Source organism: Rhopilema esculentum, chromosome 21 (genome assembly GCF_057945365.1).
Source record: "Rhopilema esculentum isolate cy_ngs chromosome 21, ASM5794536v1, whole genome shotgun sequence".
NCBI lineage: Eukaryota > Metazoa > Cnidaria > Scyphozoa > Rhizostomeae > Rhizostomatidae > Rhopilema > Rhopilema esculentum.
Window position 1 is genome coordinate 4,900,328 of NC_142835.1, and position 284,644 is coordinate 5,184,971.

At 36.2% G+C, this 284,644-nt stretch overlaps 23 protein-coding genes across 29 annotated transcripts in view; 14 read left to right on the plus strand and 9 right to left on the minus strand.

Moving 5' to 3' along the window:
- Positions 1-3,652: 3,652 nt before the first annotated feature.
- Positions 3,653-18,565, plus strand: LOC148957600 (solute carrier family 9 member D1-like). Its single transcript, XM_089114913.1, has 11 exons — positions 3,653-4,737; positions 5,154-5,246; positions 5,852-6,035; positions 6,757-6,963; positions 7,670-7,787; positions 8,727-8,799; positions 9,864-9,953; positions 11,163-11,223; positions 12,030-12,109; positions 13,872-14,018; positions 14,973-18,565. Exons 1-11 carry the CDS (start codon positions 3,796-3,798, stop codon positions 15,117-15,119), a joined length of 2,142 nt encoding a protein of 713 aa, XP_088971039.1. The 5' UTR covers positions 3,653-3,795; the 3' UTR covers positions 15,120-18,565.
- A 130-nt stretch (positions 18,566-18,695) lies between these two features.
- On the plus strand, positions 18,696-31,504 carry LOC135684379 (uncharacterized). The gene is made up of 3 exons (XM_065199922.2): positions 18,696-19,777; positions 27,718-27,772; positions 29,622-31,504. The coding sequence occupies exons 1-3, from the start codon at positions 18,843-18,845 to the stop codon at positions 29,802-29,804; spliced, it is 1,173 nt and encodes a 390-aa protein (XP_065055994.1). The 5' UTR covers positions 18,696-18,842; the 3' UTR covers positions 29,805-31,504.
- A 1,900-nt stretch (positions 31,505-33,404) lies between these two features.
- LOC148957601 (ketohexokinase-like) lies at positions 33,405-34,343 on the minus strand. The gene has a single exon (XM_089115040.1). The coding sequence runs from the start codon at positions 34,341-34,343 to the stop codon at positions 33,405-33,407; it is 939 nt and encodes a 312-aa protein (XP_088971166.1).
- Positions 34,344-45,104: 10,761 nt separating this feature from the next.
- Positions 45,105-56,781, minus strand: LOC135684414 (uncharacterized). The gene is made up of 2 exons (XM_065199971.2): positions 55,739-56,781; positions 45,105-47,119 (listed from the first exon to the last, which is right to left on the minus strand). The coding sequence occupies exon 2, from the start codon at positions 47,068-47,070 to the stop codon at positions 46,063-46,065; it is 1,008 nt and encodes a 335-aa protein (XP_065056043.2). The 5' UTR covers positions 47,071-47,119; positions 55,739-56,781; the 3' UTR covers positions 45,105-46,062.
- Positions 48,613-62,528, plus strand: LOC135684413 (centrosomal AT-AC splicing factor). The gene is made up of 15 exons (XM_065199970.2): positions 48,613-48,818; positions 49,595-49,758; positions 50,761-50,859; positions 51,142-51,208; positions 52,093-52,149; positions 54,219-54,298; positions 55,433-55,477; positions 56,495-56,548; positions 58,209-58,278; positions 58,839-58,869; positions 60,062-60,102; positions 60,645-60,696; positions 61,111-61,192; positions 61,870-61,920; positions 62,289-62,528. The coding sequence occupies exons 1-15, from the start codon at positions 48,702-48,704 to the stop codon at positions 62,335-62,337; spliced, it is 1,059 nt and encodes a 352-aa protein (XP_065056042.2). The 5' UTR covers positions 48,613-48,701; the 3' UTR covers positions 62,338-62,528.
- Positions 62,529-63,014: 486 nt separating this feature from the next.
- Positions 63,015-76,372, minus strand: LOC135684412 (ankyrin repeat and SAM domain-containing protein 3). 2 transcript variants are annotated; one of them, XM_089114937.1, is made up of 14 exons: positions 75,804-76,367; positions 73,965-74,086; positions 73,600-73,681; positions 72,057-72,195; positions 70,576-70,645; positions 69,847-69,956; positions 69,521-69,555; positions 68,551-68,602; positions 68,164-68,188; positions 67,580-67,810; positions 66,964-67,045; positions 66,203-66,250; positions 65,155-65,327; positions 63,015-64,448 (listed from the first exon to the last, which is right to left on the minus strand). In XM_089114937.1, the coding sequence occupies exons 1-14, from the start codon at positions 76,143-76,145 to the stop codon at positions 64,232-64,234; spliced, it is 1,728 nt and encodes a 575-aa protein (XP_088971063.1). In that variant the 5' UTR covers positions 76,146-76,367; the 3' UTR covers positions 63,015-64,231. The 2 variants fall into 2 exon arrangements, with proteins under 2 accessions (XP_088971063.1, XP_088971064.1); XM_089114938.1 differs by lacking the exons at positions 63,015-64,448; positions 65,155-65,327; positions 66,203-66,250 and adding an exon at positions 66,283-66,655 and having other exon boundaries at positions 75,804-76,372.
- A 5,628-nt stretch (positions 76,373-82,000) lies between these two features.
- On the minus strand, positions 82,001-123,819 carry LOC135684321 (dedicator of cytokinesis protein 9). Its single transcript, XM_065199845.2, has 55 exons — positions 123,610-123,819; positions 121,043-121,159; positions 118,998-119,087; positions 116,998-117,080; positions 116,538-116,616; positions 116,207-116,308; positions 115,984-116,055; positions 115,667-115,729; positions 114,427-115,059; positions 113,849-114,054; positions 112,833-112,899; positions 112,290-112,345; positions 111,806-111,879; positions 111,064-111,251; positions 109,994-110,152; positions 109,119-109,245; positions 108,395-108,431; positions 108,114-108,183; positions 107,828-107,917; positions 107,330-107,416; positions 106,837-106,952; positions 106,126-106,195; positions 105,545-105,661; positions 105,211-105,300; positions 104,585-104,704; positions 104,217-104,249; positions 103,607-103,690; positions 103,342-103,426; positions 102,595-102,674; positions 102,207-102,311; positions 100,941-101,259; positions 100,559-100,697; positions 99,912-99,965; positions 99,390-99,520; positions 99,041-99,162; positions 98,462-98,506; positions 98,176-98,268; positions 97,646-97,702; positions 97,031-97,075; positions 96,615-96,692; positions 95,844-95,951; positions 95,229-95,306; positions 94,811-94,948; positions 94,351-94,408; positions 93,914-94,029; positions 91,439-91,561; positions 89,750-89,863; positions 89,327-89,464; positions 88,723-88,764; positions 87,334-87,502; positions 86,829-86,905; positions 86,082-86,195; positions 84,839-84,939; positions 83,942-84,077; positions 82,001-83,609 (listed from the first exon to the last, which is right to left on the minus strand). The coding sequence occupies exons 1-55, from the start codon at positions 123,712-123,714 to the stop codon at positions 83,547-83,549; spliced, it is 6,063 nt and encodes a 2,020-aa protein (XP_065055917.2). The 5' UTR covers positions 123,715-123,819; the 3' UTR covers positions 82,001-83,546.
- An 885-nt stretch (positions 123,820-124,704) lies between these two features.
- LOC135684329 (peroxisomal membrane protein PEX16) lies at positions 124,705-126,719 on the minus strand. The gene has a single exon (XM_065199855.2). The coding sequence runs from the start codon at positions 126,712-126,714 to the stop codon at positions 125,461-125,463; it is 1,254 nt and encodes a 417-aa protein (XP_065055927.2). The 5' UTR covers positions 126,715-126,719; the 3' UTR covers positions 124,705-125,460.
- Positions 126,720-128,375: 1,656 nt separating this feature from the next.
- LOC148957602 (dynein regulatory complex protein 9-like) lies at positions 128,376-139,339 on the plus strand. The gene is made up of 14 exons (XM_089115146.1): positions 128,376-128,500; positions 129,170-129,307; positions 129,700-129,765; positions 129,905-129,977; positions 130,142-130,208; positions 130,610-130,738; positions 131,051-131,132; positions 131,947-132,042; positions 132,479-132,544; positions 132,884-132,958; positions 134,047-134,130; positions 134,347-134,394; positions 135,236-135,337; positions 135,734-139,339. Exons 2-14 carry the CDS (start codon positions 129,185-129,187, stop codon positions 135,857-135,859), a joined length of 1,137 nt encoding a protein of 378 aa, XP_088971272.1. The 5' UTR covers positions 128,376-128,500; positions 129,170-129,184; the 3' UTR covers positions 135,860-139,339.
- LOC148957603 (uncharacterized) lies at positions 136,820-147,962 on the minus strand. Its single transcript, XM_089115145.1, has 7 exons — positions 147,756-147,962; positions 145,026-145,119; positions 144,222-144,455; positions 142,795-142,927; positions 140,596-140,823; positions 138,743-139,950; positions 136,820-138,032 (listed from the first exon to the last, which is right to left on the minus strand). Exons 1-7 carry the CDS (start codon positions 147,950-147,952, stop codon positions 137,991-137,993), a joined length of 2,136 nt encoding a protein of 711 aa, XP_088971271.1. The 5' UTR covers positions 147,953-147,962; the 3' UTR covers positions 136,820-137,990.
- A 40-nt stretch (positions 147,963-148,002) lies between these two features.
- LOC135684332 (BOS complex subunit TMEM147) lies at positions 148,003-154,881 on the plus strand. Its single transcript, XM_065199858.2, has 7 exons — positions 148,003-148,183; positions 149,832-149,901; positions 150,171-150,236; positions 151,750-151,855; positions 152,038-152,153; positions 152,856-152,977; positions 154,498-154,881. The coding sequence occupies exons 1-7, from the start codon at positions 148,107-148,109 to the stop codon at positions 154,625-154,627; spliced, it is 687 nt and encodes a 228-aa protein (XP_065055930.1). The 5' UTR covers positions 148,003-148,106; the 3' UTR covers positions 154,628-154,881.
- A 147-nt stretch (positions 154,882-155,028) lies between these two features.
- Positions 155,029-172,231, minus strand: LOC135684335 (neo-calmodulin-like). 3 transcript variants are annotated; one of them, XM_065199861.2, is made up of 5 exons: positions 172,013-172,231; positions 158,052-158,079; positions 157,074-157,217; positions 155,941-156,189; positions 155,029-155,292 (listed from the first exon to the last, which is right to left on the minus strand). In XM_065199861.2, the coding sequence occupies exons 1-5, from the start codon at positions 172,109-172,111 to the stop codon at positions 155,201-155,203; spliced, it is 612 nt and encodes a 203-aa protein (XP_065055933.1). In that variant the 5' UTR covers positions 172,112-172,231; the 3' UTR covers positions 155,029-155,200. The 3 variants fall into 3 exon arrangements, with proteins under 3 accessions (XP_065055933.1, XP_065055932.1, XP_065055934.1); XM_065199860.2 differs by having other exon boundaries at positions 155,029-156,189; XM_065199862.2 differs by lacking the exon at positions 172,013-172,231 and adding an exon at positions 158,428-158,935 and having other exon boundaries at positions 155,029-156,189.
- Positions 168,410-172,013, plus strand: LOC135684331 (uncharacterized). Its single transcript, XM_065199857.2, has 2 exons — positions 168,410-168,588; positions 171,121-172,013. The coding sequence occupies exons 1-2, from the start codon at positions 168,562-168,564 to the stop codon at positions 171,964-171,966; spliced, it is 873 nt and encodes a 290-aa protein (XP_065055929.2). The 5' UTR covers positions 168,410-168,561; the 3' UTR covers positions 171,967-172,013.
- Positions 172,232-174,273: 2,042 nt separating the features above from the next.
- On the plus strand, positions 174,274-189,733 carry LOC148957604 (ras-related protein Rab-6A-like). The gene is made up of 7 exons (XM_089115147.1): positions 174,274-174,436; positions 179,162-179,220; positions 180,102-180,155; positions 182,272-182,377; positions 186,410-186,521; positions 188,028-188,121; positions 189,309-189,733. Exons 1-7 carry the CDS (start codon positions 174,373-174,375, stop codon positions 189,444-189,446), a joined length of 627 nt encoding a protein of 208 aa, XP_088971273.1. The 5' UTR covers positions 174,274-174,372; the 3' UTR covers positions 189,447-189,733.
- A 6,507-nt stretch (positions 189,734-196,240) lies between these two features.
- On the plus strand, positions 196,241-208,834 carry LOC148957605 (glypican-6-like). The gene is made up of 6 exons (XM_089114956.1): positions 196,241-196,575; positions 200,035-200,193; positions 204,334-205,028; positions 205,531-205,679; positions 206,487-206,624; positions 207,122-208,834. Exons 1-6 carry the CDS (start codon positions 196,416-196,418, stop codon positions 207,654-207,656), a joined length of 1,836 nt encoding a protein of 611 aa, XP_088971082.1. The 5' UTR covers positions 196,241-196,415; the 3' UTR covers positions 207,657-208,834.
- A 2,311-nt stretch (positions 208,835-211,145) lies between these two features.
- LOC135684337 (soma ferritin) lies at positions 211,146-212,239 on the plus strand. Its single transcript, XM_065199865.2, has 3 exons — positions 211,146-211,375; positions 211,494-211,586; positions 211,793-212,239. Exons 1-3 carry the CDS (start codon positions 211,271-211,273, stop codon positions 212,111-212,113), a joined length of 519 nt encoding a protein of 172 aa, XP_065055937.2. The 5' UTR covers positions 211,146-211,270; the 3' UTR covers positions 212,114-212,239.
- LOC148957606 (signal recognition particle 9 kDa protein-like) lies at positions 211,852-215,697 on the minus strand. Its single transcript, XM_089114775.1, has 3 exons — positions 215,556-215,697; positions 213,631-213,699; positions 211,852-213,295 (listed from the first exon to the last, which is right to left on the minus strand). Exons 1-3 carry the CDS (start codon positions 215,637-215,639, stop codon positions 213,206-213,208), a joined length of 243 nt encoding a protein of 80 aa, XP_088970901.1. The 5' UTR covers positions 215,640-215,697; the 3' UTR covers positions 211,852-213,205.
- An 8-nt stretch (positions 215,698-215,705) lies between these two features.
- LOC148957607 (conserved oligomeric Golgi complex subunit 3-like) lies at positions 215,706-231,618 on the plus strand. 2 transcript variants are annotated; one of them, XM_089114772.1, is made up of 24 exons: positions 215,706-215,972; positions 216,821-216,931; positions 217,301-217,362; positions 217,664-217,829; positions 218,425-218,499; positions 219,088-219,177; positions 221,035-221,169; positions 221,376-221,450; positions 222,056-222,099; positions 222,778-222,904; positions 223,984-224,075; positions 224,550-224,655; positions 224,822-224,855; positions 225,452-225,531; positions 226,288-226,365; positions 226,687-226,735; positions 227,323-227,417; positions 228,001-228,090; positions 228,432-228,635; positions 228,817-228,858; positions 229,198-229,372; positions 230,452-230,579; positions 230,854-230,952; positions 231,199-231,618. In XM_089114772.1, exons 1-24 carry the CDS (start codon positions 215,829-215,831, stop codon positions 231,223-231,225), a joined length of 2,328 nt encoding a protein of 775 aa, XP_088970898.1. In that variant the 5' UTR covers positions 215,706-215,828; the 3' UTR covers positions 231,226-231,618. The 2 variants fall into 2 exon arrangements, with proteins under 2 accessions (XP_088970898.1, XP_088970899.1); XM_089114773.1 differs by lacking the exons at positions 230,452-230,579; positions 230,854-230,952; positions 231,199-231,618 and having other exon boundaries at positions 228,817-228,857; positions 229,196-229,366.
- Positions 231,619-231,791: 173 nt separating this feature from the next.
- On the plus strand, positions 231,792-245,147 carry LOC148957608 (protein O-mannosyl-transferase TMTC4-like). Its single transcript, XM_089114774.1, has 18 exons — positions 231,792-232,718; positions 234,943-235,030; positions 235,431-235,546; positions 236,242-236,340; positions 236,867-237,019; positions 237,634-237,836; positions 238,771-238,945; positions 240,189-240,245; positions 240,521-240,592; positions 240,826-240,905; positions 241,491-241,542; positions 241,649-241,704; positions 242,025-242,088; positions 242,651-242,728; positions 243,328-243,442; positions 243,816-243,928; positions 244,134-244,203; positions 244,796-245,147. Exons 1-18 carry the CDS (start codon positions 232,164-232,166, stop codon positions 244,930-244,932), a joined length of 2,283 nt encoding a protein of 760 aa, XP_088970900.1. The 5' UTR covers positions 231,792-232,163; the 3' UTR covers positions 244,933-245,147.
- On the minus strand, positions 245,019-260,190 carry LOC135684322 (ribosome biogenesis protein BMS1 homolog). Of its 3 annotated transcripts, none has more exons than XM_089114771.1 (25): positions 259,806-260,190; positions 258,715-258,794; positions 258,255-258,443; positions 257,689-257,831; positions 257,016-257,137; positions 256,431-256,576; positions 256,219-256,284; positions 255,771-255,869; positions 255,040-255,074; positions 254,143-254,376; positions 254,040-254,094; positions 253,594-253,681; positions 252,613-252,714; positions 252,078-252,341; positions 250,778-250,964; positions 250,362-250,446; positions 249,929-250,117; positions 249,208-249,388; positions 249,007-249,065; positions 248,669-248,791; positions 247,813-247,908; positions 247,661-247,712; positions 246,526-246,701; positions 246,152-246,310; positions 245,019-245,763 (listed from the first exon to the last, which is right to left on the minus strand). In XM_089114771.1, the coding sequence occupies exons 1-25, from the start codon at positions 260,143-260,145 to the stop codon at positions 245,548-245,550; spliced, it is 3,486 nt and encodes a 1,161-aa protein (XP_088970897.1). In that variant the 5' UTR covers positions 260,146-260,190; the 3' UTR covers positions 245,019-245,547. The 3 variants fall into 3 exon arrangements, with proteins under 3 accessions (XP_088970897.1, XP_088970895.1, XP_065055918.2); XM_089114769.1 differs by having other exon boundaries at positions 254,131-254,376; XM_065199846.2 differs by having other exon boundaries at positions 254,040-254,376.
- Positions 260,191-260,223: 33 nt separating this feature from the next.
- Positions 260,224-262,121, plus strand: LOC135684338 (DNA-directed RNA polymerases I, II, and III subunit RPABC3). The gene is made up of 3 exons (XM_065199866.2): positions 260,224-260,359; positions 260,893-261,154; positions 261,704-262,121. Exons 1-3 carry the CDS (start codon positions 260,287-260,289, stop codon positions 261,819-261,821), a joined length of 453 nt encoding a protein of 150 aa, XP_065055938.1. The 5' UTR covers positions 260,224-260,286; the 3' UTR covers positions 261,822-262,121.
- Positions 262,122-262,426: 305 nt separating this feature from the next.
- Positions 262,427-278,342, plus strand: LOC135684323 (ankyrin repeat and MYND domain-containing protein 1). Its single transcript, XM_065199847.2, has 14 exons — positions 262,427-264,409; positions 265,354-265,500; positions 268,248-268,718; positions 269,260-269,575; positions 270,147-270,555; positions 270,842-271,013; positions 272,071-272,250; positions 273,186-273,293; positions 273,976-274,107; positions 274,406-274,513; positions 274,921-275,089; positions 275,945-276,217; positions 276,840-276,950; positions 277,954-278,342. Exons 1-14 carry the CDS (start codon positions 264,188-264,190, stop codon positions 278,262-278,264), a joined length of 3,129 nt encoding a protein of 1,042 aa, XP_065055919.2. The 5' UTR covers positions 262,427-264,187; the 3' UTR covers positions 278,265-278,342.
- Positions 278,343-284,030: 5,688 nt separating this feature from the next.
- The window catches only part of LOC148957609 (uncharacterized), a 12,941-nt gene continuing 12,327 nt past the window's right edge, over positions 284,031-284,644 (plus strand). The window contains exon 1 of the mRNA XM_089114945.1: positions 284,031-284,644. This exon is cut by the window's right edge and continues 758 nt beyond it. Within this exon, the coding sequence (XP_088971071.1) occupies positions 284,083-284,644 (562 nt within the window). The 5' untranslated portion in view covers positions 284,031-284,082.

Here is a 284,644-nt window from a genome sequence, read left to right on the forward strand (position 1 = left end):
TTTTCTTTATTAAGTTTTATAATTCTACTCTTGACAAGAGCAACCACACCAATGGGGATGTGAGAACCGCTGGTTTTAAAAATAGTAAGTCTTGACTAAGTAAAACTCCTTTTTTCAACCACTGTGCGGTGTCACATTGGTCTGCCGTGAGATATTATCTGGTGTGCCGTGAGAAATCTCCAATTTCACGTCGTTTGATTTAAAATGCTTTTCCCTTGTGTTAATTGGGATAGCTATTCAAACCCTTCGAAGAGATTGAATTTAAATTGTGCAAAGGCCATGAAGTTTCAAGAGACACGGTAGACGTAATGTTTAAGAGACATATTTCAACACGCAAGGTGTACCGCGAGGTGTACCGCGAGGTGTACCGCGAGGTGTACCGCGAGGTGTACCGCGAAGTGTACCGCGAGGTGTACCGCGAGGTGTACGTACAAACGTAAGAGCAAAGAAAAGTTGCGAAAGATCAAAAGCCAGCAATCAAGAGATACCCACAATTCTTTCAAGTGAGCTTCACAGAGTATTTTATGAGCTTGTTGGTTCGCATTTTACATCTTGAAACGTAAAAGACGTTTATTTCACAACCAATTCGCAGTGACGTCGGAACGAAATTTATATTAGGGGGGGGGGGGCTGCCCATTGTTTTCCTTCTCATTCACTGCACTGTTATAAAGGAAACACACTACAGTTTGACAATTATTGGGGGCTCCAGCCCCCAGCCCCCCAGCCCTCCAGCCCCCCAGCCCAACAGAGGGTAGTAAAGGGTTTACTTGTTGGTCTACTCAGCAACCATTGACAATACGAAACCCCCTGACTTAGCCTGCGTCACATAGCATCCCCACTCTCCTCCTTGGTGGGGTGGTGATGGTCTGTGACGCAGGCTATCCTGACTCTGACTGAATTTTTTTTATTTTTACCATGCCTTTATACCGCTATTCTGTGCCGCTATGGTGGCATGGTGGATCTGAATGCAGAGAAATCAGTGCGCTAATAAAATGGGGGCGGAGACGTGAAAGAATGCCAAAGAACACACGAAATGCAGAAGATTTTGGTACCAGTTCTGACCAACGTACTCTTCTGTCCTGAATGGTGGTCCCCCCACTTATTTTTTTCCGAAAATATGCCCAACTCTCCCGCTCTTCTTATGACCATCCCCCGCTTATCTTTTTTTACTGTTCTCCAAGGAAAACCAGGGGAAGAAATCATTGATAATACTTTAACATTTGTGTTTGACACATTCAGTTATAACTGCGTTGTCTCGCTGTCTGTAGGTTTGAGGTTGTTTTTTCTGCACTTTGCATATCTATTGTGAAGTCAGTACATTTTGCAGCCCACGCCATTTTGGGGGATTCTTACTTGGCCCAGTTTTCTTACGTGTTATATTCACGAACTTTATTGTAAGGTAAAGCTTTTGAAGTAGTGATGTTACGATAAAGTCATGCTATAAGATTATGATGGGCTAACAAGTTACGGCTACGTTATAGTTGTATATAGTCACGTTTTGTATATATTTAAAGATAAGATCAACCAGTGGCGGCTCCAGGGACCACGCCCTTTTGGACCACGCCCTTTCCCCCTGTTTGAAACTTTTTCTTCGAGAGGAAACACCTGTTGTCTCCCAAGAAATGTCATTTACATGTGACGATCTAGATAACGTACATACCCCCCCCCCTGAAGTTTTCTCATCGGGTTTGCAAAAATCTCAAGGATCAACTTTCTGAAAAAGTGGGGGGACTAGTCCCCCCATTCCCCCCCCCCCCGTGGCTCCGCCACTGAGATCAACGATGTGGAGTTTCATTTACGTCTACGCAGGCACGTAAATAATAGGGGGGCGTGGGGGGCGTAACGCCCCCCCAAAGTTTGGAAAATCCAGTTACAGTTGGAAAACGTAACGGTTGACTTGGAATTTTTTTCTTAAGACCAAACTTGTGAATTTTATATTTTAAGAAGTTTTTTTATTTTAATTTATAAAAATTCTAAACATTAAAATTCACAGGCTGAAGCTGACCCATCCAATCGTTTTCTATTGTGAATCCCGTCTCCGCTGGGTCCAAATTGCACACTTGCCCCGTTTTCTTTTTCTTTCTTTCTGACGGGAGTTGAATCAAATTACGAACAGGCAAGGTGAACTTACGGATAAGAAACCTGAAACTTACAGTTTTGAATAATAATACCCGCATTGATCAGAAAATATTAGAGTGGGAATTTTTTTAGAAACTACGAGTAGTTAATTCAATAAAAGATTAAGAATCTTTCAGTACTAAAAATTCTCAACGCTTCTTATAAAAAACGAGTTTATGCTAAACTCCCCCTGTTATTTGTTAATGTCCTTGAGTCCTTATCATAAATTCCTATGACAAAACTGCTGTGGAGCAAGAACACATTGCAAAAACTGCAGTAGAAGTATTTGATCAAAGAAGAGTATTTCATCTTTCGAATCAGGCATATGCACAAGTTTGTTCTCAAATAATCATTTCAGTTGTAAAGAATGAAAAGGCATTTGGCCCTCTGAAAAGTTTAAAGGTAGTTTTCTTCGATCAAGAACGAAAATAAAAGGCCCAAATTCTTGGTGCTTCTATATCGTGAAAAAATGTATTTTAGATAAAATTGATCAATTGATCTGAAAGAATACTACTAATCATTAAGTATATCTAATACTGGTTTTGCTTAAATGTTGCTTTACTTCTTACAGTATGTTTAATGTTTGTTTCATGTTAATCAAAATTTAGAGATTTAGGCTTTTATGCTTTAGGCTAATTATTGAGTAAAGATTTGGTAATTATAAAGAAAATAGAACTATGGTGCTCGGGCTATTTACAAATATCAATTTGGTAGGTACAACAGATCTACTGGTCGAATGAAAAATTTATCACTTGAAGTTGGAATTTTCATACTTCCACGCCCCCCCAAAATTAGCAACTTGTTTTCGTCCCTGCGTCTACGCTCCACCGAAGCTATGTTCAAAATAATATGATTTGGTTTATGAATAGACAAAAATGCCCCTCCCCATTAATTCCTACCCCTCCCCCTGTTGCACGTTCTTTATAAAAAGCTTGGATCATCACTAAGTACTAAACGTTTCTTAACTTGGGATTCAGCTTACTAAATGTTTCTTAGTTTGTTTCTTATATCGGGACCTAAAATTGCATATTATGCATAATTGCATGTTTAAAAGCTGATTATTTTTTGAAGAATATAAACGCAAATCATCACGAAAAAACCCAAGAAGATAAAAATTTATCTCTCAAAATATGTGTTGTCTTCTAAATTCTAAATCATCAGATGCGTTAGGTGATCATCTTGGAAAGCCTACAGTCGATGGACTCTTTCTTTAAAAATGAATATTTCTTAATTTATCTTAAGCCTAGTACCAAAGTTTCTAAATTCTTGGCCATTCTAGTATTAGGTTGTTGATAATTCAATTTCTTATAAAAAATATAGTTCATTTGGGTTAATTTTCAAACCATCTTACAAACGAAGAGAATCTTCTCTTTTTCTTGCATTTTTACATTTATGCTCTTCTTATCTCTTTGTGTTTCGTTCGTTTTTCCACGTTTTTTTAATTGTCGATTCTCAAAAAAGAGGAACCCCTTTGACACGTGGTTGCTCAGCGACGATAAAATGTAGCGCGAAAATGTAAGGGAGGCTGCGATGTGGCCTAGACATAAAATGCCACTGTGGTGCCGGAATCTTTGAACGTGGAAACTCGAGGTGTAGTCGGAATGTCCTGTAAACGGGAGCTCGCACTTCATATGCATCTTTGCATTTAACTTAGGGGATCATTAATACCTACCAAGCATGGGTATACTTATACTGATAATTCTTGCCGCTATTTTCAATGCAACAAGCGGGGAGAAGATTGGCATCAGGAAATCAGGTGATCAACATGTTAAGAATTCAGTGGTTATAAAGAACAGAAACCCACAAAAAGTGCCTTTAGAGGATCCTTGTACAGTTCTTGGTTTGAATCAACTCTTTATTCTCAAACATCGCATAGAACTGAAGCTAAAAAATGCTCTGAAAGGAGTACAGGAAGACAAGGGTATCCACAAAGCAACAAGGGAGCGTCAAATCAGAGCCATTAATTTGTTTAGAAAAGAAATAAATGAAACAGAGACTCTTTTATATGAGTCAATACATAGTTTGCAGCGGGTATTGAAAGGTGATTATAAGTCTTTGCGGAACTTAGAGAGGACTAGCAAACAAAGATTAGAGGAACTGAAAAAAGCAACATTAGAAGAAGAGCAGGAACTCAATGATATCCTGCAAGCTGAAAAAGACGAAATTTCTGAACTGAAGAAAAAGGGTTTTGACAATGTATCAAAGCAGAATACACCCATAAGAAAATTTATTGATACTTTATTGGCTGATATTGCTAGTGCTGCTGATAAATTGGAACTTCAATTAGATGATGGTTCATTTCACAAGAAATACAGATCAAAAACCAAGAAATATGGAATTGAGACAGTTTTACGTCTTGATGAGGACGATTCACAAACTTCCACTGACAGCAACAGTGTTACAATGCTGATTGACTCCCAGAATAATCAGTATGTCCTTTCCAAACCAAAGGATGGTACAGTCACCCATGTTGATAGTAACTTGATGAAAGATATTATTTATATAATAATATTCTCTTTAGCTTTCAGTATTCCGTGTAGCTGGCTAAAGCTGCCAAACCTTGTTGCATTCATATTAACGGGAATTGTGCTTGGTCCCTCTGGAATAAACTTTTTACGAGTAAGTAAAACTTGTCATTGTTTGTCCAGCCAATCTGCTAAGCACTTTAGATACAACTTTCAATATAACTAATAACTTACAATTCAATTCAGAGTAACACTTGCCCTCAATAGTGACTAGCTTTTCTTGATCAGAAGGAAATAACCCTGAAAGCAAACATACTGAAAATTAAAAAAGTATTTTAATAACTGCAGTTATCTTTTGCTTGTTATTGGCAATTTCTCTGGTTGTTAATGCCCTTTTCTTAATTCAATTCTTTTAATTTGCAGGCATATTTTACAAGGAGTTCATTAATAAAGACTTTTTCCCAAGACCTTTGTCTTGTAAACATGTAAAATTCATCTTAAAAATTTTGCCTTATCAGTGGTTTTTTTCTGGAATTATGTCAAAATATGATTTCAGTTTCTACTTTTCAGTGCATTGTACAGATTGAAACACTTGGAGAGTTTGGTGTTTTCTTCATACTGTTTGTGCTTGGATTGGAATTTTCTTTTGAGAAAATTAAGCAGGTACCCCCTTGCATTACTTAGTTGTTGTGATTGGATGAAAATATTGTTTCTAGACAGCAATTTTGATTCCTATTGTCCAGCAGCAAGAGATAATGCGTTTTCTGAACATTCCTGTGAGGGGAAATCTGGAAACACAAGGCTGTAAAAAGTAAAAACTTGTCAGTAACCCAGTTTTAGAAAATGGTATGACATGATAATCTTAAATTTTGATATTTTGGAAAGACATGATAGTCATGTAATGAAATCTATGTAATGCAATAAAAATCAACCAGTCATTTCTGGTTAGTTTCAGAAAATTATGTTCCAATAATTAACTTCTATTAGTAGGCTTTTGGTCATATTGTTTTTGAAGCTGTTTATGGGCCAATGCGGGCAAGAGCCTGTAGCTGTAGCCCCCCTCCCCAACTTTTTGGCTAAAGTATGATATCATGGTTTTGGCATCAAAGATAATTGTGACAAACTACCATATAGTAAATTCTGCCACTCATTTAGAGCCCCCTCCCTACCCTCCAGATGGTGCTAAGTGTCCCTTGGACCACTTAAACTTCTCCAAGAAGTTTCGTTTTGTGCAACATATTTTCAGATTAAGCTCTATTGTATTTTAGGTGTGGAGAACTTCCTTCACTGCAGCTATTATTATTGCACTTTTGCTCAATACCATTGGATTGGTGATTGGAACAATGTTTGGCATCAATCCTCGTCAAAGCCTGTTTGTTGCAACTTGCCTTTCAATGTCCAGTACACCAATAATGAGTAAGATAATGGCAGTCAACAGTAACCAAAACAGAGGTATTTAATTCATTTTAATGATAAACAGTTCCTTTTATGCTCTAAAGAGTGTTTGTTGTTAGAAAGGAAAATGCCAAAAACCTCATATAATTGATCCAAAATGATGCTGTCTGTAGTCATAAATTACAAGACTGTGGAATTTTTAATACTGTATTTGCCGAATAAAGTTGTGTGGACTCATTTTTGCATAGTTTCAACCAAAGTTTTTTCATTTCATTTTGTTTTTCAGCCAGTAAATATGTTTAAAGTCATAATCCACTGATAATATCTTCTGCAAGATTCAAGGAGTATAATTGCAGAGCTGGTAATCTTGCAAAGAAATTTCAACATCTGTAAGCTACAGTCCAACATAGATATATTTAAGTCATAAAACTGGAAATCTGTATCAGACTTGTCTGAGTTTTCAATCTTATTTGAAATAAGTATTTTGATTTCTATAAACTTTCTTTTTTCATGCTAAATTAATATTTCTTTATGAAATCCTGTAAATTTCTCAGCTGTTGAAAAGAAGACACATTTTTCCATTCATATTCTGTAAGCTGCAGCTCTGGCATTTTGTTGTTGCTTTTCTAGATTGTCTATTTTGCAATTTTATCAAACTTTTGTCTTGGAATGTTGATTTTTGCAATTGCATCTAGTTAACTCATCCATTTCAAATGTATTCTAATTTTGATTAATGATGAGAATATGCAAACTTAAATGTTATATTGCCATTTCATAGACCATCTAACCCTTGAAAGTGGCGAAGATTACTTGAATATTCTGGCTGGCATATTTCTCATGCAAGATGTGCAGATTGGTTTAGTCATGGGGATATTGCCCATTCTGGCAGGGCATTTTGAGCAAAGTAAAACCTCATTTGTTATACTACCAAATCAGGGTGTGATTCATTACTGGCTACATGGTGCAAGTCATGCTGGATCAAAAGGTTTATTTATCTTATTGATTAGAAATTATATTTTGTTTTACCTATTGCTCTGTCAATTTGTTCAGAATACAGAGAAGCTAAGCTCATATTTCATTTTATCTCTAAATCTTTTATCTGGTGCAAATTTAAGGTAAATGTTGTCAATTCAACTGGAAATACCTATGACTTTGGGCTCCCCCAAATTAGCAGTGCCGTTTTTGCAGTTAAAAGGGCATTCTTGTTAGTCTTAACATTCCAATTTAAATTTGCAGATCCTTAGCTTACTTAACAGATACTTGATTTTCAAACTTATTTTTCAAAATTACACAAAAAATATTTGCTTTTGTAATGTATAGTGTTTATATAATGATATTTTAGTTTTATTATTAAAAACCCATGTCATATTATGGTGTTGTTAAAACGTCAGACATTTACTGTAAAATGAATGATATAATGTACATTAATTGCATACAAAATTATCCCTATTGTGCAGCCTTTCTGAAACTACCATATATGTTTGATTATAGTGGGGTTTATAATTATTATTTGTGTGTTTTTGCTAAGGCTTATAATTAAAGGTGGCTTGTACATAAATGAAGCTTATAATTTAATAAATATTGCTCTTAACTAACATGTAAGAATTCAATATCAATTTCAATAATATCACATAAATCTACACAAGATTTTCTGAATTTGTGATAATCAATCATCTTCATTTTATCCATAGACATTGTCGACAGCATCTTAACAACATTTTGGTCATCGTTAGAACTCATACTGGCAATTTTGCTCATAACATTTATTAGTGGATTTTTAGCAACACATTTCATCTCAAGATATTTTAGGTTAGTCTGCAATGCTCTAAAGACATCAGTCAATTATGTAGTAACTAAATAACTTAAATACATATATGCTTTTGTGTAAAACTACAGTTTAAACAAAGCCTAAGTGCTAATAATTCTGCAGCTCCATTTGTAGGGTTGGTTGTGTTTTCATTTGAGCCAATTTTTTGTACATTCTAGCTCTATCTAGATTCAATCAAATGTCAAACTGAGCACCTCCCTCCTACAATGCCTGCCAAAAGTCTTGGAACACTGACATCAATTTCCAAGGTCAAAACCAATCATCCCCCTCTCCCCCTCGGAACAATGTTGGTTTACTATCAAACAGGTTAGGATTTTAGGAAGCACTTTCTTTTGTGCTTCTTTTATTATATTTCTCTAAATCATCAACATTGTTTAAGGGGGAAGGGGGCGGAAGTAGCAATTTCTTTTCATGAAAGGAATGAAAGATATCAAATGCAGCGTGAATTGGTGGGTGTTCCAAGTACTTTTGGCAGGCATTGTAAATGATGAAATCCTCTCACATCAGAAGCTTTTATTGACAGATCAGGCCTTTATTTACAGTTATTTCAATCATTGCTTTGAATCAATATTGTTCATTCTGTCACTCATCATTGTTTACCTTTTGTTGGCTTATCCAGTCAATAACCTGCAAAGAGCTGCAATCAACACTGCAATTAAATTTCTAATTGTCCTAATTTTCATTAAAATCATCTTTCTGTGGAAAGACGTAGACTTAGAGAGTGAGTTTACCAGTTTTGTAGCTTTCAATAATTCGATAGATCAAGCAAGCAGAAATAATCAACTCTTTTAGTAGTCTTTGGCTACAGTAAAATGATCTTCAGCTACAGTTTTGAATAATTTCTTCAAACTAACCCTTTTATATAGTTTGCTACATACTTTTCATCAGCTGAACTTTCGTTTTTATTTCTTCAATTCTAGATTATTAAATTATATTGGAAAAAACGAGGTTGGTGTGGTTGGAACGATAACAATTGTGTTTTCAATGTTATTGGTAAGTTTTGCCAGGGTTTACCTCGGAACTGTGAAAAATCTGTAAAATCTTGGGCAGCAGTGATGGAAAATTTTAGTTACCTATAGTTGTGTGTTCAAAAGATTCGGTGACTGGAAGCTTAAAAGTTTCTTACCCATAATTTATGGTCAGTGTGACGTTACAATTAGGGTCTACATTACATTTTATCTTTGCGTTGATGCCTTATAACGACTGTCAATTTGCAACAGAATAAGCAAAAAGATTACCTTTTGTCTTATACAAAGGTTATTTGAAGCTAAAATGCCTAAAAACTTCTATTCATTTTTTTCTTTTTTTTAGCTTATTAGTAACATTTTCAAACAAGATGTTTTGTTTTCTTTTTTTTCTGCTTAGCATCCGAAGGTACAATCTTTGCCTTGATTTTAAGAACACCTGCACAAACTTAAAACAATTGTCCCCCATGAATAAAATTTTTGCTTGATTTCAATATTCAATTATTTTCGTGAAAAATCTCATCTAGATAGGTTATGTAAATGCATCGTTTAAGTGATCAACATTGTATGGGCTGCATACTTAAGTAGCAACGCTGATTATAGGCGTAGATAGTTAAAGCGTTTCAACTTTTGAATTCTAATGTTGCATTGCTTCAGCTTATTTGGTTGAGGATTTTAAGTTTTAAGACACTGAGGAGCTATTCTTATCGAGCAGTGTTTGATGCAACTCAGTCTTTCATTTTGATGCAGCTTCTTTCCGATTTCGACCAATCCCCCAATATACTTCCTTATAATCAACCCGCGGCCGTTTGTGTGTATTAAGTCTAATGAGTTAAAATTTCTTTTCTCTTAATATCACAAAGTTGTTTTCGTTACTAAACTCCTGTTATTTTTTAAGTAATAGGGCTGAAAAGTAACCCCTTTTTGCGCAAAGACCGAGCAAAGACCAATCAAGGCTCTTGTTCCCCGTAAAGTACTTTCTTGCTTGATTAAAGTTATAAATGGGGATGACAAGTTTTAGCTGTTGTTGTCAGCTCTTTTGCCGATTGCACTCGATTATATAAACAGCTGCCTTGAAATTATTTTTCGTAGGTAACAGATCACCTTGGCATTTCTATGGAACTTGGCTGTTTTATATGTGGTGCAGTAATTAGTAGTCAAGGAGATCAAATTTGTAAACAGGTAAAATTGAGGGAGTATTGGAAATTCGTTGCTTTGAGTCTTAAAACAATGGAGTTTTCAAAACAAAGCTTTCGTCGGTTGTTTTTTATTAAGCCAAGAAAACAGACTGCACACAGGATATTTTGCCTGCCCTAGTCTAAAACAAATACAACAAGGACCAAGGCACACATCAAATCTTTTTGTTTTTTGTCTGTTATTTGATTTCCTAGATCAATTTTGAATACTTTAAACTTCCAGCTATTGAGCTGCACTATTTGTTTGGACTAAAGGAAAAAATCTAAACTAGGCAAGTGCTCAACTTCGATGCCTTTTCGTTATTGTTTAAACTTACCTCATACGTATAAACAATAACTTTAACCATTGAAAATGACAAGGATCCCTTTGTGGGAGGTTACTTAACATTAAAGCATAATGGATTCCATCAGACATTTTGGAACCCATAGCATTTATAGGTAAAAAATAAATGGATTTATGAGAAAAAATTGTAGGTATTGTAATGGAATTTTACATAATGTGTGATTTATTTTATTCAACTGAATTTAATATATTATAGTAACATATTATTGAAACGTACTGAGGGACACGTTTCTTTTCATTTTTTGAAGTTCAAGTTCTCAGATTTGTAGCCGATGGAAAGCAAATTTTTTAGGATTAATTTAAATATAATCTGAATGATTGCGGTTTTGTAAATTGCACTGACCTCCCTTCCTGTTAGTATATTGAGTACCAGCCTTTGGGACCCTTGATTGGTCTCTGTATTAGAAATAATTTCCCGTTGTAAAGCCAGAAATGAACTTAACACTCTCAATAACCTCTTGGTGTATCGTTCCCGAAAACTACTATTTCACGCTCCTCTTAACCCAATAAATAATATTGATAGTTTTGTTAACTATGAAGAACAAATCACACGAAGAACATTATAATGGTATAAATGCCCCACATCATACAATTCTTCTTATTTGAAGTATAATTTAAGCGTACTGTTTCCCATCAAATACTTTGTTGCGAGGAAGATGGCACATAGTTGGGCAATTATAGGGGTATTGCAGTCCCCGCTTCCGATTGCCCTGAAATCGTCGTTAATAAGAGGGAGAGAGAGGGGTGATCGGTTGAGCAAAGGCGATTGTTTAGAGAAAAGGAGAAGGGTGATTGTGTGAAGGAATAGTTATTGGAAAGGCTCCAAATTTCCAGACTGCCATTCTTTTGCAGGCATCTTCGTATATTGAGGCAATCCGAGACTTTTTTTCGTGCATCTTCTTTGCATCGATTGGTCAGTATTATTAAATATCTACGTGCTGCTTTTAATTAGTTTGAAGTTATTTTTTAAAGTAAAAGTCAAGCAAGATGCAGATTTGTTTTCTGACGTAAAAAAATCAAGTGGGAATGTTCTTTTATGTGGGACGCTGAGATTTGAGGGAAAAGGTCCATCTTTTTCCAGTTATGATAAATAATTTTTAGTTTATCTACTATGGTCTAATAAATTTTTGGGAGCTTAAGTTGTATACATCTCCAAGTGCTATTTCAGCTATAGGAACTGAGTATTTCTCCTTGATTTTCTCTTCGTGCATCATCTTCTCCAACATAGTAAAAAACCCGCATAATTTAAACCTTAGGACTTAACAAAATTCATTCTTCCACTGTTTGATATTAGTGCATAATGCCAGTTAGCCTGTGCTTTTGGCGGGGAGTTCAAATTCCTTTTTTTCCAGCCACTGGCAGAAATCAAGCGGCAAGTCTCATTGTTCCTCAACTCGCTGTTTGATTGGTCTTTTACCTGATTGACAGCCGTGTTCTGACCAATCTGACCCAATTCACAGAACAATAAACCTGCCAAATGTTTAAGGTGATAAATGTGATCTTCTGCCAGACAAATCCATTATCTTGAACAAACAGCTGGAAAATTCTTCTTATTCTTCCAATTATTCAATTTGCTGTGTTTTTAGCATCTGTGATTCGTCAATTTTTGATAGAAATAAGTCACAGGAGTAGAGGAAATACACTAAGCTTTCAAAAATTCCATCAATGACCAGTGTTCCATCAAGTAAATATTTTTCTGATACATTCCTTTTATTTCAGGTCTTCACGTTTTTCCAGCTTTTGTGTTGTCAGAAATCGCAATTATGATTCCAATAACAGCAATGGTTGTTCTCTTCAAGGTAGTACATATACATATACATTTATCTTTTTTCCGAAGTTGCCTGATGATCGCGGTGAGCGTGAAACTCGGAGTAGCTACTTAGAACCTTCCTTTTCTATATACCAAATTGCGTGTACAGCTCTTTCTATATACGGCATCGAGCACTCACTGACAGACCGAGAAACACTGATTTTCATTATGCCTTTTTTTCTACGCACGAAATCACAATTATCTTCACTAATTTGACTTGAAGCTTTTTTTGAAAAAAATATTAAGAAGCCTTTCTTTTTGGTCCTTGCATCGAATATTATGTCTTTAATTGTTTAGGTCGTTTCAAGAATTATTTTTAAGGGCCACCCCAGCTAGAAAATCTTTGGTCTTTAGAGCATGTTTTTGCTGCGTGTAGTATGATAAAATTGCTATCTCCTTAATTTATCAAGTTTTAAGGCTGAAAAATTGCCCCTTTCTGAGAAGAAACGGAACAAAGGCTGATGAATTTGGTGACACTGTGACATCACAATCTTCGGCTCTTGCGCGTAAATTCCTTGTTTACTCTGAAATTATGCATTCATAGAGCTCTTGCGCAATCATCATGCTTTGCGACTATATTTTTAAAAACGGCCTAATATTGTACTACAGGAAAATACAAAACACAATCAATTTCTCAAGACAGCTGCCGCCAAGGATGCCGGTTGCACGAGAGCCTTTAAAGTAACTTTAGAAGACCATCACTGCGTCTTAATCAAATCTACAGAATAAACTAATAAGTTTAAATTATACCTTATTGATAACCCTATAGATACTAAAATTCGATGTTTGTCAGTTTCGGTTGATCGCTCTGATCGACATTGTGACCTACTGACTATGGCCGAGGCCTTTCGATTTTTCCCTCCTGTATTTCTGCTTGAACTAATATGAGTATTTTGTTTACTTTTTCCTGTATTGCAAAACAACCGCGAGTTTGACATTTACATTTGGAAACTATAAAACATATCCTCGAATGCAACAAAACTGTAACTTCTTATCATTACACGTATTTATGTTCGCTTTACATAAGAAAACGATGCCATGCGGATATCAGTTTACGTCACAGTGTTTACAAATCCGAAAATTCCTTTCCTCTTAATTCCGCTCCATTTTCGAAATACAACCGGCTGTAACTGACAAACTATGAAAAATATTTTACGATATATTACAATTTCATGATCAGACGACTTAATTCCTTTAGCGTAACGAAAAAAGACAAATGCAAGTTTGGCTGGAGATGCCCTTACAGTCCGTCAGTGGCGTACCCAGGTCTGTAGTAGTAGGGGGGCCTGGGGCGGAGCCCCCAGAATTTTTTTGAACCACGCCCTTCAGACAATCGCAAATGCGGGAAAACGCCCTTTTTGCAAAATTTCCCCCTATTATTTGATTAATGTTAGCTACGGTAAATAGCAAAGTATTTAACAATTGTTATTGACACAAGCATACAGTATACTACACCCCCCCCCAACGAGTTTTACATCATCATTTTTGGACAAATCTCGAGGATCATATTTTAGAAAAGTGGGGGGGTCCGGACCCCCCTATTCCCCCCTTGGGTACGCCACTGCAGTCCGTTGAGCAATCTTGAAATCGTGGAATGATGTTTCTTTATTGTTTGAAATGCCATAGATTTTTCAACAAGACTCTATCGATGGCTATACTGAAGGAAAAGATTAAAGTAGATGCGACTTCAGCGATTTTCTAAAGAGGAAAGTAAACCAATCGATGTTATACCATGTTTTAATCTTTTTCAGTTTTCTGTAGCATCTGTCGTTTTGGGATATCTGTTGCCTGAGGGGAGTCAGTCAAAATGGTTTGTTGCTTCTGGTCTTCTACAAATAAGTGAATTCTCGTTTGTGCTCAGCAGCAGAGCTCGAAGATTTGCGCTGATATCCAGAGAAGTAAGATTTTGTTGATTTTTAGATTTGCTGTTTTATTCATGCTGCCTGGTACCAACTTTATTTTATTAAACGAATGGCTTGTTTTACAAAGCCTATTTAAAGAATGTACAGACTCTCAAAAACGGCAAGTTTATTTGAGATCTGCTGAATTTCTTGAACAAGGATGGATGTAGAAAAAAAATATGAAATCTGTAAAAGTGAAACTGCCTAAAGCAATCCTAAAATTTCTCAAAAAGCTCCTGGTTTTGTGTAAAGCTTTCGGTAAAATTTAGAACTTCCCTGCTTGATTAGATTAGTTGTTATACATTGGAAAAACTTCATTTATGACGAGTTAATTATTATGGAGGGGTGCCCTGCTAACAAAATGAAATAGAAATAACACAGAAACTAAACTGTGAATTAAAGAAGTTGAATACAAAGAAAGTAGAATAGCTTCCCTCAAGCTGGAGTTCAACTGTTGTGACAAGTTTCCAAGCTTGTCTCAAAATGAGGCTGAGGGTGTAGTAACAACTTGCCAAGCTAGTCTCAAGCGGGAATCGAGGCTGTTATGACAGGTTGTGGTTTGTTTTTCGGTGTTATTACTCACAGCCTGTACAATATTCCATGTAGATGTAAAAAGTTAATCCGAATTTATAACATAAACAGATTTCTATTTATCTTGAAATTTTTTATAGCCTCAAAAAGCCACAGGCTATTTCATCTTAAAAAAGAATTCGGTTAAGCTTATTTTTACATATTTCTTTAGTTATTGTGGTAACTGTTGGCAAACTTCTCCCATTGCTTTGCCACTATTTTTTGAGTAATCGGAGCCATTTTGCTGCATCAAGATACGCAACATTCCCATAAATCTTGCTCTTTTAACATATTTAAGTAATTCCTGATTTTCAAGCTTAGCATTTGAATGTACTTTTAATAGATTAATCTCGTCTTCAACCCGATCATCCCTTCTTGCAGGTGTACCTCGTGATTTTGTCAGTAACGATGCTTAGCCTAGTAGTCGGACCATTTTTCTGGAAGATTATGACTTCGAAAGCTTCCTGGCAGACCCCTTTTCTGAGCCGGATTTTACAATTCATTCCATTTCTCCGCAAGTCATTTTGAAAATATATTTTCATAATTTATCAATCGGGTCTCTTATCAATGGTACAATATATTTACGTTATCATAAACTTGTAAATTTTGCATTAATTTATTCTATGAAGCATTTATTTTAAATCTATTGGCAGAACCGTTGTAGGATATCGTGATTTTTACGCTTTTGTCGAAATATCGTACTTACTTACTAAATTTATTACTAAACTTACTAAATTTTTAAGAAAATATTTTTTTCTTAAAATGAAAATAGCAGTTGGGTTTTATTCGTTATGACACTATGGCCATTAGTTTACTTAAGCCATTAGTTTGTTTTATGTTTTTACTGCCTGGTTTTACTAACGGGCGAAAGGCTGCTTTTTCAGAAGATGAAATACATTTTTGCTCATATTTACGAACCTTGAACCTTTTACCATTTTTTATTACGATCTGGGTTCAGAAGAAAAATTCGAAGACATCACAGAATTATTACGTAAAAAAGCCCAGAATTAATTATCGCATGAACGAGGTTTCTTTTCGTAGCTCCGAGGTTCTGTCAAGGGAGTTTGAATTTAACTACTAAAATCCAATTTTAGTCAGAGAGCCAGGACAAGTTGCCTGGGCTTTTTATGATGCAAAAATATGTGGGTATAAAGATTCATACAAGCCTATCAATTGGAGTCACCGTAACAGAACGACTCCAACCCGGCCTAAGGGAACTGTTGCAGACACCAATGCGCCATCAGTAATTATAGTACTGCACAAAGTTGCAAGATAGCGTAGGAACCAGTTGCATTAACCAGAATTCAATTTATATGCTGTCTTCAGTTTAACAGAATGTATAGAAATTTTGCACCATTATCAAGTTTTTCAAATTGGAGCAAGGCACTATTAAATTTTTATCAAGAGCTAAGTGGCAGAGCTAAGAAGAGTAAATAGCAGCTTGGTTCTAAAATACATTACCATCCCTGGAAATCTATTTGCCTTTCTGCCGAGAAAATTGCAACACGTCTTATTTTTCCTTGAAAGAACGATGCGTGGGTCGTGATTGCCTAAAGCCACTTATTACACACAGGCTGTAATTTGCTACAAAAACATAGTCTAACAGCAAACTCGAGTTATATTTAAAACTAGTAATATTATGTTATGAACTAACTGTAAATGATTGATTAACGTTCAAATTTGTCCAACTAGAAAAGCAATAAAGTTGTATATTTGATAGGAAACATGTTATGAAAAAATTCGAACGGTACGGGATCAACTAGTTTATCTTAATAGTTTTTAACGTTTTTCCTTTGTATTGAAGGCTTGTTTCAAAACTTGCCTGTTCTTTCAAGACAATTAAAATCTTCATGGTAAGAAAGTTTTTTATGTGATTTTTTAAAACCGCATCTTCCCTTCTTTCGCGCTTTGTTAAGCAAGTAAAACTCGACAGAAATATGAGATGGGGCTTAAATTTGGACGATGTGTTTTAAAATGGGTAGGTCCTGAGTTTCTTTATGTGGAGTAAAATATTTTGAGTTACAAGCTGTAAATGTTGAATATTTTTAACGCTAACATTATCTGAAATACTTATTTTATCAAGGGGGGCATTGCCCTGGGTACCGGACTCATTTTATATATGAGATAGGCAAGGGCTGCAGCTGACCAGACCAGTGAATACCATATGCTTCCTGACTTTGTTGACAATATAGTGAGTCTGGCGCCCAGGGTAGGGGCGCATGAGATCGGATTGTTGACACCCAGTTAGGGGACGATTATATGTACTCGCTAAACCGGGGACTGACCCGCTTAGAATATCCTTCATCAACATCGGCTATGAGCATCTTAGATGCCTTTTGTTGTCTAGATTGATAGCCGGAACAAAAAGAATTTAGCATGTCGATATGACTTACAGAATATTCAGAATTTTCAGAATTTCTGGCTTATGATTGAACTTATTCATCGTCAACGTGACTTTCTCTATATGTTGGTTCTTAGTATACCAATGTTTAGAGGTGTTGTTGTTCAACAATTGAAAGATTTGATTTGAACCTAGAAAATAAAAATTCAAAGTTTTTGAATTTCGAATCGAATCTTCAACAATTACAGACAGTGTTGAAATTTTGCACATCCCCCCTCAGTCCTATTTTGATATCACTGCTATTGAAGTACACATACAGAAGCTTTGAATGCGGGGGAGGGGGGGAGGTAGATGTTGGACTACATGTGAATGTTACTACAGCTGTGTCCAAGATTGTAGAAACTGTTCATTGTTACTTTCCTCAAGCCTTCGATGTAAAAACCATAATTTGCGAAACTTTTTGTTGATTTTACTCTGAAAAATGCCAAGATAGATTTAATCCTGCTTGATACGTACTGTTAATTGAAAAAAATGTAATTGCATTCCTATTGATGTCGCTGAACGATTGTTTCTATCTGTTTTGAACAGGTTTCACAAAGACTGAAACTGTGAAACTCAATACACATTATATTTATAAGAACCTGTTTACCAACAATGAAAAGTTAGCTTGTTAGAAAACCGTCAAATTGATTATTTAAACAAATTTTATTATTATTTTTTTGAAATCTTTTCATTTGAAATTATGGTGAGGGGTAATTACCCTCACGCTGGAATAACGAAAAAATAATTGCCCATTCTTCGTTTTTGAATTCTTAACAAGGCTCAAAAACGTTTTTGATATTTGAAGAAAATTTCTCAACTTCTAATTTGTTGATATCATGTCAATTGTAACATGTTTATTAATCAACTGCTCAAAATAACTAAATTTCTTTGTGACGACGTGGCATTGTCTCTGTCTGAAATATTTCCGTTGTAATACCATGATGAGGTTACCCTTGACCATGACTCGCGGGATGCGTGCGCATTAGGATCTGGGCTTAGCCCAGTGAATAACGGGGGGTATGCAGACGCAACTAACACCAACCCTAGCTGCCTGTGAACTTTTATGGACGAATAATGAGAGCATATAGTTTCAAAAAAGCCCAATTTTCGAATACATTGAGTTGATCGAGCATTGATGAATAATTTTTCTTAATTTTGTTACTGTTTAATTCTTACATTCAAAAGAAATTGAAGAAAACGAGATACCGAATTTACCATCCAATAATGCTAATGCATATTCGACTGACGTCATTACTCCATGGTATCCACAATACAAACTTCCTAACGGATACAATTTTCTAGCAAGAAGTCTTGTTTTCGAAGTTTTATCCGAATTTTCAAAGAAAATGATAGTCAATTGTTTGGTGGTGCCTTTTTTGAAAAATTCAAAACGAAGTTAGTGGGTAGGGGGCTGAAGCAATATATCCCAGAATTTTTTGCTTTTAAATAACTAAGAAAATTTTTTCCCCAAAATCAAGTTTCTGACTTAAAAAATGGAAACTCAAAGATATTAACACTTCAAAACCATAAAGAAAAATGTTGGTGCGGTAGCACTTTTTTCCTTTAATTTCAGCTTATTAATCTGCAAACTTCAATTTAAATATACATTTTCACCTTTGTTGTCTTTCTACCACCTCATATGTTTTCTGCAAATACTGTGTTACTTTTTCATGCCTGAACTCTGAAGTACATCAGTGTGCAAAAGGGTTTTTACCCCCCGGAATCCTGTACGTAGAAGTGCATGCTCGCCGTGAGCCTAACCTACCCAATGTGGCGGACGAAATACTTGAAAGGAAAGGGAGGCGTGTGAATAATATCCAGCTTCAGTTCAGGTGAAATAGTTATGGATACGATTTGGAGAAAGCCTTATGGATAATACAGGTTTATTCGCATCAAAGTACTTCGTGAAATGCCTACTCTTTCTTGAAAGGCAGCTTCGAAAAAGGAGGCACAAGTTGTCAATGGCGAACCCGGTCGACAAACTGCACCTGAGAGAATCTGCTTTTCAAACATCTTCAAGTAATGAACCACTTTTATTTGGGTCAGTTGGAAGTGGGCAAAGTAATGCGCAAGTATTACAGGATAGAGGGGATATGTATACCGAAGCGAAGGTTGCTAATGGTCCTGAGGGAAGTAGGCCTAAGAAGAGCCTTTTCGAAATTACCAATGTTGAGAATACGGACAACAGAGGGGACAGTGTCGGTAATGAAATTGAAGATTTAGAATTGGACGAAACTTTGTCAGAGATCCATGAAGTGTCGAGTCCAACGGAGTTGACAGACACAAGTCGTCTTTCCTTGACTCCCGAAGAATCGGTTGGGGACATTGGGGAAAGGATCCCTGCCGCTAATGCAAACGGAAGTGAAGCAACACAAATTCAATCTAGCAGTGTAAGCCAAACATCTAGATTTAAAATTGTAAAAGTTGCCAGGGCTGAACCTTATAAAAGAGGTAGATGGGCATGTCAGGAATTTATGTCGGAAAGTAAATTAGATCGAAATGTATCTGAACCCAGAATATCTTTAGGAGGAAACAACTCTATAAACCCTCAGGTATCTGAAAGTAGAGAGCATTTTAGTCAAAGTCTTGTCTTCAGTAAGCAAGAAAACATAAAACAAGGAACGGACCAATATGTACCTGTAGAACTTAGTCAAAATGGAAGTCATAACAAAGTATCGAAAAATCCGAATCCTGAAAGTGTGCTGGATAACAGAGAAGAACTAAGTGGCCTAGCTACTGGCCCAGGAGCTGTTCTAGCTGAGTTGGAGACACGTGCTGACACTCTCAGGGAATTTGCCCAAAGGTAAGTTTCCTCTACCATTTTTCAAATCGTATATATCTGTATTTGTGAACCATGCTATTCATGGTTACATTATCTGTTTAATTTCAATTCCAGCAAGTTTAATTCCAGCAAGTAATCTGGTCTAAAAAAGAAAATTATTACTCTCTCCAACACCCTGACAAATTCTTCTTAAAAGCAACAAAAACATGCTCATCAAACATTGTTTATATGTTGTTCACAGAAGGTATGCAACACACTAGTTGGTAAACAGGTTCAAGCAATTTTTAACTCAGTACCTTTCAATGGTGAAAAGACCTGTTTTGATATGTGTTTCAGAAGAGAGGGAACTTAAACATTTTCAAGGGCAATATCTTTACATCCCCTCTGCAACCCTGGAAATGAACTACAGATATTTTTTATAAGAAATTAAGGTCCGGTGCTGGTAGGCAGTTTCTTATATTTTCTGGCCATTTTGCTATCAAAAGTTTCTTATATGTTTTTTAAGTTTCTTAGGTAATGAATTTTTTAAACATGCTTCCAAGGTAAAGTAAATAGTTCACTCACATTCATCAGAGATAAACTAACAAAGTGATCAAGGAATTTTGTTTTCCTAGAATGACTAACTCTGTTGAGATCTGTAACAGTCAAGTTCATTGAACTTCATCAATGTCAAGTTGAAGTCAAAACAAATTTTTAAATGGAAACTCCTAGAGTGTGAAATTTACTGAGAATGAATGCAAACTGCATATGGAGTGTAGTGTTGCAATATACAGCAATGTTCAATGTCAAGACTGTTTCAATTGTCAACTCGGAAAATTAAAACTGCAAATTATAAAGATTTCTTAGCTTTTTTCAGTTTGGGTTGGGTTGTTTCTTAATTTTGTAAAAAATTGAGCCTACCATTTCTAATAACCTGTTTCTTATAAAAAATGAGCGTATTTATATGTAATTACAATTGATGAAGTATCATTGTTTATTGCTTGATGCCATATAGACAGACCTGTCTTCTGAGTATGGCAGATGCACAAATAAGGTCAGTGTAGTGCTGCACACCAAAAAATTACATTGCACAGTGTACATCAAATTTACCATATCTGTTATGTAAAATATCTGTTTGAATTCCATTTGAATGTCACAAAGATATTTTCATGTAGAAATTGTGCAAAAATTGGTTGTGCTTACCTGATATCTTTCAGAGAACTGACATACACTGCATACAAGTCACTTTATGTTGTAAGACAATCTAACTCAGAACTCTGAGTTTCAGATTTGATGCAACCATCATACCTCTTTTGAGCATTTGTAAAATGCATTGTTTAGAAACTCTTGTTGTAACCCTCATGCTTAATTTTCAGTTGGGTTAATGCACAAGTTTCAGTAGGTCTTAAATTTTTCAGGAAATCTATTTGACCAATGTTGCATGCCTAGTTTTAGTTTGCCATTAAAATCAACACCATTGACTTACAAATATTTATCATGGTTATGTCTGTTTCATTGATGGATGACACATTGTGATGCAATGAAAATCTTCACTTGAAATTCATTCCATGCAAATTCCATGTTTTTTATTGAATATGGAAGGTTGTATGAATCACATTTTACATATTAACTCAAGAAAACCCATAATTTTCCAGTATACATTTTCTGGCCTGATTTCTACCTCAACAAGGTAGGAATTGAGATTATAATTCCTTGGGAAGCTTGGTGTCAAATTTATGCAAAATACTATTGATTTCTAAGTAGAAACAGCACCCTTCATGCCAAAATTGTCCATAAAAAATAAGAATAGGACATGTTTAGGGCTCAAAAGTAGCTACTGTGATAAATAATCAGAAGTAATTTTGACCCTGTCAGTATATATGTCAGTCCTTTATAAAAGAATGGAAAAAATAGCTCCTATATGAAACTAGCCTGTGCTACTTTTTTGAGTAACCTTGAGCTTCAGTGATCAACTCTCACTTCAAAACACCATTCCTGCAAGGGTCGATAGCTTCATTTTAATGTGAAGTGGCTTGATCACCCATGCAGCTTAACTACTTGAAGTTTATTTGAAGATAGTATTCATCAATGAACATATAATTTTTGCCAATTTAAGCTTAAAATGATAAAAACAGTTAGGCTGGTGAAGAATGCTCTTTAGACCAGACTAATTTTGAGGTAGTTACCACCTGAAAACAGGTACTTCAGAACTTCATCTTGTGTAAACTCACATCAAATGGGGTTCAAATACTCTTCTTTCTGAACTTTGGCGATGTTCCTATCCATTTTTTCAACATCTGTGAAGGATGAAGTGACTTGTGCATAGCTGATGCATTGGTCAAATTGGCCAACAATCTGTGCTTTTGGCCTGTTCTGCTCGATTTAATGTCCATGTCGATACTGTAGACCTATCTGATGCAAAACCCTATTTACGAATGGCCTTGACTGCATTATAAGTTGAGGACGTCCATCAACACATCTCACGCATAGTTATGTTACATTGAAATATACATAAAACCATTTTGATAGCCAGCATAAGAAATTCTATAATTTAAAAGGAACCAACCATTGAAGTTGTTGAAACACGCATAACAGCATTTTTGGGATTTATTGCAACAAAGAGTCAATGCCTCCTTATAATGTCAGGGTAAATGGTGATCAGGTGACCGGTTTGAATTACAAAAAGGGAACGTTTTCAACTGAATGTACTCAAAAATGGTCTTACTTGCTGTTTTGAACTGTAACTTATGTTGTATCCAAAATGGAAATTTCCCATTTTCTCCTCGGCAGAGGCATTACCTCTGAGTGCTAACTTTTCACCCCAGTTTTCCCCCCTTAGGTCCCAGCAGATCGCCGTTCACCATCTCTTTTCTGAACCCCTACATTGGTGGGTACTTTAAAAGAACCACAGCAATTTATCCGCTTTCAGGTGGTACCTACCTCAAAATTAACCTCGTCTACTTCCTGTATTCCATGATGAAAAACTTCTAAGGAAATTTTTACAGGAAAGTCTTTAGCTCAGAATCAAGACCAGTTTGTCAAAGAAAAGTTCTTAAAGAGGCAGCCTGTCTTATCTTACAGATATATTGAAATACAAGAGGGTGTCAAAAGGCTTGCAAGGATGAAGAAAATGTTTTTTCCTTATGCATTTACCTATATTTGTTATTGTGCTGTATTGGACAAGGAATATTTCCATCAGAAAAAAATTGATTATGGCTGTTATTGTTGTACTTTTCTTTACTTCACTAAAATTCTTTCATCGATTTTTCCATCTTTTTCAACTTTGCTTTTAGAAAGCTCCAACCAAACATTTCAAAGAGCCAGTTGTTCCTTTTTATGTATATTTTAGTCAGAGGTGTATTTTGTTTGCGTCCCTTGACTTGCTAGCCAAGAAATGAAAATTAATGGATATGCAGAACCACAGTTTATAATTGCTTAATGCAGCAACATTTTAACATGTTCTCTTCAAGTTGCTCTTTGCTTTAAGAAGTCTAGGAAGCCCTAGACCTCTGACGTTTCATTGTTACCCATATTCTCTTTTGAGAAGCCCATATCTCTGTTTGATTTTCTTTATCTTTGTCAGATATATAAGGGTGTTCATAAAATTTGAGGTTGAAACTAGTGGTTAGTATTTGGTATGTATACAAATGATAATATTTTACTTAAAAAAAGATCACTTTGTTTAGCTGCAGAATTGTTAGTATAGACCTTCTGCATCAACTTATCTTTACAAGCTTTAATCGAAAAAGTTGCTGGTGGCATTAGTGTTGTTTATTCTTTGATTCTAACAACTTTCTGTGAGACCATTTTAGAGATAACTGCTTTTTACACCCTGTTTTCCAATATTTTTTCTCTGGAATCTTACCTGGAAAATTATTTCTGAAGTACAGCCTATCAATTTCTGCCCATATTCTGCATTCGTTCTCTTCCTTTGCAATAAAGTAATTAAATTTCTGCATTGAAATGCTATGGCATGTGTGTTATTTTTTAATTATATTTTATAACATTTGCACTCATTGTAGCCTGATCTTAGAGGCAAGGGCTGCAGCTGACCAGACCAGTGAAAAACCAGATGCTTCCGGACTTTGTTGACAACTTATTGATCTTGCGAATTGTCTGCAACGATGTAAACATGGCCTTCAACTGTCTCTTGTTGTAGAATGAATCATATTTTATAAGGATCTTCTGTTCAGTCCAGTTTTATTGATTCATCTTATCTATTGCATTGTCACTAGAACTTTACAAAGTCATGTTTTTTCAGGCCCACATCATGTTTTGGCATTCCTGTACCTTTTTTAAAGGCAATCTGTCACGACGTTGATTATCTAAGGACAAAGGGAATTTTTTATTGTTTCCAGTCCCCCTTTAATTTACCGCATTGTAAAAAATATGACGGAGCGCTGGAATCGTGTTTAGACTATTGTTCCAGCTATTGTTCTCGTTAACCAATCCACAACGAGACAGATTGCCTTTAAGCACAGATTTTCTCCATGATATGAGATGTTATGTTGTTTAAGCAATGATAAGTTGCATATGGTATTATCTGGATACCTGTGACGAAGATAAAATAATATCTATTATCTCGCTGAAATTAATTTGATTTTATTCAGTGAATGATATCCTTGAAATACAAGCCCTTGGATGCAAGATAAGATGCTTTTTATCGCGGAGATTTTACATTCGATACGAATTCCTTTTTGTGAATCTGAATTCCGATTTGTAAAGCTGGAACTCTGTTTAAAGGCTAAGATTTATAATCTAAGATTCTCAATTCCAATTGGTTATTCAACCTTTGACGGGTCATTCCACTCGTTTTCCCTGCGAATCCTTGTTGTAAATCGCCCCTCATATTGGTTAAGTATATGTGAAGACAGCCTCCAACACGGGCTTTCAAGATTATTTGCTAGAGCAGATTTGTTGATGACTACGTTGCATTTAGTTCTTGAAATTGCCTTTTCCATGTCATATTGCATGCACATCGAAAAGGTTGGGTAGTTCAAACTGTCAGAAATGAAACTTTATCAAACAACGACTTCTCTTCTAAAAGGTTGGCGATCCTTCTTGCTTTCCCTATTATCATATACATAGCCATCATATACATATCATATATATTATCATAATAGTTTTGCGATCATTATTTAATCTTTAGTCTTCCTCTGATAATGGATATGATGAAATCTTTTCATAAACGCTGACAACTTTTATCTACAAACTTTTCTTGCTTTCTGTCTTTGTACAGCACTTATCTTATTGAAGATAACGTGACGCCCCACGTTTCTTTTGGTGGGTTCTTTCAAAAGACCAGTCTAATTCTAGTAAAAAGTCTTTCATTTTTCTTGGTTGCTTGGAGTGTTCCCGCAGTGGGTCTCATTTTTTTCGATAGCCAAACTTCATTCTGGAGACTGATCTCCACGCTACCACCCGAAGAACCCACTGACCAGCCAGCAGATGGCTCGGATATAGCCCGGCAGTTTTCGACAAATACAAAGCCTTTGGGCAGCTCAGGCTCTACGGGCCCACTGTTGTTGAACATATTCGTATGCAAGCTCATTCAACTTGTTGCACAAACATGATGGGTCCAAAAGGAAGCATGTTGAAACCGGCATGCGACCTGTTCCAATTTTCATTTTGCAACCTACAATAACCTGCGACTGATTTAGGGTCAAGATGCCATTTTCAGGTGAAGTTGGATTAGGTTGCACTTCACTGGCCGATGAGAATACCATTTGATTCATGTGCTGTTTCTTACTGCATCTTGAAAGAAAAGTTAAAATGGCGAAGTCGGTTTAGTCTAAATAGTCATCCGAGGCAGAACACAAGCTGGTTGAAAAAGAGGCAAAGCACACCTTGAGAGATTCATATGCCTCATAATGCAAAATCAGATGATTATAAAAACAGGAACCATGTGCACAGAATTTTTGTAGCATGTTGTATCCTTCAATACTAACTTTCTGAGAAGGGATTAAAAGCTCCTAATTGATTACGTCATGCGATCCAATGCTTCACCAACAATCCCCAGTTTTCCACTGCGTTCGTCTATCTATACCGTCCCTTAAAAAGCAAAATCAAAAACATTGAAGCTGCTGCTAAATAGCCAGCGCATGCCTACATTTTGTTTGACTTTCCACTGGATCCCAAGGCTAGTAATTTGAAGCAACCTATTCACGTCAGTCCTCCGAATTTCGCCTTGCAAACGAAGTAAAGAATGCAGGGACCGCGAAATATATTACATATTGTGGGAGGGGGGTGGTAAGCGTTTTTTGGGGGTATAAGAATGCTAAAAATTAAGTGTTAGCTCCTATGTTTTGATCCCACCTGTGGTCTAGGCACGTAGTCCATGTTACAATAGCTTTTCCACGTTTTATTGATTTTAAGGCTCTCATCTGTGATAAACCTCTTTTGGTATGTAACTCTGATACAAAGATCTAAGTGTGTATAAAATTCAGTTACATTAAAAGACTATTTGACCTTCACCAGCATGTACTTAAGTTAAATCAAGCAAAATTCTGCATCCTTGTTTTGTCAAAAGAATTTACTTCTTATTAGACACACCCAGATTAATTGTATTAACATAAGTAATCAACTTGAGCCATATTCTAATACCTTCCCAGCTGAAGATAAGGATTTTTTTCTCAAATAGCCGTAACTTATCTTGCAGAAGAATTGGTCTTTGCCTGCTATAAGTAAAGTAGTGAGCGAAACTTGGATTTATACTGCATTATGAAGAGATCCCGCCCGATAGACTGTTTAAGTACGATCGGGCCAAAGGTACTGACACTTGCATGCGTAACCACTGTTCTCTGTAGTGATTGAACTGCGAACGGCTAGATTGGAGCGAGCCAGAGAGGTGATCGCATTTGTCTCGAGAAGTCGTATGTTGCGATCTTTTTGTCTTTTATTTTTGTTTCCTTTTATTTTGCAAAAGTTATAGAACTAACGATGTGTCAAGCTTCTCCTAACAATTAAGTTTGAGTTTGATTATTTTAAAACGAGCACGCAGAAACAGTAATTTGCAACATGAATGGATTTGTTTACTCTTCTGGAGAAAAGAATTTACCTTCGTAGGTCAATTTTATTTTTGCGCATTATTTTGTGTTGTTTCTTGTCGTTCTATAACCCGTAGACTGATTTACATGCTTAACATATATTCACATATGAAAGTATCATAGCACGCACTTTGGCCAATCAATTGTTAGGTCAACTTTGATCCTAGTAGTTCCTCCTGATGGAATCGGTTTAGTTGGTCCTGAAGTTATCACATGCTCTTTGTCGTTTAGAACGCCTAGTAAGCGTTTCTTAATGACCTTGAAAGCGAATTGCTATATCATTTATTGATGTTTTTGCCAATTTTTATTTATTTATTTATTTATTTATTTATTTATTTATTTATTTATTCATTTATTTATTTATTTATTTGCATTCCAATTATTTTCAAATCCTATCCTCAACCGCACGATTTCACATCCAGTAGAATCATCCGTTTCTAAAACACCCGTCCAGGGCGACACTCCAAGATGTTTTGGATAGCTTCGTATCAAAGTGCTGAGCAGCCCCAGCCGTATTCCTTTGGCTGCCAGGCATTTTGAACTGCGTCACTCTAGTATCAAGGTCTTCAGGGGGGGATTATCAACGAGGTGTTTGATTTTGCATACAATTTTGCATCAACGAGATGTTTGTTTTTTTCCAACTCTTAAGTGCTACATCTTCCTCTATAAAAGATTTTTCTTGTTTGCTATGAATCTGCAGTTTTTTACATTTGAACTGCAAAAAGAGTTTTCTTCAATTTATGTTAACAAACAATGGAATACCATTACACAACGTAGTGATGAACGATATATGAAAAAGCTTTTGCCGGTTGACACACACTCTAGTTGCAAGTTTGAATTTCACGCTTAACTTGAACATCAGATAACAATGATAAACGACATATGTATATTTTTTCTGATTAAAGGTTTCTTTCAAAGTCTCTCATTTTGTTTCAGCAATCAAAAAAGAGGAGCGTCTGCAACCGCACCATTGTCTATCCAAGAAGCATTGGTAAGAAACACTCTTGAGCTTCCTTTTAATTAACGTGAACAACACTGTGACGTGGAACTGTCGCATCATAAGTTGCATTTCGTTTCAAGGGTGTCCCTGTCCTTTGCAGCGAGTTAGCCTATCTCGTGTCCAGGGGGAGAGACAAAAAAAGGCAATAATTGCTTTAAGAACAGGCCTCTCGTATGATTCGGGTCAGCTGATACTGCAACATGTTCATTTAGCCTTCTCCCTTTCAAGCACTTCCCCTCTGTATTAAGCCCCCCTCTCTATCAAGCCCTATCACCGATCTTTTACAAGAACTACTATCAAGGAGAATGAAACAACTTGAAGGCCGCTATAATATTTGCTGCGTTTTTTGACAAACCTTCAATGTGTTATAAAACCGAAGCTTTCTTCTTTATGTCGACCTCTAACGTCTCAATCAGCTTTCGATTTTAGCAAAGTGCCGTTTATATTCCTGGACTAGTTCATTTTCAAGCCTCCCTGAAAGATGTGGCTGTCTCTCTTTTACCTATTGCTCGTCTTACCCTCTAGAACCTCAAGTTAATACACGTGACAAAAGTATTAGGACGATTGCCTCTAAGCTAATGTGGTTAACCCTTTGCTCAAAAAACAACATAGAAATTCGGTGGGACATAATGAGATTGCTGGTTAAGATTCTCGATCGCTATTTTTCCCAATTGTAAAAATAAACATAAATTTGATAATTTGTAGAAAATATAAACTTTTTAGACAAATACAATTTGTTTTAATATACATTTTGTCGGATGACCACCAGGAATCTAGGCAGCCGCCATTTGCACTGGAACTCACTGAAATAATTTTGAAACAAAATATCTTCGGATACAGGAGCAAATCTCAAGAAAATTTTAAAAGAGCTTATTTTTGGTCTCAAAAGATTCTATTTCTTGGATACTTTTTATGAAAACCAGTTGTTTTCAATTACATCAAGGCTTTGACTTTAACGGGGTTATTGAAAGACCATGATGTTATTGTTTTGGAAATTTTTGTCATAATTGCAGCATAACTAGGTTCATTGTCCTACTTAAAAATAAATGGTCTTTGAAAATAATCATTACTTGTTTCTGTACTTGCCTGGGGGCTTTCCACAAATAATTGGACAAAATACTCAGCATTGATTGACTTCGCTCATAACGCCAGCTTGCCGACGCCATTAGGCCCAAGCAGTTGTGGCCTACCATTCTTTGACTTTTAGTCGGCTTTGTTAACTTATTGTACTTGTAAATAATATGCGTTGTAGACTTGCTGGAACCAAACTTTATTGCAGTTTCAGCAAACAAATGACACGCTAAAACCAATTTTTTTTATTGCTGCGCGTTCTCTTTCTGGTCGTTTTTGTATTTTCGGCATTGAAAATAAAACATTGATATTTTCCATTTCTCTTTGACATTTTATGATCTTTCTTTCATAGAAAGGAAGGAAATAAATTGAATTTGTTAGGAATTGCATTTTTGCTGACGCCACTTCTAGAATCCCGCCAAAACGTAGGATTTGTTCAATCAGTGTTAGAATGCTAGTTTTGGAGTCGCCATTTTGTTATACATCGTTCTAATACTTTTGTCACGTAAGTGTATATCCTGCCGGATGCCAAAAAGCCGGAGTATAGCATGTCATTTGCAGCATGACAATGCATGAGTACTACTGCTATTTCTGGAAGCTACTTGATTGCCTAACGAATTAAAAACTCTTCCGAAATCTAAGCGTTTTTTGTTCCTTGCAGCCTATCTACTATTCTCCTTGTGCTAATAAATGTTCTACCCGACTCTACGTCCTGAAGCTTTTTTAACAGTTTTTGCATTGAAGAGACTGACTTTGTTCTCAATTTCAGACGCAAATCACAACCATCCAATCGACTCTTGAAAGTGTTGTGGAGACATTGAAGGATGTAGAGACACTAAAAGAGACTGTATCAACATGGACTGACGAAAATCAACGGCTGAAAGAAGAAAACGAGCGTCTAAAGCGGTTGTTACAGCAAGATAAGGATAGTGAAACCAAAGATTCATCATAGCATAGGTGAATGTCAAGCGCAACAAAATTGTAAACAAATATCAGCATTGTATTATTGTGGGTGGCGATGTATTTAACTCAGTTATGTAAACGCTGAAATTGAAACTAGAGTCAGTGTACCGTTTCATATAGCCCACATATTGTAATATGGTACCTAAGCATTCCTGACTGGTTTGCTCCAATGCGGCATAGGAACTTGTCGCAATGCCAATTACACACGAAGACCTGTGTCTCAATGGTTAATCTAGTATTTTGTCCGTTCATGATTCATTGGTCAGGTCTATAATATTTCAAAAAGGCCTTGGGAAATTTTATTGCTATTATCAAGCATTTCTGTTGGTTTTACAACTTTTTAACCTTTTTTGAAATGCTTGATGATCCAAATTAAGACAAAAACTATTTCAGTCCACGTTATTATTTCTGCCATGAGACATGAAACCAAATCTTTCTTGGGGTCATTTGTTTCATTCAGACATTTTATCTGATGTCAGTTTTAGGCATCATTTCTATTTTAGACATCGCCGCATTTCTATTCAAGAATCAGCACGAGATTGTTTTGCCAAGCAAACCAGTCAGTGAACTGTCAGCCTCGTACGCAGGTCTGTTCGTTGATTGCCGTGCTTTCGTGTTTATCGCTGTCTCTGTAAATTTTCTTGCCTGAATGCATTCATTCTCGAGTTTGGATGATAGATTTTCAACAGAGATTTAAGATGTAGAATCATAGTGGAATTACATTTTGAATTTAACTGCTAGTTGTAGCCAAGTATTTTGAAGCACAATTTTTGAAATTTAATTTAATTCTGTCTTTCTCTGTTTGCCTACAAATAACCGTTTGTTTTTCGAAAAGTATTCGTTAATTACCCTTAAAAGTGATATTTTGTTGCACCATGTTCAGTTTATGTGAATTTGATTTAAAACGCTTATAATCCGAAACACGCAGTTTAAAATCTCTAATTTGACCAGAATTCCAATTTTATTTTCTCTGAAATGCTGTAAAGATACGCCTTACCATAAGATCATCAACGAGTGCTCATCCACTTGCTAACTGTGTTTCATTCACAAAGAAACATGAACTTCATAAAATGGCATAACTACCAGTCTCCAAACCACTACATTTAACCTCATTTCCAAACTGCCTTAATTGGCTTTACTTCTACGTTTTCTTCGCAAAATTTCATTTTATAACGTGACGTCCGCCCCCCTCACCGTCTATATGTCAATCATTCTTTATTCCCCGCTCATACTAGCGCGTAAAACGCTTAAATGGGAGGAGTGACTCTCAGACCCCATAACAGGGTTTCGTTTTGAATTATATTCCCTGGAGGCCTTTGTTTTAGTGGTCTGATGTCTCGAGGTATTTGCTGGCGTTTCCTTACCGTATAATGGTTAACTGCATAATTATTGTTCATTTCTCGGTCGTATGAATTATATATATAAATATATATAAATTTGTTGTTAATCCTGTTTATAAGCCGTCACTGGTTTGTTTTCCAAGCAAGAATTGATGAAACTGATTGTTTTATCAATAAACTATCCATTCATTCGTCGGCATATATGTCTGTGAAAATAGTGTTTTTATACCCACACCTGTAGGCCATGTTCATTAGGCATGATTTAGGTAAGCCATTTCCAGTCTGCCAACGCAGTGCATGCGATAATTCCAACGCTTCTCTATGATAATTTTTTGACATCTTGAATTTATTTTTCTTCATCTTGTTTGCTGTTTTCTTAAAGTGTTGGGTCTGGGACTTTCAAGTGCATTGAGATGTTCAGGGGCCGGCCTGCTGAGGGGGTGCAGGGGGATTACCCCATGACCTGAGCTGTAAGGTACTCCAAATCACTGTTCTGATGACCTTATCTCAGAATCAATCGTTTTTTTTGCCCCAGGCTCCAGAAAAGCCACCAGCAAGACTGTTTAGGGGTACAACAACGGGACTGGAGGGTTCCTTGACCACCTATCATGTTCATGCTTGCTGTCATGCAAGTCTTCAAAGAGAATTGATGAACTTGAGTTCACTATCTGTTATTTTGCTAATGATAATTTCAATTCCATTTAATTTACATTGAAGTTTGGCTGTATCAATGGACATAGTTGTATGGAATGTCTGGTAACAAAGATCAGTTTCAGAATGATTGGTTGTTTATTTGTAGATGTATATTTGTTTATTCCCTTTTTTAGACACTTTGGATGTTTTCCAAATAAAGGGAAGTATGTAAACCTGTTGCCCGTGGCAGAAAAAAAATTAAGCCCTTCCCTGGTCAATGCGCAAAAACTTTAAACCCCCAAAAAGCAATTAAAAGATGTGGCCTGGATTCAATAATATCAATACTTTCAAATGCATTGAGACACTTTTCTGGTATCTGCAGGGTTGGAGTTCACCTACACACATTGCAGATAGTGGCGGTTCTAGGGACTGTGGGGCCTCTTTTGGCTACCATAAGCACAAGCCCTGGGGCCCTGGACCCCCCCCCCCCTTAAAACTGCCACTGATTGCAGATGATGTATAATAGATAATTGGCAATCAACCTTTTTCTCAAAGCCCTTCCAAAGGGCACCACCATGAAAATCCTAATTTTTGATAAAAGAAGGTAAAAGAACACTATGAAATACCGCTAAAACAAATTAGTTACATATGTTGCAAATAGAAAAAACCAAAAGACCTATATTCCACAGTTGTATATATACCTTACTTTATTCAGCACTAGCTAACACCTTAATTCTGGTTTTTTGAATTTCAAGGTTTATCTGTTTGACCGGTTTCATATTCATATTTCATTTTGCTTTTAAAATCTAAATTTGTTTTGTCAACCTGATTTCAGTTTACTTCCCTGGTAGCATCAATTTCTGCAGAGATGAGCAGCAAGAAGTCCCTCAAAAATGAACTCTTTGTGATATCCTTGTTGCATAAATGTCAGTCTTAACATGTTAAATCAAATGTATTTTGCAAATATTTTTCTACTTTCCCTTTCCAAATGTTACTATGACAGAAGAACAAAAACAAAAAGGTGTCTACCCTACCCGAAAGGAAACTCTGTTCTGGTCTATTATTACCTTGTAGGACACATTATGGCACCATCAGTTCAAATAACAAATAAATCAAACTCCATGGTATTTAACTAGACGGTTTTATAAAGGTCAAAATGTCTATGTATTTCAATAAAGCATAAAAACCCCTATCATTCCTTTCTCTTTCAAATACCACCTTTTACAGTGCTAGGCATTAATTCAAATTGCATAATTAGTGGCCTTTTTTTCAAAATATCAAGGGAGGCTGACACTAAAGACATAATTTCACCACCAATGATGGTTACTCTAAGGTTTTGCAGCATACAAACAAATGCCCTTTTGGTGTTTGATGTTTTTAGCAATCTACTTGATCGCTAATTCACAGTACCACAATTAATCAAATTGCAAACTAATTGCTCCCTCGACAAAATATAATACATTGATTACAATAATCAAAGTCAAATTTGACGTTCATCAGTTTTGATAGAATTTTGATAGAAAATTTTTGAAATTCGTAATTTGAAATTCATAATTGTCTTTATGGTTTTCTCAATCTAGCAGCCTGCAACAAACTTGTAGAGAGAGTGCACCAGATCAGATCAGGTCTTTAAATCCATATTGTCCACATTTCTTGCCAGCAAGTTGACAGCCAAAGACTAAAGCTTCACCTACTGAGCTGCCTGTAGACATGGAAAAGATAATTCCAGCTATGAATGTATCCCCTGCACCAAGTGTATCAATGACATTCACAGGAGGAAAAGAGTCAGAGTGAAAGGTGTTCCCAAACTCATCAATTGCAGATGCCCCACTTTCACCCCACTGGCAAATCACAGTCAAATCATGATTCAATGAAAGTTTATTTTTAGCATTCAGAATGGCATCCTTTGCGTCGCTGAAACCTAATCGTTTTGCAAAATCTTTGCTTATAAATAAAACATCTGCAGCTTCTGCAATACCAGATGAAATAAGAAAATCATGTCTTTGCGGCTTTTCAAACTCGATTGATATCTTAAAACTCAACCCTCGATCCTTTCTAATTCTTACTGCCTCGTGAACCATGTCTTTTAAATGGGGGAAACCCCTCCCCTCAAAATGCACCCAACTGTACCCAGATGCGAAGTCAATCATTTTAAAGTGTTCGAGGGTCAACTCAGGCATGTCATTCCTTCCATGGAGAATAGTTCTCGAACCTGTAGATTTTGAAACTATACAACAAGATGTTGGGAATCCACTACTTTTAAGAGCGACACAGTGCTTGGTAACCACATTGCTATTATCTAGGGAGTTTTTTGCGAAATCGGACATTGCATTGTCCACAGCGAAAGCACTGAACAGATGGGCCTCGAGGCCTAACTGAGCCAGCACCTCAGATGTATTGGCTGCATTTCCACCTTTCTGCCAATATTGGTTCAGCACTCGAACATCCTCGTCCTCTTCTGGGAAAGTCTGACAAATGTTTACTATATCTAATGTCGTTAGCCCAAAAACCAAAGCAGCCTTCATGCTCCCTCCTGTTCTTGTAGCTGCTGCCATGATTGTCACACTAACGGACACGAGGCTGCCACTCCCCCAAAACAAAAACCATAGAACAGGGTGGGCGAAGCCACGAGGCAAGGACCATTCTCCTTCTTTTCTGAAGTGTCAAATTTTCTGGGCAAAGTTAGAAAGAAAAGTTGTCTGACTTGCATTTCAATATTCTTTTATAATCTTTCCTTATCATTGTCGTTACCGTTCAAATTTTCATTTCTGTCAAGTCTTACAACTTTTCATTTCAGTACCAGTGGTTACTACGACTGCTTACCCACTCACTGAGGCTCTGGCACCCAGGCTAACGATTTTTGTGTAAGTCTTGCGTAGTTTCCGTGATTTTCATGTCTTGCTATGCGTTTTTATCATTTGTTTGTTTAAATTAAGCAATATAAAGTATTTCGACCTCGTCATAATGAAATTCACCAGAGCGAACTTTCTGGCGCGCTTATCGTTTTTCTATGACCTCAACCTGCTTCAATTTTCAGTTATTAACCGACAAACTGTCAATTGGTTACAAATGAAGAAAACATCAGCTGACGAAGGAAAGTAAACTGCTAGAAATAAAATTTTGAATGTTTTGAAATACCAAGAATCGGCAGATTTGTTCTCTGAAAGTATTGTCGGGAAAGCTTCGAAGCCTGAGTTTATTGACGACCCTGTACGGCCAAGAAAGAGAAGAACTATGAGACATAGTGATAAGAAAAAGCTCGAAAACATTGCCCCGGATTTTCCTTCGATCAGAATCAGGGGCGGTCTGGCCCGGGTGGTAAAGTGGCGATCGCCACCCGGGCCCTGTGTACAAAAAATTTACGGGCCTTTCCGCGTTGGAGAAAATTTTTAACTTAATGTCAAATACTTAATGCCCTAGACTGATTATATTGCGATTTAAGTCCAGTACATGCGCTTCAAACCACCCAAACCCTGGTTTCCGTTATTTCAGCCATGTGTTCAATCTTACGTGTACCCTGGGTCCCAGAGCCACAAAATTTCGAGCGCGTAAACAGAATGCCAAGCAGAGAAGCGAATGAGCGCACTCTTATCTTCTATTTCCGCTCTCTAATTTATGTGGCTCTGAGGCCCAGGGTATCTGACTGTCAGAGACAGTGCTGTGGGAACGAAATCCATATTGAAGGGGGGGGGGCGGCTGCTCATTGTTTTTATTTCCACTTAGTACACTGTTATACAAGACATAAGGCTTAGGCTGCAATTATTGGGAGGGGGCTTCAGTAAATGAAAATAACGTAAAATTCAAAACAGGAAATTCAGAAGAGAGATGACATCACTATCATCTGGTTACAGAGATCTGTATCAGGAAGAGCCTTTTTTCAAGATTTCAAGTTCATAGAATGTCAGAATTGCTGGCATTTGCAAATTGCTACCAGCAGATCCTGAAAACAGATTATCTCAAGGAACAAGCTCCTAGAGAAGAAACATATGGAGAGAAAAACTGTGACTTTCAAGGTGGGGAATCACAAAGAGAGAAAGGACCCCAAAGTCGAAATCGACACCCTTTATCAAAAGGGTAAAAGCTTGCCAACTGTGCATACCCTGCGCATTCATTGGCCAATTTGCTGATTCATTTGCACTTCTTTGAAAAGAGTTGAAACTCTGAGACTTTAAATAAGTTTTGATCTTGATTCTTAACTCTACATGGGATTTTAAAGCCTGTTTACACGAGATGAAAAGGTATGGATCCAATTGGGTCCGAATTTACGAATTAAAGTCGATATACTGTTGCTGTTTAGCGTATTGCTTTATTATCAATTTTTATTGAATCAATCGTATTCTAAGCCACATTTTTAGTGGGTGTGGCTCAATTTTTCCCGCCACGCCCTAAACCGGGCACTTGAGTTTTCTAGCCACCCTGCAATTTTGACGCCAGACCGCCCCTGGTTTTGAAGCTGCTTATATCTTGGCCAAAGAGCTGGATCTCTCTCAGCCCGTCTCTTAATACGGTCTCTCTCGCACATCAAATTCTTGAAGCTTGAGGAAATCCATGGTACATGTGCATGCCCCGTCTTAGCGGTCTTTTTTTCAACAGGGCATGCACATCCAAGACAACGAAAAAGAGATCGTAGAAATTGCTAGCCATCCTATTAGGGTCATCCGATCTACATGACATAGCCATCTCCCAGTCAATATTTCGCAAGTCGTTAAGGAAAGAGTCACGGTCATAATTTTTCAAACTGCGTGACTCTGTCTTAAATTTCACGTCATTGACATGAACTCTAACGTTTAATTTTCTGATACCGTATGTCATATAGTGGTCTGTAATACCGATTTTTACGACCGATACATTACAGAGGTTGTTGGGTCTGTTTGAAGAAAGGTGATATATTAACTAAAAAGTTTTATTAGGCTCTTTATCTTTCTTTAAGTGAGCTTCTGCTAGATGCCCAGAGCATCATAGGGCAACTGATAAATTATTACTGAATGTTTTATCTTCGACAAGATCAAATTACGAAATTTACAGCAATGCTGACATTTACAGGAGATGTTTTGTTTTTGGTTCTGGGAATTTCGATTTGTTTTAAGTTTTGATAAGAGAGTCTTTCCGATGGTTATACAAAAATCACAATACATGAACTCTATATCAAAGTGACGAGGAAAATTCACATTTTGTGATCAAAGCATGAATCTGGGATAGCCGCAAAAAGACATTTTCACAAATCCAAAGATTCAATACTGCACATTTTGGAAATCAATACTGTACGTTTTTAAATTAATACTGAACAAAGTTTGTAATACTGCACACTGAAATAGGCCCTGGAAAGAGCATTATCATTCAAGAAAAGAACATGCACAAATTACATAACAAAATATAGGCAATATTGGAAAAATCCTCTTCCCCCTAAATTATCATCTAATTTACATCATTTATTGATCATTATGACCGTAAAAATTTGTGTGAACCCCCTCCCTCCATCTTTGATTAGGTAATATGTGAACGTTTCCATACCCAAGTGCCAACGCATCGATAATCTTATCCAGATACAACCATTCTGAATGGAAAGAACATAGGATTGTACTCAGTTAATGCTTCAAAAGTGGGACCCTCTCAGCTATTCGATATCAGGCATTTGAAATAATTCGCATTAGTCATAAGTGAAGAAACTAATTTGCGTTAGTCATAAGTCTTGGTTAATCATAGGCGTTTTTGAAGATATCGGAAAACTGTTCAATAAATTGTACAATTATGAGGAATTGGCAAAAAACTGGTGGAAATTTGATAAATCATTGCAACAGTTTTTCTCAATTTAATGGTAAAGCTAACTAAGCTATAAAATCTATGACGCCGAAACAATAACCACGGCGAACTTTATATGTAAACGTTCTTTCGAGTGGTCAATTGATGGTTGTAATCAATTTTAGTTCTGTAACGTTCATAACGTTCGGCAGCAAAACTTTCAAAATTATTCAAGAAAGAGTCAGAGTTGGCAGTTGACTCAATCCGGGCTGACTTACAATTGCGTTTGGAAACCAAGTTTAGACTCACTTTCCATTTAGAATACAAATTGAAGAGAGTTTACCCTGGGTGAACTCAACACAGGTTGAACCCGGGTAGCTTTTTGTAGTGTAAACCGGGCTTTCGATTGGAAATAATTTCACTTGCTTTCATTATTAAGCGTCGGACGAAGAGTTCAAGTGAATTTTGCTCCACTTTTCCGAGCTATTTTGAACATTATTTCTTCCTTCTACTCATATTGTAGTTTTCTAAATGTATTATCAGTCATTCTATCAGTTCAATTTTGCGTAGAGAGAAAATGCTCAATGCATTCTAAACAACAGGTTACAGCATTCAATCTTTTCCTCTCTTGGGTACAGTGAAATTTTAGCTGTAGGTCAGCGCTGTGAGTTTCTACGATCGCAGTAGCTGCCAAAAAAATTCACCATATCTTTAAAACGCGTTCAGATTTGTAAGAGTTATTAGTTTCTATAGACTAAACACCGAAGCAACGAATATCGTAAAGAAATCAGTTTTGTTGATTTTCTTGATTACTTAAATAAAACGTGAATTGAAACTATGGACAAAAATTTGCATAAAAAGAAGCATAAATAAAGGGTATTCCTGGGAATTCGGAGCCTGGAGAAATCCTGAACTAGGCAGACATAAGAAGGTACCTTTCAGAGTTGTTTAATGTTCGCAACTTTTTAAAAATATAATTTCCGCAACTTTAGATCTACAAAATTTTTTTGTAAAAAAAAGTTATGCTCTTTTCCTTTGCTCTACATTTCAAATGAATGTATAATGAAGGTCGGGGGGGGGGGGGGGGAGTGTGAGAAGTGTCTTCATTGGCAATATAATAGAGGGGTTCAGAGAGATGGTGACACAGGGGGACAGGGGGCCTAAAAATCTTTAAATTATAGGTGACATCATTTATGTATGACCCCTGTCATGAATGTCAAATGTCTTGTCTACACTATACTATCGAACTTTGTTTCAGCCTGGGTAGGGGGTAGAGTGAGCCCAAGTAATATTTTCTGTAGTGCGAATACAAAGACTCGGCCCGGGCTGACTCGGCCCGGGCTGACTCGGCCCGGGCTGACTCGGCCCGGGCTGACTCGGCCCGGGCTGACTCGGCCCGGGCTGACTCGGCCCGGGCTGACTCGGCCCGGGCTGACTCGGCCCGGGCTGACTCGGCCCGGGCTGACTCGGCCCGGGCTGACTCGGCCCGGGCTGACTCAGCCCGGGCCGAGTCATTGGTTTTAAACAATGTATTGTAAACGTGAAAGAGGGTTGAGCCCGGTTAGTTTTTCTACTGCGCATGCGTAATAAGGTTGCGAATTGAAAAAGGTGTCAATTTTTTCTTCATCTTTTCGCACAGCTTGTGCTTTCTGTTAGACTCTAAGGTTACGGTAGACGTTTTCTGGATGAAACCATTTTTCGATTTCTTCAACCCTAGAGCCGAACTTTTAAAGCACACAATTATAACTATGTTTGAAACTAGCAGAAGTTTTGAAAATGCAAAGAATTACATGTAAAGGGAAGTTTCCATAACTTCTTTATCAAAACTAGTAGTTGAGGTCTGAAAATCTCTTGACCTGTTAAGCTGATGATCGTTGCTTTGCGGTTGTGGTCGCATGTCTCATTTACAATACCGCATGGCGCATGCATGTTTCCAATGTATGACTGTGTTTATTCAAACAGGCTTATTCATCTTAAAGCTTCAAGTGACTTCACTGCGTTTTACGAGTGTACCTTGCAAGTGCGATCAGTAAAATTTCGTTTCTACGGACTTACAACTCCTCTACATACAGGACGAAAAAGCTATTTTGTACCCAAGGAACTAATCGAATGGCTCAAAAATTTGCACACGGCCAGGACAGATATCAGGTAAGCAAATTGTGTCTCCAATCTGTCTAGCTGGGAATCAGTTTACTGCAAACTATGTCATAATTCAATTAAACTAGGAATAATACTTGAAAAAATTAACGAATTAATAAACGACGTTTTGAGCATAGCCCGTTATCAAATTAGTATATTTATGTCATAATTCATTTTTAAAACCTCATGCAATGTATGACGGAACGAGGAATTATATTGCAAGCAAAACGGGGGCTCGTCCCCGGAAAAAGATTTTAAATCACGCTATTTGGAAATTCAGAAAATGCCGAAATTTAATGTCTTTTTTCACAATTTGCTTTGGGAAGAAGATTCTCAGTCAAATTGACTGTATTTGAAACTCTGAAAGGGTGTCAAAATATTTAGGTGTCAAATGATGTAAAGTGGTTTGCAGATTTTGGCAGTTAGACTAAAGCCCAAAGCCTAAAGCCATTTTTCAGTTAGTGCGCCACTATTTTCTAAAATTTTACAAAGAAAGCAACTTCTCTTTCCAGCGTAGGAGACGAGATTATTTTCGATTAAACATGCAATCTTCTGAAATTTAGCAAAATAATGACTTCATTCTCATCAAACGGTAATTTATGAATTTTTTAAAATATTAGAGCGTTTCTTTGAAAAAATAAAGAGGGACTTTAGCTCCTACTAGCCTAGTATGATGCCCGTACAATTATGCGTAATTATGGACAGGCATTGAACATGTGCTTATAAAACTATTGACTTTTCAGAAAGATATCTGACAACATCATTTGGAAAAATGGGTTCTAAGGGATCCTCATACTACCCGTTTGTGCAAATTGATAATTTTGCAGATTGATGGGCTCCTTCTGTATGAGAAAGACATGGTAAAAAGGACAATGAATCTCTTAAAAAAAACAGATATTATTCAGTAACGAAAATTATTTAAGTTTGTGGAAAGATTGGAATACTTGAATAAGTTATTTTCAAAACATACGGCTTAATCTTCCATTAATATTGTAGGAGTTTCATATTTTCCAGGCTCTTTCTGTAGAATTCCAGGTTTGAGGTGTTTCTGCCAAGTTCCAAACAAGGAGAAGGGGGAGGGGGGGTACAGCTGGTCATTAGTTTGTCACTAGACACGACTTTTGAATAAAGTTGGACAAAATTTCTTTTTAGTACAAAACGCAGAGGTTTTAGCGCTTCAAATACAAAATCAAGATGCCTTTGAGTTCTTAGTTGAAATGCAAAATTAAATAGGCTGTCACAGGACGTTTAAAAAATTGTATCCTTTATCATTCCTAGCGCAGACTTAACTATTAAGGGATATTTGATGGTCCAATGAAAGAGCCAGGGCCTATTTTAAGAAATTTTCAATACGGCACATTTTGAAGAAATTTTCAATATATACTGCACATTTATAATCATATTTTTTTATAGGAAATTTTGTTGTTGCAATCAGTGCAAACCCCTGCAAACCCCAGGTATCTTAGCCATGCAAGTGTAGCGAGGAAATTGCCCGAATTTTGAACATGTGTATAGGCCATGACGGAGAAATCACAAACAGATAAACGATAATATACACAATCAATAATAACATTTCAAAACAGCAACAAAACAAAAAGAAGCTACAAAACCTGAATAGAAACATAGTCATTTATCTCTTGTAAACGGAGTCACTATCTCATGTTTTGTCTGGACAGTACAACAAAAAAGTTTCATTAGGCTCTTTATCTTTCTTTTAGTTAAGTTAAGTGAGCTTCTGCTAGATGCCCATGGCATCATAGGGCAACTGATAAATTATTACTGAATGTTTTATCTTCGACAAGATCAAATTACGAAATTTACAGCAATGCTGACATTTACAGGAGATGTTTTGTTTTTGGTTCTGGGAATTTCGATTTGTTTTAAGTTTTGATAAGAGAGTCTTTCCGATGGTTATACGAGAACTACAATACATGAACTCTATATCAAAGTGACGAGGAAAATTCACATTTTGTGAACAAAGCAGGAATCTGGGATAGCCGCAAAAAGACATTTTCACAAATCCCGAAATTCAATACTGCACATTTTGGAAATCAATACTGTACTCTAAGGTCCTTAATAAAAGGGGGGGACGCTTATTAATTTTTCGACTTCTTTCCGACCCAACCGGAGCTTATTTGGACCCCCCCCCCCGCTTATTAATTTTTATATTCAATCATTCATATCCCTTATTTCATTTGTCCTTTGTTCTTTCAGGTGTAAAATTTTTGTAAAGTTTCTCTTAAATGAAGAGGTTGCATTGTACAAACGTTTTGACACAGAAATGGAAGTAAAACAGCAGAAATGGAAAAAGCTGAAGAAATGAGAAGGAAATCAGTAGAAACAATGGGAGAAAGCAGGAAAAGAAAGGAAGGGGAGGTAAAAAATGTAAGTGAAAAGAAAGGTAACGTTCGGCAGCAAACCTTTCAAAATTATTCAAGAAAGAATCAGAGTTGGCAGTTGACTCAATCTGGGCTGACTCACAATTGCGTTTGGAAACCAATTTTAGACCCACTTTCCGTTTAGAATACAAATTAAAGAGAGTTTACCCTGGGTGAACTCAACACAGGTTGAACCCGGGTAGCTTTTTGTAGTGTAAACCGGGCCTTCGATTTTGTAGCGTAAATCGGGCCGGGTTTTGTTGATTTTCTCGATTACTTAAATAAAACGTGAATCAAAATTATGGACGAAAATTTGCATAAAAAGAAGCATAAATAAAGGATTTTCCTGGGAATTCGGAGCTGGAGAAATCCCAAGCGAGGCAGGCTTAAGAAGGTACCTTTCAGAGTTGTTTTAATGTTCGCAACTTATCAAAAATATAATTTTCGCAACATTAGATCTGCAAATTTTTTTGATAAAAAAGAAATTGTGCTTTTTTGCTTTGCTCTCCTTAAATGAATGTATAGCGAAGGGCTGGGGGGGTAGTATGAGGAGTGACGTCATTGGCAATATAATAGAGGGGTTCCGAGAGATGGTGACACAGGGGGGCAGGGGCCTGAAAATCTTTAAATTATAGGTGATATCATTTATGTATGACCCTGTCATGAATGTCAAATGTCTTGTCCACACTTTACTATCGAACATTGTTTCAGCCTGGGTAGGGGGTAGAGTGAACCCAGGTAATATTTTTTGTAGTGCGAACACAAAGTTACCTAGCCAAGGTTGATCTGGGCTGACTCGGCCCGGGCTGACCTGGCCCGAGTACTGGTTTCTATAAAAAAATTAGTGAATATAACATGCACCTAGCAGCATACCCTTCCCTCTACAACGCGTATAAATGCTTGATGACACTTAGCTGCACTCAAGTTTCCTTTGAAAGATCATTCAGCGCTACTGATAATTTCAAAAAAAGAGAAAACTTTCCACTTGATTACGAGCAAGTCGTTGGCCAACTTGCTGATTCATTTGCACTTCTTCGAAAAGAGTTGAAACTCTGAGAATTTAAATAAGTTTTGATCTTTATTCTTAACTCTACATGGAATTTTAAAGCCTGTTTACACGAGATGAAAAGGTATGGATCCAATTGGGTCCAAATTTACGAATTAAAGTCGATGTACTGCTGCTGTTTAGCCTATTGCTTTATTATCAATTTTTATTGAATCAATCGTATTCTAAGCCACATTTTTAGTGGGTGTGGCTCAATTTTTCCCGCCCTTGAGTTTTCTAGCCACCCTGTGATTTTGACGCCAGACTGCCCCTGATCAGAATGTATCTTAGATGCAGTTTCTGGCCATCCCCAGAATACCAAATCGAAATTCTTCTTGGCGCCAGTCATGGTAGCGGGCTTTTCGAAACCATTCTACAATCTCAACACTTGCACTTTTTGCCTCTTCATCTTCAAATAAATTTCATTGGCCTTGTAGAAACCTGACTGATATTAATCTCATTACATGCCCTTATAAGTGAAAAAAAAACTCCAAAATACTACGCAACAACAATTTTCTCTTAAGATGGTCTAACGAATAATCGAGAAGCAGGGTCCGGGAAGATTTTTGGACCGCGCCCTGTCATATTATGCTAAATGTAACGACACAGGGTTCCCTTACGGACAGTATCACGTGACAATTGCACCATTGCGCTGTGATTGCACCAGCGTCTCTGTAAATATGTTTTTTGTATTACGTAATTATTATTTTAAGGTTTGCTTAGGTTATGTAAAGGGTTGTTTCATAAGTTAGGAGTAGTCTTGTCGAAAGTTTTGCCGTACTGCTGTACTGAGATCGTTGCAAAGGCAATGGTGCATGCTCCTTGCTCCCGTTAAAGGCATTTCCAGATTTTATTATAACAAATACAGACCGAGTTATAACAAATAGTCTTCGGAGAAAGTTGTTGAACAGCCTTTCAGTTGAGACTAAACAGACACCATCTCGTCTCTTAATAGTTTTAAACCATCTATGCCGACTATTTTCTGCAAGCCAAGAGAAAGACTGCTGAATTTAATGGTTTGCTCGAGCTACGACCACACTATTGCAAGGTATGAGTTCAAATGGGCAGAAACACATAAAAAATAACGGCAATGACCAAACCTCCATATTATTTTTTTACAGCACTTTTTTGACTAATGACTAAAAACACCCAGTTGGCTAACTAACGGCATAACTCTAAATAGCAAGGCAAAAATTACTACAATATTTAATCCAGCAAATAACACCACCCCTTTTATACTTATACCTATTACACTACCCGTTACACAAACAAAAAACAATAACTACGAAATGCATCACCATGGGGTGACGTAAATGTTCCGAGATGTTGTCCATTGTATCGTATGGAAACATCATGTCCTAGCACTATGCATACAGTAGATAACAAAAAAGGGGTCGTGACTCCTGAGGGGTGGTGCTAGAGAAGGGCGAGAGGGCCGATTGCTCTCTTGGTAGGTCTTCCCGACCATTGAAAAAAACAGTCCACCCACAGGCTTGTTGGATTATACTGGGCGCCTGTTGGAGGGTCCAAATTGAAACCTTAAAATGATAAAGATATCTAAAACTATTTTTAAGGCTAGACGAGGCATCTAGAGCAGCAAGACCAATTTTAAACAGCGTTCGGTAATTTCATTTCCCTTTATCGAGGGCATAAGATCATAGATCATTCACTACCTGGAACAGATCGTTTATGTCAACAAGCAGGTTGGCGATACATAAGTGATATACAAAAATGTTTAAGCCTCGGTGTAGAGAAGAGAATAGGAAATAACCAGTGGCAGACTGGACCACCGGGCTACCAGGAAAATTTCCGGTGGGCCCCTGCCAAAAGATGACTGTATTGTGGTCTTTACAATGGATGTGGCCCTTCATGAAAAGTAATGTTTCAACGGGCCAAAGCCCGAAGAATCAATCAAAGAAGTTTAAAGACCCATATGGTCAAACTAAGAAGTATAAGATCTTGTATCCTTGGTACCCTAAGCCTCTAAAGAATCGAATCGAACAGTTGTATAAAGGCGTAAAAGGAAAGAAAGGAAATAACAACAACTTAAAGATGTTGAATAAAAGATAAAACTACTAGCTGGTAACAGCCTCAATCCCAGTTTGGGAATGATAGCAGGGGTGATAGTGGGTGCAAGTCATCAGCCAGAAACCCCTGAGGGACATTTAAGGATTTTATTTGGTATGGCCGTTTCTCATGTGCACCCTACGTAATCCTTCATCAAGGACCATGGTTGCTAACAAAAAAAGACAAATATGAAATATATATTGTTTTACAAAATGTAGCTATTGACATAGGGTACTCGTTGCAGCACTGTTAAACTGTGTTCATTACTAGTACTTTAATTTTTGTTCTACAACTTTGCAAGACCTTTCAAATGTCATGTTGAATTTAAGCAAAAAATCATGGAGTATAATAATAATAACAAGTTCATGAACATTGCCTGGGAATGTTCTTGGTTCTAAATCGGCCAAGGTTCGAGATAAAATGTTTTAATACACTAGATCCATTTTGCGCTCATACCTAAAATGCCAAATTTCAAATTTTTTTGTCGCCAACAAAACCTATGAACATGAACAAAGCTACTTCTTGCAACTTCCAACCCACTCTAAACTTTCACCCTCCCAATTGTGACCTCCCTTATGATCGTTGTTATGCTTTTAAGTGACAAGGGATGCTAAAATATGGGAACCTTTCCACTAAGGTAATCCACATCTTGAACGAAAAAATGCCTGTAAATTTCCATTGTTGCATAGTGAAGTCTAGATGCATTCCTTTAATTAATGTCTCACTATACTACAGCACACAATTGTAAATTAAACCAAATGTGCGAAATTCAAGCTTCTTTGGACCCATAGAGGTTGATTTCCCGGTAAGGAATGTTATTCTAGTTCTCCCCTGGAAGCCATCCATTAACGGGCTTACCCACGAATAAATAAGCAGAACAGGAGTGAGATTGTGGCACACGAACAGTTACTGGGTCTCTTCTTTGATTTCTATTGAATTTTCGTCTTCCACCCTCTGGATACTTTCAACAACTGTTGAAGAGCTTGACCAGCCAATCATCTTCAAAACTTCAGCTTTGATAGCTTTGACTCGAAGAATGTAGAATATCGGGTTAATGGCTGCATTTGTTGCAAACAGGAGTCCAGTCCATCGATGGCAGTGATACGCAACTAACAAACCATCGTCTGTTTTCGCCCTCGCTATGGTGCAGCAAATTTTCCCCAGCAATGGAATAGTATGGATAGATACCAGCATGAGCAAATTCTTAACACGTCTTCTATCTTCTTCTTCTGTTTTCTCACGTTGTCTGTCTCCAAGGGCTGCTACGATGCTTGCACCAACACGCTTAAGTTTGCGAAGCCTGATAAATGTTTCTATGTAAAAGAAGATCAAAAGCAGAAACCATATCCCTGTTGTTCCGCCGATAAAACTTGTGAGATATGGGAGGTCACCCTGTTTTGTAAACAGTTTAAGGATAAATGAAAACCATACGATATTCAAGATACCAACAGCAATAGAATAAATTATCGCCAAAGGTAACTTTTCCCGTCTTCTAGGAAGCTTAACAGAAATGTATTTGTCGACGAAAGAAGCGATTACGCCGATATAGCACAATCCTCGTAAAAAATAAGCAGAAAAGGATGCAGCCAGTTTGAGAGAGCAGTTATGAACCTGTAGCAAGTCTTGAATACGAACGACAGTAAGCAAGACAGTAGTGGACAAGCTGTTAAGTAGCCAAAGAAAGGAGACATAGCCAACCAAGACGAACGAGACTTTTTGCAAAGCTTTTGTGAAGATGATGGTGTAAACGACAATGCCATTCCCTATCACCGACAGAAAGATTAAAATGATGTTGAGCACCACTGACGAGATGGCAGTGAATCTTACTGACGCTGTGAGTTTGAATGCAATGGTCGTCAAACCGTGGCATACCATCTGTGGTCCCGGGCTGCTCATGTTACTTGTACCATTCATTGTGGAAAATCGTCTGAGTGTCGACCCTTTAGGTTGATAGCAGATTAATCTAAAAAGACAAAATATTTGATCAAGCTGGACAGTTCAAGTGAGAAGAGAACACCTAAATTTATAAAACTATCTTAATCACTTTAGTTAAAGTCTTAATCACTTTAGTTTAGAGAGGGTTGAGAACAGGGAAGGCTTAATACCGTTACATTCAAATGATTATCACTGAACACAATAAAATCTACATAAGACTTCAATACTGGTGTGATGTGATGATACGCAAAAGAAAAGTTCTGTAAAGTTTCTTCGAGCTCTGGAAGTTCAGAGCCTCTGCTAGTAAGATTCTTGTAAACGGGTTATAAACAGTGATGGATCTTTGCAGAATCGATTTTGTATTTCGTGTAAATTCAATGAAACAATGTAGAACAGGGAATTTTGGAAAGTTGGTCGGTAAATTTTATGGATGGTTGGTAAATGTTATGGATTGCCGGTAGATGCATATCTTGATAGCACGTGGAAGGATCTCATTTGCTCGTTATTGACAAGATCATATTGATAAAACAGTTAAAATTCACAATATATAACTGAAGAATAAGTTATACATTGACTAGCAAGAGTTGAATTTTTGGCGGTAAATATACCCGTTTACACCCCCCTCTCCAATCCAAATCGTCAAGGTACGCCCCTGCTTAGGAGAAGGGGATTCAATGATTTGAAACTGCCTTTAGGTAGCCAACAGTTTGTCAAAGGAAACGCCAATTGGCAAATAAGGCGTTCCCTGTTAGTAAAAGGACGTTTTCTGACAGTACCAAAGGCGTAGACTATACATTTTTAGCCCCACTGTCAATGCCCAATGGATATGATCCCAGTGAAATACCAAGAAGAATGTGTCATGGAAATATCGATAATGTCCTATGATTCAACTCTTTGTACTATTCTGAATTTTAGCATATTTCTATATTTATCGAACCACTAAGATTATGTCACAATATTTCAATCGTTGTTATAATTGTTACTTCTAAGTAAATAGATAGTGGATTGTTACATTATTTTAAATGATGCTTTAATCATGTTTATCATTTCAAAGATATATTGACTAACAATATTCAATGCTTGGATCTTTTCTGGTTAGTTACATTCAGGAAAACTGGAAGAATAAGAAAGTTGGAGGGGCACAAGTGAGAAGGGGCACCATGTGTAGCAGAAAAAGGGGGCACATTCTCAAAGAGGTTTCCTTTTGGAAAAGGGAACTTTTTCAAAAGTTTCAGGATGTGCCCTTATTGCACTCTTTGTTCCTACATCTCTGATTACATTGATAAAAGGTGTCGGTGTGCTGATCCACCTATGCCCTTTTAATAAGCCAATAAAATTTATCAGACAAAGGGCAAACTAAAGTCCTTATCACAAGGATAATGGTGAGGTGGCCCTCTCTTTTTTAAAGAGATTCAGTACTGCAACATGTTATTTTATTTGAAATAAAATTAGAACAAAACATTTTGTTTCCTTTTGTTCCAATTTCATTTGATTGCAGTACCCGACAAAGGTATTGCAACAACAACGACAAAAGGAACTGCAACAGCAACGACAACAGCAGCGATTAGGCCTAAATTAAAGAGCAGTAAAATCATTTGTTCGACCGGCTTATGGAACTGAACTATTGCAAAGTGTGCAAACTGCATTGCGAACATGGAAAAAAACACAAATACAGCGCAAAGCATGTTGCATTATTCAACAGCCTGGTAAAGAAATTTGGATCGAAAGTGAGTTGCTTTTCTTTGCGCATGTTGTATTGTTGATATGCTTGCTCGCCATTAGAGCAGTGCCAGGCTCATATAACACAGCAGTTTGGATGGAATGTTAACTTTTCATGCGCCAGACGAAGACTTTATGCTTTGTTGTGAGTGCCAAGTGCAAAAGGGAAATCCCTTATTAAGAGCAACATGCCAAAAAACTACAGTGCCACCATTCTTAGCGCAAATGTAAGCTGCTTTTAGAAAAACCTTAACAATGTCTGGGTAACCAGATTAGAATCTTTTAACGATTGGCGGGGGAGCTGTTTAATGTCCTTGAAAATTGTGCAGTTGCAAATAGCGCAGATAACAATTTTATGTGGCTGACCATAAAAAATAAAGTATGTAAACTGTTTGCTTGAGTAGGTTGTATAACACTGTGCCAAAGCATTTTAGGAAGCATAACATCTTAATGCTGCATTACTCCTCTGCCAATGACCCCAGTGTGGAATCCATGTAGCTTATGCTGGATATATCCGGCGTAGACTAATGCTTTCCCATTGTCTTTCTATTGTTTATTGGCATATGTCCGGCGTGAGTGTCACATGGATTCCACCCTGGCAATGACCTGCTCTTGATACTGATCCTTAATACTTTTCTAGCATCCTCACAAGAATCCTGATTACCTTCCTGAAACAATTTAAAAAAAAGTCCAGAAAATAGTCTAATTATTGTAAATTAACATTGTTTTTTGGTGCACTGTGACTTTTTGATCGTTTCTCCTATATTTTGTATTACTTTTGCAGGTAAAAGAATGCAAAAAATATTTGGATTTTCCTGAGGTTATCAGTGGGGAATTTGAACCAAGTGCATCTTTTTGGTGTCATTTTTGTGAAATGAAAATTCCTAAACATGTCACAAACAGAACATTTTCAATAAAGTTTGGAGGTGTCTTTGAACATTTTGCAAGGTAATGGTTTTAATTTCATATGAATTGTGACAAGGTGCTTTCAAGCCATTGACTGTTTCATATATGTATATTTTATGGTCAAACTGGACTTAACTCCCTCTATATAGAGAAAAAAGAGTGCAATGTAGAACTTTTCAAAAGCTTATATTAAGCATCAAAAACCCATTTTGTGGAATTAAAACATGGTTGATATATTTGTAACCTGTTAGTCTCCGTAAGAAATTACACAGGAAAGCACAGTGAGCAATTTTAGATATTTTTGGACACAACTTGGCAAAAAAAAGTATTTAGGGAAGATGGCATAGACAAGAGTTTTAACTGTTTGTCAGTCTTAACAGAATTGTTTCCATATGGTACTGGGTTATTGTTACTGTTAATGTGGTTCTTGGAAATGAAAAGTTTGTATAACCATTTTGGTACATGTCAACTTTGAATAGCTTTCCCCCCTACAATTATCTGTTATGCATTGCAACAAAAAAGACTCTGTTGCAAAATGGTATTGAAACATGTTTTCTCTAGTTGAAACACTTTTAATATCAGAGGAAACATGCAAAAACCAACAATTTCAGTAAATGTTAAACAGTAGAACCAGGTAAACTTGCTGCAGAACAACTGCAAAGACATCTAAAAAAAATGCTGAAAGTTGAACTTTATGAGGCTCATTAAACAATTAAACAATTAAAAAACAGATTTGTCTGCAATCCATTTAGCTGAAAGAAGGATTGTGAAAATGTGTCATTCACTAAGATTTAATTGTGTTTTCTCAAGCAGTTTACCATTCTATGAGGCACTGGTATATTTTAGTTTGTTACTGTGCTTTAACAACTAGGTAGACCCAGCACTGTATCGTGGATTTCCTGCCAAATACTTTTATCAGGTCCAACTAGTTCTCTTTTGGGGCTCTCTGTCAAAAATACTGAGCTTATTTGAACAAAGTTGTGCACAGCTTTTGTCATTATTTGCTCAAAACATTCTATGATATCATTTCTCTTGCAATTCTAGTTCTGCACATACAAAAAAGACACACAATTTCTGGAAATTGAATGGAGGAGATACCAATCTGAAAAAAGATTTTCTTATCTCAGAAGAAGATTATGTGACGTATTGTATTATTTTACATTGTGTTATGTACAAGTGTATTCAAAAACTAAAATTACATTACCATTTGGAAATTGCAGACACAAAAGTTGAGCAAAATTCCCACTGTATCTTTTTTTGGTAGCTTGCGTGTATAGTCTGGCATTTGTAGATTCATGTATGTGAGTAAATTATTGTATGTGAGAAAGGTAAGACATATCAACTTATGAAGAAGGGCTGCAAAACCCAAGCACTTTTTTGTCACTTGTACTGCAATTTACCAAAGTAATCTAATATTTTCTTTAGTTACAAAGGAAGATGCAAAAAAGCACTGGACAATTTTGCACAAGGAGAAGATCTATCTCACATGCAGGTTTGCAATTAATTGTTCTTTCTAAGAAAGTTTTTTGTTTCCTTCATTTTCCCCTTCCATTTTGTCTACACCTTTGTGTATTTCTAAAGTAAAGTTTTTTCTCTTCTGTTTTGGCAGAAGTTCTGCAGTTTCAGTTTTTGGTCACGGAATAACTCAATGATTCCAATCAATTTAAGTTTTGGAAATATTAGTGTAAGCTGTATTAATAGTGTAAGAAATATTAGAGTAAAAGGAGTATGACATTGTATGTTGACATACATGAGAATTTGTACTATGTTTTACAATCCTCCTATATTAGACCTGTTAGAAAGGACATCAGTTTTCTGTCTGAGTTATCTTTCTGCAAGATGATAAGCAGTTGGAACTTTTAATATAAAAGCAGATAGGCAGCTTCTGTCTTTGAATTTTATGCATCATTTGATGAAAAGAAAGCATAGCTGACATATTTAGCAGCTGATAGAAGTGCCTGCTTGCAGATACTTGTGAATTTCCTACACATCTTTGTTGACACTTTTTATTCTTTAAGAGATTTAGAGCTTATTTTTTATGGTCTATTTGATTGAACTTTTTGCAATGAAGCTTGTAATATTTTGGTTGATAAGCAGCATATTTTCAAACTATGAAAGGAGTTCATAAAAATTAGAAGCAGTCTTAACTGTCTTCCACCCTTTAATGTTCTTGAGATGGCACATCCAGCGCAGCGACAGTAGCTGTTTGTCCGAACGTTAGAAAACCAAACTGCTTATTGTCCTGCCAATCTATTTAAAATGGTTTTATCAAAAGCTAACATTCCATGTTTTGCCTTGCAAGCAAAGACTCAAGAAGAACTTCAGAAAAGTTTGCCTTGTTGAGATGTTCTTTGTATCTTTTGTTTCTATGTTTAGGCTGCTGAGGAAATCAGATCAAGGGAAGCTGAAAGATTGAAAATAGTTTCAGATCAGGTGTGATGAATAAACTGTATCCATTCGTGAAAATAGCTACCTACTACTTTTCATTATTTGGCTTGTTATTTCATTACTGATTCTTTCTTGTCACAATGATGGGTGAGTAAGGGACATTTCCTTCCAAATGATTTCCTTACATGACCATTCATTACCGCCATTTATTCTTTCAAGTAACCTCAACCCAACGCCGACAAAAACTTAATTCCTTTTACAAAGGTACCGATTAGAAAGGTACCGATAAAGGTATCTTTGTGTCTACAGTTTTGACAACCATCGTGACTTGCGTGAATCACAAAATTTGCTTTTTTGTGAAGTTGCTAATTCTTGTCCAACTTTATATTCGATCACAGCTTTATAACGCCTGTTACAAATTGGTTTAGAGGCGTCACCATTAAGAATACCCCGATGCAAGCATGATAGCTGCAATGTGGTTTTTTTTGTTTATGAGACATCTTACCTTTCTCTAATTGCTTGTCGTTTTCTGGTAACTATGACAAAAACCTCTAGAAATTTCGTTTGTCTTGCAGACAAGAAAGTCTAACACATTCTCATCGAATTTCGCCCGTTTTTCCACTCATTGTTAAAAGGGGAGTTGTTATTTTAATTCAGTCAACAGCCACTATTTGCTACACATGACTATCAGCTTAACTCATTTCACATATTTCCAGGACAGCTTGGATTCATCAAAACCGTTCCTATTTCTTTATAAATGATGCCTTTAAACGATTCTTTATAAATGTCTTTTACAGTTCAAAATTATAGAGCATCATAAATACTTTTGGAGAAGTTGGCCTTGTGCATCTTTAAGTCTAATTTATTTTAGCATATTTAGACTGATATGTCTCATCAGCAGTCATTGTGAAATCTTAAAATATGTTTAGGGCGAGGAAGCTTGAATTGACAAATCCAGCTATTTTTCAATCCGTTACACTGCAGCTGGCTCTTTTGAATACATCAAGTTTAATTAACGGTCAGCAAAATCCAAAGATCCTATTGAGTTAGAATGTTTAAATACTCGTAAAATTGTGATATGTAGAATTAAGAATCATAGGTATGGCTGCTATTTATTTGATTGTATCTGGCTTTGTCTCAGCTTACGTAGGCTATGATTGACTTTTTTGTAATTCAAGCTGGCCTGAGCACCTGCTAAAAATGCTATGCAAATCACAGGCTATCATGTATAAAATCTAAACTGCAAGACTGGCAGAGAAACACCTCTAGTCTTTATATTATTGAATAAGATTGCGATCAAAAAAAATCTTTTAACACAAATAAATTTTAGACACCTAAGCCCATTCGGTAACAGCAGCGAAAGAAGCATTTTAAATAAGATTTTGGACGCTTCTTTATTGAAATTGCATCGAAGATGAAAATTGAGTGTGCTCGATCGTCAGTTTGCTTCCAAGTTTGAACCAGGGCAGAGACAGCGAAGTATAAACGGATTAGAGGGCTAAAGCTTTCTAGGGGACTCAAATTTCAACATGTCAAAAGCGAGGGGCAAGGTGATTTGTTTTATGGTTTGAAGTGCATTTTGGGGGTTATTGCCAGGGCTAACCACCCTCAGCCCCAAGCTTCTGCGATCTCTAAACTAGGGTGCAACCTGGTTCGGAACCGTTAGAGTTATTCAATTTGATATCTAGAGCAGGATGGCCCTGAGTTGTTGTTTTGAAATCCTCGCGTAGTCCTGGGCGTGAAGTTCGGACTTTCAATTCCGAATTGCCCTGTTCTACGCCCCCCCCCCCATCCACAAATAACAGGTTGAAACTAGTTGCCATTAAAGGCTAGTTAGGGTGGAGAAGTACAAGTTGAATTTTTTTCATCGTCAGAGAAGTGTCTCCTTATTAACATCGAGCTGAAAATGTAATACGAGCATCTTTAAAAAACGCTATTCCTGCCAGTCTGCGAGACCTGACAAAATTGTTTTCTTAGTTACAGCCTTTCACCCTTTCGTTTCATTACTAAGGGTTAGAAGCTTCATAAATCAATCAACAGTCTTGTATGTGTATTTGCTAAGCGTCAATAAACCGTAGAGTCAGTCATTGTAGAGTTTCTTTATCAAATGGTAGAAACAGCCAAGCAGCTCAAGTTCCTGTGAAGGAAGAACAGTCTTAAATTCGCATGGGGTCATGCAAAACCACACTGGCTGGTTTGTATTGAGTATTATTCCAAATTTTTCTTTTGATTCTATCTTCTGTTTACCATGTGATCCGTGTGTTCCAGCATGTTTTCCATGTGATCAGGGGCGTAGCTAGCAGGGGTGTAGGGGGTGAAGGGGGTATGAATCCCCAAATTCATTACAAGCTGGTCGGTTAAGCCTTCAGTTTTCCCACAAAATCGTTAGTTTGTCGGTAAAATCGCCTATTGGTAGGTGAAATTACACCTAAATTTTTCTTCATTTGGTTAATGTCATAATCGTGTAGATTTTTCTTTTGATGACCCTCTACCCATACAACCCCCCCCCCCCTTAGTATGGGAGATGGTTGCTTTACAAAGAGCCAAAAGCCAAAATTTCATTTGAATGTAACGTTAGTTATGCCAGCTTCTAATCTTAATCCAAGGGTACCTGTTGATTAGCCGGACCAGTTTAGAACTCACATTAAGGTCTGAAACTGTTGTCTGATATTGTAGCTGACTGAAAGCTAGCTTTGTGCGAAAAGTGTTTCGTTCGAAAGTTTTGAATTCTTAGAAAGTAGAAAATTAAAAATGTTTGTGTTCACAATCGTAGCTTTCCTTATAAACGTGGTTATAATGATATGAACAAACGATAAGGGTAGGTGCGCCGATCATTTTAGGAGACAGAGCAGGTTCAGTTCAGGCAAAATATCGAATTGACATTAGATAATTCAATAGACGTTCCAATATTTTAAAACAAGGTATCGATTTTAACTCTTGTTTGATAAGAAGAACGTTTCGATAGGATCTTATATCATCCTCAGCTAAAAAGTATGTCTGGAAATTTGGCTTTAAACCCTTGATTATAATTCAGCATGCAAAATTAGGTATGATACGATGCCAAGGAAGTGACTGTTCAAGTAGCTAAGATAGCTTAAAGGAAGACAAGATAACGAATAAGAAAAAAATCTTAAATTTGAATGACCCGTGTCATATGCCGTTTGCTTGTGTATATGATTTTGTGGATATTGACATCAAGATACTGTGATAGTCTATTAAGTAGCAATGTCCTTTTGTATTTTTCGTGGTTATTGTAAACGCGCCTGATTTCTTTTAAAGTGCTCGACTGCAGATGAAACCATCTAACAAAATTATTTTTTTCCCGCAGGCATGATGGAAAACGAGTGTGGAGAGGTGGAATTGTCAAGCAAGGGTTGGTATTGAATTCCACTTTTTCTTGATATTTTGTCACTATCTGGGTTTTCTTGCAACCGGCTTCACATTTTACTGACCGCTTTTTACTCTTTAAGTGCTTTCGTCCAGTTACTCAAATTAGAAGTTACCTATTTTACACTTGTTGTAATAGTCGCGACAGTCCGTTGTTTGGAGAGAGGGGTTGCATTAGAAAATGTTTAAAATTTATATGTAGTGTACCAAGTCTTAAGAATGTATTTGTCTAAAGAAATTTCCTTACCAGTTTATTGACTTTCTTGCTTTGCTGAGGGTCTTTCTCTTTCTTCCTTGCTTTGCTGATGATCTTCCCTTTCTTGCTTTGCTAAGGATCTTCCCTTTCTTGCTTTGCTGAGGATCTTCCCTTTCTTGTTTTGCTGTAGATCTTCTCTTTCTTGCTTGTTTTGCTGAAGATCTTCTCTTTCTTGCTTGCTTTGCTGATGATCTTCCCTTTCTTGCTTTGCTTAGGATATTCCCTTTCTTGCTTTGCTGAAGATCTTCCCTTTCTTGCTTTGCTGAAGGTCTTCCCTTTCTTGTTTTGCTGAAGATCTTTCCTTTCTTGCTTTGCTGATGATCTTCCCTTTCTTGCTTTGCTGAGGGTCTTCTCTTTCTTGTTTTGCTGAAGATCTTCCCTTTCTTGCTTTGCTGAGGGTCTTCCCTTTCTTGCTTTGCTAAGGATCTTCCCTTTCCTGATTTGCCGGTGTTCTTTATACCTCCGTTTGTTGTTGTGAGCGACTGTCTAGTGGAGCCAAAGAACCTCTTAAATGCTCAGTAGATCGAGACAACCATCTTTTGAAAATTGAATCATCACTAGGCTTTTTTTACTTGCTGAAGTTTGATGATTGGCAGGTGTCACAGTTCCGCTATTCTGCAATCCTGGCCAAACCTCTTGAGACTGCTTCACAAATTCAATTCATTTCTTATTCAACATGACCCCTCCCCCTATATCAATGTCGAGCATTTAACAGAAGTCGCTTCTTAATTGCAATTTGCTTTTAAGATTTAGGAGGAGAGATCTCACCAAGGTGTCAAAAGGAAGAAAATTTCGCGAAGAAGTTAAGTATATTCAATTGATATACTGTGAAAGATTAACTTTTAGTGCATTGACTCTCTAAATTTGCGACGTTGCGACCGCCCTTGCCATGTGTTGCTCTGTCATAGCTATTAGAACTCCATTCCAAGATTTTGAATCTAATTACAATGAGCTACGTATTGAAAATAGATCTATCGGTGACCCATTCATTAAAGCAATCTGCAACTGTTGGTGATCGAAATATTCAAAACTATGATGACCTACATTCCTACTTTCATGGAAAATATATTTGAAGAAATAGATAAAAAAACATCTGCCATTGATCGAAACAAGAAGGTTTGGCGCTAATAAGATCAGATTTGCAGTCAAAGGAGTTTTGGAAACACACTCCACCTGCCTTAAATAAAGCGAGCTTTTCGCAGCCATGCAAAATAGATGTCAAAGAATACAAAATGTTCGAATTGCAACTGCAGGTTACACACAACATTTTAATCAGCTAGCTTCAAGTTTATTTAATATTTATATCTGTTATTTATTGTAATTGAATGTTTACACCGATATTTGCCACAAATAGTAAATAGCTTTAATTAGCAATTTTTTGTAAATACTATTAGGCAGCCAACTCTTAATTAACGAATTTGTTGTAAGGAACTAAATTAATCAATATGCGCGAACCCTCATATCAACCAAATAAAATCAACAGACACATTTAAGAATGGCCTTTACAAATGTTGCAAGCAATCACTTCATATTAATACAATTAAATTTTTGTTTAATTAAATTTTTTTCTTCATTGAAATAAAAGTTTAGCAGTAAACCCTAGCAGATGCCATACCATGTCAAAAAGATAGTTCCTCCGTTTTTGTCAACAAGGAGATAACTGATTGTCAGTGTTTAAGCAAGGTACTACTAAAAAGGGTTCACAATTAACCGCTGCTTTAAAACCTGATCGACTACTCAATAAACAAGGATGAACAAATCTCCTTGCCCCTCTTTAACACACTCTAAAACATGTTTGTATGGTTTTTTAATGTGCAAACTACATATCATTCGTGCAAACCAAACTTAATATGCATCGATGGGGTCGAAATAATGTTGCTAGGTTGAATTGACTTTAGTGTTCATATTTTTTTGTAGAACTTTATGTTGTTGTTTGAAACTTTATGATTGTTAAGAAAATTTTTTTTGTTAAAGTTGCTTAAATTTTGTTTTTCGTTCGACCAATTCCTCGCAGTGACATGAAATTGCTTTAGCTATTTTCCTCAGAAACCATATTGGATTTGAAAAAACAAGAATATTTTAAAAATATGTTCAGGCTCAAAAGTTCTTGGAAATATTGAGACTGGACAAAATTTATAATATTCTTATAAAAAATAGTGCTCATCCTAAAAATTTCACATAAAATAAATGTATTTAGGGCGTATGACATCACTTAGTAGTAATAATATGATGCAAATTTACTTTATTAACGTTTCCATCATTTTCCAGTCGCCTTCAAGTTAGGGGTCTGGAACACAGGCTACCTTAGGGGTGTGGCACCAAAATCCAATGATTATCTAACACCCCCCCCCCCCAAATTTTTGCCGCCTGAATCCGTTTCTGAGTGTAGGCCACCTTAGCTTCCTATAATTGCATTAAATGTAAGATAGTTAACAAGTGTCTAATAATTTTTTTCTAAAACAGATTCGGAACATATTCATCGGACCAGCTCTTTTCTGCCAACGTTGTCGTCGGTAACTCCCTCCAAAAATGTAAGTATTTGCTCCAAGAATTTGTTGAAATTTATTTGCTTCAAGTATATTATTTTATCTATAATTAAGGAAAAATTTCCTATTAGAAAATCCCTATCTTAAAGTATTAGTACACTTCATTAGTGCACTTAACTAAATTTTTAATAGCATCCGTCTCTCTCCTCCAAATAATTTTTATGGCTTTTAGCGCTCCAATGTTGCCCGTTTGATTTCTGTTTCAACAAACCGTTCATGTTTGGGGCGGGGAAAGGGGGCTACTTTACCAAACAAAGATGAAGATGTTCTTTTCGTAAAAGTAATTTAGCAATGCTTCATTTTAAAAAGCTCCTTTTCGCAGAAGATCCAGCAGATTACTGGGAATTATCTTAATTCTAAAACTATATTTCTTCTTACAGATAAAGTTAATATATTTCATCTGGTTTAGCACGAGTGTTTTCGCCATGACATATTTTTGCTTCCCTGTTGTAACAACACGCACCTTGTTTTGGTATTTATATTTTCATTCATGTTTTCATTTTTGTTTTCATTTTCATATCTAGTGCATTTTCTTTTTATTAAAGGCTGGTAAATTAGTTGGAAACATTTATACTGGTAAGGGACAAAGAAATGAATTTTTTATTTTCCTATTGAATTTTAGTTTTGAATTTCTAGCTTTGAATATTAGTTTTTTAAGGTGACAAATTTTTTTGTAAACGCATGGGATAGTTATTTTTCTTTCAATTACGCTTTTTGTAAGAGCCATTTTATTAGAACAGAAGCCTAAAAAATTGGTCAAAAATTAAGATCATGTTAAGAACAAACTGAGGCTAAGGTACTGGAAAATGTAATTTGAACAACGTTTGTCTACGTTATGTCTACTTCTACGCTTTTAAATTTTTGACATGGCCTATCGAAACATTGGAACTAAAATATTGTAGACTATTATTAAGATATTTATCTGTAAGCAAATTTTTGTTTAAGATATATGTTTCATGGCAAGGTATATCTTTTGTTATTAAAAAATTATACCTGCACTCATGGGGGAAGTTAGGATTTTTACGTCGGGGGACCCAAAATTTCCTTTTCAAAACATATAGAATATAGTTCAAGAACAAATTAAGAAAAATCAAGCTTCAAAGTTTTAGAATAATTAGCGGGCCTGGCAAAATGGTGGAAACGCTCGTTTCTTTATCTTGGCGTCTCTGCAAACACAAAATGGCGGTAACGGTTGATCGTTTCCATGAAATCAATTATAATAAATACACTTTCAGCATTTTTAATGTTTTATTTGTATTATGCGATCTTTTTATAGACATTGGATTTTAATAGGTATTATTTACTTTGTTTAATTGTAAGGTAATGTTTTTATTTGTTCCGGTTTCTTCGCAATTAAAATACAAACCTGTACGTAACAGTCGACCAATCGAATAAATGAAATGAAATTTGCGTTGTAAAAACGTGCTTGAAACCAATGATCAGCAAACTATTTTTACATTTAATTGTATTGTGACAAAAAGTACATTTAAAACGTGTTTGATCTTATTTGAGAACTTCCTCTAAAATGAAAAAGAAAATGTTTTTACAGCTCAATGCCTAATAATCGATGGGCAATGATTGGACGTGTAGAAAAACACTTTATCAAGGAAACTTTTTTAAGGTGGCACCCTGTGACGATTTTGAATATTAAACCCAAGTTGTCTGTGTCAAGTTGTGTAATATTTATTTTTTTATTTCTCCCACTTACCCTCGTATAGTTTCAATTTGCGAGCTCATTTTCTTGGCTACACCTTATCTTGTTATTCAGGGGCTGTTCCACCTTGGCTGCAAGATGATGACTCAAACCAGGTTCTCCTCTTTGTTTGTATGTGTTTGTCAAACATTAAGACCTTCAAACGGCTACCCCGTAATAGGGGACATCCCCAAATAACAGAAACTTTAAAACCGCGAACGCCTTCAAATTTTTGTTACAAATGGTTTTTTTGTAAAATATCTTCTCTGCGATAAAAATTTTTTCGATGAAATCTCAAAGCAACAGACATTTCTTTAAAACAGACAGTGTTTCTAGTCGCACGAGTGTCTATAAAATGCAGGTTTTACTGTTAATCTGTTTGATTTGCTAGTCGTTATTAAATTTCATGCGATTCCCCATTGCAAGCGATTCTCCATTGCAATGCTTATCAATAAATTGTTCACTTGACATACACCTCAACACATTACTCAATTTGCCCTTGGAAAAATACGCTCAAAGCATCAAAAAGTTTGTTGTTTACTGGCATTCCAGGTATGGAAAGACCATCCTCACCACTAGCGATCGAAATTATATGAAACAAAATTATATGAAAATGACATCTTGCAAGATCATTTATCCCTGCCTCTTTTCCTTGCAGCCTTCATCTGAACCTGCCATTGGACCATCTTACCAAGAATTTTTACGTCATGGTGAATCAGCCTTTGTGTTTTATTTCACGGCTATCTTCTTTTTATTTGAGTTCTCAGTTGTAAAGATCTTACCGATACTGTCCTTTTCTGAAGATTGGTGAAATACTTTCAATCAATCAACGTGTCCATCAGTTTTCATTTAATGTTTGAAATCTGTGGTACCTAACCTTGGACCTTCGGACTTTTCTTTATTTCGTACAACAAGGTATCATATAATCACGCTTGGTGTTGAGGACAGGACGGTTCTCAGCTTCAACTCCAAGCTTTACCTGGGGTAATGATATAATGACTCTCCCTCGTGTCACTCCAAGTAATAATGTAATAATTTTATACTGTTATTTTAACCATTTCTTGCTTGGTCCGTTTGAGGCAGAAAGTAAAATATAATTAGTTAAGGTTAATGATTGTTTTTAGCCGAGAAAAAACAAAAGAAGAAATCGAATTTTAAAAGCGTCGGTGCAAATTTTGATCACTCTGCAGAGACGTCAGATGACTGGTGAGTCGAGCATTTTTATCATCTTTTTCTCTCTGTTATCTTCATTTTTTCTTCTTCTTCTTTCTTTGATCTTCTTCTTCTATCTCTTTGTTTTCGCTTTATTGTATCTGAAAATGGCTTTGTAAAAGCAAGCATTTTATAATATATTGGCTTTAAGCGTTTTCGTCTGACACTCCCCAGGGCATAAAACGTGAGCATGTTTATTTCATCTCTTTCTTAATTTTATTTCTTCTATTTTCCTTTCTTGCGTTTTTGTCATCTCTTTCTCTTTTTTTCTTCTTTTTTCCTCCTTTTCCCTCCTTTTATTAGTCTTCTACATGTGACCAAAGATTCGGAATGATAGACTTATTTCAACAAAATATATTATATTACATGACATACCTATGGCAATTACAATAACACATAGCAACATTGAGTATTAGGGTGATGGTCTACCAACCATCCTACAAGGAGATCCTCTGAGGTGATCACTGATCGCCAGAAAGATCCGCCTGCTGTGGAGGGGTGCTCCCTCACAAGATGCTGTTTGGAATCGATGTACTTAAGATATCCCAATGTTTTTGGGATCAAATCTGTCTCGGGAATCAATACTTTTGGAGCTTGCGAGTGTCAGTAAGATGTATTAATGATAGGTAAATTAAATGATTTAAAACTAATGCTCCTTATTTTCATTGAAGGTTGCCGTCTTTCGGAAGAGTTTGGAATTCAGGCCCGAGATGGCAGTCAAGGTATTTTACAGCATTTCTGTCGAAATAGGCGTTTTTAATGCATGAATTATGAGCTTTAATGTGAGAATTTGAATATTTTAAATCAGTATTAATGTCAGTTGTAAAATTTTCATCTAAACAAAGTCGTGTGAATCGTGAAAACATTGTTTACATCAGCGGGGGGGAACCAGAGAACTTGCTTTGCTAGAACTTGTTATTCAGACCGAATGTACGGGATAGTCGAATGGCGACGAGCTGACGGCCTCATGCTTGCTCTTGGTGTTTTTTGTAACGTTTTTAAAACAAAAGCTTCTTTCATGCACGAATTTTTAAAGATATGAATTATTGAAGCTTGAACATCTTTTGTCATGTAAATTTGATCGTTTCAGGAGAGAGTATCGGAAAGAAAAACAGAAGACTAAGAAAGATATGCTTTAGAGGACAGGGTCAACGTTAATTGCTTTGAACGAAGACAGATATTTTATTTAAATATTTGATTGTTAGTTGCATGATACTTGCTATATAATTTTTTAAATGTAAATAAATTCTTGGTGTTTCTTGTTAAAGTTAATGTGAAATTTACTTCGAACATTCTTTATTATTTGTTTGTGAAATAATATAAGGAAACAGCCGAAGTACCTCGCTTTGACTATTCTTTGTTCACATCGTTTCATGATCAGCTTCAACCTATAAACCAAATTTGAAACTTTTTGGGCCATTAAGTCTACTTTTCTATCGAAAATGTTTTTTGAAAATATTGAAGGGTATTCCGTTTTAAAACCAAGCAAATTTTACTAAAAACTTTCTCATATCAAAAAAGTATGTGATTTCTCCAATTCATAGAAAATTTCATTTGGGCGGATAGCATCGTTTTTATATATATTGTTTATGGCATTTTTTATATAGGTTCTCTGCATAGTAACAAGCATAGAGCCTTTGGAAACTGGTAAAAGTTAAGCAATCTTAGAAGAATGTAAGTAATGCTATAGCTTTATGAAAAAGGCAAAAGGCATTTTCCACCTTTGCTGAATCAGTTTATATGAAATTGTCTTTGTTACCATGTAAGGCTATCACATCCGACAACAGAAAATATTCAAGAAGGCTTTCCCCTTAAATTAGGCACTATATAGAAATTTATTTTGACAAATTAAATATACTGTCTAGGAATAAAGAACTAACTTCATTTAAAACGTTTTCTTATTAATCCCAAATAAATATTGTTGCCTTAGGGATGTAGAAAAATTCATTTACTGCTGGAGAATAAAAGCTAATACTGTCAGAATGCAAGCTAAAAGCAAATTTTTACTGTTTCACTGAATTTAATTAATCATTCTCTTAATAAATGTGTACAACAATGATCTGGCTAAAAGAGTACATTAAATATGCCCATCAAATTGGTGATTTTAAGGGAGGTCTCATTTTCATAAAATGCTACTAATTGCTCGAAGCAAGGAAACAGGTTTGAAAAAGTTGTAAAGTCAATCAAAAATGCTTCATACAAGAACTGGGCAAAAAAATAGAAATAGTGAAAAGAAATTAGAAGAAAAACCGACTTATTTAGTACTGAATGTGGATTGCAGACGATTTCGAAATTTCCCTGGTTTCCAAGCGTGGTAATTTACAAAAGGAATAACTTAGGTCTGAAGTAAGAGTTATCATACGTGGTAAAAAAAACTTGAACAAAAATCAACACATATTCACTACTTTTCGAAATCAGCTTGGGGAGAGGGTGTGGTGGCAAGCCTTTTCTTATAAAAAGAGAAGAACAATAGTCTTATAAAAAGAGAAGGATATTGTTTTTAAACAATAGCAGGGCAAGAGGGGCAATTGTCCCCAAACCCTGCGCATATTTAATCTCGTGACTGGATTTTGGTCATTCGAAGGCTTTCAGGGTTTAGCAGCAGAATTGTATAAAAAATTCTTTTACGAGATGTTAATTCAAAGGAGAATGACAAAGAAGAGGTTACTATAATATTATTAAAGACTTTTTTACGAAAAATTATTTTATCTTCCTGAAATCTATCGTCGTTATCTTTATACAATTGAATCCCGTTGAGTTGTATCCCAGATACCTCGGATTTTGATATTTCTACCTTATACAAATCAAACTTCGTTCTCCAGATAAGTCGGACATCGGCTAAGTTTGACTATTCTGTTTATCCTCCCCCCTTGAAGTTCCGACTTAACAGGAATCAACTGTATCAAAACACATTTCTGGAATAAATAGTTTCTTGTCTAGGTGAGTTCACAGTCGTAAACACCCAGGTATACCTAAAATTTAGATAAAATTTATGTGATGACTACAAATATAAATTTAAAATCGAGGAATAGATCAGCTCTCAACAGAATGGTCTTTCGTACAAAGGCCAATAACAAACTGGTTAGTGCGGAAACTGAACGAGATATGCGATGTTATTTTACTCGAAATATTAAGCGATTGTCCTTGCATTTCCAACAACTCCTCTACCAATTTTCTAGCAGCTTTTTGATCCGATGATAAATCTTTGTAAAGTGAATTTAGATGTTCGGAGGTGGTCTTGCTATTCGTTCTACAAAAGACAGATTACATTGAATTGTGGGAAGCTAAGGGTAATATTTTTATTTAAACAGCCAGGCAGGGCCGTATTTGTCATGGGTGATAGTAGATGAACAAAACTCTCAAAGGAGGAACTTTAGGCTAACTGGGGGCAAAAAGTCTCAACTTACACTTGCAGGAGGCGTGGGGAAATGAAAAATGCCCGGATCATTCAATTTTTCGAAACAGGACCCCCGACCAAAGGTCCCTGAAATTTTGAAATATACATCCTTTTCGGGGCTATCATAGTATAAGTTGAATTAACGACAGACCACCCTTAATTTCGTGGTACGCATCCAGTTACCGATAGTGCGGCTTGAAAAGTCGCTTCTCGTGAAATATTGAAGTTTGAATCATTCTAAAACAAGCTTCCATTTCCATGGCATCTAACCTGCAGTAAGCTAAGTAGAACAAAACAAATTAACAAGGGTAGACAAAATCTGGGCGATAAAAGTTAAATGTCGGAATGGGGATCTGCACAGATCTGTTGGGACATGCGCAGAACTGTGTTCAGGCATGTGAATGAAATCTGGCTTCAACTCGACACATTCGTCAACAAAGAACCAATCGAAAAGCCAGATGCGATCAGGCCAGTCAGAATCACTTCCAGATGCCTGGTATTTGTCACGTGCCAGGAAATCAACTCTTTTATGTGCCTACAGATGCTAACTGATACAAACCTTAAGCTCTCCACCAACGATAAAATTTCGTTTAAAGTATTCTTAATTTGTTTTGAGCTTTTATGAATCTGATCGAGACGACCCCTCTCTGCAACGAAATATGACTCAAGTTCGTGTCTTCCTTGCTTCTCTGTGTAGACTTGTGCTTGCAAATACTCCACGTACGCATGCGCCTGGGAGAAAGGATATGTATTCACTGAAACGTATTCATTTGTTCGCATTTTCAATAAAAGTTTGTGCTAAAGCAACTTGTAAGGTGAAACTTTTGTAGCTGGCTAAGCAAGAAGCTGTTTTAAGCTAGAAATTAAAAACTCCCCGTATGAAAGACATCTAGGGACATCTAATTCAATAATTAATTATCAAAATCATTACGTGAAAAAAATGTAAATTAGTTAAAGCTAGCACTGAATTGTGAGCTTGGGATAATAATTGATAAAAGTAATAATTCATGACGATCATTCATTCATTCAGCTGGCCTGAAATTATCAAAGAGAGAGGATGGACTCCCTGGGTCGACCAAACAAAAAAAATATTAATACCTGATCAAAGTTAAACTTTTTGCATTTATTTGGGCTATCCATAAGTTGCATTCAACTTTAGGCAGCTTTTGAAAGTATTTGTAGATAGTAAAGTAAATAGTGGAATGCTGAAAGAATTTGGAACCCTTAAAATTCATCGAGGAAAATCCCCCAAAGTTTCTTTTGCTTCAAATAGATACCTGGAATGCTACTGATAAGAATTTGGTGAGAAAAATTTGATGAAGCTGGAAAACATGTACGACAACCAGACCGCATTGCTTTTAAACTGGTCTGAGGTACATTCTGGGACCGCGTAACACATCAAGGATTGAAAGAGAAAGGATGGACTAAATTTGTTTCAGTATGCTAATATCAAGGACAAAATATAATTAAAAGAAGGGTCAAAGTTTTTATCGAAATCTTTAAGAGGGCGCTAAATTCGATGCACACCCTCGATCTGAAGTCCCTGGGTATAATATGAATTAGCCAGCCTCAGCGGTCAACTGAATCGCTATTCAAACTTAAAATACCTGCTGAATCGCAGTTTCAGCGTCTGCATTTGTGGCCTGCTCTCCGTCCTAAAACGACAGATGTTCAAGATAGAAATTAAGAGAACCGAAATCCATAGTGAAACTTTATGATGACTTCGAATATAACTTCGATCCTTTGGATTTTAAAAACTACAGGAAAATAAAAAAAATTGATTCATAAACAGTAAAACCTAGATTGACATTCTCGCAACGAGGGACATTGCAAAACAGAACAAATAATTTTGTCCCAAAACACTTATTCTATCATTGTACAAGTTATCTCTAGTCAACAGACACTCCCTACATCGGACATCTCCCTACATCAGACAGCTCCCTACATCGGACATCTCCCTACATCGGACATCTCCCTAAATCGGACATCTCCCTACATCAGACAGCTCCCTACATCGGACATCTCCCTACATCGGACAGCTCCCTACATCGGACAGCTCCCTACAACGGACAATCCTGGTAAAAAAAATTTCCGTCAAATCGAGGTTTTACAGTGTCTCTGTTTAATCTTCTATCTAGAATATTGGCGAAATCCCATATGGTTTTTGACATTGTTCTTAACATCCTCGAAACTGACCATGTTTAATGGACAAATGGGGGTATTGATAACAAATAACAGTGTTCTTTGCATTTCGAATGAATTGCCGACTTGAAACCCAATTGATCGATGATGTTTCGATTCGGGTTTAAAGTGGAAAGCATCATGTAGCTCGAGCAAGTTATGCCTGTTATTATTTCGCAATTCTTACCGTATTGCCTGCATCATCGTTGTTCCTTTGTCTCGAATTTTTTGATATAAAGGTTAGTAATTTCTTTCTTGGCCCCAGTTTACTATGAAAAAATATTTAACTCAGTTAGCAACAAAGAAGGGACAATGGTTCGGAATCAGAGGCAGATTCATTGCAAAAGTATTTTGACTACTGAAATTTTGATAATCTACTGAATTACTGTTGATATTTAGAAGATGATACTAGATGACGACACTAGGCATATAACACAGTACTCAGTCAGATGACATCTTGTGGCGGGAATATGTGGATGGCGCAAGAGAGCAGCTGCAATCCAGAAGTTTGAAAATAAGAATAGATAAAACAATAAACTCGGGAGGGAAATATACCCATGCACCTTTCGACTCCTTTTTGTGTCCTCTAACAGTATATGAAAATAATTTAGGAAGACTCTGTTGTTAGGTTCCTGGGCTACAGATCCAGGGGTCTGGGTTCGAGTACCTGCTATAACAGGTCAATTAGAGTGAGGGAAGGAATAACGAAATGTAGTTGCATCAAGAGGAATGACCAGGACACAGTTCGATAAGCACAGTTTCTCAGTTTCCTAAAAGCTACCTTCTTAGTAAAAATGCCTTACTCGATGCCAATGTGCTTTAATTCTTCATCTGTTAGAGTGAGAAAAGTATCCATATCGATGTCCTCCTTCTCAAAACATGGGTAATATTTTGAGAGCTTTAAGTTCTCGAGAACATCAGCTAACGATTCCGTGTTTGTTTTCCCCTGATCCTGACTAGGTGACCAAACTTGGTGTTTGGGAGGCTCGTAGCAAATCCTGCTAACCCGTTTCTTTCTCGAGGGTATCACGATGCTGCAATGGAACAAGAGACTGTTTCAACAGAACGGACTTGGTCTAAAAATTGATTCAATTTCTATTCTATTTCTTTTTAAATTCTTAAGTTAAATAAAACAAATAGTGGTAATTTTACAATTGAGTTTTCCCTTATAGCACAGAAACAGAAGATAAAATTTTGTAAAATTTGAAGGGCAAAAAACAATTTTAAAGGCTAAATGGTGGATTTGAAATATCAAATTCATTAACAACAACATATTGAAATCGTTGTTATCTATCTATAATTTTTATTCTATGGCTAGGCGGCTTAAATATTTAAAATTAATCAGTTTCACTAGGGTCAAGTATCATCAAAATATTTGTATACTTACGTCTGAGAAATATCGCCTTTTATTCCTGTAAAAAAAAGGATAATCATGTTTACCACGGCTAGTGACTAAAAAGCTCTCATGAGTTTTTTCGCATGTAGTGCAGCTTTCTTATAAACTTTCTTTTAAATTTAACATAAACTTTTTGCACAGTGTCTATGTATTTAGTAATCTATACTGCTAAATCGATTTTTCAATATTTAATGTTAGAAACTGCTGCATCATAGTTTCTTAAAACCTAAAACCTTTTGCGGCTGTTTTGGAACTACATCGGTGCATTTTGTAAACTCAGTCTTCCATTATTGCCAGAGCTTTTTCTGGTTTTTCAAATTAGGCCTTTCATATCGATTTTCATTCTTCACAGGAAAGCATTCACAAAAATATCCTCACCATTGTCACTTGATGTCGGCTTCTCTGTCCCCGAATTTTTGTCAGCTAACGCCTAAAAGGCAGGAAAAGTATTGGTTGATTACGTGCACTTCAGTCACCGTTAGTCTGCCAACTACGAACGATCTTAGGCCATATGAAACATTCAACTCAGAATCATAAAAGAAAACAAGACATTAGTCCTCGCAGATTTATTGTTTGAAAAAGTATATGGACATACGATTCTCAGACTTTGGTAACAAGGGGGGGTGCCAGCCACTGGACTGTAGAGTGAGGGGGGGGGGTGAATAAAAAAGTTAGGGGTCACCCTTTTTACAGTACAAAAACGCCATTTCACCTATAGAGGACGCCAATTTTACCAATAGGGAACGCTAATGACTTACTTTTGGATACGTAAAGGCGTTTTCAAAATCACATAATCACACAACAATGAGTACCCCTCTCCCAACAATCTTATCTGCCAGGCACCTCCAACCAAATTAATCATCAAAATACGCCTTTAAGGTAAGAGCTTTTGACCCTGTAACACCTAGTTCAAAAGTCTGAAGACATTACATTGATTTACTGTGTTTCTGTAGGAATGTGCCTGTTCTGCAAATATCACTCAAAAGAGCTCTTACACAGTTGGAAGGATACGATATCCAATTTGCTTAATTCTCATTAACTTTAAAATTGCAATTCTGAATTAAAAGAGCTAAGGATATTATTATCGATGGCTCTATGGTTAGAATTCCTTGATAAAACGCTATTACTTACTTCATGTTTAGCTAACAAGATGGCATAAAGGTGTTAGATTAATGTATCTAGCTAAGTTTTAAAATCAGTGAGAGAATAAAGTACACAGGAGGAAGTACTAAATATATAGAAAAGTAAAATACATAAAAGGGAAAAATAAAGAAATATGAAAAAATAATTAAAATAGCGGTTTAATACGAACAATGAGATTTAGAACACAGAAAAAATTTTTGATTACCATTTCAGCCATTTCTTTTTCTAGAGCCGAAAATTCTAAAAAAATCAGTAATGCATTAGAAAACATGCACGAGGGTTTACATAAAGACTAATAGATGCAGCGAAAACAAATATTGGTTCAATTAATGATTTATATTGTTGGAAAAAGTTGTAAAGCAACAAAAGGTCAATACCCAAGGCTTTTCGTATCTGATAAATATCGAAGGAAATGTTTTACATGTGAACGGCCTGTTTCGCTTATAATTTCGGCGTCCACAATCAATTGAAGTGGATAGCAGCAGTGAATGACGTCACATCAACCAGGCAATTGAGACTCCTCTATCTTACCTGAATGAGACCAGGACGCTTCTACAGGCTCGTAGTCCCTGGCATCGATGGGGGCAACCATGTCACGGCCTCTGACGTTTTGATTTTTGTTCTCAAGGCTTGCTGCGGCTCTGTAATAAAACTTTTATGAGGATTTCCAATCTAGTTTCCAATCCAGAGTTTCTAAGGTAAAAGAAAATTCAAGGGCCCGCCTCTACAAAGCAATGGAGACCAGCTTAGTTAGTTAATTCTCCGAAGGCGAACGTACATCATTGACATTGCTTCCTTCCCCATATTCATAGCCGCATGTTTCTGTTGATCGAAAGCATTTAGCGACGAAGATGCTAATTTGAAACTCTAGAAAACTACAGAATGATCTAGGTGTAATCAGAAAGAGGTTTGAAATGAAAATCGATGAAACGTCTTAAATGAATGATTGGTCTTTGCAATAAAACTAAAAACAAGCTATTTTGCGAGTGGTAATATCAATTGATTTAGAATAAGACTGTTGCAAAAAAAACAAACGAACGATAGGACAAGTTAATACTTCAATAAAAAGACATTAAGACTTGAATGAAATTTGACTGACGGTCAATTAATATAACAAAACATCAAGCTCTAATATGAAAAAGATACAGATAACATATTAATGCCGCGAAAAGCAATGACAATATGTTGATGTATTCCTTAAAAATTCAAAATCCTCGAGAGGGCTGTTACAGCACGAAACTTAAAAGAGCTTAACCATACCTCGCCTCTCTAGTAAGCCTTGCAATTTTTTCTGGGCCGTCTCTAATGCCACTGTCACTTGCAAATAGCCCTAAAGCAAAATTTAAAAAAAGATCATGTAACATTCTACTCCTGAAAGATGATACTTGTTTTACAATTTGCATCGTAAGTTAATGAAGATTGCAGATTAACGGTTTGTGGTTTAGCACTCTATGCCGTACTGGCAGAGCTGAACTCGCTTTAGACAGTAGAGTGACAAATTTAGATAAAAAGACACATTTGAGGGAAATGAAAAGGACAAGATCCATGTTGAAGCATGTTTTCAATTCTTTCAAAAGTCCACTAGTCATGGAAGCAGAGGATGAACACAAAAACATAATTAAATTTATTATTTTATCGCTCTTCGATTCTTTTGAAACATTTTTCTACACAAGCACCCAGTGGCCGTTGCCAACACAAATATTTAACCACTGGTCACAAGAAAGAAGTTTAGAATGTGTCCAAGCTCATGACTTTCAAAGGCTAGAAAACATCTTTTCGCAGTTGACAATCAAAAACATTATCGTTTTTAACAAAACATTTTGTAATTTTTAATGTGCGTACCAAATCCTTAGTGTATTGCCAAATTACCAAGTCAATTACTTTTTCTAATTAGTTTGAGCATGAGTGTAGTACCAAGGTAAAACAAGATAAATAAAAAAAGAATAAGAATACTGTCAACAGCAATCAACAGATGCCAGCTGTCAATCAAAATTAGCCAATCAATAAGCTTATGAGTGGTATCACGCTTACTGATTGGCCAGGCTAATTGTAGCTCATCGGGTGTCTTTCTAATCTTTATTACAATTAAAAGGCTCTACATCACCCTTTTCAACTCTCTACGGCAAAAGATTTTCTTTCTTACACTAACGGCCTGATTACATGAGGAGGGCTGGCCCTATCAAGAGGGCTGGCCCTAGTACCCGAGACGGATTTCTGTTTGCGATTACATGAGAAAAACTCATCTCGCGGTCGAGCTCTCGTCCCTGCGCAGTAAGTTGCGCAATGATTTGGCGGAAAAGTTTTAATTTTCTGTGCTGATGAAAATGGCGGCAACAAAAAGCAACAGAGCATCATATTTTTCTTCCCACTCGGTTTATTCACTTTGCTTGCGTCTGCCATTTTGAATGATGAAAATGAAAATGCAAGCGGGCGCAAGCATGCGCAGTTATGTCTTTAGAAAGCCAGCCCTCTTTCTAGCCCTACCCAATCGATTACATGATGAAAACAACACATTTTCAGCCCTGTAAACAGGGCCAGCCCTCTCATGAGTAGGCAAGATCTCAGCTATCAGGGCTGGCCCTGTCTGCATGTAATCGCGATCTCAAATCATAATACATTTCATATTGATACCGAGATCTCGGCCAAAATCATCTATCCCGGGTAGGAGGGCCAGCCCTCCTCATGTAATCAGGCCCTAAAGCCCTTACACCCAACACTAAATTTGCAGTATCCTCGCATACCTGGTTCTCCTCTCAAGTTGGCTGTGTCTGTTTTCTGGCACATGTTTTCAACAATGTTGATGATGGTTATGTTACCAAAGCTGTGAGCCAGGCTGACGGCAGTCTCACCAAACTGGGATTTCGCGTTTAGATCTGCTCCCTGCAGAAATTAGAACCAGTATAACATGACCATTTAAAGAAAAGGAACGATAAAAAGCTATGGAAAACTCAAACAACAGCCTAAGTATAAAGATAACCATCAGACTGAGCAACATAATACAAATGCATGAGATTGGCCCTAAATCTTTCCTTTAGCTATAGGAATTGCAGTATTCATTGACCGGTCCAAAGAAGAAATCGAAAAAGACTAGCTGGAAATCCTTCTTCGTAACTAGCGGGAGGCAAGCAAAAAGGCCCAACAGGAGAAAGGGACAGAACAGCGTATACATAAGCCATATACATTAATTTTTCTTGTTTTGCGGCTCCTGGCTACATGAAGGCGGCATTTTCGGTAGCCGTAAGCGTTCCATCTTCTTTTGCGGATCCCTTACGCTATTGCAGAGGGAAGCGTATAGGACAGTGTCCCCAATATTCTAAGATCTTATCTTGCCAGTCACTTTGCAAAAATCCTGAGCTTCTCATCAAGCTAAAAAATTTCATATGCACCCTCACCCTCCCCAGTCAAAATGTACTTACGTTGCCTCTACACTTCACCTCTATTCTGTGACGGCCATGTTAAAAATGGGATCTATAGGGTTTAGGGCTTGAACCCCGCTTAAAAAATAAATTCGGCCAAGATCTCTGGCATGTCCTCGGGTTCCCTTATTGTTTAAGTCGTTCATTTATATTTTATTGTAGGCACAAGTCAAGGTACACATGCGTCCACTATATGGGGTTTTGGTGATCACAGTACTACTAGTTTCACATGATTTCGCCAACTGTTCTTTACAGCTTTTTGTCGAGGGGCGATTCACTCTTGCAAACAGCGTACGAGATTTTCCCTAAAACAAAACGATTTCTAGGGATTTTTAGATAAAACAATAGGATTTTCGCAAAAGGTGTACGAGATTTTCATAGAGTGATTTGCCCCTCGCTTTTTGTTGACAGAATCTTTTACAAAATCAGTCTGAGGCAAGCTCATGTTATCAATCCATCTCTATAGCAAGGAAGGGTACGCACCACAAAAATAACGACTCAGCGTATTCGGGTATAATTTTCCATAATTTACAGGAATTTCCGATTAACTACGTCGCATATTTTTGCTTGGCTTTTATCTGCAACTTCAGCCAATATCTCTCTATTCTTTAACATAGTATCGTAATAACCAAGTATCCATGGAAACCAACTATGCATAGTGGATTGAAGTATCTTCCACAGAAGACCATTGTTGCCCTTTGTGCAGTGGTTCCCGGATCACGGCACCAACATAAAACAATTACGACTTATTGTCTAAGCACATTAGTTCGTTTCTAAAACAAATCAATGGATGCTCTTTAAAATTGAATGCATATTCAAATCGCATTGAAACAAGACTCTGTTATGAATAACCAGCAATGATACTTACATACTCAATGAGCATGCTAAATATGACTGCATGACCCTCGATGGCTGCAACCATAAGTGGTGTCAAATGCGTCTGAGACTGTCTGAAAGTAAAAATGTTTATTTTCAAGTTTTGACAAACAACCCTAAATGACAGCAAAAAAGGCATGGGTTTGTTTCTATCTGATTGCTTTGGCAAATTTTGATTTGTTTTGAAACAATTTCTTCTGATGATGTTGATAAGAATTCAGGACAACTGTGGAAATTGTCATGCTGCTAACTAAATTGAGAGTAAAACCAACAAAACACTTCATAAAAGCTAAACCTTGAATCTGAATTCTTCACAAAGTTGAAAACTTGATAACTTCTTTGCCTTGAAGGCCCTACCTTGATTCAATATCTGCTTCACAGTCCAGCAAAAGCTTGACAACATTAATATGCCCACCTTCAACAGCATGAAAAAGGGCAGTCTGGCCTTTTCTGTCTCTTTTATTGACACATGCCCCTTGCTGAAAAAGAAACTCAAGTCTACAGAAAATCCTTGAAATTTTAATTAATTTATTTCATTATAGATGCAAATTATAGGCTCGGAAACACTATCACTTGAAACATGACAAATCGTGGCAAACATAATTCCATATAGACTTCTAACAATAGGTGCTAATCTGCTAGCATTTCTAGTGCGCCCAATTTGTCAACTTTCGCCTAATCCCTCAAAGGTTCTATTGTCCTGTCTTGAAGCAGAACCAACTCATGACTACAGAAATGCAGATTCAACTGTGCCTGGGCCTCATGACAATTTCTGCTTGCAAAACATACAAATAAATACAAAATGAAGATTCAGTTGTTTTTGTTTGCATGCCTCCTCAATATTAATTTCTTTTTACCTTTCCATTTTTCCTAGGGTTTTCTAGGGCAAAAAATCTTAAAAATAAAGAATTTAAAGTAGCAAAATTTTGTCAGCATTTATTGAGTTTTCAGCTATCAGGAGGACTATTGAGGTCACACATGCATGCAAATGTCAAAAAGTAATATTGGTTTAATCAAAAATTTGATCCATAAAGAAATTAGCTATGATATTTTAGAATTACCTAGAAAAAGAGGAAGGGACACAGCCCCTTTTTGAAAAGCTGCTTGTAATTGATATTTCAGAATTCAGAAGGGCACAGAAATACATCTGATTGCTGATATTAACTAAGTTTAATACCAGCCCCTTGCCTGAGGCCTGTGAAAACAAATTGTGTCAAAAAGAAAAAAGATGAGAACAAAAGGAAATTGACCACCCTCTTCCAGAAACTGATTCTTAAACAATAAACCCCTTAGATATTTGTATGTATGATCTTATTTTGTTAAAAAAATAAATCCTTATAGTTTCGAATAGCAAAATGAAAAACAATACCATTCAAAAAACAAATGTGTTCAAAGCTGGCTGTTCCAAAAATGGAAGCATTTAGGGCAGCTTTGACATAACTGTTTCTCATAAACCATGTCTTGTCACGTTTAGATGTAAATTAAGTTTGAGCCAACATTAAAGGGGTGAAATCTATCTCCATTAAAAAAGTGCACCCTAGCTCCAATTGATGTCATATCCACCTTTTTATTTTGTTGTTTTTGCTCTAGCATCCCAAGGTAGTTTTTAGGACACTGAGAGGCTGTGCTTATCAAGTAGTGTGTTGGTCCTTCCTCTAGAAGTAACTACATCTTGTGTTTTCTATGCCTGGAATTACAGAGAGCTTGTGACTCACCTGACTCTAGGTGAAAGTTTGATCATACAGTATAATCCGGTTATAACGTACTTTAAGGGACCAGCGTATTAAGTATGTCTTATCCGAAGTACGTTGTAACGAGGGTAAGTAAAAATCGGTTAAAACCAAGCACACCTTTGGCCGGGACCAAGCACACCAGTATGTTACATCCGAAAGTACGTAATAACCGAGTATGTTATAACGGGATTCTACTGTATCAGGGACTCAAACAATGGGCCCTTGGATCTGTAGTCAGCACTTCTAGCCACAACTACATCTACATCTATTACAATAATCAGTAAAGCCCATAAGGGGCATCACACTGAACTATTTTCACCCCTAGTTACGTGCTCTAAAATTTTTCATTTATTTACTTAGCAGGGATATGATGCTATGAAAGAGGGGGCAATGCACCCCTTGATAGAATGCAGCAATAATACATGGGTTGAAAACACCAAATAAATGATAAATGATATCTAACCTGTAAAAGAAAATATGCTATGGATTCATTACCACAAGCCGATGCTAACATGAGGGCAGTTGTGCCAGTTTTTGGTGTACCTATTTTCACATCTGCACCTGCTTCAAGTAGCAAATTAACTATGGTATCCCTCCCAACATATGCGGCGTACATCAGGGGTGTCCAGCCACCATTTTTATTCTTCCTGTCCAGTTCGGCTCCAGATTGTATTAGCTGGCGCACTGTAATGAAATCACCAATTAGACATGCTGTGTACAAATCGAGAGGGACTTCTTCGTCTTTTTCGAGGCTTTCAATCAGGGCCCGTTCCAGTGGGTCATGGTCCTCTTCACCTGTTGTCATGTTGAAGTAGCTAGCTATCTAGATATCAACAATCTAAACTGTTCAGTGTCCTTCCAGTGACTTTAATTGACCTATTTGTGGGTTCAAATCTCAGCAAAAGACTTCAGTTCCCTTGATATTGTTTGGACAAAAATTTCTTAAACCAAGCTTCTTACCAATCTTTATTTCTGAGAGGATCTTATGAAATGAAGAGAATTTTAATCATTTAGCAACAACAACGATTACTGTTTGAACAACGACAACAACAATTGTGTCTGAGACCACCAGTGATGACCACAGACCACTGATCAGTGCCACAGATTCATAAGACACAATAATATTTCAGCACTCAATTAATTGCAAGGTAATTTTCTGCTTACAACATAAAAATAAATCACAAAAGTTGTAAATAACAATAAAATCAAGAAACTCAGTACTGATGGACACAAATCCCAAGAGTTCTCATACTGTATGGATTCTCTGCAATTGCACTGCCGAGAAATTTTTCAAAAGTGTGTACTCTTGCACGCACATGTGATGGCATAGTTTTGGGCGTGGTTTTGGGCGTGGTTCTATTTCAGCTCGGGAAAATCCACCAGGCGCGAGTCCAGATAAAAATTTGAATGGAGTAGTAGCAGGAGCAAGTGGGCTTACACCCTGAGGATAAGCATTTAAGACCACTTCCATAGGAACCCTGATTGACGATGTTCCTATATATTTAATTATTTTAATTAATAATATTTAATTTTGCTTTTGTTGTTGCGAATGCTGTCTTTTTCAGGTCTGATTTAACGTGCAGAAAACACGGAGCCAGCAAGAGACGATTTTGCGTGGCCGTTGCGTCTTGATGAATTTACCGACTGACTATAATTTAGGGCGTATACACATAAAACGAGGGACAATACAAATGTGTTGTTTATTACGTTACGTGGATACGAAGACAATGGAAAGTGTTAATGACAGTGACACAATGGAGGACATGATTACGTTTAGACAATGGTCACTACACGTCTGCTTAGGCACAAATTTCCATCAGCGGTTGCCCAGAGCCGCAGAAAATAGACAAATGGTGAAATAGGACAATCCGGTACCAGGCAAGTCCCAAAAATATCAATTTTTCTGAAATAATTGTTTATTAAGTTGTTTTAGAGAGCTAACTGGCATTAGATAGCGATTTTTAACCATGCAAGACAAAATTTTAGGCCTTTTTAGGAATTTAAAAATTTCGAATTTGAGATTCTCTAATGTCTTGATTTCAATACTAGGTTTCACGGAGGAAAAGCCTGTAAAATATCCCTTCACAAAACGATAGTTGCAATCTTCACAAAAAAGCTGTCCCTGGTGGCATTCATGGCTCTGAAAATGGGATGGAAGATAGAAATAAGTGTTTGCTCTAGTTTGCAAAAAGGATGTGCAACAAGTAAGAGGTGATGTCAAGTTCAGTGTAATTATACTAGGTAAAAATAAAATTTATAGAGGGTAAAAGTTCATGAACTTGGTAGAGAAGAAAGAAATGCGTAATTGCAAAAATAAAACTGATACATGAAATACGCTCTTCAGTTTGGTATTACGCGAGAGAAATCCGGCTTTTCTGCATTTATCTTTTCCCATGCGTCTTTTAGATAAAATCGTGTTCTATTTTGGAAATTGTGCGTAGACGTTAAACTATAATTCATTTGAGAACAAGAGAAATTATAAAATAGATTCATATTGAACATGCAATTTGTTTATTTGGGTACTTATTTCCTATCCAAATGAAAGCGAAAAATCAGCTCAATATGTAAAAATTGTGTAAGGTATGGCCAATGGATTACTGTTTTTTTGCTCGGTTCATAAACTTTAGGAAAAGACCAGAAGCAACACGTACTGCCGCTAAGGTAGCTTGTTTTTTATTTCCGGGGTTTATTTCTTACAAAATTTTCCTCCGAAGTTTTTACCGCGGAAAAGTAAAAAAATTAAATTAAGGTTATGTGTTATACAACTTGTTTTGTCTGTCGTGCATCGTGTTTGTGGTTCGTTATTGTTAATGAGAATGTCTTTCGATGTTTGCGTCAGTCATTTTGTTTGTCATCGTGCCATCTCTATTTTAGTTGTTATTAGTCCATTTTTATTAGTCCATTTGCCGTTAATTTGTGTCATTAGGGTTTTGTGTGCGTCACTCATGTTGTTAAAAGCGTATGTTCTTTGAGTGCAAGTCCAGTCGAGTCGAAGTTGTCGTTGAATGAAGTCGTTATGTTGTAATCGTTGGTTGTTACTAATTTATACATTCATTATTGAAGAATCTTGGTTTTAAAAAAATATACTTTATTTTACATATGTGATCCAAAATTCAGTTGCGGGCACTCAATTTTGCGGCCGCTGCGCAGCATGCCCTCTGCAGAGGCTGCTGATTTGAAATACGTCATGGGCCCGCCCAAACGCGTCTCAACGGTTATCAACGACGAACGGTTTTCACAACAGCCTCCATTTGTGAACAGCTGATGTGAATGGCGGGAGCTTCGTTTACTATGTTACTACATCGTTACAAATACTCGGATGCTGGTCTGGTTTGCGCACAATTTTGCAAAGTCTCTTCCTTATTTTGTTATTGACAATCCAAGGAGGCATTATAACAATGGTTACTACAGAAGAGAATGAAAATCAAGATATTCTCGAACTTCGATCGAGGAAAGTGAACAAGAACGTTTGTAGGGCTCTTTGGCAAGTAAATCATGAGCAAATCCAGCGAGATCTCGACAATGAGCAAAGTTCAATGGCAGAACATTACACTTCGAAGTACAACTTCAATTTCCAAGATGGATTTCCACTCAGAGGGAACTACAAATGGAAAAAAGTAGGCAGCAGCAGAGTTGCCCAACTTCAAACTAGGCCCACAGGACGTCACGAAGGCAAAAAGCAGGGGAGGGCAACAGTCGAGCAAAAAAGGAAAAGCAAAACAGCCAAAAAAGATCATACGTTAGTGGGTAATCCAATAAAGGTAAATAAAAGAAAGACTGGTGGAACAAAACCGACTCAAAGACGATCAACAAGGTCGAAAAGTGGTAGTGCGAGTACTTTAGGGCAACAGGTATGACACCGAAGCAACAAATAAATGGAATTGTGAATTCGATAGAGAAAGCTTAGCGTAAAACGAAGTATATAGAATTTTGTACCAAAGGTTTTGCAATAAATTAGAAATGAGTAATATTTTGTAGTATATAAACTTTAATAGAATTTTAACTTCATTTTAGTACTTATAATTTTGTTAATTTCGATTGAGAATTTCTAGGGCCTGTATCAGGCTTCTACTTTAGTAAAAGCAAGTTTCCGTTTTTGGTTGTTCTGTTGTTGATTATTAACATTTATTGTGTAGTAATGTGATGCTAACCTTGAAATACTGTTAATTTGGAAGGCACTAGGTAGTAGCATGTCTGAAAACACAGTTTCAAAGGTCTTTTTGTCTGCAATTTTGCAGAGTACTTTTGCAGAGCTAAAAATCGCTAGAATTGCCCAATATCCAGTATACTTATTGGCTCCAGAGTTCTAATACGATTTTCCAGCGAAGTTGCAAATTTCTTACATAATTTTTGACATCAATATCTGACATATGATTTCAAACGACCTATATTTTTTGTATTATAATCTTAGTTAATCTTATTTTAATGAACCCAACCTAACAATTTTAGAAATTTATACCCTTTAAAATCATCTTGGCACTATGCTATGTCCAATCAGCTGTATATCTAATAAAATATACTATTCTGAATGCATAATTTGGAGTAAAAGTTTGTATAAAAGAGAACTTTATACAAATTTCCCATTGTGATGTCTACCATCATTATGAATCTTATCGAGTTGCATTGTATTTTTGAAGAAGTGAAAAGTTTTGCTATAAGAATCCTGTTGACATTTAGTTTTTTGATGAATTTTTTTGCAGACTGGTTTTTTATTTAGAAAATGTACAGCCAAGGACTTTAAAGTACCCATAAAACTGCAACGAAAATCCCCCAAACAGCATATCTTTATGTTTGTGTATATAAGTATTTTGTATTGCATCATATACCCTGGACTGGTTTGACTTAGCTCCTGCTATACCAACCATTATTGCTGTTCATACAGAAATGATTTTTTATAGGAAACCTGCCAAAACTCCGTTTTTAAGATCAACAAAATTTGATTGTACCATGCATAGCAAATTTTTTACAGAGCTCTATATTTTGTTACATGTGTATATTAGTCATTTTGTAGATGGTGTAATTATTTTCCTAACAATTGATATAGTTTTGGCAAGAGTAACATTTGTAGCAAAACTGACAACTCAACTTTGTCTTTATATCATTTCTCTTTTCTGATAAGGTAGTTACATTATGCCTTGCAGTTGCTTCGACAAGAGTTTTTGCAATGTTGTCTCGATATTGATGTATTGAAATATTTTGAATCCTATATTTCAGGTTTCCAACTCAAAGACAATCTTGAAAGTGGGCTTGCATCACAAAACACAAAGGGGGCTCACATTAAGTTTGGCCAAACATTGGGGGGCATGTGCCCCTGGACCCCTGGTTTCTTTATCAACGCTTCCATGAAAATTTCTGGCTCTCAATCGTCATGAGAAAAAATTAATTGGCAAGCCAAAATGTAAAGAAATAGTTAGGTCAGTGTTCTCTAAAGTGATTCAAAAATAATTGTGGAACTTTGAGAGGCCCATAAAGTCTGGAGTGCAGAAAATTCCTTCTTGCCAAATTTAGATAGTTGTACAAAACCCAATTAGATAGCCATCACCTACTGCATTAGCTTGCCTTGCAAAAGTTCCAAAGTAATGATGTCATAGAAATATTATTGTCAAATTTTGGATCACATAACCTTTATTACAAATTGGCTGAGATATGGCAACATGAGCAGAGAATCTTTCCCCATCCAATCACTGAAATTTGGTCTTTTTTCAAAACTTTATGAATCAGGTTAGAATGAAAGTAAAATGTTTTGATAGATAACAATTTCTTGAAATTATAACAGTAAGTCTTTTTTAACTGACCATATCTTGCCCAATCTTGAAAGTATTAAACTAATTTTGGACGTTAAGAGGTAATTTTTGTTGTTTTCATAGCATTGGTCGAAATTAAGGAATTTTAAAAATATATGTTTTATAACGTCACACTTTTATTCCATTTACTCTACCCCTCCTTGAATTTGCTGCCTGATAAAGTTTTAGCGAATCCATTGACAGCAATCTCAAGCGGGTGGAAATGCCATTAGAGATTCTTTTATAAAAACAATGACTATAATTATGATCATGGTGATGATAACAAACATAATAATACTAATGAAGACGGTAATTATCCTAATTCTCTGGAAAGAATTTCTGTTATCATAATCGATGACTGAGATCGTAGTATGCTGAGATGAATGAACGGATTGAAGGCCTCAATAGTGTTTTGCCATGAGTAATTAAAAATCTTCGTATTCAACTGTTGTCACGAAGACCCATGGGAAAATAGGAAGAAATGTTTTCGGCATGTGTACCTATTGTAAAATTCAAACGCAGCTTCAAATTATAAAAAAATATGACTGGTTGTATTAATGATGGTACAGTTTGCAGCTAATAAACATTCAGTTTGCACCAAAGAATTGTCCGAAATTTTTCCGTCAGAAATTCTTGTGGAAAGATCTGTAAATGATGAATTCTACAAGAGGGTATCCAAGACACCTGTTAACTTACCCTGGGTACCAGGGCATCATAAAGCGAGAGGCGAGGGGGTTCATTCCTTTTTTTATACTGGTATATTTTCTTCACATGTTCCTTTGCACTTCTTAGAGGCTCTGGCACCCAGAATACAATCAGCTTTTTTTCTTCATGTTTGATTCTCTGCTCTAAGAAATGACAAAAGAAAACAAAAATGCCAGTTCTCTCAACACTAATTTTAATTACTCACCACGCGTAAAAGAAATGTCCTGAGCCTAAATCATAAGACTGATCTTGGCAAATTGCCAAATTACCTTCGTAAATATATGATGGATTTCACCAAAAATGCCGAAACATTAGAAACCACGACGTGAGAAATCAAGATCTAGGTAATTTAACGTGACGTCACATAAATGTCTTATGCTCCTCAAAAAACTTGCTAGAAATAATTATATTCTCTGCTTGATATTTTTAAATACCAATAAAACATATCGAATAAGACGATTGGAGAGAAATGCCTTTTCTCTTTATACAAACAATAAAATGGTTAGATAAAAAAAAGAAATACATCAACTTGTTAAATCACGAGTCCATATGCTTTAATGTTAAAAAATGTTTCCACTCGAAATGCCCCTTCTTTCTTTCTAATATCCTATGTATGCTAAAGAAATATACCCTTTACAATACTATAAGAAATACTCCTTTTAAAAAGTAAACGTTTTCCCATATTAATAATTAATTATCCTAAAAGATAATCTCAAATGGCAAGGGCTTGAAGAAGCAAGTAACGATTGTCCCTGACAGGGGGGTGATGGCTCTCTAGTTTTTCATGAGCGATCTGCTAAAGACCTGACAGTAAAATCACCTTAGAGAATGTAAAAAAGTTCATTTATATCGTTTACTTTTAATAACCCTCGACCCATTATCCCGATCTGGAAGGTCAAAGTACACTGGAAACAAGGACTTGATTCTAAAATATTAGCCCTCTCTTGTTCTAAGAGATTAGTCAGTGAGATACTGAAAATGCGAAATAGATGCATCTGTTCTTACAGCTCAAGAATACCAATAAATGATCATTGAGAAAAGCAATGTAGCTAAAAACAAACTGCATACACCAACTCAACTTACGGAATCGTTTTGGAAATTTCTCCAAATCTAAATACATAAATTTTTTAAGCTCAGATTAGGTTTCATCACCATAATTTTAGGCCGGATACAGTTTTTTATATTGTTTGTGCTTGTATATTAGATTTTAAGGAGAAATGAAGCTTGAAAACTTGTAAGGGATTTGACCGCAAAAATCTTTCCTGGTGAAACTTCTTTACCCCCACCCCCCACTAGTCGCCAATCACGGTCAAATCTCTTTTAAATTTTTTATCTTCTTGTCGTCATAAAATGAAAACTTCCAAGTACACTAAAATCATTGCTCTAAATCCGAATCTAAGGTCAGACATTTTTTACAAACAATTTTAAAGAATTTTTCAAAATGAGGTCGTAAGTCGAATTGGTGTATTCTTTCATTCTTTTGGCCATGATGAAACAAGCATCCACGATTTTAGGAAACTTAAGGGCTTAGCTTTGCCATCGCCTGTTCAACTCTGGTGGAAATCTATGGTTTACTTAAAACACAAAATTTAGCTGTTAAAATCGAAGGAAATTCACATCAATCTAATAAATTATTGATTAGATTTATTTCTGCATTGACACCGTTGTTTAATGGTACTGGAAATGCCCCGGCACTTTCTCTTGACAATGCTGGTTACTTATACGTCTGAATCCGCATAGCTTTGTCTGAAACCGGACATCAGCGAATCCATAGAGCCAGTCTGTTGGAACAAAAAACCCGGATTAGCTGAAAGACTTTGACACAAGCTTTGAAGACAAAACAAAGAAACCAAATCCAATTTCTTTGAAATCAATCAGTTATGTTATCTTTAAAAACAAATGTTATATTACTTGGCCCAAAAGCCAAAAACTTTCTTGAAATTTCATTATCAGTCGATGCAATGTTTGTGTAGTCATTTTATAAATACCGGTAATTTTGGGAATGTAGGAATAAATTTATTTTTCTGAAGGAATCTACAATAGACTCGCATAATTTTTTCGCTAAAATTTCCTATTCTGCCAAAAGAGTACAAGAAGTAAACCGTTAACGAACCATGCCAACAAACAGGGCCAGTTTCTCCTGTAGCATCTCGTATTTGCTTCTAAGGTCGTCTTGGTACATTGTTTGATCCGGTTTAATTAGTGCTGCATTCAGTTCCAGCGCTCGTCCACAAAATGTAACAAAGTCTCTGTGAATAAATGAATCGTTCGTGAAAAGTTGGCAGTCAAAAAGATCGCAACACAACAAACAACAAAACTGGAAGAGACCAAAGCAAGTGACAGCGAATGTAGAAAATACTGGGAAAAGAAAATATGGCCACAAATTATGAAAAGAGTTGATGTCTAGTAGTTCATCCATAATTCCCAAACAAGGTAATTTGGCGGATTCTGAAAGTGTAGTGCTCTCTTTGAGTCTATTTAGTATATTCTAATTTTGATTATAATGTCAGAGTGGGCAAATTGGGAGAAGGAAAGTGAAAATTCCAAAAAGGGTTAAGAAAGACAGCTGCCATTATCTGACTCCTACGAAAATTCTTTTATCTTGCTCGGCCTGTAGAAATAATGATGGAGCAATAAATGATGGGGATTTTTGCATTGCTGTGGCGAAATAGTTGTCACAAACATTTTTGAACTTTGTTTGACAATATCCGTAGAGCATTCCGGTTAAATTCTTCGCGCTAAACCATCGAAAGCTCGGTTCTGTACCTACCAGATTTACTGACGGCCAATTCTCTCTTGCAAAAAGTGCACGAGATTTCCACGAAAACAAAAGGATTTCCAAAAATTTTCAGATAAAACAATAGGATTTCCACGAAATGTATACGATATTTTCAAAGAGTGATTTCTCCTCGCAAATAACACGCCGTAACGAGTTTTGGTAAAAATAGACGGGTAAGATTCAGAATATAACGAAAACTCAAAGGATGATCAAACTGAAGTCGATAGTTACCGATAAACTGATTTGAGCGTCTCAATATGTTTCGCGGGGTACTCTTTCACGACTGAGCTTGACAAAAATGTTGTAGCGTAGGCCAGAGGACCAGCGTTGACCTTTGCAAAAAATGTAATAATTAGAATACATTATAATCAAACGTTAAATGTACGAGCAAAAGGAATATGATTTCCGTTTCTAGAAACGGAGAATGTAATAACATAAACTTCAGACCAGAAACCCGCTTTTCAGTTCAAAGGATTGCCAAAAACATGGACCATGACTTTGTTTAGCTTTTTCCAGAGTAAAGCTATAAATATTGGAACATTCGTATGTGTATTAATGAGCAAGACCAAACTTAATATGTAAGCAACAAGGGACGCCAAGATCAAACGTATAACATAGAAATGATCAAGGATTCCAATTGGTGAGAACCGCTAAGGAGGGCTTAGAATACTTCAAAATAAACGCCTTTGTAGAGAAGTACGCAAGCAGCCTTTCCACTAGCCCGGGTTAAAACAAAAACGGGTGAAAAGTTATCCGTTTCTTCGTCGCGTTCCCACTAACCCACTTGAAAAACGGATAGGTTCGGAAACGGGTCTCAGAGTGGGTCAGTTTTAAGCCAGGTATCTTTTGATCCACCTGCGAGTTAATGGAAACGCCGAAACTCGGATAACTTCTGACCCACTTGAAACAACAGCAATGTTTAAGAATTGAGATGGCGCCAAAAATCACGTGCTTCCATTGGCCTACAGGGATGGAAATTGAAGGACTGTTGATGCACATACTGATTTCTCTTACAACTCTGCGTACGTATGGGGGTCGAAGAAAATTACCGTTTTCTTTGACTCACTTTAAAAACGGATAACTTTAACCCGGTTTTGTTTTGACCCGGACTAGTGGAAAGGCTGCCTTAATTTGGGAAAAATATCATTTCAGAATAGAGAAAAAACAGCACAGGGAAATTGGTTCAGGTCAACGTCCCTTCAGTGTATAAACTGTTTATATATGAAGCAAAATACAGGACCTGGCATTTCCCTTGCGAAAACATGCTCACTCGATCTCTGCCTAAATAAAATATGGCTTAAATTGAACAAGTCACCTAGTTGAAGGCAACCCGCTTATCTCGACCTCGTCAACTGAGCCCAACTTCGCTTTATTTTGGCAACCCAAGGCTTTGCTTCAAATAAAATTCGCAAAGCTAAAAGGAGACATCAAACGAAGCTTTCTAGAACTTGGGAGGCAAACAAAACCTTAATACCTGCACGCTGACACTTCCTTGAAGCTTAAGCTGTAGCTTCTTCATGTCGGGTGGGTTCAAGTTGATCACGTGATCAAGCTCCTTCAAACGAGTCTGCATTTCCTCAATAGCTACCTATTACGGGAATTATGAGAACAGATTGAAAATGCGAAAGAGCAAGCTACAATCCTTGCCAAAGTCTTGGTACACTAACGTCAGTTTACCATGGTAAATTCAGCTATTCTCTTCCTCCCTTTGAACAATGTTAGTTCACTATAGAATGACGATGGAGATTAGGAAGTACGCTTTTTCTGTGACATCTTTGCTATTTTTCTAAATTATCAACATTGTTTAGGGGGGAAGGGGGTGCAGAAATAGGAGTATCCGGGAAACGAATTGAAAAACATAAAAACACAACGCAAATTGCTAGATGTTCCAAGTACTTTTGGCAATGATTGTGCAAAAACTAAAGAAGATCGTTGTCTACCTGTCTTTAAATACAGTACTCGATGTCCAACAAGTCGAGCTGGGCACGCTTTGATGTGTACTTTGAACAGGAATTGTCTTTTTGCAAATCAAATCAAAGCAAATCAAAGTTTTAGACTTAATGCGACCATATCGTAACTGTTTAAGACCATACCAAAAAATATTAGCACACTAAAAAATTACTTAACACATGGGACTTTCTTTTATTGTCTTCGCGATGTTTTACTTAAAAACATGAGATTTGACGTAAATACAATGGAAAAAGATAGAAATTCATCTCACCTCTAAAGGAGACAACTCGTACATTTCTTGTTGAACAACCAAAATTCGTTTCTTGACATAAGGAAAACAGTGAGATGCTAAAAAGACAAAAACTTTTATTGGAAAAAGACCTTAATTATTCATGCAGCAGAAGTTCCGTTTATACGAAGAATTGCAAATAATTTTGCAGTTAAATAAACTACTTTTTATTGAGCCTCAGCTAAGCAAAAGATACAATGGAGCAGAAAAATAAAAGATATCATAAGATATCATTCGTATCAAAGAGGTTATGCTAAATCAATATCAGATGTTAGTATCGTTGGGCAAGGGATGATCTGATCAAAAATAATTTTAAAAGTTGGAACCAAGGGAAAATGGTGCTACTTTGCTTGTCCATGGAGAAATAATCAATTCTATGGAGTTTTTGCAATGGATATTTTCAAACTCAAAATATATTCTTTTGACAGTATAGCAAGGACCGAAAACAGCATTCAAAAATATGGAAATCAAGATGAAAACGCCATACTTGTCAGAATTGTCTTGCGCTTATGTTGCTCAGACAGCGCGCCATGGGCTTTTCCTGATAACGTGAATGGGGTTTCGAAAACAAACCGCCGAATATTGTTTTCCCGCTCAAAATCAGTTGGTCGCCTTTGAAGCTCATCCTCGTCAAAATACGGTCTGACAAATGTTAGCTATAAAAGATTCGAAACAAGATCAATAGAAAGAGACATTACAATAAACTACAAAATTCAAATTAAGAAGAAGTACACTAAAGATGTAAAATATTTAAATTAAAATGGATTTTGCATCCCTATCAATCAGTTTTCGTTTACACCAATTTTAAAAAATGTGAGCAGAAGTTGAGCGTTTTCGAGGATTGAACGACGAAGGATCCAGTTGATAAAAAAAGAATTGGATCAAACAAGGAAATCAAGTTAAAAGTGAAACAACCACCAAAATTACGACGTGCTCAGACCAACGGTGAAATTCTTTGCCGAGCTTAGAAGCTGATTCATTTTTATTACAGGTGAAAATGTTCTCTATTACAGCAAATAAACTTGTCATAAATATACAGAAAGGGCAAAGATCACTATTTAATCTAAAGAGTTGCTGGAAGTAGATTCGTGTCAAGAAATATTTCAATTTTTCACTTGTTTTATATGTATACCGTCAGAAAATTTTGGCAAACGAATTGAACGTCACGTAAAAGCGCTTCAAATATACCCTACAAAGGGGTTCTAAAATAATGTTGATAAACTTGTAGTGACATGCATTGTAACAATGACGTCAACGGATTCGCCATGTCAATCAAATGCAAATCATGTGTGTGACTCAACACAGCCTTCTCTCTGAAATTTCAATAATGACAAAATTCAAGGATGAAACTAAATGCAGCAGCAAATTGTGAATACATATTTTCTCATCTTTCAAAACAGTATCTGGCATTTTATTTACCCTTATTCTTCAGTTCTTTTCACTGTATTAAAAGTTTTCACTGTATCACTGTATTGAAGTTCAGGCTGCCTGTTCTTAATTTTTTCGAAAATCTGAGGCTGGATTGTTCCTATTTTGGTTTCAAAATTGTTAAGGTGTAAGCAGTGGAGTTGCTAGCCATTGCGCTCTAGGGGGGGTATTCAGGCCTCACTTGCCAACTAAGTGAATGGAACATCTTTTATTTGCCGACAAGTTTGAAAGTCCACCGAAAAAAACACACATGGCTAAAAATCCTCGTTTTTTAAATGTTTTTCAAAAGTGAATTTCACAGTAGTTCAGCCTTAGCTTGTTCTTAAATTGTTCTTAACTTTTGACAAATTTTTAAGCGCGTGCTCTTATAAAATTGCTCTTATAAAAATGAGTGTAACCACACATAACCAAGTGAGACCGCCAGGAGATAATCTAGCATATAACTTACTTGAATGTAGTTAACTGCTGGATTGAGCTCCTCTGCTTTCACCTGTCGGGAGGAAGAATGTGGATGTGCTGGTAATATGTAGGGTAGAGGGGAGTTCAAAAAAGGAGAGGGGAGGGGAGGGGGTTCTCAAAGGCTCACTTATCCAATTTTCATTTATTTATCTTTTACTTATCTATATTTATTTATTTATCTATATTTTGATGTACAATAATGACGTTTGTATGTCTTTGCTACTGTTTCACGGTGCAGGTGGAGTTAAAGAACTAGGGGGGGGGGGGGGATTTTATTCTTGATTCTTTTCAAAACCAAAAATTTGAAGCTCTTAAGAAAGGGATGAGAAAAGTGTCCAAATATATTGTCTCCTACATATACGGCAATAACTGCACAATTCTTCTGTCGCACAAAACCAATTTGTATGTGCTGTAAAGAGCTTGAATATTTTACAAATGCACATAAGATTGATAAGAAGAGAGTCCAGTTGAAAATCTAAGTGTTGTGAAACGTCTTGACAAGAAGTGGCCTTGGTCAACTGCGATTCTCCGTTGCTAGGACAAAGATAAAACGGAACAGGCATTTCAAATAACAATAATTGAAGCCACCTCACCTTCGAAGAATCTTGTAATATTCTAACATTTCCGTATTTATTTTGATATTTGGTTTCCAAACGCTCGCTTATTTCCGGAAGTGAAGTGAGTTTTGGCTCTTTGTAAATGTATTCTTTGCCGTCATCATCCTTGAATGCCTTCAAAGAACGATAAGACGTCATTTTCCCTAGAATAGCCATTTGCATGCTTTTTCTAAAAGCAGTACTAAAATACCAATAATTTTGCACAAATCCAGTATGAATTGCATTTAAAAATATTTCTTGCACTTTTACAAAGGACCTAATGAACTATTCTACAGCTAGACAAGGAATCATAGAAAACGAGCAATTCAATAACCAACGCCTCAGGGCGAAGCTAGCACGCCTGTGTTAGATTTGGCTCGTCTGAGTTTTGCAAATGTAAACAAGGTGATAGAAACAGACCCTTCCAAAAAAGGCCACGCGATAAAATCTTCCTAATAGTCGCTTTCCAGATGCCATTACTTCGACGATTTTCTCGTAAGCACACTTTAGAGAGTCGTAAGCCAAAGCAAGGCGCTGCAAAGTATAACATACAATTTTTTCAAGAAAAACACATGGAAAATAAAATCATAAGCAAATACAATCGCTAATATTCTTAACTGAAAAATAACTTAAACAATGACGTAACATAGTTTATAAACATATTATTTCATATACAATGTAGTTCAATCATTGAGTTGCTGGGTAACGTGAACGAACGATTTGTTCCATAAACGAACCATCTATTCCATAAACGAAATGTTTGTTCCATAAACGAAACATTTATTCCATAAACGAATCATTTATTCCATAAACGAATCATCTGTTCCATAAACGAAATGTTTGTTCCATAAACGAACATTTATTCCATAAACGAACCATTTATTCCATAACCGAACCATCTATTCCATAAACGAAATGTTTGTTCCATAAACGAAACATTTATTCCATAAACGAATCATTTATTCCATAAACGAACCATTTATTCCATAAACGAACCATCTATTTCATAAACAAACCATTTGTTCCATAAACGAACCATTTATTCCATAAACGAATCATTTATTCCATAAACGAACCATCTGTTCCATAAACGAAATGTTTGTTCCATAAACGAACATTTATTCCATAAACGAACCATTTATTCCATAACCGAACCATCTATTCCATAAACGAAATGTTTGTTCCATAAACGAAACATTTATTCCATAAACGAATCATTTATTCCATAAACGAACCATTTATTCCATAAACGAACCATCTATTTCATAAACAAACCATTTGTTCCATAAACGAACCATTTATTCCATAAACGAATCCTTTATTCCATAAACGAATCATCTGTTCCATAAACGAAATGTTTGTTCCATAAACGAACATTTATTCCATAAACGAACCATTTATTCCATAACCGAACCATCTATTCCATAAACGAAATGTTTGTTCCATAAACGAACATTTATTCCATAAACGAAACATTTATTCCATAACCGAACCATCTATTCCATAAACGAAATGTTTGTTCCATAAACGAAACATTTATTCCATAAACGAATCATTTATTCCATAAACGAACCATTTATTCCATAAACGAACCATCTATTTCATAAACAAACCATTTGTTCCATAAACGAACCATTTATTCCATAAACGAATCATTTATTCCATAAACGAACCATTTATTCCATAAAAGAACCATCTATTCCATAAATGAAATGTTTGTTCCATAAACGAACCATTTGTTCCACAAACGAATCATTTGTTCCATAAACGAACCATTTATTCCATAAACGAACCATTTATTCCACAAATGAACCATTTATTCCATAAACGAACCATCTATTTCATAAACAAACCATTTGTTCCATAAACGAACCATTTATTCTATAAACGAACCTTTTATCCCATAAACGAACCATCTATTCCATAAACGAAATGTTTGTTCCATAAACAAAATATTTATTCCATAAACGAACCATTTATTCCATAAACGAACCACTCACTTCTAAGACACAATATTTACTCCATACACGAATCATTTATCCTTTAAACAATTATTTACACTTTTAATTAACTAGTCACTTCTAATTACGAGACAGGATCTCTACTAACCGTAAAATCTCTCTCCTCCTCGTAAAGTGGGATGGCGATTTTATAAACAATGCCCATCACTTCATAGCGCTCGGCCCTTTTCAAACGCTCGATTCCATTCTCCAATAAGCTGATCAAATTTTCCTGAAAAATTCAAAATTGATACTTATTCAAATATATTTTTTTCATATCTTGAAAATAAAATCCTGAGCTTCCACGTAAACGTAGATGGATATCTGTTCCTTATTGTGCCTGGGATTCTGTAAAAGTTCGTTTTTGAAATTTTCCTGTCACAGCAAACTGAGGTGAAATTCTGGCTAATTCTCAAAGAAAAAGAATAATGATTAAAATTTTAATTTCAGTTTCAAAACACTTCACAGGAATGTTTTTAAACAGCATAACCATTGATTAATTTTTGAGTTTTAGGATTTATGATGTAAGACGGCTGCTGCGAAAATTTTCCCTTTAAAATATCGTCATTCAGCTTTTTTCAAGAACGCAATGTGCTTGACTTTTAATTGAAAAAACCCTCAAGTTACGTCTCTATCCTTACGTGACAAAATAATTAGGTCTATGAATAACAAAATGGCGGCTCCAATATTAGCATTCTAACATTGATTGAACAAATCTTACTGTTTTGGGGGGATTCTAGAAATGGTTTCAGCAAAAACGCGATTCTTAACAAATTCAATTTATTTCCTTCCTTTCTATGATAGAAAAGTAACAAAATGTCAGGGAGAAATGGAAAATATCAATGTTTCAATTTCAATGTCGAAAACACAAAAACGACCAGAAAGAGAACGAGAAGCAATAAAATATTTGGGTCTAGCGAGTCATTTGTTTGCTAAAACTGCAAGAAAGTTTGGTTGCAGCACGTCTACAATGTTATTTACAAAAACAATAAGTTAACAATGCCAATTAAAATTAAAAGAATGGTAGGCCAGGGCGGGCCGACTATTGGTTAGGCCTAATGGCGTCGGCAAGCTGGCGTTATGAGCGAAGTCAATCAATGCTGAATATTTTGTCCAGTTATTTGTGGAAAATCCCCAGGCAAGTACAGAAACAAGTAATGATTATTTGCAAAGACCATTTATTTTTAAGTAGGACAATAAACATAGTTGTGCTGCAATTGTGACAAAAAAAATTTCAAAAATAATAACATCATGGTCTTTCAATAACCCCGTCAAAGTCAAAGCCTTGATGTAATTGAAAACAACTACACTACCAGGACAAAAGTATTGCAACACCTGCGAAGGCGATTAATGGCGGATCACGCCGAGGAAGGACATAGAGTTCGCAGATTTTCAGGTAAATTTGAGTAAAAATGGCCTTGTAACAGGGATGTATTGCTTTTTATGATAAAAACTGCCTTCCTCATTTTCCTAGCATTAATTTGATTCCACCAAAGAAACTGTTATGCATTATTTTGACATGTTTCACTGCATTAACTCGCACGTCGCTAGTTCATGATTTACTAATTTATATAGGCCTAAATGTACCAAAAAAATTATCCAAGTTTTATTGGAGAATTTCGAGGCTAAAAGAGTCAGAGCTAATAACTTCATTTATTGTTTCCTAAACTTTCACTATTTTGCTATCATTTTCTATAAAAAGTTGCAAAATCTTAAGAGTCGAGAGACCAGTTAAACGAAGTTTTATCACAACTACTCGCTCCTTATCTTGTCAATATCTTGAATTTACCACTGCAGATATTTTTTCTTATAACTGTAAAATTTCTTACGTTAATATTGTAACTCTAAGTTTTTCGAAATTCTCAATAAATTTCGAAGAATTTGATTCCTGGTTTAGAATGATTATGCTTATTTTTGAGGGGAATATTTCAGCGTAAAGTTAAAAGTTTACAAAACTTCAAATTTTTTTGATGCCATTTTGATTAGGGTGTTGCAATACTTTTGTCCTGGTAGTGTAGTTTTAAAAAAAAATCCAAGAAATGAAATCCTCTAAGACCAAAAATAAACTCTTCTAGAATTTTTATAAGATTTCCTACTATATCGGAAGATATTTCTTTGCAAAATTAATTCATTGAGTTCCAGTGCAAATGGCGGCTGCCAGATTCCTGGAGGAAATCCGATAAAATATAAGATAAAGCAAATTGTACTTGTCTAAAAAAAGTTTTCTTTTACAATTTATTAAATATATCTTTATTTTTACAATTGGGTAAAATTGCAATTGAAAATCTCAAACAGCAATCTCGTTATGTTCCACCGATTTTCTATGTTGTTTTTTGAGCAAAGGGTTAACCACATTTGCTTTGAGGCGATCGTCCTAATACTTTTGTCACGTAAGTGAACATATCTACTAATGTATGTATATCCCTCTTATTCCTTTATTGCTCTTCTGAGATTGCGGTAGCTTTTCAACTCTACGTGATACACAGGTAGGGAAAAATACAAAGTCATCGAGCCAGAATCAAGTCTAGTTTTGCGTTCTTATTTGCTCGTTTACAGTTTCGAAAGAAACTCCGATTATCCCTACCTTGCTGTACCTGACTTCATCAGAATTGCCTTCATCGTCATTTTTCATCGCACATTCATCAGGAACGAGGTTAGGGGAGATTGCCCTGAAGGCAGAGCACCCATCAACATATGAGCCTTGAAAATTTTTAAAGACGGCCATTAAAATCAGAGACATTCCATTCATAAAATGTTCCTTATACTAATTGAACTTGACTGTTTTTGTATCTTCTATTTATTTATGAATAAAATGTTGACTTTCTAAAAAGATTTGATATAAAAATGTAGCTAATGCAAGATTCAAATATTCTTTGCATTGTAATAGGGTAACTTATAAGGCATTGTTAAATCTGCAAAAAAATATGATGAAATCAAAAATGAAGATTCGTTTAAGGATAACATAGAGTATCAAAGAAATGTTTTTAAACGTTGCAAAACATTCTTAATGATTATAATTACCTTTTCTTTTCAGGTACTCTGCAACTAAGGCAGCAGCGTGTACAAAGCACATTGCAGCCTATCAATGCAACAAATTAAATATTCATTTATAAAAGAAAATGAAAGAGGATTTATCTGATTACAGGGGTCGAAGATTGAAGCAAGTTGCGAGGAAAAGAAATAGTACTTGTAAAGCAAAGTTTTGATAAATACATTTTCTATCATTTGAGAAAACATACGTTTAGATCAAACATTGGGAAAGAGACTCGAGAAACTACATTAGCATCAAGTACTTAAAAGAAATGCAGGTGAAGTTAATGATGCTTTCATGGGAAAATATAGAGTGTTGGTTCAAACTTAAAGTTGAACCAAAGACTGAAGACAGAAAAGGCACAAAAAGACATAAAACGCATAAAGGTTTAAGACCATTTAGAACTATGTTTGTACAAGATGTTAATTAATTTTGTAAATGCTGAGGTACCTCTGAATAATCTCCATTCTTCTCGTGTAATTCTGCCATGCTTTGAAGCCATGTTTGTCGCAGCTCAGGAGTGCTTGAATACGATTTTGCCAAACTGTATTCCAAGTCAACAAGCACTTCCATATCATCTTCATGTTCCTAAGATAAATTTTTTATCAAATTAAAAATAATTCCAAAACGTCAAAGACGCTTGCGCTCACGCTAGAAAATGTGAAGAAACTAAAAAACTGCTAAAGATTATAAAGCAACCTTGAAATCTGAAGATATCCTCAGCATGTATTAGCATCAGTATGAGGTATGAGCATGCATGGGTGACTTCAAAAAGAGGCTGATCATATCATATTTGTACAGTAAATAAAAAAATGTTTAAAGCAGCCTTAGGTTAAATGAATTGAAAATGAAAATAAATGATACGTACCTTCATTTTTTCTGTAGCTTGAAGAACTGTGTGCACTTTCTTTATCAAATCTCTGACTTCAGCAGGAAATTCTGTGCTCTGATTTGAACAACAAGAGATTAAGAGAGCTTTTAAAAAGACATTGTTACTACATTCATTATGAGGAATATATTAAGTCATTAGCAGTTGTCACTTTAAGCAGGTCTGCATGAAGTCTTAATAAAATAAAACTAAAAGTCACAAGTATATGCATAATGCTTGCAATTTTTTTATTTATTAAACAGCCGAATCAAAGAAGTTCATCTATATAAATAGGCCTTATCGAAATCTAATATATCTTAGAAACAAGGTTCGTGAAATTCACGAGACACCTTTTCGACCAAAGTTGAAAGGTGTTAACAAAGCAGGTTTGACTAACCCACACAGAGAATTATTTCCTGCTTTAGAGAAAGCATAAATAAAAGCTTTTTGAGTACAATGCAAAAATGAAGTTCATTTATCAGGATTATTTGCAGAGGAGCTGGGGGACTGACTGACGCAACTAGACTACACTTCACAACTATGGGACATCATCTTGTTAAACAAATACTTAATACTTGCTTAGAACTGATCAAAACATTCGAAATTTTGTCATACCTTCATGCCTTTGTCATCAACGGCGTAATTCTTGACGATATTGAGTGAGCTATTCATTGCCGAGCGGTTCATCCCAGATGCGATGAGCTTGGATACAGCGACAATCACCTGTGAAAGCACACATGTTGATTCAATCATTAATGACATATTCAAATTGTTATTGATGGTGCCTGATTGAGACAACGGACATAGACACAGAAACGATCTGCATGGAAAGGAGTATTAGTATATTATACCGAAATGATAATTGAAATCTAACGCAAATGATATCGTCGCGCCAATACGCCAACAATAACTGTATATTGACATCAATATTAACTGTATAAATAGCTAGCTTAAAATCACTCATACATGTTCCGCTTTACTAACCTAGAGAAACTGCGGTTCTAAAAGTTTTTTTTAAAAAATTTGGTTCAGCTCATAGATACGTTTCTAACAATTCTTGCTTACTCGATTCAATGTTTTTATTTTTTTAACAAACTTCCAACAAAAGGCATATTTATTAAAAAATCAAATTCACATTAAAAAAATTGTTTAAACAATCTCAGTTTGTTCCTTCTTTAGTGGTTTTCTTTCGAGATAAAAGAGAGTTTGTGAGCACCAACTTTAGGGTAGAATCGATCAACTGATCTTACGTAGGATAGATTCAACTGTTTTGACGAATTTGGCTTTTCTTATTAGCTACAACTCACATTTACTCAAAGATTCAGTTACAGATTTATTATCTTCATTGAAAAAGAAAGGTAAAGTCTTGCAAACTCGGTGACATACCTGCAAATGCACTCGAACACAGCCAGTGCCACTGAATTCATAATTATACCTCATCAACAAATACATGAAGCAACAGGCCTAAGGGGAAAATTGTCGTTAGCAAGCTGGAAGAGACAAAAGTTTTTACGAACGTGTAATATCAAACTAAACCTAAAATTTGTTATACAGAGGAAGTTAATAGAATTAAGTGTATTAGGAACTACGTCGAGTTTGGATTTGAGCATCGTAATTTTTTCTGGAAGTCAAAAACTTTTGTAAATCTGTATGTTGTAGCTGCCAAAACATCCTATGGGTTCTGCGTGAAGCTACTGTTGCATTAAAAAGCCTTAAATCGCACAACACACAAGAAAGAAACAAAGGGGGGGGGGTATATTCGTGATTTATCGAAGAGAGACTCCCGACAAAGTGATACCTACCTGGGTGCGAACTGTCTCGATCTTTGAGTTGCACATCTTGAGAATCTGCAAAATCGAATATAGGGTTAAAACTGCTTATAGATGGCATTGCGATAATAGCTTAAAATGACACCAAATCTTGATTATATGGCAGGCCTGCATGTATCTTTATTCTAAACATTGACTTCTATTGCTTCTTAACGTATTCAGGCGCAAATACAACTCTGTTTTTCCTTGCCATCTTGACTATTGATTGTCTAATGAATACACATATCAATTTTATTTAAAACTGCACTGCCATACGCAATTCAAGAGCTTCATTTATATGCTGACAACGGCTAATCAGTTATCCGAGACACAACATTGGAGGCAAAAACCTAAACACATAGGGCGTAGCACGCACACGTACGACAACGTGCAACCCCCACTTTGCTTCCATTAAATATGGAGCGAATGTATTGACACAATAGAGATATCAACGCTAAATTGGGAAGGGGAGGGGAGACAAAACCACAACACCGTCTATTGAGTACTGTGTAATGTATTGAGGTTGTTGTAAAATGCAGTTGAGTGATATCTCTTTCTAAGCAGTCGAAAAAAAACTGATAATGTTTTGGAAGGATGATGAGCACATACTTCGTAGCAAAGTACTCCACACAGGTTGGCACTTCCTTTAAACAATGCGCTGGGGAACTATTGGAAGAGAAAAATTTCAAACGATGAAAACTCAAAAGTACTAAACGATGAAAATAACTGCTTATCTACAAAATCATCTAACTTGAATTCGCAGTCGAGTTGAAACTGAATATAAATAAAGATTTACGAAAGGTTAGCAGGTTAGGTGAATCATTGGCAATGTTAGCTTTAGATAATTAAAAAACGATTTAATTGCTTTGGAAACAAAACTTTGTGGCTGACACCGGCGTATTTTGGTTAACTGAAACGGTTCTACAACATTTTTAATTACTTGCATTAAATACATTGAAATAGCTTCTTTAATAGTCTGCATGCATCAAATGAAATGAGAAATCGTCAACGACGTGTGAACCGTACCATATGAAGATCATTTAAAAAAACATTCGTACACAACAGTTTTAAGATTTTCTGTCTTTACAGAGAATTTCTGTCGTTTCATGCAGTTTAACGATTTGCAAATCATGACTTGCCTTGTGAATAAAACTTCGCAATGACGCGAACACGTGTTTGAGGACGTACTCTGATTGGTTGGTTCTCAGAAAACCCATGAGTACATTGAAAATCTAAACAAAACAATGGTTGACATTGAGTCAAAAATCTTTTAAAATATTTCGTAATAAGGATACACTTAAAAATCAGAGGAGCAGAAAAATATATTGATGAAAGATATCGAGGCAGCGTAGGCAGAGGTACATCATGTAAAGAAAATTGCGACCGAGAGAAAAATTAAGGCTGCGAAAGCACGGGAAAAATTACCTTTTTCATAAGAATGTTATCACCAGCATCTTGTTCAAGATGAAACTGGAAAAATAAATAGTTTTCTTTTTACTGGTCAATGCAAGTTGGTCTAAGAAAAATCGCTAAAAAAAGAATTTCACTCAATAGTGAAACAAAATGTACCTGATACATTCCATACCAGCATTGAACTTCAGGCTCTTGTCGATCTCCTTAAGACGCATTGAGTTCAATTACAAATGGTAAGAAGTGCAAAGAACTTGTTATACATTCTCCGGCAGTATTAAAGCTGCTGTGCTCCTCACACTCGACTTTAATTGTATGTATATTGGGATGGCCGCACGAGAAAACATTATCATAATCTAACAAGAATAAGGAAACACGAAAAAATGTAGAAAAATCCAAGTTATATTTAAATTAGTTTGGGTCAATTACAGAAAATTTGTAAGTTTAGGGACGACATCGCCTGTGATTCAGAGTTTAAATTGACCCTAAAATGCGGCACTTCCCCAAACACAAGTCTGCCCCCACACATAATTGTGATCCATGTAATCCAATGTAGATATTTGCAATTCACAAACACTTATCAGTATGCCTTACCTTGAAATTTGCACAAAACAGCTCAACTGTGTCAAGAACGACCAAAGCAACTTCGTTGGCAAAATTTGCATCGAGCATAATCCTCCTCTCGTGGTCATTCTCCGAGTATTCTCTAGCTAGAGCTAAAACCACGATAAATGCCATTATATATTTTAGCTAGGTCTACATATATGGTAACACGGAAACATGTGGTAAAGGAAGAGATATCACGGAGGCGAGGAGATATACTTCAACGATATGAAACTCCAGAAGATATTTCTTCAAAAAACAAATTGTTTTTGGAGTTCAAAACGCTCAAGTTTTAAAACAGATGCGTAATTCAAGAAAACCGGAACAAAAATTTACTTACATTTCAAGCCATTCAATTCAATTCTTCCTTCGCTGGCAGATTTTGTGTGGCCTGGAGAAATCACTTGATGGATACTTGTAACCGTTCGGTATTTACTTTCAAGAAAGTGCTTGGTACTTTCCGGGGAAGTGCTGCAACACAAAATTGCAAAGTTGTTGGAAAGAGTTTAATCAGGAACCAAAGCAAGCAACAGCCAAATGACTATATGTTTGTAACAGTTTTTTGCCTAAACATACAACTGTTTTTTCGTCGTTTCACTTTCAGGGGATCTGCAGAGAGTCCTTACCTTTTTTCTTGCTAAAATAATAGAATCGCCATTTAATGACTTCCATTATTCAACGCCCATTTTGGGAGCACGAGCTTAATTGATGCTAGAGGCGTAAACTAGAAGATTTACCTTAAGCATTTGTGCCCTTTTACACCTTCTAGAAAATAACTAAGGTTTCCAGTGAATGCCTTAAAACGAAGTTATTTTATTAAACATGTGCAAGCTTGGTGGCAAACAATTGCAACGAGTCATACCTTGTATCTGATATTGCCTTTCGCCCTTGATATGAAAATGATTGTAGGCAGCATCTGAAAGGACAAAACCAAACTTTAACCCTGATCCTTAATGAAAAGATACCTTTAAAGCATTAAAACTGCTGAAGGAATCAAAGTTGGATTTGCTCAGCTAGATACAATCTAATTTCAAAGACAAGACGGACAAACATTTGGTACAAATCAACTACAGACTAATAAAACATTTAGATGACATAGAAGAAGGATATAGGAACGTGTTGTCTGTATAAACTTCTACAGTATTTCATTCTGATTAGTATGTAATCAACTTCTGAGATAAACAACGCAAAAAAATGAAACAGAAGAGACAAGTCACTAGCTACATAGCAACCTTATCACCTTGTCTAGTTTTCGTTCTATTTATTTGAAATGCTACAAATTCTCACTCTTTCTAAGTTTAGCTTCTTTTCAAAAACGAAAGTGATGAAACAGACCGACATCTTTTTACGGTTGGAGGGGTAGATTTGATCTGCGGATGTGCAAATCCGTCAAATTTAATCTAGCCTTATTGAAGCAGGCCTTCACATGCTGGAGCTTTGAAAAGCAGCAAACGAGTCACCATCAGATGGAGAAAAGATTTGAATATTTGAATAACAGAGAAAACTCACTCTATGACATCGAAAAAGTCAATGACTGCTAAAAATTTGGCGAAGCTTTTATCATGTACATAATACAGTGCAGTAGGTGTCCAGTGGGCTCTTTTCACAACAGTGGTTAGAATATCCCGCCACCAATCAACAACCATGCCTAAAACCAAAATATTCAATAAACTAGCAAAACTCTGAAACACTTACATAGGAGGAGCACTGCAATAAGAGGGAAGACATTTCTAGATCAGAGCCATTTCGAAAACTTTAAAAAAAATTCGAAGAAACGCATGCACGAATATTCAGCTTCTTCTGTTAAGCCAGAAGGGCGAAGTCTAAAATCAAATGTGGAGAAAAGATTTTACGCATATGAAAAAGAATCATAAAACACAAGTTACAATACCTGGACTCAACTTCTTCAGCAAAAATATCATGCACAGAAGGAACTCTCTTTTCTCATCCTCATCAAAAGGCAAAAAGTTGTGGTTTTTACCCCCTGAATCATAAGAGTTTCCAGCTTGATTGACGGGCGTGCCCATCATTGAGTTTCTAGATGGAGCAGGTGAAGCTCTGCCTCCACTGGGGCTGACAACGTGCTGACGTGTGGATAGGAGGCCATCGTCAATAAATGGACGATCAAGATTTTTATGGAACCGAAATGCATGCTCAAGGATAGTTGTCAGAAAAGGGATGTAAAGTGCAGCGATTCTTGCTTGTTTTTCCTAGAAAAGTATAACAGTGACAATAAATATTTGAAGGCAAGAAATTACAGCCCATCATTTGGCCGTTGGCAAGGCTTACCATTTGGTGAAGGACATTAGCAAAATTGTTTTAGAGGAAAATATATTCTTTCTTATGACGATCCTCTTACTAAGATTATAAATATGATAAACCTGTGTGTTAGTGCGAATAGCCCTTGGTCGTTGTAGTTTAAGCTATTTTTATCTAGCCTCGTTTTTACATTGCATTGTTTTCTTTACGCCTCTTAGTATACGTTTCATTAGCCCATATTTGGTATTTCCGTTTTTGCGTGTTCTTGCTTTTCCTCGTTTACTTCCGGTAGCTATAAAGGATTTGCACCCCACGTTTTGGGTGGTTATTTACTCGCCTTGCATTGCGCTGTGTTGGGGGCAGTTTTTCTATCGTTTACATGCATTTTTGGCCTGGTAGTTTCTACATGCTGTGTTTGGCCGTCGTGCAAAATTTTTATGGCTACGAGGACTAATAGATTGTAAGTTGTATGTATTATTATGTAGTTATCTTTCACTTTATTTATAAGTAGCTCATACTTAACATTTTGTAGTCTAGTTGGGTTTCTACGTAGTTCTATCTTCTGCTAACATTAATTAACCTTTTATAATTATTCCTTTTTTTTTCATTATATTGTAATATTAAGCTTCTTGTCGTATTCTCAACTTATAATCTTCATGTATGTTAATTGCTAACATTTTTCTTTAGCGAACCACGTTTAACACATCACCTCAGAACCTGTGTCGTTTCTTGCTGTGTTATCTGCTGGGGATTTAGGTGTGGTGCGTTCGATATACCAAAGTAGTCAGAATTACAAATTGTGGACTACACTGTGTTTGGAAGTAGAAAGGGAATAATTTTTAGAAAAAGACAACGCAATACAATAATATCGAAACATCGAATGCTAGAAGTTTCTCACCCCAACTTGATATCTGTCGTCTAGCTCATGTTTGGCTAACAAGTTTCTGATCAGCCTGATTGCATATCCTCGCACTGTTTTTCCTTCATTCAGGGCAGATGCAATCTGTTATCAACAGCATAACGTATTAGACATACAACTTGCATTAAAAATAGAGTGTGTTGCTCTTACAGTTGTTTATGATATAATTTCAGCTGAGCAAAGCCCATAACATTTACAAGTTTTCAGGTTCAGGAAACCTTGCAAATACTTGAAGCCTGCTTATTTTTACAGGTTTTTAAATAGGAGAAAAACGAATAAACATTTTGACAGCACAGTAACATATTCACGTAGTAAAAGCAAAAGTAATTAGAAGTTCAGATATTTCAAACCAAGAAAGGGCGAATACCTCTTTCAATATTAAGCCGACAACAAAGTGCTTCTTGCAGTAGGTGTCATTAATTGTGCTTTCGTGTACTCCACCAAGAGCTAAAAAGGATAAGAAAAACAAATTTGTATGATGACACCTTAGAAAACGTCGCTACTATAAACATGGCTATTCAGTCTGGTTGAAATGATACTTTCATCAATTTATTAAAGCAAAAACTGAATTTCAAGTATTAAGCATCCTGGATTGTCAATCAAAGAGAAAAAAACTTGCGATGAGATTCAAGGACGAAAGAGATTCAGCCTTTATTAACCTTAAATTTAGCAATTTTCACTACTGTAGTGAAATCTTTGTGACTAACAAAGGTGTCTATTTTAAAGGCAGTCTGTCTTCTATTGTACTCAGTTTTATCTTCATTTGAGTAAAATCTATACTCATTTGACCTTGTAGCTAATCATATGTGAGAGTATTTGATAAGAATAAGAGGGAAAAAAGAATTGGAATATTAGATAGAGTTTAAGGACTGTCCCACTTAGCGACGTGCGTGGATTACCGTACGTCAAAAGCCTTTGTTTAACAGTGAAATCTCACCCAAGCACCACAAGACTACGTGCTAGGTACATTCTTATTCAATTTAAACATTTATGACATTCTGATGCATCACACGATCACACTGTGAATCAAAAAACCAATCTAGCTTGGACCATAGTACGCAAATCTAAATGAACGATACCAAAATTACCTAAATGCAAGAAAAAAATGTAATACCTCTAATATCAAGTGGCATGTTCAATGCCACATAGTGCTCATGCTCTGAAATTGCTCGCAGGAAATCGAATTTTAGCTCAAACATCTGTAGAAAAAGACGATACAAGGCTGTAGTATTTTGTACACAAAAATATGATAACCAGTTTCTTAAGTAATAAGAAAAACCCTCTCATACTGTAAACCTGAATTTTAAACTACAAATAATCGAATATAATAAACTGAATCAACATTTGATAGGTTAAATCAATTTCAAATCTTCCAGTACCTGAGGATCAGGAGATTTGAACTGTTCTTTTACATAATTCACCATGTTAAAAACGAACCCTCTGTCCATGTGAGTGAAGCATTTCTTAAAAGAAATAAAAAAGTGAATTACTACAAAGAGGCAACTGCTCAAAATTCTGCGGAAAATTCCTACATAGTTGAGAGTATTTTTCAGAAGAAGCGAAGAAACTTGTCATTACCACAGCGCAACAAGGCTTGTGAAGGGAGTGTTTCCTTCGTTTTTTATCAATAAACACATGAAGCCAGGGAGATTCACAAGGATATATTCAAACGACAGGTTACTTGGAAGTAAATGCTTGAAAGGCATTTCATGGTGACATCATTGCACTCGTTACTAGATCTTCTTTAGTCTTTGCAGATAAATCAAAATTTAAACTTTAAATCTAAAAATGTCTTTGCCTGATCTTGAAGTGCGTTGATGCGGAATTACAGTTTAAGATACTGAATGCCTCTTTACAATTTACAGAACTTCATTATTTTCAAAACAAGTAGATAAACAGGGTCATTGGAGTGTCTCCAAATTAGACACAATATAACGCAGGTTTTAGATATGAATCCTTTAAAACAAGATAGAAAAACGTGAAACTTACTTTGATAAACCTAGCCAAACTCGAATTTGCGTCCTGAAACGAGATTTCTTAAAAGTATTATCAAATGTAAAATTCAAACTAAAAACTTTCAGCTTCTTGGTAATGCTTAATGATACAAATATTTACAGTTGTCTTTTATTTACAATAGAAAACAGGTTTCCCATCTCAAATCATTATCTGAATGCATGTAAAACTATATTGAATCATTTAATAAGCAAGATGTTAGCTCACTGCAAAAAAAATATGGCTAACATGAGTTTACTTATAAAACATATGACTGAAGTAAAGTAGTAAATTTATTTTTTGAAGTAAAAAAAACAGCGGAATGAAATAAAAAGTAGAATTGATGGATGCACATGGTGTGTTACCTTTGAGACTTGAAATTTGTCTTGTCTTTTTTTGACGAGTTGGACAACAAAAAGTTGAAGAAGGTTCTCCAAACTCGTATGATACTCAGCAGAGTACCTTCCCTCTCTGACGTCAAAGATCTGTAACAAAAAAACTATTAACACATCTTTTTCGTTGCTAACAACAATTACAAATCGCATGATTAATAGCTGTCAAATAATATAAGGGGCTGCAAAATACAAACTTTTAACGTTCTGTGAAGAAACAATATTCATACAATTCCAAACAAGTTTATAATATCTCCACGTTTCAACAAACTTAAGAATGGTTGCCTTTTTGCTGCTAAAAATTTTGTTCCAGCTCAACTTTTTACTTCTGTAACTCAATTTATAGAATGGAAAACAACGTTTTATGTGTAGAACAAGACAATTCTGAGTTTGATGTTTGATGCAATCACCAGCATATCTTTCGGCAGCCTTGAGAACAAACATAGTTATTTGGCACTTCAAGCAATGATAAATCGTTGACAAAACAATGAACCTAGTTAATACCAATAATTTCCCATCAAGCACAGAATCATTAAAGTAAGTGATACATGGGTTGATGAAAGTGGATCATTCGACCCTGAAGAAAACGACATCTATACCTGTTTTCGTCTGTTGCCGTTTTGCTCACCATTCATGAGGTGGGCCTGAGCCATACTCTTAACAATAACATCGAAAAAGAACCATCCACGCTGAAAAATATTATATCTGTAAGCAAATAAACTTATAACCAGATGTTTGAAATAAACCAAAAAGTAACGAGCAGCTACTAGAAAAAACCTATTGTGTAAAAATTGGTTTTCGAACTTGGGAAAGTCAGAAAACGAATAAAATCTGGTCCAGCATCATAATGGGTGTTCCAACAACTTATGGCAGGGATGGTACTACCCGTTGGCAGCTTATAGAGAAATATAGAGACAACAGTTGTCTAAGTACCTGCAAAATACAGTCGATAATAGCAGGATCACTCCCAGGCTTCAAATAGAACCTCAAATGCTTCGCCATTTCTTCGTGAATGGTTTTCTGCCGGTCGTCCCTGGATCTAAATGAATACTAAAACAAACAAAAAAACAGAACATTAATTCTCGCATGAAAAACAATTACGAATTAGCTGTAACAACTTTTAGCTCAAGAAGCATTAACACTATAAACACTCCCATCAAATTACTGAAGTTTGGCAAAATTGGAACAGCCCAAAGGAGATTAGAGAATAATTTCTAATACAACTAACAAGGCTAATACTTTTTTATCTTTTATTCAACCAAAAGCTAGCCTTGCAAGTTTTTTCTTTACCCACTAACTTTACATCATTGTCAAATACCTCTAGCCAAGTATATAACACGAAATTCAACTTTACTTTATATTTTGCTGGTGTGGACAAGAGATTAAATATGCGCTGCATACAAAAAGTTCTTAATTTTCCAGAAAAAATTCCAATGTAATTTTATCTCATAAAATATTTGCTTTTACTAAAGCGCCAATCACAAAAACATTATATGACAAAATGCCCAGATTACCTTTACATATGATTTAAGCAAAGATTCTTTGTCAACCTCGTGGATTTGAGAAATCAACCTTATCAGGGTCCTTTAGAGAGAAAAATAATACATCGTTAAATGCACAGAAAACAGTTTTTAATGGTTGAGTTTTCGCCAACTTCTAACAACACGTGGGTAAATATATTTATCTAGATTCCTAGCCCTGTCCAGAAGTAAACGAGACATAAAGAATTGTCCCCTAACAAAACCTTCTTAACAGGGAAACTAAAGCAAGAAAAATTTGATCTTGAAAATTGGATGCCTTAACTTTGTAAAATTGAGTAGGCAATGGAAAACAACTTAATCAACGTTAAAAAAACCGTGAAGAGCCTGTTGTTTCCAGGTTAAAAACAAGATCCCACGTACAACGTAACAGTACGCACGATGTTTATAAATTGATCAAAAAGGATGATATTTAGATTATATAGTGATTTTTTCGCCACGCTGTACCCCATGTGCTCAGCCTAATAAGTGATCTGGTTGTTCAGCTTGGCAGTGTCTTCATGCGATGTTTACTGTTTTGTGTCCACCTCAATACTGGGTGATTTCCACTTATACTCTGAGCACACCTCGCCCCACAGACGGGCAGCTCTCAAGTGGACGACAAAACTATCATTTACGCCTATAGCATGCAATATATTTTCTGTTACTTTTTATTATAAAAAAGCATGAACTCACGTGTACACTTACCGGATAACATTGACTGAGACATCGTCATTCCTGACACTTAGCAATACGTCAAAGAGCTGATTGAGAATGACCGGCAAAAATCGAACAACAGTAGTGACATCTATTGCATGCATTAACTGTCAAAAAGAAAAAATTCATCTGGCTAAACAAAATATATTTCAATACAAAATCACTCATTCAGACCAAACACCTGATTGAAAGTATCTGATTTAACTCCGAATTCTGAAAATATCTGAAAAGCGATTACTTCGTATATAAAACAATACGGAACAGGGCACATTTAGGCACTCCAATATAGTTTTTTTTGCCTAAATAGTCAGAGCAAAATCTTCCCAAACACCAAAAGAAAACCCAGATAAACCCAGTTAATGTGTAGACATTACAACTTTCACGATTTCTAACCTTTTTACCATTCGATATAAATATATTTTGACTGCTCTTCTTCTATGAAAACGTAATGGACAAAGAGATAACGCATAAGTACTCAAAAAACCTTCAATAGCCTTGAAGTTTCCGTTTCTGATCCAGGGCGATCGTGAGACAGCTGCCAGTGAGCAAAGAAATTGTTGATGTGTTGATCCTTTAGAAAAATACAAATTTTGATGCTCAATGTTCTGCCTTAAAAAAACCAGACAATTCCAGGCATTTCTGCCAAATTTCCAGGTATAAATATCTTTTGGACATTGAAGGACAATGCTGTTCGGCAGTGTGATCAAAATCTGTGATAACTACATCACTAAGTGTAAGGGACTCTGCCCAGTTAAACTGAAAGTTTAGTCATGGCTGAGTTTTATCCCTTAGTTTCACAATGAAATAAACAAGTAGTTGTTTGAAGAAAAATCTAACTAAAATAAAATTATACAAAAATACGAATTTGGCACTAAGTTTCAATGACGTGAAAATCTCAACAATATAAGAAGCCCTAAGGAAGGGAACAATGAAAAAGGGAAAGAGTCTTTTCAGGATTTTGGTAAGGCCAAAATTTTGGTACCTGTGTGTATACGGTCGAAACCAGCCTTGTGTTGATTTTGAACACTTGCGAACCTTTGCCATCTACCCATTTGATTTCTGTACCTCCATTCTGAAATAAAAGTATGAATGTTTTAATTGTTCTTAAATGTGCATATCCTAAATCAGCGACGTTCTGACAGAATGCATAGAACATTCAAAGGAGCCTTATTAAAGACGATTTACGTTTTTTTTGACAAAGTAAATTTATAAAGCCTAAGACTGCGATGAAAACATGGAAGATATATTGATAAAATGCCACATCTAACCTTTTCGACTGACAAATAGTTCTCGGGTAAGAACGAAGCAACGGCCAATTCTGTCCGATCACCTCGTACGCTAGAAAGTAAACATATTTTTTTGCTACAAAAGGTAAGCAAAAGGGTTTTTTACGACAAAAGTTTGAGTCACCATTAGTACCTTTCTAAATCAAACAAGATATCTTGGGAAATAGGCCCAGCTTCTAATCTTAATTGAAATAAACTCAAAAACATATATCAAGCAAAACAGATGAGTTTCAATTTTGTTCTGATAATTAATCACCACTTACATGCCGTTCTCAAGGACTTTCATCCATGCATAACCAGCTAAAAATAAATGGGCTTATGATAAATAATGGCAAATTGTGAATAAAATGATTATCAAAAATAAACTTAATATCGTGGTAAGGATAAAGGGTTTAGCTAGATAATATAAAAAAATCTACCATCTTCACCCAACGCTTACAAAGGAAACAACCCTTACACTTTGAATAAATGAAAACAGAAATATGTCTAATTCCGCAGTTGATCGTTCAAATAGATAAACAACAAAAATCTTCAGCGGATAAAATTTCGGATTATAAACTTCGGCGAAAATATTTTCCGACTAAAGTTGACCAGTTTTTTGGATTTTTCACACCAAACCACATCAGGTTATTGATTCATAATTTTCAATATTGTTATTGAGCTCTTAAGAAACTTGGAAGACTTTCTGACTTTTGAAAATGAGACAATGTTAAGAAACATTTCTTGCTGAAGTGGCTCAAATTCTGCGAACGACGATATCATTTATTAAAACTTGTGGTCCTATTAGCTTGGAAGAACGAATTTTCCAAAATTTTGCATGCTCTCATGCATAAAGATTGTAGCGTTTGCTTCAGTCAATTTACAATGCGCGCGCGTGGTTTATACACAAATGTCATGTACAGCACAAAATGCACTGTGTAAATCCACAAACTGCCACATTATGGCGAAAATTACGACTTGAAAGATTTAATAGACAAAGCAACGGACCTGGGGTTTCAACATCTTGCTTTTTCTTCATGTGTGAATCATGTTTTGGTTGTTCGACACTCACGTGGTAAATTGTAAACAAAATGTGATGTTTGTTGTGTATGTGTGTTGGAAGGAGAATTTTTGCCTGTGAAGGAAACATGTTATAATTTCATTATTCTAATATTCATTAGATCATACAAATTTTACCAAAACCTTAATAAAAACTAAAACGAGTCACTCAAACGCTTGAACACGTGCTACAGAAGAAATCTATAAATTTATGTTTAAATCATAACAGGGCTAGAACCTGAGAAACCAAACAAAAAAGCCCAAATTCATCAAAAGAGCAAGAAGCACCAAAACTCGATTTATTATAAGAAACACTTTGCTATTTTTATTTCAGAATAACACAGTTCTCTAGCAAATTTGGAGATCACCTTGCCATGCAAAGTCAACGCGACTCAATAGAAGAAACAGATTGAAAGAGAGGCAAATAAGGTTAAGGCTAGTTAAATTGCGTCATATAATTCTATGAAATACCGCTCAGTCATGACCTGTGAAATATATAATGATTTCCTACCGTTACTCTCTACGTTATTAGCGCACTATAATGGAAAAGAAGCAAATAGCATACCAAACAAATTTTAGTCTAATAATCCCCAGAGTAGTGACATCGGAAAATTGCCAAAAAGTAGCGGAAATCTATTTTTAGATGCAGATCAAAAGTAACGTGACAGGATGAATTCGTTAATCGGTTACGTGTTTTTCACCAATCGGAAAACCGCAAGCTATATACAACTATATTGTAAATCTTTTTCTATTCTTAAATATTGAGCTCAGAAGAAAACAAAGTATCGTTCAGTGAGGTATGGAGTCTTTGCGCAGGTACTAACCTCTTCATAGAACGTAGGTGTCGTGTTGTGATAAAGAATCGGAGTTATTAAAGACGTTGTCATTGTGCAGGAGCCATCCTTGTTGTAAATGCTTTTCAAGGGCTTTGCGATCAGTTCATCGGATTCTTTAAATTCTATTTTTATGGCCAGGTTTCGAGCCTATGAATAAAATATTGGCAAACACCATTAAACGAAAAACATGAGCAAATGTTTATAAAACTATCATGTGATTAACGTCTTCCCATAGGAATTGGCCTTTCATTGCGATTGACAAAGGGCCAAAACAATACCTGGTTTCTGTGCGAGAATGGGTTTCTGGTATATGTAACTCAGATGTCACTATTTATCCCATTCATATCACTCAGATGTCACTATTTATCCCATTCATATCACTCAGATGTCACTATTTATCCCATTCATATCACTCATATGTCACTATTTATCCCATTCATATCACTCATATGTCACTATTTATCCCATTCATATCACTCAGATGTCACTATTTATCCCATTCATATCACCCAGATGTCACTATTTATCCCATTCATATCACTCAGATGTCACTATTTATGCCATTCATATCACTCAGATGTCACTATTTATCCCATTCATATCACTCATATGTCACTATTTATCCCATTCATATCACTCATATGTCACTATTTATCCCATTCATATCACTCATATGTCACTATTTATCCCATCCATATCACTCAGATGTCACTATTTATCCCATTCATAGTGGACTCATACTTTATAATCTTATAAATCTAATATAAAGCAAGAAAGCTGCTTCTGGAAGAACACTTTAAAGAAGAAATGCTTCACAGAAATCGTAATATTTTGCTGTTCCTTTCAATCATGATGATAAAAATTTACAATCAAATTTCAGTCCTTCAAACTGATGTTATTTTAACTAGATAAAAATTTAACGGGCTCCCAAGTGGAAATAATATGATACATTTTGTGATATCTGTATTAAGTATTATGAAAATTATAACTTCAGCAATGATCACATCAAGCCTGTGAGATGATGATATCTTACCCATTTTATCACTAATGAAGCCTACCTTTGAGAAGGTCTTTTGGTTGCTGTAATTCAATGAGACTGGATACACGTAAAAATGATTGAGGTATGTCGTGAACGGGCTGGCAACATCAGGTCTGTCTGAGATGATTTCCTGCACCTCCAAACTGCTAGGAATGTCGTTGGATCGAGAGAACGGTTTCAAAGGAACGTGTGATGGTGTGAAGCAGTCTTAAAGAAAGACAGCGAGATTTCAGTGTACTGCTACTAACATGGTCTATAAGGAAGTGAAAGTGTTCCAAAAAACATAAATTAGTAGGACAAAAGCCTACAACAAGCACAAAGCAATTGATGCCTTAACTTGTATACCTTCATGCCAACAACAAACACATCACAAATATGAAGACAGTAGAAAAAAATGTGGTTAATTATTTGAAATTTTGTAAATCCTAAATTTTTGGACTTATAAGAAATCATACAATTTTTCTAAGAAAAGGGTTTCATTTCAGTGACTTTAAAAGCAAGTGGGTTCTTTCTAGTAACCCTTCCAGAAATGCAGCATAGTAGCGCCGGTGTCTCAGATCTCGTTCCACAGTACTCCTACATATCAAAGAACAAAATGTGCCAGTCGAGCTACGCATGCTCAGGTGTACTTTGCACCCAATATTGTCAAACTCAAACAAGCACGGTTCAGCATCATGACTAGATGACCGTGTTCAGGAAATCAATGAAATGTCATGATTGGAACAACGTAGAATTGGGGTAGTCAAATTCACGAGTCTTACTTGGTTGGTTGACATTCTGTTGACTAACAGCACATTTAATTTGGCCTGGGATAATCTGCTGTTTCGTCTTGTCCCTAAAAAATAATCCAGATTTTAATTTAAGATCAATGACCGGAGTAAGATCAATGCCTTGCACAATCAATTTTTAGCTTTTCATATGGAAGCTACCGAAAGAATTGGCGAATTTCATTTATTGAAAAGTGATACTTTTGAAACTGTGATAAAATAATAATAGTGATAAAATTGAAACTGGCATAAGCTAAAAACAACTTTACTAAGAACGAGCAATTAGCAAGATGACTCTTTATGGAATTCTCGTGACAGAGAACTAATAAACTATAATATAAACAATCATAAACGACAGGAGAGGAATTGCTATTTGGAGTTTAATCGTCGCCAATCATATTAATAAAATGAAAGAAATACAGTGTTTAGTAGAAGTTAGCGAAGTGTGTGAATGCAAAATTGTGATAAAGTAACATACGCTTTGACGTCTGTTATAAGCTTCATAAAGTCCTCATCGGCGAGTTTTGTCGTCTCCTGACAAAGACATTCGTAAAATGTTAATACAAAGAAGGAAAGAGAAGCTATTTTGGAGAGAAAAAACGAAATTAGCGGACATCCTGCCAAATACAACATAACAAGATGCAACAACCATTAGAAAAATAAGGTCACTCTCGTCTGAAAATGAAATTGTTCTTCTTAATCTGAAAAACTATGTTATTCTTTGCACCATAATGATTATTTAGATGGTATTTGTTACCATCAATCCGTAGCTGTATCTAAATAATGCTTGACGAAACCTAGAAGCAATGCTTAGATCAAAAAATGCACTGGTCCATCCTTTTCAAGCGACACTACCCTGTTCTCCCTACGGTAGCTTGCAAATCTAATAACATGGCGAAGTTTAAGGAGAGCAGCGGTTCCAACAGCAAGTCCCATGATCTGAAACCAACCACCTTTGCTACCGGCCGGTCGTTGAGTTTTACCGGACCATAATAAGCCCGAAAACACCTTTAGAGCTTACCTGCTTATATATTGCAGAGAATTCAGCAGTGGTATCGATTTCTCCCTCCCTGTTTTTGAACAGAGGCCTAAAACAAAGAAACAATCGAGAATGCATCATTCATATTCATATTTATAGTAAATTATTTATCCACAAAAAAATCCCTTCAGCATATAAAAAAACTAATTCAATTAAGTTTCAACCAAAATACAATAAATTGTTAGGGCCTATTTGCTGCTCATTCAGGGAGTCTTGAAATGTGATTTTAATTTTCTTTTGAACTGCGGGAGGGTAGGCAGCAGTTCCCTGATTGAAATAGGGATGCTGTTCCCCGCAGTAAGAGCTGAATAGAGGAAGCCTTTTTATATCTTGGAATTTGGATGTCCTTGCAGTTTCTTGTTCTATAGTTTGAGTGCGAGGATATCAGGGCAAATTTATCCCAAAGGCTCTCAGAATAATGTACACCAACGAGGCAGCTGAGGTGAGAAAATCAGGTGGAGGGTATTAAAAGGGAAAAATGGAGGTTGAGATCTACGAGTGTAAGAAGAGACCTCGCAGCTGTAAACCAAGTCTTCTTTCGCATTTGCTCCTCAATCGATAAGAGGTATCTCCCACTGGGTCAGGCAGCAACGTATCTACACTCAGTGATATTAGTAAATTTAAAGACTTTATCTAATAGATCTTTTGAGCACTGTTGATATTCGAGCAACCGTAATCCTTTATAACAAGTAAGGTAGACCGGCGGTCGTAGGTACACCTAAAGATCGACGACAGCGTTATTTTGAAACGGGTGTATTGAAATAGATCATATTGTATTTGCTACTACCAAGCTTCCGAATGTAGTTTTAGGACACTGAAAAGCTGTGTTTATCGAGAAGTGCCCTGGTCCTGCTTTCGATGTGATTATACCTCGTGATTCCTATGCGTGGAAAAGCAAAGAGCTGACGACTCTCCTTACCCTAAGTGAAGATCATGTGAAAAGCAGGCTCACCACGCGAAAAGGTCACTACATCAACCAAGTGGTATCCTATACAAACCTCATCGCCCATCCAAACGGCATCATATACTTGCCAAGTCTTTTACAACTAGCAGCTGCATGTCGCTGTATCTTCAATGCAGCTTTGTTGTTGTCAGTCGTTTTCATATAGGGTTCTACACACTGGCTTATTCCTCCTTGCAAAATCTTTGTTATCCTCACGATAAGGTAAACTTCTGAGTGCGGTGACGTCACAGAGTATATGGCCTACAAGAAACAAACAATCAATAAGAAATTTGTGACATATCACTGCCTCCTTGCATTCATAGTTGTAAATGGGTCAGTATTTCGTGACATGAGGTGGGGGAGAAGAATTAGCCAAATAAACAGTCATGGGAAGAGATTCACTGTATTATGATGGCGAGGGAGGCGCAGTGATATCGGGAGAGGTGATACAATGGTGCACAGGAAATGACCGAAATACCTTTGAAATATTTTCCCTATGTTGCAAAAACATCCAAGCTTGTGTTGCAAAAACATATTAAATCGTGACAATGTCAATAGCTAAATCTAAGACTTATATCAATATATAGATTACTCTCTTATATCTAAATGATTAGTTGCCATTTAGGAAAATACCTGTTTAGGGAACATGACTTTGGAATCGTCCTTTAGCAGTTCATTTGGCGAGCCTCCTATCGGAGTCAACATCTCTTTCAGAAATGGATCATTCAAATCACAGCAAAAATCCTCGGAAAGTTTTCTCCCTTCTCTAACATCGAACAAACACCATGTTGTAAAGAACGGCTCACACTCGATGCTGCGCCCGTCCTCATGTAAAATTGCCAGTCGAAATTGTAGGCTTTGGCAATTTACAATGAAGCGTGTGGTAGTGCAATCTTTGAAAGGATGAGCTGCTTCTTCAATGTTGTCGTTAACGTCAAACTTCCCGCCCAAATCAGAGTAAATCGGGAACAATTTATTTCGAATCTCTTTTCTTCGTTTCGCATTTGAGTTATCCGATTCATGAGCGTATTCGAGTAGCAACGGATGATTACTTTGTCGTAGGCTCTCTTTAAAATTTGAATGCTTCGCTTGCACCTTTCGGCCTCCGAAAAACGACCTGAGCGCCTTCTCTTGGCCGATGTCTATACCAGTGGCTTTACACAGGGCTGCCACCCACGAGTTCATCTCAGCACTGCTGTCTGCCGCCAACCCGTAGACCTTGTCCTGAATGTGTAGCTCAAATCCATGCATTCTGCCTTTGAGGCCCTGCAGAGGGAAATTAATGGAGGGGAATTACGCTATAATGAATAACAAACAAAAACAGAAATTCAAAAAAATTTAGCACATTTACTGGGAATTTTGGTGGATTCGTAGACAGCAGATTTTTGTAACGAATGAAAAGGGTATGCATTTTCCGCTTGGCAAAAAAGGCTTATTTTTCTCCCCAGTTAGAAGAAAATATAAATAGCCAATTCTGGGACCTGGGCTATTGCCCAGGGAGGCGTCCGTTATTTGAAAGCAATTTTCACAAGGCGTTCAATGCAAAGAACAGATTTTGCATGACAACACTCGTTATTTGCTTAATAAAGAGAATCACGAAAGCTTTGTAAAACTTGAGGCAGTGGCATCTGTACAATGCTGAGCACTGGTCAGCAGACAGAAAAAGACAAGCAATTTCTACTAGCTGAAATAATAGACAGAAAATAACCTGACTTGCATCACTATACTTTGAAGCTAAATATTGGCAAGAATTACCTTCGCAGGATATAAATTAAGCATAGGTTTAATTTTCATAAGATGGTAAAATTTGTTCCCCTTATCTCAAAGTGACTAATCCAATCAAGAGGTCAAAATGAATTAAAGAGGTCTTTACTTTGGTTATGTGGCTGCATGAATCCAAGTAGAGCGTTCCTTTAGCCATAGTGCTTGCTTCATCCTACAAAAAAGTTGATCAAATGTTATGAAAGCAGTCCTGTGCATCGACAATAACAAAATGATATAGCAAATCATGGGTAGACTTACTCTGTAAGCCTCTGTTTCGCTACTGCCTCACTTTACGAACGCTGCAACAGTTGAGCGAGGCAGTAGCAAAACTGAGGCTCATGGAGTAAGTCTAACTAGGTCACGGGTACAAAGTTTATGAAAATTCTAAAATCATTAGTTGCTCGAAAAGAGAAAAGCAAAAAGCACCTTTTTGTATTCAAGGAGATATGAGCCATCACTGGAAACTTGCTTGAGGGTAAACCAACGTCTTTTGTAGGTCTAGGAAAATTCAAAGACTTTAGATTAATATTTCAAAACTAGGAAAGAAAAATAAAGCATATCAGGTCGGTGGTGAAAATGAATTCAGTTCCAGGTCCAATGTTCTGTGATATCAAAGTATAGATAAAAAAGAAATAATAACATCACTTACTTTGGATCCATACATGGAATTGCCCTCGGTGTGGAAAGGCGCCTTTGTCAGGTATCCTTCTTTGAAAATTCCTTTCTCCCTTTGAGAAACTAGGTTTGAGTCCTATAAAAAATATTGATGATTTAATTATATTTTCATTTGAAGAAAAAATCTCCAGGAAAGTTGAAAGACTCATTTATCATTCACTCACTTATATAGGATCATTATTTGCCCTTATTCTATGAAACAGCATTCTTCGTTTTAAAAAAAACATTTCTAAGATTGAAAAACGTAAATATCTGGTTTCCAAATTCAGTCTTCAAATTGAAAGAAAGCTAAGAGGTAAAACTACCTGAGCCCCATCAACTTCTGATTCTTCGATGTCGATCTCAAATATCTGGCTGTTTAAGATCTTCATGACATCTTGTTTGCTGCGGGTAGAAAAAAAGATAACAGTGATTGGGCACGAGCAGAGAAAGAAGGAGGAAATTGATCGATGAATAACAGAGAAAACTCGAAACCAAGTTTCTTATAACCAGCCATAGAGAAATCATTTACTAATTGAAGTGCAACAAAATCATACCTTTAAAAGTGTTTTTAATGAACTCAACTCTTAACTGTAAGAATTTGTCATCATTTTAAGGGTCTAGACGAGAATCTCAAGATGGACAACAGTTTTTAAATTTAAAAGAACTAAGACGGTGGATACTTTGAGATTCAAATGAAGCAATCTCAAAACTCTTGTAGGAGCACTTCATCTCTTAGACATCACGATTCCTATTGTGGATGGTATAATAAAAAGTTCATCTTACCATGGCAGCTGGTGATAGCTCCCAGAGTACTGTTCGTATTGATTTTCAATAACAAACCAATCCTGTGTATAGGCTTTGATACACTGGAAGAAAAGAAAAATTTCTCATCAAAAATCAGGGCAAAGACACGGTTTTTCTTTATCACCTTCTTGAACTAATATGCACATATCTCTCTTTTCCTTACATCCTTAATTTCAAGCTGATGAGATACTTGGTGCTTTATTATCCTTGTCGTTGCTTTGAAATTATCGCTTTCTTGCTTTAGATTCGATAAATCTTAATTCTCTTTAAAAAAAATAGTTTTCCAATATTAAAAAACGTTTTGTTTTGATGAATCTTTCAAGAAGTAAATCTCAGGCTCAGGCCAAACTTTTTTGGGGCCTGGGTAGAAAATCGAACACATTTCCAGACGATGTCGATGCCAGCCCATAGCTCGATAGCAGATAAAGCTTTCCGACATTTTAATTCTTGGGTATGAAAATATTAGAGCATTCATTTCTAGCTTATTGGCAGCAGAACGTAAAATTGTATTCAAATGTCATAGGAACCTATTTAACTCTTTACGCCCCCCCCCCCCTGTCCCTTAACCTCTCTCAAGGCTGGCTTGGTCGCCACATTATCAAGCGTGTATAGAAGACGTTAATGACTAAATTACTTATTTTATAATCAACGACTGATGCAAACAAAAAAGATTGTAAAATAGATTTTTCAAACAACACAGAAAATCTACGAAGATTTGATTTTCAAATAAATTCATGATTTCCTTTGAAGATCACGTCTGTTTTTTCGATACAAAATATTCAAAACCGACAATAGAAAATGGATGATTTGCAACAAAAAGTCTATTATAGCATTAGGCCAAACGAAAGATCCGGTATTTTCATATCAAAGCATTCAACAAAAGAAATATTAACATCGTCAAATCTGTAGGTATCTAAAGTACTAGGTATTGAGCCAATGGTAAACAAGATCTGTTCTATCTTGATCTTCATAGAGGATTTGCTTAAAGAATCATCTACAATGGCCTCATTCATCGAACAAACGAACTGCTTCTGAGGACAACAGAGATTTTTTGCATGCTTTGATTTGTCGAACAGAACGTTTCTGTGCTGAAAGTCCGAGTTTCAAGCGAGTCACGCTTAGTTTTTAAAATAAATTTGACCTTCCTAGTTCCGTAATAAATCCAAGTTGGTTTGAGAGGGATTTCAAGAAGATCACAATCACACCCAGTCAACTATATCCTGGCAGCATTAGCCATCGATTTACGGTTACATTAATATCAGTGACCCAATCTGTTTCTCAGTTTTTCATTTCTGCCTTCGGTAATTCAAGACCAAACTGATTGATACAGTAATTAATATCCATTGTCTGACTTGACTGATATTGTGGTCAATTCATCATATGCTATCAAATTCCCTTATCAACGTTATTATGACTTTTACCAATACCCATTTGATTATTATCAATACCAAGACACACCCCCTTTCAAAACTATAGAGTAAAGATCGCTTACAACTATACTTAGTTTTATACTCAAGATAAACCTTTAGGCCATACCATATTAATACACTACTCACTAAACTACACTACTGAAACACATTATACGCAATGAGCTCAGAATATTCATTGCCTTTGAAGCACGGCCTAGCAATTCTCTATATATGAGACCAAAAACCAAAGATCCAGGAGCTTGTGGCAACTTTTATAAATCGATATGGAGTTAGTAATCTATCCATCTCCGATAGGTTGCCATATTGGAGCTAGCAATCTAAAACTTAAGAAGGGACAGTTATAAATGCTGATGAAAACCACACTATTTTTCACGAAAACGCTGTTTACCAATTTATTCAAATATTTGATCAAGGAAATCGCGTTACACCTGGACCAGTAAGATTTCCTTGTTAAATAAAAGAACATCTATTTTTCTGCCATAAATGAACAAATATATGACTAATTTAAGGCTAGTTCCCGAATAACATACCTCAAAAAAAGGCACCTACCTCTTTAACAAAGAGACTGTTCGATTCATTTCTGGCTTGCGATGAAACGGTGGAATACTCTGTTCGTAACTCTCGTGGAATTTCATAAACCTTTGAAAAAGAAATATCAACCATTTCATCTTAGCAGACTGCTTAAATCAGCAAGGAAAACTAAAATACGATTCACTGTAAAGAAACAAGCAAACGAAGAGCATACATTTGGTGCATCCGAGGTATACTTTGCGAAGTCGTTTAGGAAAAAGCAGGCAACATTCGGGGGACAGTCTTGGATTAATGGCATCTTCTCCAATCTCTTTCGTTGTGTATAATTTGCTTTATGATTCCAGCTGCGGTATTACTCTTGCACAGAATTCAAAGCAAAACAAATATATTACAAGACTCCAACGTACAACCACTATTTTGGATGGTCCAGGAGCAATGACATTTCCGGAATTCTATCTGCTTCCGTAAATCGTAGACAAGTATTGAAATTAACTGGTTGAGGGTATGCCAATGAAACCTCAATTCACCAAGATGCATTTGTTGGAAACAAAGACAGGATCGCACTTCATATGCTGAATTCAAGAGTTTCCCGCAAAATATTCACAAAATAATAAAAACTGAATTCATGGGGACAATAAGAATGCAGTCCAGAAGTAAGTGGGCATTTTAAATCCGAACTTTGGGAATCTAAATTGTACGATTTTTCAGCTTAATGGGTCCATGTACGAAAGGTAATGTCCCAAAAGTATTCAGTGATGGACACAAAAATAAACTTTACTGGCAATATAGGAAGAAGAGAGGCGTGCACAGGGGCGTAGCGTGCAGGGGGTGTGGGGGGTGTACACCTCCCAACTTTCAGAGAACTCGTCGGTAGAATTAAATCAAACAAAATATTAATGTAACAAAAGAATTTCTGTCGGTAAAATATGGTTTTGCATCTCTTACAACAAGACCCCCCCCCCCCCAGCGAGAATGGTCACGCGACGCCACTGAAAACGCACAAAGCATAGCTGTGTCATTACAAACGAAAACATTTTCGCTGCAGCTCACTGGGCATGTAGAACAAGATAATTTCAGGTTGCTACTATCAGTTTTAACATCAAAATATTCCGTTGTCAGTCGCTGCGGTTTTTCTAAATCTTTAAAAACGGTTAAAACGAAATTTAATGTCTTCAATGGGTTTCTAAGTAGGATATAACCTTGATTAACGGAAAACTTTAAACTACAGACAAAAGGTCTGTCTCAACATTTCTTTCCCTTGGTCACGGTCCTGCAATCTATAAGAGCCTCGACAGGTCCCTACAATGGACAGCTCCCTACAATGGACATCTCACTGCGACAGTGGCCTCCCTCAAAAAGATATCTCCATGCAATGGAACCTCACTATGACGAAAGCCTCCCATAAATTGACGTCTCACTGTAAGATGTTTCCTACCAAAAGAAACCTCACTACAGACACCTTCCTCCCATGGGCACCTTCCTACAATATAATTCTGGTCTAACATATGCGTGATATAGCGTAAAAGCTATTTTAAGCCCCCTCGCTCTATTAAGCCCCCTCGCTCTATCAAGCCTCCTCTCTCTATTAAGCCCCTCCTTATCAGGCAAAAAATTAAAATAAGTCCCCACTCTCTATCAAGCCCCCCCCCCTTAGCCTTCATTGTCAAACAAGGAAAACACGCGCCTTTAGTGGCTACTTGTGCGCCTGACAAGTCAGTTGAAATTTGTTCAGAAGATGTCCCAAGGTTATCAATTGATCCTGGTGATTCTGATGAAGATGAGGGCCTTATAATTCATTAATTAGACTTTCAAAGCAGCTAGCGAAATTTTCTGAGAACATTTGTATGACGTTTCCATTACAGAAAAATAGACAAGGGCATTTTTAAAACATTTTTTACTTCAAATTTTTAATAAGCCCCCTCTCTCTTATAAGTCCCCTCTCTTTTAAGCCCCCCCCCTCTAGGACTGAAAAAATAAATAAGCCCCCAGGGGCTTAATAGAGGTTTTACGGTATGTAGATTGCATTGTATTTCACAAACTGAAAAATTCTATTAGAAACTTACGATGACGTCATCTTCTGGGAACAAGAGCATGTCACTGTGTTTGTCCCTTTGGATTTCGGCTTTTTTCTGAACCAGCTCATCTTCATAGCTGTTTGGTTGGATGCCAGAGACTATTTCCTATTGTAGAATTAGATTGCATGCAATGTGAATATAGACAGATTTTATAAGATGGCGCTAGGAACAGGCGTTGCATGGCATTGTTTTCCAACAGCCAATTGGGAAGAAATAGATTGATGAACACTTACAGACACAGTATCAACAATCCTATCATTTTATTAAGTTCATTTTGGATTTTGCACTTTTAGGGACATTTATTGATACTTTTTCAGCTTATGGGATCCAAATTCAAAATTCTAAAAACAGATTTTTGTGACGTAAACACCTCTATTATAAACATAGCAAGAAATTGCTGCTTAAATCAATTATTGTGACAAACTGCAGTTTCATGCCATGTGAGGGGCTTTTCTCCCATTATGCCAATCCATCTTATATATACACTAGTCATATCCAGCTTAACTATACTAAAAGTATCTTATGTTCACCTTGCATGAAAACTTACAATTCAAATTGCATAAGGATAAAAAATACAAAAAGAGCAGTGGTGTACTGATGTTATTGGATTAAAATATATTATTTATACTAGGCAGTAAAGTTTTTTCATGATGAAAAGCACAGACATATCTATGCATATGATAAGATATTGCCTTGACACACATGGCAGGAAACCAATATCACCACAAGATGATGGGGGATAAGTCTGGTGATTAGGTAAGCAGACCAGAGCCCTGTCGCATTCATCCATCCAGCATTTTCCAATTATGTGTGATTAGAACAGAAACTTGTATTCTCTTTGCACAAACAATTTTGTTTGCTTATGTTTTAGGACATTAGCATCAAAGATCAATATTTGTATCATACAATATTGATGAGCAAGCAATGCATCTCTGAAGAATAAGTAAAAGGGTAGACTTAGAAACAAACATTGACTTTTTTAAGCATAATGCCTTGTTTTTTATCAAACTTTTATAGCAAACAAAGTTGAACTCATTATAAAATCAAAAACTATGCAGTGTCTTTGATGATGATAGATGTTCATGATTATGATTATAATGAACATCATTAACAAAAATGATAATTATTTGATTTCTGAATTTCTAGATTTTAAAAGAGATTTCTAAAATAATGATGGAATATCTTGAGAAAAACAGTAAATTTTCATGTAAATAGGTGTGCACAATCAACATTTTGGTTTTGGTTTTAGGATCTGAGTGCATTTCCAATCAATTATACAATGAAGGTTTGGACCAACGCAACAGATTGTTCTCTCAATCAGAGTGGGAACCAAAAAAACTTGCCATACAGTTACTCCCTTTTACTTGTAATTGAGCATTTTGCTTTTATGCCATGGCACTTACTGCCATTGTGACCGCATCTTTGTCCTTAATTTCACTGTGTTTGGCAGCGTTTGGATTACAGCGTTTGGCAGCCTTCTTGCAAGGTTTTGCTGCTTTTGCACCCCTTATAATAGGCAACACACTCAGGAAATATCCGAACCAGGAATGGCACTACCTTTTTGTCTGGTCCTAGTCAATATTTTAGGATTAGAAGATTTATAAATAAATGTATTACTTGGGTCTATCGATAACAAAATGAAGAGCATTTAATTTATTTCCTAGTTTTCAAACCTTAATCTATTAGCAACACATTTTCAAAAATTATTTTGTTGGGCATTTAAATTATTTTCTGTTGATAAAAGTCATTCACATTGAATATTTAATTTAATTCAATTTAGTAGTTCAACTTCATTTTTTTATATTTCATAAGTATATATATAAATATAAAAACTTAAATACCCAAAATATCATTACAGTATTATTATACCTCAATTTCATAAAGCTTGAATGAATGTTGAATTCTTAGCTAAATTTCATTTTAAGGGGATATATAAATGTTTTTGTGAGAAAACATTATTAAGCTTCAAAAGTTAATTTATTTTTCACTAAACAAATTTAATACAAAAACATTCTAGTGGATAACTAAGAACTGACTATAGCAGGTCAGTGTCATCCGACTCTGATTTAAACGAAGTACTAAATCCTAGTGACTTGGCAGCAACACATTGATATGTGCCTAAATTTATTAAAACGTCATTACGGGTTGTCGGAAATGATCGTTTTAGAAACCAAAAGAATTGCCGGTGCGCTGTGAATACCACTATGAGATAAAACTGATAGACCCTGGACTAAGGAAGGAACGTCTGGCAAGTAAAATGAACCCACACCTTTATCAACAAAATTTTGGAAAAATGAGGCCCGCCCTAAAGTTATATATTCACACCTCTAGCTCTCTTGTGCAAATATTGAAAGTAGGCCGCTCGGCAAAACTGTCTTGTACTCTAGGTAACATAAAATACAAATAACTCTCCCGGCAGTAACCGTTTACAGGCCTACATTGATAATTGAAAACAACATGGAAATCGATGTCGTTGTCACTCAAGGCACTAGGTAGTTTTCATAATAACTTCAAATCAATCTACACGAAAATACAAACACATGGAAATTATGTACCTTGAGCGGCTTGGTCTCAACTTCGGTAGAGCTATCATCAATAAGGATGCACACATTACTGAGAGTCCCCTCCCGCTTCGACCTTTTCTCTTTCTTTTCAGACATGATTCAATGTGAGACCATTGTTACTTCGAAGACTTTACCGTGAACTACTCCATTTTACTGGTCGTGTGTAACCCTTGATCAACTTATTTACATGCAGACAATGTGTACCGAGACTCGGTCACAAGGGGACCGAACCAATTGGCATAGGGTGCCTCACAGTGGTGTCATATGAGATACACGATGCAGACGGTATGTCTGTACGGCATAAAGTTGCTGCCGCGCTGCATTCATTCTTGCCTGATTGTTTTTCTTCATTACTACCATTAGTATTTCTTTTAATTCGAACATTTCACGCTTTATGAATTTTTGTAATATTTGTTGAATTCATAATCAAACTTTTTTTACTTTATTCCAGTTTTGGTGGCGATTACAGAGTATGTAGATGATAATAGGTAAATGGTGTGACTAAATTAGCTTTGAACTTTTCCCGAAATCCGAAAATATGGTATCTTGCCCCCCCCCCTCATTCTCCCTAATAACTGCCACTGCTAGTCTTCAAAGCATAAGGGCATAGCATCTGAGGGCCATATACCTCCAATAATTTCCTACAATGCGAAACTTCTAACAGACTTGCCAAATCTTTTGGGATGTAAATACAGTTATATTCAAGATCATTGAATCAGACGTTTTCAATTTATAACCTTAAGCAAACCAAATTGTTCAATGAAAAGGTACGACCTTGGAACAACACACCTCTACTTGATATCTATTGACATCATTGCTTGTATAAATTGTTTAATGACGTGGGTCTTCTTATTTTCACATTCAAGCTTGTAGTGTGTCAAATTGGAGAAAGAATTTGAAAGGTTCTACTTTAAGCAATTAAAAATAGGTTTTTGCAACCCTGATTTCAACATTAAGCTATATCTAGACTTTTGAATTGAACTTAAAAGTTCAAATTTGGCAAATATTCAACTTATTTGCCATCCAGTTATTTTATTGGCTTGAACATTCAACGAAGAGATAAGTGGTAAAAAGTAACACAGAGTATACCTTTAATTAAAATACATTACAAAAAAAAATAAACCAAAACAATATACACAGTATGCACATAAACAACAAGTCACTCAACTCTAACTACTTATTACTGACAATTCTATATTTTGCTACTGGTTAAGAAGCCCCCTCCCCATCATTGAAGTCCTTCCTGTGTGTTGAATGAAATCCCCTCCCTCATTCATGCAGTAAGGTTTTGAAGAAAAGAAACCAACTTATTACAATAATTGTAGTTAGTAGTTTCAATGATAACATTGTTGTTTCTATTGTTCCATTTAGAAGTTCATTTGGGTCTTGTTTGAATTACTCAAAGCAAAAGGTTCTACCTTGAGACAATTGTCTGAAGTGACTTCAGAATAAGCCACAGATGCTTAAAATAGTATACTTTCAAGAGAAGCACTGATGAAAAATACTAACAGCAGGGAATCAATTATCTCAAATTAAAACTTATAAATTAGTTATAGCAAAAAAATCATAGGCAGCAAGTATAGCTATTATATGATGATGATCTAAAGAAATAGCATTCAGATCTAATTTGCAAATTTTTTGTGAATTTCACTTGAAAACTCCATCTAACTAAATAACTTGCACTTTAAAGGCAATCTGTCTCCCCATGAATTGGCAAATTAATTAAGCTTAATTTGGGACACAGATGCTTTTAAAGGAGCAAACTATCAATACATAAATGTCAAACTTAGCAAATTGTGTTCACTGTTAAAGAAAATGCATTCTGGATAAAAAGATTATGTTTTAGCTATACCAGCTATGTGAATAAATCTGTTGCCACATTGGCAGATACTCTTGCAGTGGTTGGGCAATCATTTTCATTCCAGGAATTACTTCTCCTAGAACTCTAAGACACTTTAAGATCTTTGCCTTGGAAAATTTGTCATAAAAAGGAGATCGAAGAATATACATCAATAATGCTGCTTTCCTTCTAAAAATTTCATCTTTTTCAATATCTTTTATAACTTTCTTTGAGTTTAAATGATGTATACTACTCAAGTCAACTGCCATTGACAACAACCATGGTTTCCATGACTTTTCGCCACACACAAACATACTTGACAGATGACAAAGTGGCCTTAAAATATAAGCAAGCTCTGCTAACTTCTCAGTGTATGTCAGCTTGCTCTCTGCTTTGTAGTAATCAACACTTTCACTCTCTTTTTCTATTTTCTTTGGGACTTTCCAATCTCTAAACCCTTTAGGGGGTGATGACTTCAAGGACCTGATTGTTCTTCCTGATCTTTTTCCTCTCCAGACATCGCATTTACTGTCCTCTGTGTCTGTTTTGGCATCTTGCCATGCCTTTTCCATATCCCTATCTTGCTGAGGCATATTCTCATTAACAACTGTGAGCTTTTTATCTATTTCTTTCTGGTCTATTTTAATTCTTTCTTTAATAAATAATAAAGATGGTGAATGCTGGATACCAGTGTCATAAACAAACAATAAAATTGTCTTCAAAGCAGCTTTTAGTGTCTGGAAACAGAATACAACCAACCACTTCCCAGATTCACCCCACAAGCGCCCAGCCCCTAACTCAAGAAATGGAGCCATGTATTCCAAAACAGTTAGGACCGACTCTAAGTACGTTTTCTCAGTCCAAAGAAACTTGTGCATGACACTCAGCTCCCGCCTGTAAATAATATCGTGAATTAGTGCCAACATCTTTGTAGCAAAATAAACCAGCTCTGATACAATATCTGATGACCGAATGTTACCCGGGAGGACGAATGAAATCAAATTAAGTGTCGACTCAAACGTGGCAACCTTTGCCGGGTCTTCCACAACCATACGTTTATAGCTTTCCGAAAAATCGTTAAGTTTCTTCTTCAAAAGCTCGTAGGTGGATATTATGGCAGGTTGTGCCTTGGCTAAAGTCTTCATCACTACAGCAATGCCTTTATCTCCATCTTGCGACGCCATCTTCCAGAGTTTTAGCGGCACAATCACAGATTCTGTCGCACAAGCATTATGCATGAGAAGCCATGAGATCATCGTTCTGTTGCAACCAAAACGAGGTTTTGGACTGCGAAATCAACAGGGTGTGTGCCAGTGTTGTACAAAACAATTACATTCCCTTTATTTTATAAGAATATTTATTACAAGAATATTTAGGCTAAGAATCATCCAGTTATATAGAATATTACAAGAATATTGATCAGCCTCAGCTAGCATATTTGTATCACATTTCTCAGCATTTGACTGTTTGAAATATCGCACGACATACCTATATTTTTCAAAATTTCACTGAACCATATCAGGTTTGAAAAAGAGAAGAATATATTCAAGCTCAATAAAACATGCTGGACATCTTATAGAAAGCAAATGTAACCTGCTAGTCCTATATTTTGATCATTTCTTACTAGAGTCGCCATCTATTCTTTTCACAGCAATGCACCAATTTTTATATGAAGTAAATGATCTCTTGTTGAACGTTTTTTGAACTGCAAGTTTCCTTTCTCTTGTTATAAAATCTATTGAAATAGCCACTATGATTATTAAAATAGGTGCTACAATAGCTACTATAATCATGCTTTGTGTAGATATTTTATAAGAAACAATGGTCGACATTTTAAAACACTTTACAAATTCGATTTCTCGTTGCTTCAATTCACTGTTTCTTCTTTTTAAAATCATAACTTTAGAAGAAGTCGTTACTTCAACTTATACATTTACGACCAAAAAGTTCTGAACCTCCTTCGTAATTTCGAAGACATTCTATGCAATGAGCTATGAAAGACTTCTGTTGAACATTTCATTATTACATTCGAGAGATGCAAGTTGCAGAAGCTGATTTAATTTAAATGGGAGGAACAAAAGAGAGGGACAAAAGGGGTCCGGGACCACGCTCTTTCCCGTGAGAAGTATTTTCTTCCTTAGGAAACATCCCTTGAGCCCAAAGATCTGTCATTTAATTGACCGTTGGCAATGAACACTATTGCCTGAAACTTAATTCCAGAGTTTTGAAAGTAGAAATTTTACGCGTGTAAAAATCATGAAAAGATCTATAATCGAGTGCTTCTGGTAAAAACTTTCAAAAGCAACACTGTGACGAAATCTAATACAACGATCTGTTCAAGGTAGTTCACAAAAGCTTTTGAGGGGATGCAAAGTTCTAATCGATAAACCAAGTTTTTAGCTGTTTAATATTATTGACTATAAGATCAGCTTCCTTGATTTGATGGCAAATTGTTTTTGAAAAATTGATAAATCAATTCTGTTGGAAATATCTCTCTTGCTGTTTATTAAAAGAAGGCAAAGGACGGTAATCTATAAAATTGCTGACAAGATGACAATTGTACATGGAAAATAATGTCATGGCTTCACACCAAAATCAGCTTCTGAAGATCTAGATAATGTACATACCACTCCCCCCACTAGATAATGTACATACCACTCAATGACCAACTTTCGTGGGGAGGCTAGTCCAGAAAACCAAACTATTTCAGAAAACCAAATTATTTGGAAGTGATGACTTCACAAAATCTTTCTCGAGAATTGTTGAATTTTGATTCCATTACCTAAGAAAGATTGAAAGTGCATCTTGAAATACCTCAAAGGTGTTACGAATTGGCAGATATATGGCAAGATAAGGACAAATGTACTGTTGGAGGTAATATTGCTTTTCATAACTGACGTCAAACAAAGAGCGCTCGATTCAGTCTTCCTGTGAGCGTCAAATGTTGTTGATGTGTGCAGTTGTTGTTATGGCTACTCCTAGGCCTAGTTAGACACGATACTTTACGAGAATAAAAGCACGACTACTATGTGATCATACCGAGTAAGTTAATCAACGATTTTAGACTAATCTGGATTTCTGCTGCATTTTATGTTAGTGAATTTTAGCTTGTTTGAGACATATCTAAGCTGACATAATTTTCTTCAGCGCCCATATCGATTTTGCAAACCAGTTAGGCCAATCTAGTCTACGAAAGATTTGACTAGTTCTGCCATGGTCTTGGACACAAGGAGATCTCCTATGGTGCACCTGAAGAAATATTGCTTATTACGAAATATCAAAGCCACCTCTGCATAAACTCTATAGTCAAGTTTCATTGTTTGACCAGGGTCATCGATATAAAATTGATTTATTCTATTATATTATTCTACATAAAGTTTTACATATAGGTATGGCTATTATAGTTACATCGCTGAATTCCAAAATAATTAATAAAGTTAGCATGTCTTGACAAATAACATGCTATAGCCCCTTGTATGTGCATTTTGAAATGGAAACAATTAAAATTTAAATTGATTTATACAAGAATTTTCGATAATAATGTCTTTAGCACAGGCATGGGGAGTATTAGGAGCATTTAATCCTGTTCCACTAGCCACTAGCTCCAGGATAAATTACATTATTCAAACTCAGACCTAGTGTCATCAGTCAGTCTCTATTTTTTACCTTCTGATATTACTTTATCCGCACAATTCATTTATTTTCATTCAGCTTGTGAGAGGTAAGATGGACTACAAACTTTCAGCTTTGGACACAATTCATGTGTCTGCAGTTCTGGAAGACTGTGTTGACCAGTTGGCTATCCTTGGGAGCATAATACCAGTCTCTTCAGAAAATCACAGAGGACAGGTAATTTATATCTAAGTATCATGACTGCAATCAAGGTACATTGGGGTATCTATGACCATTCCTTGATCTGCACAAGTTTGTATATTGTATGTTAATATCTTTAACAATATGATTTGATATTAATTTCAAGTAAAAATGTATTTCTTTGGGATAAAATGGTACACACTAGGATTTAAATTTTGGAGGGCTAGAGGAATGTGACAATTTCTCAATTTATTTTGTTATTGTTCAATATTTCATCAATTCTGCATATATAAATGAACCTTTGGGCAAAAATTGTACTTCTGCTAACATGCAGTTAACAGCAATATTAAAAATTCTATTCTTGAGGGTATTTGCATGAATTATTATTTCATTAGTTATTTATATGATCATGTATTATTGTTTTTCAGCTTGTTAGCAATGATATACTTGGGCTAATTGAAGGCCAAGAAGAGCTTGAAAGAAAGTATGAGATTGTAAGTATTGCTTAACTATTTAAAATGGCTCATCATCATTGATGACTTTCTTGCAATTGGTAAACATTTTTGTTGATATCTTAATGGTTGTTTATCTTTGAAATCGTTATTAATTATGCTTGTTAATCATTTTTCCCAGTTGGTTTCAAGCAAAGCCCCAAAATCACAAGAACTGGAAAATGTTTCAAAGGCTTTGCAAAATCACACTAAAGGTATGCAGTATTTTATCATGATAAGAAATGTTAAACCTTCATTGATAGTTTTGTGTCTCAATTCTTATTATCATATGAGAGCATCAAATTTTATGAAATTTCCAGCCTTTGCATCAAAAGTTTCTTTTGTTTTCTTAAAAACATCTTATCCTTTTTTTGAATAGCTCTGAGCAGAAGTTTTCGCCAGGCCACTGGTGCAAATGACACACTGCAGAAAATACAGTCTGATAGGTAATGCTTTTTAAGACTCCTTTAAACAAACATGGGGTGATGCCCCTGGCCAGGGGTATACCAAGGGTACATGCCCCTTCAACTTTGGCATAACGTCTTTTCCTGAGAAGTAAATCTTTTGTAATACTGTCCCCTTTTGGTAACATGGTGCCCCTCCCACCCTATGTCCCTCAAGCCTTGAAATGCTTCTGACCTCCCTGGTGACACAACAAAGCCCATACAATAAAATATCATTTTTACATTTGAAAATTTTCAAGGTATTACCTTAACAAACTTTGTTTTGTTTGAGGGTGAAATAGCTAACAATTTCCAGATATATGTGGTAGAATTCCAGATAGGATTTTCATTTTAAATGTAATTCTTTACTTTTTATTTTGATCTCTATTAATATTTGCCTGTAGAAAATTTCTTCTTGACATTTTGAATGAAACCCTCAACGAAATAAAGGAAGAGCAGACTTTCTCCACTCTTGTTAATGCTGTCAGTGAAGAAAAGAGGAAGAAAACAGAGTTGCAAGATATTATCATTAAGTGAGTGTTTAAAAATTTAAAAACAGCATGTGTCTAAAAACTTTATGTGTTATCTACACATAATAAAGTCTTGCTCTTATCCACCCCTTAATAATCTGTAGAAAGTCTGGGAATATGATTCTCAGTTGAAAAAGCATTTAATTTTCTAGAGGAATTGTCTTTAACTTATTCATCTAAGCAAATAAACTGGTGACTTTTCTCTTTAGCTATGCATAGCACAACAAATTAACTCACTTATATGAAGTTGTATTTTCAATCTGCCAAGATTGTTGCAGTGTGACTATCTGATTGCCAGCTGCTTTGACTTTGCAGGGAAGAGCAAAGTCGAAAGAAAGTTAGAAATTTGCAAAAGCAACTTTTGGAAGTCAAAAAAGAAAAAGAAATTGAAGTTCAGGTAACTGGGTTATATTTAAAATAACAGTTTTAGATTAGGCCTTAAGTTCCTGTGAGACACTGTGGTAATAAACCGGTGGATTCATATTTAAAAGAGAAGTACATATTCCTGGTTGCATAATGGATTTTTGATGAATCTGCAACAATGCTGTCAAAACATGACAAAATCTTGATGATTTAATTGGGAATGGTTATCTAAATCTATCATATGAAAATAATTTCATTATAAAGCCATGTCTTGGTTTCAGCTGACAGAGTTAGATAAAACCTAAAAAAAATATAAAACCAGGCTATTTGATAATGTTAAAAACATATCACCTTGTGGTATTCCTTTGGGCAAGACAGTCTCGTGAATGGTGGTTATAAATAATGATTTATAAATATATGAATAATGAATAAATAAATAGTTTAGGGCACCTCTACCCAAATTCTACATCTACCCAAATCCTGTGTAACATTAGGGCTTTGTGTAAAAATAGTTCCCCAAAAATGTACAGCCAAGGTCCTCCATACCTTGATGATGATGATGATAATGATGATAATAATGAAGAAATGTCTTGAGCTAAGACCTGTCTTAAAGACTTGCAAGCTGCATTAGTAAGATTTATAAATTTGCTCTCTCTATAGAGTCCTATATGCAGTGCTTTCTGGTTAATTTTGCTATTACTCTTTACTAGCATTGTAGATTTCTATGACGTTTTTTTACCATTTTCTCTATTGTATTTCTTTACCATGTTTTTGCTATTTCTTAAAATTTAGCACACTATTATGTGGATTTTCTTTGTAAAACCATTTTTATTACTCTGTCATTTTAGAAGCGCAAAGAAATGATTGCACACCTGAAAGATCAGCTGCAGGAAACTAAAGCAAAGACAAGCATGGAAACAAAATATATAAAGAAGGATGCAGAGGTTTGACTTTTTGCTCTTTGAAATCGCTCACTTTTTGGAATGTAACATTGATCCAAAGTCAATGGCATTTGCTGGTAGTTCATGCTGTCTATACCCACTTACTAGCCTTACTATGGCTGGGGGCTTATTTGGTAACAACATACCAAAGTTTGGTTTTGGTAAAGGTGTAGTAAAATTGAGGCTTTAAATGATCTTGGAACTTTGCAAGGTTGCTGGCGACTGACTCACATCACACTTATGATTCAATGCATGTTTTGGTTTCTTATTAAACACAATACAGTACTGCTGTAAAGGTATTATCATAAGAACTTCGTTATCTTCTTTGATCTGTCCCACAGCTCCTTTGCTTATGTTTGGAGTAATTTTCGGTGCTATTTTTTAGAGATAATCATCATTAAGTGCTTTTTTATGAGTTTTCTGTTTGATGTTTATATAGGTTCGGGTGAGCTGTGCACAAAAGCAGTGTCAGAAAACTGAATCTGAGTTAAAAGAAGAGATAGAGGTATGTTGCTGTAAGAAATTCATTATTTTCGGCTGATCATCCTTACTCAATGGTGTTTTACTGTTAGATTTGGTAAAAAATCTCAGGCTAAGCGTAACATCTTTTGCCTTTCGTTTGCTTGAATTTCGTTATGATCAACTACATTTAAGTCTCGATAATCATATTATTAATCATATTCCTTTTCAATTTGTAAACGTTAAATATGACAAATTACTATGCTCCTTGACTTACGTATCAGAGCTGATTACTTCTAAGATTGTATTATTTTTTGCGGTTTTTTATTCTATTTTTTCCATTTTTCAGACAGCTAATCCACATAAACATGATTTCATTTTGCAGGTATTAAAGCAAAAAGTGGATGAAGAAGCACGTGTGAACAACGAAATCGAATCATTTTTAAGACAGCATTATGCGGTAAACTGGATAAGAAATTACGTTAATTTCATTTTTTTGAACGCATTTTGTGTGAAAAGAAGATCTTGTGGTCCAGCTGTATTAGATGGAAGTTACCAGTGAAAAAAGAAAGCTAATTGATCTCATTATTGGCGATTTTATAAAATAAGTCGACTTCAGAAAATACAATCTTTTTCGATCCTTAATGTGATCCTTATGCCCGTTTTCAAAATTATTTTTCTTGCAGAAATTTGAATAAGCTCATTTTCTGTACTTGTGCATAATTTGATGTCATGACTCTTTACTTCATTAGCTGTATCGTGGTACCTCAAGTCTGCTATGTAGTGTTAGCCTTTGATAACTCTCTTCTTTGTGTCACCAAAAGCGCTCTGTACATCTTACTTCCTCCCTCGCCTTTAACGCCCAAAGTGTATCTTATATTAATGCCCAGCTCAAACCATGGTGTTATCCCGACCTTGTCCCGTGTTTTATCTGTTTATTTGGGAGTGTAACGAAAGCTTTGTTTTAAAAAATTTCAAACGGGAGGAATAAGAGTTCGGTAGCTTGATAACCAGCTCATTATTCTAAAGGCCGTGGCGAATTTAAGGGGGGCGGGGCAACTAGGGGCAGTTATCCCTTCATTACCGAGCTAAAGCAAGTCTAGTGCCCCTTTTTGGAAGCTGTTTGGCACAATTATTGTGAAAATTTTCTTTAGAACGTGACTAGAGAGCCTTCCGTCAGTAGTTAGGGTCTGGAATTGTTGTGTACAGCGTAGCCTCGTCACCAATTTTTGAACATTTTTCAGCGCCCCCACTACCAACTGCCCCTCCTTCAAATGTCCTCTGGATCCGCCCCAGCTAGAGGCTGGTTCGGTGACCTCCTTGTGACTCATCTGGCTTTTAAAATTCAGCGCGAATCTTGCCTGTGTTTGTGACAAAGCTGTAATGAAAATCAACAGTAGTTGGAAAGTTTAAGTTTACAATCTCGTTTGAAAAGACACAAAAGGGACTCTTTAAAATAGTGTTAGCGAAGTCTGTTAGCTTTTTAATTGCTCAAAATGAATTTAATAATATTCAGACATAAATTAGACTATTTTTTTTCGTTTGCAGATGCTAGAAGAAAAATTGGAATATTGGATGGAAAAATATGACAAAGATGTAGAAGCAAAACAGCACGAGCTTGATGTTCTTAAAGTATGTACACAAAAATTTATGAAATGACTGGTTAATTTAGACTGAAAGTGTGTTCATAAAACATTTACGCACAAGAATTTAGGACGATAGGTTAAACATAGCATTGTACTAGAATTTTTCACATTTTGAGATGTTTTTTCTCGACTTGCTGTTTGCTATAGTGTACACCAGATTGTACCTGATTGTAAATTGCACCTGTTCTTGTTTCTCCTTTAGGCCAACAAATCTCACGATCTGGCACGTTTACAAGAGCTCACTTTGAAGGTCAGCACAGCAAGATAATTATGATTTATTTTTTGCATCCCACTTTTTCATTTTAACAATCAAAGTCAATTGCTTTTTCTAAGAGCTCTACTATGCAAGCTATCAAGTTTTATAAGATTCTTCGATCCTAAAAAAGATCTTCATAACATGGGATTCGACGCAGGTTGGGAAGTGAGGGGCCAAGGGAAAATTTAACAATTATAACAAAAGATTTTGAGAAAAGCTCCCGGCCCCACCCTTTGCCTATTTCGCTTGCTTTATCATTCTTAAGTTGACTGGAAAGTAAATTTTCTGCACATAGTTGCTGACTTCTTTCCTTACTTGGGTAGCTAATTGTTATAAATGAAAATATTTTGATAACTGGGCTTCATGTTAAAACATTTTTAAATTGTTAATGATTCATTGCAATCTCAACAATTGACGAGTAAATGCATCCAAAAAATATCAACTGCTAGAAGAATCATTACTCGCACTTTCTTGAATGGTGAGAATGTGTTCCCTTTTTGTTTCCCAACAATCTGTTTTGCGTTAAAAAGCTGGAAAAGATGGGTAAACCCCTCTAAGAAATACCCATACGTCGGTGCTTCTGCAAAATTAGGAAGTGTAAAATACACTTGACAACTCCTCTCAATTGGTTCAGTTAAGTATATGATCTACGAAGATTTCAGTTCTCTTGCAATTTTAGTAAATAACAATTATCTAGCACCTTTTGAAATGTTGTTTGACAGGTTTGAAAGCAAGGCAGGCCCTATTTTTCAGCTCTTAACTACTTTGTGAAGAGTTATCATGTATCTTGAAACGTAAATTGAGTTTCCTAAACTAAATTTTGTTTCACTAACAGTATAATGAGTACGACAAAGTTGTCATGGAAGATAGACGGGAAAAGGAAATCGAAAGAAAAAAGGCTGAGCAAGAACTGGAAGAGCAAAGAGCTTGTACAAAGGTAAAAACAATTTAATTTCTCAGGTTCTGGAAACCGTTGACAATGTCTCCTTGATGGGTTTATTTTATTATCAGATAAACTCGGATGATCCGAATGCCAGTTGATTCAATTATTCCTAATTTGAACAAATAATGTTCTTTTTAGACCAGGTATTAATAATGCACTGCCTGATAATTTGATTAAGTTGTGTCCAGGGCCATCGCTAGAGCTCCTGAACGGGAAGTGCGATGTGTAAATTTGCGAGTAATGGTGTTTCCCCTAAAATTCCCGATAAAATAAACGACATTAGGTTTTTTGAATGACTCCTCTAGGTGAGTAAATTGCATTTTATTTAAGCACGCAACTGAGCTAGTGTATGACCTGCATCAAAATTGTGAAAAGAACATCTCCTTGCAGATACAGTCATGGTGGCGTGGTGTCATGGTGCGTCGTCAGCTTGGCCCATACAGCAAAAAGAAGAAAAAGAAAGGGAAAAAGGGAAAGAAATCCGGTAAAAAAGGTGGAAAGAAGAAAAAGAAGTAATCAAACGAATCGATGCTAATTTGTACATATATTTTTAATTAAAACTTCTGTTATTATTTGTGATATTGTCTCTTCAAGAATTTATGCTGGGAATTAAAAGCAATGGCTAGACTGATTTACATTCATGGCCTATTTCTTTCTTTCTCAAGCAGTCATCTTTCCTCTCGATAACCGCGTTGACTTCATAATTTTACAAATCATAGTTTCGAAACAAATAATGTTTTTCAATTCCTTACATGGCTTAGTTGTTTAGTATAAAAAAACGATTTTACGTTTAAATGACATTCAAACATTAAACATCTCGAGTGTCCAAAGGCCACGTAAAAAGCGCAGGGTGATAGAATTTCTGGATCCAGTTTAGCATAAATTTAAAGTTATTTGCTGGCCCAGTTTTAAAACTTGACTTTCTTGCCACCTGATGCTCGAAAATGCGTCATAATTGTTTCGAGTCAATCTGCAACTTTGTAGTGTCCTTTTGAATATTTCTTTAATATTGACAGTAACATTCCCCCTAGACTCATATTTTAAGTCGTAGCTGTTCAATACCTTGAATCTGAAAGCGTTTGCTGGTTGCTCCAACTGATATTTTATGCTGAAGATAGACATAAAGCACACCTTACAATACCACACGACTTTATCAATCAATCTTTCAATGATGGCAAATTTAGGGTATGAGGATATACCTGATTGTGAATTCAACAACTAAAATGCATGTTCTCACCATCTTATGAAAACTAGGACATACACGAATATAAGGGGTCATTTCCTGCTTATAATCAAACCATAGTCAATTGACTTTGATCAAACAGATATAGCTCTAAGGGCTTCTGTATACTTCTGTATAAAGGTTGAAAACAATGAATCGAATTTCGATTGCAGAATTCTAAACAGAGTTTCTTGTTAAACACACAGACAGTCCTGATGAAAGTACAGATTTAAAACAACACAGAGACAATTAAGTTACAAGAACAACTAAACACTTCTACAAGAAATTACCAAAAGATACACATTCTAAACTGCAAAATGGTTTTCACAGATACATATTGTCTCGATACAACACTGCTACAGGAGCGCAATGGCGGGGGCAGGGGGCTATACCCCCTAAGGCACCAGATTGGTTTGAAATTCTAATTCGAAAATTCGCAGAAAAATTTAGATCCAACTACGCCCCTGGGTCGTTAATTTCTACCGAGATAATTACTATTAAGCTTCTTTGGAGCCAAAGAAATGGAAAATGTACAAAAACGATTCTGATAGACTAACAGAAAGTAAGGGGAAAAGATACATTGGCGCAAGATTAAGATACACGGAATGTCTTGATGATTCAAAATGAATATTGCATGGGGTATTAACAAATATCGTCAATATTTATTGAAATTAACAGTAGAATCACTCTTTAAACAAATCATTAGAACGAAGATAAGGGGATTCTAGATTGACTGACTGGGTGGCAGCATTTAACAAATAACAAGCCAATGATTACTGAAATGACTGCTTAACGTGTTATCATAGTTAAGCCAACAAGCTAGCCTGGAAAAATTTACAAAGACCTAAGACCTTTCAGTAAGTTTTTACATGGAATACAGTCGTATTTTTCTCAATTGGGAATACTATAGCTAGATTTGAATCACATCCTGCCATTTGCTATACATAATAAAACGGCCCTACCCTTTTCTAGACTTATAGTATCATCGTATATCGAAGCCAATCTAAAGGTCTATTCTGTTGCTTCTGAACATTAAGAGCGATTCTATAAGCCAATATATTTTCTAAAAGCGTTGCCAGCCGTTTCTACCTTGAAATAACATTTTCCAAATGCAAGTGTATTTATAGCTGTTTTATCAAGCTTTTTCTATCATCCGGCTTTAATAATACGCATATTCGAAACGCAGTCAGATATGAATAGGGTTGAGATATAACTTGATGCCAGACAATCTTTGACAGGACCCAGACAATAGCTCGTTTTCATGTTAGGCTTTTGCTACCAGTTTTGCTCATTGCTATGCTTAAAATAAACAATGAGTTAGACCATTGATAATTCTTACACATTCATCCGAAGAAGTAAACACCATCTTTGAAACAGAAGCTTCACAGCCACAGGCCGTTAATTGTAGTGTCCACGTGCCATAGTTCACATGAAGGGGTTGGTTGACTTTTGCTGGTTCATACTTGGCTGAAGATGGAAAAGTTGAAAGGAATCAAATGAAATGAAAAGTTAGAATACCAAACGTATAACATTTTAGAAAGGGAACTAAAGACCCATTCTGCCGTGGCATAAATTTCCAAAAAGCGTTTGATGAGATTACCCGAAACCGTGCACATTAAAATATGTTAAAGAGATTGAAATATGAATAAGAGATATATTTAAATATAGAAATTTGTCTGCTGAGAGTTCCGTAGCACAGTGCACAATACATTTGCACGTAGAGCGTAATATAGCATAGAGTTGGAGAAAATAAAACTACATGTTTTATCTCTACAAGCCTGTTTCGTGAATAACTCATTCTTCAGGAGAAGAGTAAGTTATGCACGATTTGAATAACTCGCTCTCCTGAAGAGTGAGCTATTCACGAAACAGGCTTTGTTATCATTTCATTTTAGATATTACGAGCAACTCTATAAATATTCTCAAATTTGCATCTTCCATATACTAGATTTCAAATCGTGCTTCCAACTAACAAAACTAACATTTCTTCAACACAAAAATACGTCACAAGATACAAAACCGCCTTCTTGATTGTCCTCTTATTCCATTCAGAGCGCCACAATTTCAACAATACCAAGATATCAAGTTTAACGAGTGATGTGAGAAATGTGAGAAAACAAAAGAAGGCGTCTGACTGACAACACAATTTACATAATACTGCTAAGAGCTTTTCTCACCATTCCAAATGAGCCTGCGCCTGCATTAGTTGACGGGTTCCAAGTTCCAAATTGCTTTTGCTGAGGCTGTTGCACCCCAAATAAACCAGCACTGTCACCACCAAACTGCTGTTGATTACCAAAAGCTTGTTGTTGGCCCCCAAACCCTTGTTGTTGACCCCCAAATGCCTGTTGTTGGCCCCCAAACGCCTGTTGTGGGCCTCCAAACGCTTGCTGCTGAGCTCCGAATCCTTGCGACTGGCCCCCAAATGGTTGTTGCCCTACAAATGTTTGCTGTCCTCCGCCCGCAGCCGGGCGCCCTTGAACTTGCTGTCCTTGGTTTGACCCAAAAGGGCCTCCTTGCTGTCCGCTAAAAGCTTGTTGGCCGCTAAAAGCTTGCTGGCCGCTAAAACCTTGTTGTCCGCTAAAACCTTGTCCACCAAAACCTTGTTGTCCACCAAAACCCTGTTGTCCACCAAAACCTTGTTGTGCGCCAAAGAACTGTGCTCCACCTTGTTGCCCGCTTAAAGACTGTCCTGTGCTGTAAGGTGTTTGTTGTTGCTGTTGTACACCAAAGGGACCTTGCTGCTTGCCTCCAAATGCATTTTGTTGTCCCCCTCCAAAGGGTTGCTGTTGAGCATTTCCGAACGCATTCTGTTGGGGCCTCCCAAATGCTTGCGTTTTGTCTCTGAAGGTATTTTGCTGACTTCCAAAGCCTTGCGACTGTCCGGCCACGTTCTGCTGTTGCCCCTGAGGGGTTCCTTGTTGCACAGCTCCAAACATACTCTGTTGGTTAGTCATGAATTGACCTGATGCTGTTCCAAATCCTGACTGAGTGTTACTAAAGCCGGTATTTGTTCCACCAAATCCACCTTGACTGCTGGAAAACGCCATACTGCCGCTACCCACAGGCATTTCTGACACAGGAAACCCCCCTTGTTTTGTCTGTTGCGTTGAAAGGGGTGTACCCCAACCACCCGACTGGTTTTGCGAATTGGCACCTTTTGTATCGAAGGGATTTTGGGCCATTTGCTGCTGCTGTTGAAACATGGCTATACCACTGGTTCCAGTAGCCGGGCTCATGAAGGGATTGGGGTGCTGGTTAGCAGTGATTCCCAGTGCATTCTGACCGGTCGTCGATGAGCTGAAGACGCTTTGAGTGTTGCTCGTTCGAAAAACGTCATCAAGTTCTGACAATGCTTTGTAGGGATCTGAGGCAGATTGTCCGCCTAAAAATTAAAAAGTTATTGCAGTGAATTTTATTAACCTAAAACGAGGATTGAACATTTATGCAATCAAATAGATTGTCCGGCAACTGGATCCATAACTGGCAATGCATTGTGAGACTGAAATTCAGACATTGTGGTCTGGTATAAAACATCGTAGATAAATGCCTACAGAATACTATCTTCAAAATACAGAACACTAAAATCTATAAGAAACTCTGATTACCAAAGAAAATCAGACTTCATCTGTTCAAAACGCTTATATACATGGCCGTAATTCCATGTGAATGCATTCACATGTTTCATGTGATAGACATCCCATAGTGTAAAGAAAATGGGTTTAAAAAAAGACGGTTCAAAATTGCTTTACATGGCAAGAGTCTACAGCTCTGCCATCGCAGAATCAAGCACTCTGCAACAACTAGCCCGTAGTAATCCGCATTATATGACAGTCAATCTAGTGAGCCCATGTTTGCTGGGACGAAATATTTTTATCATTTAATTCTACTTTTAAAAAATTCGTGAAGCGTTCCAAATATAGGCAAAAATGGCAATTTAAGATTTTTGTCGTTGCGTTGCACAGTTTATACAAACTCTTTATCACAAATTCTATATTGTCTTTCTTTTGGGCAAGTATTTACAAATTACCTTTAGAAAAATCTGGAAAACCATTAGATGCTTTTGTGGATTGTTGTGTCGAGCTTTGACCAAATGCATCAAAAGACAAAGAGGAGGAGGCAGCTGCTGGCGGTCCGAATGGGTCTGTCGCTGGGGTGGCTCCAGGAGGCTGCGAAAAATTGGCGAACGAAGATGACTGTGATCCAAAGGGCTCCTGTGAAGGCGCTTGGTCGAAAGCTGCGAAGCCTTGAGTAGAATCTGGCAAATTGGTGAAAAATTAATATTAGATTACAAATCAGATTACTAATCAATATTTTGACTATTCTCTAACAATGGTTATAATTTTGATCAGCACTGGGTCATTTTTCAGTGTTTTGTAATCCAATAAGTGTCGGAAATAGAGCTTCATATGCACCAAAACTCATCTTTTTAAAGACCTAGTGCACCTTTATCTAAATAATAACATAATATATTAATTATAAGCAAAAAGCTAGGCTTTTTCAGGAGCTTATGCTCTAGTAGTGAGGTCGTGGAGCGTTCAATTCAAGGTCAACCGGGAAAAAATGGTAGAAAAGAGAATTTTCCACCATCCAGTGCAGAATGTTTTCCTCTATAACATACTCAAAATCGCCGAAAATCGACCGTTGGGAAAAAGTTTTAAAGAGGTTTATATGATATACGAGGCCACATTTGATAATCAAATACTTGTAGCACAACTGAGGGCATCTGTACAGAAAAGAAAGAAATCTGTTTTTCTTATGAAATTGTAGATTTACGTAAGGAAAAATTTTCCTATTCTAGGCCTGAAAAAAGAGGGCTAATAAAGGAAGAAATCAGTTATTTTCTGATTTCCTTAAAAACATGGGCGGGAATTTTATAACCGGCAGGCAGTTTTTGAATGCCAAAATATTAAATTCATTAATGCACCATAAGCGAGGGACACTTTATTTATTTTACTCGCAATTTACTCGTGGGAGGGGCTATTTTGGGTATTTGGGGACATATCAGCAAAAAATGTAATGTCCTTTTGTGACTTCGATATCAACACAGATCATTATTTCCAGATAATTGGTACAAATGAACGGCTCACTTTCTAGAAACTGGCACTCTCTGGATCAAATATGGCAGCCTATACTCAGGACCCACGTCACGAATTTTAAGTGAAGGGGCCAGTGGCCAAGCTCTATACATTGAACTTGAATTTAGGGCTTCAAAACAGGACATGGAAATATTTTTGCTTACCAAAAAAGTAGGGGGCCATGGCCTCTCCGGCCCCTTCGGCACCTCCGTGGTGCAGGCCCCCTCAATTTGTTCTCAATTGTCCACTCGAATATGTGTTTAGCTTCCAAATTCAGAATCGACGCCTTGAATTGTTACAAGCTATTCATATTTTGCAGAATCTCTTGGCAGATGATATTGTGCATATGGTCAAAAAGCTCATGTTTTTAAAAGTTCTAGAGAAATGTTTCCTCAAATTGGATTTTAGGCGATTTTGGATACGTTATAGAGGAAAAAATTCTACGTAAAATGATGTACGTTTTGCTTTTCTACTAATTTGTTCCTGGTTCATCACTTCAACGACTGCACTATAGGTAGGCATATCTGATGCAGCGGGGACTATGAATGGAAAGGGTCAATGTGGTGTGGTTGTAGAGATAAAAAGCCATCTTAGAAAACAGCGAGAACAAGCTTAGCCCCTTCATATGCATTTATCCTTGGATGCTATACAAGAATGTGGGACAGCTTCCAAACTACAAAAATGTTTCTTCTGTAATCAGGGCAGGCCCTACCTGAGTTGCATCACATTAAATGGAACAGTGGCGCTTGGTCAAAATTTGAGACAAAGCAAGCAGCGACCAGATTTGGTAAAAGTAATGATTTTGGTGACTGGTGGCTGAAACTCTGAAATCCCACAAAGATTTTTCACGTTCAACACGGTGCTGAAGAATGTTCTGTTGTTGTGACTATTGTCCTTCCCATGTGATTTGTCTGACGTTTTGAAGTTTATAAACATTTTCAACATTGTAAGAGAGGAGGTGGAAAGAATCTAGCAACATCATTGATAATTTAGGCAAGTAGTTAAATCATGGGGTTGCCAACTTTTGAACTTGAATAATATGATTTTGCAACTATTGTTGGTAATGATTTTCATGTATGCGAAGGTCTTATAAGAAATTGCAGACAAATGAAAGTGTCCTGTTGTTATCTTAAGAAATTATCTAGACATACTTTGAGAACCTGTACTTGTTCCAAATGGGTCACTACCGAGATCTCCAAGAAGATCAAATCCTGAAGTTGGAACACTTTTCTTTGGTGGATCACGAGGTATTGCAATAGGTGGTTGATGACTCTGATGAGTTGGCTAGAAAATAAAATTTTAAAGTGTTTACTCTTGCAGTTTATTAATCTGACTATCATCACTGGCATAAGGTCACAAAATTATGATCGTATAACTAGGCAGGACTTTCATGTCTATTTTCAATTTCTTTTATGTCTAAACGTTTATGTCATTCATTCCAATTTCGTTGATTGCTGACTTCCCATATCATTTACCTACCAAAACTGTTTACAAATAGATGCCTTTTTGTTACAGCTAAAATTACTGCATAAAGGTCGTCAGATGTCAGATTATGTCAGATGGAAGAGCATATCAAAATTACCACGTTTAAACTATAAAAATCTAGGCCTGGCCGTTTGAGGCGAGCGACAGCTCACGCTCCCCTCGCAATCTAAGGCGAGCGGTGAATTACACTCCTAAACAGAACATGAAGGAAAAATCGCTCCGCAAAAATGTCCATTTATTTGCCCTTTTCATAGTCACAGAACCCTGTAAAACTTACGAGGGTTAATTGGTTTACTTTCGTATAAGCGATTTCTCCTGTCGCTGCATTTTTTGTAATTGTTGTGATAGCCACGAACTTCAATCAATTTAGAAAATAATAGTGAAGTGAAAGGTAAATTTGCAGAGCTTACAACCTTTCAATCTTATGAAAACAGGCATACTCTTGGTAGGAAGGTCGCAGAAATTGCTAAGAATTGTCGATTGGGGGATAGAAATAAAACAGCAGGTCCCTTCCAGCAACAAAACTCTCCCTTAAAGAGAATCGCCTACTCGGTCTTGCAGATCAAAAAGACAACTAAAACATGCAATTCCACTATCGATCGGCACTTACTGGAAAACCCAGATTGCATGAAAAACTATAACGGCGCTATATCTAGCAGTTTTGGAATCCATGAAAAGGCCGGTATTATCTAGACAGAAGGAGTTCGTTTTCACTTTATACTCTTGACGTTTTACACTCTGAAAAGTGACAAAAAGCTTGTTTGGTAAGAAAATTGTTATTTTTGTCTTGTGCAAGCTTTACACGAAACTGAAAGAATCCATTCTTTTGAATCCTTTAAGCAAACGGGTGCCCGAGCTACGGTTTAAGCATATATAAATTGAAGAAGTAAAACAGGATACTCCTTGATATCAAGGCTTTTTAAAGGCAATCAACAGATACTAAAGGGACTTAAGCCATCTGCCGACTGCCTTTGAAGTACATTCTATGTGTTACTGATTAGCTCGCCTAAGCAGATGAGGGGAGCAAATAACAGCTCACTAACAAAAATACAAACGACCAGGCCTGGTTTAAAAACCCTCCTTCAATACATACAGTTCCAATAGATGTGCTAACAGGAATATCATCAACTTTCTCTCCAACCAGGTTCTTTAAAGGTTTCACTTCTGGAAGGCTCTGTGGTGCAGCTTTTTGTTTTGGTTGGCTACTGTACCAAACTTTTCTTTCATATTTTTTGACAAGATAATCCTTCACTTTTTGTTCATCTTTAGATTCTGGTTCTGCATGATGAGTTGAATCACAAAGTGCTAGCCATTTACTTCTACAGACCTGTCAATCAGTAATAAAACTTTTAAGGTGAAGTTAAAAATTATCACCAAAATATGTTTTGACAGACAATAAACAATAAAAAGCACAAAAGTTTGCGTAAAACAAAGTTCATGTTGTGCTTGGCTGAAGCAAGCAAAAGCAAAATAAGAACTAATACTGTTGGACAATTAGATGCATCACCAGTGGTCAAATAGGCACAACAGGATAGACATTATGACAACTTTCCTAAACATTGTTTAAAATTGAAAAATTAACACTTAGAAATGTAATTTTAAAATTCAAAACTATAATTAACTAGAAAAATTCTGATATTTCTCATCCTGATGAGTACAACAGTTTGCAAGTTAAAGGAAACAACAGTATTCTACAGTATATAATCTTTATATTTCTTTTGCTCTTTTCAGATTACCAAAATATTACAAAATCAAGCAAGTTTGAAAGAAAACATGAACAAAACATAGATCATTGATTCATGTCAGGAAATGATTACCAAATATGGCATGCTTTGAACCATGCATGCAAAATGTTTCCCAGATTTGGAAAATTGAAAAAACAGTAACACCAACAGACCTCATTGCCATGCATTTGAAGAAATTCTATTTCAGTGGCAGAAAAAGTAGCCATCGATATTGATTTTATTCTATGCGGTGGATTAAGCCCTCTCCTAAAATGTAAAAATTCACAGTTAACTTTAATTTAACTTTAATTTAACCCTACTTTTGAATGGGCTTATTTTCAAAGTATTTTCTGAAAAGAGAAAAGAATACTTGAACAAATTTTTCAAACAATTTGCCAGTAAATTTAAATGATTTGACTCAAACGTATGTTTGACTGTCTTAAAGGAGTGTGTCTTAAAGGAATGCAATGGCTTCACTGTGTCTTGGCTCATTTTCAAGGTCGGCCTATTTTTCCTGTATTTTCTAACATTTTTCGCTCATTTTCGAATCAGCTTATTTTCGAAGGTCAGCAAATTTTCAAGGAAATACAGCAATTAACTGAAAGATTCCAGTGTAAAAACTCCTGAGAATCAAAACATCAATCAAATCATTAGCTTAATGTCATTTTAAATGCTTTGGACCAAGGTGGTCCAACTAAATTTCTGAGCCAAAGACAAAACCTTATGTCACAGGTGGGCAAGATGGATAACCATGTAAATTACTGGCAAATTTTTTTGTGAACAGTAAATGGATTACATGAAAAATCAAATGAAAAGTTACATAAACAATTGTAAGAAAAAATTATCAATATAAATGTTACATCTTCTGTTTTCAGAAGTTTATTCACATCACACATTAAACTGGTGGTTGACTTGTAAAGAATGTCATGTAAATGTTTGTCTGTAAGTTTCTATTGCGGTTATGACTAGTTTAGCTTCATAAGAGAAAAAATCTGAGTTTCAGATTAAATCAGTTAGCTAATGATGAGAAAGTATGCCTAATAATTATAAAGGTATGCCTAATGAGATAATATATAAAATCATTATAGTAAATGACACTCAATAGGCATAGCAAAGAGAGCAAATTATTAAAAAGTTATGGTCTTAACAATGGTCATAGAATGTGCCCTTGCAGGCCATATGTTGGACACCCCTGCTTTAAACTGAGAAACATTGAACAATTAACTAATCAATCAATTCATTTGTAGAATAAAGCTCACAAACAGTCAAAAAGTTGTCAAGATTTGTCACTGTTACATTAAAATTTATCACATAATAATCTGACTTAATTATCCTGACAATCAGGAAGTTATTTTTACCCCCTAACCCTAGCAACTGGCCTTGCCAAGATGCAAATCCTGCAACCAAATAAAATCTGCAAGCACATTTTAAAAAATCACCATCAAATCTCTGAAAAACATTATTCATTGATATTCAATTTAACATAGCCACCCTCAACCAACACTTTATTAAAGGGAAAACTGTATCAAAAATTATACACAGTGCTGGGAATTTGTCCTGTTTGCAACAAAGTGCACAAATTTCTTCTTGCAAGCATATCAGGTCAAGCAAGGAAGCTCTACGTACAGGTGAGGATTCTCTAAGCACAAAATCTGTCATTTCAAAGTTGTAAGCAAATATCTAAAAATAATAAACTGCATTCAAATACTTGAAACTAAGTCAATTTTCCTAGGGGCAAACTCTTGACAAGCGTTTCAGTATCTAGCTATTAAAGATTCAAGCATTTCAGCATAATCATATTTATTTATGTTATCAAGAATGACTAAAGAATGTGAAGGAACTGAGAAACACTCCTAATAGGGACACACAAAGCTCCTCCGCAAGCAGAAAATTTTTGTGACAACAACCATAAGATTAGCATAAAATACATTTCAGAATATTCACTGCAGTTGTTTTCTTGCGATTGTTTAAAACATTTTACCTTTCTCTGAAAATATCACCCCCTCCCCCTCCTGAGGTACTAATTTTATTGCAGATTTGCACTTTTCTCAGATACAAACTTTCTGAGCACTGAGCAGCTGCCCCCCCCCTTGACTTCCTCCCTATGCTACTGTTCCTACTCATTGTCCAGTGCAATATGACAAGATGTTTCAAATGTGGTTGCCAAACCAATTAAAATTTGAAAGACTTATCTTTCATAAGGCTTGCTATTCGCTACCCTGGAAATGAAAAGGGTATAGTGGAACTGGGAACTAGTCCTCAAAAGTGACATTTGAAGCTCCTCGTACAAGTTTTCACATGTCCTTAATTTATCAAACATTTTTCTTTAATTTGGCCTTTGTATTCATAAAACCAATGACAATTTTATTGGTGAAGTATTTGTGCAAAATACCATCACCTTGGTTATTTGGTTCATGCGTTCAGTCATATTGCAAAGATTCAATGAAAAGAACTATGCTCTTTAACCTTGACAATCTATAATCTCATTTACTGGCACAAATTTGGCGTAGGCCTCTCAAAACTCTGCTAAAATTAACAAAAAAATGAAGATCACGCAACAACTGGAAAAATTATTGCATATATCTACTTTCGAATACCTTCGATATTGTCGAATATTGGTGCAACAGATGCCCTCACAAATTCAAACCTAGTATTTCTACTATGATGACGAAATCTGGGAATCTTCCTTTAGCGCTTCAAAAAAGGCAGCCGGGGCCTTTTTTTAAAAATACCACTGCACAAAATACTTGCTTAACGCCACCTTACAATATTAACCAGAAAATTTTACTCTGGGTGACAAAACAATTTAGCCCGAAAATGGCCTAGCCCCGGGAAGGAATGATTTAGGAAGTGAGTGAGTCAAAGGTTGTTAGGTATTTGACAAGTATTTGTACTGTACTTACAGCAACCCGCTACATGAAGTGCAAACAAAAGCTCCTATAGTCATATTAACATAGGTAGGCCCTCGTTGACCACAATCGAAACATTTTTTATTTGGAGGCTGTCCTACAAGTTCCCGTAGTATCTTGAGATGTTTATCCTCCTGCTTTTTCCTGTTCGCCATTTTGCATCTGTGTGACGAGCCCACAAAGTTAGACATTGGAACTTCACTGCCTGCGTGGGAGCACAAGATTGCGCAAATTTGCCGAATACGAGGCACAGTGACGTCGGGTCAGCCAAGTTGTATGCAGCTGTGGCCTAAGAAAAGATTCTCATAACAGTCAAAATCGACCACGTTTTAAAAGTCTTAAAAAATGACGTTGTTTCACTTTGGAAACTGCTTGGCACTTAGCTGTGGACCATATTTCATTTTGTACTGGTCATCAGGATTGTAAGTATGACTTGCAAAGAGCATAAAGATGTGGTGATATGATAATCTTAATATAATACTCTTCAAAAATTTTGCCTTTTTCACAAAGTCAATTAAGAAGTCATCTCAAAATCTGCATCTATCTACATCTACCAAATACTGACAGATAGACCAGACCAGAGTGGGAGGTTATCAACATGTATGCAAAAGAGAGCCAATTGAGAACTAGATGATTTGAACCCAGGCCAAGGCGAACCATTAGTCCCCTCCAGGTTTCTTACCCATATATCACATTGTGTCTGGCCATAGGGTATGCACGTAAATAATGTGTGCGCCAGTCTCCAAGCATCTTTTTATCAATCATCTAGCCCCTGACAGAATTTGACAAATCAAGGTTAGAAAATGTCACAATTTTGTCTACCCATAGCAGCAACAACAGCACATTATCAGCTGCCACCTCCAAGCGATGGCTTTTGAGCTGTGAGTAATGTTGCTCATGCTCCTCCTATGTGCACATGACTTAAATATATTTGTTAATGACATCTTGCCTGCAGAGTATGTCAGGTGCACACCCATGATATTTTTACTCAAATAACCCTGCCCAGGTTGGAAAACATGTATTATTTTGGCATGCATCACTGCGACCACAGGCACATTATGTGACCTGCAAGTGGAAGCATTTGAGCTGCAAGCAACGATGCACATTATATACATATATTTTGGGTCACTAGAGGCCTGAGGTGCATGCACAAGAAGTCCAGCATGGCTGTGAGTATACACAAGTTTTCCAGCCTGGGTCCCTGCACATTTTGAGACTGTGGCATTTTTATATTTGGCCATGACATGGGTGTGTCCTTTGTTCTTAGGGCAAATGAAGAATTAAGTTTCCTCAAGACCAACATAATCTTGCATTGGTTTGATAGCAAAAACTATCAGTTGTTTACATATTCTTATTTTTGTTTGTTTTCACTTCTAGATTTATATCCTTAAGCTCTAGAATAGTTTCATCCTCTAATGTGCGCAATTTGAGTGTACACTTATATGAAAGTGCACACTTGCTCTTGCACACAGAGATCTTGTTGAATCTGCTGTATTCTACAGACATAGCGGGTTAGGTAGGAGCCCAAGCGATCCATAATGTGACATATTGCTGCCTGATCCTATAATATCCAATTTTTCCATCTGGGTCAATAACCTTGTTTTTTTTAGAAAGATACCAGTGAATTATTAAAAATATCATGAATAGGTAAACTGTACATATAAGTTTGATTAGCAAAAGATCTTTGTTTTAATGTACTATTCTCAAATAAACAGCTCTTTATGATTAAATAAATTCATTAAGATACAATGTTTCTATTAGCAATTTTAGATTTAGTTTAGCCCTTTATGAATATGGCGGACAGAGTTGCCGGAAAAGAAAATTTATAAGAAAAGAACAAAAAGGAATTGGCATAGTATATGGCAGATTGCACCACAGCGATGATTCCTATGATTTTACATGCATTCATAGAGAGATGTGTCATTTCTAAGCCATTTGGGAGTCACAAGTTGTGAAGTGTGATTGTTTGACTAATTTTTCATTGTCAGAGAATAACTGTAGGTACAGCAATTTTCTATACACTCAGATTTTCTTTTGATTTAATGCCATAGCATCGATTCTCCATTTTAGATCAGAGTATAGCTCTTTCTGGAAATGTATGAAGGCAGGAGGAGCATATTTTATCACACAACTTTGCAAGGTCAATTATCTTTTAATTTTATTGCATTTATCCGTCTGTTAAGATTGTAGAAAATGTGATTTTATAAGTTAAACATGAATTCTTTAGGTTAGCTATGAATGTTTTTAGATATTGAATTTTTACATTTTGAAGGTGTATGCCATGTATGGTTCACTTTCATTGAAATAAGATTGCATAATTTTCTTAAAATTTGATGCACCAAATTGTTTAATAAGAAGATGCTGATCATCGTGTTGGTTTTGAAGTTTTCCATTTCATTATATTTTTAGATGTTAGTTCTTGCAAGTTTCTTTCCCATGTCAGATGTGCCTGTGGATCAAATTGATATCATTGGTGTAAGTATTTCAAAATCTTTTTGAAGGGCCTGTTTATATGGGAGGTAATTTTTTCTTGTTTACATTCAAATAATATCCCACCTCCCAGCTTTTGGCTTCTTTTTACTCCACATCTCAGGTTTACCAGATAACAAAACAGATCATTTTCATTACAAAGTGTAAATGCATGCACATTGATAAAAGTTTCATCCAACCTTCCAGCCAGTTTTATGTTTTCAGGAAAATTTCATCTCAAGAGGTGAGATCTAGCAAGCTAAGAACAGGAGATTGTTTGTGCCGCATTGAGCATTTTTCATATAAACACATGATGGAAATTGTGATCCTTTGTATTGGAAGGTCGGATCACCTGTCAGCTTATAGGCTGAAAGTTGTGATAGGTTTGCACATATCAACAGGCCATTGAAGCTGTATTTCCTTTTGTTTCCTGCCTGTCTGTGAAAGTGCCATGTTACTTAATCAGTCCTGGTAATATTAAATTTGGCAGCATGCTGGTAATTGCACGCCTTGAGAAGTTTAGGCGTGCGATGACATGCGATCAATAAAATTGAGACCTTATGATTTTGATACCAAACTGAAGTTATTCAAAAACGCTGTTCAAAGTGAAGTTATCCGAAAATGGAATCATATGAATACGCATCATTTTATTGGGAACAGCGAAGACAGAGGCATTCAAAAACGAAGTCATTCAATCTCAGTTTCACAAAGAACTCAAGCTAAGGATATGATAACGGACAAATATGGAGAAATGGAAACACCCACGTTATCGTTTTAATAACGGAGTAACAGAATATTGGAGTAATGGAAACCGCATGTGCGATCGCATGCCTAATATTACAAGGACTGCTTAATGGCATTGGTGATCATGGTCTTCCAATGTATTTTTTCTTTCCTAGCTGTCATCAAGGCTTGTACCATCACCTGTGCTTTCTTTCCGGCATTTGCTTGACTATCCAACTACTTAGACTGTTCATGGAGTAATTTGTTGATGCCCTCTGCTACTCTTGCCTTCTATCTTTACGGTGATAATAAGATATTCTAGGTTTTCATTTCTCATGACATGACCAAATAATTCAAGCTGTCTTTTTTCTTATCTTCTTTATCAGTGTGCTTTTTTTCAAACTCTCTTTAAAACTTCTGCATTTGTGACTCTATTCCATGACATTCTTAACATTTTCCTATAGTACCACATCACCTTATCATAAATTTTGTTTCCTAGGAATCACTAAAAACTCCTTTTGAGAGTTCATTGCTCTTTTTAACTATAATTAGACAAAATTTAAAAAAACTTGGAAATTTGAAATTTAAAAAAACATTGTCTTTTGTTTACACTTTTTTGCTGTGCGTTCTAAATGACACATAAAATTTCAAAGCTATCTGATTGTGGACAACAGTGGGGCCAAAATTATTTTCCGTTGCAGGGAATCCTTGGCTGAAGATGTTTCTGCAAACTGTTTCTATTTTTCTCTGTTTTTGTCTGTTAATGGATGTTTTACTTTATTCATGCTTATCACAGGAAACAATGAAGTCAACAATGGATCTTGCTGATCTTGTTGGTTTCCATATGATAATGAGCAAAATTCCAGGAAGAGGAGAGTTGAAAGTTCTTGTAGCTGGTTTAGGTATATATAACTATTTTTCAACCTTCAAACAAGTCAAAATTCATAAATTATCAAAAGCAAAGTATTTTGTATTAATCTTTTTTTATTAATGCAAACAATTAATTTATTTTACATTATCAACTTTGCCTGGATAATTTGCTGAGATGTATTATTTGCCATATTGTGAAACTTTCTTTTTCTAGGATGGGCAAGTGCTGAATTCTTGACTACAAAATTAGTTCCACTTTGGGTTGGTGCTAAAGGAATTGAATTTGATTGGAAATATACACAGATGAGTTTAGAATGCAATGTTAATCTGGTATGAATATGATTTTTGTATTTGATTGTCATCTTCCTCTACAATTCATTTCCTGTAGTTGTGGTGTTTCTCCTTGTACAATTTGCTAGTTTGGTGTTTTGTTGTAATAATTGTGTTCAAGATTACTTCTTAAATGAAACAATTTCTTAAATGATAACCGTTGAGTCAGAGTAGGAATCTAAAACTTGTGATTCATATTTTAAACTGGGTGAAACTATTTTGATTTCAATGTTTTAATCACATATTTCCATCACCAGTGTTTCTTCTTTGCAGAACTCTTTTTTGTTTAAATATGTCTTAAAAAAAGTAACATATAAAGTATAACACATGGGTTGAACTTAGGATAAGATAATGAAGCTAAACACTAGTGTATTGATATGGGTCGCAGTTGATTTGTATAAGCATAGTTCAACTATTAATCATTTTGGTGCTATTCACATACATATTTCCAAACCTCTTAAAATCACAAATAAAAAACCAGCAAAAGTAGATATTATTATATTAAAGTGAACTTCATTTTCTGGTTATTATGAAGGCTTTTTTGAAGTTACTTTCTAATATTTTCCATTTCTATTCATAATTAATTTGGTTATTATTAGTTATTATTCAATATATCTTGTGATTGTAACCATTTCCAGCAATTTTATTTGCTCTGCTATCTTTATGAATATCCGATGTGATGATGTGATATTCATTTTTAAGGTACACTACATTGGTATTGCAACACTCATTTGGCTGCTCAATAGAACAGACCTACAAAAAGCCTACTTGCCTATTGTGTTTTTATTGCTTGGTCTTGCATCTTACAGGCCATTAGTTTTGGAGTGAGTAAATTTATATTCTTGTTTTTGGCAATATAATGTTATAAGTAAAGGCTACATAGCGTCAGAAATCACTGCTCATATGGAAAATTCACGCATTTGAAATTATTTAGCTGATATTAAGCAACAGAATGCATTGCTTATTTAATGCTAAAGTCATTCATTTTTGATTATGTAAACTTTTTTCAAGCACATTTCTAGTGATTTCTATCATTGTTCATTAACTTTCAAAGTTAATAAAGTTTCAAATAGGTTTTTTCTCTGTTTTGGAGCTTACAAAAAATGCTTTAAAACCCCTTTTACATTAGCATCTAGAAATGAACTTTGCATTGATTAAAAGTGTACTTATCACAAAAGGGGGTCCTGTGCTATGATTTAGCTCTCTAGAAATTTTGAATTTGATATTTTCTTACGGTTAAACTGAAATTCCCCTGAATTGGTTACTTTATTTAATTGATTTCGCGTCATGAATGTCCCCACTTCATAAATCTTTTCGGTCATTTTAGTTTGCTAGGACTCATGTTTCAATAAGTTTAAAGCCATCGTAAACCTGACAGTTGTGACCCTCTAGTTACTAAAAGTCAAGCCACTGCAAATACCTGGTCTTGATTCATCATTCTATTGTGTTACTGCAAGTTAATGGAATTTTGGTGATATACGTAGCAAGCAATGGACGGTAAACCTAATGGATCATTTACTTGGAATGAAATTTTTTACGTTAAAGAAAGTGACTGATCTCAAACTGAAACTTAATTAGATCATGTGACTTTAACCTGCGTTCTGTAGCTTTGAGAATTAAAGCCTAATTGGGCACTGGTGTTGTAACCTTGAAGTTTGATTAATTCTGTGTTTCGATCGATTTTTTTACATAATTGTGGACACGACTAAATCTATCACAATTAAACTACGTACGCAAAAGTGGAAGCCTATCAAATATTAATTTGCAGCCTAGTAAGCGGTAATGATAAAGTGTTCAAGTGCTTCATATTTAGGAATCGATAGTGGCTTCAAAATACGACGTTCCTTGCTTTTGACCAGATTTTAAGAAATGTGGCGATCACCAAAGTTGGAGAATCGATGTTTTCTTGAAATTAGTCGCCGCAAAACGAATTTGATTCAATCAGAAGTACCAGTCGCCTAAGCTATACATTTTAGTTGCTTTTTGTATTTGGATATGACGTCAGTTATGCAGTCTATCTTCAGTGTTGAGTGTAGAGTCACACTCTGATTGGTATGGTGATTTTGATATAAAAAGCACACATTTTCCCAGAGTTTACGAATATTCCTGTGACTCAATAAGGCTCTTCACCTCCGCCATCCACCAAGCTTTTTTAAGAATTAACTGAAAATCTCTTAAGGATGGCCTAGGTGCTTAAAGCAACTGATAGGATTAAATTTTTGGGACTGTTTATTGCCGGAAACCAGCCCCCCCCCCTTATCCTTCTAAGAGTAGACCTAGCGTGGGACTGAATTTGAAAGCTCTCATAAAGTCACTTTGTCATTTTTGGATATTTTTTTTTCAGATTGGTCAGCTATCTTTTCGGCATTACATCCTGGACATTGCTAGCTCTCAAGGCAGTTTATACAGGAGTAGTGGGTACTTTGGCATTGCAGTTGTACCTGGGTCTCGTCAAGACATTTAAGACATACTAATACGACTATTTTGGTCTGCAAGCCTCGACAAACTGCTATTCACTGAAGACTGGGAATATCCTGCCTGACAAAATCTACATTTACAGTGAAAAAGGGCATGGAGAAGAGCCACGTAATCACAATTACTTGCGGTTTTAGATTGAAGCTACCTTCTGATAATCAAGAACATTGAAAAACATTTTTCTCTCTAGTGTTTTGTATTCTCTCGCAACTAACAGTCTTGAAATGCGTCATATGAAAAGGTTCTGGTTGAAGCATGTAGTATTCTATGCGCGTGCATTTCTCAAGAGATTCATCTGACCAATTAAAAACTCTCAACTCTCTGCTACATCTATAGGATGTCCGATTACTGTCTTACTTTATATACAAATTAAACATCCTCGTATAATTTCTTCATGACTATTGCCCTATCATTATTTTATGTCCATAAGAATTTACTTTATAAACATTCGAGTACTCCATTATTGTGTTCAATCCCTTGTTATACTGTTGCTGATTTTGTCCATTGCTTAATTTCTTCAACTTGCCTGCCTACGAGCAAAGCCGCATTACAATCTGTCTTAGATTCTTTTTCTAAAATAGTTTGATTATTTTGTCTTTTCCACTCGTTTCATCAGGTTTGGGAGCTTTTATCTTGATCTCAGGTTTTGCCATGCTTTTGAACTCTACAAAAATAAAACAATTGTTTTTTAATATATCATTAATTCTATCTTTGAGTATATTTTAATCTCTAAGTGATGTATATATTTCTTTGGAATATCGTTTTAAAAAATTTGGGTAAAGGCAAGGTATCTTCTTTTCTGAGAATAGATAAATGTTTTATTTAGTTTTAATAGCGATGGCTTTTTGGGCTTTTTGTAAGCTGAATATTTTCGTTGACATGATTATTACATAAACAATACGGTTTTCATGTTATGTTATCTTGCACAATCCCCCAGTAACCTTTAAAGTGTTTACTGAACCTAACTGGGACGCAACACTCCATGGCGGCAAATTATGACCTCCACGCCCCTTGTTAGCAAATTTACGTCATACATTCAACCTAATTAGCGATGTCCCTGATTGTTATAAAGAGTTTTCTGCCTTTATTTACTTTATTTCTAAGAATATGACCTTTCCACACAATCCCTACTATCTTCTATCTCACACCTCTTGTTATTTGAACCTTTAATACCCAAGGAAACATACCAAATTACCGCAGATTTTCAAACACTTCATTCAGTCACCCTCGCTCTCTGAATGCCACATAAGGTAACTTTTTATCAGACAACTGCTTGCCATACGATGTGGATAGACAGCTACCGTGCACTTACCCTTGAATGTAATTTTGCGGTTAATATTCAAGCCTGTATCTGCAAGCATTTCTTTGATATCTTCGTCAGTAACCGTTGGATCGTCCATTCGCATGAGTACATACTTTAACTCTGCTGCATGCATGAATCCCTTGTCATCAGAATCAAATGTCCTAAAAGCCTCCTTCAAGTCCTTTTCTTTCCATGCCATCTGATCCCCTTGCAATACCATCATATTAACAAACTCTGGGAAATCTATCTTACCATTTCCTGTAAAAACGTGTCCATTTGTGAGCCAAAGAATTCAACAACAGTCCTATGTGCTGTCCCCAGTTATTCATGGATTTAATTCGTTGAGCAATTTTCTATATCTAGCCGCCCCAAAACCTATCTATCAAGGTCTGAGTTCATAGAGGTAGGAACTGGGGAGAAGTTGTGTCCTTTTTAGTTGAATTTTCATTGTCACCGTGACAGCTCTAATTGGTGACAGGTGACGAAGATAAGTGCCTTGCGATAAGTCGTGCCCCTCCAAGTTTTGATTGTCCCTACGTATTGTCTATATTTCTACACAAGTCGAAGCTGTTTCTTGCATTCCTGTTACTTGCAGCTGATTTCATTTGTTTATGCCTATTCGTGTTGGCCTTGTTTGAGATTTCAGTCTTTTATTTATCCAAAACTATCTTATCGTTTAAACCGTCGATTTCTAAAGATTCAGTCTTTTCTTTTTTCATCTATTTTCGATTCTTGTTATAGTTTAAAGGAATTGTTAAATTTCTATATAAAAAGAGATCATTGTGGTTTCGTGTAGTTAATCATTTGTTTAACTCAAGTTAAAAAAAGATGATATTATTTTTTTTTATGCAATTTGCGCCTCATAAATATATGTGCAGGATAAAGCTTCCAGACGACATTTATGGTAACAAACCAATATAGTAGCCTCTTTTAATAATCCACGTTGCCAATAATAGTGCTGGCCTTTCGCGAGTTTCTCGAGTTTCTCGAGTCTATGGACATAAAAATGCTTATACACATTCTTTACAACTACTACATTAGAAATTCATTGTTCTATTGGTTAAGATATTTGTATAATTGCATTTTATCATATTGATAGAAACAGCATTTTACCACTTTTAATGTTTACTTTATGAACGTACCGTCAAAATCAACTTCATTGATTATTGAACAAAGCTCGTGTTCTGTTGGATTTAGACCCAATGACCGCAGAATTGCTGCCAGTTCCTTTGTTGTAATATATCCATTTCCGTCTTTATCGAAGGACGAGAATGCATCTCGAAATTCTGTGTGAAGAATGGTCATACTCAAAAATAATTTTTTTGTTGATTAAGTTTAAAACATCAAAGCAGCGAATTAGTTTTGTTTATAAAATACAGTATGATTTGGTCTTGCTAATGTAAAGATGAAAATACGAAACTAAAAAACCTGCAACTGAGTTTAAGAAAAGTTTCGCTTTTCCCGTAGAATGCTTTAAATACATTTTAAGATTAACGCCACATAACAATCCCATCAAGGTAACAATTTGAAAATTTGGGGAGGGCATAAAAAGGGTACGGGGATCCGTTATTTTCTGCTTAATGCTATGAAAAGATGAAACAGTGCTAGAAAATTATAAACCTAGCCTTCCCAAACCTCCCCTGTTTCGAAAGCACTGGCAATGTCGTATTAAAGTGATTTCTTGCAAAATACCCTTATGTCAATTAACACATCTACTGCACCCCAACCCCGTAAGGCAGTTCTCGAGACAATCTGAGTGCAGTCCAATTATCTTTGCCCAAAACGATCGAATGCTAGTATATTCTAAAGTAAGTGGGGAAAGACATTTGGTTATTCGTTACTAACAATTTATCAATGACCGTGGGGTCCATGGGGTTTCCTTAACTGTCTGATACCTTATCTTGAGTATCAGAGCCTCATAAAACAAAAAAGGTTGGATAAGATTGCCTTTTCCTTTGCCAATGGTATCAATTACCCTTTCCCCCTCTACTTTTGCTTCTTTTGAAGCTCTGGTACCAAGGGTAACAGTACTCTACCCGACTCCATACTTCCAACTTGACATCACACATTCCAATTGTCCTTTAATAATTCCTTTGTTAAAAATTTAATACTGTACTCACCCTCAATCTGTTCATCAGCTAGCTTTTCCTAACAAAAAATAATAAAATTGGAAATTAATCCGTTCATTAATAAAATAAATATAACGCAAGAAATAAAATATGAGACATGATAGCAACTGCCAACCTGAATAAATATCATTGAATCTTAAAACAAAATATTATCAAAAGAACACCATTCAAAGTGTGCTTTCATGAGGCAAACATGATATAATGCTTATATATAAAAAACATTCATTAAATATTTGATATAATCAAAAACATCAACATTGTATAGCTAATTAGGGTGAACTCAGTTTTCTTTCCTTTTTAAAAATAATAATGATAATAATAATAAGAAAAACAGTCAAAGCTGCATCATTAATAATGAAAATACTACCATTTTATTCTCGTCAAATATTTTTCACCCTCAATTCTGACTGGAACCAGAATTCCCTCGCTGTGTAGTAAAAGCATCCGTGATTTAAGAAGTGACTTCTTTAGAAAGAAATTCTTAAGTGTTGATCGAAAACCAGCTGTTGAAAGCGTAAAGATTACCTAAGCATCCTTTCTATGCATTATTCATTACAAATTGTGCTAATTCTAAATAGAACGATGAGTTCTTATTGATCTACAAACACCGGTGGGTTGAAAAACATCTACAACAAATCGATGTTATTAATTGTGGTCAAGAGCAAACAGCATTTTAAGACAGTCTCCTAATTCTCTCAATATCAACAAAATTTTTGAAAAGATTTAAATCAAAGTTCCCAAGATTTGAAAAGCTCAGTTCTTGTTAGAATTCAATTACTTGGAGAATACATAATTAAAGATATATGCAACTTTGTTAGTTTTTGCTATGTGACATCTTTTCATTAATTTTGCCTTATACCACACACTGCACAAGAGAACCAAATAAAAATCATTTTTGTTGAGAGCATAATCAATATCGAGACTGGATGTAATAATCCAAAGGGTTGGGATTCATTAGAATCAAGTCAAATGCAAAATGGAAAGACGGTTTTTTAAGTCCCTGGTTTAAAAGTTGTAACCTTGTTTTTCCATCGTTTGGCGATTGACTGGCTGAGATACAACATTTTTAATGCTAAAGGTTGGCAAAGTCAAAAGCATTAGCTTCTGAAGGCTTTTGAAGGCTTTTGAAGGCATCCGAAAGGGCTTTTGAAGGACCCACAGTTATGTGGCTATCTCCCTTCAATAAGAGAACGTACCAGTTTTTCAAAAGAGGCGATCACATAGGTGTAGAACGCTGCTAAACGGGACATGTACGGAGGGAAAGGTTACATATTAAAAACCTGAAAATATTATAACCAAAAGATAAAAACTAAATCATCTATTTAATTGCCTCCAGACCCTGACAGTACTGTCCAAGCCATTTTACAAGTACCGTAATGCTTGGAACAAGGGCCCCCCTCAGATAAGCGCCCCCTAGAATAAGCGCCCACCCTAGAGGTGAAATTATTGAAGAAGCGCCACCATTGAATAAACGCCCATCCTTCAACCTTCAGAAACGGGCGCTTATTCGAATTTTCGACGACAACATAATTGGAATGCAATTCACCAAGAAAGATTGAATGACCGACACAGTTTGTTTTAGTTTTCATTCTCATTTTTCGCCTTTCCATCATAATAACATGCTTCAATAGAAAACACATTCGTTTTTTTAGTCTCTTCCAAATCTATTTTTTAAATAAGCGCCCCCTCGATTAAGCGTCCCCTCAAATAAGCGCCCATCTTGGAGCCTCAAAAAATAAATAAGCGCCCGGGCGCTTATTCGAGGCATTACGGTATATCATCAGATTTCCTATTGGTTGACTTCAATGGAAAAGCGCGCTTGAATATTGTTGAGAAACAAATATTGATAAGATATGTCGGTTCGCCGGACAACAAATCCGGCCACCATGTTTACGTCAAAACGTAGCATTGAGCAAAGAAACGTACCGTCAGCACAAGCGACGCTAGTTCAGCATTATAACCAGTGGCGAAGCCAAAAGTCCTGCTTGTCCTGCTGGGTAGGACCACAGATTTCCAAAGATAACAATTCTTAAAATATCAAAAATTGATTCGTTTTATGAAATCATTATATGCCTGATTCAAAGGCATTTCTTTTCAAAGGTCTGTTTCAAAGGTCTTATTCTACACTTATATTTCGTGGCTGTGCTCTTTTTCAATTTTGAGACACAGGGTGACTGGAATGGAATTTCGAGTATCCCGTTCGTAAGTTGATATCGTCGAAAATTTAGCCCTGTGGTCAGCCCTGCCCAATACTCGTAGGCAGGACTAAATCCTATGTTTGGTCCTGCCCAACAATGGGCAAATGCCTCGTAGCCCTTTTTTTGGTCCTGCCTCACAATTGAAGAAAACAATGGCACTCCTGGCTTTCAGAAATGGCAGGACCTCAGGTCCACTGATCTCAAAAAAGAGTGGATCGAATAACCTATTGTTCTCCTATATCAGTATGAGAAGGCTGATCGAGTCACTCCATCTTGAGACATCTCGCGCCTAAAGCTTTGGGCTGCCATTTGTTAAAACGGCGCATACACAGTGCTGCACCTTAAATTACGCATTAATCATTAAAATCTTAAATATTCTAAGATACAACAGGCCTAGGAAAATAAGTGAACAATGGATTCTTCGTTAAATACGCTTAATACCACAGCAAATTTTGAATTTTGCTATGAAAAAGCAAGTTGAACTGAAACCAACATGATTGCTCTCTAGTCTTATATAACACGACGAGGTCTCAAGATGGACGCTGCAATGTGGAATCAACGCTGGGCTGGAGAAGCTCAATGAGCTCAATCCAGTCAATCCACGCTTTATGATCATGATTGTCTAAAACACAATAGAAGACGTCCAACAATTTATCGCTTTTACTTCAACACAATTTATTGTCCCACAATTCATCGCTTTGCGATCAAGCATTGGCTTGGTGATAAGTGTAATTGCAGGATTTGTAAATAAACAGAACTGTAAATTTGTTTCATTGTTGGTAAAGTTATTTTTGTAAATAGTTGGTGTAAATTAGTTATTACATTGCTATCGTAAATAGACCAACTTTGAATAAGATTATTATCATTACCAACACCTCGAACTGAATTTTTCTGTGTGCGAATTCTCCGTTCCGGGCCCACTGAGCCCGGGCTGACTCAAACTGGGGCCACTCAGTCCGGGCTGATACAACCTGGGCCCACTCAGCTTGGGCTGACTCAAACCGGGTCCACTCATCCTGGGCTGACTCATCTCTAGCCCACCTTTCCCAGAGCCCAATCAACCCAGGCAGACTTAGCCCAGGCCTTTTCAGCCTGGGCCCACTCAGCCCGGGCTGACTCAAACTGGGCCCATTCAGCCCAAGCTGACTCATCCCAAGCCCACTCAGCCCGGGCCTACTCATCTCTGGCCCACCTTTCCCAGGGCCCACTCAACCCAGGCAGACTTAGCCCAGGCCTTTTCAGTCTGGGCCCACTCAACCTGGGCTGATTCAACCGGGGCCCACTTAGCTTGGGCTGACTCACCCTAGGTCCATTCAACCTGGGGTTAATCAGTCTAGCTTCAATCAACCCGGGTTCAATTAACCCGGGCCCAGTCAGCCCGGGCTGACTCAACCCGGGCCCACTCAGCCTAGGCCCACTGAATCTCGAAATGCCATCATATGGCTAGAAACTTCGGACAGGAAAGGACTACACTGTCATCGATTGATTTATACAAGAATCGATCGTTTCAAGACGAGTAGTACCCTGAGTAGTACCTATGGAAATCAAATTGTTTAGAGTCAATCTGCTTGTCCTATTTACTGTTCAAGTCAGGAATATCACAGACATCGCGAGAAACGTGACATGCATATACACTCTTTTTTTTATAAAAACCAGATAATTTTGCCGAGCCTCGATGTTCTTAACTTTTTTATAATTTTAGGCTCAAATGTTCTTAAAATTGTTTTTATTTAAGGGTGGTTTTTTGCAAATATTAGAGAAGTTACATACTGTATATAGTTTTTAAGTCGTTTAACTAGGTAAAGTTAATAACAAAGCTAATAATAAAGCAATGTTTGCTAGTGTTTAGGGACAAACTCATCAAAGTTGGTATAGATAGTATAGAAGTAATTTTGCAGCAACATTTGACAGACTAGAATTGAAAAATGCTGTTATGTTTATAAATTGCATAGTTTTGTTCTGTTGACATGACATAAATTTCAAAATGTGAATTGTTTTTTCTTAAATTTTTTATCTGAAGCTGAGCATGTTCTAGCCTTGTTCTTATTTTTTGGGCAAATCGAGCCTCAGTGTTCTTATAAAATGTGTTCTTATATAAAAAAGTAAGTGTAATTTTCTCTCAGACTGCAAAGAGCAAAGGAAGTCATATTCAAAGGCCTATTATAAACAGTAGAAAAAGTTTGCCACCGCCGCCGAGAGAGATAATCTTCGGTTTTTTGTACAAGGAAAGTCGAGATCGAGGGGAGATGGAGTGTGCATGACAGAAAAAAGGGCTTGCTTAAATCTAATTTCAGCAGTTCGTCCTCCTGCCTTAACAGGAAATATCATACAACTCAGAGGTCCCGATGAAAAGGACGTCTTGAAAATGATGAAAAGGAAAACAATGTTAATTACTTGAAGCTTTTGTACTCTGTGACTCAGATTGTATTGCACTGGCAAAATGTCAGAGGGCCTCCTCTGATATTCAAAGCCAATTAATTCAGGACCCTATCTACCGTGCATCAGACCTATCCATGTTGTGACAAAATATTTCTACTTTTTTAAATAACAACATAATGGCAAAATATTTTTACTTGTTTCCAGTATGTATTACAACTGCATATGCCTATTTGTACAAGCAATTACTTTTTAGTAAATGATTTCAAAATTTTCAATTACTGAAAACATTTTCAAATATTACTTTTTTTGGAAATAATTTTTGTGATGCTCTTTTGACTTCTTCAATGTAAGGCAGGAGGAACTTGAAAGGATCCAAACCCATATCCCCCTTTTTCAAAATGTGACAGTGAAAAATGCTTCACTGCAATCTTGATTTCAACATATCCAAAAGGGCGTTTCCCCCTTTTCCGAGGGCCTTTAGGGCGTCGCTTGAGGCGATTTTTCTAGGGGCTAGGCCAGACCCCGGTTGGGGAGGACCACCTGCTCTTGGTTAGCTTCGCCACTGAATACAACTAGATGAAATTAGGAGGAGACGATCTTTTAGAAGTTGCATAGGCTTGTTAACATTTTACTTTGCGCATTATACTTTGCGCTTCTTTTGGAAATCGATACTGAAGCTGATGCGTTGATGCTTTTCAAATATGAAAATTTCCCAACCGTGGGAATGGATTCTATTTTATACAAACATTATGATCCTTTTAACATCATATTTCATACTTTGGCTGACGTTTTTTGACGAAAGATTAAGTTTCAATTTTCGAATACATGTTGATTCGTCATTTTGATGACGTCATGAAATCTAAAATTGCCTATTTCTCACTATCTGTGCAGGAATTTTATTGATTCATTGAGATTGAGATCAAACTAGCCAAATAGGGGTTGAAATGTGACAAATTTCGCTTGATTAGGGGGGCTGCAGCCCTCACATCCCAAATGCTTCCTACGCCTATGAGGATGTCGATCATGGCTGGTGTAATCAGTGCGAGCACGAATTTCCATGTTTTTAACTTATCTTCACACGATACAGTATTATTATGACATCATTTGGCTGTCTCATCATGTAGACATTGAGCTTCCCCACTTATCTTCCATTAGTTGTCCAGTTTTGAGTTCGACAAGGAAGAGCAGATAGAGGAACAGCTCTGTAGACCATGTGCCTGACTATTGATGAGAGTTGATCTTCGAGCTTACCAAAAGAGGCACTTGCGCTACATAGTTTGTTTCTAATCTTCATGTCATATTAACCAAAGTGTTGTTTATAACTCTTGGTTTGTAGAGATCGCTTTAGGTCTTTTGGGTGGACTGAAGACTTGTATAGGCACGAGGAAATTCAACAGCAGCTTCAACAAATCGATCCACAATCTTATGTTTAGCTGCTGCAGTGAGAGCCACTATAGCACTACCTGAGTGAATCACTGCTGCCGTTTGTTTCTGTTTTCATCCGAGTTCCCCTTGAATCATATTTACATCTAACAAGAATTTCACATCTTCCCAGGGCTTGTTTTCATCGTTTGCAATGATGGCCTAATAGCCTTCATTGAATTCGGGCTTCTCATACATGGTTGCTAATTACTGCATACATCTATCGCAGTGCAGAGCAAAATCTGTTTAGTATTCATTGTAAAGTGGCTTCGCAACTACAGCCTCTGCGAAGCTTTATTCTGCGTTCTCCCCAGTATTTTTCTAACGCTATAGCACGTGTGATGAGGTGTGGCTCTCTTCTGATGTCCATATGCTTCCCTAAGATCATTATAAAATGCATTCACTGGAAATTCAGCTCTCTGGTTACAGACCGCTGATTTAATAGAATCCAGCCTTAAACTGTCGGAATCGGTGACCAAAATATATCGATGATAGAAATGAGGATAACTCAATGAATACCTGCTAGTAAAGATGTTATTCAGCAAATGAAAACTTAGATAAAATAAATAAAATAAGTGAGAATGTCTCAGCCATAGAGGTCTCTATTACAAGCATACTAGATGTCTGAGTTTCTTCGAGTTTTCATCATTGGTTTTAAGGCTTTCCCCAGATGAAAAACGCGAAACGTGTCACGGTAGTTATGTATACCTTCTGCATTTTAGTTTAGTATGTAATCTCGCTGTTCTTTAATGTTGACAAGGGTTAACTCTCTATTGTATCGTGTTTACAACTTAAAGTCATTTTAATCTCTTTTTTAAAGTGGAATCTCCTTTTTCATATCACAGTAATTCTAACTAACCCTTTCACATAATGGTTACAATTTTAGACTTTCGCGACCTCATGTTTGATATAATAAGCTTTCGTACAACGGTAAACTCTTCCTCAGCTCATGATTACAATTTTAAACTTTCGCAACTTCGTGTTTAATATTGTAAGCTTTTGTAATTATCCTCTTTACAATGGTATACTCTTGGTCATCTCATGGCTAGAATTGTAAACTTTTGCAACCTCGTGTTTAATATAGTAAGCTTTCGTAATTATCCTCTTTACAATGGTAAACTCTTCGTCAGCTCATGGTTACAATTTTAAACTTTCGCAACTCCGTGTTTAATATTGTAAGCTTTCGTAATTATCCTCTTTACAATGGTATACTCTTGGTCATCTCATGGCTACAATTGTAAACTTTTGCAACCTCGTGTTTAATATAGTAAGCTTTCGTAATTATCCTCTTTACAATGGTAAACTCTTGGTCATCTCATGATTACAGTTGTTGAAAGTTTGGATTTCATGTTTACAACGGTAAACTTTCTTTTACGAAGTGATTACACTGTTAAACCCTGTCGTAGCATTCCTAATGCTGCAAACTCTCTTAGATATTATCGTTACAGTGGTAAACTCTGTCAAATGCACTTTTTAGAAACATCATGGCTGTAAAAGTTAGCTAGGATGAATTAACAATCATTCCCATTCACTGATTGATTAAGGATTGATTAAGGATTATTCAAGAAAATTGCCTTGGAAGAATATCTTTGAAATGTCATAAGACAAAAGGTACCTCGCAGAACTTTGTACCGCACAAAGCAAATATTTATTATAGAATTACATATCGCATTCATCTAAAAGGCTCAATCCCTCTAAATCTTTGCTTTGACGGGTATAAACTGCATGTTTCTATTAAGATGTTTATGTATAACAACAGTGAATTTAATTTGCATTCACATTCACTCCTTAGAATGTTAAACATTAATCAGTTAACTTTATCATCCAGCTTAAAATAACATATCCTCGTCAAATACGCTCTGGACTGAAGCAAGGAAAAGGGTCTTAGGCGATAAAATGTTTATTAAGCCTTTAATAACTCGGAGTATAAAGATTGCCGTTTGATTTCAGCTTGACCCTCCATTAATCGACCGGATAATAGCTCTAGTTTGATGGTTGTCCGTTACATTGTTGTCTGTAGTTTATTAAAAAGAAGTGGCAGGTCCGGTTTTTTTATAGATTGTTTGAAAATTAAAACCTTGTAAGTTATAATCTGCTCTTAAATTATTTGCTTTATTAAAAAAAATTATATTACTAACAATTACTTAGGTTTTATCGTTGTGTCCCATAGATGTGTCTTTCAACTTCTTTATTTTGCTCTTACTTTTGATCAAATAATTTACTATGCTTTTTATAAAGTCTTACTCGCTCTATAACCTTCCGTCACAAATACTAGAACATTTAAAGCGGTAGCTTACTGAACGTTTTGAAGCCGAAGATCAGCACAATAGCTAGCCTATTTTGAAGTATAAATTCCAAGCTTTTTAAAGCATTGCTATCCAATGCTTTTTACTTTTTGCAAAATCAAAATTACCATGATCATAGCCATAATAATGAGAACTTTACTATAATAACAAATTTTATAAGTATAATGCAACTGGCTAGCCTGGCTTTACAATGCAAGACTATACAGGGCAGGCGAAACAGGGGGGCGGGAGGGGGCCATGGTCCCTCTACTTTTCCGCAGAACAAAATAATTTTTTAGGCAAAGTGGAAAGAAATCTAATCTACCATTCTGTAAGTAAGTGTGCTAGTAATGTTTTAAAAATGTCATAAGATTAAGCTTGGTAACTATGTATTTACCAAAGAAGACAAACAGAAAAATGAAAATGGGAATTTGGTCAAAAAAGTTGCTCATTGTCCAAGTGGTACAACGAGTAACAGCTAGGGAATAGATCGAGAAAACTGATTCAGGAAGACTTTGTTGCGTGCACCAAATGATCAGAAAGACTTTGTTGCGTGCACCAAATGATCAGAAAGACTTTGTTGCGTGCACCAAATTATGGAGTCTCGTTTTTTCTATAGCCTAAACTTCGCTCCCAAGATCTATTTGTTGGGGAAAAGTTTCTCAAAAACTGTTGAAGGAAAAGAAACTGCTGGAAAGAAAATTTTTGAGAACATGAGAAATGAAGAATTTTTGTTGCATAATCTTTCATTTTGAATTAACAGTGATTCTTTTGATATTTCAATGTTGATGGTTTTATTAAAGCTTGATTCATTTATTTTCTCCTCCATTTCATTTTGGCCCCATTTCAAATCTAGAAAAGCTTGATTACGAGCTACAATTAAAAGTTATTCCCAAAAGTTGCAAAACATTTCCTTTTACATGTCGACATCACAATAGACGAAATTAAGCGACACATTGATAAAAGAAAGCTTGAAAATATTTTCACTTTAGATACTGTTCCTGGCCTTACCTTAAATATCATATTCCTGGCCATACCTTAAATATCATATTTCTAAAATTTTTCATGCCGCCAACCATGGTTGCCTTTCTAAAACCTTTCATAACCTTGATTTTTTGGCACATCCACTTTCAAACACGTTTCGCCGACCCTGCTATAACATTTGTAATTGCAAAGAATGAGAACCAAGCAAAACAGAGAAAGAAAAAGAATGTAGTTTTGTATTTGTCTGCAGTAAATTTTTGCAGCAAAAGATGTAGTACGAATGGCTATGTTGAAATGTTTGGAGATAAGATAGTATTTGCAGTGCTGATCGATAAAAGAGAATCATACATTTGATTTTATGAGTTGGAGGTTCTAATGGTGACAAGAAAGCTTATGGAAAGAATGACCAAAAGAGATTTGTGTTGCTGTAAAAAGAAAGATTCAAATACCAGAGGAGCATAATTTGTTGTGTCTTAATGCATTTATGTCTAGATTGAATTCGAAATGATCTTTGAAATCTAAGATGTAAGATACATCTAGAAAATAATCATAGCAATCATCAGCTTCATCATCAAAGATCAATCAATAATCAATTAATCACTCGAAACGTTCACTCCTTTCAATCAGCTAATCAGGATGTAAATATCAGCGTCGTCTTATTACCACCGAGAGCAGTTTTGCCAAAATATTTCTTATAAAGTCTATAGAAAATTTTAATTTTGAGTTGCTCATAAAGTACTCTAACCTTTGCAAAGATATGAGCCTATTATTGTCTTTATACATTGTGTATTTTATAAGATAGCCTTCGAACCACTACAAAGTCATTGCAGCAAAACGAAGTAAAGGCGGTGAGGTCTTAGTTACTCGTAATACTTGAAGATGAAAAGCAACCGATGTGAATGATAGTAACTGCGGGCCCTTTACAATCCTGTGATACAGAACCTGCTGCCTTCACTGGATTAATTTTCTCTTGTTAAGGATAGCGCTGTGACATATTTAAAAATCTTCTGAAGCCCCGATGGTTTTGATGTATTCCGTTCCCTTTGTTTAAAAGCGCAGTCTTCGTACACTGGCCTTTGATATACTGTTGGTCAAATGCATGGCTCTTTCCATAGGCTCTACAGACCAGGTTTTGGTTCATGCCTACATAGCAGTAGAAATTTTGCTTCATCATATCATTGAATGAGAATTTCATCATGAATTCGAGTTTTGCAGGTTTAGAGTGAAGTCAAAATGGTGAAGACTGTTAAGAAGAAACAGGTAGGATATGAGGTTGTTTTAGTCTTCAAACACACCCTCGATTGTGTCGGTGTTTGGTTGCATATGTTTCATGTACTGTTCGACATACTGTTTCATGTAGACAGATATTCAAATGTAAAAAGGCCACAATCTTGACGTAAGTTTGAATCCTGTTTTAAATATCAAATAGATTTTAAAACTAGACAATGCCAGGCTAAACTCCTAGACAATACAAAATTCTTAATTACCCTGAAAGTTACCCAATTGCCAAATCGTGTAATTCTTTATAAATTCCTTTTGAAACTATCTTGTAGCACTATATATAATACATTAAACTCGTCTTATATGTAGTTATGTTAAGATACTTTTCCTAACAGCAGCTGAAATGAAAGCTATTATTGCTAGTGTTTATTTGCAGGGCTTTAACCAGGGAAAATTTCTTAAGGAGAGGGGGCAAAATGGGGTATAGGACTGAATTCTCTAGAGATTATCTTTATTTAATGTCTCAGCGCTCAATATATTCGTGTGTGGGTGGAGGATATAAATATTCATGGGCTGCAACGCAGGCTGGAAAGTGGAGGGGGGGGAGAAAATTTAACAATCATAACAAAAGATTCTGAAAAGAGCTCTATTGTTTTGCAAAAAAGTGAGAAGGCCTTGAACCCCCCGCCCCCCTTTCGTCGGAAGCTCTACCACCAATAGATGCGGTCCTTGATGTAACGTCAAATACTCAGCACCATAAAGAGGCTTTTTTATGGTCAGGATCATCATGTGGGGAGGCCAGGAGGATCGCTAATTTTTTATAACCGTGTACTGAATCCGACGAGTTTTGAAGATTAATGGGGGCCTCTTCATTTCAATTATAAATGAATATCAAATATGACTATAATATTTTAATAAAAATTTATTGGCTCATATGCTTTATCATAGACTGAAAATGTGATCATAGAATATAAGCAGTGATGTAACGAAGGTAGCCAGGGCCCATAGGGACTCTTCAGCTCCATCAGGTCCAGGCTCCTCATTTATGATTATTAGTAAAACAATATAACATGTTAATCAACAGACTTTTTCAATTCGTTTGGGCCTTGTAACCTCTTTTCGTATCCAGAGTACAAGCTTCAAAGTAATATTACATAGAAAAGGTTTTGCTGGGGTTCGTAAAGTTTTGGGCCCTTTGTTTTTGAGCTTAAAGTAATTAAGCCCGTTACGTCACTGGAGTGAGCTCTCTTTCGAAGAACTAACCCTAATAAAGAAAATATAAAAAACATAAGAAGCACTAATCTTCTGTTTGAAAACTAGATGTATACACAAAAATCTACACTTTGACCGAAAAGGTGTAACATCAGCCTTCCTTACACTGAAGTTCATGCTACGCTACAATTTGTTTTGATAGCCATCATAAACGTAGGCTGAATTCCTACTTCTTATTTCCTTATTTCTGATAAAACTGATCTGACTGTTTCAATAGGGACTTTCTTTAGTTGCTGTAGAAATTTTGGCACTATCGTGAAAGTGAGTGCAGAAGAAATCTCAGGGCCATGTCTTTTTTTCGTAAACCACTTGCCTAGACCAAACCCTTTGATGCAAGACATTCGTTGTCTAGAAAGTAAATGATTTAAGCTGGAGTGATGTAATTGCAAAAGTGATTGAGGTTGGCAATAATTCGTGAGCTTGAACAGTTCAACTAGTTCTTCTAGGTCAGTTTTATCCGCAACATTTCGTTAACTGCCAATCTGGATTGGATCTTTTTCTCTTTCTTATGCAAAAAGACTTCCTTTTTCTCTTATATCGATCGGTATATACAAAAGACTTGTCATTCGTATAACTTCCCCCCCCCCCTAACATTTTCTTCTAAACATTCAACGCATTAACATGTTAGCCCTAAATAAAAAAGGAGACCTTGGGGTTTTTAACGGCTCGATCAATTCCTTTCCCCAAACATTTGGCTCGTAATGGTCAACTTAGTGTGCCAATTGCCTATTTCCCAGCCTTTAAACCCAGTGCTGGGACGTTGGAGGCATTTCTAAGGTGGAGGGGCACTAGTACGAGGGGGTACTAGGGTCCAGAAAAAGGGACAGTTTTAAAAAATTTCTAGGGAGGGTGCTTCTAAGAAAAGTGACATCTTTCAAAAAGCTAGGTGCACTTGCCTCTGGTGCCAACCGGTTCCGGCGCCCCTGCCCCACTGTTTATCAAAAGCACAATCTGCAGCCTAAGCCCCTAGTTTATACGGGTCTGAACAAAATTAGAGAGCAGCATTCAGTGTCAATGCATGTTTCTAATTCTTTTGATAACTTGCTAAACATTACTTTAGGGATGAGCCATAAACCAACGTCATCGGTCAAAATTGCTACTTCTGATGAATAGGATTTGATTTATTATGTGGAAGACACCTTTAATGTGACATGCTTTGCAGTTCTTAGCTCCTGAATATGCTTTCAATGAGATCTAAGTGATTTCCTATAGTATCTAATTGCTGAAAGTCTTGACCCTGTCACACAAATTTGGTGTAATTTAATTCACTGATATTTTGCTCTTTATTGTCTTTCGTAGAAATTTACTAAATCGAATTTTAGAGTAGAATCCTATGAGCCAACAAGGGATTTTGTTGACTCTTCGCCGACCGAGGAGCATTATGGGGTCGCGTATGACGTCGATGATTTACCAAAGATTGCCATGGTGCACACGTTGGACCGTCCAGTACAGCCAACATCAAAGAGAAGTACTGTGATAGAGATCTATCCAGGGGGTATTTTTCAACCCGGTGTGGTGGTCTCTTCCAATGCCACGAGTAGTTTTGATATTGGGATGTCAGGAGATGGAGTAACTGCGCAGAGTCAAGATTTGTTTCAAGAACAAGAACCAAATGATTGCGAAGATAATTTTGGAGAACTTGACCGTAACAATGAAGGAGGGAAATTCCTCCCAAGCCATAATGCTATGAACATGTCAAGAATAAAAAGTAGGAAAAATTTAAGGATCCAGATGAAGAAAGCTTTTTTAACATCCGACCTTCAAAGTATGAGAAAAGCTAGTGCAAAGTACGGTGATTCGACAGTTTATAGTACATCATACAAGACGAACAGGCTAACTCGTCCAAAGGACTGTCATAGACGTAAAAGCTGGTCATATGTCTATCAGAGGAATACTTTTGCTAAAGACCGAAACGGAGATGAAATGTCAGAAAAAAATCGGAATTTATATACTAATGACAAATATCAATCAAAAAAATTTACCTTTGGAGATGGATTCAAGGTTAAGAAGGAGATTGACAACGATACAATGTCGTATTCTAAATTTAGCCACGCTGACATTAGTGACCATTTCGAAGATGAAAATATCTCATTTGATTTTCAAAACACAGACCATATTCAGATGAAAGAAGCACATGAAATGTAGTTAGAAGTGATAGAGAAAATAGTACTCATATGTGAGTTAGAATTACCGTCATCCTTTGTGGCTTGTTCGTTCGTCGTTCGTAGCTGTGGTGCCCTTGGTGGAACGTTTTCACCTTGGAGATTGAGCCAGCAATCATTTTGCACATTCATTTATCTCAGTCAGTGTTGCGTGTTTATTTGCATCAAGAATATGCTTGTTCGGGTTAACAGCTTTCTTTTAACAGCATTTCGTGTCCAGCCCTTTTAACTGTCAGACAGTTATTTAATGCAAGAAACTTGCAAAAACTGTTTTACAAATGCTCGTTGAACTGTTGAATTTTATTGTGTGAAATAATCTGTTGGATTTAAAAGAATTTAGCTTGTTCAAAAATCGTACTTGTGGGTCTGTTTATTGCTTAACGTTTTAGTGAGATTAATGCAATGTTTTTACAAGCTCGAAACATTTACAATCAAACTAAATAGTAAAAGCCACCCTGATAAAGCATGAACATAAATTTTGTAAACTTCAATGAAGAAACCATAAACTTTCTGTCTTAATTGAATTTTAACTTACAAAACATTAATCTTTGCTTTTTAGTTTGAGTTAATTATTAAACTCAAATAATTAACATTGTTTAGAACTGTTGCTATAGGCGCCTTATTCTGATTTTTATATGGGCGAGTCAAAGTTTGAAATGGAAATTATTTTAAGGAAAATGGTGCCTATAATTCCTAAAATGTTAGGGGTAAAATTCGATCTCAACAACTGACCAGTAAACCTGCTTTTGGTCTTTTTTATAAAAATTCTTGACTACTTGGACTCCGATTTTACTTACCGTTTCTTAAATTAAGATGTCATACTGCTTTTTGTTCAGTTAAAAGCTGCCAGGGTTGGCATAGGCCCCCTTTGAAAATTCCCTCGGGCAGGTGCAGGGACAGATGTAAGCAGAAATAATTTGGGAATGTTATATAATGATTAGAATTTTGGCCATATCCTTCAGGTGACTGGAAAATGATGGAAATGCCCATTTCTAAAATTCAGTTTTTAGCTTTAAGATAAAGAAAACGAATTAAGTTATTTTTGTTTCATTTTGCTTCTACTGACTACCATAAACTGCTTGTTACCGAATCAAAACAAATTAACCGAAAGAAACAGGAGGGGGGGGGGGTGTCGCATTCTTTTGAGTAGTTTTTAGCCTTAAGCATTCTAAAAACCGGCGCTGTGGACCATGCGTATTACCCACGATCCATAACTGGGTTGTTCCAAATTAGTTGTTACTCTGTAAAATATCTTTAAATATGGTATGATAGAGTCAACCAATGATAATTCCAATTGGCAAGGGAAAGTAACATTTTCTTCAAGCTGTCAGAAGTTTGTATTTACCAAAGTTTGCCTAAACATAGCTAGTGCTCCAGATCCCCTACCTGAAACAAGTAGCGTGGAACACTGACTAGCCTAAGCGAGGAACAATGTGCGAGCATTTTTCTTTCAAAGTATCCATCATTGGCCGTGATTTTGATGGATTTTGCACCAATTCTGGATGTAAAGAGACCCAATGCAAGAAAATCTAAGGATTATATATGCAAATTTTCAACATGCTTGGTGATGTCTGCCCAAAATTACTATATTTAAGATCTCTTTCAGGGTTGCTCGGTATCTGCTGACAATAATAAAAACAATTCACTTCAGCATCTTTGTTTAAGAACTGTTTCAGTTGCAATGGATCATGGCGACTTCAAGGCCTTTTAACATACTAACTAGGGGGCAATCACCCCTTCAGCCCCAGTGACTTTCCATTGTTTTAAACAATAGGCTTTTGTCCTCTTCTTCGAATAAACAAAATTTGCCCTCGCAGCTAATTGCCCTTTAAATTGGCTATGGACGACTTTTTGTATTTGTTTCGGTTTTTCCTCCTTACGTATCGTTTACGTAGATTACGTAGTATCATGTAGATTTATCTACATGAAAATACAGGTAATTATCAATGTTTATATAAGCATATATGAAATTTTCATTTATTTCAATCTTTGACATAGCAAAAACATCCCCCCTATGGGAGCCTAGGAGGTGGAAGTAGGAATTGTCTAGTTTCCATACTGCTCGACCTGATAGTCATAAATAAGCATGGTTAATAGTCATGTATTAGTATGATTAATTATTTCAAGTAAAGGGTTAGGCTAAGGGTTAGGGTTAGGTTTAGGTTTAGGGTTAGGGTTAGGTTTAGGATAAACTAATTACGTCATCAGGTCGAGCAGTATGGAAACTAGACAGCAGGGCAAGAAAATAGTTATAAATCTTAGCCTCTTATTCAAAACGAAGTTATAATGCCGCGTGAAGCAACATCGCTGAACGCCGAAGGGTCCACATTTGCAGGCGTAAAGTTTTTGCAAAACTGCAACCGTTAATACACCTGAAATTAATTCTATAATGGCAGCGGACTTTGAAAATCCTTTGCGAAAATTCAAGCTTGTTTTCCTTGGCGAGCAAAGTGGTAAGTTTAATCTTTTTCACGTCGGATCGGACCATCTGAAAATTTTTTTATTAGTCTGTTTTTGATATAGATGCCAATACATGATAGGTACACACCCAGCTTATAATATACACCTGTGACAATTATTTGCGTTGAAGTTAATTGAAGACGTAATTGTTACTTTTAATACATGTTCAAAATTTAAAAGAGGTTCAGTAACCAGATAACAATAAATTTAAAATAGGTACAGTAACAAGATATCGAAATTTAGGCCAACTATAATATGCGATTCCTCAGACCATAGTGACGGTTGTACATCACAGCTTTAGGTGCAGGAAAAACAACAACAGGTGAATCTAAACGAGAAGGATGGGTGGGCCTATGTTATACCATGGAATCCCAATGCACTTCGCAATAAATGTCGATTTTTTCAGAAGTTTGCAGACCGGAAAAGCCTGTCGAGATTGACACACCTTCTGGCACGAATTTAAAACGCCAAACAGTGGCGGCGCCAGCTATTATAGAATGGGAGGGTAATGGGCGCGGCCAGGGGGACCACGCCTCTTTTGCCTCGTTTTAGTGATTTGTACCTAGTTAACTTTCCTTAGGAAATCTGATCTACCTTTATCCAGCGTTTTTTAATCCATTGCAATAAAAGAAATAGAAATAAAAGGTTTTCAGATTCTCATTTTATTTTGGATGAACAGTTGCAGACTGGCCCACCAGGATACTGGGAAATTGCATGATAGGCCCTTGTCAAAGGATGACTTTATTATAGTCTTAATAATACATGGGCCCTTCATAAAAAGTGCTGTTTCAACAGGACCAAGTCCGTAGCGGAAAAAGCTTGAGTCTAGGATATAGAAAGATGTGAGGGTTTATATAGATAAGCAGGTCATCAGCCAGAAACCCTGAAAGGTATTGAAAGGATATAATTTGGTATGGCCGTGGGCATTCTTAACATTCCATTATCAAGGATCACAGCTGCCAACAGAAAAAACTAACTAATATGAAAATGAACTAGTTTACCAAATATAGCCATTGACATGGGGTGCTCATTGCAGTGTTGTTAGGTATATGGAAGCATCAAGATTGATGAAACCGGCTCGACAAGGTTAGAAATATAGCCATCTACATAGGGTACTCATTGCAGTGTTGTTATGTTGATGGAAGCATCAAGAGTGATGGAACTGGCTCGACAAGGTTAGAAATATAGCCATCTACATAGGCTACTCATTGTGTTGTTATGTATATGCAGTGTCAAATGAGTGGGAACACCTAAAGTGCACCTAAATATTGGACATGGAGAGCAATTTAATGAGAGTCTGAAAATGTAAAATGATATTGCACAGAAGCAAAATATTGCTTGAAAATAATGTTGGTATAGTATAAACAATCCTCTCAAATGGTGGAAATATTTTGGTTTTTAAGATTTACACAAGAGTTTATACCACTAATCTTTTGATGACTAGAATTTATATCTGGTTTCTCATAAGGCCATGTCTACAAGAATACATTTTTAAATACAACAGCTACTTTCTATGCATGGTAAATACAAACTTATAAAATCAGTTTTAAGAGTTGAATCTTTTGAAATCGTTATGATATTTTAAAATACATGGTTTCCATTTGGACTCTATCGTTTGACTCATTTTCATTAAGAAAAACATGCAAATTTTTGCAAATGGAAATTTAATGCAGAGGTGTGAAATAGAGCCCCTTAATACATTTTCCTACAAGGCCTGTATATGGAAGCATCAAGATTGATGGAACAAGCTGGTTAGGGTTAGGCGTTGCTATGGAAGGGAGAGGGTTTGGGAGATTTGGGAGAAAGGTAAGGAAGACATAGGGTCCTTCAATTATGTAAGAGAGGATCTAGATGGTTAAGTTGGGAATGAGTAAGGTTGGGTTGACTTAAAAGAGATGGCTGATTAGATTGACTTAAAAAAGGTTGGATTAGAGAATCTTTTTAGGATTTGATTTTGCAAAATAATACCTCAACTTTATGAAGCTTAATTTTTTTTTCTGTTGATATCTTACTGCTATACTGATATAAACACCTTGCACTAAATATATCATTCAAAACTTTGCAAGACCTTTCAAACGCTGTCCAATTCTAGCAAAATTTATGTAGCATAATCACAATAGCAGGTTCTTAAATATTGTCTGAGGTTTTTTTTGGTTCTAAACCAACCAAGGTACAAATGTCGTTTATACACTAGATCCATTTTCCAGTCATCCTTAGAATGTCAAATTGTCGAAATTTTCCTTGCCACCAAACGGTGGCAGCCTTAACCAGACCTCAGGACAATGTTACCATTGCATCTTCCAACCCACTGTAAACTCCCCTCCCCTAAAATTGCCATGATCGATGATGCTAAGTGATAAATGATACAAAAATATCTAGGACTTTTAACTAAAGTAATTCACATCTTAACATAAAATGCCTGTAAAAATCCATTGCTGCAGAGTGAGTTTTTGATGCATTCTTTTAATTCATGTCTTATTATACTGCAGACCTCCAATGGCAAAGTGTACCAAATGCACAAAATTTTTGGGCCAAAATTAAAGGTTTATTTCCCTTTGGTCTTTTTCCAGTCCATGATTGTGGATGAATTTGAACTTATCGACAGGGCACCATTTTGTTTCCTTGAAAATCAGGACTGAAAATAAGCTCAATTTGAAGGGCAATTGACAAAAGGCTTACATAAAGGCAAGCATAAAATTTCTCCCTCCCTCATCTATATGCCAAGCCTTGTTGCAGAAAATGTTCCTTTTCAATGATTTCTCAGGAGAACAACAACAAAATCAAAACATTGTGTTTTTAACAATCAAACTATTATATTTTCATTCTGGTACTAAATTTATTTGCTAACTATATTATCATAACAAAATCTCAGGTTGGCAAGTGTGCATTCAACTCAATTGTGCACTCTAGATGGATTGAAATTTCTATTATTTTTTGTTTAAAAGTTGCTAGTTAGGAGCAAATGTGTCCTCTCACTTGAATAGATTTTCAGTTGTCAGAGTTTTTGTATTAAGTTGTTAGGATTTATGTTGCAAGGATGGCTCAGTGGTAAGGGTCACTGACTACACACCCAAGGGTCCATGGTTCCAGTCCCAGAATGACCAAACTTTCTCCCAAAGTGAGGTTTCAGAGTCCTGAATCTAGCTTCAGAAGCTAGGTAGCAAACAACACAATAGGTTTCTATCATTTGATTAAGCTACACTTACTTTAAGAAAGTATTAAGACAAAATTTGATGAAGGAACTATGGCATTGGGCTATTCGGGTTTGCAACGGAACCTTGTTCAGATATGAGCAGTCTTTTTTTAAAATAATCTAGGCCTTTGTATCCCAATAATGTCGTTAAAAGTTGAAAAAAAACACTTTGTCACAACTTTTGAATCAGAGCTATAAAAGCATGGGATTCTTACAATTTTCCTACAAATAATAGCATAATCTACAAAGAGTTGTATAGCCAAAAAACGGCAAACACGCAGGACTTTGGAAATTTTTTAGAGATCTCCAAACAAATTCAATTTTTTAGATTCACATTTGCATAGCAAAGAAATTTAGAAAGAAAATTACAAGATCAAACTGTTTAGTGTCAAATAAAGTTTATTGAATAATCAAAAGTGTTACGGTTTCATGAAATTATTGAATTTACTCAAGCTACTCTTAAAACTACATAGCAATGCATAGCATTTTTTTATAAAGCTAGAAAATTTGTATTTGTTATTATTTTTATAGCCATGTTTTTGCTTATGTTCCTAAATTTAGCGGCTTTTTACATTGTAATGTAATATCTGATGAGGATTAAGAAATTTGAATCGCTTGAAGTTTCTTGTATGTCTAGTTTTCCAGAAATTTGACAAAGTAGGGCATTTGACAAATATATATATATTGTTCAAAATTAATTATTCTAAATCATATCATCAGTACATTCTAAAAGTTGGTTTAAGCAAAAGCATTTTCAGACAGCAACTGTGATTCAAGAATCCTAATTCTTGGGAAGAAGTACTCTGTTAACTCTCCTAACAGCAATGCCTTGTTGTTGTTAAAGACATAAATATTGACATAAGGTTAGGCTAGCTTTAGTTTTGGAAGTCAGTTTCCTTTATGTTTTCTTTTTGACAAGTCTGAATGAACTGGATGAGTCAGTAGGTCAGAACTATTTTTCTAGCTATGTTTCAAATGTATGACGTAACTTATTGTGTGTAACTGGTCAAGAAAGGCCTAATAGTATTCTCAAAGGATTGAAATTTGAAAACCTAACTTAGAAATGTATTGCTTCATGAATAATGAGACACAGATTCAAAACCAGATATTTCCTTCAGTGAATCCTGTAAATAGTTGAAAGGGTTAAAAACGTGGAATTTTATTTGAAACACTAAAAAGTTTATAGAATTTCTTAAAATGCCTTTATTCCATTTTGACATGGCTTCGTTCTCTCAGCTTCACAAACACATAGAAACATAGCGAGGACAAGAGAAACAAATTCCATCATTAATTGTTCTTGATATTAAAGTCCCAAATTTTGATCCTTGCAGCACATTGCAGCTCAGGGTTTAAAATAATTTGCTTGGTAATAGCATTTTATTTTCAAAAATTCGTTTTAGAACGGCAATATAACCTAATAATCTTATAATGCAGCCGTCATTTTTTGCAAATTTTGAATAAACAATTTTATCCCATAATATGATTGTATGATGATGCTGATGTGATTATTTGATTTCTATTATAGTTGGCAAAACGTCACTCATCACAAGGTTTATGTATGACAGTTTTGATAGCACCTACCAGGTAATTTATTAATATCATCGCTTATACGTTGGTTTCATAATATTATCTTTAAATTTGTTCAACTTATTGGTGATCTCACTCATGTATAACATGAATTGTCAAAATCAAATTCGCTATCAGGTTTTGGATCCAGATTTTATCGTTTCTCTGTTATGTTTATCGCGAATAAAGCATTGTCTCTGCCTTAGCCTTTGTCCAGGCCCCATAACTTTCAAGTTAGGGGTCTGGAATACAGGCTACTCTGCGTTTGCTTCCCAAGACACTTACTTAGGTGCGAGGATGGCTCAGTTGTTAGAGGCGCTGACTACAGACCCAAGGGTCCGTGGTTCGAGTCTCTGGCATGACCAAACTTTCACCCAGAGTGGGGAGAGTCGCCAGCTCTCTGTAATTCCAGGCGTAGGAATCACGAGGTGTGGTCACATCGAGAGGAAGGACCAGGACACTGCTCAATTAGCATAGCTTCTCAGTGTCCTGAAAACTACCTTCGGATGCTAGGTAGCAACAAATACAAATACACTTACTTCGAAACCGATATCACCTATCAATGAGAAAGGCTTGTTTCTAGTTTCATTGGTAATAATGGTTATTCAGAACGGTCACTTTTGTTGCCAAAATATTACAAGGATTGTTTCCAGAATTTATGTTTTTATTGGCTAAAATAAGAATCAAATTAAAAGTAAATTTGATTTTGATTTGACCTCTTGTTAGAGAATTAAGACAATTTAAATTGAACTAAAAGGAAAGATTAAAACTGGATAATATTGTTGGGTGGGCCAGCTTTCTATGACTTTTTATTGCTCTTGCTTATGTATTTTACCGACTAAAAGATCTCGTTTCTGTTGCCTAAGCCATATTCTCTTTAGGTTTTTTTTGTCTCATAGGCTACAATTGGGATCGACTTTTTGTCAAAAACAATGTACCTAGAGGATAGAACAGTAAGTATTATGTAAAATTCCTTTTGAAGGCAGCGAGTATGATTTAAAAATCATTTTTAAGGCTTCATTTTTAAGTATGTGCCCTATATTGCTTCGAAATTGTACTCTTAACTTTGTCAAGAACCTAAGAATCCTACATCTTAATTTCCTTGTCTCTTTAATTTTGGTCGGTATTCTTTAACTATTGGAAACGCAGCATTCGTGTTTTTTTTAAAGAATTACTACTTTTACTGTTGCCAATTTTCTCGAGTGACACCCCCAGCACACCAGTGAAACCCAGCTTTACAGACCCTTCCCCCATTCAATATGGCTCGGAAAATTCCTAGAAACTCCTTATTTTTGACCTGGGAAACGGAAAAATATAAATCTCAATTGTTTCAACTCCTGCACATCAAGGAAACACTTATGAAATAATATGACTCGGAAAATTCCCAGAATTTCGTATTTTGAGCTGGGAAACAGAAATTCAACGTACCCCTTTCTAAAAAGTCAATTTTCTGCCGCATCAAGACAATGCTCTTTAAAATTTTGGATTTTTTCTATAACCGAGACGCTGAAGTTGTTCAGGACCCATAAATTAGAGGTGGTAAAACGACAACAAATGAGATTGGTTTTGTGTTTAAATGGTATTTTCAGAAATGTTTTAACAAATACCCCCGTTGCATAATACTCGGCATGTTACTTTAGGGGAGACAGAAATTTCAATAATTCTGTATTCGAATTTGACCATATCTGGGTGGGCCAATTACCAACTACAAACTAATAAAAAAATGATTTGTTCCAATGTTCATAAAAACTGTGGGTGGCCCTATCTTTGGAGATCAAACTGTTTTCACTGTAAGGTCATTTTGATTGCTGCCCCACGCCCCCCATTCGCAGTTAAATCTTATACTGATCTCTTTGTGTAAACAAATTAAGGACTGTCTTATAACCCCACCTGATGTCGAAATTGTTAAGACTTTAAAATTTGAGTCCCATGTTGTAAAAAAGTGCTGACAACAGCAAAACACTTGAAAGCAGAAAATTCTTACCTTTCATGCTACACCTCGAGTTTGATCCTTTAATTTTTCATTTATTTCATTAGTTTATAAGGATTCGAGGCTATAGCGAGGCTAAAAGTAAAGAATTATAGCTAGACTAAAACTTAAGCACAAGTATATCTAAGTTTTTTTTCAAAGTTCTTAAACCTTTGAATGTGTCTTCTACTTTTTCATTCCCTAAGATAACTTTTCCATTGTTTCGTCTAGTAATTATTAGAGAATCAAACTTAAAGATTTGCAAGAACATTGTGGCTCAGTAAGGAATAGGGCGGTCTTAGTATTGCTTTGTGTTAGTTAGTGTGCGTTGGTAATAAGTTGATCGTTAAGTAATCATTTTGTATGGCAAAAAACCCTCGAAGATTGTTCTTAATTATTTGATTTTTGAAACATTCTTTCGATAAGCGTCTGCAAAATATTAACCAAGTACTTTAGACAATATTTTGTAAAGAAATTGTGACAAAAAATGATATTTGAAAACGAGTTTTGTTATACGAAAGAAAATAATGTTTGCTTGTCACTGTCATTTTCAGAATCTACCCTGTAAAAACGAAAATAATTACATTTTTTCCTATTTCCTTCTTTTTATGGATTTTGCTTATTTTTTCAAATTTATTTAACCAAACAATCAAATTATGACAAAGCTTTCAGTTCATAGGGCCCTTACCCTATCTGACCGGGGTCAGCAACTCAGGCTTAGAATCTAGCACTTGAAAAGATTTGTGAGACATCAGAAGGACGAATGGCTGGTATGTTATCCCTTCGAAACCCTTATAGAATCACCAGTTTGTGGAACAGGGCTGCTCTCTTCAGAGCAGTGGTGGCGCCAGGAGGGCTAGGGGGGCTACAGCCCCTCCGCCGGAAGCATCTAGCCCCCCCCCCCCATCGGAGGAAATTTTAGGTTATTGTCGGAGCAAATTTGACAAAATAACGTACGAAAACTGCTTATTTTAGTCATTTTAGCCCCCCTGTCGGAAGCTCCAACCCTCTGTCGGAAGATTTCTGCCGCCACCACTGCTTCAGGGGGGTCATTGCTGATAGATTTCTCATAAATTGACAGCCGATGAATTTTGTTTTAGGTTCGGTTACAGATTTGGGACACGGCCGGGCAAGAAAGATTCCGAAGTCTAATTCCGAGCTACATAAGAGATTCATCCGCTGCTATAGTTGTTTACGATATTTCCAGTAAGTAGATCCTTATACCAAACAGGCGCACTTCCTTTGCGTTCAATTTTCTTTGTTTTCTTTATTAATGGAAATTAACTTTTGATACTGTTTCGTTTGCGGTTTTCTGTGTGGTGTAATTCGTACGCAGACCACCAGACTACTGCCTTAGTTTTCAGCAGACTGAATAAGAATGGACGCAAAGTCATATGTATACAGAAAAATCCAGCACGTATTTTGACCTGCTTCCATAAGAACATGTAGGCTGAAAAGTGGTATTTTGGTCACTTACCATTTGGTCATATAACAAGTACCACGCCGGGGCCGGTGTGGGATGGGAGCTGGGAGGCTTTAGCCCCCCTCACTTTTTCGCTGACGTATAATATTAAGGTTGTGGCATCATAGATGATGATGACAAACCGCCATAATAGTTTACCAGTCTGTGTAGAGCACCCCTTCTCCAAACTTTCGCTCACACTAATTTCCAAAACGTTTCTTTTTCAAATGAAGAACAGCTTCTATTTTGTTATGTAGATGTAAGAAATTCAACACAATTGCGACAAAAATTGGGTGAATCCGAAAACACAGAAGATATAGAATTATGAAGTGCCAGGCAATTTTGAAGAGCAATTATAAAAAACCAATAGTATAAGAACGTAAACATCAAATCACTCCAAGATACGCATTTAATAAGTGAGGTTAAGCTGACAAATGTATGTTCCCTGCACGGGAAAGTTAAACCACCACTTCAAGAAAGCAGCCTCGTTTTGAAACTAGCAAATTTTTTTCTATTCCTAACACACAGACGTTGAACTCAGTTTCAGATTTAACACCTAAAATTCATTCTAGATAAAATTTCAAGCTCTCGTGATGCTTTCTATAGTAAGAAAACAAGTTCTTTAGAAGTGGTCACAGGGCCGGCGAAACGTATTTGAAAGTGGAGGGGCCAAAATATCAAAGTCTTGAAAGGGCTTAGGAAAGGCCGCCAACCATGGTTGGCGGCAAGAATAATTTTAGAATTATGGTGTCTTAGGGATGGCCAGAAACTGTATCTAAAATGAATTTTGACTGAAAGTGTCGCATAGTCGCGTCTATTGTGATGTTGACTTGAAATAGAAAAGTTTAGCAAAGTTTTCGAATAACCCCTATCATATAGCTCGTAATGAAACCTTTTTTAGATTTTCAAAGTACCCGAAATAAGATGGGGGACAAAAATAAATGAAACACGGATTAATAAAAAAAATTAACGTTGAAATATCAACAGAACAACTATCAACTAAAAATAAGAAGTTAAGCAATTTTATACAGTTAAGATATAACTTTGTAACATCTGATCTTAACTTTTTCGGATGTGCAGTGCTTTAACAAAAATTTGAAAACCTTCAAACTGGGCTTGCCAAAATGAGTTTAAATAGAATTTATAATTGCGTCGATGTTTTCTCTTTCTTAGTAGGAATGGATTATCCAAACGATCAAACTCTGAAGTTTTCTTGATGATACTTTTTAAGAACAAATCTGCCGTTACCTTATTTCTCATATCCTCAAAAAAGTTCTTTCCAGCTGTTTCTTTTCCTACAACTGCTGATTTCTCTCTTTTTGAAATGTTTCTGAGAAAGTTTTCGTTTACAAATAGACCTTGTGTGCCAAGTTTAGGCAATGGAAAAAACGAAACTCCGTCAATTTGTGCTGGCACCAAGTTATTCTGGACTAGGTTCCTCGATCTATTTGCTAAGCCAAGCTCTTATTCGTTGTAAAACTTAGACAATGACCGATTTCTTCGATCTAATTCCCATATTTATTTTTATGTATGTCTTCTATGGTAAAGACATAGCAACCAAGATAAAGCTAAGGACACATTAAAGAGAATACTAGGCAAAGTTACTTACAGAATCATACTACATTTATTTCCACTTTTGCCTAAAATTATTCTTCAGCTCTACAGAAAAGTGGGGGGCCATGCCCCCCCCCCGGCCCCCTGGTTTCGCCGGCCCTGGGTCAGGGGTGTAAAATTATTCCCCGAATTATTTTTGTTTTCAGTCTTTTTGTGCAAATTTCAAACTTTACCTTGAACTAAATTTTAGATGCTAAATCCTAAACGAAGATTAAACAGGAGTAAATTTTGTAAAACGTGCCGAACGAGACCGTTAATTGGAGTTGTCATATAAGGATATATACACCAATGGGCCTATATCCAGTTTCAAAATTCTATCTATCACGCTTGAGATGGAGCGTCAAGGAGAATAGTGTCAATTGTCAATGGGCACAAATATCACTTTCTTTTTCTTATCAACCCGTTTATTGATGCTGTAGAAAATGACTTCTCGATACTGAAGAGGGCTACAGTCCCACATTCCAGACATGTTATAAAGGCTGATTTCCACGAGGCGAAATTCGCAGCGAATTCGCGGCGAATTCGCTTCGAAATTGTCTTTGATTTCCACGAGACTGCGAATTCGCTGCGAAATGATATAATAATTTCCTCCAAAACTCAACTTTAAGGCGCCTATTTTAAGAACTGCATGCATGACGAATGTTCCTAGATTATTTTTTAACAAATCAAGCAAATTTACCATGCTTTGACTGGTTATTAGGTGCTGCGAAATATTTCGCCGAGAAAAAGTAGAACTCTTTTCTACTTTCTTGCGAATTCGCTGCGAAATCAAAAATCAAAACTGCGCATGCCTTGCTGCCTTCATCAGCGATTTCGCTGCGAAATTCGCCTCGTGGAAATCAGCCTTAACGATTCTTGGTTAGATGACGCAAATTTTCAATAATTCTTATCAACGCCCACAGGAAATATGTTGTCACATTCTTCCCATTCGAATCATTCATAGCAAAACATCTTATTGAGCTGGCGTGGTGTTCTTCAAGGCCAGCGATTGAGCCTAGTTCTGTTTTCTTTGGTGGACTGGAAAGACAATTTAACCCAGCGTATTGGTCTCAGTGCAAATGGATTTGCAAGCGTTATCTAGTATCGTGCATATCTCTATGATAATTGAATTAAAGATTTTCAGCATCGTTTTTATTTCAAGCTAGAAGTTCATGTTCTGCTGTTGCCAGGAAGGAGACTTCCAATCATCTGCCCAAAAAATTAAGAAAATTAATACTGATTCCCAAGCTTAAAAAACGCGTGTAGCGTATGGGATAAATATGAACGGCCAAATTTTAGTCTTAAAGTGAGCAGAATTTTAGATACCTGACCAACTACAACTGTAACCACAACTGTGGGAGAATACTCTATCTGTCCTCAGTGACTAATTTTATGGACCAGACCTGTGTGAATTAGAGAAACACCCTTCCCCGAACCTCCCCCCCCCCCCCTCCAGCAACAGTTCAGTGCCAGTTAAGACAAATTATGGTTTTTCATTCGTAAAACAAAGTAGGATATTCATCCCGAACACTCCCTTTTGTGTCTTCAGTATGTACTCCCCTGCTGAAATATACTTTAGCCTTTTGTCCAAAGGTAAGGTATTTTACCTTTGTTCTAGCATCTTTTGGAGTTTCCTAGAATCACAGAATTGAAAACATGTAACTACAAGTCACGAACTCGTCGAAGTTTGTAATCTTGATCGTAAACCTGCTGAATAAACCTGCTAATCCGGAAACATCTTTTCAGAAGTAAATTCTGTCAGGATTTAACTAGTCAAGTGGCTGCAAAGGTCATAGTTTGCTTATCGAGGGTTACGTTATCTGGGAGTCGCTTCAGTAAGCTCGGTTCAGCCTTGCAATTCGACGCATGTAGAAAAACTAAATGGATGCAGTGACGTCATTCTGTTGCATGTCTACGAGCGTTGAGAGGAACATAACTTGTGGTTTCTGATAATTTCAGAGATACCAAACTTTTGGCCTTGTGGCCAACCTGAACGTAAATTATAGTTGTCGTCAAACTCCCATTTTTTTGTTAATCGTCTGTGTTAATTTAGCATCACAAGGGTAATCTTTAATCATAACGAGGTTGAAGCACAACCTTGGGTAGTGTCTATCTAGTCTGCTTGCTGTTTCGCTACTGCCTCACAGTCACTGACCCTGTTTTAAACCTAATCCTCTTTTCAGGCACAAATTCATTCGAGCAAACGGACAGGTGGATTGAGGAAGTCAGGGCTGAAAGGGGTCTTGAGGTCGTTATTATGCTGGTAGGCAACAAGACTGATCTCACTGAAAAGAGGTAAACTGACAATTCTCTACGTCAATCATGAAAAATTAATTTTGTTCTATCATCCTGGGATGGGACGTAAGAACCGAAATAGGACAGGAGACATAATATTCAGAAAGTGAACTGGAAGACAAAAATGTGCCCCTTCTAATAATACAAAGACTCTTCAACTTGTCAAGAAAATTTTTGTAGAGAGCGATTTTGTGATTGTTGTAGGTGTCTATGGCATGTTATGCCGTAATTCCTCGCATTGGCCCCCCTTGAAAAAGCCGACCCCGAATAAGCCCCCACCCTAGGACTACAAATAGTAATTGATTATTTACAAATAGTAATTGATTATTTACAAATAGTAATTCAATTAATAAAGAAATTCTTACTAAAGTATACGAGGTCTTTTATTAACATCTTCTTGATGTCTACTATAATTTTATAACCCCCCCCCCTCGTAAAATCACCCCTCGAATAATCCCCCATCCTAAAATATTGAAAATAAATAACCCCTGAAGTGGCTAATTCGAGGATTTACGGTGTGATGGTTTCAACTATTGATGTTATCAACTGTCGATGTTATCATGGGAACACATAACGGGAGGAGGGATCTATGTGATTAAGTTTATAAAGAAAGCATTATAATAATGGGCGTGGGGAATGTTTCCTCCAATCGATATGCTCTTCGATGTGCCTTAGGCAAGCTGCTTTTCATAATAAAATATTACAATTTAGGACCTTTAAAGTGATATATAGTTTGGTCGAAGCGGCTTAAATTGCAGGACGTGCCGCTTTCAAAGATACCTATTTGTCGAATTAGTTGCTCCTAGTGGTCCTACCTTACACAGAGCTGTCGAGACAACCCCTAAACACATGCACGGTAACATGTATATATAGTCCATTCTCTAACCCTTCCCCCCCATTCAAAGTTGGTGCGTATGTATTTAAGTAGCATAGATTTCTACGTTGAACTGGGAAAAGGGGTATGAAGTCTCATCACCGTATGTTCAGGATGGGAGCTTTTCGTTTTTTCCTGGATTTCTGACCACCTTCCTACATTGGTGTTACTTCCTTACGATACACACTTCTTTTTTTAAGAACAAGTAAATTGAATTTAAGGCCGACTTAATAAGGCTGGCTTAAAATTGAAGTTATGGCGGTTCTTAATTTTGTCGAAAATTGGAGCCTAGATTGTTCTTAATTTTTTCTTAAATTGTCACAGTATGAGCAGTGCAATCGCTAGCTATTGCGCTCTAGGGAGGTGTTCAGGCATCGTTTGCCAATAATGTAAGTGAGACATTCTTTATTTGCCGACAAATATGAAAATTCACCGAAAAAGCACCCATAGATGGCAAAAAACTCCTCGTTTTTGAGATGAAACATTGTTCAAAATTGCGTTTACAGTAGTTCTGTCTCAGCTTGTTCTTAATTTGTTCTTAACTTTTGGTAATTTTTTAGGCTCGTGTTCTTATAAAAATTTTCTTATAAAAGGGAGTGTATTTGATATATATTGATTTCCTTTCATTTAAGACGTATTTCGACAGAAATGGGGGAACGGAAAGCACGAGAACTGGAAGTAATGTTTATAGAAACGAGTGCCAAAAACGGACACAATGTCAAACAGGTATGTATGGTCAAAGCATGTTGCGGATGACGTACTGTAACTTGGATACTATTGAAATAGTGGGTAATTATTCGTGTTGTTAGAAACTTAACGTGTCACCATCACTTATTCATTCTGTAAAATTGACTGTACACTGTCTGCCAAAATTTTAATTTTAATTATCAGCAGACAGATGATTACATTCTGCCACATTCAGAACTTGAGGAGTCTCTTTCTTCTCGGCCTTAACATTAACATTCCTCTGGCGCCACAGATGAAGATAGAATCATCATAGCGCCCACGCGAAGTAAGCTACACCAGTCGAACTCATTCCTTCGATGCTGAATGGCAGTGGCAAGGATTGCACTTTTTGTCAGGGTGTACCCGCTAGTACATGAATTTTTATACCCATTTCTTGAAGTCTACGATCCACAAGGGATAAAATGAGGAACTGACGAAGTCATATAGATACATCTTTAATATTTTTCAATTTTGACCTCATACCGACTAATGCTCTAAATCAGTTGAATCTGCTACAGATTTATTGAGAAGATTTGGTATTTTACGCTTCTTTTAGGCAGTATGTTCAAAATCCAAAAATGCTAAAAATAGGTTTGTGACGTCATAGCTTTGCCAAGCTTTTCCCTTTACATATTTTTTCAAACCTTGTTATATGACCCTATGACCCCTGATTCTTTTGGGTTGATTTGCGAGTTGGAAAAGCCAATGGAGACGCCCTCGTAATGAGTCAGCGTAATGAGCTATGGTATTCACAACGATGTCGATACTACCACGAGACACGAAGAACTCAAACTGGAGCTCGCTGAGTAGGCTTGTTTGAGGAAATTTCAAGCGAAACAACTAGCCCTTTCGAAAGAATAAGAGAAATATTTGCCAAGAAATTTCAAGGCCTTTATTTCAGTTTCAGTTTCATATGTATGCATCGCCGATCATATCTAAATACAATATAACATAAACAAAACATACGTCATATAACTGCTTTTCCGTGCTATCTTCATATTTTGCGGTGCCAGAGACAGATAGGTTATGATATAGCAGTTTTACATTGCAACTACACATGTTTATTCATATCTGAATAGATACAAATATAGTAAAGTGTACTACAGTGCATTAGGCCAGTTTTTGACAATCCAAACCAATGTTAGCTTACCTTTCCGTCGATATTCCGGAAATTATTATCATTGCAGTTATTCCGGAAAGTCGCTGGATCGCTACCCGGGCTCAAGGAAGACAAACGGCAAGAACAGTCGAAATCACAGATCATAGAGCCAAAGACAATTCCAACAAGTCAAGAGGCCAGAGAAGAGTCTTGGTGTAGCTGCTAATGTTTTCAAGTGAAAAAGGAGACAATATCCCGGTTTTGACTTGACCGACTTGATTGAATTGTTGGAGGCTCCGGGCGTAATTGGGGTCTGTTGACTGGTTGTTGGTCCTCCCAGGTCAGTATCCGCGGTCAGACCTATGGAAAGACCCTTATCTAATTCTGAACGATAGATTAAAACAGTTAGTTGTTGATAAAAATTTATAGAAATTATTTTTTTAAGTTGCGTAGAAACTAAATTAATTGACTTTTGTGAATTCCAATGTAGAAAGAAAAATTTTCATATGCTAATTTTAAACTCGTTGATTTATGCTACCCTGTTTTGTAGTTTGAACGGAGGAGTCATAGTTTATAAAAAATAATTTAGTCGTAGTTAATTTATGATATTATTTAATCTGACTGTTACAGACAATCGACAGATACCGAAATGGCTCAAGCAATCTGTCAATCATAACTGACCAATCAATGAGCGTAATACCATTCACGTCTATGATTGGCTTGTTTTGATTGACAAATGTCTCAAGCCACTTAAAGGCATTGAGTCATGGTAAATAGGCCTTCTCTATAGGGGGTCATTTTGTTTCGGCGTGATCGCTGCTGTTTCATGTGATATTTGCATCCGTTGTTGACAACTTGCTATTGATGAAAATTGTTTTGTCAATCAGTACGAGGTGAGTTCATGTGATCAGTTCCAGGTCAACCAATAGCATCGCAGTCATGAAAATCATGACTCAGCGGATTTTGGCACTTAGGTATACCCAATCCATTTTATCATGACTCACTGCCTTAAAACTTCGTGCAGGCAGAATTTCATTTTAACCTTTCATATCTTCACAAATTCAAACCTTCTCAAGAACCGAGGAACAAGCCGTCTCTAAGGAATCTTTGGCTATATGGAATAAAAAACCTCATTTGTTTCAATAAAGAATCCTTGTTTGTCTGTGTAAATAATTTCCTTTCCATGAAGCCTCGCGTACTTTTAACTGGTATTATGCTCCTCATGATAAAATGACAGTCGTCTCTTTATCTATTATACAATTACATGACATCAACCAAAATCTCAGCATGGATATTGTAGGAATACTTGGACGAAGAAGATACGAAACAGAGGTGCGTAAATGTGCCAAAAGGTACCAAACAAGGAGTCTGGATTTTTCCTACATTCTGACTAAAAAGACGACCTTGTGGCTTAAAACTCGAGTCCAGCTTGCTAATGATTGGAAAACGAAAAACTGAGACACGGGCTTCAGAGAGTTCTGATGCACTGGAGCTGCTATACTCTTTTTTTGAAGAACAATTTTATAAGAACACGAGCCTCAAAATTGGCCAAAAGCTGAGAACAAATAAAAACAAGCTGAGGCTGAGCTACTGTAAAATGCATTTTTGAACTACGTCTTATCTCAAAAACGAGGATTTTTAGCCATATGTGGATGCTTTTTCGGTGAATATTCAAACTTTTTGCCCTAAGAAGGTTGTCTCTTTTACCTTGTTGGCAAATGAGGCCTGAACACCTACCTCCTTAGAGCGAAAAGCTAGCAATCGCACTACTTACACCCTAATGATTTAAGAACAAATTGAGAACAATCCAGCCTTAGATTTTCGAAAAAATATTAGAACAGTCAGCCTGAACTTGAATTCACTGTTTCTTACAAAAAATAGTGTTTTCCGAAATTGGCCGCTGCTTTTGATCGCACACAACAGGAAATGGAACAGGGCTTTGATAAAATTGACCCTGAGTAGTAAACAGTAGAATCAATCAACTCTCCATGACAGAGATTAAAAACTTCAAGCACTCCAATTCCCTTTTATTTCTAGGAGTCTCGTATGAAAGTGGAAAGTAGGTCCATTACTTTATAGGCTAATCCCCTCTCTTATTGAAAACTCTAAAACACCACTTTTCTATCCTATTCATGAAATTGCGGATCTTCTTCTTCCTATCAGTATTGATCTCTATGTCAAGGAAAAATAATTTATCTAGGAGTCGTTTTAACATGCTTAGGTAACACCCCATTTTGAATTTATCACTGCTTCAGGGGCGGCGCCAAGAAATTAAACGTGGGGGGGGGGGGGCTCGAGTTGATAGCATTATTAGACTAAAAACTAACTTTTGAGATTTGAACTAAAATGCTTCACGATAATTCATGCCTATGATTTTATGGGGCACTCGTTATGAGATACATTGGAAAGGCTGACGCGAGGTTATCGGAGGCCATAGGTACAATCATTGCCAAAAGTCTTGGAACACTAACGTAGGTTTTCAAAGGCAAATTCAGCCATCCCCTCTCTCTCTAGGAACAATGTTGATTTACTATAGAAAAATGAAAGGGGTTATGGAGCATGTTTTTTCTTGTGGCTTGTTTGATATTTTTCTTTACTTTCAACATTGTTTGGGGGGAAAGGAGACGGAAGTAGACGTATTCGGGAAAACAAATAAAAAATAGAAAAGCACAGCGCAAAGTGTTGGGTGTTTAAAGGATTTTTGGCAGTGATTGTACATGTAAAAGAAAATTGTTTGCAACCGTGCCCTTTAGATTAGCTTAAAATACATTTCAGAACATTTCTTGTAGTCATTTTTTTGCAACCGTTTAAAATATTTTACTGTTTTTAAGGTATGTTTTTATTACGATTGATTAATTCCAGTCTTAAAATTGAATTCTTTAATATTTTTTGAGGTACTATAGACCTCGACTATTCCTTGAGAAATTGAGCAATAAAAGAATTTATCGGACTATTCTTTTCATCTTTATTTTTTATTTTATTTTTTGTTTTCATTTTATTTTTTGTAACTTGGCTGAAGCCCCCCAGCCCCCCAGCGCCACGCCCACGTGCTTAAAAGGAACTATGCATGGGTTTTGTTTGATTCCTGTTCATTTCGGCTGCAATACAGATAAGGCTTTTAGCTTATGAAAGGCAAGTACACATTTGGGCTTTTTTATTCAAATATATCATACAAATGTAAAGTAACGAAGCACATTGACCAGTTCAGTGATTCATAGCCCCACCCGCTCATCAAGGTGTCCTTATCGCGCTTCGTAATTGCATTGGGAGTAGCGCGACGATTTGCGGATCTATCTTATTCACTGGGGAGCAGCGGCGCCTCTACCAAGTGCTCGCTCTGCGGCCATAACCTCATAAGTTTGAGGAAAACGTAAACCTGATCCGTGACGTCATTAACAATGGATATTACAGAAATAGCCGGCATGAGAAATTTGCAGAAATTGCCCATCTCAGCGATGATACATGTCATGACATAATGAGACATAATGCATACCTTGCCCATGAGTCTTCGCACCTTTGTCAAGTAGTATTACTCAAAAAACTAGTACAAGTAAGATATGAACTCTCAACTGATGACGTCACAAAAATCTATCTTTCTATTTTTTAGTTTGGTTCTAATAACCTGAAAGAATGTCTTGAAGTAAACCACTGTAACTTGGTCTCTATTTTGAACTTCTAGAACAAAGCCAAAGCATTAGCATTGGTTAGTAAACTAATTTCATGGTCATATTTCAGGTCATTTGGTCAAAAGTCTCTAATTTTAAAAATAGATGGAAACTGTACACTGACTTAACCAGAAGCCCGATCAATCATATTTAGAAACTTTTTCCTAGGGAAACACAAGCTTTCATCTTTTTACCAACACGCACCAAGACATATGTAATCGTATGTCACCACGACGCAGATCTTTCGAAACTTTTAGGCCATACAGTATTATGCGATAATAAGCAGCCAATTTTTGCAAAATGCTTTATCATCTATCAAGTCTTTGATTTCCACTTAAAAATGTTAAAGATTCGCTAAATTATAAATAGGTTTTATAAATCTCCCACTTCATTTCCTTCAATTTTTACTCTCAATTAGGGTACAAGGAAGTTTCAATTTCAGATGAAACAGTATGTCAAATATGTTTAGGACTCCTTGAAGTAAACACGTTCTGTGAGAAAATCAGTGCTTAGGACTTGATTGCTGGATTAACGATTACTGAACCAGGAATGTTGACAAATTTTCTGAGTAAAGTATTTCCTGTAATAGTCAGACAATCTTTCTGGCTTGGAAATCAAATCAAACAACAATTTCCAGTGCCAGTTCTGTCAGTATCACTACGTCATGTTATTTGCTAGTTTAACTTTGTTACTACATGTTTATAAAAAAATTATGCCTGCTTATGTACAGCAAATTTGCATTGGAGTTTACCTTCTACACTGATGCCATCTGTTACGAATTTCTGTCATTCTTTGAGTACTTTATTAATATAAAATGTAACAATGTCAAAACTGAGAATTATTACAAAGTTTTTCATTACAAAAAGTGTGTTTACAATAAGCTCCCCAGTTCATAGTCATAAAGAAATTTTCAAAACATTTTTCGATAATTTTCATTTTCAAATAAACTGGCAAGTTTGCGAACTGAGCAACTAATGTCGGCTAGGAGGCTGTGGAGATTTAAAACCTATGCGAAAACAAAGTGTACTTCTGATGCGAGAATCAGTATCAAAAACGTTTAAGCTTCCCTGTAGCTGGGCCTCATTCTAGAGATAGGGTAACACAGGCCCGTGCCATGAATTTGAAAGTGGAGGGGGGCCAAGGCTAAAAAAGGAGGGGGCCACGGCTTCTTACCCCTTTTACTGCAGCTTTAAGAATATTTGCTTCGCAAAAAAGTGGAGGGGCCATCGCCGCCCCCCCCCCGATGGCGCGGGCCCAAAAATATTATATGGAAGACTCCCATATAATATTTTTGGGTCCATTTTTTTTCTAGAAAATGAATTTCGGGAGTTGTAGGGTAAAGGCAGGGAATTTCCCAAGTTTCTTATCTTTGCAGGTTTTTATTTTTTTCCGACGCTAAAATATCCAAAATTAAAGGTAAATCTGTTCGAGTCATTTCTCAGTCCACCACTGCAATGTGAATGTGTTGAGTTGGTTTCTTGTTCTGTGTGACTCAACTGGACCTTGATTGGTCGGAACCCATTATGCGATCAACTGGCAAATGTTCTGAGGATGCAAGTAAACATTTTAGACTTTTACGCCACTGTCACCCTGAAAGAGGAAAAGGGACCTGACTTGGCCTCTCTGTTGCTAAATCTATTGCGGCATTTGTCTATTTCGAGTGCTTTGAAGTAATCTTTCAAAACCTAGAAAACTAAACATACAATCATTATAATAGACGAAAGGTAAAACTTGTTATTCTTTTTATGAAATGAAGGGTTCCAGTCAGTGGCGTCGCTTGACCTTCCAGACTAAGGAGTGGAGGGTCATTAAAAGTAAAATTTACCGACAAAGACATAGATGAAGAAAAATTGAATCCTATTTCACCTACCGATAGATGCTTCTACCGACAAAACCAGGGATATTGTGGAACAGCTGAAGATTTACCGTACAAATATGAAGTATTGGGGGGTTGGGGGATCACACCCCCTACAACCCCCCGCTAGCTAGGCCCCTGGTTCTACGTACTATGTGTGTACAAACCCCCTACCTATTCTGTCCTTGGAAATGAATGGATATGCTCCGATTTCCTTATGGGAGGATTAACATTAAGCCGTCATTCACCTGTTCAAATTTTGGAGCGGTTCAATGAACTAAGAAGGAAATGACTCCATATATTTGTGCTAATTTTCATGAAAGACCTGTGGAGCCTTTCTCTAGACATATTGATAAAAGAAGTATATGATATTGGATTAACACGACTGATATATAATGTTGTCAACAAAATGCCATCAATTATTAAAAAAACAATCTTTTTATTCAATTTTTTAAAATGTTTGCTTTTTTGAAAGCCAATCTTTGTTGTTTATTGTAATTTTTTTCAACCAACTTAACGCACAAGTTTAAGTAGGAATTCTTCTTGAACAACAAATAGCACACCTTTTGAAATGATATCTTAATTTTGATTGCTCCTCAGTATCATTTGGCTCTGAAAATTGTCCCCTTTGAGCCTAGTTATTATTCTTTTAAGGAATGAAAGGAGGTCACCATTCATACGCATCTAGTACTGCAATATTAATAAAAGATTCAAAACATAAAATTATCGTTTACTGTTGAAATAACTTTTAAGTGAATGCTAAAAATAAAGAGAAAACTTATATAAATTCATTTGAAAAGTTTCGAATATGAGTTTTACTCTCACTCAGTTATTAATTTTTGCAGTCTTTCCCTACTATGTGTGTACTTTTCATATTTTTTTACGTACCCTAAAATCATATATTTTACTATGTATCAAAAGACTGCAATCGTAGTTGACTATACATTAGAAACGTTAGAAAATGATGCAATTCCGATACATAGGTAATCAAGCCAAACTTCACAGATTCAATACTGGGCGGCTGGCATTCCTAACAACGAGTTTTAAACTATATCGCACTTCCCGTTTAATGTTGTATCACCCACAACGAACAAAAAGATCTTTTTGTGGCTATAATAATTTAATTGTTTTGATGTTGGCTATCCAAAACAGTTTTCAATGCTTTTTCTGAGCAATGACTAATATATCAATGGTGAACTTGAGGCCATTTAAAGCTAGCCTCCATGTTTACAGGAAGTGAGAACCTAGATATATCAAAGTTTAACTAGGAAATACAAACTTTTAAATCGAAGCCCTCGGTTTTTTATGCTTAAAACTACATGAATATGCAAACTTATGTGGTGACCACAAAATCTGTTGGTTCTGCAACAGTGATTTTGGATGACAGTACTGGATTTGTACCCCCCGACCTCCCTCTATTCTCCTAGCATAATCTGCTTTTCATCTCGATGCTGATTGGCTGAAAGCGCTTCAATGTTTGCCGACTTTGATCAGTGTGAACTGGTTGCCATTATTCGGCGGATTTTGAGCATAGGTGAAAGATGGATGGAAGAAAACCTGCCTAATCATCAAATGTACCAATTTTTTCTTTCATTTACACTTGATAGTTTAACGGTTTATTGTGCCAAATTGATATCCGAAAGCTTGGTCAATTCTCTCGAACAGCTTTAAGATTATGGAGCCAAACTTTCGTATTACTTCTTTGGTCGCGTTCGCCATCTTGTTCGTCCTCACTGGGTGCAATGTTGTGTTTTCAAAAGATTGTAATGTAACTAGACGTCTTGCTGCGGAACTTTTTAAAAGACCTGGTGGAGAGGATAACTCAACAAAAGCAGGTACGCTGTACACCAGTCTATTATATGAACCGGTTGTTTTCGTTAGACAGCCGAGTTTGAATCTTGCTGTATTCTTCCCCTTTTGAAGTTCATCGTTGGGCATCCGCTACAGCGAATCTCGTCAGTTCCGTAATCCGCTTTTGGATGCGAATAAATTTGGGGAGATTTTGCCGCATACCAGTTCTGTATTGCCATATGAATACCTGCCCTGTGTTGTCATCAAATGTAAGAAAGAGCCCTAGGTGATTTTGTAAACTTTCATGATAGCGGGTCAGATTTTTTCTCTTTGTCTGTTACTGTTAGTGGTCTTATTTGATTTATAGTCAATTGTATCATTGCCTCGTGTACTCAAAGGCGTCTCTTGATTCAGGTTGTGTCCCGTTTTCACCCGTTTTATCGTCGAAATGCAAAAACACTTAGCAATAAAGTACCAAATTCTTTTCGCGGCAATCTGGCCTATTTGAATGTGGACCTCGTATATGACATTTAATGTTTCATTTTTCCGGTAAGCATGCGTTTGGTATCAACCCTTGTGAATTTATAAGGGAGTTAGTCACCCGTTTTCCATTCCCTCGCCATGTTTGACTCTACAGAGGAGCCATTGTCGTTACAGTGTTCATTAGCTAGCTAGAGAGCGCTTTTAGCAATCAGAGTCGCTGCAGGCTTCAGCGACAATCTGTGTCTGCGCCATAGGTTGGGCAACTCGATGTTGAAATGACTTCCAACTTGGAGAGTATCCCACGCGCATTCTTTTTTTGTCTAGAGGAAGGGACTGCCGTCGTGTTTCTAGATTCTAGCTGTGCGTTAAAGGACTGTCGCTCTTTTGAAGGAAACAGTGAAGAGCGATACTTAAACAAAAGTTGTTTGAGAGCTAAACGTGCATTTAATTGTTTTTGTCATTTGTTTTGTCAGATACAGAAACAAGTTTCAGCCAGTTTATAAATAGTGAGGCGGCATTTTTCAGGGAAACGACCGACCAGATGATTTGGATTTGAGTTCACAATGAATGCATTTTAAGCGATTAAGGATTTTGTTTCTTCAACAAGAGAAAATTGACATTATTCCAGAAATTGCACATCAATATCAATTGTGTTTAAATAAACAGGAAGTTGAACTATTCATGAAAAATCAAAATTTTCTCATGTCTCCCACCATGTTTCTTGTAATGTTCAAGAAGCGTTATAATTCGTCAGTTTTTCTATTCCGTTGCCAAATTTGAAACTTAATGATATGGAAATGTCACCTCCACTTAAGGAAATGACAGAATTTAACCGCAAGTGATTCGAAAGAGTGAAAGAAGATACTAAAAGTAAGATAAACAGTTTTGGTGATTGGCCATTTTGACACTGAGCAGTTCAGAAATATCTCAGTGCTGACAAGCCTAATGCAATCTGTCTACATATTTTCAAAATGAGAGCATTATTAAAATTTAGGCATGGTACGCAAATCTTGATACGGAAAGTTAAGTAGTTATTTAGCAGTTATTCTCAGTCATTGTCAAATGAAAAGGAAATTCTGATTGCTCCTTAAAAAGAATGAGGCACATTGCAACCATGATATGTGCCACAGGCATATCTCCTAGGCCACCAACACAGAAGTTCACCAGTGGTGTTTCCCATGATTTTAAAAAAGTCTTCCTGAATTACATTAAAAACCAACATCCAATTTGGGCCAAAGGTGTTTTATTTCACACAGTATTTCAATAAAAGCTTCTTGGCATTTTGCCCAAAACAGCTGGCTCTCAAGAAAGATATGAAATCAGAGAAAAAACACAAAGCTTGAAGTGTTTTTGAAATTCATGTTAGTGAAAATTATATTAGGGGGATACTTTGGTAAGAAAATTTAGCCAGTTTCAAGAAGGTCACTCATATTCTGTGATATCTAGCAGAATCAATTTTGAAAAGGTTATTGATGTTGTTGTGAAGTTGTTGATTGTTGATGATTTTGTGAAGTATCTTGCTGTCCTTTACTTTAGTTTTCATGTTAAATTTGAAAAAAGGAAATCCCACTTTCCAGTGCTCTGGTCATAGTCATCCATTTCTTCTTTATTTATGCTCCTCTAACTCATGTAAGACTTTATTTATGCTTTGCAAAAAGTTGAGCTATGTTTACCAGACAGTTTTACTGTATAAACAGGTTTTCTTACTGAGTAGCAGGTTCACTGCACTATGGTTCACTGAAGTCTAAAGGGGGTTCACTGCACTATGGTCCTGAAATTTATTTAGTAGCCCTGCCCATTCATTTAATAAGAACCAGTAAATCGAAATTTAGACTGGCTGTTCTTAATTTTTACTTTTTCTTGAAAATTTGAGGCTGGATTGTTCCTATTTTTGTTCTTAAATTGTTAGGGTGTAAGTAGTACAGTTGCCAGCTAGTGTGCTCTAGGGTGGTTTCCAGGCCTCATTTGCCAAAAAATGAGTGAGGCATTCTTTATTCACAGACTAGTTCCAAATTCATTGAAAAAGCACACTTAATGGCAAAAACTCCTCATGTTTGAGATGTTATTTTTTCAGGGGGTTTCACAACAGTGTTCAAAATTACATTTTGCAGGTAGTTCAGTCTCAGCCTGGTTTTGTGTAGTCATTTGAATTCAATCCAGCTACTGTGGCATTTGTAGCATTCTTTTTTGCTCCTGTTTGTGTAATGTTAGTGCTTTTCACTATTAACCTGATACTTATGTGTGTCTTTATCATATTTTAATTTTGCTGGTAAAGAATTGTTGCATCCTAAGACAAGGAAGATAGTGATAAATAGTATTTGGAACTCCAAAAGATATATATACACTTGCACCTCCGAAAGCATTAGGCAATCAAAGTATCTGATTATTACCTAGAATGATAAAATGGTAACATTGTAAAATAGTATTCAGGTATGAAAAGTTAGACTGAATTAACAACACCATTCATTAAAATATGCAAATCGTAAACCCCCAGCCTAATTTTGCCCTCACAATTTCTTTGCTTTGACAACAGAGTTCAATTGCCACATGATACTTAGTTAAGAGTTAAGTTTTTATTGTGGTTGAATAAAGAACCTTTTCTTGATCTCTATACTTACATCCTTCAAATTTGTTCCTTTTTGCACTGTTTTCCCAATGCTTGTCTTTTTCTTCACATTTTGCTTCCATTTCTCAATTCCAAACATCTTAAATCATCAAGAAAAATGTTTCTTGAGATCTTATTGATACATGATCTTTGTTAAGACCTCACCCATCTTCTGATATAGAAACATATCTTAATGCTTTTAAATTCGGTACTGTTTCTTCTTTGTCAAGGAATTTTGGTTATGACCTTAATCAGTTCTCCTAAGGGTTAAGATACTATAGAATCAGTTGTAGTGTATAGTTTTATTGGTTACTGAAAGAGGTAATGTTAGATGTAACAAAATAGAGATAAAATATCTAAAGTGACTCTCTTCAAATAATAATAGAATTGTAATGTTTTTCAAAAACCTTTTCAGATGACAGTCAATTCATCTGTCTTGCAAATACCACATGCTGCTCCAAAGTAATGGAAAGGAAGCTTTTGCTATTGAGTGAGGAGATCCGTCTTCAGATGGTTTCAAGTCTCCATGGCAACATCTCAGAGTCTTTTTTAAATGCATCTCAAAACTTTAAAGGTATGTATGAATTCTTGTCATAGTATTGCAGATAAATATTGTCATTCAGAGGGAATGCTTGTAAATATATTACCAGAGATGAATAAATCTGAAAATAATTAAAGGCCTTTGAACTATTTTGCCACTTATTTTTTTATATTTTGACATGGAGCTTTACTTTGAGTTGGTAGAAATAGCAAAATAATTACGCTTAAACAGTGATTACCATGATGGGTAAAATGCCTGTTTTTGCTACTAATGTAGGTGTTGACTCCATTGAGATCAATTAGTTGTGAACCATTCATTGCCGCTGGGATCAACAAAGTATATTTTTTTGGAAGTAGAACAAGGGAATCTTATGGGTATTTCAGTAGAAAAAAATGTCTTTTTTGAATCAGTCTGTTCTATTAAGTGCAATATGTAAAGATGTGTTTTATGACATGGTCTGGTGTGTGTGATTTGGCAGGCAATCATAATCTTTTAAGAAACAGACTGATTCCCCAGCCTAAGCAGTTACATAATAATCTCTTTGATAGTTAATTTTACTGGGACATTAAGAGATAAAAACTATATAAGATCTTTAACAAAATTTATAACATTTTATTTCCTTCAACTCTATGAAATCATGATGTGAAAATAACATCTTTGAACTGTGTGATTGATATGGGGATCTCCAACTACCTTTCTCAGGTTGACAGGGGAATAGTTTTAAAGCCTGTGGTGCCAGCATGAGCCATGACTGAATATTGCTTCATGTTTCAATCTCCTTTTACAAGATTTTTTATGACTGATTCCTCTGTTTATGTTATATAGAGCCTTATAAACAGGCTGGTAAATAGTACCTTTCGTTATCTCTTTTCTGAATAGTTAACCAAATTCAGCCCGTCAGAATGCCATAGCAGGCTCGTAGGCAGTCAGAATGCCATAACGGGCCTGTAGGGAGCTAATGCTTTTTTGTTCAATGTTGTATAATGGTCACCCTGACCCCACTAATGGCCTGTACTCAAACTGTCACAAATTTACTTGTTTCTATGTTCATAGAAGCCCTCTGGCATTTTGGCCAGCCCTATTTGCCCTCACCTCCTTCTCAATGAGCTATATTTCCACAGCCTTTTGTCTTCAGTATGAAGTGCTGCAAGAGAGTGTGTTTATTTACAGTAGCTATTGCAATTCTGGTTGATTTGAGTCAAAAATAGAAATTTTCCAAAATGCAAATGTTATGATTTTGAAGACAGTGAAGACAGTGGTAGTGTTTCCAGCAAGTCTTAGAAATCAGCAGGTATGGATTTAAGTGGAAAGGATTGGGGCGTTAAATAATGATTTGATATTGGTGGTAACCTCTTCAGCTTTTTACAAAATTTACCATATCATGTATAGACCAGCAATGATTGAAATTCCCATTTTTAAAATTCAGTTTTTAGCTGTAAGGATAAGAAGATAAATACAGTAAATATTTTGCATCATTATGTTTCTACTCACTAACAATATGTTCTTTCTACCAAATGTGAGAAAAATTTACTGAAGGGTACAAGAATATTTGGAGGGTATGTAGCCCCTCCACCTCCACCCCAAGTATATGTGTCCCTGATAATCAGTGTTAAAATTGACCTTGTTTGTGAGACTTTTTTGGCTATAAAGCTGTTAGTTGGTTGTAGAAAATGGCAACAAATTTATGGTCCTTTAGTATTTATTTGCTTAGTCAGCCTGAGTGTCAAGAAGTGGGTTAGGAGGGGCAAAAGGTTTGGGGCCCTTGCTTCAATTGGACCCTTGATAACCTCTAATGTGTTTTTATCAGATTGTTGCAAAATCTGTTTACAAGGCAATATCTTTTTATTTCATTTTTGTGTGGAATCGATGCCTGTAAGTCTATTACAGAGAAAAAAAAGTATTTATCTTGCCGGACCTTTTACTTGCAATAGTTTCCGGTTGCAAGTAGAACTGTAATACAATCCCACTTCAAGTAGGCTATATGGCCCTAAAGAAATCAGAGCTGTATCAACATGCTTGTGTTCATGTTTCTTTTGTTTTGGCAAGTTTGTATTTTTTACTCTGGTGATTTAAGAGCAGACAGATTACTTCCAACATAAACCACCAGTCAATGTTTGGTTTATTCCTTTTTTCAACATAAATTTTTGTCATATTTGTGTTCCAGTCAGTGTTGTCAAAGGCCGATAAAACTCTAGGGTCAAAAGGTTGCAGAACACAAAAAGGTGTCTCAAAGCAGATTAATTCACTTTACCACTCTGTGACCCACCCATTTCCTGTTTAAAGTGAGGCAGTTTCCCTAAAACGGATTGTTAGGCAGTCTGCAGGATTGTTTAACATTAATTAGTATTCTAACATTGCTTCTGTTAAACGTAGCTTAAGGCAAGCTTTTCATTCATTGAAACTCTAACCCCCTACATAGAAAAATGTATCTGGTTACAATGGTTTTAAATGAAGAATAAGAAATTGTTAAGAGGCTTTTCTCGAAATGCCTAGGCAAAATATTGAGGTGCCCCCTTGCCATATCAAATCATACCTCAATCATACTCAGTCGACCAATAGATCACATGATCACAACGAGAAATAGCGCGAAGGCCTTCTGGGAGCATTGTTTTACTGATAATGGGCGACCCGAATGACCTAGTCATGTTTTCATTTTTTCATATCTTTTCTGTCTGCGTAGATAGCCTCTTGTAAATCAGGTGTCAGGAATAGGTACTTTTTATTTATTAGTATTGATACTCGAAACCATTCAGAGCTTTTACATTTCATATGCTGCACGGATTCTCGTTAGGTCATCACGGATTTGACCCAGCTAGACTGTGTAGGTATTGTCAAGGACTGATGTAATGTTGAACAACACTAATATTCGTCAAACATGCATAATTAATTGGTTTTCGTTGTCATATGGATTTCGGCTTGACGTTGCTCGTAAGCGGTGCAAGAATTTCTTCTTCACACTAATTATTAAGATCTTGGGGCAGCCAAAGTTAACCCAACACACACCGCAAACATGCCACAACAACAACTGATAAGCGCTTTAAATATCAGCTAGTTAGCAGTGCTCTTAATCCGCTTTGTTATTTTCGCAGTGAATCAATACCTACTTTACAGGCCTCTGGAGCATGTGTCCATTCTGGGCTCTTTGTTGGCAAAATTCCTCAGTTATATAAAATTCTGTATACACAACAAGTGATAGTGTAATTTTCGCTGTATAGTGAAAAACAGTAGTGAAATAGAAAGCAGAAAAGAGAACAGACAACGAAGAGACTGTGACAATTTCTGTCACCAATTAACTGGCCTAAGACTGATTGGAACCATGATGGCTTTGCATAAGATCTTTTCGGTTTCCGATGACCAAAATTTTGTCGTCGTCTTTATGTTCATCTTGTTATAAACAAGAGTTTGTATTTTTCAAACACAGTGAGCTAGACAATGAGAGCTTTATCATAGAATCTGTTCGCTTTGAAATGGTTTTTAAGTCCTACTGTGCAAATTTAATCATCAGCTGAACTGGATTAGGTGTTGTGCTTCCTTTTCTTGTAATCAACTTAAGTCTTGTTGTGAAGCCACTGTTCTTTATATATGCTGATCATATAAGGCCTAAAACCGTTTCATCTAATGCAGATGCAAATGGAGTTCCTTGGAACAGTGGAACGTGCCCCAGTCTTTCCTTTTATGATATATGCAGGTACGAGGGTGCAGTGGTGTTTGAAATTAAGGCGGCCTGAAGATAAAATTTTCCTATATTTACCAAAAATTATCAAATTTTACGACAATTTTGGTGATTTGGTGGGTTATAGCCCTGTCACCCATCCTACTCTATGTCATTTTATAACTCTAACCTCAAAAATTCAATTTTTAAGGTTGAGTGAAACCAATGTTAAATGTTTCGCCCAAATCTAAATTCATCCTACACGTCCCTTCCAATGTGGTGAATGTATTTTGTTCAACGATCCACCTGATAGAAATTATGGTCCTTTGTCAAGCTAAGTATGCTACCCCGGTCTCTTAGGATAAAGTATGAAGAATTTCCAAGGTAACGAACCCCGAATCGCAGTCTGCCCACCCCCTCCCCCCAGCTTGCCTAAAATCTCGCATTATGGTCCGTTGCATATGAGGTATTTCGTGACATTTCTTCTGCATCTTATAATAAATCTTCCCTTTACCCTGCAGGTTTTTACAAAAGTTTAATTGAAACATCTTACAAGAACCTCGACACATTGTATTCAAGAACATATTCTGACAGATATAAAAACCACAAAGTCATATTCCGTCATCTCTTCACGAAACTGGTCGATTACATGACAGGCAAAGAAGAAATGGATCTGAAACAGACCGTTGACAACTGGTTCTCAACGCTTTACCAGAAAGTCTATATGATCTCCAATCCCGGCTTCCATTTCGATGCAGTGTACCAACACTGCTTGCTAGAAACTGCAGATGTGCTAATGCCATTTGGAGATATACCCCGTAAAATCAGCTTGCAAGTAAAGAAGTCCTTTCTTGCGTCTAAAGTTTTACAAGATGCTCTCTCTGTTGGAAGCAGGGTTGTTGATGAATTGCTAAACATGAGATCAAATGTAAAGTGCGCGGAAGCGTTCATGAAGATGACCAAGTGCCCAATGTGTTCTGGAATTGCGGAGAAAGTGAAGCCTTGCTACAAATATTGCATGAATGTTATGAAAGGCTGCACTGCGTACCCAGCAGTCGTGGGTCCTGCTTGGAACGCATACGTCACAGCTCTGCACAAGCTTGCCATAAAGGCAGATGGACCTTTCAGTATGGAAGCAATTATCGACCCTCTTGGTGTTAAAATTTCTGAGGGAATCATGTTCTTCCAGTTCAACAGACAAAATATTACAACACATGTAAGCTTTTTGTCATTCAAATTTTTATCAGCTTTTTGTCATCTTTTCTCGATCGAATCTGATATACATAGGCTCTTTGGAAAAAGTGAATTGATAAAAACTTATCATAGGTTTTGCAAATCAGATACCTCGGTTGTATCGATAGTACCAATGCTATTCTCCCTTTCTTCACAACTGTATGTGAAGCGAACTAAAGCAGACACACAGTATTGGCACTTTCAGCAATCGTTCGTCTACTAATCCTGCTTTTGCTACGAGGACTATACTGATCCGGAGGCACCATACATTATTCATGATTATAAATATTTATTCATGTTATTGTTCCAAGGTCATACGTATAATCCGGATTCTGCTTCTTCAGAAACGTACTCAAAAAAAGTTATAAAAGGCCGTCTTAACCAAGAAGCTGTAATAAGACTTAAATTTTTCTAATTCGATTTTGACAATGGAATTTTTGCTTTTAAGATTTTACATATCAAATTACTCACTTTATTATCAACAGGTCATGAAAAAATGTGGAAACCCCCCACCTTCGGAATTGAAGTCTTTGACGAAAAGAGACCTTTCAGATGGAATGGCTTACCCATATAAATTTGATAGTGGCAACGATGCGCTCCGCCCAACAACAGCATATGGAACGAGCTTATACAGGTATGAATTAGATTAAAAATAGCAGACATTTCCTGAAACTGAGAAACCTTACCACAGTTCTATGGTCGGAAAGGTCTGCCTTTTAAAGCCTACTCCATAGCAATAAAAATTGTTGGTACTCATGTTTTTGCATTATAAAAGAGATTGCCATGCACGCCAGCAGTCGAAACTGGGTTAATTCCAAGCTGTCTAATAATTAGAGTCAATTCATGGTTGCTTTAGACAAAAATAACTGATCTTGTTGAAGTCATTGCTCTGTTGTATTTTTAACTATTGGCATTGAAGTTTTATCCGCCGTCCCTTTTCAATCTCAAAGGAAATAATCCCTCCGAAAAAATCCTTCGGTTCTTATAAGCGTAGCCTCTCTGTCATCAAGGGCCTATCCATGGAAGAAAAACAGTGCGCTTTATCCTTTTTTGACGCCCTCTAAAAGAGGCCTGCACTCCTGCTCTATTTAATGCCTTCATCTAACAAACGCCCGAGTGAAATAAACTTTAATTTATGCAAGACTCGTTATTAACTTTTCGTTGGAGCCTCTTCACCTATTATTCTTTTATATCCGCCGCCGGACAATTCAAATTAACATATTTCGGACAAATACTAATGAACAGCAAAAAGTGAACGTTTTCATTGTTTGAACATATCTTTGTTAACGCCCCAAACCTTTCCTAAATTGCAAACTTTGCCATTGGACTTTTATTCATTATCGGGGCGTTGAAAAGAGCTTTTACCGGATATGTTTGTCCTTTGCAGGAAGGTAAGTGGCAGCAAGATGTCATAATGTTTACTCACTTCTTTCAATCCTAGATTGATAACAAATTTAAAGAAAGTTCTGGCTCTGTTCAAAGATCACTGGGTATCATTACCGGGCAACGCCTGCTCAAGTGGATTTGCTGCACCTGACAACGATATGGGAAAATGCTGGAACGGCGAGGCGGTTGATAGGTATGCTAAACTCTGTTGATAAAATCTTTTATGCTACAAACTTACAAAGGAAATATGGATTGTGTTCACATTTAGGTTTCTTAATTGCACGCACCTTTTCATGTTCTCCTAACGCTAAGCGCCCAGCTAAACGCCCGGCCAATCGCCCAGCTAAACGCCCAGCTAAACACTCAGCTAAACATAGAGGTAGTTGTTCTTTTGAAAGGGTTTCTCTTCTTAGGCCACTGCAAATTGTTTAGGCTATCTGATAGAGTCCTACTTTCGAGCATTGAACGTTATTTACCTGATTCTTAAGAATGAATCTTATGCAGGAAAAATCGATTCCACGATTAAGAAGGTTTCTTACTCCGCTCGATGAGATTGAGAAGGTTTCCTTGTAAAAAAGTTACACCTACAGTGCAGATGAGACTTTCTAAGCTGTGAGTTGTAATAAGCAACTCTCGCTTGATCAGTATTATCTATAATTCTTAATTTTGTTTTAAATTACTTTTTATTAGTTATAAGAAGCCAGTTGTGAAGGATGGTGTTGATGGAATGTTCAAAAACCCAGAAGTCAGCCTTGACAAAAAAGATCCTCATCTTACAGTTACTAGGCAAGTAATCAAACTGAAAGAAATAACTCAACGCATTCTGTCAGCTGTCAATGGTGCTGATTCTAACCAGATAGACTTGGAAGAAAGCAGTGGGGATGGGTCTGGTTATGGCTCTGGCAGTGGGTCTGGCGGCGGTGATGGAAGTGGGGTCAAACCGACGGGATGGACCCGGACTCAACCCGCCACTTACACTGACGTCATCAACACTATTGAGGACAAGAAGACGCCACCCAGTTCCCCAACACCCACAATGGGAAATACCATTGACGAAAATGACAAAAAACCAGACGAGAATAACAGCGAAAACAGTGCTGACATCAGCAAATCCGTTGGTGGCAAATACCCAGGAAGCACTTCGTCTCTTGTCACGGGACGGCATAGTTTCAGTGTTCTATGCTCAATTGTTGGTTTCTTTACGTTTTACCTTTTATTTCAGTAGATTTTAGGTATAATAGAGAAAATATAGCATGGTTGGTAGTAAACTCATAACTAAATGATGTGTTTTTGTAGAATTGTAAAAAGCCCTTCCATGCCATACCTTTTGGAGATAAGCCTTTCATCCAACCTGCGCCATCAACAAGTCACTTACAAACTTGTACGTGACACGATGTTACTGTGAATCAATTCATTGACAAGGTATTTAAGCATTTTTCAACAGGGAAACACTTTGCTGTAGATGTCGCATCCCACTTATGCCCTTGAGTTTTGAAAGAATTGTTCCATAATCTGCGTTATTTTCGCAAGACATTGGCTTTACTAGATTGATCTCAATTACTGCGGCGGTTTTTTAACTGAAGGCTGTTCTACCCTGAAGTGACTGAAAAATGTAGTATTGAGGAATTATTGATTCTTGGAACAAGGACATATTAACCTAGATTAGAAGGAGTTTCATTACTGTGGTACAGAAAAAGAAATTTGCTGTAATTCATTCGCTTAAGATGTATTCGTGAAGTTGATCATATGCTTGGAAAGAAAGAGATCTCAGATTGATGTTATGTGTCTAAATTTTATTGATATTCATTTTTTGTAAAACTTAACTTTTATTATATTGGCTGTATGCTTGTAATGGAAAGTTTTTTAGTAGTTTCACAGATAAGCTCTCTATTGACAAGAAGTCGTGCATTCCTCTCTCTCGTTTTCGAGTTTAAAATTATGTTCATGTACATTTCAGAAATGACCACTATAAGTTTCTTGTTTCAAACCAACAAAAACAGCCTATTTGCTGTTCGCATTTCTCCTCTAAATTTTCCACTGAAACGAAATGATCGCCAACACTCCTTTTGCGAAACTCAATTCGTCGCTCCAATTACAAACAAAACGTATTTCAACGAATATTGTGTAAAGGATTTATGACTTCTTGCTGACCTGGTACTTTGAATTCTTCAAATAATTTCTTTAAACAAACGATTCTATAGATAAAATGGACATGTACAGATAGCTTTCGACGTTTTTATCCGATAGTTAGCGGATGTTAGTTTTTTATCAAACGGATTAAACTTGACTGTAGAGGATAGGCCATTAGATTTTTTGTTACAAGTATTTAATTTGCCTGTGTAATAAAATTCTGTCTAATTATTTTATCGGTTTTGTCACAGATTCTTGACAAAACATGGTTAATTTGTCTGTTTTTATAGGTTGTTCACTGCCGTTTAATTAGACGTGGCTATCCGTCCTTGTTGATTGAATTAAATCAACTCCTTGAATCAGTGAAATCAAAGTAATGTCATCAGAAATATAAATGTTCAATATTTTTGAATCGGCAACATAGCCTGACAGACAGTGAGTCTTTCATAACCTTTTAGCAACCAGCTTAACCACAAGTTTAAATCGTAGAAGTATAGGCCACAGATCATTTTAAGCTTTCCGATGGAACATTCTGACGAATGACCAGAAGTCACGATTCTGACAGCATGAGAAATGCAATGTCAGCAGAGTTTCGATATTCTGATTTTTCAAATCTGACGATGCTATTGGAAAAGCGTGCAAAACTGAGGAAGACATAATAAAACATCAATATGATCTGACATATAAGCTGAAAATCGATATCGAATAATTTCGTTTTGTCAAATTAACATACTCCTTAGCAGTTAAATTGTGCTTTGCATTTTATGATACAATAATGAAGTTTGCTTTAAGTACAAAATACGATAGGCTGAATTGGTATTTGTTCCAGGTTACCAAGTAAAACGTAAGCAAACAAGGGTAAGATGGTCCTGAGAATATTTAACATTTTGCAACCACAAAACTGTAGGTGGCGTTTTCTCATCATTTTGCCCATTTATTTTTGTGCTGTTGATATGATAAACGATAAGACAGCCATAAATAGAAACCCCAACCGTTTTTGAGGGGGTTGAAAAGAAGGGACAATGGCCTCCTTCCGCCGACTAGCAACAGCTCGTCCATTTAGAAGTCGTAAGCCGCTCGACCATTAAGCCCAATCTCCAGTGAGAAAAAAAACTGCGAAATGCGAAAAAGTTCGCGCGAAATACGTCTTAGGCATGCGCAGTAATCTTTTGCTGGGATTTCTCGCGAAGAATTTCTCTGCGAAAAAAGTTAAAATGAGTTTAACTTTTTTCGCTTTTCGCTTGCGAAATCCTTCAACAGCCAATCATATTCCGTATTCTTTTGTCGCGCTTCCAAACTTTACATTCCAATGTCGTGAGGTCAACAAAAGCATTCAAAGGAATTTGTCGCGTGAAGTATTTCGCAGCGAAATTTCGCAAGACTTTTTCTCATTGGAGATTGGGCTTTAGCTAATGCATGAAGAAAAGGAAATAGAGAATTAACATGCCAAGAAAAACCTGGAAATACCCAGACAGGGTTGGGAGGGGAGGGGAGGGGAGGGTTGGGAGGGGAGGGTTGCAACATCAACATAAAGTTCATACACTCACTCAAGATATATAGACACTCGCATGTTTTTTGCTTTGGCCCTATAAAATAGCTTTTAGGAGCATTTTCAAAGGTTTATATGCATTTTATCTTATTCAAGCATATCGAATTGTGCAATTAATGCACTATTAAACTGCCAAGGGACTGTTTTAACATTAAACTTTAGAGCCAAAGTTGTTTGACAAAATGAAAAAATCAACAGGCATGACTTTTTGCTTATAGTGCAGATCACGTTGATTTTTTATCATAATTTACACAGTTTTGCAAGCTCTTTTTGGTGGTATCACGGGATAAAAAATATTCGAATGTCGAAATTTTGCGGACTTTTTTCAAGCTTCCGGAAACGTGACTTCCGGCCATTTGCCAGAATGATTCAAAGGCTTAATACAATGATCTGTGTTTCTAACACAAATATGTATTACATAACTCTCTTTAGGAATTTTGCGAAACCACCTAGTGATTTGCCTTTACCGAATTTTTGAAAGTTCAAATCATAAAAGTAAAGGCTTACTCTTATGATTTAAACTTTCAAAAATTCGGTAAAGGCAAGTCACTAGGTGGTTTCGTAAAATTCCTAAAGAGAGTTATGAAGTACATCTTTGTGTGCAAAAACATTGGTGTGATTGTGCTTCAAATTAGCTTAGAAGAAGTTTAGGCTCGCTGCTCTCTCCCTATCAAAATCACCTTCTATTTAATTGATTTTGCATCATGTTGTTTTTTCGGTTGTACTGTCGAAATTCAAAAATTCTAAAAATATATTTTTCTTATGACGTCACACCTGAGATCCATATTGCGACCTCTGATGTATCCCTTGACACCGGATTAAGGTTCAAAGTGGGAACCTTGACTGTCATCCTTTTTGCTGTGTCATGCTGAATCGTTATTCCATAGGTTGTTCTATTTTCAGTGTGAAGAAGTCACGAGAATGCCAATCAAATTCTCCAGCTGCCAATCATTTTGAACTTTCACCAATCAGTACCTTTGCACAATATCATATGATCAGTCACATGATTTTATGTATAATTGGCGTCGTTGCGCTGAAAACGCATTCAGAAAATTTGGGTGAACGTCTGACCTTGCTTCAACAGTGCTTGAACGGGTGGACTAGCCAAGTTGCATTTATCTAGATTTTACTGTACAAGAATTAAGAACCAAAGATTAAAAATGGCAGTTTCACAAGTAAGACAAAACTACCACGAAGAATGCGAAGCCATGGTGAACATGCAGATAAATCTTGAGCTGTACGCTAGCTATGTGTACATGTCCATGGTGAGATTTTATTTTGTAAACTCGAACTTAGGCCATAGTTGTTCCGCCATGTTTTTGTTGACACGTCGGAAATTTAACGATAGTCTCGATCTTTATTTCAAATTCTTTTTCTTTTTAGGCCCAGTACTTCGACAGAGATGATGTTGCTCTCCCAAACTTTGCAAAGTTTTTCAAACATTCATCTGACGAGGAACGCGAGCATGCGGAAATCGTAAGTTTCCTCTAAAATTGGCCTCGTATTTTTGCTTTTTAAATTATAAGTGAAATTTATTTTTCGATGTCGAGTTATCCCCATTATTGTCTTAGGTCAGAACCATCGGTTCATTGCCACATTGATGCCACTTGTACCTGTCTTAGTTGGTTCTGACTAAGCACTTTGAATTGTTTCCAAAGTAATAAATCGTTTCCTTTTTGTAGCTAATGAAGTTCCAGAACCAAAGAGGTGGACGTATAAAGTTGTCTGATGTGAAGACTCCTTCCAAGGACGAATGGGGATCAGGGCTCCAGGCAATGGAGGAAGCATTGGCACTCGAGAAGAAAGTGAACCAATCTTTACTTGATCTGCATACAAGGGCTAGCACCCACAACGATGCACAGATGACAGATTTCATTGAAGGAAAGTTCCTGACACACCAAGTTGAGTCAATCAAGGAAATTGCAGGTCATGTCACCAACCTCAAACGTGTTGGAACAGGGCTGGGTGAATACTTGTTTGACAAAGAAACTCTGGGTGAATGAACATTGAAACCATGAACTTGCGTTGATTTTGGAAAGAAAAACTCTTTTTTGTTGATTAAAGAAAAGTTGTGACATGTATTACATAGTTTTCACACAAATGCACTGAATGAACTAAAGTAAACAAAAGTTGCAATTTTTTACTTGTTGTTTCTCTTTGAAATTTTGATGACACAAATGGTTCTTTTGACATTAAAGTTGATTTAAAATTTCAGCAATCTAAACATACAATATTTTTTGATATTTTGGGTATAGGATAGATTGCAAGTTATCAGTAAGTGCAAGATGAGGTCCTGAGTAAATTTTGCTGCATAACCACATAAGGCAAGTCAGCAGTTAGGGGAAGGAGCAAATTTCTGTAGTGTGAGAAATGGGGTTGGTGGATTTTTTCAACAAAAGGGGTGGTGTGGATGTTTTCTTGCAGCCATGCACACATTTTGTTCTCAAGGGGTGTGTTCTCGCCCATACGCCAACAAAATGAGTGAGCCATCCTTTATTTATTAAAAATGTTGAAAATGCGGACAATGCACTGCTGCTAGGTGGCAAAAAACTTCTTTTTTGAGATTGGATTTTGAATGAGTCTCTGGACTTACCAGAATTACTAAACTCATCTTGTTCTTTATTTGTTCATTTTAAACCATTTTGAGGCTGGTGGTTATATTAAATTGTTCTTATATGAAAAGATTGAAGTCAATTAATGTTTAGATAGGTGTTCTTTTGTCAAAACTGAATACAGTAGGAAGTGCTGTTTTCCTAAACAGTTATTTCAAGCATTACAGAATGGTTTTTCTGAAAAGCATCTACTAGAAGGGCAGGGTTAGAAACTTACCATAGTAAAAAAAGGGTTGGCTGGAATCAGGGTAATTTTTTTGTCAAAATATATGAGGTTGGCCGGATTATTCCAGAAGCGCATTTGATATCAGCCACCAATAAATACATAAACCAACTGTCTATTCTACCCAATCATATAAGTGCTTATAAAAAAGGACAACAGATAAAGCATTTATATAGTTTTGCAAAAGTTATAATATAAATACAATTTATGGAGCAAATACAGTTCTCACAACTCAATTTAGATTGCTAAAATCCCCAGGTTTATTTTGTACAAATATGTCTCATCAAAACACTGTTCAACTTTTCTAGTTTCTTTACATCCTGTGCGTGCTCTGTTCTGTATTTCAAGCACTAAAAGAGAAATATATTTGAAAGTAAACATGTAGTCTCATTCTCAAAGAAGATCAAATTTGACGAAGCCATTAAACAATTTGTCATCCAAACACTGTAAAAATCAATAATTTCATTGTTTTAAAACAGTGTGCAAGGGCTACACCTTCAAATTGAAAGTGGAAGGGTTCACTGAATAGAAAAAAAATGTACAATCAGTAAGAATATATCTTGCCTAGAAAATGCAGAGGGGGGGGGGGGGGGATTGTCTCTCTGCAGTAAACATTTAAGTGAATAGGAAAATTTTAAACAACAACAACATGAAAAGTAACATGTGACTTGAAAATGACACCCACAACTTTGTCATCTGTTATCTTCAATACAAGATTTCCATCACAGTTTCTATACTTGACAACAAATCTAATCTAAAACAAAACAAAACAATGTCAGTTTCATTCTAAAATAATGCAGTTTGCCAAGAGATGTTATTCATTTTATACCAAAAACAATAAAAAATATTGTGTTCCTGTGATTATTGATATCTTGACTAGCCATCCTTGGGCAATCTAGCCAAATATTTGCTACTCCATTCCAAATCATCTGGACTTACTAAGTTAACCACCACATCAAAAAGTTTTATTGTCAAAAAGCAACTTTTTTGCATTTCAATGTTTAACTGTTGTACTAAATGGTTGAGTTATTGCAAAAAATTTGCACATATGCAAAAGCGCAAAGGAACATCTGAAAGTGTTTTTCTTTTTAACAAAAGACAATATTCTGTGCTGTCCACAGTAGAAATAGACATGACAACATCTGGTTCTGGCTATGAACGGCACTTAGCCAATACATTAACAATAACCATGTAAAAAAACACTTTGTGAAAAAAGACACTATCTCCATTGTCAGGTGCTTTGCATGTGCCAGCTTGGGGCAGGCGAATCATGGACTTAGGGTAGATTACAGGTATATTAATGATGGCATTAGATAACAAGATAGGTTAAAGTAGAGGAGTCGACGAGAGAAAGTAAACACTGGGTTACTGATGCTGATGCCCTGATACATAAAGCTTTCCTCAAGTTTCTACTTCAGTTAGTCTGTTAGTCGCTTCAATATATGCTATGGATGCCTCCTGTTGGGCTACTGTAGAGAAGAAAATCAAGTAAGGCTTTTGAATCAATGCTGTTTAAATCCAGCTTTTGAAACACCTGGAAGTTATACCCCATTTGAAACAAAATTGCCACAATATAGCTTTGTAGTTGCGAAAGTATTGTATCAACTTGAAAACAATGTTTAGATTTGACATTCCAGGTTCCATGGAGAAAAGACTTTTGAAACTCTCTCTAAAAGACCCACAACAATGTATTGTAGGTTATTTAATGTCAGTTTTTACAATAGTGAATATGGACTAATAAAGACTATCTAATTGAGGTACCACAACATGAGAATATCTTTCTACAAAGAATGCAGACTGGGCTTTCACCAGCAAACCCAACTGCAAAGTATTTTTGTATGGGGAATTATTTTTAGCAGTTCAGTTCAGTTTTTATTTTAAAATGCTTTTGCCACTTATGCTTGCACAGGAACAAACATTGTTTCGAAATATTGGTATAAAAGCTGCAGAATTTTATTCTTTAATAGTATTTCCGAGCCTCATTGTGAAACTGCATGGGATTCACATAAAATCCTTGCTGCAATCTAAATTTGATAATATGCGGAGACAGGATTTGAGAAAAAACTATTGCTCAGGCAAGGCATTCCGTTTGCACACCAAAACTCTGCAGTCTAGCCAGCACAGTGAATAGAAAAGAAATCAGTACCAAAAAGTTAAAAGTTTAACTTAATCGCAGCAGATACATGGCTACATTATATTTTCAAGAACTGGGGAATACAAATTAGACTAATTTCATTTTGGAAGATGCTTCTTAAGAAGGTAAACATCTTAAAAGTAAACATTTGATTTAACTAGCAATTATCTTATTTTTTATGCAATTCAATTCTCTTAAAAATCAAAATCAATCAACCAATCAATAATTCGATCGTCAGTTGAGTTGAGTCACTGGATGCAAAATGTTTTGATTAATTGCGTATTTTGGTCGCAGCTTATTCCAAGTCTCTCAATTTTTTCGCAATAAATAAATCGATGTAGATGTCACTTCTCCTAGTTAATACTCAATCAGGGCGACGTGACCCTACTCTTAGATATAAAGTTGGGGTGCTGGCAACAAACAATGCTGATAACAAAAAATTAGAGTGCTGATAACTAGAATAAAGCCATAATTACCTTATCTGGATTGTTTAGGTACAGAAGCTCGGCTCTTTTGGCGAAATCTTCCCAAGATTCGACATACGGTCCTTTGGTTGTCATTTTTTACGTCGAAATTAATTGCAAGAGACGAGAAGTCGACACGAGTGTCTTGTTTGTTATAGCGTCGTTGTTGTTGTAGGCTGTTAGCTGTCCTATTTACTTAGCCGCGTTCTGTTATCGAGGTTCCGCTGATGGCTGCCACGAAAACATCGATTTTGTAAAACTTTTAGGTGAAGGAAAGAATTCAGTATGTATCAGACGATTTCAAAGGAGAATCTGAAGTCACTTTCACAATGGGATGCAAAGGGCTGTCCTTTGGCACCGCTAACTGAGAAGCAGAGGGCTAGTATCGTAGAACTGAGTACGTTTAACAAGAGGCCATTGCCTGAAAAGGTGGGACTGATATCTCGAAATAACCTACTGTTCTCTACACATTGATTAAAATCAATGCAGCTAGAGTAAAAGTTTTCATTGCAATTTTCTTTTTGCATCATATGATGCATTAAGTTCTGGGTGATATTCGCTAGGGGCTCCGAAACTACTTGGAAAGTGCTGACTGCTTGGGAAGGGGTGGGGTACTTGCAAATTAAAGATCTGTCCAAATAATAATAATTTGCTAAAAGCTCTTTTGTCTTGCAAGAAAGTGGTACTTGGCCCATCCGCCCCCTGTCATCGAAGGACCTCCTAAATTTTCAATCGCTTTTCATGCTTGGCATTTCATCTACTTTTTCTATGCAAAAAAGTAATCTTGATTCTACTCTTAAAGTAATAATGTATATTGTAAGCATTTGCATTACAGTGCCCTAGGAGAATGCATTTACAATATAGTAATACTGGTCTTGGCAACATTAAAGCCAGCAGCCTAAACAACCTATTGCATGTAAAGTCACAAGATGTTTCCCTAAGAATATTTTTCCTATAGTTCTATTATCCTTTGCTCTATGTTATGACATGCAGCCAATGGAAATCCCTGTTTGCATTGCTGCTAAAACAATGTTGTCTCCCTCCCGGGGATTTCTCTATCCTGTAATACATCTCCTGTTGAACTAAAAGTATTGGGGCAACGATAATGCTTCAGAAAAATTGCTCATTGGCTCCTTGTTGAAACTGCTGCCCTTTATTGTTTTTGTGACATCAAATTTAAGGGTATCAGCTGCATTTCTGCAAATTTTAAATTCCAACTAAAAATTATTTTGCAAATGTGTTATTAAAGCGAATTCTAACTTCAACTTTAATTTCAGTTTAAAGATGCTGCATCTCAACAAAAAGTGGAACCAAAGGAAGTCACAAAAGAGGGAAAGGAAATCTCAGGACTTGAATGGGGAGGGAAAAAAGTACAAAATGCACAACAGGTCAGGCTATAGATTTTGTAGGTCATTGAAATTTGTTGTTTGTTTCCATTAGCACCCATGCTTATTGTTACTATAGCTACAAATACATTCACTTCATAATGTATACTCTTCTATTTATAATGCTTTCAATTATATATATACTAGATTATTTTCATATTTTTTTCTGCCAGTAACTACTTCAGTACAGTTAAATTGTATATGAAATCTCCTCTCAATTCTTTTTCTACTTTGAAAAATAAGCAGGTGCAGCAAAATATAATGCAGTAACAATTAACCTCCAGTGAAAAGCAACAAGGAAAATATAAAAAAGTCTGTAATTTCAGTTTTTTTTTCACAATGTTTGGATTAAACTATTATTTGTATTTGCAGTTCTTTTCATGGTTCACTCAAGTCCAAGCACAAATGGAGGAGGACCAAGAGTACACATACAGGTTTATAAGATGCTTGAATTTGGATCTTTACAATTATCTTGATTTGTTATCTTTTAACTATAAATGTTTTGCAAAGAAATATTAAAGCACATTCAACTAAACATTTGATATGGAAAGGCGGTCTAACCTTGACAGAATTTGTTTTTCAATTTGTAGCTGTCAGTTTTCTTTGTTAAATTAGTTCATTGGCTAAACACATCATTGGCTGAAAATTTTTTCAAATGTAATATCTAAATTCTTTGATTAACTTTTAATTGTTATTATAACTCTTACTTCATTTAGGTATTTTCTTAATTTTCAGGGAGCACCAAAATGAGCTCAATCAATATTGTAAAAAATGTGATTTAGTGCTGGATCAGATAAGAGCTCTTCTTGATGGTCTAGAAGATCTTCAAAAGAAGTATGCATTTGTGTTGACTCAAACCAGAGCTTTGCATGATGCATGTGAGCAGTCTATCCAGGAACAGGTAATGGAAATTAAAGTCAGTATTTTGAATTTTATTGTAGTCTCATAATCAATTTTAAGTTTCCAGAATTTTCAGAATAGAGAGCCTAGGGGCAAGGCTCAGGAGGGGTAAGCAACAGAATGCAAATACATTTGCTCAAAACATATACACTAAGGAACCTATAAAGGGTGAGGGAATAAGGGTACTTTAGGTATCATTCAACATTAGCTGAGCCTGACAATGTATTTTTAGACCATAAGTTTTGACATCTACCCATCTCATATAACAAAGAGCATTTTCCAATGTGTAAGCTAGTTGTTTCTAGCAAAGAAATTCTATTTGTCAGTTAAATAGCAGAAACTAGCTGGGGCATATGTGATAGACAGTCTGATAGGTTTCTGATGTCACTGGTTGATTAAGTCATTTTTTGTTCAGGAAATTTCCCTAAATATAGGTAAAATTGGAATAGTGCTGTTCTCATAAATACATTAGTCTGTAGATCTTACTTTTCAGAACCCATCTAGTCAGGGTAGCAAAGAAAAGCCTTAAGCAATGATCAAAATAGTTCTTTTTGGAAACCTATGTCCGTTGTGTACTCTTGTTTCTTGTATTTCAGGCAGCACTAACCAGCCAAGTGGAAGGAATTTCCGAACGTCTGATGTTTTTCAGTACACTTGAAGTAGTCAAACACGTATGATGTTTAATTTTTCTTACTCATTTATTTGTATTTTAAAGTATTTGTATTTATAAGCTCTGTTTCAATCTGACAAAAAGATTGCAAATGTACATTACATATTGTAAAATATATCTTTACTGAAAGTTTACAAAAACAAGCATTCCCCTTTTCCCTGAAGTCTGCAGGCTTCTATGTTAAATATCTTTGCTTCTGTGCTGAATCTATAAAGTTAAATATAATGCAAAGAATCATAACAGTATTCATTTAGGAGATGCGTACAATCGATATTATTAGTTGCATAAATAATAGTTAGTTTTGTTGAGGTATTTTGCTACCTACTTTGTTTTATCTTTGTATTTATTTCATTGTTTATCTTATCATCACAAATTTTTCAATTTACTTCAAAACAATTGCTAGTACTTTGCAGTCAAGTTTGTACAAATATACCTAACAGACAAATATTCATATTTTTTTGCAAGTTTTCTTTTACTACACCCAAGGCTGTAGAAGGATACAACCAGGTTCCCTGACATTTTTTAAATATGTCTTTCCTATTCGGAATTTGTGTTTGCTGATCTGCCTCTGACTTTGTTTTTCGAACAGAAAATGACTGGGACCATTTCTATGACTGGTGAAGCATTTGTGCCGCTATTAACAAGAATAGACGAATGTATCTCGTACATGGAGAGAAATGTGAGTAAACTGCACGAAAGTTGTGCTTTTAGGCAAATTTCTGTTCTTATTTTTGTTGTTATTGTTTTACATTCCGTTTAGACAGATTTTATCTTTTAGTTTGTATCTAGTAGATGAAATCATAGTCAATTGACTATGATGAAGTAAACAGCAATGACTTAGACTTAATATTTTATGTCGATCCTGTAGACATCCAATTGTATCTATTGTTGTAAAATTGCGTATTAACTCCTCATTCACCTTGAGAAAGTAAATGACTGGCGTAGTAAGTTATATGCCAGTGCTTCGACTTCAGACAGGATGAAACGTTTTTGATTAAGGTTGTTTCGTAAATTCTGTAAACCGACCAATCAGAAACCGTGACTCATAATCTCCCTTTCCGAAGAGATAAGCCTCTTTTCAGACTTTTTTGACTAGTGTTTGCTGCCCTTCAGTAAAGGCAATCCGAAGAGAGTAAAATCACTATACCAAAAAAACTGACAAATTGGATCAGGAAAAAGACTTCGATCGCAAAAAGGATGAATTTATGGTTAAAAGAGGAGCTAATCAAATCAGATTAAAATGTATGAAGTAGTCAAACGGGGGAACAGTAAAAGTGAAGTGGCAAATCAGATGCTTGGAGACGCCCTTTTGTTTCAGACGAAATAGGTTTAGAGATTACATGGATGTTTCAATGGTTACAGAACACCTTGTGATGAAAGTTTTGTTGGTATTTGCTGCTACCTAGCCTCCGAAATTGGTTTTAAGGAACTTTTAAGCTATGATTATCGAGCAGTGTCCTAGTCCTCCCTTACGCGGTGAGCTCGTGTTCCTACGCCTGGAATTGCAGAGAGCTGACGAATCTCCTTATCCTAAGTGAACGTATGTCGTAGGAAAATGAGAATTTGTATGTGACAAGAGCCAAAAGTTTCTCTTGATGGTAGAAGCAAGGGCTTTGGGTTTTTGGCAAATACAGAAAATTGATAATCAATGAAGTTGTGCGTGTTGTACGTCAAAAATTAACAAAATTTGATGCAATGAAATAACGACTTTGTACAAGAAATGAATATTTGGTACGACGTTTCGAGCATAACTCTTCATCAGGTGAATACAGAAAATGTCTAGACTTTAAGTTTACTATCTATTGCTTCATTATGTCAAACCTCGAATATATATGAATAGCGATAAACAATTTCAGCCATATTATGCATTTCATTTTGGCCTAAAATATTGTCTGTGTGTTCACAAATGGCACAAGTTCTCATTTGAAGCAGTTTGGCCACGTTGTGTTGTTGCCAACAGCAACACCTTATGAACATCATTTTTGTCAGAATAATTTCATATGTTCATTCATGGCAAAGTGTAGCAAGTATTAAGAATAACAAGGCAGATAAAACGGTTTTTATTATAAAGTTGCCTTCTAGCTAGAAAATTTACTTTTCATAAAAGGGCACCATATACGTTAGCACAATTCAAAAATAAGTACTCCGATTACAATGAAGCTGTGCTGCCCAGTACTAGTTTTTCGAATGCTAGACCATTCTTTAAACTTAAAGATAGAGTAGCTCCTTTTTCGGACCTTTTCAGATCTATATAGTGCAAAGATGGCTCAATGGTAAGAGTCTTGGACTACAGATCCAAGGGATTGACATGACCAACTCAAGTGATGGGAGTCTCCAGCTCTCTGCAATTCCAGGCGCAGGAATCATGAGGTGTGGTCACATTGAGAGGAAGGACCGGGGCACTGCTCGAGAAGCATAGCTTCTCAGAATCCTAAAGCCTACCCTCGGAAGCTACGTAGAAGCAAACACAATGTTTACTTGCATTTCCTTGCTTGCCTTCATTGTGATTTCTTGCACTCAACTTGTATTTTTCCAGGCACATTTTAAAGATTCAGGTGCATACCTTTTGCGATTCAAACAATGCTTAAATCAAGTACTTAGCATGCTGAAGCACCTCGTTTACAAAATACTGCGGAATTCTACTGATCAGGCACATGCACATCTCCAAAAGGTATTCTGTCCTGTTTTAGACACGCTTGTAATGTTTAGCAGCTAAATCTGCATCGGAAAGCTTCGTCATTAGAAATCTTTTGTATCATTAGACTGTCACTTTCTTAGACTACTGTATTCTTTCTTGTGTTGTTATGTATAATGTTATGATTAAGTCAGATCTTTGCTTTCAATGTCTTTTTTGTCATTGTCTTTTAACATTCAAAGGATCCTGGAGTCGCACAAGAGGGCCTGTATACTACGATGTATGGCAAGTTCAAAGCCCAAGCTTTCAGAATAAAAGTAAGTTTTTAATGTCTCAGAAATAGAAATTGCACAATCAGTGTGAAAAAGCCACCAACAAAATCATTGCAAACTTTTTTAAATTTTGTTAAATTTAACATGACATTCATTTTAATGCTGCACTTGCTCATAGGTTTTTGAAATTCAAGCTTTTGAGAGCAAATTAAACTAAACTGTCTAAGTATTGTTTGGAAGCGAGTCGAAGAAATTTTTTGACTGTATGTTTGTCGATTCATGATCAAAAACGTATCGGTCGATTTGTGGAAAAACGTAACGGATGATATGTGGAAAACGTAACGGATGATATGTCGAAAAACGTAATGGTCGATATGTCGAAAAACGTAACGGATGATATGTCGAAAAACGTAATGGTCGATATGTCGAAAAACGTAGCGGTCGATATGTGGAAAAACGTAACGGATGATATGTCGTAAAACGTAGCGGTCGATTTTGATCTTAATTTCCACTAAACATAATTATTCATAATTGAAATTGACGTTTCATTGGCAAATTCATCTGCTACGGAGCCTTGACATTGTCTGAGGGAGGTTTTATTCAAATCAAGGTATGTTTGGTGCACATAATGATGCTGTCTTTGTTTTCAGAATATTATGGAACAGGTTGAGCAAAAACAGCAGACCCATGCAGAGTAAGTGTAGTTTCTTCATCCTTTGATATGCACTGTTTAGCCTATAATGCCTAAATATACTCATTGAAAAATAACCCATCTTACTGAAAAGTGTACTTTCTAATGTGCGTATCTTTTCTGTAATCATAATTGTCACATGGTTTACATGTAGATAGCATCGATAAAGATGTTTTTTTAAGGGGGTTTAACTTGAGGACGAACAGAAGGGCATGTTCATTGTTATGCATTAGCTAATAACTGACAAAATTAGAACCTTTTTTCTAACAGCGTCCTTTTTTAAAAGATTTTAACGTAATTCAAAGAGGGGTGCAACCACAAGTTTGCATTCGGCTTGCTTTAACTAGACAAGACTTGTTGCAATAAAACGCAAGATATGTTTGAAAATGAGATAAAAGATAAAAGTTTTACGAATTGGACCTGAGTTTTTTGTCTCCAGATTTTATAGTTGATGTTTAATTTTCAAAGCCTCTGTTGATAAGTAAAGTGAAAATGTATGTGCCTTTACAAATAAAACTGAACTTTAGTCCTTTTAATTACTTTGCTAGATTGAAAAGTTTTTCAGAGAAGACAGCTAATTTATCATATACTAGAAAATGCTACACAAATGATATAAGATATAATCTGTATTAATGTAGTTGTTCAGGTTAATTGTGTTTAAGTTTAATTTCTTTGTTTTAGATATGACTCCTTTGTTAAGGACTGTCAGCAGCTTTATTTTGAATGCCGAGCCCAGCTGCTCCAGCCGTACATCTCAAGTGTCGTACAGAGAATGGTCAAGCAACATACTCGGAATCAATGCACTCTAGTAAGGAGACCTATTCACATAAGATCATACTGTCTTTATACGGAGAAATTATATCGTATCGTTTACGGAAAAAATGATATCGTAACGTAATGAAATGTGCGATTAAACTTCCATATAATGAATATATGTTATAGTTATCGATTGTAGTCCATATAAACGAAAACTAGTTGTCCATTGTTAGGAAGCGTCCATCGAAGGGAAGTGCACATTGCAGGGAGGTGAACATTGTAGAAAGGTGTTCATCGAAGGGAAGTGTCCATCGAAGAGAATTATCCATCGAAGGAAACTGTCTATTGTAGAGAGGTGTCCATTTACGGAATTATCCATCGAAGGGATGTGTCCATTGTAGGGAGGTGTATTGAAGGGAAATGTCCATCGAAGGAAAGTGTCCGTGTCGAAGGGAACTGCCCATGGTAGGGATGTGTCTTTTGTAGGGAGGTGTCTTTTGCAGGGATGTGTCCTTTGTAGGGAGGTATACCTTGTAAAATGGTGACGATCGAAGGATGGTGTCGATCGAAGGGAACTGTCCATTGTAGGGAGGTGTAAATTGTAAGAAAGTATCCGTTGTAGGGAGGTCTCTTTTGTAGGAGAGCATTTGTAAAGAGTTGTTCGTTGTAGAGGTGTGACCGTTGTAGGGAAGGGTCCTTTGTAGTGAGGTTCCTTCTACAAAGTTTTATCACAGGATAGAAAATTTAAAATTGGTGGCTTGTAGGTGTCCATTATTGGGAACTGTCATTTAATGCTATGTTCGATGCTTTGAATCTTCACTGTGCTATGTTTAATACGATTCGCTACAAAGAAACTGTCCAAAATACCTCATTTGTGTATTCTTGATTTTTCAGCCACAAGACCTTAACATATTAAAGGCAATTCCCACAATGTCTCGTGGAAACAGAAAGTTAATTTCTAGAGAGTTAATGAGATTTTCCATCTTAATAACATTATAATTTCTGCTTTGTAATTCAGACGTGATGTCCTGTAAAGTTTTTGTTGTTGATTGAAGCTGATGCTTTTGGGTGGGTGATACCTTTTTGAACATTTTGTGCTCTAAACTATTTAAAACTTATGTTGCTTTACAGTTTAGGTCTGGCTGTTCATTTCTTGTTCACGTTTGTCAAGATGAACACCAGTTGTATTTTGAATTTTTTACGAAGAGAAGCGAAGGTTTAGAGTAAGTAGAACTTTTAAGATTGCTGGTCGTTTCTCTTAGGTTTATATGCACTTTTGTGTCTTTGTTTTGTTTACTTGTTTTGTAATGTAAACCCAATACTTTAGAGTATATAAAAAATGTAATATTATTTTTATTGAAGCTAATGTAGTATATATAGCTCTATTTATAATGCAAAATGGTCTAATATTTTTAGAATGTTTCAAGGTAATCATTTTATGCAAGACTGGTCAGAACTCATTTGCTTCGAATATTTTGCCAACCTGTCTATGGACAGTTTAAAAGCACAAAATATGAAATGCTGTTTCGCTTTCAGCTTTTTTATAAAGGATAAATATTTCTGTTGACTAATATTCTTCAGAACCAGTTGTCTCACTTAATAGTTGTTTGACTTGCTAGTTTTCTTCTATTTTGTTTGCTCTTTGAATGATAAATGTAATTCATTATATTCTAAATTAACGTCCAATTTCATTGCAGTTTTTTGCTTGAAGGATTTTGCAACGCACTCTATGAAACATTTCGACCCTTGATCATTCACATGACACATATGGAAACTTTGGCTGAGCTCTGCAACATATTGAAGGTACTCACAATTAGCATTTTCTTCCTTCTGTATACCATATATTACTTGTTTATTCATTTTTACAAAGAGATTCTAAAGTCAGGTCAGGCGATAATAGATTAGATATAGAAGGCAAGGTGCTTTAGATAAAATGATTGGTTAAAGTATAAGCCTTTTTATTTTGAAGGTTGAAATGCTGGAAGAGCATGTGGCAAGAAAAGGTGATTATCTGATCTTTTATTTTATTAATGTGTTTTACCAATGAAGGCTTATGTTGCTCAACATGATATCGTTCCTGGCTGCACGGATTAACTTTGTGATTGCATATGTTAAGTGTAAATTGTAACTAAATTTCTGACTCTGTTTTGACATTTTTGAATATTGACCATGAACGCTTTTTGTCAGATAATAGGAGCAGGAATAGCAATTTATGTCATAACTTAGACAATCAATTTATGAAGAGAATTATTTAGTTCTGTCAAGGCAGATTTTTGAATAAAAAGAAAGAGAATATTTGTTTATGTCTTGTGAATGACTTGTGTTGCATTTCAACGCACCATTTTTCTGCCCTGTTGAATACTAGAAATATTTTTTTCTTGTTCATTTTCAAAGCAAGCATTCACTAGCTGAGTTTAAAGTTTTTTATTTCATCCATTTTCTATTTAAAAGCCTGCACGAAGGAGTATCAACATGTATACGATAATCCTAATATTGTACTTTTAAGTTTCGGCTTTCTGAATGGTTTTTTTAATTGTAGCAGATACAAAATTATTACTGTCATTTTGCCTTCACTGAATGACCATTATTCTAATTTCAGCGGACCAGCTATCAGCATTTGAAGTTATTGTTTCGCAGCTGCTGGAAGACGTGCAAGAGAGGCTCGTATACAAGGCTCAGGTGACTAGGCCCACAACTCCCATTTGTCTTGCATTCTTCGTTTTGTTTTGGTTCAAAGTCATTTTCCTCAAATCTACTTTCTTTATGCTATTTCCCTCATATCTACTTTCATAATTCGAAGTATCAAGGGAAAGGTCATTTTGAAACAAAACTGTCAGTATGAGGTAAAAGGTCAGTTTCAGATAAGAATGCCATAGATATAAGCAAGTAGCGTAATTTTTACTCGTTTAAAATCTGATATGTTATTCGCAGTCCAAATCACACGAATCAATATGGAAGACTATCATAACTGATAACATTTGACTCTAATTGATATATTTTCCCGAGTATCGATATTTTATAGTGTAAGAAAAATGAGCACCTATAACTGTGGTTATTAGAAAGAACTACTCCTTTATTCCTTTTTCAAAAGTAAACAATTCTAGGTACTTTCGAAGTATTGCAGCTCATATCGGAAAAATTGCATGCAAGGTTCACTGTTGGTCATTTTAAGATGTCCAAAGAAGCAGAAAATTTACATCAAGATTTGCACCGAAAATAACGGGAGAGCTTTAAAGTAATTTTAACAAACGCGCCATTCTTCCTTTCGATCCGCATTTGAACATCAATTTTCTTCTTCTTTGGTCATTATCCCACGTTTTTTCTCTGACTAGTGTCGGGTCGGATGAAAAATACTTTTATATGCTATATTTCCGCTCTTCGGAGCTATTTTCAATCTTTTCGGTACCAAAAACTAAAACAAAGTTTCTTTCACAGACCTACGTGCAAAATGACATTAGAAACTACAAACCGGCATCAGGAGACTTAGCATATCCGGACAAGCTCATGATGGAGGTATTTGGAAATCAATTTCAGTTCTTCACATAACAGTCGTAGCTGCTTTTATTTTGAAATCAATCCCAGTTCTTCACGTAACAATCGTAGCTGCTTTTTTGTTTATTTTTATGGTCAAAGACTCATCTATCGTTATGTTCCTGGTCCATAGGTGAATTATCAAAGGCAATCCACAGATATAAAATGTCTTATCTTGAAGCAATCCCCTTAAGTCACCTGCCGTACAGATTTACTCCATTATTTAAATCACTCATAGTCTAGCCATCAACCTACTTTTTCCCTTCGTTATAAGATATTGATTAACTATCTTTTTAATTTCAGACAAGCAATCTGATGGGAAAAGTCGAAGATATAGCCGAGAATAAATCTTGTCAGTATTGTTATTTAAATGCTAAACTTATTCTCAGAAGTTTGTTGCTTTGGCATTAGACATGTTTTGGTATATGAACACCTACTTTTTACTTTTTACATTTTGTCGCGGATAGGGCGTTAGGTAGCCTGTCAACATTTGGTCCCCGGTTAACTGACGCTGCGCTGTCGTGGCTCATTACGTCACATCGCTATTCCCCCCTGTAGCCTCAATTGTGGCAATCATTTTCCTGACGTTGTTTTACTTGTAGGCTTTCGTTCAATGTATTCGTTATAATCTAATATATAATCTAAAGGTCTATCTATATAAATAAATTTTAGCTGATTTTAGTCTTTTACTTAGCGAAAAGGTAGGATAGGGAAAAAGTAGGGTTCTAGACCGTCAAGTGAAGGATAGGGAAATGGGGCTTTGTGACGCTCCGGAACCCAGGATATTAGTATGTAAGCCAAATTACTCCCCAAAATCTGGTCTGTCTCTTATTGCCTGTTTCTACGTATGGAAAGTTTGCAATTTCCTGACCTTAACAACATTCCTCTCGATGCCTGTTTTGGGCATTTCCATTTTATAGGTAATGCTTTTTATTCTAGATTCTACAATTGCAATGGTGGACCAGCAAGCAATGTGGTACCCTACTGTTCGCAGGACTCTAGTTTGCCTGTCAAAACTCTACAATTGCATTTCAGTAAGTGTATTAATTTGTTATAAGTAAAACAGCTTGGGATATCGTTCCATTGCGATATTTATCTTTGAAACAGCCATCAAGGGTGTATTCGGTGAGACATGTAGGTCAGTCACATCCCCTTACTTCAGGATTAACTTGTCGGTAAAATCAATGGACTGCGGAAGCTGGAAACTGGGGACTTCAGCCCTTCTCCAATAATTTAAAAAACTGTACTTAGAACACTTCAAAAGTAATTTTGCTTTTGGCCTTCTGCGTGTTTTGCTACCCAAAAGCTTTCAGCCCCCCTAATCTGTAATATGCTTTGTGGTCCCTGCAAATCGTTCGTTGATGGAAAATGATTCGCTGTTGATTGATAAGATTGCCTGGCTGAAGGGAAATAGGAAGGCAGCTATCTTCATTAAGATTTATGTCAGTAAATTCTACTTTTTATGAAATCCCATTTTGGCTGTAGCCTGTAGGCTGACAATTACTGACAGTAATGGATTTGCGGTAACCGAAGGTTGACAGATAAATGATCTTTTAGCACTAAAATGATTATAGATCTTTAGCTGTTTTGGTAACAAATTTTGTTTTTTTTACTCAGAAACCTACGTTTGAAGGACTTGCCCAAGAAGCCCTTTCAATCTGCATAACAACTTTGAAGAGTGCCTCCAAAACAATTGCAGATCGAAAGGTTTGTGTTGGCGCAAACATTCTAATGTCTCCCCTCTGTAATTGCTGAAAACCTTGGCGAGACTGTACGGTCTGATGAAGTAGCTTTACACGAGTGACCGTACAAAATGGTGGTTACACTGCCAACCACTGCAAAGTCACTATAATTAGTTTTGTACGTATTTGAGTGACGAGATAATCGCTGTGGCTATTAGCTTTCGTTTTTGTAAACTCGTTTTCCAGCTGAATATAAATTTTCACACCGCCGTGTTTTAGTGAAGTCTTTCTGTGCGAGACACCGTAGTTGTATTGAACGTAACGTAACGAGATCTACGTAACGTAACGAAATCTTCTTTTTCTCAGGGTGCAATAAACGGTTCTTTGTTCTTCATTAAACATTTACTGATTTTGAGAGAGCAGATTGCCCCATTTGATGTCGACTTTGCAGTCAAAGAGGTTGCATTGGATTTTTCAAAGATGAGAACAGCTGCTTTTGGTTTGTTATCAAAAGGAACCAGATTGCTTAGCTTGAGTACAAATAACGCCATTCTGGAGTTTCTTCTTGAGGTAATTTGTTAGATAAATATATCTTTGAGTAATCGGTTATTTCACAAAATGACCCGAGTAAAACAGTTGGTAGCACTGTACGATAAAAAAGTTTAGAAAACTATTCACCACAAAGACAAGTAGTTATCTAAAGTCATATTTTTACTCTTTTCAAAACATTATTATTTGATTAATTTTCCAGGGCGTTCCGCAGTTAACTGAATACTGTTTGGACTCAAAAAAGGTGAGACAAATTTTGGAAAATTACTTTTCTCTTTCTTGAAACAAAGTTGCCCATCTGTGCCTAGTCACGGTTTGCTCTTCTTGTTCCTTCTGTTGTAGGGTTGTAATACTCTTATAAACGGAACCGTAGACCCAATTCGCATAAAGAACATTATAGTTTTAGATGTTTTAGACCTTTTTAAATATTCCCTTGATGAATTAAAGACAAGTCGCTTTGATCGTCTCTCCCAAAATCTTTTGTATACAAAGAAATTGTTCATTTTATCTTCACAACAGAATTCTGTCTTTCATGTGATGGCAAATGTCGCACAATATTGTTTTAAATCTACTGATTTCGCAGGAAGTGGATGCAGAACTGAAAAATGTGTGTGAACAATTCATTGGCACGGCTGTTGATAATTTCGTCAGTCCCCTGACCTCGCTGCTCGATAAAATGGACACTCTGACACAGCTGGCTGAAGAGGAAGGCAAGGACAAGCACCAAATTATTAACCAGCAGCCATTTGCAAAACCAGGTTAGCTTTCTTGTTATCGCTGCTTAGTATGTAGTGATAATAGTGAATCTCAGGTAGCGTCATAAATCATCATAAATAATCAGAAGGAATCTTCATCATAAATCATCATAATTTATTTTGAATCATCATATATAATCAGAAGGAATCTTCATCATAAATCATCATAATTTATTTTGAATCATCATATATAATCAGAAGGAATCTTCATCATAAATCATCATAATTTATTATGAATCATCATTAATAATAAGAAGAAATCTTCATCGTGGATCATCTTGGATCATCATACATAAAAGAGGACGATAATATGTTATCGGATTTCAAGGAAAGGCAAATAACTGAGCTTAGTGTAACAATAAACACCGTAAAAAACATGGGTTATCAAATAACATCTTAAGCCCCGTTAAAACGCTCTCAACATTTCACTGAACATCATTCAACATTTGTGTGGTGATGTTCAGTGACGTTTAGTTATGTTGAGTGGGGGTGTTAAAACGTTCTCAGCAATCAGACTCTCAACAATCAGACAACCAGAGATCTAAGACGAGGCAAGCCGCTTTTCACGTAGGGTCGTTTTCGCGCCAATTTCGTTCAAAATTTCCCTTACGTTCCTTTTAATTTATCTGTTCGTCTAAGTTAGGGAGGGATAACATTTTCAAGCTGGGGGCCAAATTTGCAGCATTTTATAGCATGGAGGAGCGAATCGGGCCAGGATTTCAAGCTACTTGTATGGTGATTGGTTTAGACCAAACCACGCCCCCTTAAATCACACTACTTGTACGGACACACGACCTTGAATAGCAATGCGTTATTTACTGCCTACTTGCAATGCAGAAATGCGGTATTTGCTGCCTAATTGCAAAGAAAGAAAGTTGTAGCTTGAAGAGTTTTTGCAGCATTGGGTCCTAAAATAATCGGATGGACTCATGACCACAATCTTTTCCAAAACAACTTCAGCTCCCAACAAACAGGAATTACGCATGTCGAATGGCACTTTTGTAGTTTGTGTCACCATCATAGAGATTGTCATTGCTCATATCCAACTCGGTCAACTTAAAACTAGATTTTTCTTTCGCTAGAGAGCGTGCGGAAAGTGGTCAGCGAGGCTTACATGATGCTGAAGTCGAAACTGCCGGGGGTGATGGAGAGTATGTCATTGTACTTGGCAAGCAAAGAAACAGAGTATATCTTATTCAAGCCCATTAAGGTAAGTTGTCCGGAAAATGCTAATTTTTTTAGATGACTTTGCGTATTTATCTATAAACAAAAGAAAATGACTGATATCGTGGCCCTCTCCTGTTTGTGTGAACTATCCTTCCTTAAAACACCAAATGGTGATTATTAACCCTTTCGGATGCTTATTTTGTCCTTTCTTTCCCAGATCTTCCCTATGCTATACTTTCCATAGTTCAACGTTGTATATATCAGTACAGTGCTATATTAACCAACTTGCTTTTATCTCTTTTTTTTCTTCATTTCAGACAAAAGTCCTGAAAGTGTACAAACAGCTGTCTCAACTTGTGCAAGAAAATTACAGCTTGGAAGACCAACAAATCATCGGATGTCCATCGCAAGAACAGGTTTGTCAGAATTAAAAATATGCTATGCTCTTTGTTTCCTTTCCCAATCTTAATTCCCAACAAAAAACCAGTTTCATTTGCGGAATCTAATCCAAGCTTGCAGGCTTCCCTCATTATTTAATAAAGATTATTCACGACTTGCATGAAATATTTTTATCCAAGAATCTTGTCAAGATTTACACACTGTATTTACGAATTTTTTATCTACTGTCAAGGCTTATATTAACGTGGTCTTTTTTCTTCCAGGTCTCACTTCTCATGGCATTTCGATAGGATGCAGAAACTCCCTAACGATTTTCAAGCAACTGATCAAAGTCGGGGCCGAATTAATATATTAACGCGACTCAGAAAGAGTTTAGAATATTCAAAGTCAGTAGAATATAAAAATTCAAATTCATTCAAAACAGTGGGTTTTATTTTGTACTTCTCATTAAAAATGTAAGGAAATTGAGCTGTACATTTTTTTCGCAAGAATTTGCACGAGGAGAACCTATAGCTGGGAAACTGAAAAAGTTCCAATTGTCATTATGCTCTGAAATCTCTAAAAATAATTCTGGGATGCTAATTTTTTGCAGAAAAATTTCCATCAAGAACATTCCCATTGTACGCAATACCTATTTGAAGGTTAATGTACAGTAAGCAATAGATAGATGGATAGAAATTACCCCACCTCTTATTTGTTTCCCAGAAAGCATAGGCAGGTACAAGATGAGTGTTCAGTTCTTCCTCAAATAGAGCGTCGAAGAAGATGACTGAGGAAAAGCAAAGTTGGCTTGAAAGGAAAAGATAATTTCTTGCGCCCTAGATCCACTTGTTCTTTCTGGTTTTTCACACATAATAACCCTGTTATCCTTGTTTTCCAGTATTCTACCCTCGAAGATTATGCCAGTCCCCACTAATTACAACCCCCACTTTTTTAGCCCAATCCCCCATGTTTTTCTGCATAATTTTTTAAACTCACCCTGTCTATTTCGATCCCGCCCTCTTTTATCAGGGATTTCCAATGAAGTATTGGGGATTTCAAGATTATGCGCATTAGATTGTTGCGCATGTGCCGCAAATTTTCAATCTGTTAAGGTGGCTCGTCTATGTTGTTTACAGGCCAAGAAACAGAAAGATGAAGCCAGGTGTAAATATGTCTGAGAGCTAAGGCATGTCGTCTGCAGGTACTATATGTATCACAATCTAGTTGAGAAAAGACGTTCTACATAATGCAGAGAGTAAAAAAGAAAAGCAGTTCAACTCAAGATGTTGGTTCTGAAGTTAAATACTCTTCAAACGTTACTGTGTTGAAGTGCAATAACATTCCAGTACCTGACCTGACACAAACTACTGCATCAGCTGTTGTTGCAAGTTTTGCAGTATTCTGCTTTCTGTGGAGTGTAAATGGAGACTTTGTTTTTGATGATAATGAAGCTATTTTGAACAATCGTGATGTACGACTAGAGACATCATTTTTCTCCATATTCAAACATGATTTCTGGGGCGACAATATTACTTCGTCTTCGAGTCATAAAAGTTACCGGCCTATCACTGTCTGGACATTCAGAATTAGCTACTGGGCGGCTGGTGGATACAATCCATTGGGTTTTCACATTGTGAACATCACACTACATGCAATAAACTGTGTATTGGCCCTTAGAGTCTTTTCAGTTATATTTGGTGGTATATCAGTTTCAAGAGAAGGCTTTAAGCTTTTCACTTCGCCAAAGTCGAGCTTCCTTGCAGCACTGATTTTTACAGTACATCCCATTCACACAGAAAATGTGAGTCATGTATCGGTATTTAGGTATTTTTGACAAACTATGAGGTGCACTAACAATTTCTCCACAAATGTGACAACTCCCAAGAATTTCATCGACCTAATTTTTGCACTCACTTCTATGCAGATTGCCATGTACAGTTGTTAAGCATGTTTATAAAATGTGCCATCTCCCATTTGGAAATCAAATAACAACAAATACTCAAGCCAGAAAATTTAATCTTGTTAAAGTTTCCTACTCTGCCACAACTTGTCAATTAGGAAAACATGATAATTTGTGATTGAACTCACTTTCTTAACATCTTGTCAAGTCTAGAAAATGCTAGGTTTTTTTGCTAACAAATTTGTGCTTGTAAAGCTTAAAGGGTATTTTAAACTTCTTTGGATTTTGCCCAGTCTGCAGAGTATGGCATAGTTTCAGGTTCAGGCTCATTATTAATTCATTATTCAGGTTTGAAGGCTCCTCCTTAAGAATTCTTTTGTTGAAAGTTTGTTGTTGTTGCGTTATTTAGTTGATTTTTTTTATAATTTATATAACTAACTAGCTTATAGTAACGTAGTAGAATTTGAATTAAATCAAATCAAATCAAATTATATTTTAAATTCCACAACATACATTTCCACAAAGTACTAATTAAACATACAGCAACATCAATTATTATCAAACATCATTATAACAATAAGATATTGAACACAAATTATCTGTGGGATATCTATATATGGGAAATTATTTTAAAGGAGGAACTCTCTCAGTAGCAAAGCAAAGCTAAAAGCATATTTATAGATTAGGTCAATGTAATGCTGCATTTGAAATGTACACTACATTGTTGTTCATGCTGAAATTGCCTATTTACTAAATTTTGCTCAAGTTTGGAATGCATCAATTTATATGCCATATAATTCATAAAAGAGCGTTTCACATGTAAAGGAAGACAGTAATGATTAAGTGCATTTAAAGTCTTGTTAAGAACTGCAATAGAAGATACAACTTTTATTTTAGAGGGGGGTGCAGCCTTAATAAAGGGGTGCAACAATAATAATTCAATTGAAATTATTTGGGTTGCAAAGCCCTCCCTGTCAGAACTGCAGATACAACTTTTATTTTAGAGGGGGGTGTAGCCTTAATAAAGGGGTGCAACAATAACAATTCAATTGAAATTATTTGGGTGGCAAAACCCTCCCTTTCAGAACTGCAGATACAACTTTTATTTTAGAGGGGGGTGTAGCCTTAATAAAGGGGTGCAACAATAACAATTCAATTGAAATTATTTGGGTGGCAAAACCCTCCCTTTCAGAACTGCAGATACAACTTTTATTTTAGAGGGGGGTGCAGCCTTAATAAAGGGGTGCAACAATAATAATTCAATTGAAATTATTTGGGTTGCAAAGCCCTCCCTGTCAGAACTGCAGATACAACTTTTATTTTAGAGGGAGGTGTAGCCTTAATAAAGGGGTGCAACAATAACAATTCAATTGAAATTATTTGGGTGGCAAAGCCCTCCCTGCCCCCTCCACCACACCATATATTGGCTGTTGCTGCCAAACTCTGAATTTTAGCATTTTCGAAATATTACGAACCCTTAATTGGTCCAGAGAATAATTGATTTTACAACCCCAAAGAGCTTTTGAAAAAAATCAAAGAACATTTAGGAAGGTAAGCAGAAATACAGCTATGCACTGGTGAAAAAAGTCAAATTTTCTGTTGGCCAAAATCAGTTGATTGACATCTTAACAGAATTTCAATAGTCTCTTTACCTGCTGAAAGCTAATGATGTTTGATGGTTGATAGCATTTGTCCTTGCGTGGATTTGGTAATCCAATAAATTGGAGAAACATTTGGTGCTTCTTCAAAGTCCACTAAAACTGCAAAGTCCAAAAGCATGTACCCCCAAAACAAGACTACCTACAGCCAAGGACTGTGGGGGCATATTACTGATTGAGGGAGCTAAAATATTTTGGGGGTCTGAATATGCTAAAAACCATAAGAAGAGCCATTTTTATGGTTTTAACATTGTTTTATGGTTGTACATTTTGGAAATTATTGGGGGGCTAAAGCTCCCATGGCCCCTCGCTTTTATGGTCCCTGCCTAAAGCCATGTTTACTTGTGAATCCATTTGCTAGTAATTTAATGTGTATTTCCACATAAAAGTTACTTGTTTTGAATGTGAAGCATGCTAGGAAAATATTTTAAGATATATTGATAATTTTCATACCTGCTCTATTGTAGGTGGCTGGAATTGTTGGGAGAGCTGATCTTCTTTGCACATTCTTCTTTTTCCTGTCATTTCTTTGCTTCACAAGAACATTTTCCACAGGTGGTGATTGTTTTTCTTAAGATAATATTTCTTATCCATGCCTATCTTTGGCATGTAAGGAAGACTTGACAAACTCCTATGTTTTCACTCAGAGATTTGTATGCCTCTCTTGCTACATGTGAACTTGATATTTTGACTGCTTCTTCATTAATGTCAATTAATCTTGATTGAACTGGTTGCAATTAGCTGGATAAGCAGCAGAGAATCTGAAGCATAAGACTTCAGATGAACTAATACTTACCTTTGGTTAAAATTTATTTTTTCTCACAGAGTTTTGGTAACATCACCCTCTTTTATTATCAACTATTGCTGTTTTTATCTGATTCTCTAGTTAGAATCATTTCACCCCTTGTCTTTTTGTTATTTAATCAATGTCATAATTAATAATTGTTTTTTGCAGCCTCAAGACAAACAGCATCTGCTCTACCTGAAAAGTTGTGCCCAGGGTCACTTTGTGCATGTGTTATCTTTGCAGCTCTTTCCCTATTCTCTAAAGAGCAAGGCATAACTGTCTTAGTAAGTGTATTTTGATCAACCAACCTTTACATCACATTAAACTGCTGTCCAATGTCTTTGAAATTAAGAAAATCTTATGAAAAACCATAGGGTTTTTATACAGCTATAACCTGTGGCTTTCAGAGCCTTCTTGTATGAAGTCTGTGATGGTTTTTTGTGTGAGATTGCCTTTGCCACATAAAAATATGTTTCCATGCACCTGCAGTGCCGTCAATCGTTGAAATACAGAAAAGTATTTATTTAGTTCAGTTATACAAGCCTATAACGTCTGATAGGTGTAGTTGCTGATTGCAGCTAGAAAGTATCAGGAAATAGGACTTTATTCTAGCTTGTTGTAGTAGGTTGGCGGCTCAGTTGTTAGAGGATGGCTCAAATGCGGGAGGATGGCTCAGTTGTTAGAGGTGCTGACTACAGACCCAAGGGTCCGTGGTTTGAGTCCCTGACATGACCAAACCCTCACCCAGAGTGAGGAGAGTCGCCAGCTCTCTGTAATTCTAGGCATAGGAATAAAGAGGTGTGGTCACCTCAAGAGGAAGGACCAGGACACTGCTCGATAAGCATAGCTTCTCAGTGTCCTAAAAACTACCTTTGGATGCTAGGTAGAAACAAATAAAAATACGAATGCAAAAAATTCAAAATACAAATAGTTGGTATTTTCCTAGTCCTTAAATTTTTTATTTTTAATTTCTTTTCAGGGACTATGCTTAGTTTTTGACATTTTGCAAGTTACTGCAACAAAAAGAAAATCTTTAGTGCAGATTACAAAAACTGGAAATGTTGCTGAGGAAGACCATGTAAGTAAAGTAGTTTGATCTGATATGAAAGAATTGTGTAATTTATGCTTTACAATAAAGAAACAGTTGGAAAGTAACAAACGCCTTGATTTAATCTATAATGTGAATGGCAATGTTTGGTGTATAGAACAGGACGGTTCTAAGTTGCTACTCTGAGTTTCAGGTCTGGTCTGGTCTTCTTAATGCGATTATCGGGCAACTGTTGAAACATGATGTGGACTTAGTTTATGGTGTATGTTTCTTTTATCAAGGAGCCTTATCCTTTCCATCTCTGAGCCAAGCTGTAAATAATTTCTTAGTTGTGAATCTGTAACTTTCCTTTAATAACACGGGAAGCCTGCTAGTCTTTTAATTTTGATTATGTAGCATGTCTTTATGATTAAGCTAAGCAAAACATTTATTGTAATGCAGTTTACAGGCAGAGAGCACCTTTAGAGTGACCCTATATACGACCTATATATATACGAGAGTGACCCTCGTATTACCCTGATCACTTATAATGTTTCATACCGGTTTAATTTTGCAGTTGTGGCTGAAAACATTCGCAAAGCGGGTATCAGTAATCATCATCACAGTGTTAGTTTTCATGACATGGAGATTTCGGGTAATGGGAGCGAACCCTCCAAAGTTTCAGCATGGTGACAATCCTTCAGCTTTCCAAAGCAACGTGCTTGCAAGGGTAAGGAGTTGTTCCTCATTTCCGGAATATATTTCAGTTCAGTTATTGTTTCTCGAAATATACCCTGCTTTTCATGAATCTTACTTTTAATATCTTAGTAAGTAGCCGAAGTTCTTTAGAAACGTTTTAAAGAAGTTTAGTAGAAGATATCTCACATATCCTCCTTTGAATTTTTCCTTACTTGCAGTGGCAAAAAAAATTAAAATTAAATTACTATATCGTCGGAAAACCTCTGATCGTATCAGAAATATAACATGGTTCTCTACTTTTTGTCTAAGTGTTACATCTTGAGAGAAAATAATTTAAAGCTAAAACTAACGATTTCTTATGCGGTTCTGAATAGGATTGACAATCTTTTTCGATTAGGCATGGTACTCCATCTTTTTTTTTTATAAGAGAAGACAGAAAAAATATTCAAGTAGCATGATTTATGACACTTTACTTGGAATAAATGACCAGAGTTTATCTTCAATTTTCTTTTCATTTCTAATGTAGTTATGCTATTAGATTTCTATCGGAAAATCCAAATTTCTCGCCCCTCCTATGAATTATCCTACCTGCGCCACTCTTTACTTGGTGTAGGTATACGTTTTGACTGGTCTTCTTTCTTGTAGGTCATCAATTACAACTACATATATTGTCTAAATGTGTGGTTGCTGTTAAACCCATTTTGGCTATGTTTTGACTGGGCAATGGGCTGTGTTCCCCCTATCACATCTTCAACCGACCACAGGATCCTGGCGCCAATACTTTTGTGGTTAATCATTCTTGCAGTTTTGTGGAAGTGTTGGATGTTAATCGATTGCCATGTTGCAAGGTAACGCAACTTTTTTAACAATGCTTCCTCATATATGACTCCCGGTCATTTTAAATGCACTGGGATTTCATAATTTTTTTAAGTAGAAGGCTCACTTTTGAAATTAGGCGTCTATAGGTTAACTAAAGTTTGTACAGTCTTACTAAAGTGAGAGTTAAGGTAGACGGCGAAAGTTTGGTGAGTAAACGGCGGACTTTCGACAGCTGCTGGCTTCAAATTAATTCCCTGAATGCAATTTCTATTTAAGGATATTCTTCTTGTTTACGTACTGTTATTAGGGTGTTGTAGCCATCCAGTTAACTGGGGACGTTTCAAAATGAAGAAGTCTTTGATTTGTTTGTACTTTTTGCCTTCCTATCTGATGATTTTACCCTCTCGAAAAATCTTGGAGCGCGAGCAAGGATCTTCTTTAAATACAAGGATCTTCCTTAAAAAGGCTTCCAGACATGCATCTCTACAACTTTGGTTAAATGAGGCCTAACGCAAGTAGCTTTTTTGTGATGTGCTGTTTGTGAAGGATATTCATGAACAAAGCAATACGACGACAAGTATCCAATGTAACGAGATAAAATTTTCAAAATAAATTAAATTTAAATTAAATCAAATTAAATTTATTTTGAAAATTTCATCTCGTTACATTGCATTCTCATCGTCATATTGCTTTGTTCCTGAGTATCTTTCGTATTATTACTCATTGCAAGATTCACAGAATCCGGCGGACAGCCTATCCTGCGGTTCTTCCTTCTTACACACTGTTTGTGAAGCCCTGTTGATAAGAAATTTCTCAAACTTTGAATCCATGCTATAGATCTCATTGGCTTGCTAAGATCGATTTTCCCTTAACAATTCGTCTGAAATTAAATTTTAGACAAAATATTTTCTGAAAAGGGACATATAAATCTAAAAAAACTTCTTTAATTTTCTTTTTCCTTAGAACACTGCTTATGCTGATGGCTTTCTCGATCGTCCCATTTTTACCTTCTACGAATATCTTCTTCACAGTTGGTTTTGTGATTGCAGAGCGGAATCTTTACATATCTAGTTTTGGGTTTTGTGGACTCGTTGCTTTGGGCATTGTTGTCATCTCGGAATACGGGAACTTTCACAAGGTGGGTTTAAAATTGTGTATGTGTTTGGTGTGAACTGGGTTGAAAGGTTTTTGAAAAAAACAAGGACGTTTGCTTTATTCGCGTTTTTATAAAGAGGTTCGGCCAAGGCTCAATGCTAACAATTCCTCAACTGACGTCAAAGTTTGAGAATACAAAATTTCTTGGCATTTTGTTAGCTTTGTTCTTTGTGATTCTTTGAAGTAACTCTAGGTACAATTAGATATAGGTTCATAAGTTGTCGGAAGATAGGTGAAGATAAAATCTGACGATCAGTATTGCCGGCACTGTGTTTTCATGAAAATATCATCTTAACGAAACATCATCTTTTTAATCCAATTATGAAATAAACGTCAGATATCACAAAGTAGTTTCTGAGGTATTCGCCTTTACTACAGTTCATCGATTACATGTTTCCTGTGTTTTTTCTTTCCGAATAATGGTGCCTGAAATGAAACAAATCGTGCTCATTCAAAGATTCAATTTTCATATTTTTTTGCAGTCTACCATCCAATGCTAAAAACTCCTTTAGTTGTTGACAATCCAAATACTAACTTACTTATGAAATACTTTCTTATAGAGAATGCGTATACAGGCACCGCGGAGCGTTGAGAAAAGTGGGGGGTCTAAAAAGGGTGGGGGGCTAAAACCAAAAGAGGTGGCTTGACTGGGGATTCATTGGTAAATTTTTTGCATTTTTGGCAAAAAGTGGGGGTATAGCCCCACACCCCCTTCTCCGCGATGCCTGGTATGATATCTAATTAACGGATCAAACACTTTCTTTCAAAATAACAATAATGCATTTGGTTGTTGTCGAAATTATTTTTATTGACACGTTTTGATCCTACTGTGTAAAACTGTACAGGAAGTTGTCACTGTTCCATCGCAGGTATCGGCTAGATTTCAGGCACCCTTTTGGTTACCAGCTACAAGCTTAACTTATTTTCTGTTCGTGTACAATCAAAATCTTACATTGCCAATATTAAACTCATCTCATACGAATGAGTTTGAAGATGACACGAAATAGCAAAAACATTGCATACTGAAGCAAGCATAGGCGTCAAGCATTGATTGCCTGCGAAAGGAATCGCCAAAGCGGGAGTCCCCAATCAAGATTTGACGCCTATGCTACTGAAGCACTTTTTGTATGACATTCTTCAGAGTGCAAACGTTGGATTATGACCGAAAATGAGCAGAAAATTTATCATCAAGCAGAAAAGCACAAATCTGTTTTTTATTTTCGTAGGTGATCAGAGTCTGCATTTGTCTGCTAGTAGCTGTATCAACATTGAGGTGCTTGCAGGTTTGTGTTCAAGTTTGCTAATTGCAAGAAACTGTCTTAAAAGATGGTGGATGTTATCTGTAATGCATTTAAGCTCCTTAAAACTGAAAAAAAAATCTTTGAGATGCAAATCATTATCATATCGTCGATCAAAATTATTTTACTTTATTATTCAGCAACACAAGTGCATTACGAAATATTAGTTCTGTATGATCAAATCTTAGAAGGCGTTTTGAATATTAATTCTTTTGAATGTTTGCCGTTGTCAAGAACGAGAACCTAATATTGTTTTTTAGCGAAGTCAAGAGTGGTTATCAGAAGAAAAACTCTTTCGTTCGGCAGAAAATGTTTGTCCACTGAATGCAAAAGTAAGCATACATTGGCATATTATTTTGTTCGTGGCCGTTTTTAGATTAATCTAGACCTCTCACGCGCATTTTGATACCAAATTTTCAGTCTCCTGTTATGGAATAAATGATTTTCTATTTTTATTTATTCAATGTTAATGTCTAACTAGATGTTCACAATAGTCCTTCACAAAACAAAATAATTATTGAATGTATTCTTTTGTACTTTGGTAATCTTTGTGTCCTATTTTAAGGTTCATTATAATATCGGGCATGTACTTTCGAAGAAAGGTGAAACTGAAAATGCAATCAAATACTATAGAGAGTCCATAAGGTTTGCCTCCTCTTAATTTTTAATAATTGTTTACGTTTGAAATAGTTTTTAAATTTGCCAAAGCTTGGGCAAAAGTTTGGCAAAAACAGTGATGCATTGAGAAGATAGGTTAAGACTTACTTTGCCCATATAATTCAAAACCTTCAAGTTAGGGCGTTGCAACCATTTAGGCGCGGATTGTATGTTAGAAGAAATATATGCCGCGAGAGTGGAAAATCATTGTCTTTGGATATGGGACGATCTTATGCTTTCTGTCATTAGTGTATATACAGTTTATCAGATATTTAATATGTACGTTGCGGTTGCGTGTGGTACTTCATCCAGAATAACGATAATATAGTTAGCAAATCAATTTAGTACCAGAATGAAGATATAATAGTTTGATTGTTATATTAACAATTAATAATCAATAGAACTATATCATCGTTTATCAGATATTGTCAGTAAACAATGGCCAATCAAATAATAATGTGGTTGGTTCGTGTGTTTTGGTACAGCAGGTTTTGAGAAAAGTCACAAAGTGTGCACAAAGTATACTTTTCTTCAAAGAAATATAGTTCTTCATTGAAGTAAATATTTTTTTAGGCTAAATCCGCTTTATGATCAGCCACTGAATAACCTTGGCAATCTGTTGCAGGTATGTCGTTTTTCGTTCACCTTCTTTTCATTAATTTCCCTCTTGTTTAGTTATTGATAATTCAGCTGCATCATCTATCATTATCTAGTCCTTTTGTTAACACTAGGAATTGGGACACCCCTTGGAAGCTGAAAAACTCTTATCGAAAGCTGTCAACATCAGGTAATTGCGTTAGTGACTCTCTTCATAAAATATCGTAGTTCCATCGTTTTGAGTTCTAGATTCACTCTTTGACTCACAATGTTTTTGCAACATCATTGTTCAAAAAACGTTTAAACAGACGAAATGTTCTATCATACCATGCAGACAATTTTTGCGCTGCAGTGAATTTACGGCTAACACTAGGAATCTACTAGTTCAATTAAGGTTTCTATATAATGTAGTCTTAACACTTGGTATTTTAAACACCTTTTTGTCGCTACAACTGTTTTGCTATGATAATGGTCGATGTTTAATGTGCTTTCCTCTTTCATCTCTTAAAGCCGTTCTTTTGCGGCTGGTTGGATGAACCTAGGAGTGACAAAAGCTCATTTGAAAAAATATAAGGTAAGCAAAGTGAATCAAAACATTGATTTTTATTAAGATATTTTTACCCGGCTTTTTTCTATAATGTATTTCTTAAAAATAAAGATTAACTTCAGTTTTTCATCATTTTCTTGATCATAACTACAGGACAACCTGAGCATGATAATTATATATAGCTAAGGGTGGGGTTTGAAGCAATGCCGTTTTTTTACAAGAACTAAAATGCGACGAATAACCCTCTCCCTTTTCAAAAGATGTTTGAACTTCCTCTAGGCCAAAATTTGTTTTGGTGCAACATTCCTCGAGAATTTTCGAATAAAAAATTAACAGTGTATAGGTTCTGATAAACTTACTTTCTCGAAAAGTTAATGTCACCAATAATATCCGTGTCGTTATTTTATATTTCGTACTGTGAAAAAGGAACTTAGAGAAAATTAATGGTATAGGGATATAAAATACCATATTGATTGAAATTATTATGCTGTTTGTTTCTTGAAAGCGTATTGTGACGTAAGGACAATAGTACAGTGCTAATTGTACAGTTGTTTGACTGAATGGTACACTCGTATATTTGGCATTTTAGGAAGCTGAAGAGTGCTATGCGAATGCAATTAGTTTAAGAAAATATTATCCAGATGCCCATTATAACCTTGGAAATTTGGTTTGTATAATGTTCCTGTATTGAAATCATTTTAGATTGAGAGTGGATATGACTATGATTAGCAGAGGCTGATATCATTGTCTAAATATCAGCCGATTTGCAAGCAGGTTTTGCAAGGATTCTAAGTGTATTATTTCAATATTTATAACTCTAGAGCATTTTAAGCTGGAGATAAAAACTTTTAGACAAGGAATTCCATAGAGTTTTTTATAACCCTAGAGCATGTTAAGCTTGAGATAAAACTTTATAAGTCAATGATGAAAGATCTTGGTCATGAACATAGCCAGGTTTTTTGTTTATTGACAGGTACTCGTTATCTCAACTTTGATTACTTAGAACTGCACTGGATATGTTTTCCATTGCCATCATTTTGATGCAACTTCGCAATAATGCACAATCTTAAGCAATGGGCATATACTTTTTCAAAAACTTCTTCACTCATGGCCTAACACATGTCAACTGCAAACAACAAAAATCTCGTTTCTATGGACTATATGTCTAATCCCTGCTGTGACTGCTACAGAAGCTTTACTGCACTTTTTCAGCATGATTCCCTTGTGTTCACTTCACCTCATGATAGTGTTTAACTATTTTAACAGTACCTGGAAATCAAGGATTTCAAGAAAGCAGTGGCTGCTTATAGGAAGGTTATTGAAATGAAACCAGATCATGCCAGTTCTTGGATAAACCTGATTCTTTTATACGATGAGCTAGGTAGGTCTGCTACACTCTTTTTTAAGAACCAGATAAAGTTAATATTCTTTCTTTTTTGGACAACTTGAGGCTCGGGTGTTCTTAATACTGTCCCAATTCAGCCTTGATTTCGAATGTTCTGCAACTTCACGCTTTTAATGGTTCTAAGACCACAAAAAATGTGCCCTGTTATAATAACACGTTAGAAAATTTGAAAAGCAGTCTACTTTTTCTTCTGGGTCTGAGCATGCTCTTTCATTGTTCTTATATAAAATTCTCGTTAAGAGTTAGTTAGAGTCATGATCGGATTCTTTGATTCTTGCTAAACTTGTTCCTCCTTTTTCACGCAACATCTTTTCTGCCAATCTTTCACCGTTTATCTTCTACCCATTAGGCCAATCCAACATATCCCTACAACTAGGCAAAAAAGTCCTCGCATTAATGCCACGTAGCCCTGGCCTGATGTACACACTGGCCAACGTGTATGGAAAAGCTGAGAAATTCGAGGTATGTCGGTTTAGTTTACCTTCAAAACAGCATTCTGTTGCCTTTAGCTTTGTACAAAGGAAAAGACGCATCGATCGTACATCGGTCTAAAGCTACTGCTGAGCGCTGCCATGCCTGGCCGAATCCAAAACTGGTCTCTTAAAACAGTCTATATTGAATACTTACTTTCTTAAGAAGGTACTTGACAATTTCCTTGTTGTTTCAGGATGCAGAGAAGCTTTACCTCCAAGCCATCGAGTTGGATCCTAATCAAGCTGCATATTTTGGCAACTTAGGTATTTTTCTTTCAAGTCAATTCCTCCAGCTACTTTGCCCTTATCATCTTTTAGTCTTTATTTTTTAATTTCTTTTCCCGATGCTTTTTCTATTTCACTTTTCCTCTAAAAACCGTTTAAGCATTTTGGGAAAATTTATAGAAATAATAAAAATATAAAATCATAGGTTACTTTGTAGAATGCAAACACTTTCATAGGTGTTGGCATAAGGCAAGCCAGTTAACGCCACACCCGCGACTCAACTGAAATATTCGAAAAATTACTGAACCACTGGTAATTTCATAAAAACTCTTTAATTTATCATTTTTGCTATCCAAAAATCGATCATCGATCTTGAAATATCAATTAAAGGTGGCAGTAGTCAAAATTTAACGTAATTCAGTTTAATATATCTATCTACTTAAGCTGCATCTTAAACTAAGCAATATATTTTGACTGAAAAACAAGATCCCTGTTTCTATCATGAATTCAAAAAGCTTTCTATCACCAAACCTGGAAAATAAGGTGACTTGTGATTTGATGAAATGATGAAATCTATCACCAAAACCGGGACCTTTGTCTATTTAACATCCATACACAATTCCATTTCCAGCTGTTCTATATCATCGATGGCAAAGGTTTAAAAATGCAGAAGAGTTCTATTTGAGGTCGCTGCAAATCGATCCACACAACCCAACAACAATAAAAAATTACAAAAAGCTGCAAAAGACTCTTTCACACAAAAGATAAGTAAACCTATAAATTAAATATTTTAGCATCGAGAAAACACTGCAAGAAAACACTGCAAGAAAACACTGCAAGAAAACGCTGCAAGAAAACCAATCTGTAGCTCTGATGTGTAGATTTATTAGCTTTATTATTTAAGATTTTAGGTAGTAAATAAAACGATTATGTATTTTAAAATTTATAGACACTCTCTGCATTGCATTCAAAGAACTTCGCAACTTGGTTTGATTGTGTCTAGCCTTGCAGGACCCTTATCTGAAAGCAATAGTCCTTCATCAGAGTAATAAAATTCTGAATAGTTTTTCCACAAAAAAACAAAACTTTATTTTTATATGTAAAAAGGTATCAAACTACCGAAGGTCTTCGACATCTAAAAACTTACTTCTCAGAAAATGTTTAGACTGTAATGCAACGAAAAGAATTACACGATACCTGAAAACATGAAACCAGTATAATTTACTATGCTTTTTATTGAAATGTTCTTTCGTTTCATACACTCGTATTTCAGATAATAAATAATCTATCACAAGAATAGCAAGGACAAGACAAAAAACATTTCAGCTGGCAAATTCCTCTATCCTTTTTTGCTGCATATTTTTTCTGCCAATGAAACGTAATTCAGGGGCGTTTGGCTGCAAGTTTTTCTTTTCTTTTCTGCTCTTGCCCTAGAATTTTGTAAATCTTTTTCTTCTTTTCTTTAATTTTTGCATCTCTTCTCGCATTGTCCTTTACAAGTTTCTTTTTGAATTCTTTCCTCTTTTTGTCAAGCGACTCACGTTGTTTCTTGGCCTTGTCCTTCTGAATTGTTAGCAGCTCTTTCATTAGATTGTAGGCCTAGAGGGATGGTAACGAAACATATCAGATTTCTGAGTGTCGGCTTACAATCGTTAATGATTTGCAACTCTTATTGCAACCAAAATTTACAGGGTAAGCTGCATCACATAACATTTCTATTAGCATACACAAAAGGCACACCTACTTCTTTATATGTGCTCCGAAACCCCCGCTTTATAAGCAGTCTTATGCAGGCTATGCACTGGGCCGTGCCAAAAGAGGCCAGAGAGACAAAGGGTCACGACCTCTCCATTTAAGTAAGGTACACTATTAAAAATTGATAACTTTGTTCTGAACTTTAGACCCCCTTCGCCATTTTCAAAATCAATGCAGGGTCCTTGAGCAAAGATACCATGAAACTAGTAATACAACGTATTGCCATGCTCACCTTCTTTTCATGGGGTTCCATCACTACCGCTGTCAGTTTATCTTGCTTTTTACCATTTTGTTTCTTTGCTAACTTTGGTTTGGACTTGAAAGGCAGGTCCTTCTGTAGCTTTTGTGGAATATGCAGAGGGTTGAACCTCCTTGTTTTCCTTTCAATTGGCTAAAATGTAATTTGCGATCAGTTAACACCTTTCAAACCATCGGTGTACAATGTAATTGAAAATACATTGATTTAAAACAGAATTTTTCAGCATTGGTAAAAATAATCTTCAGATCAAGAATACACACTGGAAGGAGAATTTGATCGCAAAAAATTATTAAGTTTTTTCAGACTAAACCCCTCACTCCGTAAAACTTCAAAAATGTATTAGTTACCTTGTATAACGAATCCTTATTCTGATCCACTTTCAGCCCTCTTTCATGTCTTATTTCGCCAACAGTGCGCATACCAGTCCAATTTTTCTTGTCGTCTTTGCTGAGCAATAATGACGTCACAGGGTTGTAATATTTTGGGCAGGCAACTGGGTACCAAGTTCGACAAAACACGATGTCTAGAACAGCGAATACAAAATGTTGAAGCGCAGTACTTAATGCAGTAGTATGTTAAGGACTAGTTGCTAGTAAAAAAGGCGAATCAGCAGTCAGAACAAAGATACCTTAACATGCTATACTGAAAGTTTCACATAAACAGTGCTTCGATAAAGACTCAAGTGGAGAAGTGGCTATAGAAAGGTTTTAGATGAACAGCTAACAAACTCCTTGTAGGGCGTGCATATACGCAGACTTTTCAAGACAATACAATAACTTCACAGCCTCGCATATGCCCAGTTGTAGCATCCTTCAGCAACCTGTATTATTCTACAGACAAGGTTAGGTTTACTTTTTCTGTACGTTGTATATGTCACTCCAACCTTTTGTACACAAGGATTACCTCTTATTGGGAAAAATAGACAATGCACTACTTCTTAGTGCACCCATTGTATAACCCCTATAATACTAACTCCCACCCAGGTAGTTATAATTTCTAACAAACCCCAACCCTCATACAAGCACCCATTCTAAAAAACCCTAAACTTTGAGAAAGCTTCACAATATCATGCCAATTTATGCATGCTAGTGAGCCTCCATAGAGGCTTAATCCACTTATCACATACTTGAGAAAAACAAATACTTGTATTTCGTGCTAAGCCACATATTCAACAGAAAACATCAACAAATAAACACGACAACGATTATTAAGTTAATTGGCAAATGAAGTGAACTTGATGTTTTCAAATAAAGGTGAAAACTTTGAAAACCAGATTTTTGTGTGGTGACTTTTAAATAATCGAATCAGCCTCACCCATCCAAAATGTCCGTCCCACGTCTGGGTGAAGTTGTGTCTTTCAATCCATTGAATTTATTAGAGCTCTTAATCTTGATATGAAGTTATACAATCAAACACAAAATAACTTTAGCCTTTTTTTAATTTGGATATGATTATTTGAAAATTAGAAATTTTACCACTTACCACTCATCAAAATTTTGTCCTCAAATGTCGCACGGAAGGCCCCGTCCACGTTCTAAAAGTAAATTGATTTGTGAAATTTCAAAACTAATCAATATTATCATTGTGAAATTTGATGAAAGGAAACAAACGCTTATCAGTAATTTAATGCAAACCTTGACAGCCTTTTTGATCTGGCCTCTTATTCCACTGACAGTCCTGATCGCCGCTCCCTCGAATTTAGCAACTTCAAGAGACGAATTAAACATTCCCTGGAATGAGTGTAGTAGGTACAATAAGCAAGGAATCTCAAAATATTTAGCTAAATAAATAGCATTTAGATTACGTTCTGAACACAAACACAGATTTTGCCAAAATAACGATAGAAATAAAAACTACACTTGAAAATGTTAGAAACAGAACAAAGAATATACATGTCTAGACTCAACATGGAAAATATTTAACAAAGGAAAGTGTCTGACGTTTATCACGACCTTCCTTATGCGCCAAGACGATCAACACAATTTTAATAATACGAAATACTGCGGGAAGGAAAACAAAGCAGTAAAAAGGCTTGACTGAAACTAGACACAAAAATAATACACATCCAAAAAAATGTACTTTAAAAATTGAAAATATTCTAGGTATAGGTCTAGTAGCCCAACCCAATTTGCTATATTCTAGATGCAGATAGATTTCTTCAAGGTGTAGTTGCCATCTTGGTGAAGTGATTAGTCAAGGCAATGGACAAACTAAATTATTCCGCAATGACCAACTGTGGCTTTTTTCAGTCAATGCAACATAAAATAATGGATTAAAAGTAAAATTGCTAATAATAAAATGTGGAAAGCTAACAAGAATATAATGAGCCAGTCGTTGGGATGTGACTTGTGAATGTGGAAAATCCTGAAATTTTCTTACAAACATTCAGATTTCCCGACAAACAGCCTTATAGGGGGTGACGCGCCCTCCCATGACCCCCATTGGCATCGGCTCTGAAAATATTGTATAAAATATTGTTTAAAACCCTACCTTTACGAAAGCCGTGTTTTTGAAAACTTTTAGAGGCGTGCCAACCAACTTCAACTTTTTCACAACCTGAGATGACTTGTCTTGGTCAACAATCACCCCAGTGCCACTGATCCGAAATTTCGACTGCAAGAAAATGGATAACATTGTAAGAAACTGATTTGCTTAAACTTCATTTTGGTTGATAAATTAATGAAGACTGCTGTTAAAAGGTCGGTCGCACAGCGTTCGTTATCTCATAGACAGAGATGTACGTAAGTGGGTAACAGAAAATTTTTCAAGTGGCTTCTTTGAGAAGTTGCATAGAGATGGAGCTTACAAAAGAGAAAATCTAAACTTACTTTTGATCCGGACACAGATTGGACTGCCAATATCCCTGTATTTGGAGGTGTAACAGGCCCTGGTGAAGAAATTATCGACTCAACATTGGTACAATGATACTGCCAGGCAAATATTGTTAGGTGAAAAACAGGCTCTGAGATAAAGAAGAATAAAATTACTAAAAGAAGACAAGAACAGGACAAAAGACAAATGAAATTTACCATAGAAAGTAGCTAAACAATGCAGATGTTCCGGCGTGTACTTGAGGGCCCTCTGTCGCCCATTGTGGTCTTGCACAGAATAAAGAGGCAACGTCTGAAATCTTCGCCAACCGAGGGACACTATGATGGGGTCTCGATTCTTGAGAATCTTATCGTGCCAACGATGCTTCTTAAATCTCGCCTAAAAAAGCAAAATAGTTTAAAGTTACAACTGCAAATCAATGATCATAATGAGAAACAGCCATTTGTTACCTAAAGGCAAGACTAACTAAGATTGCAAAAAGATCGTTCTTTCCAGACCTGAATATTTTTCAATCACTGAAAAATTAACGAGCCAATAAACTATAAACACTTCTTATTTTTTAGCTGTTCAATTTGCTGGACTTGTGTACATCAACATCAAGTCTCTTTCTTCCTTCAAAATACTTTCTAAATACACAGCACATCCAAAGATAACATAAACGAAATTCTCTGACAGCACGATAGCCAGTTTGCCGGTGAAATTCGTTCGGAGGAAATTTTTTATTTTAATTAAAATTTAAGGACGGCTTCCGCATCGAATAATTTATATTCAGAATCTATGCAAGTGGGAGCATGAAAAGTATAGCTACTCTTTGACGTTATCAAATAAAAATCAATTCATGCTGTTAGCCTATAGATATGAAGTTTCAGTTTAAAAAAACCATTGAAGCATCAGCATCAATGCAATTCCAATATATACCTGTATGAATCCGATGTTATCTTCCCCAGCCAGGAGACCACCAAGGACAACCGGATACGAGGGTTCAAAATTCTGAACAAATTCAGCTGGCATCGAATGGATCTCAACACGAACGTACATCCCCGGACGAAATCCTTCGTACTGTACACGAACATCATCGTCCATGTCTTGGAATTCTTGTGCGTTTAGCTGTTTTGGAATAAAAGTATAGCATTTGAACAAAGAATTTCTCGATGTGCAGACAGGAAAGAAAGATGGCAAGCAGGTAAGAAAATTGTTAAATAAATTGTCACAGAACCCTAGTCAAAAGCTGACTTATTAAAGTAGGCTTAATGAACCAAGACAAGACGTCTCGTTGGTACCGTTAGCATGGAAAGTGACTAAAAATGCCCTAGACATTTCATTGTGAAGATCTTTGAAGTTCGGAACTGACCTGCCCTTGTTGACTCAGCTCCCTCTTGAGCTCTTCGTAGTAAGAGGCGTCGCCATCCTTTTCTTTGTCCGTTTCATTGTCATACTTGACATAGTCAAGGTTTAATAACACTTAAACCACGAGGCACTGAAATCTAAGAACCTATTTACGTGTAAATTACTAAAATAGCAAAATGGCGACTTCTGTGTAAGAAGAAACAAAAGCAAGATACCATAAGCAATAATCTGCTGGTTCAAAATATCCGTAACAAGGACACTAGTGGAAAGTTATATTGTTTATTTCCGGACTCAAATTCACATGACTTTAACTGCAAAAAGGACCAATTGAGACAAGAATGCTGGCCCGTTGAATGGGTATTGATACCAGGGTGTTGGCAAAGGATCATGGTGGCATCTTTGTAAACAATGAAAGGATATTCAGCATCAAAATTCTTTTTCAGATTCATTTTTTCTTCCCGCCGTTTTTCATCCTCGTTCACGTCATCCATTTTGTCATCGGCATCCGAGCCAGAGCTCGATTCGGCATCATCTTGGTTTAGCTCGTCATTCGGTAGTGAATCACCCGCCTCAAGGTCTTCGAAGTCGCCAAACAGTTCATCATCATCTTTAAACAGCCAGAAAAAACTCAGTTAATTACATATAATAATTATCACGATTAACCAATTAACAGTCACAATAAACAAAAAACCCCAGCACTTTGTATTGTTATCTATTTGAAGAAAAGTTCATGAATACACATAAACTACAAATCTAGAATCGTAGATATAAGGCTCTTGCAATGTTGAAGTTCTGTCACCTTCTAACAGTACTGAGAATCAAGTTTTGTGTCATAATATAAGTAGTAAAGGATCAATATTCTGGGCGATGAAAATTGAAAGAATATGCCAGAAAGCACACATATGATTTTAAATATACAGCTAAGAAAAATCCAATTAATATCTGTAATTGAATGGAAAATTGATGACTAGATTCCCTTGATTTACTTCTAAAAACATCTGCAACTTTTGGAAACATTTCTTTTCTATTACTATTTGAAAGGATATTTCACTTGAAGAGCTGATAAAATGAAGGACATAATTTAAAAACGTTTTGTTGCAATACTTATACAACTCAGTAACAACAAATGTATTCGCTCATATACTCACTTACAATAAGGTTAATTGCAAACAGACTCACTAACAGCAACAGTTATCGTGAATAGTCTCACTTATAGCAAATGTAATCGCAAACAGACTCACTTACAGTAACAATGATTGCAAATAGTCTCACATATAGTGAATGTAATCGCGAACAGACTCACTAACAGCAAAAGTAATCATAATTAGTCCCACCAATAGCAAATGTAATTGCAAAGAGCCGCACTAACAACAATAGTGATCGTAAATAGTCTCACTTATAGCAAATGTAATCGCAAACAGACTCACTTACAGTAACAATGATTGCAAATAGTCTCACATATAGTGAATGTAATCGCGAAGAGACTCACTAACAGCAAAAGTAATCACAAATAGTCCCACTAAAAGCAAATGTATTTGCAAACAGCCTCACTAACAACAATAGTGATCCCAAATAGTCTCATTTATAGCAAATGTAATCACAAACAGACTCACTAACAGCAACAGTGATCGCAAATAGTCTCATATATAGCGAATGTAATCGCAAATAGAATCACAAATTACAAATGTATTACATAACAAATGAAATGGTTGATATTTACCATCTTCGTTCAGCTCATCATCCGCCATCTTTCGATCTCCTGAAGAATTCCTAGATACAAAACAGTTCTTAATCGACTCGTAGAGCATCTGGAGATCCTCTTCATTCGAATACTGCACGCAAGATTGCTCACGCGTGCAATCTCTTTGGTGCAGTATCGTGCTATTCAGATTCTTTCCCGGAGTCTTAATGGAAAACAATCCACCAACCATCTCATTAGAATCTTCTTCTTCGTCAGTCCTTCCTTGCTTAGACATATTTCTATCTACAATGGTACAAAAAATAGATGTAATCAGACTTTGCAACGGATGTATGGTATATTAAGATTCTACTCGACCACTCAACAAAGTGCATAAGTTACATTCTTCAAGTTAACACTTAAAATGAAAGTCCACACTTTTGCAAATGCTGGGAAAACTGGAAAAGGCTCTGTAGTGATGTAAATTCATGGTTATCTTAAAATAAATATATCACCTTCACCCATGCAAGAACAGTAAGCTATTCGGATATCAAAATCAGCGTGGAGTAAACCATACCTTGGTTGTATATCAGCGCTTTCAAATCCCTTGTTTTGTTTTGTCCTTGCATAAGCTGAGGCAGGAGCCTTCGCTTGAAGTTTTCTTTCCACTTTTCAAGATCTGTAATGGAATGGTTGAAACTCAAATAAGAAGCAGGACGGACTTTTTTATACTTTGGTTATAAACAATTATCAAGCAAAGTTCAAGCCTATAAATTAATGTAAAATATTTTGTCTGGAGAATATTTCGAATAAAACAGATGATGGGTTGAAGTAATGCTTAGCGATTTTTCAACCAACGCCCGAGCTTAGCTTTGGAGCCCATCTGTTCACCATCTGGAAAATACCCCTGTATTACTCTTGTATCAAATGGCAATTTGTGCTCTTTAGATAGACTTACAACAATGTTTTAAAATTAGTTCACGCTATGCAATTCTGGTTGCATTTTTCATCAATACACAACGACACTTCTATTTCAACGCACTGTCGCAAAAACTACTTTCCGCTGCTAGGCAGAAACAAATACGTAAAACAAAATATTATTTTCAGTGCTATTTAATTACCTACATATCAATTCTTCTAATTTGTCTACTCTAAACACTAAAAACGTTACTGTTTCAATCATTTATTCCATTCTTTTATTTCATCTATATGAGGAAAGTCAGCGATCAAAATTTTTATTCTGCTTTGGCATAACATTGCAAACACTCGGTGCATTATATTAACAAAACCATTTACGATAAAGACGGGAACAGGGGCGGACACTTGGTCAAATATTGGGGGGGGCAAGCCTATAGTTTTAATAAGATGACGTCGCATTTCCCATTGTTTTAGAACAGAAGACCATTGTCCTCTAAAGTATTGGGGGCAATCGCCCCCCTTGCCCCCTTCCAAGTGTCCGCCACTGTACGGGAATGTAGGTTCACATTAGATGGCTGCTTGATGATATATTGCTTCATATCACAAAGTTACAAGACAGAAAAGCTTTATTTATTCAAACCTTCGATAGAAAATTTCGAATCATCGATTTCCACCTCTTCGTCGTCTTCTTCGTCATCTTCAAATTGAATCTCTTCATCAAACGTTTCCTAGCAGAAAAGGATGAAATTTATAAAATTCTTCTATGCCTAAAATTATCGCATGTTGAACATAGACTTACGACAGTGATTAACAATACTTGATGAAATCCATTCAGATGCCGTCTCAAAAGGGGAGTACTTCTAAAGGAAAAGGCGCGGGTGGTTCTTTTAGACCCTGTTTACACGAGAACTGGACCAGGTCGGATTCAAATGTATCCGGATACTAGGCGTTTACACGGGATGAGATCTACAGATGCGCTTTTTGAAAACGGGGTACATCAAACGTTTTTCAAACAACTGAGATTAATACAAAACCCGTTTTATCGTAGAGTTGACTTTATATTCATTGCAATAAAAACGAAGATACCTTTTTACTCTTTTTACTAGCAGGCTGATCTTCATCGCCGTCGAAATATACTCCGTCGCCGCCATCCTCGCCGCCATCCTCGCCGCCATCCTCGCCGCCATCCTCGCCGCCATCCTCGCCGCCATCCTCGCCGCCATCACTATCGTCATCACTCACACCCTCACTATCACCGTCGCTGTTCTCATCGTCGCTGTTCTCCTCGTCACTCTCATCTTTTTCATCCATGTTCTCTTTGTCGTTATCACCGTCGTCTTCTCCATCAAAAACAACTTTCCGCCTTATTCGATTGTCGTCAGATGATACTGTCTCATGCGATGGCAGGGTCCACTTAAGATCCCTGTTAATAGAGTAATGGCAACAAAAAACTATGGCGAAACGCATTTTTCAGGCAAGCTACAATAGTCATTAAACTAAGGCTCAAATGATGTTCTCTGGGCTACTTGGCATTCCATAGAGGGAGACAACAAATCAAACATAGCATATTGAACGGAAACAAGTGGAAGTTCTTCTGAGCAACTTTATACTAACTGTATTATAACTCACTGTGAAAGGGCTTATCAAAGACGTTTGTGGTTTAAAAGCTGTCTGAATAAAATACTAATTAAAATATATTTTTTCTGTATCCGGCTGACATAAAATACTGGAAACAGTAAAGAAAGGACTGTACACGGTTTGGTGTCTAGAACAGTAAGAGGCTAAGTTGCAACACCGAGACGCATTTTTAATTGCCTGAAGATTCCTTTAAGCATAGAGTTGCAACATCGCAATATCCTGTTCTACACACCACAGCGTACTCAAAATCTATGGAAATAAACTTAAATATTTGCATTTCTCGGGGTTGTTTAGAATCTGACTAGTAGCATATATATGTTTTTTTAACAATCAGCCATTCGAATCAGTTGCCAATTATAAATAGCAGAGTTGATTTAAAACCACTATTGTGCAAATATCTTTAAAATTTATGATAACCGGAATGTACCAAGAAATAAATAAAACTAACCCTTCAACATCTTGTGAAATCATCGATTGAGAGTTCTAAACCACCAAGATAAAAATTCAATTAGTTTTCATAAGTTTAAAGACAGTCTGTCCCCTATTGTGCTCAATTTTATTTTCACGGGAGTGAAATTCACGCACCACTGAGCTTGATAGATAATTAAACGATTAAGACCAATCAGTGACAACTTTGATTCCAGAGCTTTTGAATCAAATTGCTGTGTTTCTGTTGTAGTGAAGCTGTGGCTAAAAAAATGTGGTTCTCTGTTTGGTTTCTGCGACAGATATGTCAAAAGGGAAAAGAAATGCTTCCATTATCATCATTCATTTTCAGTTATTAAATCTTTTTGCCATTTCCGACCACCTTTTGCTCGCAGTTTTAAATGTCGTCCACTACCGCAGCTAGGCCAGCCAATGCGAGCAGTGCAATCCGTTAAGGCGGGATGAGCTATTGTTAACTTTAGCCAATCATTGAGAGGACAGATTGCTTTTAAGGCCATTTTCTGCATTGCTTTCAACAATTTTTTAATTGATCTAATCAAATCAAAGAACAAAAAACAATACTCGCAAAAAGCGATCAAAGAATAGAAGGAGCAATTTCAAATCAGTCTTTTTAAAAAGCATAAAAAAGCAGCAATAACCAGCAAACTTTTCTCTTGATGGGAGTAAATTTTTCGCCAGGAATAAGGTTTTCTTTGATTAAACAAAAGTCAAATAATAACAAGGTAAACCAACCTTAAACAAAGTCAGACGACTGGCGGACATCTTTGCATCTATTGTCGATTTAGTATCAAGCAACGATGATACGAGTTCGTTGTCATCTTCTTGCATATCCTGCTTATAACAGAAAATTCATTTAGACATATCAGTTATGTGACTTTATGACAGCAGCAAAACACGAAACAACACTTTTTATTACTGTAATCAACTGGAAATGTCTTACTTTGTTTCATTAGATTAATGTGGGTAATTTTGTATGAAGTATGCTTTAATGCTCATTTAAAGTTTAAACTCTAAATGAATATATCTTTAGGCTGGTTTCCACTCGAGCAAAATCCTCAGCGAATTCATCAGCGGTTGGAATGTTTTTATTGGTGCCAATTTAATAGGTGTCAATTTATATAGGTGCAAATATTCATATGAAGAAGTTTCTTGGAAACAAAGTTTAATCTTGAAGTCTTACCGAGTTAGTTTTGGCTCTAGCCTTTTGGCCCTCTCTGCTGCCCCCAAGATCAATATATACAGCATCCTACCATGAGATAAACAAAAACCATTATATCAATAACACTTGTGTCTTTCCTTTAAGCCTCAAAATAAACAAATTAAATTCAAAAGGAAGCTTGCTGTATAAGCAACGATTCAAACACAAGCTAAAACTACTAACGGTCACTTTACCTTGTCATAAACAACCCCACCAACCCCTGACATTGGTGCATAAACAAGCCGTTCCTTCTCATTCAAAGACCTTCGCTTCTCCTTTTCTGGTAAAGGACATGGATCAGGTAGATAGCTTATCTCTCGCAAGTTATAATCACCACAACCTGTAGAAAGATGTTTATTAATGTTGTCAGTAACATGAATATTTTCAAAATAACATGGCTCTCCAATGTGCTTAGAAGGAAAGCTTTCAATGACACAAATGTATTGTGATAGAAAAAGATCCATTCTTCTAAAGGATTTCACTACTTTCCAATACTACAATAGCCATAATGCTAGTTTGAAACTCTTAATGGTACAAATTAAGACAAATTTCAAAACTTCCTACCTGTTGGAAGCCTGATTAAGTAAGGCAACTTGATATAAGCCAAGTATTATTAATCATTTGTTTATCATAATCAACTAAGCAATAAAAAAATGTAATTTACAGATCAAGGTATCCATAACTATTAAGAATTAAAATAGAAGTATCAAAGCTCAAAAGCTTATAGACCGTCAAGAGACAGACTTTGTTTATTTCTGAATGTCAGAATACAAGCTTACCCATGATGTGAACCTTTGAATTATATCGTAAATGAGCTCCTCTAACATAACCATATAGACAGACTGTTCTGTCTGCATTTGGTTGTTGCCGAATGGACTCTGGGTCAGTTAAATCTTCCAGCCTGTACGGACAATGAGATATAAATTGGCATTAGAACTTGCAACCAAAACTTTGATGGTAGAAATATGAATATATTTTACAGTTCACATGATTCATTACACTGGATATATTTCAAATTGCTTTTACTTTTTTCCAATTCCAGTTTCAGGTTTCTTGGGTTATTGACACAATATTGATATTTAATTACTTGATCTTTTTTTAAAAATTTTGCAAGAAGCTGCAAGTGTGTAAATTTTTACAGATTTGAAATATTATAAAATTTTAACAGCAATGTTGAATTAATGAGTTTGCTATTAAATTTTATTAAACAAAACACTTTGCCAGGAGAGATGGTAACCAAGCAAATCATGAATGAAATTTGACAAGAATGTGTTTGACAACAATAGGTCTTCTTGAGCAAAGGCAGAAAGTTACACAAAGTTGAAGATTGCTGAAATGAATGGAAAAATTTGAAACATTGAAGTTTACTGTATTATTTTTCAATCAAAAGCAATAGTTAAGAGAACTATATATTCTTAAAAGCCTGAATAAAAATTCCTTTCTAAACATTACCTGTCTGCAAATATATGAGGATGGGTAGTTCTCCACTTTAATGGTCTAAATTTCATCACAGAAATGAATCTCCCAAGATTATGTATTTCAGTTTTTGAATAGCTTCCATGTGTGATACCAGACAGATTGAAGAGCTTGGCTCCCTATATGAATTTAGACGAGACACATGGTTATAATCTGAAGCTTTCAGTAATACACTTTCCATTTATAAAGTTAATTTGATAAAACTAAAAAAAAAGATGTAGAACAAAACAGGTGCTAGAGTATAGTTTTAATTATCAACTCCACAAAAAGAAAGGTCTCAGCAAACTTATGCCATATTAAAGTATTCAAAAACAGCAAAACTTCTTCTCTGATCAAGGATTTAGTTTTCAAAAACAAGTAAACAGAAGTAACAAGAAAATACCCTGAAAGCTTAGTAGAAAACATTAAAAGAATATGTTGCAGAAAAGACTTCCTAAGCTTCAGTGAGATAAGGATATAGACAAAAATATGCTTTAAAAATATGCTTTTATATAAATAGGTAAAATTTTCATGAAATGAAGATGTCATAATTTTAAACAAACCTGGTAAACCTCTGTCCAGAATCTCTGCTTCATCTTCTTCTTAATCTTTTTTAGCGATTTGTTGTTTTTCATGAGATCAAGGTGTGTTAGAACTCCCATTATCTTAGGGAATCCATGCACTTGTGCTATGTTTAAGAACTCAAAAATTTCCATTTCAAATCCAAAACTTGCATCAATAAGCAATAGCACCTGAAACATTGAAAACTAATTTATTTCTGAGAAATCTTTGCAAAAAAGTCTCCAATTACACATGTATATATTTTCAATGGAAAAGTCTAATATGTCAAACCTACTCTTTCTAATAGTGGGCTATCCAGCTTTGGCCATCAAGATCTCAACATACAAGCTTAATATGTGGGCTACAAGGTCAACATGATTTGTAGTAGAAAACAAAGTGAATTTTTCTTCCACAATTTTATACGGGAATTTTTGCAATTAATATATATAGAGACATATTTACCAAATCTGCCATTTTAGCAATATCAATCATGCAGCAGATATCATTATTGCATTCAATGAAAGTGATCCTCTGCTTTTTACCTATAAAGAAAAGATGTCTTTCCTCAGGAAGAAAATTACCTATATATAAGGAAAGAGCTAATCAAGAAAAGAGATATGAATTTCATGATTAACAAAACACAGAGAATTCTTTCCTCAAATTCTATCCGAGCATTTTTGTAATTTGAAAAAATTTGCGCAGTTGCAGCACAGATTTTAGTGTGAATCCAGCATTTTTGCTGAGACAGTTTGACCAATTTTGACAAGATCTTGGGGGGGGGGGGGGACTCAGATTCCCTGAAAATTGCCCCAAAATGCTAGGTGTGCCAGAACTATAAGTTTTTCCATATTTAAAATGAATGTATCTAGTTTTAAGGTGTGTCCTCAATGATACCATGTTGGCATCTTGCATGCACCATAACATGCTGTGCATACAGGAATCCAGCGCATTGAGTCAAGAAGAGCCTCCATTATTGATAAAGTCATAGAATAGAAATTGGCCTGTATTCCGGTTACCAGGGTGCATTCCATGTCAACCTGGGTCCACCTGGGCATTTGTTTAGGTATGCCGAAAATATAGGTGCAGTTAGTAAAACTGTAAAAATTGTTGCGCCAGACAAAGAAAACTGATTATTAGAGAAAACTGTGTTGTTTGAGTCTTTGTTTTACATTAACTATGTACATGGCTTCATGTTAAGCATGCCAACTCACAAAAATTTAAAGTACGCCAAAAAATTATTTATTGGCTTCCATGCCGAACACCAAAAAAACCTGGGTGTGCGGCAGGCCAAGGTCTTCGGGCCTAAGTACATGGAATGCACCCTGGTCCGGTTATTATCAAACATGAAATTTTTCGGCACAGACATTAGCCCCAGATAAAACATTCCCAGTCAGTGCACCAAGCCACATTACCAGTGCATTCCCAGTGTAGGGCTCCTTCTGAGGGACCTGGGGTCGTGGCTCCTGGATCCACCATTGAATGGGTAAAAATGGTGTAATATGTAGGGATCAGGAGGAATTTCAAAGTAAGAACCAAAGAGAAATAACGCTTACCCGACACTAAAGTAACAGGTCCTCGTATATCTGAAAACTTCTCTCGCGTGAAATTCTTTATCAGTGAACGTATCAGGGTTGTCTTTCCAACTTTTGGCGGACCAACAATCCCTACAACTATTGGAGGGGGCTCTAAAGGCGTTCTATCGACAACTGGCACATGCTGTTTTTTAGTCTCAAGGTCTTGTTTTCGATGAAAAGTTCTCGCTGCCTTCTTCACTGATTGAAAACCAAATGCCTTTGAATTCTTCTTATCAGGATTCGATTTTCCTTTTGCTCTTTTTTCGGCCTTAGGGCCAGCTTGTCTTTTCCTGTGTGCTTTCTTCGAATCGTCTTCCATTTTCACTTCTTTACCCCATGCGCCATGTTTTCAATCACGTTTTTGTTCAGCGAGCTGTTGTTGTTGTTAGCGGCAGGCCGCGCTGCGCAGGAAATTGCCTTTTTTTCATTTATCGTTTGAGCAGGCTTCGGTCGGAACAAGATGGCGGGATCACTGTTAGAAGACATTTTCTTTGTCAAAGACATCGATCCAGGAGGGAAAAAGTTCGACAGAGGTAGCTTGATACCGTTATGCCTTGGCATTGAATAAAATATTTCAACTTCGAAATTTTTAACGTCTTTTTTATCAGCAACATGACTACTAGATCCCATCTTGTGTGTGCGCAAAAATCTTTGTCCATGCACGTGCCCAGACTTGGAACTATGTGTGATATTGGCAGACTACACGAAAGTCAAATCACGAGTATCACGGTAAAGCAATACGCAGTTGCTTTCACTGTTTTATAAAACTCTTTCTATTGCAGTTTGCTCTGGTTCTTCTGCTGAGAGTTGCACACGCCCAGTGAAATCTTCATAACCTCCATAAATGTGTTTATTGTTTTGCTTGTGCACGTGCGTGGTATTAACGATATTGTGTTCAAAGGCCTTTTTGCTTGCCATTTTCCATTCACTTCTAACATGAATGTAGCTGCCATGCAAATGCAACCAATCTAGCTTGCCAAGGAGACCTGTTTTGCGGGGTTAACCCTATCCTCTTTCCAATGAATGTAATGTGTTGAATTTTTTCTTATTTTTTTACAAACTTAAGTTTCCAGATTGCATTGTGAAAGTGAAAGTTACAAGATGGATATGATACTTGATGTGAATACACAAATTTATCCAGTGGACTTAAATGACAAGTTTAGTGTTGTATTGACAACAACTCTTAAAGTAGATGAGACGCCTGATGACGGAGAGTATAATCCATCTGACACTGGACCATCAAAAGCAGACCAATTTGAATATGTGATGTATGGTAAATCATATAGAATTGATGCAGATGATTCTGGGAGTGAATCTTCAAATCGTTTGTATGTGTTCACTATTTTTTATCCAATATATTTTACTTCCCTCAACCAAAATTTTATTGTACTTTAATTTTAGTGTTTTTTTACTTTTTCATGCCTTATACAAAGGGTCATTTTTACATTTCAATTTATTTCAATATTCTTTTTCAATATTATTAGCAAAGACTGAGCAATATTGTCATCAAACTAGTTCAGGCAAGCTCCTTACTAAGACTTCCTAATGCTCAAACACTCTAGTTATATTTCAGTTTCTTTTAAATGATTATATCTGCTCACACTGCTCTGTACTTGACTTTTAACTTTGTAAAAATGATTGGCTTTCTAATTGTTCTGTTAAAAACAATATAATGCAAACTGTTTTGAAAATTTATTTCCAACATTAAGTATTTTCCAATTTTTTACAACCTAGAAGCCTTGTGTTGAACACTTTAACTTTCCACTCCTATGTACATCAGTGTTTTATCAGTTATGCTTGAAAACTACACTTGAAATGTAACCTTTAAAAATTTGTTCAAAGGAATATGTTATGAAATGTATTTATTTTCTCATTAGATCAGCACATGTTTCATTTGGTGGGTTGCTCATGAGACTTCAAGGTGATGCAAATAACCTGCATGGATTGGAAGTAGATCAACGTGTTTATTTGCTCATGAAAAGACTGGCATTTTAGAACTTTCATTGTTTTTGTAAATTGATTTTCAACCTTGAAGCTTTTGAGAAGGCTTTTCAAAATGAAGAAAGACACATGGTCTCTGTGATGCATATGGAATGTTGTTCCTAATAAAATGTTTGCAGACTCGTTACTACATTTGTACATGGGAAAGAGGCAACTGGAAGTTGCATGGATATTGTATTAAAGAAAGGGCTATGAAATTTTGTATTTATTAGATCATCCTATCCTAAAAAGGCCTTCTTGGATAACTGACACCTTATGCTCTATGTTTTTAGTAACCATGACAGAAGTTTTAGATTTGTCTTGCCATTGCTTCTGTTTCAGCTCCTGTAGCAATTTACTGTCAGTGAAAAGTAATGACTCATTTCCAGCCAATTATTGCAATATTTAAGATCTAAGAGGCAAAGAGGTGTTTCATAGTCAATGTAGAATGAAGCTATAGAAACTTAGTATGCATTAGTAAAGCTTTGTCTGTAACACTCAACCAGTATAACAAATGATTAAGAATTTAAAAATTTAGAATAACCATAAAGAGATTGGAGGTATACTCTAAGAAAGGATAAGGGATATAGTCCTGTTGAGGCACATCAACCCCCATCAGCAGAAAATCTTGGCTATGTTGAGCAGAGGAGTTCCCTTAAAATGTTTAAGTTAGGTTTGTAATACAAGGAAGACCTGCGTAGTATTGATGGGGCCTAATTGAATTTTAAAATGCCATTAAGTGGGAAACTCATGAAGTTCTCTGCTCAGATGACTGAAAATATTGTGTTTGTTTTCCTTTCAATTTTTTTATTTGGTGACTGAATTTTTTTTTTAAACATTTTTATTATTTTTTATTTCTTTCTTTGATATTGCAATATCTGATCTACAAGTAGCTTATTTGTTTATAAGAAAAGAGGTTTAGCAGTTCAGTTCATTCTAGACAAATATTTTCTGGCCTTTTTTTAAGTTGTTTGGTTTAAGTTCAAAGTTCTAATGCGAAATTTTATGACAGCACTCCCCTTTCAAAAAACCATTTGAAAATTGCTGCAAAAAAGTATGATTTGATGAGCATTGCAAATTTCATCAACTATTTGTCAAAATTCAGTTGCACATGACCAGGCCTCTCCACCTTATCATGCTCATATTTGAGAACTCACCTTGGGGGTTTCTTGTGTGTTTAATATTTATTGTGAGTCATGTAAAATTAACATATGACAATATTATACAACCCAGATTGGAAGCTCTGTTTCTTGTGGGGGAAATTTCACATGCCTGACTGCGAGAGTGTGCGCCTGAAATCACACACTTTTAAGATATTTGTATTGTTAATGATGCAAAATGTATTCAAATAGGGACTTTGCGCTGCCAATATGGAAAAGTGCGCAGGTGGAAAACCTGAATGCGCCGGTGTCATATGCGTTTCTGTAACCTTATGCATTTTGGTCCGGGTACTCAAACGCATGGCAATTTTGGTTATGCAAAATCATACCCAAGCACTTAAACAATAGGGTACCAAAACGAATGGTGGAATTTAGCATGCAAAACGGTCCTGGTACAGAAACGCATGACAATTTTGCTTATACAAAAACGTACCCAAGCTTTTAAAAAAACAGAGAACTGAAACGAATGAAGGGATTTAGCATGCGACCTGGTCAGGGAACACAAATGTTCTGATTCATAATGTTCAGAATGTAAAAAACAATCGAACTATTTCTAACAAAGGGGTACTAACAGGAAGCGGTGCTGTGATTTCCCTTGTTAAGTTTATGCAAAAAAGTACAACATTAATGGCGACTCCAAAGTTTTCTTGATTAAAAAGTGTGAAATTTTAAACAAAAAAAGAATTGTGTTCTATTTGTTAATTATAATGTATCATAATATCGCACTACGATGAAATCACTTGATTTGAAACACATTGTGTTTCACAATGTTACACTTTTGCATAGGGTACCAAAACGCGTATGACACCGGCAATAAAAGTTTCTAGCTCAAGGAAGAAGAAATTAGATTTTAATTGATATATACTCAACATAAAAATTTCAATTTTTCAAATTTAAGTCACAATATTTGCGTCAAGATTCAATTTTATGATTCAATTCTGTGTAATTCTCTAAGGGATTAAACGTTTGTGGTCAGATCGACATTCGCAAAGCCAAAGACACCAAAATTCTTTTGTTATTGATCGCTTGCTCAGTTGCTTAGCACCGATCTTAGTTTGTTGCTGTTGTTGTTGGCGGGAAAGAACATTTTGTTTACCCAAAACATAGTTTCAATGGTAAAAGTCAGATGAGCAGTTGAAACCTTATAAGAATGACACAGGGAATGATGACCCTTTAAAGAATTCGAGACCAAAGTCTAAAATCCGCGTATACCGAATCCAAATGCCATATAGTGACATGCTCGATAACTTTACTTATGGACGCCAGAGTCGAATTGGTTTTGGTCCCAGTACCTGCATGACCAAATCGACTTTTCATCGAAGCAGGAAAGAAGAAGGAGAAAACGAAAGCTCACAGGAATGGTCTGATGGTTCTGTCTATTCTGGTGAATATAAAGATGGACATCGACATGGTCATGGAGAAGCAAGATGGCCGAATGGAGAGGTGATGATGACTTCCTCCACATTTTTTCATTTGCTTCTGGAAACCACGTTGTTTCATGGCCTAATTAAACATCTCCGTAATTCTAAATTAATTTCTATTAAATAGTCTAAGCTAATAATAAAGCCTTTCATTTTGTTCTGTGGGATGAGCCATAACTTTTTATTTTCAAGCATCACATATTTGCTTTCATTGAAGCCCGTTGCCAGTTTAGTTGACCATTTTTCCAATAATGTTGTTTTACCGAAAGACAAAGAAAAATAAAAATCTCGCACATTATTTTTATCTAACTTCTCACATTATGTGTGAAGAAATATAAAAAATTTTTGACATTATTTGGTCTGGCCTCATATTTTTCTAATCATATTTGGAATATTGCTATCCCAAAATATCCCTGGTCTGTAAGCATATCTGATTGGCCAAGTGCAAGCAAAAACAACTCAATTCACCCCTAAAAAAGAAGCTGCCTACTATAATCGAACCAGAGAGCAGAATGTCTAAATTTTAAAATTGCATCCAAATATCATTGATCCTTCTTTTGAACAAAAACAGATTACCTTAAATGCTGGCCTATCCTGCATAGAAAAGCCTGCACTCGAAGAAGGCAATGAGGGCAACAATAGCAAAACAACAAGAAATGCCTAATTTTGCAAGGGCAAGGAGGCCACAGCCCCTGCTGCCCCTCCCCCCTCAGGCATACGCATCCATCATCCTACTTTCTCATTCCTGAACATCTCTTTCTAGCAAACTGTCCTCTTTTTTTATTTCAACACATCTGAAAATAAGTTGCAAGGCTTGTTTACCAAGGTTTTGACTGAAAATTGACACTATATAATTAAGTAACCAAATAAGTTGAGGTCACAGCTTATAGAAAATCATTTGGATCATCATTTCCATTGATATGTCATATCTTATTTTCATCAGCATTTCATAATTTCTGTGTATAGATATATATTGGTGAATTTATAAATGATAAAAAGGAAGGTAAAGGAAGCTACTTTTGGCCTGATGGATCACAATTTGAAGGCAGTTTCAAGGCAGACAAAAGAAATGGATATGGAAAGTTGAAACTCGTCAGTGGAAATGTGTTTGAGGTTTGTAAAGCTTACTGCTATTTTATCTTTTATTGACCTTATATGTTTGTCAATCATATAATCATATGGTAGTATATTTGATTTAAAGCAGCAATGGGCAACCTTTTATGCGTGGGGACCAACTTATTACATATTTGGCATCCTGACAATTCACTGCCAACATGATATCATTCTGAATGTTTAAGTGCACATATTGTTTATTTTGAGGCTCTAATAAATGTGGTAAAATATGATTGTCAATTTCTTGACAGAATGACAGAATTCTCTACACATGCTGGATGCAGATTTTTATGAAAATGATAAACAGAAAACAAACTTTTTACAAAGTTTTAAAGATTTTGGTATTCTTCATCTGTTATCTTATAAAAAAAGGAACTCTTAAAATCTTGGTTTTTTGTCATCAACATCTATCAACAGTTTTGAGATGTGGAATTTTGGCTAAAAGTGATTTTATACCCTCCTTGGTGACCCTGACCTAATTTTATCTGCTATGTATATTAGAATGTCACTGACCACTCCCAAAATACAAGCATTTTTTCAGAAAATTTGAACTTCCCTAAATGTTCTTTCAGTTTTGTCCCTGATTAGTCATGTCTATTGACAGAGCAATTTGATTAATAAGTTCTTTCACAATCTGTGTCCTGGGCTATGTCACACAACAAAATTAAAATTGTTTAACCGCAATAACAAGGTCAAAAACGAACTTTTCAGTGACACTACAATTTTTTTATTAGGTACAAATGCTCAGGGTTGTGACAATCGGGACACCCCCATGCCCCCCAATGTCTCCAAGAAAGTTGGTCATACAGTGGGGACCTTACTGTGAATCAGAAAGTTTGACCAAATTTCAACTCGTAATTAATTTATTTTTTGGTCATTGCTGGTCATACTCAGCTTTCTTTTTGGTAATATTGCAAACAATCTGCCATAACTAACTGCTATAAGATGCAATCAATTTAACATTTCAGACTAATAACTAATTACTGCATATATTTATAATTTCAAATTTTGTTTTATGAGGAGCTCAAAGAAGCTGTAGTTTTTCCCATAAAAAACTTATTGATTCCCCAAAAACGCGAAATCTACAAACATTTATTTTGAATATTTTTAAATTTATTTCATGCATAAAAATTTATTTCTGCAAACTTAATTTCCTTATACTTTTACGCCATTATTTGCTCTAACTTTTTAATCATTTAGTGTGTATGTGATAATGTATTTCATTTTTAATATATTTATTAAGGAGAAATAGTTGGCCAAAAAAGTGTAATTGGTCACTTTTTTCTGAACGCCCCCGCCCCCCCCCCTTAAAGCTGAATTTTCTAGGCACATCGCTGCAAATGCTCATATGTTCTATGAACAAAGGTAGCCAGAATCAGTTTTGACCCATTGGAAAGCACCACATCCCACTTTTATTGCAATTTTTAAAATATACGCTTTATGTACATTGAAATATTTTCAAAACAAAGCATGCTATTCAAACAAGGCTTCTTTTTAAAGTTGTTTAGAAGCTTTCATTGGGGTTAGTTTTTAGCAGTTTGAGGTTTTATGCTCCGTTAGGGGGCGTGGTCTCAAAAGCCATGCTTTTCCAGCGATTCAAATCTTCGTGAAACAAATAAAACCACCAAAATTAATCTTTTTTCAGAAAGTATGTCGAGTTGTCTTTGAAATTCTATTCATTTTTCACCGATTTTTTGCAAGGCTTTGCTGACTGTCAGCATTTTCTGACGTAGATTATTACTTCTACCCAATAAAGAAATTATGTTCAAACCCTCACAGTAACCTTACAGTCATCAAACGTAACAAAAGACGTTAACAATAGGTATGGGTTTGAAATACAGATCCAACAAGAGTTGGTCAAAGAATTAAAGCATTTTTTCCAACATTCACTCCAACACTTCAATTAAAGAGCATCACCTCTGCACGGACAAATTGTAAAAGGCAGCTGTCGAACGCATCAAATATCCCATCCAATATCTGGAAACAAAATCTCGTTATCTCGATCAAACTTCGCCCAACACCAGCTTGCGAATGCTTGATTACCCAACGAGGATTTGCTAAGTGCATCGAAAACCTAATCCAACATTTGTGTTCTGCATGTTGTGTGAAATGTTGGATACGTTAGACTTTGCCTGCATGTGTCTGCTTTTATTTTCATCACAACGAAGGCTTTTTGTAAATTATTACTTGATATTGTTGATTGATTGTATCTTTTTAATCATAAAAATTTCATTTTCTGTAATGAAGACAATTAGAAAAGGTATTGCCTGTAGATTTCCAGATCCAAATACTTTTGAGAAATCTCGAATGTCGTTTGACAGTCTAAAGCTGTTACAGAATGGAGAACAACCTGCCATGTGCGCATCTGACTTGTTTTATTATGCTTCTCCAGAACTGAAAAGACATCGAAACAAATAACATTATGTAACAAATGACAAAATGCAAGAAATACTCCCAGGAAGAATTTAGACATTTGCCTAAATCTTCTGTTGGCGAATAGTGTGGGGAAATCTTCACGATTGTCCATATTTTTCTCACCATAATACTTTACATTTTATGAGTATTGAAGGTTAACGAGAAACATTGAAAATTTGTATTTGAAATTCAAACCTCTACGCAGAATCAGAATCTAACAGTTTTCATAAAATATGACCTATCTATGTAATTGAATATATGATAATTTGAATCTAATACTTCTAGAAACTTTCTATTTGAGCAGTAGGCCCATATTGCGATCTTCATTTTAGGGTATTTATGTGGATGACGTGCGACATGGACCAGGGATTCTAAACTACATTGAGGATGACACTCAGGATGTGGGCCTCTGGATCAACGAAAAAATTTATAGAATCTGCAGTTACCTGCCACACTCTTTCACTTACAAAAATTTTTCACGCCATTCGATCAATGCATCGCCGGAAAAAGGACGAATACCCCAAGAAGGAAAAGCGGAGAAAAATCGAAACAATAAAAAAACAATTTGGAAAATTGACGATGAAATTTTACTCACCTTGCCAAAAGAATTTCAGTATGAAGACATATTGAACAATAGGAGATCGGAGTTTCGTCCAAAGGGCAAATTGGAAATCATTTCAGAAAAATTTATCAATTGTGCTCGAAAAAGGGACACCTTGGCTATTGAGCAGATGTTGAGGTCTGGAGATGTGCACCCTGATGTAACGGATGCCACTGGCTTTGGCGCAATGATGGCTGCCTCTGTAAGAAACTCACTTAGCTTTGAAAATTACGATAATAAGGCATTGCTAGCCTGATTACGTTGAAAGTTGTGTTTGAATTCTGTTGATTCAAAGATAAGCCATTGACACGTTGGCCCTTTCTAAAGACTCTTATCAACTGACGTCCCAATGAATTTTAATGCCAATATTATCCTATTCTTTAAAGGTTGGATGAATTCTCAGCTTATTTCAGCCTGAATCTACAAGATCTTCTAGAATCTAAATTCCCTTTAGGAGTTGCTAAAGAACAATTTTTTCGGAGAGACATTGTCACAAAAGTATCTCCAAAGAAATTTTAATTTAATGATTCTGTGTATTTAGATGAAAATTTTTTGATTTTTTCATTTTGGATCACAATTTCAGCCAATGAATATTCATTCAGATTGTGCACTTCACTGTCTTGAAATCATAATTTTACTCCAGATGGAGCCCCCCCCCCTTCCAGTTAAAACACTTCTGCATGATAATTCACATGAATTAAAATATCCACTGACAATTAATCAAACCTCTTCAACCTTTTTAGGTAAACTGCCACGCTGATGTTATCAACTGTTTGCTTGATTATGGTGCAAACGTTAACATACTGAATGCTGAAGGGTTATCTCCACTAGCTGCCTGTCATGTCCTTCTCTATACCTATCAAGATTTTGTTGACAATATAGCTGAAAACATTCCAAAGGAAAACACATTTAATAGTACAGAATGGGACAAACAGCGTGGTTGCTTTATTCACCGAAATGACCGAAAAGCCATTCTAGCAATGCATGGGGCCTTTCGCTCTTCAAGCAATGAACTCAAAGGAAAAAATCCTAGCAAAGCATCTCTGCATTCAGCCCAAGGTATTTTCATTTTAAACATTTTTTGTCGACCATCAAGTTTATTTTTGTTTTAATGCGTTTTGATAAACGTTTAAACTTATAGGTTTTCTAAGAATTAAAGAAAATTGCACCCAGTAGTTGTCGAGCAAAGCTGAGTAAACGAGGTAAACCTAAGACTGTAAAGCCACTCTAGAATATGTTTTGTGACACATCGTGTTTATTAGAAAATTTTTAAAATCAGATCAACAATAATTTCAATCGTGATAATATGGCAAGCCATTATGAAGGCAAGGCACCATTATTTGCAGTACTGAAGTTTTCTTGTTTGTAATTTTTGTTCGCTGTTGTGTGCAATACTTGTCTCTACTAAGCATTAAATTTGTTCTTAATCATAGAACCATATCCTCTTTAAACATGCTTCTTTAACCATACATCTTTAAGCAAAGAACTGCAATTTTCTTCAATACCCAATACAATCTTCTTTTCTCTACGTAGTATCAAGAATTCACACAAGTTTATTTTGGGTTTTTTTTACTTCTACAATTGAGTTGAATTGTGTATTTGAGTGATATATTCCCTCTGTTGTTTTTAGGCATAATAGTGAATGAAAAATGTCCTGAAGTAGACACCATAACGGATTCTTTTGGAGCGGACGATCGAAAAGACCAAGATATTCCGCAAGAAAACTGGAAACTAACTTATTTTAAGCGGACGCTCAGCAGAGGTGAGGAGCTGGACATGATAAATCGAAGCTTCAAAGAGCTGAAAGCCAGGCCTTTTGACTTTCAAAATATTTATGATGACTTAGACCCCGTGCCATTGCCTGCGCTCGCTGCGGAGCAAGTTGCAAAAGAGGTTGGGGGTGAAAACGAAGCTGCCAAGATGAGTAAAGATAATATATCAAACGAGAGTATTTACTGCGGTGACAGTAGTTTTGGACATGCGCCAGGAATCGAGGCAATCACTGGGGATGCAAAAGAAAAACTGCTTAATAGCGAGAGGTAGACTTTTCTTCAGCTTGCAAAAGTAATTGTAAATTGATGTTTTGTTGTGAATTAAAGGGAACATTCTAATGATTAATGTTACAGGGCCATGGGGCCAAGTCGTTATTGGTGGGGTAAGGAATACGAAAGAAGAATTTTGGCATTTGTGAATTCAATGACTGTTCGTCGAATCAAGCTTTTGCGCTTTGATGAATGCGTTTATGTATTGCTGCTGTAAGGCATAGACTAGGCCCCAATCATGTAAAATTTAACTTTCTGTTTGTGAGCCTTGATATCTTTGTAGAAAGCCACATCTGAAGTCAACCATAAAACTATTGCTGGACCGAGGGGCCGACCCAAATTCATCTTCTGTGCCGATGCCTGTGATATTTTTTGCTGTCAAAGCTGCGGATATCAAGGCTTGCGAGGCACTTCTCGCTAAAGGAGCTGATACATCCATCAAATTAGACGAGAATGTGAGTATTTCTTTAGCCTCTTTTGCCAGCTTTCTTTGTCTTGTTCTCCTCCATTCTCTTCATTTATTCATCTTCATCCTCTAGCTCTTACTTCTTCTCATTTTCTTATTTTCTTAATTCATCTTCTTCCTTCTTCAATTTTCTTTCCTTCTTCTTCTCCTCCTCCTCTTTCTTCTTCCTCTTCTTTGTTATTCTCTTTCTTCTCCTTCTTCCCTTTCTTCTTCTTTCTTCTACTTCTTCATCTTCTACTGAACAAGAATCCAATTGCTCGATTTCTTTGATGCTATTTTCTCCTGTATGGTGTATTTTTCCGTAATACGTTTTTCACTCATGCCTTTCTCTCAACAAACCATTTTCACCTAATTGTTGAAGATCACTGTTTCCTTCCTGCTGTCAATAGATTACTTGATGTTCTGCTTCTTTGAACTTGACTGTACCACCCAAATATCTTGCTCAAAATTTTCTTTACTGATTTGGATCACAATCTTTTCAGCATTATGAGATACGTATTTCAAGCGGGGAAAGGAGGCTCGATATCCAAAATAGATTTTTACATCCAAATTTTAACTTTAAACATTATCCATTAAGGCAACGATGGTGATCTACTCAATGATAGATTCCTCACTAACACTAACACGTTCAGACTCTTTATGAAAATGCATAAACTGTTCCATACTTTAACTTGAATTTGACTATTCTACACATGAGAATGCTAACAGAGTCTCATTTCTTATCTATTACAAAACCAAGTTGGTGTGTAACTAAAAACATCTTCATCCCTTTTTGCAAAGAAAAAAACTTGACCACCGAGCTGAATCTCTACATAGGAATCTCGACATTGCTAAATTTCTTATAGGTATTTACCAGGAATTTTAGCAAAAGTAAAGCGAGAATCGAAAATAATGCTCTTAATATTGCAAGAATCACATGAAAAAATTTTCTCTCTGGATTGTTTCTATCTCATCGTTTTTATCTGGTTAGTTGATTAAAGGTTAACAGTGGTCCCAACAAAATCATTTTCCCCAGCCTACTATCGAGCCGTTTTGTTGTATTTCAGCGTCTTTGCCTTGCACCACTTCATATAGCAGTGTCGCTGCCGTGCGCCGAAGGTGTCGACATAACGAGGTTATTATTAGAGGCCAATGCCGATCCCGATATCGAAGATATGGCGTTCAAAGGATCTGTAGGCGGAAGGACGCCTCTGCACATTGTTTGCACGCGAGAGGACAACGATAAGGTGATTGTTCATCCTTCTCTTAGGTCGACCTTCTTGGGCCAATATTTAGGCTGCCAAATAATTTGCATCTCTACCGATGATTTTTACTGCATTTTCACTTCTCTTAAATTGTGTTTCTAATAAGATGATGTTGTGAGTGCATGAAAGAGCATCATAACACACCTCTCTCAATGTGTGCAAAAGTCAGCTAGATGTGTTACAATTTGGCTGAGATATGTCCACGTGGGCACGGGCTGTTTTCTCATCAAATCTTTCCATATTTTGTTGTCATTTATTAGCTTTATATGAACAAAACCAAAATAATTGTTGGTTAATATCTGATATTTCAATGTCCATATCTAACCAATTTTTCTTATTGAGGAATTTTCTGGTGCTCTTTCGTGTGTTTTGGCCAACAATCAAAATATCTGAAAATAATTATTTTGTGACGTTATACTTTCAACGAAATATCTTTTTTAATTAGTGCCCAACCAGCTCAAAGGTTCCTTGCTTGCAGTAAAAGGGAACCGAAGCAAACAGTCAATTCATAGATTGTAATTCAAAACCAAACATATTTTGAACCGTAGATAGTAATGCTTCGGTGTTCTGATGAAAAATCGCCTGTTTAATCTTAATCTAATCTCCCAAAACTTAGCAAACGCTGAAACAATTAATTATAGGTGCCTTTGTAGCCTGGAAGTCTCGCATCAGATCTGTCACCAGAAAGACTTCTTATTCTTTAACTGGTTCATTGATCTTCTGGTATTATCAACTCTGTATAGGCCTATTTACATCCCATCCAACATTGATAATTTAGGCTGATGACGGCATTTTTAAGACTGTTTTCTACATTTTATGTGCTAAGTAAACGTCTCTACGTCAGTATTCCCATATTCATCAATGCAGCACAAAATTTTATTCATTCTTCGATTTGAAATTATACGCTTTCTTTGCAGGATGCACAGAGTGTTGCTTTGTATTTGCTTAAGCACAAAGCAAATCCGAATTTGCTGTGTCATGGCCATTCGCCTTTGTCATTGGCAATCTGCAGTGGAAATGATTTTGTAAGTCTGAAACTAACGCCCTTGCAAAACGACTAAACATTTCACTAACCATTTGTCTCAACGTTTGTTTAATGAAAAGTTTAGTGAAAAACGTGTTGAGTGTTTTTAAGCAAAGTCAAAAGTTTTAGTGTTGTTTAGTGTTGTTCAGTCATTTTGCCACCAATTAAACATTTGTTGTGCCAGCGCAGGCACTCTAGCTGTGCAAATCAAAAGGTTTTCTTCGATTTTCCTCAGCTTTTCTCTATGTGATCCAAAATCTCTAGAGTGTCTTCGTGAGACATCTTTGTCATCTCGTTGTCCGAAGGAAGTTTATGCAGAGCCATTGACAGCTTGTATCAAAATGCTTTTCAAAAGGGACATTTTCTACTATCCTTGAAGACATGGTCTAAAACTTTATCTAGTGAAAGCTCCAAGACCCCTCTGAGTAGCCTCGTTTTGCTTGCATGTGTCCCTCCAATCTTGCCATTATTGCTACACTACTGTAAATATAATTTGCTTTTATCGTTACTATTGGTATTTTCGTCATAAGATTAGTCTTTTCTGGTTTTTTTATCTAATCTTAATAAATGTTTCTGAATCAAAATAAGCTGTACTATTCATGCACACTTCGACGTTGGAATATGTGCATAAACTGTGATAAAAATCAATGCCCGCCAAATTATAAACAATTTTTTTTCTCAAGGTGGTCGATGTACTCCTCAAGCATACTGCCAATCCAAATTTGAAACTAGGGAAAGCCGTCGGATCTGCACTGTGCGCAGCAACAACATTTACTGCAGAAAGAAGGAGACAACCAAGTGATAGAGTCAAAGTCGTATGCTCAAGTTATTTTCTTCAAGTTCATTTTTGCTCGAAAATTTTATTTATCCTGTTGATTACTGGCTGACAACATTTTTGATAACTTTGCTCTTCTACATTCAAATGCAAAACATCTTGATCAATTATGTACTATGACTTGTTATCGTTTTTTACAAGTTTTGTAATGCAGTTGGGAGTTGACAAACGTGTTGCATGTTGAAGGTTATGATTAATAGATTTGAATTTTTTCAGTTATATCATTTTTGGGTTCTTACAAGGCTCCTTCTCTACTTCTGTTGTTTTCCTTCTATAAGATTGACAAACTGGTGAAGGCAGGTGCCGACCTGTTGGCTCCTATTCATATCTTGGACAAGTATCCCCCTGGAACAGTTGTTGATTATGCTTATCATGTGTTCAATCAGGTATGAATCACGTGCGTTAATTGTACATTTCTTTCGTGAATTTATGGGGCTGGAACGAAAGATGGAAAATATTGTAGGACTTTCTAAGGCATGAGTGGTTGAAATTGAACCTCAACTTTATTGCCGTCTTTTGAGTCAAAAACCGACAATTCAACAAGAGAAGCAAAGAAAAAATGAGGTTAATTTTCACCAGTTGTTGTTGCTGGTAGAAAGATCTTGTTTTTGTGGGTAAAGTCGGTTTTGTTTTCAAATAAATTTTCTAATCAAAGCTCACAAGAAAGCATTTTTGGGCTCTTACAAGGCTCCTTTTCTACTTCTGTTGTTTTCCTTCTACAAGATTGAAGTACAAGCAAGGGCTGGATTTATTCAATGAAGACGAACTGGATGTGAAATTTTTCCTATTGTAGGATCGAAGAATAGCCCATACCCCATACCATGCCCTCAGTGCACATGAAAGAGCTTGTCACAACACACGGAAGGAATTACTTGAACATTTTGGCTATTTGCTTCGCACTGCTGCGTTAAAAAGAGAAAGGAGCATGCTTGAAGCTGAGCTTTTGAACATCAACGAAGCAGGTAACTGCAAACTTTCTATTAACTTCAATTTTGTTCCATAACTAAACCTCGTTTTTTTGATGTCACATCTTTGTGCATTGACTTGGTTCTCTCTTGTATGAAGTATGTAATCAGAGCATTCAAGTTTAGCTACTTTTCTGTATTCAAGAAAGAGGTGGCTTTTCTACCAAATCTGCAATGCCTGCCAAAAGTCTTGGGACCCTGATGTCAGTTTTCAAGGTTAGATTCAGCCATCCCCTCTCCCCCAGGTAAAGATGTTGGTTAAATATTGAAAGACATGGGAGATTAGAAAGTACCTTCTGTTGCTTTACTTGTTTGGTATTTGACTGAACTCTCGATATTGTAGTAAGGGGGAAAGAGGCTGAAGTAGAAGTTTTAGAGAAATGTAATGGAAAATATAAATTACAACACAAATTATTGAATTGTTGGTAGGCATTTTGAAATGATGGCAATTCTACTCTCTAAAATGTCAATAAAAGATGTGCAACAGGAGGAAGATATGGATATAGACCCTAAAATTTCCCAACCATGTTGAACATTCAAGGTTTTTTATGACTGTAATCACACCTAGTTCTGCAACTTCGCTATCAGAAAAAATGTTCAGAAGACAGGCAGAGATAGCCAAGAAAGAAAACGTTTTTTCAAGAATTCTATGCTACGATTATTCCCTCTTGGGACATTTTTTATAGCAACTTTTTACTTTTCAAGTGCTATCTCAGTGGTACACCTTTGAAATGCCTAGTAGAGGAAATCTTTCTGATTTCTGTCCCGATACTTGATCAAATTCATCAAAAGAATACTGATATTTTGCAAGGTGTTTCTCGTAACTTCTTTCACGTAAAATTTCTGTTACAGCAAGGGTGGATGAAAATGTAGCCACAGCTGATTTAGGTAAAAACATTTCTGCAAAAAATCCATCTACAAAAAAAGAGACTAGTAAGAAGGTTTCCAGCGAGAACTCTGGAGACAGGTCACCCAAGCGTGATCCCAACTGTGGACTGCCCTTTTCAATCGTTAAATCAAATGATGCGAAAACCCTTGCTGCCTTGGAGACAAATGCAGCCAATCAACGAAGACTTGAGGCGAAGAGGAGGTTCCGTTACTGTTATGAGTGTGGTCGACTGCTCGGTAAGTGGTGTCCAGTCCCTTGTTTTGTGTTGTGTAACACAGAGTATTCCAAGCGTTACTTGATGCTTTGTTTGAATTTGTTTGTATGTATTTGCTACCTAGCACCTAGGACACTTGGGAGCTGTGATTATCAAGCAGTGTCTTGGATCTTTTTCTCGATAAGCTACAGAAAGCTGACAACCCTCATAACTCTGAGTGAAAGATTTGGTCATGTCAAGGTCTCGAGCCATAGACGTTGGATCTGAAATCAGCGACCTTAAGCACTTATCCAACCTCGCACTTATTTAGTTATTCTTTGCTTATCTGGCCTCAAAATGTGTATATATTTGTGTACGGAAGATCTAGTGCTGTGCTGATGCCGATCTTTTTAGATCTGTATCTTGCTTTTTAAACTAAACTGGTTCATGACCAGCGCAATGACTAATTTAGTTTATGTTCACAATGAAACTGAAGTTGAAAGTTACTGAAATGTTGACGATAAAAGCTCCTTGGCAAGCTTGAAATTGAAAAGGCTGTTCTCTCATTAGTAACGAACTCTTTACACCATAGTTTTCATTTGATTGGTCAGTCAATCCATACTTTGATTGTTCATGTAATCTTGTAATGCAACTTTCCTTTAAAGGGGTGCGACTTGCAGCCTGTACACGTTGTAAGGAGGTATTTTACTGCTCAAAAAACTGCAAAGTCAAAGCTTGGAACATGCGACATAAAGAAGAATGTGCTCGTTTTTCAGGTGAAAAATTATCTTGAAGTATTTGAATGTCACTTTCGCTCATATTGATAATTTCCAGGAAACAAAAATATTTATCGTTTCAACAAGCAGAGGATTCAATTATTTTCCATTTCTTTGCTTAAAACGGTTTAACATAAACTGAATTTGTACTATGTTTTGTGTGTCATTGTTTGTTGAATTTCACAAGGATGTCTTTGCTATGTCTTTTTTATCATGTACGATGTGGATTTACAGCAAAAATACGTTTTCAGAGCCTGCCTCTTTTGGTTCCAGCAGCTGTTCATCGAAAGTCTCCCGTTTAGATCGTATTTGTTGCTTTGTTTCTAGATGCACTTCTATGTTTAGTTATACTTGCAGCTTTAATGGCTATATTTCTAATGTCAGTGCAAGAAAAGGATTTTTTAGAAGACTGGTTGCGGGGTCGACCTATGTGCTTGTTCTGTCACTCAATTACATTTCCTCTTGACTTATTCCTAATGACGAAACAGTATATTTTCTTTTTGCTATCATTCTGTAATTATTCCTATTGAATATATTGGTGTGGCTGTATTCTGGTTTAGATTTTGACTGTGTGCAGAAATTTCAGTGCACATGGACCATACCCAGTCTCAAACAAGGCGATGCTGGTTCAAAGGGACCATAGCTTGTTGGTTCTGTTGAAGCATTTGCCCCACCAGTCGGGATGTTAAAAGACTATCCGTGCCTGAATGTAAGAGGATTATCGATGCTCTGGCAAGAAATCATCATTTGATTATTTCAGAGATCAAAATTGTCCTTTTAAGATTAAAAAATACATTTGCACAATTGATAAAAGCACGTTCCAAATCAAAATGCTCTTTTAGTAACTTCCTAAAGCGTGGGGAAGGGGGCAGGTGTCTCTGGCCCCCCCTCCCGCTAGTTAGTACGTTCCTGAATACCATTATCAAAGCAAACTTTTTTTTATATTTCAATGCAATATTGATTGCTAGTTTCGTTATTTTTTTATTAAAATCCATTGTTTTAGGCCGACGTAGCAGAAACGCTGCCGATGCGGAGGCGGCTGGCACAGCTACACCGACTACTGACGCTGAATGCACTACTTTGCAGCCTGAAAGTCCTTCAAGAAGGATTAGTGACCAAATAACCGAAAAATCAGCAAAGAATGGTTTAGCAAAGACAGGACATACTTTGTCTGTCAAAAGACAAGGAACTGCATCGTCAAAAATTGCTTCGTCCAAGGCACATTCTGCAAAGACAAGCTCGCTTAAATCATCATCTCATCGCATAAGGTCATCGATAGAAGTTTATAATGGATCGAGCCACCCAAAAAGCTAAATTTTTATTTATAGTGTGTTTTGTAAATGGAAGCGTGAAACAGTCTGCTTTTTCTTATATGAAATTCATTTGTGAAAACGTGTTCTTTGTTCTCTTTGGTTGCCTCAGTTCCTGAACGTTTCAATTCTTGTTATTTGTTTTGTGTTGTATAATAAACAGAAGTGAAAATTTTTATCTAAAAATTGCCAAATTGATCCCACAGTCATCAATATATTTATACATTTGATTTATTTGACGATAAGGTCAATGCAAACTGAGACTTGAAATGCCTCGTTCCAATAACTTGAAACCTGGACGTCTTGATTGCGTTAACACCCTCTCCCCCTATGTCCGAATTCATCCGGATTCACCAAACCCCCCTTTCCCCCTTCATAATTGACGTCCTTTGTGAATGACCCCTTAGTGCGCATAAGTGAAAAGGTTATTTTGCTCGATGTATGACGTATAACATATTTATCCTAAGGAAGAATAATTTAGATATAAACTAACCATCTGAGCATGGCTACATACAGAAGTGTCTTTTTGCCAAATGCTATAAAATGTGACTTGATAAAATGTTTGATGATATTATGTATGGGCGCAGCAGATGGTACACGTTAGGGGGGGGCTTAGTATCAAGCTTGCCCGAGTATTATCACTTCATTGGGGTTCAATTGCCCAACGGAGTCTGGATTAGATAATTTGTTCTTGATTAGAGGGGGTATAGGCCTCCCGACACCTAGAATTATTTGATGCGGACGGATAGTTGTGCTACAAAACCCCTCTCAATTAATCGCTGTGCCATTAACAATATTTATTGCTTAGTGTTACTGTAATGGGCTATTAGCATTGTTTTACTCTCTGTATCTCACAAGCTATACTGAGTCTTTCTCTATTCTGTGCTTGCGTGGAAGATCACTTCCATTTTCAATAACCTTAATATCCCATTTTCTTGTAACATAGGAAGCCGTCCCACTAGCCTGGGTTAAAACATATAAGTGAGTCAATGGAAACGGCATTTTTCTTCGACCCGTTTTTAATCCGTTTTTGATCGTTCCCACTAAGCCGGGTTAAAATGTATCCAGGGTGAAAACTTGTAAGAGAAATCGGTATTTGCATCAATAATCCTTCAATTTCTATCGTCATAGGCCAATGGAAGCAACATTGACATCCAGGATTTTGTTTTTTGAATTTTTGGCGCCATCTCAATTTTTGAACGTTGCTGTTGTTGCCAGTGGGTCAGAAGCTATCCGGGTTTCGGCGTTTCCATTAACTCGCAGGTGGGTCAAAAGATACCCGGGTTAAAACTGACCTACTTTGAGACCCGTTTTCAAACTTATTCGTTTTTTCAAGTGGGTTAGTGGGAATGCGACGCAGAAACGGATAACATTTAACCCGGATATGTTTTAACCCAGGCTAGTGGAAAGGCTATAGACGTAGCTGCTTTTTTGGAATGGTCGCATTATACAGGGGCCCCCGAGGCAGGGAGACAAAGCCGCGGCTTTTTTGCAAAATCTTTTGTTAAGAGTCTTTAACTTGCCATTGCCGCCCCCCCCCTCCCCCTACTTTCCAACTTGTATCGAAGCTTACAATTAACTTGTTTAAATGCTTCGTGAAAAGCCTTACTTTGGATCAAATGTTGTTTTGAAGCTCAGCTGTTCGCAATCTTGCAATATGGCAAAAATATTATCTTTAAAATGGAATAGAAACATTATGAGCAAACAAGCGTTATAAAAACAGTTGAAACATTTTCTTTTGAAAAATATACGGCATTCTCTAAAAAAATGGGCATTTCTAAAGCGTAGACCTATGATTTAAACAAGAAACCAATTCATCATTGAAGATATATACAGTCTACTCTCGATAAGTGGAACCTCATGAAACGGAAAAAAAGTTCCACATATCGAACTTCTTCCTTGTCTGATTTCTCTGGAGAACGGGGCATTTACGAATAATGAAAAACAGGGGGAAAGGAACAAAAGAAAGGCTTTATAAGTGTTTATGTTCCATATGATTGTGTTTTTAAAGCAATGTAGTTATGCGTTGAAGGTACAGCGTTGAAGCTTATCTGACTCTATAAAAAAGTCTAATAGGGTTTCAATGGCACTTCTTAATTGTGTTGATGTAGGCTATTCCAGAGTGGCGGCTCCAGCCTGGGATAAGTGGGGGGACAAAGGGTGTGTCATGGACCACGCCCTTTGGACCACGCCTTTTTTTCCTGTTTGAAACATTTTCTTCCGGAGGAAACAACTCTTATCTCTTATCTTATCTTAAAGTGGGGGGGGGGGGGACTTGTCCTGTCATTCCCCCCCCCCGTGGCTCCGCCACTGATCGCCATCCTCTTCATCATCCTCTACTTCGATTGGCTCCTCTACTTCACGTACTATTGCAAAGATTGACTCGTCAGATAACATAGGCTCATCTCCCCTGGGTACCAGACTCACTATATATAAAATAAAATTTTATCATATATGTAAGGCTCATCATGAAAACTTGCAAATTCTTCCAGTGAGACCTCTCCAGGGTATTCGTCAACGCCTAGCCTGTGTTCCAGACCCTTAACTTGAAAGTAGAGAAACTACTTTCAAGTTAGGGGTCTGGAGCACAGGCTATCAACGCCAAGAGATTTCAATTTTTCCAGATCGCTTCTTAATTCAATGAACGGGTCATCTAGATCGTCTAATGCGCTTGTTTGGTCTTGAGGGGAAAATGTGAGATTTAGCGAAACATTCTTTCACTGTTTCTTCAGTTACGTCCTCCCAATAAACGGTAAGCATTTTCATGGCTTCTAATACATTCACTTTTGGAATAGAATTGCATCAATTTCTTTTAAAGCCTTGTATTTGTTGACTTTAGTTAAACAGGCAAGCCTTTATTTCGAAGACTGCACAGCTGCCATTTTTTAAATGTGACTGCTGATGTATTTTTTGTTTTCATTACTCGATAGCAATCGAATGTTCGCAAGGATTTTCGAATGAAGAATGTATTGATTGAAATGATTCGAATGTACTTAAGATGATTCTTTTTGAAAAAGTTCCACTTATGTGAATAACTATTGCTCATGGGACCAAAAAAATGGTTCCACTTATCGAAAGTTCCACTTATCGAGGGTTCCACTTATCAGAATGAAATAAGAAATGTTTGTTAATGCAAATCCAAGGAACCGAGGAAATTGGTTCCACTAAACTAAAGTTTCACTTATCCGGGGTTCCACTTATCGAGAGCAGACTGTATTCGTAATGTAATTTGAAATAACTTCGGCCGCTATTGTATTTCGTTTCTGCTTAATCTGTCTGGAACTGACACCAGTGGCGGACTGGCCCACCGGCCCATCGGCCCGTGGCCGGTGGGCCCCCTCTAAAATCTGGCAAAAAGGGCCCATCTTGGCAGAAGAAGGGCCCCATTTTAGGAATGTGAGGCCTTACGATGTCCCATTACGAATGATAAACGTCATGGATTACATCAACACTGAGGTTGAGCATAGCGTCATTGCATGTGGTTGTAAATAGGATTGGGTCAAAATTAAAAAAAGTATGATTTTTGTAAGTTATGGGAGGCAAATAGGGAATTGGAACTTATAATATGATGGAATTTTCTGGAATTTTGATTTTTCATGGACCCAGGTTCAGTTTATATGCACAACATTAGTTGTAGAGTTCACTTTAATTTTTGTCAGTGGTGAGGGTCGAAGCTAGCAACAAAGTAAGGAGTTGCGATTCAGTAATTGACTTTAAAACAAACTCAGCGTTAATTATTTATTTTCTTAAGCCATACTTCAGCGGGGACTGCTGCATCTTCTTAAAGATTCTTCTACCGCATAATCTAGCTTTTGCTTGCACTTGACTGTTTAGTGTGAAACATTAGCGGGTAAAGGTATTGCCTCATGGATTTAAAAATTGACATAAAAAAGATGTCAAGAAAATGACAAGAATTTGCCATATTGCACATAGTGGACGAATAAACTTTGAGTAGCAAGTGGTTCTCATAAAAGAAGTCAATGTTGTTGCAAAAAAGGGACAGGATTGATCACTGGTTTCTTGAAATGCAAAGGAAAGAAATGCAACTTCTGATAGCATTTGAATGGAAAGGTTTTTCGAAATGATAAACCTTAAAGTTTTGTAAAAAAAATATCATATGTAAGCACGTATCAAGTCTGAAATTTTAGTAAATCCTTTGGTTTCAGAAATATTTGTAGTGTTTTGTTGTTTTCTTGAGAACTGTGGCGCTAAACAAGTCTTTTCCATTTTCGGTATTTGATAGAAATTTGGACAATTCAAAAGGCGTTCAATGTATTCCTCATGGGAGCCACACCCTCTGCAAAGCGAATCAGTGTACTTTCCTTTGTAGTTTGCTATTAGGTCTGACATCTTTAGTTTAAACTTCAGTAGGGATGAGGCTTCCTCACACCTCAGATATTCTTTCATTTTAAACTTACTATCCTTTGAGGTTAGTTGTCTTATTACTTTTAACTTTGTTTTCTACGAGAAGGTATCTTGTGCAAAAATTACTGAAATCCAAACTAGACCGAATTTTCATTATTTAATGTTAAATTTCAATTAGAGTGCTCTGCACCCATTTGTCATCAACAGCTCAAATTCCTGCTACATATATTTTTTTGCTTAGAAATTGATCGATTTTGATAAAGTGTTCACTTGACCACGCCCCCAATTTTCAGACCACACCCACCTAGCCTCCTCCCCCCTCAGTTTTTCATGGCCGATTAAAAATTCTGAGCCAGTCCGACACTGTGTGACACAATAATCTACATTTGCATCTTTCAATGACTGGGGCCTTGCCCTTCTTTGTAATTGTCGTATATTTGTAATTGTCGTAAATATTGAAAAGGATGTTGCATCAATAAATACTTTGTACCTGAGAAAGTTCTCTTGTTGATTTTCAAAAATCAGGACCCACGCCACGAATTTCAAGTTGGAGGGGCCAAGTTCTATCAGTCGAACTTGAATTTAGTGCTCCAATACAGGGCCTCTTTGGAAATATTATTGCTTACCAAAAAAGTGGGGAGTATGGCCCCTCCGCCCCCGGCGGTGTGGGCCCTAAAAATTTGTATGTTAAATGAAGCGAAAGCAAATATATTTTGTATGGAAACAAAATGAGCAAAAATAAGTAAGACCATTTCTTATAGTGCATGTAGCTAACCAGTGCTGCAGGTCCAGACCCATAACTTGAAAGTAGAGTGTGGCTGATAGGGTGGCTCGGTAGGGGAGGGGCGGGGCGGTGCTGCAGCTCCGAAAAGACCCTTAAGGGCTTAGAGCATATGCCACTGTTTCTAAGTATAGCAAAGTTTGTCGTAAGGGCCCCGATAGGAATTAGTCATTATCATTTTTCTTATTTTCATTGTAAATTTTACTGTATACAGTATAATGTTTTAATTTTGTAAGTAATTTTTTTTGCAGGGTCAATTGTAAAACAGTATTTAGACTGAATTTGTACCCTGGGTAAATAATTTTAATATGAAAATGAAATGAAATGAAATATTTTTCGTTCGATCATCACCCTTATTCACTAAGGGGGGCACGTCCCTGAATTTTAGGGATGCTCCTATTATCCCTGAATTGTTTTTTTTGCGTAAAAAAGCTTTACGATCTCCAATGTTTTTTTAGACAATGTTACATATTAAAACTCAAGATGGATTGCTGATGGAGGAAGGTCAACTGCGGTCTGCCGGATAATGTAAAACGAATCGGTTGAAAAAGCCGATTGTCTCCCTACTGAGAACTTTCAGTGTAAACAAAAGGTTGTTATAATAGGAGATTAGTAGTTGTCATGCAACCTTTGGTATTCCCATAAAGGCTGTTGTTGTACGCTCTCTATTAAAAACATGGTTGAGGCGGAGAGAGGTCGGGCAAACCGAAGAAGAATTATGGATATTAAATTTAGTTTTAGAAGGAAAAAGAAGATTCGATTGGATGGTTCTGATACTGGTAATAATGTGCAACAATCGAACGATATTGGCCAAAGCTCGTCGTCACGACAAAGTTTCGGTGTATTACCTCGCATTGGGAGGGAAGAAGCACCAAGGAGTATTTTTTCACGGTTGTTGCTATTCAGGCGCAAAAAGGGCAAGGCGCAAAGTGCTTGCAATTCAAGCCCTACCGCACAGGATAAAGTTACAAATACGTATTTCGTCTCTAAAGATGAAAATAATCAAGCTTCGTCACATAACGAGGAAATTGTTTACAATGATGGAAGTGACCAAATTTACAATCAACTGGCCTATCACAAAACCACCTCTTTATCAAGTCCTAACTTAGTTTGTTTGAAAAGGCTTTCAATAGACAGTCTTCGGGAAACAGAAACACTTGGTGTCCACAACAAACACGGTTCATTTCGTCGATCTAGAGCTTCTTTGGTTTTCCCAGTCTCTGAGGTGCAAAATTCGT

Excerpts from the sequence above, each read along its gene's own strand:
- LOC148957600 (XM_089114913.1), top strand. The coding sequence starts at position 3,796 with ATGGGTATACTTATACTGATAATTCTTGCCGCTATTTTCAATGCAACA. Across the intron at positions 6,036-6,756 it reads CAACAGTAACCAAAACAGAG|ACCATCTAACCCTTGAAAGT; the intron begins GTATTTAATTCA and ends GCCATTTCATAG. Across the intron at positions 6,964-7,669 it reads AAGTCATGCTGGATCAAAAG|ACATTGTCGACAGCATCTTA; the intron begins GTTTATTTATCT and ends TTTTATCCATAG.
- LOC135684379 (XM_065199922.2), top strand. The coding sequence starts at position 18,843 with ATGGATAATACAGGTTTATTCGCATCAAAGTACTTCGTGAAATGCCTA. Across the intron at positions 19,778-27,717 it reads CTCAGGGAATTTGCCCAAAG|CAATCAAAAAAGAGGAGCGT; the intron begins GTAAGTTTCCTC and ends ATTTTGTTTCAG. Across the intron at positions 27,773-29,621 it reads TGTCTATCCAAGAAGCATTG|ACGCAAATCACAACCATCCA; the intron begins GTAAGAAACACT and ends TCTCAATTTCAG.
- LOC148957601 (XM_089115040.1), bottom strand. The coding sequence starts at position 34,343 with ATGGCAGCAGCTACAAGAACAGGAGGGAGCATGAAGGCTGCTTTGGTT.
- LOC135684414 (XM_065199971.2), bottom strand. The coding sequence starts at position 47,070 with ATGAATGGTACAAGTAACATGAGCAGCCCGGGACCACAGATGGTATGC.
- LOC135684413 (XM_065199970.2), top strand. The coding sequence starts at position 48,702 with ATGGAACTGAACTATTGCAAAGTGTGCAAACTGCATTGCGAACATGGA. Across the intron at positions 58,870-60,061 it reads AGTTGGAAACATTTATACTG|GGGCTGTTCCACCTTGGCTG; the intron begins GTAAGGGACAAA and ends CTTGTTATTCAG. Across the intron at positions 60,103-60,644 it reads AAGATGATGACTCAAACCAG|CCTTCATCTGAACCTGCCAT; the intron begins GTTCTCCTCTTT and ends TTTTCCTTGCAG.
- LOC135684412 (XM_089114937.1), bottom strand. The coding sequence starts at position 76,145 with ATGACAACAGGTGAAGAGGACCATGACCCACTGGAACGGGCCCTGATT. Across the intron at positions 74,087-75,803 it reads TAGCATATTTTCTTTTACAG|CAAGGGGCATGTGTCAATAA; the intron begins GTTAGATATCAT and ends TTTCTTTTTCAG. Across the intron at positions 67,046-67,579 it reads TTAAAGCACATTGGCATCGA|TAAACTGGGGCCAAGAAAGA; the intron begins GTAAGGCATTTT and ends ATTTTTTCATAG.
- LOC135684321 (XM_065199845.2), bottom strand. The coding sequence starts at position 123,714 with ATGTCTGAAAAGAAAGAGAAAAGGTCGAAGCGGGAGGGGACTCTCAGT. Across the intron at positions 103,691-104,216 it reads GTTTGGCTAGGTTTATCAAA|AAATGCTTCACTCACATGGA; the intron begins GTAAGTTTCACG and ends ATTTCTTTTAAG. Across the intron at positions 99,163-99,389 it reads TGAATTGAATGGCTTGAAAT|CTCTAGCTAGAGAATACTCG; the intron begins GTAAGTAAATTT and ends TCGTGGTTTTAG.
- LOC135684329 (XM_065199855.2), bottom strand. The coding sequence starts at position 126,714 with ATGATCTCATGGCTTCTCATGCATAATGCTTGTGCGACAGAATCTGTG.
- LOC148957602 (XM_089115146.1), top strand. The coding sequence starts at position 129,185 with ATGGACTACAAACTTTCAGCTTTGGACACAATTCATGTGTCTGCAGTT. Across the intron at positions 134,131-134,346 it reads ACGAGCTTGATGTTCTTAAA|GCCAACAAATCTCACGATCT; the intron begins GTATGTACACAA and ends TTTCTCCTTTAG. Across the intron at positions 134,395-135,235 it reads TACAAGAGCTCACTTTGAAG|TATAATGAGTACGACAAAGT; the intron begins GTCAGCACAGCA and ends TTTCACTAACAG.
- LOC148957603 (XM_089115145.1), bottom strand. The coding sequence starts at position 147,952 with ATGTCTAACTTTGTGGGCTCGTCACACAGATGCAAAATGGCGAACAGG. Across the intron at positions 145,120-147,755 it reads ACTTCATGTAGCGGGTTGCT|GAGAGGGCTTAATCCACCGC; the intron begins GTAAGTACAGTA and ends TTTACATTTTAG. Across the intron at positions 139,951-140,595 it reads TTTTCCAGATTTTTCTAAAG|GCGGACAATCTGCCTCAGAT; the intron begins GTAATTTGTAAA and ends TTTAATTTTTAG.
- LOC135684332 (XM_065199858.2), top strand. The coding sequence starts at position 148,107 with ATGACGTTGTTTCACTTTGGAAACTGCTTGGCACTTAGCTGTGGACCA. Across the intron at positions 150,237-151,749 it reads ATCAAATTGATATCATTGGT|GAAACAATGAAGTCAACAAT; the intron begins GTAAGTATTTCA and ends TGCTTATCACAG. Across the intron at positions 152,978-154,497 it reads TACAGGCCATTAGTTTTGGA|ATTGGTCAGCTATCTTTTCG; the intron begins GTGAGTAAATTT and ends TTTTTTTTTCAG.
- LOC135684331 (XM_065199857.2), top strand. The coding sequence starts at position 168,562 with ATGGTGAAGACTGTTAAGAAGAAACAG. Across the intron at positions 168,589-171,120 it reads AGACTGTTAAGAAGAAACAG|AAATTTACTAAATCGAATTT; the intron begins GTAGGATATGAG and ends TGTCTTTCGTAG.
- LOC135684335 (XM_065199860.2), bottom strand. The coding sequence starts at position 172,111 with ATGTGCAAAATGATTGCTGGCTCAATCTCCAAGGTGAAAACGTTCCAC. Across the intron at positions 158,080-172,012 it reads ACAAGCCACAAAGGATGACG|GAAAAGCTAGCTGATGAACA; the intron begins GTAATTCTAACT and ends ATTTTTTGTTAG. Across the intron at positions 157,218-158,051 it reads AGCTGATGAACAGATTGAGG|AATTTCGAGATGCATTCTCG; the intron begins GTGAGTACAGTA and ends TTCTTCACACAG.
- LOC148957604 (XM_089115147.1), top strand. The coding sequence starts at position 174,373 with ATGGCAGCGGACTTTGAAAATCCTTTGCGAAAATTCAAGCTTGTTTTC. Across the intron at positions 179,221-180,101 it reads GTTTTGATAGCACCTACCAG|GCTACAATTGGGATCGACTT; the intron begins GTAATTTATTAA and ends TTTGTCTCATAG. Across the intron at positions 188,122-189,308 it reads ACGGACACAATGTCAAACAG|TTATTCCGGAAAGTCGCTGG; the intron begins GTATGTATGGTC and ends TTATCATTGCAG.
- LOC148957605 (XM_089114956.1), top strand. The coding sequence starts at position 196,416 with ATGGAGCCAAACTTTCGTATTACTTCTTTGGTCGCGTTCGCCATCTTG. Across the intron at positions 205,029-205,530 it reads GACAAAATATTACAACACAT|GTCATGAAAAAATGTGGAAA; the intron begins GTAAGCTTTTTG and ends TATTATCAACAG. Across the intron at positions 205,680-206,486 it reads TATGGAACGAGCTTATACAG|ATTGATAACAAATTTAAAGA; the intron begins GTATGAATTAGA and ends TTTCAATCCTAG.
- LOC135684337 (XM_065199865.2), top strand. The coding sequence starts at position 211,271 with ATGGCAGTTTCACAAGTAAGACAAAACTACCACGAAGAATGCGAAGCC. Across the intron at positions 211,376-211,493 it reads GCTATGTGTACATGTCCATG|GCCCAGTACTTCGACAGAGA; the intron begins GTGAGATTTTAT and ends TTTTCTTTTTAG. Across the intron at positions 211,587-211,792 it reads AACGCGAGCATGCGGAAATC|CTAATGAAGTTCCAGAACCA; the intron begins GTAAGTTTCCTC and ends TCCTTTTTGTAG.
- LOC148957606 (XM_089114775.1), bottom strand. The coding sequence starts at position 215,639 with ATGACAACCAAAGGACCGTATGTCGAATCTTGGGAAGATTTCGCCAAA. Across the intron at positions 213,700-215,555 it reads ACCTAAACAATCCAGATAAG|ATTAGATTTGTTGTCAAGTA; the intron begins GTAATTATGGCT and ends GTTTTGTTTTAG. Across the intron at positions 213,296-213,630 it reads AGATAACAGATGACAAAGTT|TGCTTGAAATACAGAACAGA; the intron begins GTGGGTGTCATT and ends TTTCTCTTTTAG.
- LOC148957607 (XM_089114772.1), top strand. The coding sequence starts at position 215,829 with ATGTATCAGACGATTTCAAAGGAGAATCTGAAGTCACTTTCACAATGG. Across the intron at positions 219,178-221,034 it reads TCTCGTACATGGAGAGAAAT|GCACATTTTAAAGATTCAGG; the intron begins GTGAGTAAACTG and ends GTATTTTTCCAG. Across the intron at positions 226,736-227,322 it reads TATAGCCGAGAATAAATCTT|ATTCTACAATTGCAATGGTG; the intron begins GTCAGTATTGTT and ends TTTTTATTCTAG.
- LOC148957608 (XM_089114774.1), top strand. The coding sequence starts at position 232,164 with ATGCAGAGAGTAAAAAAGAAAAGCAGTTCAACTCAAGATGTTGGTTCT. Across the intron at positions 241,705-242,024 it reads TCGAAAGCTGTCAACATCAG|CCGTTCTTTTGCGGCTGGTT; the intron begins GTAATTGCGTTA and ends CATCTCTTAAAG. Across the intron at positions 243,443-243,815 it reads TCTTTTATACGATGAGCTAG|GCCAATCCAACATATCCCTA; the intron begins GTAGGTCTGCTA and ends TCTACCCATTAG.
- LOC135684322 (XM_065199846.2), bottom strand. The coding sequence starts at position 260,145 with ATGGAAGACGATTCGAAGAAAGCACACAGGAAAAGACAAGCTGGCCCT. Across the intron at positions 252,715-253,593 it reads TTCGAAATTTTCTATCGAAG|ATCTTGAAAAGTGGAAAGAA; the intron begins GTTTGAATAAAT and ends ATTCCATTACAG. Across the intron at positions 250,118-250,361 it reads AGCTGAGTCAACAAGGGCAG|CTAAACGCACAAGAATTCCA; the intron begins GTCAGTTCCGAA and ends ATTCCAAAACAG.
- LOC135684338 (XM_065199866.2), top strand. The coding sequence starts at position 260,287 with ATGGCGGGATCACTGTTAGAAGACATTTTCTTTGTCAAAGACATCGAT. Across the intron at positions 260,360-260,892 it reads AGGGAAAAAGTTCGACAGAG|TTTCCAGATTGCATTGTGAA; the intron begins GTAGCTTGATAC and ends TACAAACTTAAG. Across the intron at positions 261,155-261,703 it reads AGTGAATCTTCAAATCGTTT|ATCAGCACATGTTTCATTTG; the intron begins GTATGTGTTCAC and ends TTTTCTCATTAG.
- LOC135684323 (XM_065199847.2), top strand. The coding sequence starts at position 264,188 with ATGCCATATAGTGACATGCTCGATAACTTTACTTATGGACGCCAGAGT. Across the intron at positions 265,501-268,247 it reads TCAGTGGAAATGTGTTTGAG|GGTATTTATGTGGATGACGT; the intron begins GTTTGTAAAGCT and ends TCTTCATTTTAG. Across the intron at positions 275,090-275,944 it reads TTTGAACATCAACGAAGCAG|CAAGGGTGGATGAAAATGTA; the intron begins GTAACTGCAAAC and ends TTTCTGTTACAG.